The following is a 288,358-nucleotide window of genomic DNA, read 5'->3' on the forward strand; positions in this document are numbered from 1 at the left end:
GAGGTCAAAGAGCTCAAACCAGCTGTCCCTCCCTGTTGACCTTGCTTTTCCTGACCAGATCACACAGGCCTTCGCCGTCGTTTGGGGACGTCTACTAAAAAGCGTGTTGCGGAGATAAGGGACGGGGCTCCTCAGTCTAACATGGAAGTCTCTCTTCTCCCACTTCCAAGACTTTGCATCAGGACAACTGCTTCTTGGCACTGACTTTATGGAAAACAAAACTGTTGGCATAGCCCTTTCTTGTTTGCCAACATTTCACTCTTTGCATTGAATATCTTGAATCATTTATTCATCCCACACTCTACAGAGGAGGCTGCAGTCAAAAAGGAGGAGGGAGCCCCATACACTTCCTGCCAGGCCGCGGGGAGGGACTGTGGCCTTACCTCCATGGAGCCTTATAAAGGGCGCTCTTGACTCGAGGGCGCTAACCCTGCGTATCACCAGAGTTGCAAGTCTTGGCATGGTAGCACAAAGCAAAATCGAGCAGGGGTTGCAAAAAGTCTGCTGACTTAGCTCCTGCAGACTCACTGGACCTTTTTAAATCGGTTACTAAGGCTTAACTACAACACACACCCTGGTGTCTGGTTGGAACAGCAGCTCGGGGCCCTTTAGCACAACTGAACAAAGAGCCTGGACAACCCTTTGGTCACGCACACGTCAGTTCTGTATCTGGGACAGGGCACCTGGGGGTGAGGCCCTCCCTATACCCGCTGTCTTTGGTGTCAATGTAGTTGGAGACAGAGCATGAACCAAATCTCGTTTTTGTAATGTGAGCCCCTGAATCTTTCAATAAGGATGTTCCAGGAGAACCTTTTACTAGAATGTCCCGCTCAAACATGTCTATTTTTCTACAGTTATTGATAACACAGTTTAACAGTGTATTTTGTGTCAACTGTTAAACTTTGGAACTGAAAGCAGCTCATTAAGACTGAATTTTCTAAGCAGCAAGCACTAAATGGTGTTTTTCATTAAGACAGTTCAACAAAGATGCCCCCACAATTCCCAGTCCCCATATTCCACATCCAGTCCTGTTCACTCAGCCACCTGGTTAGCAAACCCAGTGCTATGAAAATAAATAAGCCCATTTTAATGCAAAAGTGCCCATAACGCCTAAGAATCACTCTCAACTTGGTATTTTGGCCTGTTTGGTTGGCGTTTGGAGTCCCTTTTCCATAAAACCATGGTGGCATCCATCAGCTAGATAAGCACTCGGAACTAAAGGCTACAGTTGGCTACAGCTGACCCCAATCTGGAGAAAAGCGCAGACTCAGCTCAAAGCAGGACCCCAGGGACGGCTGAGACCCTCAGATTCTCACTTCTACCCACTGCAACATGCTTTCCAGACGATAAAGCGCTTATCCATTTACAGTCCACTTTATGTAATTAATAGAATTTTTTGTCTTTGGCTGTCCCCTGGCCAATTCACATTTGCAGTCATGTCGGGTCATTGCCTTGCTATTCCTTGGAAATGTGGCATTCCAGCCCCGTGTCCAGAGAAGGAGCTCTCTGTGCCCCACCACTTCCTCCACCTGTCCCTCTTCTGCTCTTTCCCTTGTCCTCCAGTTCCACTCACTTAGTTCAGGAACTTAGAAACATCCCCAAACAGAAACCCAGCTACTGTCTAAAAATGTCACCCTGTTTCCTAAGCACAATTTTCTCTTCCAGGTTTAACCACGCTAGGGCTCTAAAATGTCTATTTTTCATTACATTCTCATTTTAAAAGTATTTATGACTTAATAGAAAGCCTAGATTTTGAAGTCTCCACCTCAATGTCTTTATATTTTTTTCCCTCCCTACATTTTCTTACAGTTCAGGTTTCTTAACTTTTCCCCCTTTGCTTTTTTTATTTAGGTTTAAGTAGGTATCTTAGGGATGTTCAGAAACTTGTTTATAAAAGTGGGAGTTGGTAGACAGAGAAAAAGACTATAAAAATGCTGTCAGGAAACTATACTTGAACTTGCCGAAAGAATGTGAAACTGCTGCTTAGCTGAGTGATTCAAGATTTTTCAGACATTTTAAATTCTCGTAGTCCTTTCCAAGACCACTTTCAGTCTTTCTTTCCTTGACCTGGGTGATACTCAGTGAGACTCAGAACAGTCAAAAGGGGAGTTGAAAATGAAATGTTCTACAAATATGATAAATATTACCTTCTATAAGTTCCTTCCAGTGGATGGCTGTCAAATCAAAAAACAAAGGCAGCATAGACATAATAGATGACTCACTAATAATAATATTAGCTTGTTTCTCAACTTTATGGCCAACCTATATTTAAGGAAATGTTACCCTTTAATTGCAAATGGAGTAAAACACACCTCTCCCTACTATTTCCACCTTGATGTGTTGGAAAGCTTGGGATGCAGCGCGTCATCTAGAAGTTGAAACTCACAGTATGTGCAGTAACAACAAAGCATCATGATGCCCTACTGTGTGTGGTATCTGAAGCACTCACAGCACTTGCACAAATTATTTCATTTAATTCTAATTCATTAGGAGAGCTTGAGTATTATAATTTACATTTTATAAACGGAAAACTAGGATTTGGGCAAATCAGGTCACGTCCCCACGGTTGCAAGGCCTGTAAATCATGGGCCCTGGTCTCCATCCAGGTGCCGAGGCTTATGCCCTGGGCTCTTTTTACTACAAAAAGGGGCGGCAAACCAAATCTGCGCACAGCTTTGGGCCAGCCGCCTGCTTTTGGAAACCTTGTGAGCTAGGGATGATTTTACAGTTTTAAATTGTTGGGGGGGGGGGGGCGGGGACAAAAGAATATTTTGTGACATGTGAAAATCATATGAAATCCTAATTTCAGTGTCCACAAATAAAGTTTTATTGGAACTAAGGGCACACTACTCTTCTTGCTTACGCACGGCACTAGTAGAGTTGAGACAGTACAGCCAGAGGGCGAAAATATTTACTATCTGGACCTTTACAGGGAAAGTTTGCTGACCCCTGTACTGTACTACTAAATGCTATTAGTACCATTAAGCACTAGTAGTTATTAACTATTATGCTCTAGTATTAAGAGATTACTGGACAACTTAGAACAATGATGTTCTTTTTCCATATAAATCTATTAGTAACTCATAGGTCTGCTCAAAGAAAAATAACACATTTTTTGTTAAGAGGTACACAGCTTCACAGGACTTTGAGAGCCCAGCCATATGTCAGGTCTCAGAGAAAGACTTCTTCCTTTTCACAACCTCCCCCAGGGTGGCAAATAGAGGAAACAGCCACCAGGGCTCAGCAGCCAACTCAGAAATGACATGTTGAAGTTACTCATCACGAAGCAAGAAAGAAACAGAAGTTCCCAGGTCAGGACTGAGCTAGAGCCTCGCTGGGCCCCACAGGCATTTAACTATGTAGTTGGGCCCAACCCTCTGCTCAGGGGGGCGCATCCCCCAGCTCCCCTCCCCACAGGCCTGCTCTCTCTGCTCTCTGGCGGGAGGGCTACACACACTGCTGAGCCGCCGCTGTGTCTCTCTCTGGTTTCCTCCAGCCTGTAGGTGATCACATGGTAAGATGAACCTCGAGCTACTGTTGGGGTTACTCGTACTAGCTCTGGCTCCCTTTGGTAGCTCAGCAGAAAGCGTAACATGCAAACAGAGAATTACCTGCTTCTCTTTGGAAAACCAGCAGATGCTCTGAAAGGCGGAAGGAGGAACGCCAGTGAGAGGGTTATTACTGGGTTGGCTGCTGCTTTCTGAGTCTGAAGCAGAACAGGTTGGTAATTACAGAATATCGGATGGAAGAAACCCGGACAGCAGGGTTTTGAGATAAGTCAAGATTAGATGGCATTCTTTAGTATCATGAAGCTGAACTTCTCATGATCTAAGCAGCATCTCCAAAGCCAGCCAAGTCAACCGAGCAAAGCGTTCTACCTCTTCAGACCTACTGAAAAGTACACCAAGTTCCCCTGAGTGCTTTCCTAGAAATTATGAGAGAGAAAAATGTTAATAAATCATTAAGATGTTGTATTGCCAACAGATAAATGAAAGAAATTGAGATGGACTTGGTCCTGGGTCAGAAACTAACTAGGTAACGTTTTTAAGGCACATGAAGTTCGCCAGTGCAGGGAGCAAGTGCACATTTGAATTTCTGTTCTCAGGGATCCAAGCAGCCAATTAAAACGAGACAGGGACAAAACGCCACTCAGAAACCCCCAAGAGCTGGCTGATGCCCCATATTTTACTCTTCTCCATCTACATTTGCCTGCCTGAGTGCTGGCCCCAAACACTGCAGGCGATATCCTAGGCAGGTTACATGGAAGATTCTAAGAAACAGTGGCATCTTCCTCTGCTCTCAGCAGGCTTACAGCCCCCGGCTGCCAGCTATCACCATGTGCAGCTCTGTGCTGAGGGCCCAAGCCACACAAAAGCCCTGTGAGCAAACAATGACTCCCACTCTACCGATGAAGGACCTGAGGCATAACGAGGGAAGATAACTCACTCCAGTGTTAGAAATAAGAAAACCTAATTAAGAGGATGTGACAACTGTTCCAAAACTTCCAGATGGCAGGTCAGTTCCGTATAAGCAATCACGAAGGGTTTCCTGGAGAAGGAAGGGACACTTGTCCTGACGTTCCTCAAGACTGGGTGGGATGTAGGAGATGGAGATCCAAAGGGAGGGCCTTCCTTTCCATTTGAGGGGCCAGCATGGGAGAGGGTCCAAGATAGACGTGCACAAAGTGAGTCTGGGGGGAGAGCCGAGGCCAGCCAGGATGGGGTGGGATGGCTTATCGTAGAATTCGATAAAATGTGCATTTTGAAAACTGGTGTTAACTGTAGGAGACTTGGGACTCCAAGCTAAGGAACACCAGCCAAGGAAGGAGCGGCACAGCAGCGTTTATTAGCAAACCCACACTCGTGCTTAAAATGTTCTCAGGTCTTTAGGACTGAATTTAAAAAAAAAAAAAAAAAGTATAACTTTCAGTGGAAAGAAAGCAAAATCTCCTTGACAAAAATGGCAAGTGCATTGAAATGATTCAGTGAATCTGAAAAACGGTGGAATTTCAACACCTTTAGCGGTAAACTTCATGTCCAGCAAGATCATAAAACGGGGGTTCTACAGAGACTTACAGATATTAAGCAACACAGTGCGCAAAACAAAGTACCAGCCGAGTAAACGCAACGCTCCCGTAGAGATGAACAGAAAAGAAAATAGGAAGGGTGCATTGCACAAGCTCCTCCCAAGGCCCCTGACTCTCCTTGGTGCCGAGTAGCTAAGGTTTGCTTCTGAGGTCAGCGCTGCCAACTTTCCCGCCGTGCTTTTCGAAAAGGAAAACCAGGTAGGGCTCAAGTACGGGTTTGGCTCCTGGCCCACTTTTCGGTCCTTTTGTAACTCCCTTTGCTCAGCCCCACATACATCTGTGCACGGACAAGACAAAAGCATGCTAAATGCGGAAGCACAAACTACGTTTGAGAAATCACTACAATGCCAAATTTTTTTAGAATAAAACCTGTATCTTTAAGAACTTGCTGTGTTAGGGAAACTGTTTACATATTGAGGTGTTCCTCCTTTTTTTTGACTGGAACAATAAAAAAATTGACATGGCTTTGGTTTCTTGTGTGTGTGTGTTCAAAGAAAGCCACCTTTTCTACAGGTGGGAACATGAATTCCTTTTGACGTGCTGTATCCTACCACAGGGCCACTCAGGATGTCAAACCTCCCACACATAGTTCAAGGATAGTATCTCACTAGTTTTTGTCCCCAGCACTTTCATAATGCTTGGTGCTTAGTTGATGCTCAATGCTTATTTGTTAGATGGGTGGATGGATGAGTGGATAGAGGGTGGATGGATGGATAGATGGATGGATGAGTGAATGAGTGGCTGATGGATGGATGGATGAATGGATAAATGGATGGATGATGGATGGATGAATGAATAGATGATGGATGGTGGATGGATGATGGACGGATGATGGATGGATGGATGGATGGATGGATGGATGGATGGATGGATGGATGGATGGATGATGGATGGATGATGGATGGATGGATGGATGGATGGATGGATGGATGGATGGTAGATGGCTGATGGGTGGCTAATGGATGGATGGATTGGTGGATGGATGATGGATGGGTGCATGACAGATGCATGGATGAATGGATGAGTGGATAGATGGGTAGCTGTGTGGGCAGGTGGGTGGGGGGAATGGAATAGAAAGAGTAGGACATTCATAGTTTGCCATTCAGGTAATGAAGGAGCCAAAGACATTCCTATTATCACTTTCTCAGCTGCATTGTATTTTGAAAATCTCAGTCTTTGCCAGCTGAGATGATCTGGTGCTTCCTTCCATCTATGGTAGAATGGTTTATTCTACCAAATCACATCATCTGACATTCTGACAATATATGCTCCACTACTCACATCTGGATATATTCTTATGTGTGAGTTCTGTGGAATTCATCAGTTTACATTTTTTAAAGAAATCCTCTTGTCTGGTCATTGCTCAGTCACCTAAGGTCAGTATGTACAGTGCTTGGGCAGGGCCTATGAGGAGGGATGGACATCATAGCCAATGGGACTCACATCTTGACACACCCTTGTGAGTATTGGAGTATTAATACTGAGCAGAGAATTAGCCACAGGAGTGCAGACTGCCCATGGCCTCACCACACACAGAATAAGGGCAAGGTCATTGTGTAGGTTATACCATGTCCCCCAAAATGGAATGTTGAGGTATTAACCCATGCTACCTATGAATGTGGAAATCGGGTCCCTGCCAATGGAATTAGGATGTGCATTACGATGAGGTCAGATGGGAGTAGGGGGCTCTTAGTCCAATGTGACTGGTGTCCTTATAAGAAGAGAGGAGGAACAGAGACAAGGACACACACAGAGGAACCCCAAGAGATGATACACACATAGAGGGGGGAGACAGCTGGAGAGATGGAGGCAGAGATCAGACTAATGCAGCTGCAAGTCGAGGGATGGCAAGGACTGCTGGCGAGCAGCAGCAAGACGCTGGGGCAGAGAGCACGGCCCTGCGCACACCTGGCTTTCAGACCTCTTGTCTCCAATGCTGAGAGAATACACTTTTAACACATGCGAGCACACGGGTGCCCACGTGGATGTTAAAAGAAAGTTTAGGTACCGTTAAAGGTAGACCAAATTTGAAATACGGGTTATCTGGGGGCGGGGGCTGGACAGGGAAGAGAAAGGGGTCATGGGAGGGTATTGGGGAGCTTCGCCAGCATCTGTGTTGTTTTGCTTCTTAAAGAAGCAAGAAGCGTAACAAAGTGTTAGAACTCAATAAGGCCGAGTGGCACATGCGCTGTTTGTTGGGAATGTCTGTATACTTGAAACAGTTGGTATTTTAAGAAAAGCACTCAAAGGTATGCGTCCTGAGCCAACGTGTCGCGCTTCCTCTCTCAGCCCCCCACCCCATGTCTCACACCTTGGCCTTGACACTGCTGCTCCAGAGAGTCAGGAAAAAGAATGAACTGAGAGCACCAAGCGGGCTTCCGCCCAGCAGAAGATAATACCGACCATCTTCCCACCTCTTTCTGAAATGACCACTAGGTGGGACACGAGCTCGCGAGATGCTGAGTGAGCACAAGGCATACGGGATTCTCCAAGCACCTTCCGCAGAGGGCTACTGGGAAGCCGCTGGTGGGCGGCTCCCTTGTGGGCAGGGGTCTGGAAGTAGCACCTCTGTGAACTCCTGCTCATGACCTTTATCTGGGGGGCAACAAGTGACATGTGTCTAATTTACACAGATTCTAAGTGGAATTTTCTTTGGTCCATAATTGGTGTGTGTGTTTTTTCTGGCTAACTATGGTTGGGAGAAAAGAGAGAAAAATGGAAAACAGGATTTATTTGGCGTCCAAAATATGCCGGGAAGCAAACTACAGCTTTATAGCCTGTAACCCTCATGCCCATCCTTCAAGAAAGGGTATCATTCCACAGTCACGACGAGGAAGCCCAGGCTCAGAGGTGTTAGGGGCCTCACCCAACACCACAGTGGGCAGCAGACAAAAGGTTTGAAGCCACCTCTCCCTGCCAAGGCCTACTCTCCTCTACCATGCTCCCTCCCCAGAAAGCCTGGGGGGGGGGGCAGAATTGGTTTGCTGGGGCTGCCATAACAAAGTACCACACGCTGGGGTGCTTAAACAACAGAAACTTATTTTCACCCAGCCTGGAGGCCAAAAGTCAGAAGTCAGGGTGTCACAGGGCTGGTTTTATCCTGAGGACTCTCTCCTGGGCCAGTAGATCTCCCACTTCTCCCTGTGTCCTCAGCTCCTCTCCTTACAAGGAGACAGTCGTCCTGGATTAGGGCCCACACTAATAACCACGTTTAATCCTAAAATCCTGTCTCAAATACAGTCACATTCTGAGGGTTAGGACCTCAACACATGAATCTTGGGAGAACACAATTCAGCCATAACAGAGGAATTACAAGCTGTGAAGGAGCCAGGTCAGGGCTTTAGGGGGTCTGTGCAGTCACAGATGAGGACATGACCTTGTCCAGCCACTAAACGGAAAGAACCATCCTCTCTAGAAAGACCAGAATTGACTGGTACCAGAGGTGATTCGTCAGTAAGCTATTTTTTCTTTTATAATCCTTTGAAAATAATTATGATAAGGAATCTAGGCAGATCATGGGGCATATTTTAATACCCCCCCAAACTCCCCCATAAAAAAACACCAAGCAACTAGTGTATCAAAATCAAAGGCTGTGGAACTTTTGAAACAGAGTGAGTGACATGGTTTCCCAGTGACTCTCACAGACCAAGCTTGGGGCGCCAATCACCAACAGCTACAGACCTATGTGTCTGAGGATCTGTGCAGAGGGAAGAGAAGGATTCCACAAGTCCAGAAAACAACATTCTGACCTATATTCACTGAAAATTCAGAGGTCCAGTCTGAGAATGGAAGGATCAACTCCCGGGCGAGTACAGGGGACCATGATGCAGCGTTCTGACCGCGATGGGGCAGCAGTCCCCAGAAAGCACACAGGGGGTGGCTCAGCTGGTTGAGCATCACCCTGTGCACCAAGAGGTCACCGGTTCGATTCCTGGTGAGAGCACATGCCTGAGTTGTGGGTTCAATAGCCAGGGGGCAGGGTGACCAGGAGGCAGCCAATCGATGTTTCTCTCTCTCGTCAATGCTTTTCTCTCCCTCCCTCTCTTTAAAACCAATTTTCAAAAAATTTTAAATATAGCTGAGCATATTCTTTTATTTTAATATATCTTTATTGGTTTCAGAGAGAGGGAAAAGGGGGAGAGAAAGAGATAGAAACATCAATGATGAGAGAGTCGTCACTGATAGCTGCCTCCTCACACTCCTAACTGGGGATCAAGCCTGCAACCCAGGCATGTGCCCTGACTGGGAATCAAACTGCGATCTCCCAGATCCCGGGCTGATGCTCAACCGTTGAGTCATGCCTGGCCAGGCGAGCATATTCTTAAAAACAGAATAATAATAATGTTACCTTTCACAACCAAACAGATTGTGCAGAGAAAAGACACAGAGCAGGAAAACCATGGCGGGAAGAGGGTCAGAATGTCAGATCTCAGAAAACGTAAGGCAATATTTTTTTATCACTTTGCAAAAGCAGCAGAAGAGGGAGTGTTCGAGCCATGAAACCAGAAAACCTATCTTGACTTATCTCTGCCTCTTATAAATACAGAAAAACTTACTTTACTTGAAAGAGAGCAACAGAAAAGGATCACTGCCAATTCTAACACAAGATAATTACAAGGGAAACGAGAATCGGAACATAGTGTTGTCCTTACAGACAGGGAGAGCAGAACAGAAAGACATGCTACGCAATGCAGATGAACATGGAACCTCGTATTTGAAGGAGGCGAGAGGGGTTAAGAAAATGACAGGCATGCCCTGGTCAGCGTGGCTCAGTTGGTTGGGCGCCATCTCATGCACCAGGAGGTTGCCGTTTCAACTGAGTTTGATTCTGGTTCAAGGGCTCGTGCCCAGGTTGCGGGCTTGATCCCCGGTAGGAGGCATGCAGGAGGCAGCTGATCGATACTGCACTCTCACATGGACGTTTCTCCCTCTCTCTCTCCCCTTCCTTTCTCTCTAAAAATCAATAAACTATTCTTTGAAAAAGAAGGAAGAAAAAGCTCTAGCCAGTTTGGCTCAGTGTTTAGAGCGTCAGCCCGCAGACTGAAGGGTCCCAGGTTCAACTCCAGCCAAGGGCACGTACCTCAACTGCAGGCTCGATCCCCGGCCACGAAGTGCGGGAGGCAACCAATGGATGTGTCTCTCTCACATCGATGTTCCTCTCTCTCTCTCCCTCCCACTCTCTATGAAAAGCAATGGGGAAAATGTCCTCAGGTGAGGATTAAAAATATAAAGGAAGAAAGAAAATGATAGATGTTATTAAAGTGTACTTTAAATCACAATTAGAAACATTCAGAAAGATAAGACCTGAAAGGACAGATGACAGAACTCAGAACAGAATTAGAAATCCAAGCGGAAATTTTCAGAAATAAAAACTAAGTTAGAAGGGACATCAGAACCAACAAACAAAACAAATAATGGCTTAAAAGGACAAAAGGTAAAAGAGGGGATTTGACAAAATCAAAAAGAAATGAAGAGGTTTCCCTTCTGGCTAGGATATAAAAGATCACAAAAGACCACCACTATAGCATGGTGATGTCAACACACTGGATAAGCTTTAAATTGTACTCTTATTTAAAGCCATCAGCGAGTGGCCTACAGACAGCTACCATCTTGCTGTGTCCTCACATGGCAGAGAGCGAGCTCTGGCCCCTTCATCCACTTATAAGGACACTAATCCCATGATGGGGGCCCCACCCTCCCAGACCTCATCTAAACCTAGTTACTTCCCACCCGGCAGGGCGTGGCTCAGCAGTTGAACATTGACCTAGGATCCAGGAGATCACGGTTTGATTGCCAGTCAGGGCACATGCCCAGGTTGCGGGCTCCATCCCCAGTCAGTGGCGTGCAGGGGGCAGCCGATCAATGACTCTCTCATCATAGATGTTTCTATCTCTCTCTCTCCCTCTCCATTCCTCTCTCTGAAATCAATAAAGATATATTTAAAATAAATAAGTAAATAAACCTAGTTACTTCCCAAAGGCCCCACCTCCAAATACTATCACATTAGGAATTAGACCTTCAACATATGAATCTGGAGGAGACACAAACATTCAGTCCACAGCAGACAGAAAAAAGAATTTTTTAAAAAATGAACAGGGCCTCAGAGACCTGAGGGACACTATCAAGTGTACCAACATGCACATAATGGAATAGGACATAAATGCCATAAATGCACATAAATGCCATAGGACATTTGCACCTACTGCTCCTTGGCCTGAGTTGGTCCTCCTTTACCTATCAGGAGGGCTCACTGCCTTTCCTCTTCCAGGTCTCTGCTCAAATATGACTTCAACACTGGCCTTTCCATATAAAACAGGAACTCCCTACCCTCCTCACCCCCCACAGGCACTCAGTCCTCCTACCCCACTTTGTTTGTCTCCATGGCTGCCATCTGTCTGATATTCTGTATATCTACTTGTCTATTTGGTTGTGGTCTCTCCCTCTACTGGAGGCAAGTTCCAGGAAGGCTGAGAGTTTGCTGTTTCGTTCACTGTCGCACTACCAGCTCCCACACAGTCCTGGCACCCCAAGAGATGCTGAAAAAGTATTTTGTGAGTGAATGAACTCCATCAGCCATAAAAATGTCTATATGCTTTGATCCAGTCAACTCACTCCTGGGAATTTAAGCAAATAATTCAAGGGAAGAGGAAAGTTACATGAATGCAAATATTTGTTACCAGAGAGTCGGGTATTTCAAACTTCATTTACCAAGGGCATAGGGAAGGCTAGCAGTGAAAAATCAGCATATGGAGTTGAGTCATTAGGAAAGGTTCCTCAGAAGAGAGGTTTGAATAGAATCTTGATGGAAGTGGTAGGTTTGGTTTAGCAGAAGACAGATTCTGGCCAAAGACCCAGAGGTAGGACTGGGTCCTGGAGGGTGAAACCCAAGGTCACAGGTCAGTCATCTACATAAAGGATCCCAGGGGAGTGGAGTTTGAGGACCAGAGTGAAGTGGGTGGGTGAGGAGTCTGGGAGAGCACAGAACACGCCCAAAATTCAGCATAAACATGACGGAGCACTTCTCTCAATAAATATGAGAGGACCCAAGGTATTGTAAATGTGAAGTTCCCATCTTACAAAAACTGTTTTAAAATACCTGCAAATGTGTAAAATAGTGCTATTTGCTCTTGCAGATCAGGGAAGTCATCCTGCAGCTCATGGCAGAGCCTGTCAAACATCCGCCCACCTGTGTTTCTGATCCAGAACCCGCAATCAGCAGGGAGGGCCCCTCCAGCTGGAGATGCCTCCAGGCCTACTGAGGATCCCTGTCAGATCATCTGGGGGTTGTCATCGTGTTTGCAACTCAGTCAGAAAAGTCTTAAGAGTAATTTCAACAGGAAAAATGAAAAGTCACTCCTCTAGATGAGAAAGGGCCTTAGACATCATTCAAAGCCTGGGTTCCTGCAAGAATGTTGGAGTGTTGGGGGGGGGGGGGGGCATTAATCAGAGAGACCCACTCAGGACAGGACAGATGTGGCAGCCTGGGAAATTCTGAGCTAAGATACACAGGACAACCACCTGATGCCAAGCAGTGACTAGGAATATTCAGAGTCCACTAGAATAAGCCTTGTTCTTTTGTATTGGCTGCCTTTGCAGATGCTGTTCCCTTTGCCTTAAACACTTTTCCTCTCCTCCTCATCTATCAAGCCCACTTTGCCGAAATGACCAGCTCAAATACAACCATAAAGCAGAGCTGGAGTCCTGTAGGCAAAGTAAATAGCTTTGGCCCCCTAGCATGTTACTGTGCTCATGGGTGTGACTGGAAAGACTGGACTGGGAAAGAGCCTGAATTTGGGGGTCAGGTGATCCAGATTCAAATCCCAACTCTGCCACTTACCAGCTGTGTGACCCAGGATAATTCACAGCCTCTTGAGTCCCAGAGTCTTCTAACTCATAGGCTCACTGTATGTGACAAAAAAAAAAAAAAGCCTAACTGGAGTCACTTGGCTGGTGGGAGCTGCGCACACTGCTCTGCAACAGCTGAAGGGCCTGTTCTCTCTCCCGTTCTACACTGTGAGCCCCAATGGGCAGGATGCCCCGTTTTCCGCAGGGCTCTGGAGGAGGGGGAGGGGAGGGAGGGGTCTGTCCGTTCAAGCAGGGCTGGCGGGCACCCTGAGCAGGCTCCCCTGTGAATTCACTCATAAGTCACAACTGTGACTTCTCAGACACAGGAATGAGGCCAGCAGCAGCCTGCCACCTTCTGCCAGGAAGGAGAGAAATGTCTGCAACCGTGAGTCAGTGTAGGGCTTTCACTGCAGATCCGCGCGGGGGAGCCCGGGGGTGGGGGACTCGGGTGGGAGGAGGAGGTTGTCCCGAGGTCCGATCTGTGTTGCCCAGGGGACCAAAAGTAAAAAGCAAGTCAGGACGGGGCTTCGGCACCGCGGGCCGGGGAAGATGGACTCTGCACGGATCTTGCAGGAGGGGTCCCTCCGGGGGCCAGAGCCGGCCTCGGCACCACGACGGGGGCAGCGCGGGGAGCGGCCCCTCGCGCGGCCTGGCTCGCCCGCAGCACCTCTGGAGCCCTGGGGGGCTCTCGGGAACGTCCCACTCCGGAAAGTTGCCCTGCACGTTGCTGAAGACCAAGGGGCAGAGTCCTGCGGGACACAGAATTCAGAACGTCCAAAGCGCCCGGCCACCCGAGACCCAGCAGCACATACCGCGACTGCGTCCCAGATGGCGAGACGCCCAGAGCCGCCCCCCTCAAGGGCGCGTGAGGACACGTCCGCGCCGCCAGCAGCCCCGCCTCGGGGCGTGGCCCGGGAGCGCCGGCCAATCGGCGCCGCGGACGCTTGGTCACGTGGCCACGAGCAGCGGCCAGAATCTTCCGCCTTCCGCCTTGCAGCACCGCCCAACGCCAACGTCCGCGGGCCCCGCTCCGCGAGGGTCTTCTCGCGAGAGCAGCCCAAACAGCGTGTCTTCCCTGCGGTCCGGCACCGCCGCGAGCGGCGTCCTGGGAGAGAGGCTGCGAGATGCGGCGGCGGCGGCGGCGCGGAGTGCGGGAGGCGGCGGGGCAGGAACCAGGGCGGCGGGCGCCGCAACCCCCATTCGCCCCCTTCTCCCCAGGACCCCCGGCTCCGCGGGCCGGCGCGCGCCCCGGGTTCATCTCGTCGCGTCCAGCCCGACCTGGGCCCCCCAGGCCCTGGACGCGCATTTGCCGGGCGGGGTTAGCGGGCGGCAGCGGGGGCTTTGGATCCCGTGATTTTACGGCTCTTCTGTGCCTTTGTCACCGCTCGGCCACGACACCTGCTCAAGACCTTGCGCGGGCGCGCGTTCCAGCGGGAAACCCGCTGTGGGCCTCATCACCCCGCGTCGTGTCCCCGCGAGGCTCCCGCGAGGCCCCAGGTTGCCGGCCCCGCGACCAGCCTGCAGCGCGGCCCCGCCCTCGGCCGCCGTCCCCGTTTTAGAGATGACACAGGCGCGGATGGGTTTGAGGAACTTGCCAGAGGGGGCGCAGCGCCGGACTCTGCGTCTCCACCACGTGGCTTCTGCAGACCCACCGTCGGGCTGTAGGACGCGGGCTGTCACCAGGGCCGGGAGCGGAGCCCCTGGCCGCGGAGCCCGGGGCCTTGCTCCAGCTGCAGTGTGAGTGCGCGGGCTATGAAGGGGCCAGGCCAGGAGTGGAAAGTGGGCTCCCTGGATGCGCTTCTCCCAGGGAGGCCCTGCGGGGATGTTAGCATTGTCCCAACTCGCCCTGGCCGGCTGGGCGCAGTGGTTAGGGCGTCGGCCCTTGCACTGAAACAGGGTTGATTCTGGCCAAGGGCACTGCCTCGGCTGCAGGCTCCGGCCCCAACCCCAGCCCCGGGAGTGCCCGGCAACCAAGCATCGATGTCTCTCTCACACCGTGTTTCTCTCTTCCTCCCTCCCTCCCTCCCTCTCTCTCTCTTTCTTCCTCCCTCCCTGAAAAGCAAAAAAAAAAAAAATTGTCCCAACTTATATTCACTCATGTCACATGAACATACACCTCAGGCCCAATAGGATACCTTGGTAGAACCAAACCAATCCTGTCTGCCACCTACAGGTGAGTCAGAGGCCTTCCTACCATTTGAACGACCCTAGAAATGCCACCAACAGCAGTTCTCTGAGACTAATAATCATCTCTAGGTTCATTAATAGAGGAAATGTACTAACCCCTGGATTCTGATAGGACAGATGGTAAACTAAAGTGCTGGGTTCTTGGGGAGAGGGGCTCTCCTCCCAGGAGGGCCTCTGGACAGAACCTGAGAGATGTCCCCACTTGGCATAAATCACTCAGGAAGTTAAACCACCTGGTGTGTCCAACTAGTCCCCGAGCCTCAGAAGCGTGCTCTCTGCCTTTCGTGGGGTTCTGAGGCCACACGAACCTACGCAATGCTCACAGCCGGTGTGGCCACATTCCGGGTATTGAAACAGGAATCCCAACGCTCCTGGCCCGCTGCCCCTCTGAGCAGCCATGTCGTCAGAGCAAGATTGAGAACCCAGTCTCTCTCAGGATTCGTCAGAACCATCTCTGTTCCCCATTCCAGGAAGCAGAGCAAAGCCATCGTCAGAAAATGAGAAAGAGCGATCAGGTTAAACCAAAAAGGAAAACAATAAACCACCTGTGTGTGACTCTAAAGAAGAGACCCAAGAACCCAGAGGTGACATAAGCATTAAACATTATTATTAACATGGGGAAATGTGATGTCTGAACATGCTTTTGACTCATATCTTCACCTGCTCAGACTCCCGCTAATACCTGAGAGAAGCTCCCAGTTGGGAGTGTGGACGTTGCAGAAGGGGTGCTGGTCATTTGCCATCTGAGAAAGAGATTTGGCCTCCCTTCCTCAAACTTCTAGAAATAAAGGGTATGTTTAGAGAGCAAAGCAAGAGCACCTCCATAAATTTTGAGAAATGTTATTATCTAAATCAGGGGTGGGGCACCTTTTTTCTGCCAAGGGCCATTTGGATATTTACAGCATCATTCAAGGGCCATACAAAATCATCAACTTAAAAATTTGCTGTGAAAAAAGCTCCCAGTTTTATTGAATTTCAAGTCCCACCTGCGGTTGCCTTGGAAGGGCCAGACCAAATGATTTTGTGGGCTGTATACAGCCCGTGGGCCAGACATTCCCCACTCCTGACCTAAATGAAGCATATGGTCCAAAGGAAATTAAATCCATCCTCAGTGCCCCACCGCCAGCAGCAGCAAGTGCTCAGGGAGTGGCAGTGCTTAGCGATCTGATCAGAATCAACCTGACGTGATTCCTTGAAGACGGAGGAAGTCAGCCTCTCCTGATAGCCAGTAACCTTGTTGGCCCCCAATAAAGAAGCCATCACGTCCAGCTACATGGAGAAGCAATGCACCCAGAATTCTCAGGGCCCCTTACATCTTGGTATGGGCCATCCCTGCCCTTCCCTCCTCCTCTATCCCACCCTCCACCTGAGGCACAGCACAGAGTAGGTGCCCACTAAACCTCCACTGAGTAGAGTAGCAGTGAAGTGCCCCCAAGGCCCCTGGGAGCTGGGAGTCAGCAAAGATCCAGGTGGGTGGTGGCAGAAGGAATTATGTTTCCTGGACAGCTGAGCTGGAGCTGGCCTTGAAGAATTGGAGGATTTTTGGTGAGTTGGAGGTATGAGAGGGCAAAAGCCTTAAGAGGGAAATGAGAACCATGTGTGCTGGAAACCACATGGATGGGGTTCACCCCAAGAACAAGGGGTAGAAGTACACAATCCACAACTGCAACATACACACCTATTGTGTCCTGCTAGGTGAGCCAGACACTCAGACATCCCTCAACTCACTCAAAGCATTAACTTGGAGATTTCCAGCTCCGGTGAGCAGGTCCCCCTTAGGGGGGTAAGGAGGAGCCCATGACTCTTCCTCTGAGCTACCTGGTCTACCATGGACTCAGTCACCAAGCATTCTCGGAGCACATCCCACGTGCCAGCACCGCTCTGGGCACTGGGATCCTGGGATGAGGGGGACAGCCGGAAGCCCTCCCTCAGGGCTCATGTCCACCAGGGGACTGGTGGTGAACACATACGTTCCTGCCAGGGGTGATGAGCGCTTTGAGGGAAAGTAAGGCAGAGCATGCCGTTTCAGATGGAGGAATCGGGAACCGACTGAGATGACATCTTTCCCTCGACTTCCCTGTCTCGGCCTCACTGGTAAATCTTCACCAGAACCAGCTGAGGTTCTGGGGCTGGTACTTTGCATCTGTCGGTAATATGAACCACGGGCCCACTGCCACAAGAAACCACTCCAGATGTTTGCTCCGATTTACAAAAGTTATGGCTCAGCCCTGTTTGCTACAAACATACATCAGCTGTTCACCACACTGTTTACACAGACAGACGCAGACACATGGCAACCTTACATATTAGGGCCCTGAGAACATGGCACGTTCGGGAGCTCACTGAACGCTCTGTTCCCCAGCAGATCCTTCCTATTTAAGGCTGTGCAGCGACGCGCACAGACAGACAAACAGTCATCAGCACCGCGGGCTTGGTGTTGCTATCTTTGGAAACAGTGCCCGTCTTTTGGGTCCCACTGAGGGCACGTCCACCTGTGGTTATCTTTTGGCTGAGTGTTAGCCTTATAAAGGCACTCACATGCCCATGCCACTCAAGTGGAAGGAATTCAGGCATGTGGCCTCAGGCCGCTGACATAATTCTCCAGGTTTAGGGACTGCGGAGAGTCCAGCTCCTCTCTCTGAGGGTGTGCAGCACTGGCTCCCATACTTCAATGTGTTTAAAAATCACATAGGTGTCTGTTGACCTGAGACCCAGAGATTCAGGCTCAGGCTGAAGAGGAGGCTGGGATTCTGCAATGCACAGGCCAGGGAGCTCCGGCTGCTGGTGGGCCACAAAGGACGCTTTGAGAAACTGGTTTCTGTTTTACAATCAAGAGGTAGTGCTGGAGGCGGGTGTTTTGAGATGTCACCTCCCAGGGCAGCTCGAAGACAGCTGTAAAGAAGGGAGTAGCTTCCTTTCAAATGCAAGTGCAAACCTCTCCGAGGTTTAAGCAGAGACTGGTCGAGAAGAGATTTGGGAGGGGGTTGTTATTTTTCAACTCATCTCCAGAGTTCCCTCTCTTCCCTCCAAGATTCACCTTCCCTGTGCAGTTTTTATCCCCATTTCCATCATGCCCATCAAAATTCCAATCCTAGATGAAAGTCTCTTTCCTCTTATCCCCTAAGTAGAAACCAAAATTAGCTGATACTTGCAGGAGAATGTTACTACTACTAACGCTGCAGAAAACTAAAGGGAATCCTATTGAAAATACAAACAGCAACAAACATGTAAGTTTCCAAAGTGTGGGCTTCTGGTGCTAAGATGATGGCCCACCAGAGGTGAGTGGGTGTTGCCCACCCTCCACCCTAGTGTCCTCACCTCCTGGACTCCTGCTGGCCTGCAGCCCGGTCCACGTACCGGGCAACACAACCATCACCTCCTCTGAGAACCAAGGCGGGAACAATGGTTTCTTACCCATGTGCGCACCGCCCATGTGCGCAGTGACCCCTCCTGTGCTGGTCCCACCCCAGGCGCTCCGGTCCCCCTGGCCCTGGGCTCTGCAGGGGTGCCTTTGCACAAATTCCACTCATGGCACATCTGTCTCTGTGGGTAAGCTGAACGTATGCAAAATAATCCACATCCACAGCAGCTCCCACGTGTTCCCCTCCCCAGAACCACCCGGTATCCCATGGGACGTGACATACCGAATGCAGCAAAAACTTGGTCCAATTAAATACATCCAGCTGTCCAGCCAAGAACGTGAAGTCTAGCTTCCCTTCCCGCTCGGCCGCACCTCCAGCACATGCCTTCCTGGTTACCCTTGGTCTTAACCTGTAGGAAAAGGCCACGGCCACAACCATACATATTTTCATTTACCAAAAAAGAAAGGAAATCAGTGTTGACACGCCAATGCACGTGTTTGGGTTTGTGGGTTAATTTATGTGCAACGTCGTGCAGCTCCTTAGCATGGACTCGCATGTAGACAGTCAACAGGTCGCCTTCACTGAAAAGAGTCAGACTCCAAGGAAGGGAGACTGTCCTGAAAATCCGGGTGTGTGGTTGCCGTAGTAATGGCCGCCTCCTCCAACAAATCCGTCCTTGGCTAATTACAGCCTTCTATTTTCAAACTCATCTGCACCCTCTCCCTCCCAACACTGCTCACACTACTTCAGCAATAAAATACTATTACTGCTATTTGCACAGTCTGTGCTGATCTCGAAATAACTTGTTTCCAGCCAGCCCCATGGCCGTGTGAGACGAGAGGCGCTGGCTCCCAAGCAGATACCCGTGAAAGAGCCCAAATACTTGACACAGACTCACAGGATGACCACCACCTCCCTGAGCCAGGCCTGGTCCCCACACTGGTTTTTGTGCCACAGAGGTGATGGTGGAGCAGTCCTGAGGCCAACCCCATGGTCAGTCCAGAGACTATGGGACTGACAGGACATCCCTTGGGCTGTGTGTCAGGGCCGAATACCCAGCCTGAGAACAGGCTCTGTCAGCCTCCTCCTCTCTGTGCTCCTGACCAAAAGCACCGCCGCCTGCTCTGCAGAAAGCCTGGGTCCTACTCACTCCATCGCAGGCCTGTCCCTTCCACCCACGGCAGGGCTGTGGGAGCTCTGGAAATAGACAAAGCCACCCAACGAGAACAAGCCACGGCTATTAGACGGTCAGAGGTATACAGCCAGAGAGTCAGCACCTCACCTGCTGCATTTGTGGGCGAGGGCTGTCCTCACTCAACAAAGGACCACAAACCGAGTGCCTTAGACAACAGAAAGGTATCTTATCTCTATTCTGGAGGTCATGAGTCCGGGATCACAGTATCCACAGAGCCATGCTCCCTCGGAAGGGTTCTGAGCAGGGAATAAATATACATGATGGAGAATTATTGGGCAAAGTAAATATATACAAAGATGAAATTGGAAATCAGAAGCATTGGTCAACTGCTGCGTAACAAACATCCCCTTATTGTTGAGTATGATCACGGTGTGGCAGGGTGACTGTGCTTTGGCTGATCGAGGTTGCAGTTTGGGTTCTGGTCTCCTCCCTTGTTCTTTTCATGATAAACAGCAGGAGCAAGAGAGGCAAGAAAAACCGCACAGGTACCTTTAAGGCCTCTGCTTGCATCGCAGTTGCTGATATCCCATTAGCCAAAGCCAGCTGACCTGGTCAACCTGACATCTATGGGCACATGCGTCTACAGTGAGAGGGGTATTATTGCCAAACAATAACCCACATGATCCATTTGGGGCAGGGACAAGAGAGCAGCCCAGGTGAAATTTGTGGAGCAGCATCTTCCAGAAAAGTTGCAAAATGTGTTGCTTGGATTTAAAGTCTGGTATGGAAGAGTCCCTTAGGGAAAGATTTCAAGATTCTTTTAAAATCATAGTGTCTTGCAAAAATGAAATTTATTTCTAACTACATTTTGAAACATTAAATTAAATAGGAAGAATGCACATTTAGTAAGAAAAACTCTAAATCAAGTCCTGCGACCTAAGCACAAGTGAATGAATGGAGGCCGTCATCGCTCATTCCTTCTTCATTCGCACGCGGGTGAGGCTGGTGGCGGCTGCGAGCCAGGCGCTGTGCTGGGGCTGGGAAGGATACGAGCGTGAAGCAGACTCCCTGCCAAAAACACGCGGAGTCCAACTGGGGAGGACCTGGAAAGCAGTGCTCGTAAATAACTAGAACTGGAGATAAAAAATGATAAATGTCATTTTTAAACACATAGATAAAACACTCTGGGGACTTGGCAGAGGGAGAATTCCTTCCAGATGCAGAATGGTGATAATACTGTGCTGGTCACGACTGCAAGGAATTCATAAAACTTTCAAACCGGAGAGAACGAGCCACCCAAAATCTTTATTTTACAGAGGAGGAAACCGAGGCCCAGAGAGACAAGCAAGTGGCATCCCCATAATCCCACAGCCCGCAGCGACAGGGCCTTCGCCCCCCCCCCCCCCGCAGCACGGCGCCTTCCCCCACTGCCGGCCTCCCCTCCCCTCGGCCGCTCTCTAGCAGCACCATCTCTGCGATCAGCAAGCAATTCCATGCGATGAAAAACGACTCAGCGAACAGGGTGGCAGTTCCACGGTGGGAGAGGCGCGCACGTGAGAGCATGGTTAAATAAATACCAAGCCCCTCGGAAAACAAAGGGAAATCAGCCACAAATCTATGAGCCGTGAGTCTTTTCCTTACTTTTCTGCTCTGTATATTTATCCAGACTCCTTGTTCTTTCACCGAAATACCTAGAAACACGCCGGTCCTTTTCGACACAAGGAGTGGGGATGTTTTCAATGACTCAACGTGTCTCTTGTTCTAAGAGCCCTTTAAGGATGTGAGTTATGGGGCCTTTCCCCCTGCCTGTGACTTTAAATTATGCTCGGAGCTGGGCAAAGGACTGTTAACTGCCTGGCCCATTAATCAGGCAAAGCCGTAAATTTCTTGCCTCATTGCCCTGTGGGGAATCCTGGAAGGTTTTCACTCCGGAGTAGTTTGGGAAGCTCCCACAAGATCAATGGCCTTGTCAAGTCAGCATCCCCTGCAGGCGGGGAGAACTCGGGGACAGCCAGGCAGCCCCAGGACACAGCCTCGGCCCTCCCACGCTGTGGGTGTGTGACCTGGGGCTGATCACCCTGGGATCTTCTTCTATAAAATGGGGCCCACTCACGTCCCTGGATTGTTTTGAAGGTTAATGGCAAAGTGTATGAACCAGAGGAAGATACTGAAAATATTAGGTCATCGCAATAGTTCGTCCTGGAACACAGCACAGGCAGGCATCCCCCCAAAGCCTCCTGATACTTTGCTTTAGTTCCACTGAAGATGGTCGCTCTGGTCCTCCCTCCACCTGCCACCCGTGTCGCTTCAAATGCTGCGGGGGCAGGAACCCCTGCATCCTAGGGGCGCCTGGTATTTTCTGTAGACCACGCTTATTTCATCTCTTCTCTCTCGGAATGCAAAACACGCAGGACGCTGCACCCAGTGGAAATCGCCCGCCCCGCTGGGCTCAGGAGGCGGGTCCTGGATTCCTAGGGCGCCCACCTTCCTGCAGGGGTGCCAGGCCCTCCGCCCAGCCAGAGAGCACTATCTTTCCATATATATGCTTCCCCCACTATCTTTGGCAACCGCCTGGTTTCTCCTGCAGGGGCCCCTGCCAGGGAGCAGTGCGTGGCTGCTCAGTGCCATTGGGAAATTATCAGGCAGTGAGCTCAGTCCACAGGATCTAGTGGGTTCCCACCCAGGAGAGCTGCCCGCTTCCGGGGAAGGCCCTCACATCCACTAGGTGAACCCCGAGGGACGCGAGCAACTAGACGGGTGGGCACGGCGGGGCCAGAATAAGCCCTAATGTGTCTGAGACCACAGATTAGGGCCCACTGGGTATAAATCAGCAACGCCCGCTCCCCCCCTCGATCTCCACATGTAGGTCTAGTCTTTGGCTGAAGGTCTGCATCCCTCTCTGTGGACAGTCCTCGGACAGGACACAGCCACAGTATTCACCCTGAGCCACCCTAGACAGAGGCCACCAACACCACCAGCCACCTGAAACTTCGGAGTCCTACCCCTCCCTCAAAGAAAAATGTGTAGTGAAACAAAAAAGGGGGGGGGTAGATTCGCTTTACATTTGTTCCACAATCCTATAATCAAGAGAAGTGACGCGAGGATGCCCTTAATTCTGTAATCAGCAGAGGAGACGCGAGGACGTCCACTCTAGGGCGTGTGGAGGCAGGAGCCTGAACGGGACACGGTCGCTGCGGCCCTTGACCTGCTGCAGCCTTGCTCAGAAACTCCTCGTAGCCCTGCCTTTCCGCAAATTAACTCTGGCTTCCTCCCACCATCGCATGTAATTCAGTGGTATCGCTCTTTGGAAAGCATTTGGGGTGCCCCTTGCGTCTGAAACGCGGCCTCGCCAAGGATGACACATTTGGGTCTTAACCCCCTCTTTTTAACGTGTTAGATCTGTTCCTTACCTTTTATTTAAGGTAAAGTTAACGTAAAGTGGGATGGACAGGCCTTAGGTATACAGCTCAGTGAGTTGTGACAAACGGGGAACCCTGTGCGAGCCAAGCCCATTACGGGCGTTTCCATCGCCAGGGCCAGCTGGCTCGCGTCCTTCCTGCCCATCCTGCGGCCCGGAGACGCCCGCTGCGGGCGCTGCTCTCAGCGCAGACCAGCCTGTCATGTCCCGGCCCCGGAGGTTCGCCTGTAGACCCAAGTCACGTGCGCTTCGGCGTCTGGCTCGGTTCACGCCGCCCGCGGCTCCCGATGCGGGGCGCCTTTCTGCAGCCGAGCGGTGTCCCGCTGCCCGCGGCACCCCGGTGTCCTCACCCCTCCCCTGCACAAGGAAATCCCGGCCGCTTCCAGTTGTCACACGGTCGGAATAAAGCTGTTAGGAAGCCCCTTGCGCGAATGTTTCAGCGGACACGTTTTTATTTCTCATCAGTAAATAAGTATTTAGAAGTGGAATCACTCGGTCAAAGGGATGGCGAACGTTTAATGAGAAGCTGTCATCTTTGCAAAGCCATCGGAACCCTTCATACCCCCAGGACAACATCCGAGAGCTGTGACGCCGCCCTGGTCAGCTGGCGGTGTCGCTCTCCTGGGTGCAGGAGCATCTCGTCATGGTTTTAGTCCGCGTGTTTCCGATGAATGGAGACAATGAGCAGCTTCTTATGAGCTTATCGGCCACTAATCGTTTCCTTTCCAAAATGTATGTTCAAGTATCTTGCCGCCTTTTGAGGTGGGCTGTTCGTCTTCTTGAGTTGTAAAAGTTATTTTTTCTAGAAGTTTTTTCTATAAATTTTATAGTCTTAGCTTCTATTCAGGTCAAGGATCCATTTCAAGTGAACTTCCTTACACGTGTGAGATAAGGGCCCAGGTTCATTCTTCTATACGGATGTCCAGTTGTCCCAGCATCACTTATTGGAAAGACCATCCAGCCCCCGACTGAGTTACCTTGGCACCTCTGTTGAAAACCAACTGACCGTGGAAGTGTGGAGCTATTTCTGGACTCTCTTCCGTGCCAAGGGCCTGTCTGTCTACCTCTCTGTCCAAACAGAGTCTCAATTCCTCTGTATTTACAGCAAATCCTGAAATCGAGCAGTGTAATTTCTCCGACTTTAGTCTGCTTTGTTTTGGCTATTCTACAGCGTTTATATAAAAACTTTAGAATGACCTCGGAAAATTCTACAGATAAACCTGCTGGAATTTTTATTGGGGTTGTGCTGAGTATATAGATTAAGGGAGAAAAAACATCGTAACAATTGTGGGCATTCTGACCCATACACGTGGATATCTATTTATTAAGGCATTTATGCCGTAAAGGATATTGTTAATTCTCTTTTCTTCATACTGCTCCACGTATTTAGGTCTTCCTTACTTTCTCTCATGAAAATCTTTCCGTTTTCAATGTAAAGTCTTACACAGATTTTCTTAAATTTGGCTCTAAGCATCTCAAAGTGTTTATGAAACTTAAAGCATAACACCCTATAGCAGTAATTTACAAATATTTGTTCCTAGTATACGGACACTGAAATTTAAATATCCTAAGTTTTGCAACATGAAATATTATTCTTTGATGTTTTTCAACCATTTGAAATGTAAAAAAAAAAAACATTCTCAGTTGGGTGGGCCATGCAAAACCTGGAGGCTGGCTGTGATTGGCCGACACCTACGGCAACAGACAGGAAACGCAGGGGCCCAAGTCATCCCCGCTTTCCCAGAGCTTTCTTGTGCCCCAAGGGCCCACCCCGGGAGGACATGCCGAGGGCTGGCTGCCAGCACAGACGGGGAGATGCGGGTAATGCCAGGGAAGGGGAAACAAGCTGAGACGGTTCAGGGGGACACAAAGGTAAGGCTCCCCCGGCAATCGCTGGGACAGAAGGAGTCTCATTTCTCCCATTTACAACCCGAGTTTTACCTCTGCTCAGAGTCCTACAGAGCCCCTCGCTCTCTTCGTCCAGAGAGGCCTGGCCTGGGCCCCTCACAGGGAAAGGGCCTAAGTGACCACTCACCTGGGTGACGAGTGACATGTGGTGCTGGAGTTGGGGGACAGGTGGGAGCGACAACGGGGGACTGTCCATGGATGCCACACGGGGGAAGCAGTCGCTGTGAAGGGTTACCCAACTTTATGTCACAGCACCTTTGGGACACCCCTGGGGAGAAGTCCAAGCCGGGATCGGCCTGCCAAAATCGACCCTTCTAGGGACGATACCATCATCCCTAAATAACTATGCTCGCCTGGCCCGTAGCCCCCCGAGCCGATGTTAACTGACATTTGCCTTCCCCCATCACCGCCTGTAGTGGCACAACAGCTGGAGGGATCATCCAGCTGTAGATGGTGGTGTGTGGCCTCAAAGACAAGGTCAACATGCAGAACTAGAAACAGGCCTGGACCAGCAGCCGGAGACTGGCCCCGGTCATCTGTGTCATCTTGAACAAGGTGCTTAAATTCTCAGGTTTTCTCAAGGGTAAAGTGAGGTGGGCCAGTGATCCTCAGTCTTAACCGTTCATGTGAATTACCCAAGGGCCTTGCTCAAATGCAGATTCCGAGGGACCTGGGTTGGGCCTGAGGTTCTTCATTTCTAACACGCACCCAGGTGATGCTGACATCACTGGTCCCAACTCCACCGAGCAGCGAGAGACCAGACGACCTGAGTCTGCTTGGTGGAGCTAAAAACATTGTGTCATTCACCATCTGCCTCCACGAGGACCAAAAACCTACCACCCTCAGCTTCCTCACCTTCAATCCATTTGTTTATACCAAATCCCCTATTTGACATCTCCACTTGGATGTCCTATAAGCCCTTAACACTGTTTTAAAACTGCACGACTCTCTAGCAAACCTGCTCTACTTCGAATGTTCCCAATCCCAGTAAACAGCACTGCCATCCGCCAAGATGCTCCGGCAGAGAGGCTGGAGGCGCCAGACCCCTCTCCCTCTGCACCCCTCACTCCGCCCGGTCAGTTCCTAAGACCTAGCAACTCTCCTTCCTAAACAGCTCTGGACTCTGTCCACTTACAGAGCGATACAGGCAAGGGCTCTCGATTGCTCGTCACACCAGGCTTTGAACGTATTATTTTCTTCTAAATTCTAGAACATTCCCACCACCACCGGATAACTCCCATTCACCCATTAAATGAGCATACGTCTCAATTCCTCAGGGAAACCATCACCAGCCCCTGGACCAGAAGAGGGTCCCCGTTCACAGCCTGGGTCCTAACTGCTTGGTTGATTTCGGGTTACTCACCATCTGTCTGTGCCACCCCAAGAACGGTGGCATGCTTGTTGGTGTCATTCCTAGGACACAGCTAAGTGCCTTGCACACGACAGGTGTTCATTATTTCCGTCACGTAGTACTCATGCCAGCTGCCAAGACCCCCACCCATAAAACATTTTCCTTTTCACTTTTAAATTCCTTTTCCAGGGTTAGCGCTGGTCGCTCTCTCTGCAGTGTCTTCTGCAGGAAGCAGGGGAGGTGCTTCAAGTTCACTTTTAATCCAACCAGTAAAGCAGGTGGCCACGTGGCTCCTTGGATCTAGTCCCCCACTTCTGGTGAAAACGAGGCAGAACTCAAACCTACTGAGCAACCTGCGCTGGGGACAATGCGGTGTGCATGCCGCACGGGAGGCCTCACCCCACACGCTCCTAACTTGGGTTTCCTAGGAGGCTACGGAGGTGAAGTCACTGCCACTGTCCGGTGGGCGGGATGCTGTGAGGAGTGCACGGCAGCAGGTCATGGGTGTCCTCAGCGCCCACGCTCCTGCATGTGGAGCGAGCCCTGGGTGAGAGTCGTGCTGGGGGCAGAGGGGGGCCTATGACCTAAAGGAATGCTGGGTGAGCACTGTCGAAAAGTGGTCTCAGCCACAAGCCAGGACCGCGGTGATCCTACCCAACCCTCCTCTGGCCCCACGGCCAGGCCCGTCATGCCAGAGGCCTGCCCAGAGAGCAGAGATGTGCCAACAGGGCAGGGGAAGGCCAGGGGCTGGGAAGAGGCACGAAGCCGGCCCAATCTGGTTGACAACCGGAGGGTAGTCTGTGGAGCACGGGGAGCTCTCTTTTCCCCAAAAATGTTACTTATCTTAAGCGGACACTTAAATCCTGTCATCAGAACTGCGGTTTTCCTCTTTATCCCGCCAAAGCCACAGGCCACCATATGCAAATGTTCCCATGAGGTACCATCGGTCACCTATATTTGAACGCAGAGAAACAGACTTTCTGTCCTAAGAGACTTCTGTCCTTCTGTTCATGAAAGGAAGGTTACTTTAGGAATGAAGAGAAAGGGGATCATGTGGAGGGACCCCAAGCTGGTGGATGAACAGAGTCCCCTAACATGTCAACAAAGCAAATTAAATAAAAACAAAACCCAGCAGCAGCCAGCCCCTGAATTGCTTTTAAAATGTGGGTTACGACCTGTTAAGTTGTGCAAGCTGCCCCCTATCATCACTAAGGACTCGGGAACTCCTTTTCACTTGCCCTTTTCTCTAAAAATGCAGCATGCACGCGGCAGGGCGGGGCGCGGGCCACCGGGCACAGGACGGCCAGGCCTGAGCGCAGGGCTTGCGGGGCAGCGCCCTTCCACTGCGGCTCCTCTGCAGCCCCCACGAGGTGGAGTCTCCTGAAAGCTCCCCCGGTACAGAGCACCCACGCCCACACGTGGCACGGAAGCCAAGCGCAGGACTCCCGGGGACGGCGGCGCTGTGCAGCGGCAAGCCAAGCGGTGAGGGGATGCTGACGCCCAGCCGGACCCGAGACAGAAGCAAACGGGAATGATCCTGTTCGATGGCTCCCAGAATCCCGGGCTCGCCGAGCTTCCCCACAAGGTCCTGAGGGCACGACCTCGTTGGAGGCTGCATAAAAGCCCACAGAGCATGGCTGCCAGGTATTCCCCTTGTACGAAAAGGAGGCGGCTTGGAGAAGTTAACTTGCCCAGGAGAAGAGCAAAGACTTGAACCCAGTTCGAGATAGAGCTGGAAAGCACAGCGGCCGCGTCGGGGGCCTTCGACGCCCCGAGAACTCCCCGCTGTTCTTGCACAGGTCTCATGGGACACCTGACAGCTATGATAGAATGTCACATGAACCCACTTTCGAAAGATGACAAAAAAGGCGGAAATTGTGGAAGTTTTATATACTTAAATCTGGTAATTTCTGCCTTTCTTGGAGGCCTGTTTATAACCTGTGTGACGCCATGTAAGCTGTTTTAATTAATTACATGTACAGAAACTCCCACAAAACATTTGGAACCGTTAACTCGTACTGTCAGGTCAGCGACATGCTCCTCCGGACCCCAGCTGTGCCTGGCTGCAGGTGCAGTCACCTGTGAGGCTGCTTCATAAACACAGATGCCCAGGCCCCGCTCACAACTCCCAAAGATCCAGAGTGTGATCGGCGCGTCTGTGAGTGTGAATTCTGCAGGTGCTGTGCAGCAGGACTGAAAACTCCTGTTTAATTGATGGGTGCTGATTCAACAGTTTAAGATCTCCTACAGTCCACCAAAACCATCCTTTTTTCTAGATCCCGCTTACCGATTTGCTGGGCACTGAAAGCGGAGCTGTGCCTGAAGGGAACTACTTCCCCCAGCACAGGACGTCCTGGCCTCTGCGACAGACCGGGCTTGCCTGTGACGTACGTGAAAATGGACTTTCTCCTTAGGGTCACTACTTCACTGTGTGATGCCAGGATCTTTAAAAATATAACCCTTTGATACCACCGCAAGTCACCTTCGTTTTAAAAGGAGTTGACAAGGCCAATCCTCACCCACCTCACTACTGCATCTCTATGAAGTATTTCTATGCGTGTGATCAGGAGATTCACCAATTCATCACCCTGGGCTCCGTTTTAACCAGTTCAACATTTCCTACAGGCCTAAGCCGTTCCCTTCCAGCAGCTGTCCCTTGGGCACAGCCCTCTCCTCTTGCCTGGGTGGTAGCAGGCTGGCTGCTGGCCGGGCCTGAAGAACTACTGCCGCCCAGGACCTGCCACTGTATTTTTCCCTTGGCTCTGAACCTCCCACTTTTACTGCAGCTTCAGCTAAAGAACTCGGGGGCAATTACAGTAACTAACACGTAAACACTGGGAACAAAACTTTCAAGAAAAACCAAAAAAAAAAAAAATCCCAAAGATAGCAATTTTCAAAATTTAATTGGAAAGATAACCAAATAAACTAAGGTCAGACAGACAAAACATTGTATGTAATACCCACATGGCCTTTCTGTGTTACAACCCAAAAAAAAACCCTCGAGGATCTTCCTAGGTCTGAGAACACATGGTGGAACTCTGCCCACAGCAGCATTACCACCTCACTACTGCATCTCTATGAAGTATTTCTATGCGTGTGATCCCGAGATTCACCAATTCATCACCCTGGGCTCCGTTTTAACCAGTTCAACATTTCCTACAGGCCTAAGCCGTTCCCTTCCAGCAGGGCACCATTTTCCGCCACGCACGGCGCTCTCCACTTACGGGCACCGTTCCCCACCCTGCGCCAAGAGCTTGGTCACATCTTTCTGGCCTCTTCGCACAGGGCTCCTACCCTACCCCTCTGCTCCTGCAGAACCAGCTGAGACTGAGCCCAAGGCTCACGCAGCCTCCTCACTGCTATGAAACATGCCCAAGCTCTACTGCACGCGGCAGGGAACTCAGGCGTGCCCGAACCGACACACACACGTTAGCTCCCACCCTTTTTCTTAAATTCTCAGGAAGGGCATGCTTATAGAGAGGAAGGGAGAGGGGAAAAGACACACTCATGTGAAAGAGAAGCACTGACTGGTTGCCTTCCATACATGCCCGGAACAGAGACCCACGTTATGTGCCAGGAATCGAACCCGCAACCTTTCAGTGCACAGGACAACGCTCTACCAATGGAGCCGCTCTGGCTGGGTTCTAACTTCTTAACAAATGGACTTACCCTCAAGATGGGAAACTATGGAAAATACAGCGTTTCCAGGTAAAGCAGCTGTGTACTGAAACCTGTGGGATTCCGGTACCGTTATGTACTTGTGTTTAAATCATAGTGTTTTCGTTGGAGAAATACCTGTCTTTGAAGAAAATCTAAGGTAAGAAATTTGAAAAAATTAATGATGACAAATACCTTGTGCTCTCCGAGGTAAGGTGCATATTATCCAAACAGTGAGGGTGCTAGAAACACCCTGGTTCTTTATCACTTCTCAGTGTGGGCAGCTGACATCTGGGACCTTGGCTGTACGTAATGCCAAAGAGAAAGAAACACACAAGCCAACAGACCACTTACCTTCCTACATGACTCTTCCACAAAAAATATCTAGTGCACCAAACACAGCGACATGTAAAATCAGTTCAGGTGCAAGCCCAGGTGACGCCCACAGGCTTCTCAGTGGACGCACTGATGCATTAAGAGAGATGATAAGAATGAAATAAGCTATTTTCTTAGGGTTTTTTCTTGCTCTTGGTACTAAAAATTACTTTGATGCATGTTTCCACCCCAGGAAACAGGTCTAGGGAAGGAGAGCTGTGGTTAAGAAAATGAGGACTTCTGCTCCACTCCTTCCTGGCACCACAGGCTTCCCAGCACCAGGTCCCCAGCCTCCCAGGCAGGGTTCTAAGACACCCAAATATGGTCTCCATACACCAAAGCCAGTTTTCACCCAATCTTAACCTTAAAACTGCCAACTTTTCTTCATCTGTCGCACTAAGAGCAAGTTCTGGGTCTAAAGTGAGCCACTAAAAAATGGATATTAAACTGAACACTGAACTTGCATTCTGAAAGCTAGCCAAGTAAAGGCAGGCCAAAGGAACCAGGGAGACTAACCTAGAAGAAATTTGGCATTTGCTATCTTGCTTGTGAATTTTGTTGATATATTTTCTTATTATAAGACTTATGACAGTAAGTTTAACATAGGAGCTACAAAAGAGGGCACAGCGGCAAACACAATGATCATTCTGTGAGTCTTACAGGATTATTGCAGCCTCAATTATCTTTTTACACATAGCTCTAATATTCATTAAATAAAAATAAGCCTAGGATTTCTGGAGTCCAATATCATAAACAATGAGCCACTTACCTAAGTAAAATGCTCATGCCCTAAGAAAAAACTAAAGGGAGTCTCTTCTTACATGTGGTAAGTGGAACTTTATGTAGCCAACCTCAACTTTACAGAGTAACACTTAACTTTTTAAGTTTTGCCTTCTGAAAGCCACCTTAATATATATATAATATATATATATATATTCTTATGCAGGTTAATCTATAAGAAGAGAAGACTTTAAGTTAGAAATTAATTCACTGTAGCAGACTTCTAATACTTTGTACACGAAAGTCCCTGATATGCCCCATACGAGGATCTGGGGAAGGAGGGCCAACATGATTGTGTTCCCTATTGCTTCCAAGCAGGTCACAGCCTGTAGAGAAAATCATCTCACCTCTCACATCCATCCTAAACACTAGACTATCAGCACTTTGCATCTGAAACTGTGAATACAGTAATCATTCATATTTAAAACATCAACTTTAAAAATCAAAATGATCCGTTAAACCTCCAGTTTTTAAAGTTTCCGAGAGTTTTGGGGCTTAGGTCCATCTAACTAGTTTCCTTTTTATATGTGTGACCAAATTTATACTCAATATACCTACCAGACCATTACCTGGACCAGGTGAATTGCATAGGAAGATTTTTTACTATGTTTACATTATTCTTAAATTAATTTTTAAAAAGCATAGTAAAGAGTCTGAGGACAAATTATTCAACTGTTTATCATACATAAGACCGCATGACTATAATACAAAGGGGGGTTCTTTTTCATTTAACGTTACAATATACACAGCAAGTCCGGACCAGATCTTACAATCTGCACACAGGTATTTAACCTTTTCCATGCTGTTTATGTTTACAATGCACAGAAGTCCTGTAACCAAACCGTGTAGGAAAGCACACAAAACTGGACTGTAACATAACACAGTGTGCAGAAGCATTGGATTGTATGACTTCCTTTATGTAAATAGCGGTTTAAAAACTGCTTTCGTTTTTTGGTGCTTTTTAAGATGTGGCAACCAGCACAGAAAAAAATGACCTGACCCATCATTACCTTATATTCCTAAACAGCAGTAACTACTGAGTTCCTTTTGATATTGCTATACTCAAGATGATATCCTTTTATTTACTGTAAACCTTTATGAACTACCAAGTTCAAAAATCATCCACAGGCTTGACATTTAATTACAAAATAAATATGGATTTCCTGATTAACAACAAAAAAATTTTGTGGTGTATAAAAACGGATTAGTTCCAAGTTTCCATTCACATTCACATAGTTTTCAGCCTTTCTTTTATCACTGTTTACATATAAAAACCTGCTTTTGTTCAGAAAAAAATTGACCTAGTCAGCCACATGGAATTGACCAATAAGAAGTAATGTGTGTTCTGCTGAGTTGTTTTGAACAGGGTTATCGGCAGAGGTAGATTACTGCTTCTTTTCTAGGCTTCTTTTGATCCTGGACAGGTAAATTACTCATCTGCACTCTCCCAATTCAACCGCTCAAAGGTCTAACACTCAAAAAGTGGTCAATTTAAAATGGGAACACAAATTTAGCAACTGCCAGACTGTGTTACATTAAGGCAGCATAATCTCGAAACTAGGCACCTGTCAACACCAGCCTGCTCGCTCCAGGTCATGCATAAGACCTTTGCTTTACTCATGCTCTGATTTTGGACCTGTTGGTGCAACCAAGTTCTTGCTTTCAAGTTTACAAGTAGGTTAATCAGGAATACAAGAATCAACTGCTGGTTCCATAGCTTCTGGATCCAGTGTCCCTTTACCTTCAGAAGCCTGAACACATTTAGAATGTAACAGGTGTTGTAGTCTTGAATTAGATGTCAATTATTATGTTCAGTACACAGATTGCTGTAAATGTATTGGCTATGGATTCAACAGTTCCAGTTTTGTTTAAGCAATAGTACAGCCATAATTTTCAACTGACATTTAAAAATGGTCTAGTTACACCTTGTGTCAAAGTGCAGAACTGCTACATTATTGGTTACAGACATCTATGTGCTATAAAAACAGCTTTGGTACAATAAATTATCAAAAAAGAAAATAAATTTTTGTAAAATTCACAGCATAATTGTGAGGCAAAAAAGCAGTCACATAAAATTCTGCATTTTTTTAAAAATGTTCAGGATGAACAGAAGACATCTTTGTGCAGAAGAAATGGTGGAGATACCACGTGCCGAGAAAAAGCAAAGGGAAAAGTAAAAAGCAGGAAGGGACACAGCTGTAGCTATTTCCATCAAAGCAAACACTACCTCTGTGACCTTCACCCAATAAGGAAGTCACCTTTATGACACACGCAAAGTGACCTTGCAATACCTTACAATTAGTGGGTCACAAAAGTCTATTTTAAAAGAAAGGCCTCTTGAATTACCCATTCTCTGTGTTTTCAGCATTAAGGACTGTCTGCAAAAGCATGTCCAAAGTGATTGCATCTGAAATGGTAGGCTCTTCTAATTTCGAGTCCAAATCCATAAGGCCAAAGGTTATCCCAAAGACCACCACTCAGACCTCCCCGGGACTGGCCGAGACTGACCCGTTGATTGCTTCTCAGTGCACCTTGGTTGGGAGACCAGTCACGTTCCATTACTATCTTACTGTGGCCTCTCCAACGGGAGACCCACAGGATCCCATGTAATTTGCTGCTTTGCTCCTCAGTAGGTTCAGACAGGAGAGTTCTGATCCCCGCCACTTAGCATGCTTACTGTGCCTTACAAACTCCAATACAACCGTCCCTTCCATACAGCTGAAGGTGATGTTTGTGTGAGCTGGAGGTCCCTCTTCCTTACAGTACTGCATTTCCGTGCCCAAGTGTGTTTAGAGGACTTAAAAACCCAAATTTCCCACCCCACCCCCACCCAAAACAGAACAAAAACAAAACAGGAAAAGAAAAAAAAAAGGAGGGGGGGGAACACCCTCATGGGGCCCTTTATGCAAATCAGGTGCAGTGCCTTTTTATTTTAAAATTAGTTGGCAAATGACCAAGACCAACATTGGAACATTAACTTTTGTGGAATAGAAAGACAAAAACCCCACTGTGACTGGGATGTGGCAAGTTAAAACGGGGGAGGCAAAGAGAACACCTCTGAGCTATCCATGACGATGGGTTTGGACATGGCTCTTTTAAAAAACTTCATTGTCCCTTTGCGATCTTTTCAAGTTAAAAAAAAAAAAAAAGTCAGCTTTGCCCTCTTGTAGCGGTTCAGTGTGTTAATCTCCTTCTGATTCAAGCAGCTTTGCACTTTGTTTTTTTGGGAAAAACACCACTTCTATAAAAACACACAAGAAACAAACTCAAGTTTCAATTTAGTCACGAGCTAGCTACAGGACTCTGCTGCACACAAACTCCTGTCATGGGGGACTCTTCTCTGTCAGCCCCTTGCCTCATTGTCAGAGGTCCCTCAGTCATGTAATGTGCAGGACCTGTGTTAGCAGAAAACTGGTATGTTGGATGTCCAGCTATGCCCGTCTCTTGGCGGGGATTGGAGTAGACGGTTAAATTAACGTCCATAGCTCCGTTCTGTCCGAAGTCCAAGGCGTTGGCGGCCACCGGGCGGCTCTGGTAGGCCTGGTTGCCCTGCCCGGTAGAGGAGGAGGAAGTAGAGGAGGAAGTAGTTGAGGAAGACAGGGAGGTCATGGAGTGGTGACTGTGGCCAACCTCCATAGAATCCTGGGTAGAGGAGCTATTCGTTGGAGAATTGTAGACCCTTGGCCTGGTCCGGTTACCCAAGGCTTGTTGTCCGTGGTGGTGGTGGTGGTGGTGGTGGTGGTGGTGGTGATGGGAACTGTTTCCATGGTGATGATGCAATGCATTCTGTTGAGGGGCTACATGAAAGGTTGTTTCTTGAACAGGATGAGTTTCGACGGTGACTTGTGTAGGAGCTTCAGTGCCTGACCAACCAAGGGGAGCAGGAAATTGCTGACGCACCTGCAAGAACAGATTTTAAAAGGATTTATACAGAGTACCGTTCAAAGTTTTAGTTCTCGATCAAAAGCTACAACACTAGCATTTACATTAGAGAGGAAGGTTTTCAAACTCATGTTAGTGCTACAATGCAAAATTCCAAATGTGTTCAAGAGTGAAAGGTACTTTATTATGAAAGCTACAATTTTTAGCAAGTTTCACCCATAAACAGGCTCATATGTTTCGCAGGCCACTTTCTTTCCTTGGAAGCACTGTTTATGCCAGGGGTAAGCAAATTTTCTTCAGGAAAGGGACAGCTAATATTGTTCAGGTCCAAAAGTTCTTTACTTCGCCCCAACGATCCCTGTCTTCAATCCTTCTGTTTCAATATAAGCACTACTTTCCACCCAGCTGCTCAACCACTCCTCCATCCAAACCATCAGCAATACTACTGACACTACCTTCAAATTAGATTCCAGCCTGGACACTTTTGTCCATCTCCACCAAAACACTATTCCAAACTATCATCTCTTACCTGAGATAATACAACATCCTCCTCAATCAACTCCCAGCTTCTATCCTTGCCTTTTCCCATTATATTCTCCCAAAAGTCAAAAGAAAAAATTTTTAAAACACAAATCCAAATTAGGGAAGAAAAAGAAATAAAAGGCATTCGAATTGGAAAGGAAGGTGCAAAACTGTCACTATTTGCAAATGACATACATAGAAAATCCTTAGAGACATCAAAAGCTGTTAGAATTAACAAATTCAGCAAAGGTACGGGACATAAAAATCAATACACAAAAATCTGCTGCATTTCTATACACTAATAATGAACTGTCAGAGAAATAAAGAAAACAATCCCATTTATAATTGCATCAAAAAGAATAAAATAGCCCTGGCCGGGTAGCTCAGTTGGTTCGAGTGTCCTCCCAACATGCCAAGGTTGTAGGTGTCATCCCTGGTCAGGGCACACACAAGAATCAACCAATGAATGCATAAATAAGTGGAACAACAAATCCACGTTTCTCTCTCTCTCCCTCCCTCCTCTCCCTCTCAAATCAATAAATAATTTTTAAATCAATTTTTTTTTAAATAAAATACCTAGAAATAATTTTAACCAAGGAGGTAAAAGACTTGTGTATTTAAAACTACAAGACCCTAATGAAAGAAACTGAAGAAGTCACACAAAAATGGAAAGATATTAGTGAAAATGAATTGGAAAGATCAACATTGTTAAATTACCTATACTACCTAAAGCAATCTACAGATTCACTGAAATACCCATCAAAATTCCAATGGCAGTTTTCAAAAAAATGGAACAAATAATACTAAAATCTGTTTGGAACCACAACAAACCTCGAATATCCTGAGCAATCTTGGGAAAGAAGAACCAAGCTGGAGGCATTACAACACCCTGATTTCAAATTATAACACAAAGCTATAGTAATTAAAACAGCATGGTAATGGCAATAAAAACAGCCACATGTTTCAATGGACCAGAAGAGAGCGCCCAGATATAAACCCATGCATATACGATCAATTAATTTATGACAAAGGAGCCCAGAATATGCAATGGGGAAAGAACAGTGTCTTCAATAAATGGTGCTGGGAAAACTGCACAGCCACATGCAAAACAAACAAACAAACAAAAAACGAACTTTGACCACATCTCACACCATACGTAAAAATTAACTCAAAATGAATTGAACATTTGAATATAAGACCTAAAACCATAACACTCCTAAAAGAAAACAGAAGCAGAGCTCCTTGACATAGGTCTTGGTGATAATTTTTTTAAATCTGACACCAAAAAAGTACAAACAAAAGCAAAAATAAGTAAGTGGGACTACATCAGAATGAAAAGCTTCTGCATAACAAAGAAAACCATCAACAAAATGAAAAGGCAGCCTACTGAATAGAAGAAAATATTTGCACATCATATGCTAATATCCAAAATACATTTAAAATACTTCACCAACTCAATAGCAAAATCACAAAAAATACCCAGCAAAATGGAAAAAAATGGGAGAAATATCTGAACTGACGTTTTTCCAAAGAAGACATACAAATGGCCAGAAAAAGATGCTCGAGAACCCCCTTATGTACTGTTGGTAAGAATGCAAACTGGTGCAACCACTATGAAAGACAGTATAGAGGTTCCTCAAAAAATTAAAAATAGAACTACCTTATGATTCAGCAATCCCACTTGTAGGTATTTATCCAAAGGAAACAAAAACACTAATTCAAAAAGATATATGCATTCCCATCATTGTAGCATTATTTACAATAGCCAAGATATGAAAACAACCTAAGTGTCCATTAATCGATGAATGGGTAAAGAAATTGTGGTGTATATGCAATGGAATATTATTTAGCCATTAAAAAGAGTAAAGCCTTGCTTTTTGCAACAACATGGATGGACCTTAAGGGCTTTATGCTAAGTGAAATAAGCAGAGAATGACAAATACTGTATGATCTCTCTTATATATGGAATCTTAAAAAAACAAACAAACAAAAACCAAAAAAAAGGGCAATAATAAACCTCAAATTCATAGCTAGAGAAAACAGAATGGTGGTTGCCAGAGGCGGGGGACAGAAGGGATTGGTGAAGGGGGCCAAAAGGTAAAAAGAAAAATGCAGTTAATATAAAAACTAATCCAATCACTTCACTATTTAAAATATTTTAATGACTTCTTAATGCACTTAGAAAAACAAAATACTCCAAAATCCATCCAATGGTCTGCACAATCTGGCCAATGCTCATTTCTCAAACCTTTCCCTCTAGTCATCCTTCTTCCTGCTACCTGGGTTCTAACCATACATACAGGGTCTTCCTTTTATTCCTCTACCTGGTCAGGGTCTTTCAAATGCCACAGAGCATCTGTACTCACTGTTCTCTTCTGCCTAGGATGCTCTGATTTCTAATTTCTGCTTGGATGCTTCTTTATCATCATTTCAGTTCCACACAATCTTCCCTGACCACTCTTGCTAATGTTGCCCCAACTCCTGTGGCAGAGGCTGTAGTTGTCCACAAAAAAGATATTCTCCTTCTTGAGCACATGGCTGCACTATAATTCCTGGCTTCCCCTGTACTTAGGTATGGCCATGTGACTCAGTTTTACTCAATGGAATGTGAAGTTTCTATGTCATGGCCAAACCTGGTCTACAAAATACTTCCAAGTCCTTCTGCCTGCTGGATCCAGCAAACTAGGACTTAGGGGATGGGATAAAGGAGCCACAAAATGGTAGGAGCCCAGGACATAAGGAGAGAGCCATGTCACTAACTTGAATACCTACTCTGGACTGCTACATAAAAAAGGAACTTCATACTCTTTAAGCTATCACATTTTGGGGGGTCTACCTACTATCCGATGGGCCTACTGGAAGTAATACAGGGTGTCCCAAAAAAATGTATACACACACTTTGTGTAATTATAAAGGCAGTGTTTATTAAAATACATTTTATTTTCAAAATTGGGCTATCAGCTGTTAAAGTGTGTATACAGTTTTTTGGGACACCCGGTACATCCCACCCAACAAATAGCCATTCTCTATTATATTATCCTGCCTTATCTTTATTTTTAACAGTTAATGGTATTTGCAATTTCTATTCATTTGATTAATTTTGTTTATTTACTGTATCACTATAAGCTCTAGGAAGCCTGTGTCTCTACCATAGCAGCTAGCACAAATCAGTAAGTATTTACTCAATAAGGTGGTCTGAGAACTAAAATTCAAAAAACACAGCTGAAAACAATCCAGTAGAAAAATAGGGAGAAAGTCCTCAGAAAATACTAAGGGTTCTTAAACTATGAAGCTACTCAAATTCATTCCTAAAAAGAAATAAGTAAAATAAAACTATACTCTGTCCAACAGCATTTCTCATTTCTGATTGATCCAAAGGTGATCACACTGACTGTTTCTTCAAACTCTGTTAGTGGGAAACAAAATTGGCAAAACTATAGGGAAGGCAATTTGGCAACAGCTATCAAAATTACAAATCATATTACTCTCTGACCCAGCAATTTCACATCCAGGAATTTATGTCACAGATAAATTGCATATGTGTGGCGTGACATGTGTGGGTTATTTATTACAACTTAACTTGTAGTGGTAAAAAAATTAAATTAAGAAGATTTAAAGTACGCATAATGTCCATTAATAGAGGACTACAGAAATGACTTATGGAATATCTAAACAATGAAATACAAAGAAAAAGCTATCTATGCACTAATATAAAAATAGCTCCAAAATATGTATTAAACAAATATGTAAAACATGTAAGAGGAAAAAAAAAAAAGTGAAACTGTGAATGGTATACAAAAATTAGGTGAAAATACATATATATTTGTATATTTGCATGAAATACCTCAAAGAAGCAAAAAGAAAACTAACAACATTCATTAGAAATTAGGTGGCTAGAGGACATAAAGGGAGGCCTTCCTTGAATCCCCTCTCATATAATTTATTTTTTTAACCATGTGAATATATCAACTATTCAAAAATTACATAAAAAAGGATTTGAGGCAAATAAGGCAAGATATTAACTTCTGGTGGGAGGTATACACGTGTCTTACGTTGCTCTTGGTATGCTGCTATGTGTTTGTAGTGCTTAAGGATTTAGAGGGAGGGAGTCAAGAAGGAAAGGTGGTCGACCTAGGGGACTCTGCCTAGAGGATTCGGGAAAGCCTCTGGCAGTGGTATTTGTTAAGACCTGGAGACAAAAAGTAGTTACCAAACAAAGAGGCTGAGCCCAGAACACGTGAGAAATAGGAAAGAGAACATGGTATATTCAGAGAACAGAAAAATCCAGTAAGACCAGCGGGAGTGAGGGGGAGGAAAACGAAAGTCACTGTAACCTTGGGAAGAAGTCTAAGTTTTTTTAAGTACAAGAGAAAATCAAACTGGTTTAAGCAGTGAAGAGAGGCAGACCAGATGGCTCTGCTGAACACTCACTCGGCTGCAGAGAGGGGAACAATGTTACTGGTGAATGGAATTGGACACGGAAAACCAGTTAGAATATGCTTTATTGTAAGACAGGCTAGAGACAAGGTGGAGAAAATCAAAACATATTTAGGATACTTAGAACCCTAAATTTACTGTCTGAGTCCGTGCAGGGACAAGGGAAAGTGGAGGCGAGGATTCTCTCCCTATCCCAGGTCTATGGCTTGAGCAAATGGGTAAATTTAGGGCCATCTGTACAAATAGTAAGTCAAAGGAGAAAAGCTGCAGCAGAGGGGAAATGATGAAGTCAGTACCTGTGCTGTATCTGCAGCATCACATTGTGGAGACTTTCAGTGATACGTAAACTATTAGAAATAAAGGCCCTGGGGCTCAGGAGTGAAGGCGAGGCGAGGCGAGAAATCAAGACGCGCATCAAGATGTGCCTGCCGCCCTGGCCAGCTTGGCTCCGTGGTTAGAGCGTCGGCCGGCCTCGGACTGAAGGGTCTTGGGCTCGATTCCAGCCGAGGGCAAGTACCTCGGTTGCAGGCAATCTCTCTCACATCGATGTTTCTCTCTCTCCCTCTCCCCCTTCCACTCTCTCTGATGAGCAATGGAAAAAATATCCTCAGGTGAGGACAAAAAGAAAAAAAGAAAAGAAACAAAAGATGTACCTGCTGTCCTTGGTAAGATCAGGTGAGCTCCACCCGAGGAGCATGGGGGAGGGAGAAAGGCCTCGTTTACAGGCAGCAGCAGAGGACCCACAAGAGGAGTCAGAGAAGGGGGGAGAGGGCGGCATCCTGCCCAGGACAGCAGGAGGAGGTGCTGAAAGAGCAGGCTGATGCCTGCGCTGTGGGTGGGTGAGGAAGGAAGAAAGAAGCAATAGCATCCGAGGGTCCATGGACTCCTCGACAACCATCACTGGTGATGCCACGAGACTGGTCCCCTGGCGCTGGGAGGCAGCCCAACAAGAGCAGGCTGAGGAGTTTCTAATAGAGAAACAGAGCTCACGGGTAGCAGAAATGTAGGGTGAGGAAGACACAGGCAGGGAAAGTTTTTGCTTCAGATGGGAGAGACGGGGATAAGACAGGAAGAAAGGGGATGGGAGGAGGAAAGGCTGCCACCATAGGAGCTAGAGGCTGAGTGAAGGGCAAAGTGCTGGGGAAGGCAGGGGACAGGCACAGGGCACCCAGGGGGCTGGCCTCAGGCAGGACGGAACCTCCGCCTCGAATGAAAAGGGCTGGGAGAGAAGTGGACAAGGGTACACGTACACACGGGCCGAGAGAGGCATTCCCGTCGGAATGCTTCCTTACACACAAAGGAGTGGGAACAGAGAAGGGGAGGCCAGAGGTTTCTAAGAAAAGTCTGAAACAATTATTAGAGAATGGGAGAGAGATGAGCTGACTTGAGAAGCATAGACAACTGTCCAGGAGAGGTTGGTGAATATTAACAGTGGTAACAGCGTATCTGCTGTGTGAGGTCTTCTCTGGTGGCATTTGGAGCCCCAGTCTCAAGAATGGGGAGTGCAAGTCCACAACTTCAGTTTTACTTCGCTCAAATAACACACTGGCCTCTCATTATAAAGTACCAAAAAAGCAGTGCTCTGTGTGAATTAATTTGTTATTTTACAAAAAGTACTTAATAATGTCTGCTTCACCTCATTTTCTTTTTTAAATTATTTAATGAGATCCTCCTCAACAAGTTTAAAAAACTAAAAGGGAAAAACCAACCCCCAAAAAAGCAACGCCTCTCCCCACCCCCAAAAACAATGTGGAGTTAAAAATCAAGCCACAATCTGATTGAGAGCCTGGGACTACTGAACATAGGTAGGGGCAGAGGACAGTCACTAAGACAGTGACCCCAGGGAAAGTTACTTAATCCATGAAGTCTCAGTTCTCAGTGTAAAATGAAAATCCAAACAGTATAAAGCTGAAAATGTTGCTGTAGTAAATGAGATAAAGATGGAAAAAACAAAAAAAAAACAACATTTTCAGCAATGGTTGGTGTGCACCCAATAAATGTTAACTATTTCTAAACAAGGAGGGCCTAGCAAGGATGTGCTTCTTTAGTTATAATTCTTTGTAAGTGAGGAAGCTATGAACCTTTAGACAGTACAACAATCATTCTAAAGGCACTCAGCACCCAATACCGCTAACCCTGAGCACGGCAGGGGACGTGAACCAAGGCAGTGACAGCGCTCACCTGGGGACTGTGTGTCTCACAGTCCATGGCCTGGACGGCAGCTGAGAAGTGCCCACCGCTGTGCCGATGCTGGTGCGTTGGGTCTGACCTGGCTCTCCCACTGTTGCTTGTCCCCGATGACCCACCTTAAGAACCACAACACAAAATAGCTTATGACTATAAAGTTAGTTTTGTTCAAGCTTATATTCTAAAACTATAACCTTAAAACTGAAAGTGAGTCACACAAAAAATCTGTTAAGAGACAGTTCACCAGATTCTCTGATCAAGTTCTTTCACATCAACCACTGAAATAAAGTAAAATAGATCAAGTTTGGTTTCATTAGGGGAAAACTCAAGCATGTGGACCAAGTATTTCCATTTAAAAAACAACCAAAAATTCTGGTTAATAAAGAGTTTTGTTTCCAGCTCCCAAGCAGAATTTATTACATATGTAAACACTAAAGCTTAGGGGAAAGCAAAATTTTTACTAACTACAAGGAATAGATTTAGGTAAAATAATTCCTCCCCATCCCATTAACAAATTTTTAATAACACTTTAAACTAAATCCCCCTTTGTAAAGACAGTACCCATTCTGAGGCCTCAACTGTATCAGAAGCACAGACCTGAGCTGGACGAAGTACTGGAGGTGGTGCCCGAAGACTGGGACTGCTCCATCGCAGGGCTCGTGGACACACTGTTACTCGTGTTTGTGCCTTCATCGGCTGTTTTCTTGAAAAAACTGTGCTGCAGGGCATAGTATGGTTGAATTCGAGTTTTGGGGTCATAATCAAGCATCCTTAAAATGAGGTCTTTGAACTTCAAGTAGTCAGCTACCGTGTGACCCGATTCCCCAGCACGACGCCCACCAGGCCCTCCTGTTTCTACTCCAAGAATATTATGAAGCTTACGGGTTGCTGGTGGTTTATACTCCTGAAGAGAAGAAAGATAAAAAGCTTTCTCTAAGTTGAATGGAATATGTACAAGTCTACATAAGTTAACTTCAAATATGCTAAAATACACTACATGTTGAGGCCTTTACTAAAAACACTTTAGATTGAGTTAGATCCTCCAACATATTTTCACACATTACTTTTCCGAATGTGCTATAGTTAGAAAAATGCAAAATAATCTTGAGACCAAAAATTACTATGAAGATTACCTAGCCTTGGGGTCAACAAACTATGACCAGAACAGATGACCAGTGTGTCTTCATGTGAAAATCTTAACTTGGTCCTTTAAAATGAAAGTGTGCAGACTCTGCTCTAGCACAATGGTTCTGAGCCTCTTCTCTGCCTGATGCACCCAACAACTTGGGTGCCGTTCCTGAGTGACAGTGGCGTTAGCTGTGGTGATCATGCCAAATGTGCTCCAAGTAAAGAATCATGGTCTAGCCCTACCTCCTCATGTTTAGATAAAAGCAAATTTCACTGATGCCTCCCTTTAGAAAATGTTTAATAATAAATTGCCTTAACATGTGTTGAGATTTTCTGGAAACTCATTGTTTAATAGATAATAGTATAACCCTTAAAATCCCTATGAATACTGAATTTATTCAAAATAGAATCACTGGATTTTTGCTTCTAGTTATAATGTAAAAATTTGCAAAAGACCACTGCTGTCACTCATAAGAGATATGGCAAAAAAACCCCACAAAAGTGGGGTGGAGTGGAGGGGTAAAAGTGTTTCAAGATATGGATCTTGGAGAAATTCAAGAGCCAAGAGGCCGCACCAGAGGAAGGAAGAGAAGACGAGCTGATGGAGATGAGTGCTTCCAAACCAGTGAGGAAGCAGCAGCAGTGCCAGAAAAACACTGACATTAGACAATCTGTAGAAGGGTTCTGACTATTCAAGACTACTTCTGACTTCTTGTACAACATGGACCCTTCTACAATATAGAAACATTTTTAGAAAAATGAAAAAAAAGAAAAAAGAAAAAAAAACACAAAAAAACAAAAATCCAGACAGAAATTCCAACATATTTCCATAAAGTTCCATCGAGTTGCCTGCCATCCTGCCTCCCCGCTGCACTCCTCCACCTCCTCCGCCCCTGCACCAGAGGCAGCAAGACCAAGTCCTCCTCCGTCTACTCAGCATGACGACCTTCACGATAACCTACTTCCACTTAATGAACAGTAAACAATCATAACAAAGGACACTTAATAAACTTATCTATTGTGTATGTGTGTCTTCATGTGAAAATCTACTAAATCTATGGCAAGAACTGTGGGAGACGTTCGTGTCATCATGATCATCACCAAGTATTCACCGTGTAAAACATCGTGTGCAAGACTTATATGGAAGTGGACAGCCTATCTTTATAGAGGTGTAAGGTGAGTACTATTTCATACAAAATAATGTATTTTGTAACTTTGCTTTCAAAGAATTACATTACCTTATGGCATGACTCTCTCATAACTGGACAAACTACATATCGGCTTATCATCACAGGTAAGTGGTTTTTAAAAAAAAATGTGTTTCCAATACTGTGTCATAAACATGATTGTAATACTGTACATCATAAACATTTTATGATGATTCATTCATTAGTTATAGGCTAGACTACCATGAAGTAATTGTATATCACTGCTTCTTCGTTATCAATGCATGAATTGTTAGACCTATAAAGTATGAATCTGTCTTTTGATTTTTGATGTCTAATGTTAGTGATACGTATAACACCTACAGTACTTTGTAATATACAGAACAATATTGATGTAGGTAATGACAGACAATTCATCTTGTAAACAGACAATGTAAACTTACAATATTGATAAATACGGTACAGTACTATAAATGTATTCTCTCTTCCTTATGACTTTCTTAATAACATTTTCTTTTCTCTAGCTTACTGTACTATAATACAGTATATAATTAACTTTTATGTTATCAGTTAAGAGTCTTCCAGTCAACAGTAAGCTATTAGTCAAGTTTAGGGGAAGTCAAAAGTTATATGCGGATTTTCAACTGCATGGCGGGGTCGACGCCCCTAACCCCTGCATTGTTCAAGGCTCAACTGTACTTGATCTCAAGACTTACCACAAAGCTATAATCAACACTATGGTACTGGTATAAAGATAGACCTATTGAACAGAACAGAATCCAAATACAGACTAGCACATAAAAGATAATTTGTTTTGGACAATAGTGCAAAGTGACAGGAATGCAATAGGGAAAGGCAACTGTTCTCAACAAATGATGCTGCTACTAGTTAAGCATTTGGGGAAAATAAACTTCAACTCCTATACCTCATTTCATATTCAAACATTAATTCAAGATGGACCACAGAACTCTAACCATAAAAGCTGGAATCAGAAAAACTTTCAGAAGAATACATGGAAGAATATCTTCACAAACTTGAGGAAGGCCAAGATTTCTCAAAATACAAAAGATACTATTCATAAAATAAGTTGACAAATTTTATTTCATCAACAGTAAAATTATATGCTCATTAAAAGATACCCCTAAGAAATAGGCAAGTGGAAGAAGGGGGTCAATGGGGGACAGAGGGGAATATCTGTAATACTTTCAGCAATAAAGATAAATTTTTAAAAAAAGAAAGAAAGAAATAGGCAAGCCACAGTCTGGGGAAAAATACTGACATATATATGACAAAGGACTTATATCCATTATGTGTAAAGAACATCTACAACTCAAAAGTTAAACAAGCCAATAACAAAAGAATGGAAAGACTGCCACGAAAGAAGACATGATAGCTAGTAAACGCATGAAAGGTGAACAGTATCCTTAGCTATGGGGAAATGCAAATGAAAACCACTACATGCCCATTAGAATGGCTAAAATAAAAATAAAAATACAACTACATTAAACAGTGAGGATGGCATGCAACTGGAGCCCTCACGTGCTATAGGAATGTAAAATGATAAAACTCCGGAGTACTGTTTAGTATAATGTAAACACACATATACCCTGTAACTTAACAATAATTCTACTTCTAGGTAGTGACCCACAGAAATGAAAACATGTATATACAATAGATTTATACAAGAATGTTTCCAGTAGCCTTAATGATAATATCCCAAATGGAAAAAGACCAGACATCCATCAACAGGTAAATATAGATAAGTTATGCTATTTCCATTCAATGAAATAATTACTATAAAGCAATAAAGTAACTCCTGAGACATACAATATGAATCTCCAAAAACAATGTTTGTAAAATGACACAAAATAATAAATACTATAGAGTTCCAGTTACAAGAATTTTGCTTAGAATGGGCAAAACTAACCTATGATGATAGAAATCAGAAAGCAGGGTGAGTGAGATGAGAGAAAGGGTCATGAGAAAACTTTGGGGGCAAAAGTAGGTTTATAGGTATTCATATAGAAAAATACATACAGGTTATGATTATTATAACAGCTTTATTAACTTAAAAGAATGTCACAATGCAACTGTAAACCTACTTTTCACCATACCTGTGTATCTTGTCTTAGGTAGTAGATACATTGCATATAAAGATTTAAACTCAACAAACAAAACACTTTATGCTTGATTGTATATAAATTATACTTTAACAAAACAGCACCATTTATAGTCTTAATTCTTCATCTCCCTTCCTCACCAAAGGAATATAGTAGGTATGGATTTCATTACTAGGAAGGTAAAATGGGCTCTTGAAACATAATGAGAAATTAGAAGTAAAAATAAAATCACTAAGAAAATCAACTGCACAGATAGATACCTAACGGTAGTACATGCACATCTATTTATACTTATGGTTGAAATTCCTGTATATCCTTCATAACGTAACCATTTGGCTGTAGATTTGCAGATTTGTGGGGTTTTTGTTTTACAAAATTTATTTCTGTTCAAAGAGAAACAGTTACTTTACACTTTTAAAAATTAGGTTTCTTAAGTCAGTTGCTAATTGTGGCTACAGAAAATCTCATAAAAATCTAGTTAATTATAGGTTAAGATACTTTTAATTTTAGGAAGGGAAAAGATTTGTCTACTCTTTTATGAAATGCCGCCCCCCAAAATAATTAAAAATAATAATGATTATAGCTCAAATGGGAAGAAATGACAGGTTACAGCCCATAGTGATTTAGCTGTGGTTGTATAGAGATTTAGGAAATAGGATGGAATGAACATTTTATTTAGAAAAAGAACAAAAATAGCATAAGAAAAAAGACAATTTCAAAATGGAGAAAGAAGTAGTAGCCTGTACTGCAGAGAGATAAAACATGAAGTAGGTTTCATATCCTCCATGCTAATTAAAATCAACTGGTAGGAGCTACCTTGAATGCTGGTGAAGCTAAGAAGGATTCCCAGGCTGGTTTTTGGTTCAGTGGGAAAAGGGGCCATGACTGATAAGCTATGTGAACAAAGGCAAAAGGACTCAGGATGTCTGCTTGGAATTTTCCATCCCTTCCTTATGGGGAGTAGGTATAATTTAGCTGCCGGATATTGCATTGCCTGGAACTTTAGAGAAGGCAGAATGCAATGTTACAAATCAGTTGTAAAAGATACAATTACATATATATTCTTAAATATTCTAAAGAAAATCACTTGATATTAAACATGAAGACTCCATAGCTATATGAAGGTGAATTAAAGCAAACAACAATAATCTTCAGTTCCCTGGAAATAACATGTGGTGGCAGCATCACTAAAATGCAAGGGCAAAATAAAAACTAAAATATCTTAAATTTTAAAAATGTGAAACTACAATCACAAGGTGTCTGTTATATATATCAATCACCTATTTATTCATTTTATAACAAAACAAGCTAGATTACAAATATACATGATTATTTTCAGATATATAAAACAAAAAGATAAATCAACATGTAAAACTGCCATCACTCTATTAAACTGACAATAGTTCAGGCATCTGAAAAAAGTTCTCAAATAAAAGAAAATCACTAAAACAAACCTAATGTTTTAAAACCTCACTTTTAAAGATTTTAGAGATGTGAAATTCCTGCTATCCATGTCATCAAGCTAGGAATATAAAATCAATCCAAGAACCATCTAGGCAGTTCATATTCTTGTCACATATCGCTTAAGTCAAAAATCTTTTTCTTCCATCTGAACTTAAAAAGCCATTTACTGCAATTATGACTGCTACTGTTCACAGCTGCAGGACTGTTAACTGTGAATTCACTATATACCCAAGTTGTGAGAAACAAAGGTCAAACTTACTGATTCTACTGCTGAAACAAAGCATGGTGATTTGATCAGCTGTCTCCAAAGGCAGGTAAACATTTGTCATAATGAAGTCTTAGACAGAACTCTGACCATTAAGCAAACACTGGTCCCTATAGACACTTCAGGTCAAACTATATCCAGCTTTTGAAGAAATTATATACCTAAATTATAGAAACTGTTAACTCTAACACTGATTTCAAGTAAATACAAACTGAGCTATAAAAAGACAGCTCCAGCCCGGCCGGGCGTGGCTCAGCGGTTGAGCATCGACCTAGGATCCAGGCGATCGGGGTTCGATTCCCAGTCAGGGCACATGCCCAGGTTGTGGGCTCGATCAATGACTCTCTCATCATTGATGCTGCTGTCTCTCTCCCTCTCCCTCTCCTTTCCTCTCTCTGAAATCAATAAAGATATGTTTAAAAAAAAAAAGACAGCTCCAGTGAGAAATAACAAAGGCTCAAGAAATGTTTCCCTATTTTACCCGTTTTCCATCTTTGGTCTTCTTTAAGTTCCAAGTGCCATCTGGCAACTTCTCAAAGAACTTCCTTGCTTTTGGTGCTTGGTCAAGAATATGAGCAGGTGGGATACCCAGAACTTCCACTATTTTATTCATCTGATCTACCTGTATTAAAAACAGAAACAAAAAACCTGTAATTTCTACAGTAGTACATCTTACTTCTGCTCATCAATTCATTCACTCATTCATAAGTTATAAATAAGTAAACTGAGCATCTTCTGTGTGCCACGCACTCCTCTAGGCATTGAGTATACCATATGAACAAAAGTGGTAAAAGTCCCTGCCATCCTTGAAGCCCAACATTTCAGAGGGGAGGGCAGACAATTAAACAAACACACACATAAACCTGTGTTATGTCAGGTGGTCATGGATACAAAGGAGAAAAAGGATTGGAAGGAGTTTTAAATGTTTAAGCTTTTAGGGTTTTACTTAAACAACCATCGGGGGGAAAAAAATCCCAGGGGCTTAATAAAGTGTAGATTTAATAAACTACTTTTTAAGTGTAGATTCATTCAAATACCCAGTCTACTATATGCTAAAAACCATATTCAGTAGAATATAGCAGTAAACAAAACAGACAAAACTCTCTACCAAAAAGTTTGTATTACAGGGGAAGAGATGATTAATAAAAGAACACACGAATATATTACGTCAGATAACTATGAACTATGGGGAAAGTGAAAGGGGATGGGGAGGGAGAAAGGGCAGTATAACTTAAAACAAGGTGTCATGAAAGGTGTTACAAGATGGTGACAGGAGAGCAAAGACCGAAAGGCAGTGAAGGAAGAAGCCAAGTGCTATCTGGAGAAAGAGCATTTCAGGCACAGGGAAAAACAAGTGCAAAGGCCCTGGTATGGGCCTGTGGCTACTGCTTCCAGGAAACCAAAGAAGGCTGTGTGCTGGCTCAGAAAAAGTGAGGGGAGACAAGGATGAGACAGGTAGGAAAGAGAGGACAGAAGTCAGAGGAAGGAAGGGGTTTCCGATCTACTCAAAGGACTTTTGCATTTACAAGAGAGAGATGGAAGCCACTAAAGTTTCAGGTGATTCTGATATCGTTTAAGCCCATGAAAAGATACTAACTTACAGTAATATTATTTATATTAAAACAAAAACAAACACGCAGTTACTGCCAAATAGTGGCTCTAACTATTAACAGTTGTATAACCCAATACAAGTCATTAAATTTTGTTGGTCTTTTCTTTTCTCGTTTATAAATGAATGAACTGATTAAGAGCTGCAATGGTTAAGTTTTCTTTAAAAATAAAAAACATGTGAACAGTTCTTTTTTTAAGGAGGCAGATTTTTAAAATTAAATTTATTGGGGTGACATTGGCTAATAAGATTATACAGGTGTACATTTTTATTATACATGATATTTATATTGCATTGTGTGCCCACTACCCAAAGTCAAATCATCTTCCGTCACTATATATTTGAACCCCTTTACCCTTTACTACCCCCAGTGAATAGCTTGAATGCCAATGAAAGCCCAATTCCTCTGACTGCCAGGGAGCTTGGCCCCTCCCCGCCCTCCTAGGTACTGCCCTCAGACCTTCAAAAATCTCCTAAGAACACAGACAGAGAGAATACCTGTGGACTAGAAGAATTACACACAGTCTATAGCTCTAAAATTCTCTAATATTAATGTACCCTAAATTATTCAGACTGAATATTCCTCAACCCTACTGGTCATCACATCTGTAATTCCAAATCATACTCTCAAAATTTATAGCGTGTTTACACTGTTGCCACCCAGGGTGGCCCTCATGCCTTTGTTATCATCTCTCGTTGTTATACTTAAAATATTTAAGATCTGTACTCAGCGTTTTCTTATCTGCTTTATTGTTCTCCTTTGTTAGCAGATTAAAAGATCTCACTTCTCACCTCACCATTATATAATAATTGAAAAAATGGATAATATAAATTCAAAACCACCTTAACATTTGAATGATTACACTGGTAAATAGACATCTTTTCCTAAAAACAACTTTCAGATTCCACTGTCATGCATTGAAAACAAAAAGAAATTATGAAAACAGAAACAGAATTTTCAAAGCAATCCACCACATACCTCATTGGCTCCACTGAACAGAGGTTCTCCAGTGTGCATTTCAACCAAAATACACCCAAGGGACCACATGTCAATAGCAAGGTCATAAGGCATTCCCAGTAGCACCTCTGGAGACCGGTAAAAGCGACTCTGAATATACTGGTATATCTGAAATACATTTCAAAATAGTATTAATTCCAAACTAAGTTTTGTTTAATTGTAGTCAATATTGGATTAAGAACACTGATCTAATATTAACAGAAAAAAATAACTGGCTAACTCCTAAATTAGGATTCCATTTCCTGATCTCTAAAACAGACTACAAAGCCCGGCTGGGCGTGGCTCAGCGGTTAAGCATCAACCTAGGATCCAGGAGATCGAGGTTCAGTTCCTGGTCAGGGCACAGGTCCTGGTTGCAGGCTCGATCCCCCGTGGGGGGCGTGCAGGAGGCAGCTGATCAATGACTCTCTCATCATTGATGTTTCTATCTCTCTCTCCCTTTCCCTTCCTCTCTCTGAAATCAATGAAGACATATTAAAAACAGACAAAAAACTATCCAAAGGGTAGCTAATCCGCCTGTGAAATGCAAACTATATAAAATTCAAGTCCTTTTTCATTTAGTCCAATTCTAATTGGTAATCAAGATACATCTTAAGACAATTATGCCTTATTACAAGAAAATATTATTAAGAATAATTTGTTTCCCTATTAATTATTCTTTGTTGCTGTGGCTGGCACTTGGTAGATTTAACAGCTGAACTGTATTTATAAAGTTAACCTTCTTTAGGTTAACTTAGGTACAATGTAATGGAAAATTCAGACATCTGTACTACACTAGTATCACAGATAAATCCTAGAAACACTGCCATATAAAGATTCAATCGGGAGTTGTTTCTGGTTAATCACTTCTCTGACCTGTCCCTCCCACCTCAATCTAAGACTTCTTGGAAAACAAAATACTGAAATGGGTTGTTTTCAATGAAGTAATCTGAAAATGTCTTGAGAGACCAATTCATCTTCAGTTAGCCATTGTAAATTTGTATCTAGAAATATTAGCAAAGCAAAGTTTTATGAAAAAAGAGAAAGAAATAAAACCCTCCTCCTAACTACACTAAGTGGACACTCAAACAAGGCTGCTAGCAATGTGGTGTTGCTTTCTCACCAGTTTCTATGGCTCCCACCTAAAACTACAGCCAAATCTCCAAGAGTAATCTCATGCTCCATAAGCAAGTCAACCCAACTTCAAGGCCTTCTCAGAAAACAAAGTCTAAATCAAGAGACAGGGAAAAACTATTATGTTTCAAAGTTTGTATAACCCAACATCATCATTAGGCCTCAAAGACTACCTGCTACTGAGATTATCTTATTTCCCACCTGACACAAATTAGTCTGTCACTTCCCATGTAGTTTGGTTAACGTGGTGACTGGGTCATCTACAAGGCTGTGCACCAGAATCCCGAGGAACATTTTCTGAAACACACCTACCCTGCCACCTTCTGACACTGAGCCAAGAGATCTTGGGGACAGCCACTGCATGAGTATTTTGGAAATGACTTCCCACGTGATTCTCATACATTCACATGGTTAAAACTCAATAAGCTAAAGGGATAGTTGTTTCAGTTGGCTGGAGAGAGATTATAGTGCTCAACATTACGACTGAACACATGGTTTGGTTAAAACAGAGAAAAAATTTTCAAGTCTAAGATCTATTTAAATAACTCTCAAAATGGGCACGTATTTTCCAGTCACAATACATACTTTATCCCACATGAACAACTATGAGCATCTCCTGATTTTCAGAGGCATCTGAAACTGCAAACTTTGCTTTCTATGCCTTCTATTTTTTTTTAAGTATGTTTTTTAATTAATTTTTAGAGAGGAAGGGAGAGGGAAAGATAGAAACATCGATCAGCTGGCTCCTGCACGCCCCACCCCCTCCTGCAGGGGAAGGGAGCCTGAAACCCAGGCACATGCCCTGACCAGGAATCAAACCAGTGAACTCTTGGTTGATGGGTTGACACTCAACAGGCTGGGCTATGCCTCCAACTTTAAAAAATTATTTCAGTGATCTATATAGCACTGCTGCCGTAAGATAATTCGCAGAAAATGACAAAAAGTCGGACAATTCTGTTAGCTGGCTACATACCTTCAAGATTAACCTGTTATATTTAAAACCCAGGAAATAGTTGGACAGGACAGGAAATCTCACTAATTTGAAGAAAGAGGAAATGAAAAAGCCAGTATAAAATATTAATACGTAAATGTTAGCTGTGTTTTTTCCTTTTTTTTTTTTTTTTAAAGAAACGCAATTTCAACAGTGTTTAAAATGAGAAAAATATCAAATGTTGATCCTAACTCCTTTCAAGAAGAGAACACCTACAATTTCTATTTCACACTTAAAACACGCTGTTCTGAGTAATGCTAGAAATCATGCTACCAAAAAAAAAAAAAAAAGTAGGAAAAATTTCCTTTCCTAAATCAGCTAAACCTAAATCTATTTTTTGCTACAGACATGTCTGTTTTTAGCAATCTGAAGAAAACCAATTTGGACAAGTGTTTGGACAAGAATTTATATAAGAAAAATTTTTTTTAATTTATCAAACCAAGTATGTCTATCAACTGTGTAATTTCTATACCATATTTTCCACATACAATGCAAATTTACCTGCATTTTTTTTTTTAACCATCCACTTTTGAGGAAAAACATTTATCTTGACCTATCTTTTTTTTAAATACTTTTTAAAATTGATTTTAGAAAGACAGGAGAGGGAGGGAGGGAGAAAAACATGGATGAGAGAGTGAAACATTGACTGGCTGCCTCCTGCACGTCCCCTACAGGAGAGACTGAGTCAGAAACTCAGGCATGTGCTATTAACCGGGAATTGAATCAGCAACCTTTCTGTGTGCATGGGACGACACACAATCAACTGAACCCTTACAATCTTTAGAGAAATATTTTATAGTAATGATTCAATGTTCTAGTACTAGAATTTCCCCAAATTTATACTTAAACCTCTATTTGAGAAATACAGTTACAAATCACCTAATATTTAATTTAATTCACTCATCTCCTATTCTCAGTATTTTAGCATACATATAATTTTTAAAAATCCACTCTGAAAAATAAATACCTTCCAATTCAAAGTATTACTACTCACACTTTAAAAGGTATTTCCACAAAACAGGCATCAACACAATATGATTCAATCCTACATTTTAAAGATAACCATCCTGTAATTACCTCCACACTGTATACACATTAATAACATTTCACATATCTACTGACACTATTTTTACCTAATTCTATTTAATTCACAGCTCCTGAAATGTACTTACCCGCTGTCCCAATTGACAAGAACTACCAAAGTCAACGATCTTGATTGCACTGCGTTTGGGGTTACAAAGAAGGATATTCTCAGGTTTTAGGTCACAGTGAATGATACTAAGTTCTGGAGTCGCAAGGAAAAGCAGTGCTGTGCACATCTGTTGTGCAAACTTTCGTGTTAGGTTCAAAGAGACACCTCGAAAATTGGTGTTCCTCAATAAGTCATAGAGGTTGTAGGACAGCATTTCAAAAACTAAACAGAGATGGTTTCGAAACATAAAGTGGCGTTTCAAATGCACTGAAAGAGAAAAGAGTTTCAATTTAAATTATACATAAACCAATAAAATGAGAATAACATATGTATAAACTCTCAGACAATCTATTACATTACAATGTCAAATGCAGAGTGAAAATCAAGTTAAAATTTGGAAATCAGCATTCTGCACTAACAGCAAATTCTTTAATCAGTTAAGAATAGCTAAATTGTTCTCTGCTGAATTAAACAGGTCCAGTGTCTGCCAATAAGCAATATAATGTAAGAAGTACCAAGAAACTGCCTTGTTTTTAAAAAATATAAGTCAGGTCAAAGAACATAAGCAGCACCTTGAGGAACAGTCCTGAGAATACCGCAGTAATAGCCCTCACTTGTGAGAGAAAGCACCTTTACCTCCTGATCACCTGCCTCAAACTCGGTCTGTCTAAGCTCCACCCCCAGCATCTTTGGTCTGTGGCAATTCTGTGCTGGGGAGCCCTTTCTGCGAAGACTTTCACATACATACACAATCTGCTTTGCTGAGCCTTAGATTTCACTAGTAATTTTCTGTAACAACTGTCAAAGGAAGATGCAGATTTTTTTTTTAAGCAAATATAGCCAATGTTTGAAAATCATGCTTTGGAAGGTATAGAGTTTATAATCACAGCTATCTGACTATGTTAATCAAACTGTTACATGGGACATCTTGTGCAACACCGAAGGTTTGGGAAAACTTCAAAATCAAGTTCAATTACAAGAAGAAATTTTAAGTAGGCTTATGAATAGGGAGAGAGCAGAGAACTCATCACTTGCTACCACGAGTCACCCTCTATAAAGGCTTAATATTCGCTAAATTACTTCAAAGACTGTGCTTTACGTATTAACACTGACTTCACATCAAATGAGGTCATTCAATGAAGTGCTACCCTTCACTCTAAAAATTCTTACATATACCAAACTGAGCACCTTACTGTAACTCAACTGGAGTGGCACAGAACCACCATTTGTCAAGGATACCCGATTTTGATCTTTTAGAATCATAAAAGCAGCTTCTCTACAGACCTATCGGGAACAACCTATGACAGTATTCAATGTCTGGTCCCTGAGGATAGGGATATATTGAGTTGTCCTGGTAACGATACTGTTTTTAGATCACTCTTGATACAATCTAAAATTAGAATAAATAACTCACTACAAATACTACCTGATTCTATAGGAGTGTATAGTACAAACCAACACTCTGTAAATAAAAAGAATCCTTCAAAGTTACATAAAAATGTATAACAACATCTGCTCTTAATCACTGAAGTTCACAGGTTTATAACTAAAAACACTGCTCCATGTGACAGTAAGACACCTACAGACATAGTCCATGCAAGAGTTTTAATATGGGTAGGCAGTAGCTTCAAAAGGAATGCAAAAGGTATTTGATGTCAGAATTCCAGTGTGATTATGAAAATCCCTCTAAGAAGCTCTGTGATTAGAATGCTTCTAATGGAAGATCAATCCACTCAGCTCCACTTGACCTCCCTACTCAGTACTCACTTACCGAGTATCTGCAATGTGCTGAGCACCAAAGACATTGTCAAAGAATGCTCAAACACAACTATATTTGTGTAGTCTTTTTAACTAAACTTTAGGGAGAATAGACTGAAGGTAAGCAAGACTTTGTTCTAGACTTAAACTGAATTTTCTTTTAACTAGACCATGGCAGGTACCAGATAATCCAAGTAAGAAATTATGCTAGATGGTAAAGGAGATTTTTTAAGAGTTCAAAGACTTAAGACTAAAAACTCATCTGAGTGAGCTATATTGATCAATCAATTCCAAATATAAATAAATTACTTACATCATAAAACAGCAACAGAACTTTCAGACACCTTAAATTTAAGGTATCAACTCTACTGGTATGTCTGTGTCTAATTCTAAAGTTCTTTATTTGTCATTTTCCAATACAGAACCTCAGTTTCCTGAGGCACTGCTGCTAAAAGAACTTAAAAAACTCATTCTCCTAAAAGAACTTAAAAAACTCATCCAAAAGAATATGTGTAATGTCTTACACAATTAATGATCATTCATCAGGTTACCAAAAACAAAAATGATCATCGTTGTAAGAACTGAGTAGCTAATATTTACTGAGTACTTACTATATGCCTACCATGATTTCTTTAAATAAAGCAGAGTTAAAATGTTACAACAATGTATTAACATTTTCTTTCAACTTAAGCAAACATTCAAAATACAACACCCAAGAGTTAGAAGGGGGAAGGCATGTCCAGAGATCATTTAGTCAAGCATCCTTAGAACATACTTCTTATACTTCTAAAGCCCCATGAATGGAAATGGGCTCCCCCTTATACTAAGTTATCATCACAGTGAATACCGTATGTTCAGTAAGTGTGATGAAAAAAGGTTTTAAATGCTAATGTTATTACTATGGATTATATCAGATCTCTAAAGAGAAGAAACTAAGGAAGAAAAAATAATAGCATAAGCTTTTTATTGTACAATGGGGAGTGAAGGTGTTTCATAAATGAAATCTAATCTGAGTATCTGAACCATATACCTTTAAACATACATTCTTTTGTTTCTACCACTTTGGGGGGATTAAAGAACCAATAATACCATAATGTCCTCCCTTGTTTTCTTAAAAAGGAGCTTGTTAAATAAAATTTAACCTCATGTTTATCAGATAAAGCCAGTATTTCTGAACATAAGTTGCTATGTATACATAGCTACAGGAACTTCTATAATTAATTGATTTTAAGGTCTCTATCATAAAATTGATAGCGTCTTATATTTATACTTGGCAGCAATTGTTTCTTGGTGGTACATAAAATATTAGTGTCTCACAATCACTGCCATCTTAGATTAAGAATAGTATTAAAGAATGTATAATTATGTTTTGCATATACCAATCGGCCTTACACTTCACTATTTTCCTAATTTTTCTGTTTCTTTCTGTTTTCAGAAGAAACACCATAACAAACGCAGACTCTGGAGTTAGGCACAAGTAGATTCACATCCTATCTCCAGAGCCCTGGGACGTTGGGTGTGGTTACTCTTTATACAGACCATCTGTGCCATAAAGATCCTACCACCTTCCTTATAGGACTGCTATGATATTCACAGAGGACGGAAGAAAAGCACAAAGGATATGATAGGAGTTCAATAAATGGTAGCTACTATCTCTTTTCTGTTGTAATAAGCCCAACATCTTCTAATGCTGCCAAACTGACAAACAGCCCTGGCGAGGGGCCTGAGATCTTGATTCTGACATTCCAAAAATGGTTCTATAACAATTAAGTACATACTAGCTTATTTCTAATTTCTGATCTATATTAGAATTGGTTAAAGGACTCTGGATAAATGTGCACTATTAAAGCAAACAAATGGCACTTTTAAATCCCACCCCCCACCCACCCCCCACCCCAAAAAGGACACTATTCTCGTTTGTTTCTAAATTGTATGTCACTTGGAATGCACAGACCCAAAAACTTAGAATATTACTACCAGATCAGGTAACACATAAATCCAGGCCCTCCAACAGAAATAAACAGTTGCATTTTTAGTCAATCACTTTAAGATAAAATCAACCTATTTTCATACAAAAGTAACCATTAACTCAAATGTATGGTCTGGATTAGGACACAGTGCTTTGCCTGCCTGTCTGTTTACCTATGTAGTATTTCATTTCAGTGTCATGTTTGTTCATGAGCTCAAGAAGCCGCACTTCTATCTGTGCCTGATTCAGAAAAGCCTTCTTGTTCTTTATGATTTTAATGGCGACCCACTCTTGCTCCACACGATCGTACGCCTTTACAACCTGAAAGGGAGGGAAGAGGAATAATTCTTTATTTCATTCAGCAGTTTACAGTTCACCTTAATTGTACATTTACCTAACTCATTTTATGACATTCCTACTTAGAAGAGATCCTATTTCTTTCCATTCAATATCATCCATTTACTTACAATCACTTTAAATCAATCTTTTCAACTGAATTTCTTTTGCATCCTTATAATATTTCTAAATATCTACAAAATGAACAAAACTGGATGAACTATTTTCTAGCTTCAAAAGTAAATTATGAATTTTAGTAAGTGCTTTGTTTTTTCATCTTTGTGACTAAATAATAAGGCAAGACAATTCTTCCAACTATTCTTTTAATGAGGAAAAAAAACCTGTTTAAATCCCATTATTGGAAAATATTTAAAAAGTTCTAAGTCACCTGAAAAATGCAGATAACTTTCTAATTTTAAATTTAGATTTTCATAGATAAAAACATAGGTATATAAAAGAAAAATTAGTTTATGCTAAAAAAGTCAAATACAAATTACTGGGGAAGTTCCACAATACAGGGGTGGGCAAAAGTGGGTTTACAGTTGTTCTTAAGGAAAATAGCACAATAATTAATAAATAATACAAGAATAAACTCTGTTTCGTGTACTCACAACTGTAAACCGACTTTTGCCCACCCCTGTATACAATGAATGTAGTAATTAGAGGATTTTGATAGTTTTAAAATGAAAATCAGTGCTAACGAAAGGGGTATTCATGACTAAATCACCATGCACAATGAGTTTCATACTAACAAAGAGGCTGGCATAAAAACTAAGAAATCAATATAGATAAAAGAAACTATGTCTACCAATCAGAAATAACTATAACTGATTAAACAAATTGTATTTATAATATTATACATAATCTGAATAGGTAATAACTTTAGATACACTATTTAGCTCATTCAGAAAGTCTGGAGATGCAGGTAGAATTCCAAATGATTCCAATTTGTAGGTTGAGCACCACTGGATTAGAGGAAGAAAATGGAATGTAGGTGCCAAGATTTACATCAGTCAGGTTAAATATATTGTCAATGACGAGTATAAACAGCTCAGCTGAAATCAAACTTGGAACGGGAGACGGGGTATCTCTCTAGTTCCACCCAATTCTAAAAAATACTATCTACTGTCTTTTTAAGTCAGAGGCTACTCATGTAAACACCTGACCAAGTGGTTTTCACTGACTATAGTAACTGCACCAAGAGTTTCAGTTCAGTGCCCAGGTCCCACTGGTCTCCAGGACAAAGGCCATTAACAGAGGCCCAACTATTTACTGACTTAGCAAATAGTTAACCAGCTAAATGCTAAAGCAATCGTTTTTTACCCTGAATTACACATTTAATAGGCAGTTTTTAAAAACACCAATGCCCAGAATCCAGTCACAGAGATTCTGATTTAACTGGTTTGGAGCCTAAGCATCAGTCCTCCCACCCTGCCCAGCTCCCCAGCGTAATCTCAATGTACAACAAGGATAAACACCAGCTAAAGAAGAAGGAGCCCCTTACTTAACAAGGATGCGGCAGAGACTTTAGAGAAAGTCTGACCAAGTCGATATGGAGGACATTATTTGGTGAGTGACAGATCCTGAACCTGAGCATACCACAGCATAGAAGAGAGGCATCAATCTGACCTGGTGAAATGAAATTTGATGTCAAAGGAGCCTATATTTTCACAGGTTTATTAGGAATTAGAGTGTAAGAAAATTAAAATGAAAGAGAGGAAAACAACACTCTGAGATCAGAGACCAAGCATTTAGGGAAAATGAAGTTTGGATAGTAGGTTTCTTGGCCGAAAATCCTGTTGATAGCAACTGCCTAAGTGTTGGTGTAACTTTCAAGGTGTAGACAGCAATCCCTGTATCAAGGGTGTTCACAACCTTTCTTAAAAGCTGGGCCTCAGAAACACCTTTCCTTAAGAAGCTTTGAGAAACACAAGCTGCTTCTGACAAAAGTTACATTTTCATAAAGAGGGACTCCACACAACTGAAAAATCTCCAACTCAGAAGAAAAAGAGATTCAAATTGAGGAAAAAGTCCCTGAATTATGTACAATCACTAAAATTCTTTTAAATCATGGAAAAGGGCAGACATATTATAAATGTAACATCAGGGCCTGGCAAAGCCACAGTGGAGTTCCAGAGGTCTTCTAACAACTCTGTCCATATCTCCTTACAAGATGACTTTTCTGGGTCTAGACCTGTGGCTGCTAACTGCTTACAAGTATACTTTTTGTCCTATACATGATTAGACTGACTAATGATGAATTTGTTCCACATGGGTTAAAAGGAGGCATGTGTTGATTTCTCTCAAGGCAGGAATAGGTAAGTAAAAGAATATAGGTTCCATAGTTCAAAAAAACCAGGAACCAAAAAAAATTTTTAAGGTAGCTCAGGGTCATTTTGAGACCCCCTTCTACCCTCATCATTAAAAAGTCAGAAGTAATTGGACTGCAGGTTAATGACTGACCCACTGCACAAAGGTTGCAAAACAAAGGATTCTGGGATTAATAGTAAATCACACCTCAAACAAAACAGAGCTCTGTGACTCAGGGAGATAGAATTTCCAAGTGCAAAGATGTGGGGGAGCCACAGTCAGAGAAATAGCTTTTTAAAAGCGCAAGGAAGACGATTGGCTAGCTCATGATCTGGGCACAGCTGATGAAAGAAGACTCCTATATTTAGGGTTTTGTGCTTTGTACTGGGGCTGGGAGGGCAGGTGAGGAAGGGAGAGCTGTGAGTAAAGGAAGAGGCCAGGAATGAAGAGAAAAAAGCAGGTCCCTTGGATTCCGAATTCCTCGTTGTTCTCAGTAGAAGATACCCAAATGATTCTTTTAAAGCATTAAAATTACCCCATCACACTATTAGCAACATTGATGTTGTGAGGACTGGAAGAGGAAAATCCTGAAGACCATCTGCCCATTTAGGAGCCTGACAAGAATTAGAAGATGAAGTGAGAGAAAAACCCAGGGCACAGCCCCTGGCTTTCCAAGCCTCCAAAAAGTGAGAGGGCACCTGCAGTGACAGCTAAAAACAGTAATTCTTTTCTCTTTGAAGAAGACTATCAGACAGGAAGGTAATTATCTCTAGCATTCATGAGGAAAAATCATCCACAGACTACATAAAACACATATGAAAGGGGCAGTACTATATTCGTGATTAAAACAACCTCTTAGTAACATGAGGACTTGGTAGCCATAGAAAGTAAGTAAGGAAAAAAAGGTCCGATGGGGCTTTTATAGCTGATACAGTTTCACTATCTTTAGAGAACTACGATAATCCAAACATATACCCACTGTCTAGATCTATTTACAAATATTGAAAAGTATACTCCTGAGGAAAGAGTGTAACAACATCATTTACAAAGAAGTTCTAATTTATGAAATCCAGCACTTTCCATTCAATTACCTGTCCAAAGGAACCTTTGCCTATCAAGGAATCAATTTCGTAACGGTCCATCCACTTTTCTCCGTTTTTTACAATATAGTCATAGTTGTCATCATCATAACCATCATTGTAAACCTTCCGCTCTTTCTTATGACTAGAATCGTCTCCCTGGCCCTGTTGGTGCCTTCGCTTCTTTTTTGCATAGTAAACCTGAAATGAGAACATACAGTGTTAAGTGTATAACTTAAAACATTATTGGGGATTAAGGGAGCATATATCAAGAGGCAAATCTGCTATCAGTAGGAAATTAATGAATTTTTATTCTTTATATATACAAAAAAATAAAATAAAAAATGAATCTTTATTCTCTATAAAAAATAAAAAATGTTCTATAGTTGCTACTTTAATTATAGAATATAACCAATGAAAATTGCCTACAATAAAATTCACTTTAAAATTATACTGTTTAGCTCTAGCCAGTATGGCTCAGTGGTTATCAAGTGTCCGGCCCTCAAACTGAAGGGTCCAGGGTTCAATTCCAGCCAAGGGTGTGTATCTCGGTTGCAGGCTCAATCCCTGGCACCACGGGGGCTAGTGCAGGAGGCTACCAATAGATGTGTCTTTCTCACATTGATGTTTTCATCTCTCTCTCCCTTCCACTCTCTCTGAAAAGCAATGGAAAAAATATCCTCAGGTGACAATTAAAAAAAAAATTATAGTGTTTAGCCCTGGCTGGTATGGCTCAGTTGGAGCATCGTCTCGTGCACCAAAGGGTTGCAGGTTCAATTCCATTCAGGGCACATACTCAGGTTGCGGGTTCAATCCCTTGGTCAGGGCACATAGGGGAGGCAACCGATCGATGTTTCCCTCTCACACTGATGTTTCTCTCTCTTCCCCTCTCCCCAGCTCTCTCTCTGAAATCAATAAAAACATATCCTCAGGTGAGGATTAAAATTATACTCTATAAAAATTTTATAAATAGAAGATGTTAAGTAACTGGCCCCAAGTATCCCATTCTAAAAGAATAACAGGACCTATTTACATTTACTTTTTAAACTAAGTAAAATTTATATACAGGGAGGTGGCACAGATTTTAAGTGTAATATGATAAATTTTGAAAACTATGCATATGTTGATACAATCAACAAATGTCAAACAAAATAAAGAACATTTCCATCTTCCACATGTTCAAGTTCCTTCATGACCATTTCCAGTCAATCTCAATTTTATATTTGATCATAAGGCAAAAGATTTTATAAATGAAAGTTTAAATGTATATAAACTGATGTTTTACTAATATAAAAGGTCCTCTGAGACATGCTCAACTTTTAAGCCTGTAATAATATACCAATTAATGAAAAACAGCCACTCCCTCCCCCTAACACTAAAGGCCATAAAGCTTATGGTTGATCACAGATGGGTTATTTTCTTTGTATCTATTTCTCTTACAAAATAGTTTCTAAGACCAGTAAAAAATAATAGGTGAACTAGGCAATAGTCCAAGTAATTGGTAACTAACTTTGAGGAAATTACAAATTAGGTTTCACAGAATAACATTAGAAAAACCCTAGTTTACAAGGTAACAATACAGTTAAAAACAAGCTTCACAAAGTTACTGTTATCAACAGCTAATACTTAAAATTTATCAGATATTTTCAGATAATCAAAAGTTAGGTTGGCACATCTTTTATAACACATTGTTTATGTACAAAACTCAACTCAGAAATGTTCCTCATTGTGTTCATTCTAATTTTATCTTGACACATTAATAAATACTATTGGCATTAAACAGCATCAAAGTGCTGTAAAATCTATACATAAGTAAGAACATCTTTTTTAGATGAATGGCTGTAAAGCTGGTGAGGGTCAGCCTTTTGTGAAAAGACGCAGGACTCAAAGGGAAAGAGGAAGCAGCACAGGCTCGCTCGCCCTTCCCCACAAACGCTCACTGCACAATGAATTAGGGCACTAGTGCTGAGGCTAAACAGCAAATGGCAACCGAGCCAAAAGGCGAAGATACTAGAAAAATAATTTTTGGTGGCAAAGAGTCAAGTTCATGAGCAAGGAACATGAGCAATTCAAAATGCTGCCCATTTTTTATCCTACCTACTTCGACCCAAAGCGGTTTTCAGGTATCTTACAAGTAAAAGAACACACATAAAATTTAAAAAGACAATTTAAAACCACAGAAATATAGATAAAATAAACTAGGCCAAATGCCTGTTAACTGGTTATTAAATATCTCTCAGAGCTTCCTGACATCCACGGCAGAAGCCGATATATAAAAATTTAAGCAAACTGTAACATAAACATATGTTTACAGTGTCGCTGTGCCCTCACTTTCCCCTTTCTTGTTTTGAAGAAGTTATTACAAAAATGGTAACTCAGCATTTATTAAGTACAATTGTGAAAAAAGAGGGACATTATCCACAATTACCTTAATTTTTCTGCAGTCCTTGTTAAGTCTATCTTCGTTCTTTTACATAAGTATATCACCTATAAATCATTAACTTACCACTCTTCACAATAATCATCACTATCACAATCACTGGGGTTATAAAAAAGTTTAGTATGTTTAAATAGGTCATAAAATAACTTTCCCCCCACTCTATTGCAAGAGAGAAGCTGTTATAATAAATCAATAATCTTACCTCATTAATATGTTTATATGTTTTGATCAAGTCAACAGAGAGTTTTCTCAGCGGAGCAGTTGCTGGATCACGGAAGGTTTGGGGCATCCGCCTCTGTAACATGACAATATCAGGCATCACCTTAAATAGACAGAAAAGACTAGCACTTTAACTATACTGTACTGGTATAAATTCCCTCTTCTGTAACCTGTGTATATTTTTAAAAAGGCATCTCATTAGAATATTATACATCTCTGTTATCTCTTTCAACCAATTCCACTGAAGGCAACCACTGGAATGAATCAATGAAATTAGCAGATAATATGTCCAGCTGCCCAAGGCTTCAATTCTGTTCCCCAAATTAAACAGTGGGATTACAGACACACCCCTGGGTCCAGGAGACTCGCACGTGCTGCCCAAAAAAGGTCTTCTCCACCATACAACTAGCCTAATGAAAAATTTCTTCTGAATTATTCCTAAAGCCTGCCCTGGTTCATGACAGTCAAAGACAAACCCAACTTGAGCTTCCTAAGACAGGACTTCAAAACCCAGTTGGCATCATAAAACAAGCTGGCCGTGAAGCAGGAATGGAGCTTGGTGCTGCAGAAGTACAGCTCCCAACAGCCCCCGACTGCCCTCTGACAAGCTCTGCCCTGTAAGCAAGGCTGAAATCTGCTCTCATTTCTTCAACACAACGGAACACTATATGCCCTCCGGGCTCCCCGCGCTGTTACTCTCACAGCACTCAGCACCACCTGACAGACTATATACACTTACGTACTTACTGGTTTTAGCTTTTTCTCTTCCTCTTTCCACTACAAGGAAAACTCCATAAGGGCAGGAATTATTTTGTTCAATGTTGTACTTTCTTTGACTCAAACAGTGCCTGGCACATAGTAGGTGTTTAATAAATATTTGAATAAGCAAATGGATCTGTAATACCAATCAATACCCTTACTTACAATTACAATAGGAGCTGACCACAAACAAGTTCCACAGGACACCTTAAAGCTCATGAACTTTTCTTTCAAAAACCTCATTTCAACCAAACTCCATTTACTCCTCCCAACCCCAATCCTAAACCACGTCTCTTCCATCATCCAATAGGCCGTCAGGGCTCAGCTGTGGATTTCCTGCTAGACAGAAGACAGAGCAGGTGCATGAAGGTCCTCTATACAAACGCCCAGAAATGTGGCAACTAGCACGTCCTAGCCCTGCTGTTTTTGCCCACCTCTTCCAGTGTGGGTCATTATGGAAGGGATTCCCAACTGGACTTTTTGCAATCAATAGATCCTCAAAACCAATTAATTACATCAAGATACCTCTAGTCACCACCACTAGTCATTTTGGGAGTCCTCTCTAGCTCTTACATTTATGCCAGTCAAATCTAGAGTCAGAAGCCACTAACACAGCCCCTCTCGAAGGGCACTTGGGTCTATTTGAGGGGCAGAGAGACAGTACCACATCATACCAAGCAAAGTCTCACAGAAGTGTCAGGAGTCTTGGGATAACTAATCAAGTTTAAAAAAAAAAAAGAGGAGCGTTGTAAGGTGGTAGTGGACAGAACAGAAAAAAAATCACCATCCCTGTGTTATGAAAGATAGTTATCACAGTAGTCACCTAGGTGTACTTTCTCTTTAACCAACAGGAACACTGGTTCCCTCTGCACCTATACTCAAACTCTAAAAGCTGTCATCCAGATGGTAAATTCATGGAGTTACTGTCAAGTTAATATTATCTCTTCTCAAGATCCTCTCCTTCTTAAAGTTTCAAATAAGGTTTAAGGAGGAAAAAAAAACCTCCAGTGATTACAACCATCTGTCCTGAAAAGATAGTAAGAATAAGTAAATATGATTAATTTTCTAACATAGTTTTATTTTTCTTAATATAAATAGTAGGTACAGCTAAAGTCACAGAATATTTTACTCTTACACTATTCCTTGAAGACTTAATTTAACGAACAGGCAGTGTCAGTAATAAGCATGCCAATTATTTTTATGCGGATGAATGCTATAAGCATTTAAGGCAATAAGAGATTTCCCTTAACATATTTCCTTTTTATTTTTTAAGACCCTGACATTATTTTCATGAAGATAATTTACTCAGCAAGAACCTGCTCGGACTACTGGAGCACAGCCTCACTGTGAGGTTTCACAAAACCATTTTACAAATGAGAAACTAGAGTCTCTGGTGCAAAATTACTTGACAAAGTCCTAGAGCCAGGGAAGAATGCAGGTGAGATGAGAAGAACTGAGGCACTCTCACACCTAATCCTGTGCTCTGAACCACAACACTATGCCAGGAGCTCCCTCATTAATTTTAGGCCTCTATTCTACCCTCTTAGTTGAATCATTTTTAGGCTATTTATTGGGCAAAATAATTGAGTCATATATAATAAATACCAACAAAATAGGCATATGCATTTATTAAAATTAGTTATGCACAAAACCATGAATGTGTTTAAGTTTTTAACTTACCCATTTACAATTCCACTAGTATTTCAAACATCTAAAAAAACAAAACCCACTGACGACATCTTTCCAGGACTAAGTGTGCTCACTCAAAACACCAAGATCACCCAATCAAAAAAGCAATCTTAAATGTACAGTACACAACATAAAATTGGATATGAATATAATTTTGACTGAGGCATAATGTTTTTCTGCATCCAACATGAATGTATGCTATGTGCTTGGCGCTTCACAAAATATTCCTAACCTCTTCCGCAACTGGCCAGCCACTGCCTGAAAGGCCAAATCAATTAGCTAATTCTAAATTCCTTACTTTTCTTAGATACCCCTGGCAGTAGAAGTTACTGTTTCAGGGGCATTTGTATATCTAAACCAGATATGCATCTGTTTACAAAAAGAAATCAGCATTCGGAGCAGACTGTATTTCACTTCCAATAGTGCCTTATACAGAACAGGTGCTCAAAATATATGCAAAGAACAAATTAACTTCTACAAACTAAGTAACATTCCCTTCACTAACCTTCATTGTAATTTCATGTTAGGTAACCAAATTTTCTTTGTCCAGTACTGTGATGCCAATAAGCACAAACCCAGAACTAGAAAATAACTTTTCTAAATACTCAGTTACAAATCCGTACAAGCCTCGAGGAGCCCTATATGGACGGACGCTTTCTCCAGTTCCTGCTTCTTGGTCACAAAGCCAGGAGAGTGTCCATAAGTAGCAAGCTCCCTTCTCCCCTCCACAGCTGAAAGCAAGCCCCTGGTGTTCAGACACAAACGCTCACCAAACTGAAGGTGGCTACCCTCAGTCCCAGCCCCCAGTTCTCACTCGGAAAGAAAAGTTGATGAGATACCTCCTGCTGCCTCAGCTATCTGGCTGTGCCACCCAGAGAAAGCCACACACCCCGACACTCACATCTCTTGACCTTTCTGTGTGAAGGTACAGACCACAAAGCAAAAGAAACGTAGTTTCTATCTCGTGCTTAGATCACAGAATTAAGAGCTAAAACAATTGTTTTCCTGAAAAGATTCCATAGTATAAGCTCCAGAACTTAAAAATTGATTTTTAGTTTAATGTTTCTTCCATCCATTTTGTTTATATTTATCTCATATTTTCATATATAATGCAGAATTAGAAACACTATATTCTACCTTCCTGCTATTTTGAAAGCTATTAATAAAGTTGAACAGCATACTTAACTCACAGAGTACTGGTTTAGCTTAAGAACTGAAAGGTACTGTGAAAACTCCAACAGCCCAAAGACTCAGCATTCCAAACACCAATCATACTTTTCCACTCTTGCCTTTATTATATTTCTTGTTTCCTAAATTTATCTTTTGAACAAAACTGTGTTTAAACTTGTAGGAAACATTAACTACCAAAAATAAAATGTTAAAGTTAGCTTATTTCAATTTACTTGTTCAATAAATCTTATTTAAAAGACACTGATAGGATAATTAACTAGAAACAATAGAATCAAATAACGAAATTATAGAATTTTAGAGCTAGAAGGGGGTGGTGCTTCTAGTTTAAGGTCCCAATCTTACATTCAAGGAACAGACAGAAGGGTCCATGTGACCTGACTCAAGTCATACAACCAGCTCACACAACAAAACCTTGACCTCATGTTTTATGACTTGTAGACCAGGCCAAAGCAGCACCCAGTTTTAATGGTTTAGACTTACTTCAGTTATAGGAAAATTCTCTTCTATCTGACTGCCTTATTAGATTCAGGAACTTATGGGGTTTAGAAATATTTGGCTGAATATGATTTTATAATATTATACACATTGAATATGAATATTATACTTAAAAGACAGTCTTTTATAGCATATAAATCTTTATAAGTATTTTACAGATTAAAATGAAAATACTAAATGAATTATCTCATTTAAAAATAATCCACAAGATATTCTTTGTATCTAAAATTAGGTATGTTGCTAAATTACCTACTATAATAACCATAAAAATAACTTTAAAGGACTGGAATTTGTCCTAGCCCTCCGCAGATGCTGGGTGTTAGAACTCAAAGAGCACTGTATCTAAGAAAGACGCCTGGGTTGGACTCTAGAATCTACTGCTTGCACACTTGAGGAAGTCAGTCCCATTAGCTGTGAAACAGATGAAAACAGGCATCCTTCCTGATAGGCTGCTTTTGAACAAGAGGAAAATGAATCCTAATATACTTTGTTTCTTAAAAGTACAATGCAAATGAATCATTGTGCTATTACTGCCTTTTTGGATGTCCAGAGAATTTTCTTCTGGAACACAATTAAATACTTTCCACACCTGAACATTCTGACCAACTGCTCCAATTCTCAAACATCCAACTTCTCAATTTACTGAATAAAGAAAATTCTTAAGTCTTGCCATAATTCATCTTACTGCTTAACTGAACGTTACTCACATGCTATACACATTTCATAAATATAAAGCTCAACTAGTGGCAAAGTCATTGTAATACAAGGATGCTCCCTAATAATGACATTAACTGCAGGCTAAACACATTTCTTGCAAATAATCCAGTAAAAGAAATAGTTTGAAATTTTCCAAGTTTTTGATCCTCACTTGATATATTTAAAAGACCTAAACAAAACAGTGGTAAACCAAATTCCCAAGTACATAGAAAAACAGCCATTTTCAGCACTCATCATAGACTCAATCCCAGTGGGGAAAGAAACTGCCACACTATAGCTAGTAAAAAATTCTCCCCCAAAGCAAAATCAACATGATGGATGTAGATAACTCAGGTAGACATGAAAAATACACACACACACACACATATATATATGTATGTATATCAAAAGATTCCAGCATTTACTCTCTTTACACTATTTTATGGAAAAGTGCTGGAATCTCTGTCTAAATATTAAACAGCATGGTTAAGTTGCATTACTTTTTTTTTGTTTTAAGGAGTTTTGTACTTATTTTTATAAATGTATATATACTAAAGTACTTTATAAAAGCATAAAATCGGCCACATAAGTTTGCTATAACGAGCTCCGATTTGTTCTATAATTTACATTTTTCTACTTAACCACCACTGGATAAAAATAAGCTTTTAGTTTTTTTTAATATTCTTTAGAAAAACCTTTTCCCCTCCTGTCATAGAATAAGATAATGTGATTACATTTATTGTGTTTGAGTGAAATAGATTTAAAAAAAAGAGAAAAAAAAACCTCTTTAATACAAACTTATCATATTTTGTCAATCCAGAATTCCATTTGACATGTAAAACTGAAAACCATTAGAGCATTTTGCCTATTTGCCATTTTAAGGAATAAACTGCCATTCCAACACATCGTTTCTGACATACCATGAACTTACCTGGTTAGTTAGAGGTTGCTGAATCTGGTCAGAATAAGATAAGGCAGAAACCTGTTGGTCACTTATGTTTGGCTGGCGACGGTCACTGTACTGATGTGAATGGGGCATCTGTCCAGCCATCTGAAGGCCAGCAGCATGGAATGAAAACGACGGTGCAAGCCGAACGGATGAAGGTTTGCATGCTGAAGTCTCTCCTCCTACAAGAGGACAGTAAGGGACAGTTACAGGATGTACTCGGAGCCTGACGTTTGCATCTTCTGACCTGTCTGATACTTCTTTAAATAAGGACTTTAGGATGTTCAAGGACATTAAAAACCTCTAAAGCCACAAACAATATGTCACTCAACACAACAGTTTTATGTTACATGGTATAAAATATAGTGATTAAAATGAGTATCTATAAATCTGTATTAAGAGAAAAATCTTAAGTCTTTCTGTAAAACAATTAAGAATAATCTTTATTTATTTGCACATATGAGATTTTCATCAATTGAGAACCATAAAATACATAAATAATCTTCGAGTTCTTGTGAAGGGTCTCTCCAATGGGTCCGGCTCCTTAGAAACCAACTCAAAAGAACACTGCTAAGACGTTGTTTTGTACCTGCTACATGTATGGCAATCAATATCCCCAGCAGCGCCCAAACCAGGTGAAAGATCTGTTCTAATGGTGCTCCACCACTGACAAAGATAATTAAAGGCTGAGCATGGTATAAAAAGCAAATCCACAGAATGCTGGATTTCTCTGGACTCTTCCAACAGTCCTAAAAGAACCTAGACCTGGCAAGCTCAACACAAAAATAAATGACCAATAATTATCCCACAGGTAGTCTGGGACCATCCATGATCATGATTTTCATTGTAGAAATGAAAAATAAACACTTTTGGCCCATAAAAACATTTGGCAGCTAACCAATAAAGGTTTAATTCTTCCTTAAGGACGAAAAACTCACACACACACAAAAATAATCCTTCTTATATTCAACCAAACTTGCCATCACAGACTAAAGCCTAAAGGCAAATGTAAAACCCTGGTCAACAAACTCTGGACCCAGCATACTTGCAGTTGTCTTCCTGAATAAACCAGCCATCACCTACCACACTACAGAGCAGACTATTCAGTACCAGGGTACTTCTCCTAAAGTCTGCTTTTCTTGAGACATACAGCAACACTGGCCCAACAATGACAAGCACGGATTCTCAGCCAGGCTGCTGGAGTTTGAAATTTCAGCTCCATACTTACCAGTTGTATAGCCCTATATACCTATTTCCTGGTAATAATATCATCTACCTCAAAAGGCTGTGGTGAAGGTTAAATGTTTTCATACATGTGAAGTACTTAGAAGAGCTCTGGCAATTAAGGAACAGATCAGTATCAGCTGCAATTACTGTGCTGTACAGTCAAGGGTGATGGGGACAGTGCCCCTTCCTGTGGGGCACTTAATCTCTACTTGAATGCTGCCCAGACTCTGCAAGCTGAGAGCAAAGCTCAATCTCCTCCAAATGTAAGTTTCACTCCTATTTCCTGCCACAGTGGGTGACCTGTCTTCCACCCAGTCCACCAGAATCAAAGCTCTGTGAGTCTGGTAGAGTCTCCTCTATAGGCCACCTCAGCAGCCAGCCACCCAATCTTACTGATTCCGCCTCCCACAGAACTCTCCAATACAACAACCCCTTCCTTTCATCTCCATTACCCCATGCTTCGCTTGGATGACCAAATAGTTTCCTAATAGTTACCTGTCTTTACTCTGCCCATCTGCAACTTGACATCTGTTCAATAACACAACTTGGAGTGACTTTATAAAATGCAAATCTCAAGTCTTCCACCATACTTGACTATCGCCTGCCTTAGCATTGCTTTTAGACCTTAGCTTGTCTCCCTCTCCTACAGCATGAGGCGCTTAGCTGATCCATGGTACATAATAAATATCTGCTGAATATGTAAAATGACAATGTTCCTATGATGGTAGACGAGATAACTTTTCTAAACATTTCATTACTCATTATAAAAAAATAACACTCAATTCAATTATGTGGAGCAACTTTGTTCAGTTAAAAACAAACAAACCACTAGAAATTTATCCTAAGGAAATAATATGATGTGCACAAAGACAGTAAGGAAGAATGTTTACCTTACTATTGTTTGTAACAGCAAGAAACTGGAAACCTGAATGTCAAATATTGGGGGGTCCTTTAAATCTGCATTATTAAAAACACAAAAAAACTGGGAAGCATAAATAGCTCTTATAAGTAAACAGTAAAAAGACTCAGGCCCTAATGGCAAATATCTGAACCACTCTGGGTCTTAGTTTCCCTGTCTATGAAGCAGAGGTATTATGACACTAATCCTATTCCCTTAGGCTTGTTACGAAGTTTAAATAAAATACCACAAGTAGGCATGCAGAATGGAACACGGTATATAAAAAGCACTTTTTAAAATATTATTTGTTTCTATTATCAATGCCATCACTATATACCATGATTAAACTTATTATAATATATAGAAAAAAGTGCAAAAATCATTAGTATATAACAATTACCATCAATTGAACCTGTGGTGAAGAAAACAAAAGCCGTCATCCTTGAAACCCCCACCATCACTCTATGACCCCTCCCAATCAATCCAAATCCCCTCTTCCCAAAAAGTTAGTATCTTGATCTCCAAAACGAGATTAGTTTTAGCTTTATATAAATGGGTCTCTATACTTAATGTTATGCTTATAAGCCGGTTTGTTCACTATCATTACTTTATAGCATCCCATTACATGAACATTTGACAACTTGTTTATCCACTCTAATTTTGATTGGCATCTGGATTATTTCCACTTCATAGTTAGTATGAATACTGCCACTAGGAAGATTGCCAAGTGTCTTTGGTATACAGAGATACTGTTCTGCTGTTTTTCCAGTGTTTTTTTTTTTTTCCAAATCAATCTGTTTTTCCACTAGCAGTTTATGAAAATTCCCTCTGCTCCACTCCGTCTCCAACACTTGGAATCATCAGCCTTTCTAATTTCAATCATTATAGGAGGTGTGCAGTGTCTGCTGTGATTTTAACTTGTATCTTCCTGGTGACTATAAGAATCTTTTCATTTATTTATTGGCCATTTGGATATCCACTTATGTGAAATGTCTATTAAAACTTGCTTTACCATTTTCCTATCAAAAAAACATTTTTGCATTTTTAAACATATTTTGGATATGAGCATCTTAATACTTAGAGTTGATCTGCATCGTCACTCTCTTAATGGTGTTTTTCGATAAGCATAATCTCTTACCACTTTTGCTTTAGAATTAGTACTTTGGTGTCTGTTTAAATCTTTCCTTATAGCAAAGTCATTAAAAAAAATCCTATTTTCTTCTACAAGTTGGGTTTTACCATTCACATCCAGATGGGCAATGCTCCTGAATTTATTTCTGTTTAGGTATGCAACAGAAAACTAGCTGCATTTCCCCGCAAAATAAACATCCAATTGACCCCAATTATTAAAATACCAAACTTTCTCCACTGCTCTACAATGCCATCTTTGTCATAAATCACATGCCCATACATGCTTGGATCTGTTTTTGGATTCTCTATTCTGTTCTACTGGATACACACTTAGCTAGATTTCTTATATCTTTGTACAAAAACCAGGCACTATCTAAATTATGAAAGCTTTACAAGTTTTAATATTTAATAGAGAATTTTGTTCTTCAAGAATGGTTTAGCTATTCTTAGCCCTTTGCATGTCCATATATATCTTAGAATTAACTCATCGAAAACAAGTAAACCCATGTTGGGATTTTGGTTGCAGTTGTGTAGTCTCTTAAACAGCACTGTTCAACAGAATTTTCTGCAATGATGAACTTATCTCAGCTATCTAATGAGCAGCTACTAGCACTACTAAGGACTTTAAACTTGATTTATTTTTCCCCTCCCAATCCTCCCTCTTCTCCTTGCCCTATTCCATTTGCTGGGACCTCTAGAACAGTGATGATTCGAAGAGGAGATACAGGTACCATGTTTTACTCCCAATCTCCAAAAGAAAGCTTTTAACATTTCTCCAGCAGTGGTTGCTATAGGTTTTTAACTGATAACCATTATCAGAGTAATGATGGTCCCTTCTAATCCTAGTATGCTAAAACCTTTTCCCCACAAATGGATGCTGAATTTTATTAAATGCTTTTTCTGCATCCAATGGAATGACATTGAGTTTTCAGATTTACCGTTAACGTGGTGAAAATCATTGACTGAGTTGTGGATGTTGAACCACCTTTGCAATACTTGAATACAATTTGGTCATGGTTATCCTTTCATAGATTCACTGGTGAAACGATATGCACCTAAAATTTTCTTTGTAGGTTTTTCAATTAAAAGTTATATTTCTTTAATAGGATTACTTTGATTTTGTATTTCTTGGTGTCTGCTTTAGTAAGTTGTATTTTTTTAATAGTATGTCTACCTCATTTAAATTTCAGAGGCACTAAGCATCAAATTCTTCATAGCAACTTCTAAGCATTTCAATCAATGAAGATATAATTGTAGTGATGTGCCCTTCATCTTAAGACTGGTTAATGAGGCCTTCTCTTTCTTTGTGATCAGTCTAATCAAAGGTTTATTAATTTTATTAATTATCCTCTTATATGTTGTTTCTATTCCTGCTCTCATCTTGTCCTATCAGTTAGCAAGAGAGGTGTATTATAAACTCCCATTTGAGTTATGTTACTGGATTACATAAATTTAGAGCTATACCCTCCTGATGAATAAAGCCTTTATCATTATAAACTGTTCCTCTCTATTTCAAAAAATGCTCTTTCTACCTTATCCGGTATTAGTACAGCTACGCCAAACTTTCTCCTTATCTTTATATGGTATATCTTACTTTCAACCTTTTTAATTCTTTATAGTTAGGTTTGTCTCTTGTAAACAACATGTAGTTGTGTTTAATTTATGTATGAACACTAATAAACTTTCTATTTCATTCCAATTGTTTTATGTTCCTTTCTTACTTTCTGCTAGATTGAATTTTTAAATCCCCTCACAGGCAAATTCCTTTATTTTTAGTTATCTTATGCATTACAATATCAATTATATCTCCTCCTCAACTCGTCAAACTCTAATTACTGCTTTAATTTGTATTACTATTGTTGACTTGTACATTATGTACACACGGACACACACACACACAATCATAAGACCTCAATCATCCAGCACGGGTAGAATCAGACTCAAGGATACATTTGAAGGGACAGATGGATAATTTTATGATATCCAGATAGCTATGAAAGAATTACAAATAAACAGTTAGCCACTGCTTATAACTGTTATAACTATCCTCCTAAATTACCTTCATTTTTTGAATCTAGATCCAGTCAATTACGTGCATTAAATTCAACAAGCATTTACTGAAGGGATACTATGGTATTGTTTAGTGGGGGGTGACAATGGCACTCATGATCTGTAATAGCACTTCTCAAACCTTAATGTACTTACAAATTGCCTTTCAATCTTGTTAAAATTGGAGATTCTGCTTCCATAGATCTAAGGTATGACTTGAGTTTATATTTCTAACATGCCACCAGACGATACCAATAATGCTTTGAATAGCAGCATCTAAACTACAATTTAATGGCTCACCTTAATAAAAGAAAGCTACTTTCCAGCTAATACAAGTAGCAGATAATCCAAAAATATGCGATATTCTGACTACACAATACACTATCGGGCTTTTCCCCTCAATAGATTACCTTCCTAGAGTTGAGGGTTCGTGTTTTGTTTTTAAAACTAATATATATTCCTGTGCTTAAGGGTGATATGCCCAGTGAAAAAGAATCTGATTTTCTTTTTCATATTTCCTGTAGATAATATGAATGCGGGTTAACAAAAAATAACTATGTTTTTCACTTGTGGGACTCTCTCTCTTGAGAAGACTACAAGACAAACTAGTATGGAAATTTCTTGTCAACCCGATTTTACTAAGCAAATCACCATAGATTTTTTCTTCCTAAAGTTTCCATCTTCCCTTTTAATTCAAATGTTAATGAAGAAAAAAAAAGACTCAGTTAATCCTATAATAGAGATGATGATAATAAAGTATTATGTTGAACTATATGAAAGTGCTGATACTAGATCCACTCTGGCCTACAAAATTGCAATTTCATATGGTTTGACCTACTATCTACCACATTATATGCAATTCTTATTCAACTAAAATTAAAATTAGCTCTAATAATGCTTTATTTAGCTCAAGAATGTATCACAATACATGTAACAATATCAGATATTATAATTTAATGAATTTATAACATTTAATTCAAGTTTTTCTTCAAAATCATTATTTGGCATTCAATTCCAAAATAATATTTTAAAGTACTATACTGCCAAATAGTATAAAAGGCAAGCTGGAGAAAACTATATGCATGTGGGTCCTATCTGCATTTTTTTATATCCTTCTGAATTGTATGGATCTGTAACTTTTTAAAAGTTTGTAAAAATTTTGTTGGTAAATAGTTTACTAAAAAAATGAAGTAGCTTTCTCGCTCTATTCAAGTTTCTATAGTTTAGCAAGAAAATACAGTAAGTAAAGATCATAACACTAATAGAAATCAGCAATGATTCCACAGAGACACATTTCATGACTAGATCTCAGGAAGGGAGATCTAGACATGAATGGGAGACTCAAAAAGGTAGTAGTAGACATGGAGGTACTATCAAACCAAAAAGCCTAGAGAAGACCCTAAGTGAAAATAACTGCAACTTGTCTCTGGTGTTAATACCCACATGTAGCTCCACTTGCAGGTAACTTGATTTCTTTTTGTTATTAATATGTTGATAGGGGACCGTCCTTGTGACAGTACTAACCCACATTAGATTAAATAAAAATTATTAAATAAAAATAATTCAAGTTACTTAAAACTACAGTATCCAAATGCGGAAACTCTTACGAGGTCAAGCTTAGAGAATTCCCTAAGAAATGGGGGGAGGGCCTGGCCAGTATGGCTCAGTGGTTGAGCATCAACCTATGAACCAGAAAGTCATGGTTCCATTCCCGGTCAGGGCACATACCCAGGTTTCAGGCTCAATTCCCAGTAGGGGGTATAAAGGAGGCAGCCAATCAATGGCTCTCTCATCACTGACGTTTCTATCTCTTGCTCCCTCCCTCTCCCAGAAATCAATTTTTTTAAAAATATTGTTTAAAGCAAAAATAACAATGCATTGTGGAGTTTGTAATATATAAAGTAAAACATGACAACAAGAGAGGTAAAATGAAACTACAGAACAGTACAACTTACAGATGCCTGTGGTAAGGCCTCAAGCAACCACTAATATTAGATAATGGGTGGACGGACGGACGGATGGATGGATAGATGGTAGGCAGACAGTAGATAGATGGATGGATGGATAGACAGATGACAGACAGACTAATGAGCCACTAGAGGAGACAAAGTGGAATACTAACTCTATTTAAGAACTAAAAAGAACAGTCTTGATACTTTGAGACTAGTATACATATACATGTATTTTATTCACACGATTTAAACAAGCACATATTATGTCTGAGGTACTGTACTATCCTCAACAACTAGATTACATAAAACTCTTACTTAATCCTACAATAAATGAGTCCTTAACCATTTCAATTATAAAAGATGAACCAAATTCTTACAGCTGAAATAAGACATTAAGAACTCATTTTTAGTCAGTCTCTGGAATACAAAAAAGACTAAAACGGTCATCCAAAATCTGGCTGCTGGATTCCATAAATTATTATACTGAACACAGTATAATATGTAATATGGGTAAATTTATTATTTTCCTCAATATTTTAAAATTTGAAATTATTTTTAATAAGTTAAAAACACTAAAGCAGGTAATATTATCTGAAATTTTATGGGTTATCAGTAGCCATGAAAACTCCAACTGGGAAATGCTTTTTCTTTTTCTAAATAATATATCTTTATTGATTTCAGAGAGAGGAAAGGAGAGGGAGAAAGAGAGATACAAACATCGATGAGAGTCACTGATCAGCTGCCTCCTGCACACCCCTTACTGGGGATCAAGCCCACAACGGGGGCATGTGTCCTGGCTGGGAATCAAACCTCGATCTCCTGGATCATAGGTCGACGCACAACCACTGAGCCACGCCCAGCCAGGCGGGAAATCTTCCTTATAGTTTCCTTAATAAAAAATGTCTAACCACTAATAAAACCATTTAAATATAAATTTCCCCATTTAGTACAAAACAAGGTATCAAGAAGACTTTGAGCCCTTAATTTCTAGGAATTGGGGGTTGGGGGGAGGCTTAAAACAAAAGACAAATAAACAAAGATATACAAAGTCTCCAGAGAAATTTTAGAGGTCAGATTAAACCTGTTGAGATCAAGACCAATCACTTGAAGAAAATGAAGATCAGTAATTCTCTAACTTGACCTGGTAGCTAGCTAGTGGCTGATGGTGTACTAGAAGAAGCCAAAGCCTACCTCCTAGAGCAGCAATTTTCAAGCTTTTTCATCTCATGGCACACATAAACTAAGTACTAAAATTCTGCGGCACACAAAAAAATATATTTTTTGCCAATCTGACAAAAAAAAAAAAAAAGGTATAATTTTGATTCACACTGAACAGCTATTGCTGTGTTAACTGTTGTCATTTTTTTATCTGACAATCTAAGGGGAAAGAGGTCAGTGCCCCTGACTAAATAGTATTGCATGTTTTAAACATTCTTGTGGCACACTGGTGGAAAATCACTGTCCTAGAGCAACAATGCTATTGCAATGTACACTCCAGAAGAAAAGCCTCCCTCTCCTCCAGCTTTGTGTCGTTCTGAATCCCGGGAGCTTAAGACAGTGCTCAGCACACAGCAGAAGCTCCCTAAGTAAGTGCTGTCTAACTGTCTGAATGAGTGGTATATAAAGAGTATAGACATTTATTTATAAATGTGAATCTACCATTTGTAAAATGAATCTGCCATTAGGAGATTTATATTGCCAACACTAAATGGAAGATTATTAATATGTCACAATAAATTAAATATACAAGCTGATGAGTTTTAGGTATGATTAACTGATAGCTGATTTTAAATGAGACATAACTTTTGAAAAACTGAAAACTAATACTCTATTAGAAAATAAATGCTAAATACAGCAATGTATTTAACACAGCAACTGAAATAGTTACTTGTACAAAATGCTCACAACATGCTTTTGAGGCAAATACAATAAAAAAAGTATTTATCTTCATCCTGGCCCGGTGGCTCAGTTGGTTGGCACGTCATCCCATACACCAAAAGGCTGGAGGTTTGATTCCTGGTTAGGGCGCATACAGGAGGCAACTCATCGATGCTTCTCACATCAATGTTTCTTCTCCCACCCCCACGTCTCTCCTTCTCCCTCTCAATCAATCAATCAACATATTCTTCAGTGAGGATTTATCTATCTTCAATGACTGCAGCTGCATGGTCCTTGCTGGACTATAACTGCTTTAAATTTATATGTTCTCGAACCTGTCCACCCCCCTCCACTCCAGTCCTCTGGGAGAACAAAAAGCAAACTCATTTCTGGTAGAAGTTTCATTTTAGATGCTAGTTCACAGGACAGTCCTGCACAGAGGCAGGAAAGGATGCCTTTCAGATTAGTAGATTCTACATAACAGCACAAGGGAAGAACAGATAAGACAATACCTGCTGGAGCAGCCTTTTCAGGCAATATAACTGTCTTAATTCAGGAAAAGTGTTGCACATAAACATAGGAGGTAAATTACACAAATTTCTTTCCAGCGGAGTACTGGAATAATATTCATTCAAAAGGTAACTAATTGGGCTAAAGTGAGACCAAGTCCCTAAAAAAGAAAAAAAACCCTACTATCATTATGGGAATAAAAGTATTGTCAAGAATATAAAACATCTACACAGGGGGAGGAAACAGGATGGCGGCACAGGTAACGGCTGTACCTGCAGCCTCCCACAACCACATCAAAATTACAACTAAAATACAGAACAACCATCACTCAGAACCTCCTGAGATCCAGCTGAACAGAAGTCCTACAAGGAGGGAACTGAAGAAGCATCAAGACCAGTAGGAGGGGTGGAGACCCAGGTGGATGGGGCTGATCTAGGAGACGCGGCCACAGGCCCACACCCGTTGCCGCGGGTAATTCAGGGAGGGAATCTCGGTGGTGGAGGTTTCCCAGAGGGGGGAGGGGTCCCAGCCGCACATCAGTCCCCCATCCCAGGGCTCCAGGGCAGGGGAAGAGAAATCCCCACAACTTCAGGCTGTGAAACCAGCGGGAACTGTCACTGAGGGTTGGGCAGGCTGCGGGAGCCCCAGCAGCTCCTCTTAAAGGGCCCGCACGAGAACTCACTCAGATGTGCGCCCTCTGAGCCCAGCACCGGGCAGCAGCTGGAAAGGAACGTGGGACACTTGGGGAGGAACTAACTTGCCTGAAATCGAGGCAAGAGGTGGAGGGACAGCCTTCTCCCAGGCAGAAGAGCTGCAGAGGCCATGGCTCCTTTGGCGAGCCCTCCCCACACACAGCCGGCAGGCAGGCGCCATATTTGAATCTCAAGCACCTGACTCACACCTTTGGCCCCGCCCCTCCCTACCTGCAGGCTCATCCAGGCCATTTCCAGGGGCTTTTCTGTGCAAGTGGACTCTCGAGCCTCATGCTTAGGACTTTCCTAAAATCTCTCAAACAAGCAGCAGCAAGCCCCATACAGTTTAATAAGTGACTCCAGGCCTGGCACTAGTGGCAGCCTGCACTGGTTCACAGCTTGGCCTCTCCTGGACACCTCCAAGCCCAGCACAAGTAGCAGCCAACTATGGTTTGCTGTGTAGCTCATGCTGGGTGGCCCTGGGCATGGCACTGGCAGAGGCTGACTTTGCAGCTCCCGGGAGGCCCCAGAGACAGTGCACCTGGTGCTCAGACTCAACCACGCTGGATTACGACTCTACCACATCCACGAGTAACACACTCAAGGGGTGCACTTAGTGAACACCAAAGCTCCACTGAAGTAAATCCTGCTCCACAGGGGTGTCTCCAGCACAGCAGCTCTTTGGCTGTAGTTGCAGCTGGTCCTCACAGCCGACTGACCTGGGGGTCAGTTCCTCCCAGTGACGCCAACAGCAACCAAGGCTCAACTACAGCAGAACAGTGCACACAGCCCACACAGGGAAGCATCTAGAAGGCCCAGCTAAGGGACTGGGGAGGCTGAGCCACTGGACACCTACTACACAAAGCCACTCTACAAATTCCAGGAAACATAGCAGCTCTACCTAATATATAGAATCAAATACCTGGAAGCAGCGAAAATGTGGAGGCACTGAAACATGTCACAAAGGAAAGAACAGAAGAAATCTCTAGAAGAGGAACTAAATGAAATAGATCCAAGCAAGCTAACAGATAAAGAGTTCAGAATTTTGTTTATAAGGATGCTCAAACATATTAGTAAAGAGTATTACGAAAGCGACTGAGAAAAATCAATGACATAGTAGAGTACCAATTTGAAATGAAGGCTACATGAACTGAAATGTAGAATAATTTACAGGGAATCAACAGTAGAGTAGAGGACGCTGAGAATCAAATCAGCAATTTGGTACATGAGAAAACAAAAAACACCCAACCAGAAGAGCAAAAAGAAAAAAGAATCCAGAAATATGAAAATAGTATAAGGAGCCTCTGGAACAACTTCAAGAGGCCCAACATTCGTATTATTGGGATACAAAAAGAAGAAAGAGAGCAAGAAATTGAAAATCTATTTGAAAAATTAATGACAGAAAACGTCCCCTGCCTGGGGAAAGAAATAGGCTTACAAGTCCATGAAGCACAGAGGGTCCTAAACAAGAGGAACCCAAAGAGGCCCACAGCAAGACACATCATAATTAAAATGCCAAAGGTTAAAGACAAAGAGAGAATCTTAAAAGCAGCACGAGAAAAGCAGTTAGTTACCTACAAGGGAGCACCCATATGACTGTCAGCTGATTTCTCAACAGAAACTTTGCAGGCCAGAAGGGAGTGGCAAGAAATATTCAAAGTGATGAAAACACGGAACTACAACCAAGATTGCTCTACCCAGCAAAGCTATCATTTAGAACTGAAGGTCGGATAAAGAGCTTCACAGATAAGAAAAAGCTAAAGGAGTTCATCAGCACCAGACCAGCACTACAGGAAATGTTGAATGGTCTTAAGAGGAAGCTGATAAACAAAAGAATCTGTCAAACTAAACAGATTCAGAGACACTGACACATGCATCAGATGATCATATTTCAGAGGAAAGAGGGAAGGGGGTGGAGGGTGGGAAGAGATCAACCAAAGAAGTTATATGCATATGTGCATAACCCATGGACACAGTCAATAACGGGGTGAAGGCCTGGGGAGGGTGTGGGAACGAGGTGGAAGGGGTCAATGGGGGGGGGGGGGCGGGATGGGACACCTGTAATACTTTCAACAATAAAGATAAATTTTAAAAATAAATATAAATAAATAAATAAATAAAACCTCCATACAGACTGAATAGTGATGGTTGCTCTATTTGGCATCCAGGTTAAGCGTAAAGAAAAGAGCAAATAGCCCGGCCAGGTGTGGCTCAGCCGTTAAGCGTTGACCTAGGATCCAGGCGATCAGGGTTCGATTCCCGGTCAGGGCACATGCCTGGTTGTGGTCTTGATCAATCACTCTCTCCTCATTGATGTTTCCCTCTCTCTCCCTCTCCTTTCCTCTCTGAAATCAATAAAGATATATTTAAAACAAACAAAAAAAAAAGAGCAAATAATTGGGGTCCTGACTAGACTGCTTTTACTATAAACACTAAACACTTCTGTAAGTGAAGGATTCATACTTCACAGCAGTTATTTGGCATTCAGTGTTTAATTTTCATAAATACATAAAGGCTTCAAAAGTTTTATAACAATGACGTAAGTCATTCAAACTGACATACACTGGTTATAACCAAGAAGCTAATTTTTTTCCAAGCTAAGAAATTCTTATTCAGATTAGGTGGTAAACCAGATCGGAGACTCCAGGGTATCTTTCAACAAGAAAAATGACAAGTGGCCATATAGCGCAAGGCTGTAAGACAGTCTTGATTTCAAAGCTGTTCCTCACACAAGTACCACTCGGATGATGGATCCTTGTTGATGGGTGAGCAAACACCATCACCTGAGACAGAACTGGCAGTGGTTAACAGCACATGAGACTGATTAAGTCCAGCCTAATTGGCAGTAACATGATAAGTACCTTCAACGAATGCCACTTCCTATATTCAGTCAGAAGATGAGGTTTCCATTCACTTCCTCCCAGTCATCTGTGGGACAGTTAAGGGAGAGCACTGGAACAATCTAGACAGGAAAACTATAGTTCTCAACTTGCTCATAATCACACCTTCGTAAAGCCCCATGGGCCTGGACCCTGCTTTCTACATCTCAGATTCCTCTGTAACATGCAAATTTAACATTTTCATTTACTAAATAAGTAAAAAGATAAATACATTTGGAAAGTTCAGCTTGCTATAGAAATACACTGAACTGGGATTTAAGACCGCCTCTTCCTTGCCTTAGCTCCAGCATGAATGCAGCATGGCGACAAACAAGTCCATTTCCTCATACATGAAATGAGATGATTCATCATCTTGTCCAATCGCATAAATCCAAAGTATTTCTTCCCTTGTAAAATGCCATAGACTTGAAATGTTACACAGATCATTGCCAGAGGAAAGGGAAGGTTGTGCTCCAGATCGCTGTTTAGAGCTTAGAAGACACACTTTAATAAATTGTGGTTGGTTTCTTAGTTCCTTTTTTAAAAAAAAATCTACATTAAAATATAGTTAAGTACTATTTATCTAAAAATAGTGCAAATGTTACACACGCACACGTGTGTGTATGTGTATAAAACCAGAATTACCCAAAGATGCACCCCCATCCACTCATCCCCCCCCCGTGCCAACCCTGTTGCCAGGGCCTAGCTAGGCACACTAAAGGTGAACTTCCAGAAACCTGAAAGTACAAAAAGGAGAAAAATGACATAATGAAGCCACTGAAAAGCTGAACATCACCTGCGCTGCCATCGCCTTGAAGGGAAAAGCACCAAAACCCAGAAAGAGGCAGCTAGGAATACAACAGGGAAAGAAACGTCACCTACCACAGGCTGCCATCACCTTCAACTATGCCACACCATGCCATTTTTAGAAGCATCTGAAGATGCTATTAATTTCAGGCACATAAGGTTTCTTTGGAAAGGAAGCTGCCTCAAACCTTCCCAGATCTTTACCTCTGCCTTCTCCCAAAGCAGCACAGAAAGAGCAGCTGGGGGGGGGACGACGACATAGGCAGGGACCCACCATTTAAAAAAAACCTTTCCCTCTACCCCAAGCAGAAAAGAGGAGAATCATACACATACTCTGCACTCATTTTTTTAGTTCTAGCTAGACAGCTGTTAAACACACAAGATATTTTTAAATCCAGTTAAGTACTTGGGTACCTATATTGAATTGCAGCATAATACTTAAAATTATCCAATGAGGCAATCATTTGGCTTTGTGATTCCAATTAAAACATAGTATATTTATGGGGATTTTCCATTACAGAATGCCCAAAAGGCAAGATATTCATCTGACCAGACACTTTAGAAATTAAGCATTAAGCAAATTTTTAACTGTTCAAGAGAGGTTATAAAATTTAATACCATAAAAACAGTAACCCTTCATTAAAAGTATATTTATGTAGCAAATAAACACATTTTAGAGGTCATAATTAGTTTCCTTCTTCCATACCTACTGTGCAAAAGTGGTAAAAATCTGCACCTCAGTTCTATACCAAATGAATATAGTCTGGAGAATGTTATTGTCTAAAGTGTTATACAATATCCTTAATCTCTAACAATACAACTGGAAACACTAAGATCTGCCCCACTCCAGAAAAAAATCAGCAAAAGATGCAATTCTCACAAACCAATAATAATGATACGGGAAAACTTTCAAATTCACTAGAAATTGATAAACTAGTCAATAAATAAATAAACGAGATTTCATTTTTACTTCTCAAACAAATTTTTCCAAAGCACACAGTGTGCCTTCAATAACAATAGTATAAATAAAGCAGATTTCTATGGCCCTTTACCAGAATGCTCTGTGAGTAGTTTTCCACAATAACGGAAAAATAAAAGTAAAAATCAGTAACAGCATTCACTGAGCTCTTATTCCATGCTGAACACTGTCCCAGTACACCCTTATTTACACCCACAAAAGCACTACGAATTAGGTGGCATTATTACAGTACTTGTTACATTTTACATAGAAAGAAACTGAAGGTCAGCAGCTCCATAGTGACCCTAAGCGTGGTGGCCCTGGGTTCACAGGTTCCTGCAGCTGCTAAGCAGTAACGCAACTAGGCTCTGAGTCTCCTCTTCACCACTCTTTGAGCTGAGCCTCAAAGATAGAAGGAATGGGAAAGTGCACAATGGACATGAGAAACACCTCCTAAAAGACAAGAGATTGCTGAATCCCTGTCAAGGAGTAAAGGATAAACTGAACCAGCAGGGAGAGGGGCAGGGCCCTGCTTCAGCATTTCCGTTCCCAAATACAACCTACTCGAATTCAGGAGAAAACAGGCAAGTGAGTGGCTCTGGCCAGAAGAGAGGGGAATTTAAAAAGGAGTCTAGGAAAAATGAGAAAACTTCACATCAAAATTTACAAAGCATCATAAAAAAAGAAAAAGCCAGTTCTCTGATACCCATGAATTTTGTAAAAAGTTCACGAATATGTCCTGTGGAACAAGACAAGACTAGTAAGTGCCCACAGTCTAGCCCCAAGCTCCACTTGTGGTCGCACCCTCTGACATTCCCTCCCTGAGGCCCCAGCCCCTCAGAGGCACCCCCATGCTCGCTCCAGCACACTTTGAGCTGCCTTACTGATCAACTCCCAATTCTCAAATGTCCCCTCAAGTTTGGCTGGACATTAGAATACAGACAGAGCAGGACATTAGAATATAGACAGAGCAGTCGGCTAAGGACAGAAAGGCAGACTGAGCCCAAGAGACTTCCTGCCAGGCTAAGGAATCTGGGCTTCGTAAAGCAGGCAAGGGTGTCAGAAAAGGTGTGCCAGGAGTGACACAGTTCCAGTTGTGTTTTAGTTATGGCAGTGAATGCTCTGAACTGTCTGGACTCAAAATCTGCACTTATTATCCAGCTACTGTGTGGCTCTGGATAATTAAAACGTGCCTCCCTTTCCATCTGCAGAACAGGTTATTAACAGTATGTAAACCTCAAGACTATTATGCAAAGGAGCTAATGTTTAAAACGGTATCTGGCACATAGTAAGTGCTCAGTAAATATTCTATTTTTTAAGCTTACCATAATACAACTAATGTGTAATAAAGGTTGGAAAAGGAGAAACCACAAGAAGAGATCAATTAAGGGCTTATTTCAACAGTTCAAGCAAAGGATTGAGAGAGCCTTTCGAAGGTTAATGCTGAGAAAGAAAAGGAAGTATGAACACACATTGTGAAGAAGAATTAACAGGACTTGAAAACTTGTTTAAACATGAAAAATAAGAGACAGCCTGGATTTAAAAAAATGACACCAAAGTTTGGAGCCTATGACTTGGAAAAACTGGTGACAATTAGCAAGTCAGAAAAGGCCATTAAGTTGAATGATAGTATGTCCTTAAATGCATTGTGATCTGAACTTCAAGACTGTTTCTGAGTATAGCTCAGCAGTTTTTATTTTACCAAGCATATGACAGTTCAAACTCTGTTGAAAATAGAAAGGAAAAAGGTAGAAAAACAACGAAAGGGGAAGGAAAGGGTGTAGCAGAGAGAAAAAAACTGCCCTAGGAGCAGCCCAGGGTTCTGGTCCAAGTCAGAGGTTAACTATGTGGTGCTGGGAAAGCATGCGCCTGTTCAAACAACCCCACCCCATCCCATCCAGACCAAGTACCACTATGTACTTGGGGTTCCTCAAATTATATACAACCACTGCCCCACACCCCATCTCCAAAGCATTGTTTTGGGAAGCCTTTGTTTTTGACAAGTATAACTAAACTGCTCAGCCTGCTAGGGCAGAAAAAAACGCTGAACACACCTGAATAACCATCTCCCGGTCACTTTAAACTTTGGGATTACCCCTTTTTTTGAAGTGATAATTGGCTTTGTTACGTGATTCGTGAATAGGGCAGCATCCCCTCTAGCAACTAGAAGGGCTCTCCCTGACATCATATTTGTCTGACAATACCACAATCAGGATTATAAGGTTGTCTCAAAAGTACAGAGAGCCTACATTTCCTAGTGAGATCAATATTACATCTCTATCTATATAAGTGAGGCACTCATCTCAATCTAGTCAAAAGCCTTCTTGAAAAACAGTACCTTGGTCAGCTTCAGATTTTCTTTAAAGTCATCTAGGTTTTCCAGAGCACATAATAACTTCTAAATTGTTTCAGGTACAACACTTTTAAATCCCTGTATGATACTATAACTGGATATTTTATATTTCAATTAACAATGATATAAAAAAATTAACATTGAAACAGCTGATGTTTTCCATTAATCCTATGGGTATATTCATTATGATACTTAAAAAAAAGGTCTTTAAAAGTTTTATTTACATCAACACCTGAAAACTTCAAAATCTGTTAAATTTCTCTCCCTCACTTTGTGCAAATTCATTAAATCAAGTGACTTCTATAAGCATCCCAAACTACTATTATAAGAGGTCCCTCCAAGCCTATGTACCCTCCTCAAACAAAACTTAGTTATTCAGAATAAAGTAATGGACTGTGCACCCCGCAACATGAGACACTACATAAAAGACTGCTTAAGGACTCAAATATGGATGTAAAAACTGAGGAATAATTTGGGAAAATAACTTACTGTCTATTCATGTGTACAATACATAATTTTATAAAATTCCAAATATAATCACAAGGCTAAAAATCATATTCAATTGAGTTATTTTTAATGCAGAAAATACTCACTTTTCTAGTTGAATGACACCAAAATATTGATACACACCAATAACACTCCTTCCCACTTCCCACCTAAAAAATATTTTACTTTAAAAACAAAATGTTTTTGGCTCTCCCTCCTAGGACCGCCAGCACCTTTCCCCTCCCTCTACCATCCCTGCCAAGTTTTCCTTACCTCTCGCTCTCCTAAGCTCCAAGGGCCCTTCTTTTGCCTCTGTAACTTGTTTCCTGAGCCCACTTCTTCTACCACTCACTTCTACCTCTGTGACTTCTAAGTAAACCTTTTCTTATTAACATGTTTTTAATTTAAGTATAAGGGACACATAATACTACATTAGTTTCAGGTGTACAACATAAAGCTTTGATCCGTTCTTTTAAGTCAGTAGGAAATCACTGCTATGCTCTAGACCTGAGATGTCCAAAAATGACAGCCATTAGTGACAAGTGGCTACTGAGAGCTTGAAATAAGGTTAGTTGGAACTGAGATGTGCATGAATGTAAAACATTTCAAGGATTTAGTACCAAAAAACAATGTAAAATATCTCAATAATTTTTAATTTTGAAATAATATATTTTGGATATACTAATGAAATAAAATATATCACTAACATTAATGTGACTTTCCTTTTACTGATTTTTTTAAACTGTGACTCCTAGAAACTTTTAAAGTACATAAGTGGCTTATATTTCTATTGGGCAATGCTGTTCTAAAGAAAGTTCTTAGCATTAAGAATGTAAATGTAAAGATGTTGGGCAAAAGTCTCTGGCCTCTTGGAGTTTGTATTTTATTGCCAATGGTAATAAAAAAATGAATTCAAGAATGTTAGAAAATTATGAGTAGTCTGAAGAAAATAAGACAGAGAGAAAGAGAAAAAGAGAAACCAGAGGGTGGCGGGACGAGAAGGCTGTCTTCCTCTTCCCATTACAACAGAGAAGGCAACCAGGCTTCCTCTCAAGTAGAAACTCAAATAGACTGGCAGTGGCTGTCTGGAGCAAGCACTGGCAGACTCCAAGGCTAACCTGAGCGTCAGATGGAAAGCACAGCCTGCTACAGTAGCGGTGTGTGCCCAGGGCTGACGAGCAGGCAGGAGTGCCAACCGTGACCCACCGTTTGTTTGGGTTTTTTCCCCTTTGTTTTACTTTACGTTTAAAGTATTACAGATGTCCTCCACATCCCCCATTCACCTCCTCCACCCCGCACCTGCCCCCCCAGGTCTTCACCATACTATTGTCTGTGTCCCGGCTCATGCAAACATGCATAGAAGTTCTTTGATTACTCTCCCCCATCCACCCACCTACTCCCCGCCCTCCCTCTGAGATTGTCAGTCTGTTCCATGCTTCTGTGTCTCTGGATCTATTTTGTTCATCAGTTTATTATGTTCTTTAGATTCCACACGTCAGTGAGATCATGTGATACTTATCTTTCTCTGACAGGCTGATTTCACTCAGCGTAATACTCTCCAGGTCCCTCCATTCTGTCCCAAAGGGTAAGAGACCCTTCTTTTTTACTGCTGCGTAGTGTTCCATGGTGTGAATGTCCCACAGCTCTTTTATCCATCATCTACTGACAGGGACTTGGGCTGTTTCCAGATCTTAGCTATTGTAAATTGCGCTGCTATGAACACAGGGGTGCATAAGTTCTTTCTGGCTGGTGTTTCAGGTTTCTTAGGATATATTCCTAGAAGTGGGATCGCTGGGTTAAATGGCAGTTTCACATTTAATTTTTTGAGGAAACTCCACAGTTTTCTATGGTGGTTGCACCATATGCATAATGCGCTGGTGGTTCGCATTCCCACCAGCGGTGTACGAGGGTTCCCCTTTCTCCACACCCTCACCACCACTTGTTGTTTGCTGATTTGTTGATGGTGGCCATTCTTACAGGTGTGAAGTGATACCTCACTGTGGTTTTAATTTGCATCTCTCTGATGATTAGTGACTTTGAGCATTTTCTCATATGTCTCTTAGCCACCTGTATGTCCTCTTTGTAGAAGTGTCTGTTTAGGTCCTTTGCCCAGTTTTTGACTGGATTGTTTGCCTTCCTTTTGCGAAGCTGTATGAGTTCCTTATGTATTTTGAAGTATTAACCCCGACCCCATCATTCTAATGATGGTATCTCCCCATGCACCCATTCAAGCTAGAAACTTCAGTCCTATTCACTCTCACTCCCTCCTCCCCTCTCTCCTCCCCGCTCTCACTACCTACAGTGACTTGGGCCTTGGAAGTCTCCCGAGTCCGCCTGCTTACTTCCACACTCTGTCAAGATCGTAACACAGGAGGAAGTAATGAGGGGGGATTCTACAGTAACTGCTCCTTATCCAGTCTCTGTGTCTTCAGTTAATTCTCCCCACTGCTGTCAAAGTTTGCTTCCTTCAAATTTAAGTTCCAAAATCATCAACACTCTAAAACATCCAGAGCTTCCAGGTGTCAGTGTTCACACCTCTTATCTCATTGCCCACCATTCTCTCCATCTTGTCTCCCCCACAACACATCCTTCCTCTGGGCCGCACTGACAGCGCCGGAGCAGAACTGTTCCGTCTAGAATGCTGTCCCTGTTCTCTTTTCTGCACCTAGAAATCTTGAACTCAGATCTCAAGACCCAGACCTACCACCATCTTCCCCCCAGAATCTTGGAGTGAACTGCTTCCCTGCTCCACCCTCCCCTTCCCATTCTGTGGTTACACAGCAAGCATGTTCTGTGCTGAAGCAATCTGTATGCCCTCACAACAGTACCCGCGAGGGCACGACTGGTCTTACTTGTTTATGTACCCTAACTACAACAATGCAAGGGCTGACAGCACACACGTAATGAGTGGGTCAATGAAGCAGAGAGTGATTCCTGAGTCCCATCCACAACACTCTCACCCCCGAGTCTGGATGAGCTAACTCCTCATAAGCTGCCTGCTATCTCACTCACCCACTGAACAGCAGCAGGGCCAGGTTGTCCTACTCATCTCTTTTATGCCAGCACAAAGGCACTCAATAAATACTTATTCAGAGTGAGTGGATGAACAGGTATTATCGGACATCAAGTTCCCCACCTCAATTTGCAGAGGTTGTCCAAAAGGTCAGTGGCAAAATCAAGACTGACACATAGTTTCCTATCTTACAACACAACATGGGACCTTTCGTCCTAACAAAAAGATCCTAAAGTAGGTGTTTGTCATTTTTTGGTCACTCAGTATCTCTCAGATACCCACCAAGGTTTGGGAGAATTATGAAAAACAAAAAAAGCCATGCCCCCCTACTATAAAAGCCAAAGAGTAACAAAAAAGTCACTCTTCCTTACTCCTTGGTAACTAGGGCTTTGCTAGAGACCAAAGTGAATAGTCAAATGTTCATGCTCAGAGTCTAGAATCTTGAAAGTGCAGGAACAGCGAGAGCCCATTTGCCATGGTGAAGGGAAAGGTGAAGCTTACACAGCAATTCACTGTGAAGTGCCGGGGGGGGGGGGGGGGGGGGCATCCTAACCAAACTTAGGCATATGGCTTGACCCTGCTGCCTGGCACTTTGGTTCCTACTTAATTTTCTAGCATAATCTCCAGCTTTCCAATCAATTCTGTGGGCTAACTTGTAGCCTTCAATTAAATTCATTTTCTACCCAAGTTAGCCAAGGATGAGTTTCTGCTGTCGGCAAAGAAAAACCTTGACTGTCACACAAAAATGAACAATGAGGGACCATCACCCCCAGAAAAAGAGGATCATGGGGGAGGGGAATAATTTAACAGATACATAGGGGAATGAGAAAAGGAACAATAAAAGAAAGTAATTATTAGAATCAATCAATGTCTTACTGATGTTTATGGTGGCTGTGTTGGCCACATAGTTGAGATTGCTAATCCATAACCAAAGGCACGTCTTTTTCCTGACAGGGAACTGTCATTTCCCAGTTTCTCTCACAACTAGCATGGCCCTGCAACTAAGATGTGGCCCATGGAGTACCAACAGAAGTGGTATGTAGTGCTACCAGGTCTAACCCATAAAGTTCTCCCATGTGTAAACCCCCATGCTCTTTCCCAATACAACAACTGAATGCCAAAACCCAGGTGACCGTTAGACACCACATATGTAAAATAGGGAAAATGCCCACAGTTTGGTTCTTGAATAACTAACTGTATAGAGCAGAGCAGTTATCCCCTGATCTAACAGTCATTGGGCTATTACATGAGCAAAAAACAAACTTCTGACTTAAACCACTGAAATGCTGGATATGCTTGTTATACCAGTTAGGGTACCTTAATAAATACAAAAATTAGTATCAATCTCGAAAGGTTAGTAAACACTTACAAGAAATGTTATTTGAAAACCATGATGAGATGGTACGCTGCTTACCATTAGTAAGGATCTGGACTAGTACAAAATTACCTCCCACTAGCTAAGAAATGTGTTTTGGGTTTTGAAAGGGTAGCCTTGCTCTTAGAGAATAGGCAGACAAAGTAGAGGTAGAAGTGAGAAAATTGACGTGAATTATCAAATTAAGTAATCCCTGTTTTATACATATTTCCCTCCTTTGTTCAGCATCTGAATTCAAAGAAACTCAGTATACAAATTTTTTTCCAGAATAAATCATGACCTGTACTAGAAGCATGTTAAACTTTACTACTGTTTTACAAATTTTCATTATAAAATCTGCTACCTACTAAATATTTAGTTCATTTGGGGAGCTTTAATAAACACAGATGACATAAACCTGAAACTAATACAAAATATTTACTGTAAACTGTAATTAAAGAGTAACATTTTGAAAAATTAGAACATGATAAAACCAATAATAATAATAATAATAATACAGATTACATCCCCACTTCTGAAGATTTGGACTCATTTAGGTCTGAAATGGGAACCAGATATCAATACTTTTCAAAGATTTCCCAGGTGCTCTGATTAGGGGGGGCCCCTCCACTGAAACTAAAATTTTTTATTAAAATGTGTAAGATTTTAAATAGTGATGATACAGCACAAAGTGCTTTAATAAGTGGCATAAAAGCACAGTTTTAAAAATCTACAATGTTAACTCATCAACTGACAGGAAGGCTTCTATTAAAACCCTTTCTATTAATTTTACATTAATATTATATCAAACAAACGCTCAACTGTTGTTCAATCCCTAGTCTTAGCATTCTGAGGAACCAAGGCAACAAGAGATCACGATGGAAAGGAATACGATCAGAAATACAGATTTTTAAAAAGCACTGGTAGAAGAAAGTATGAGACGGAGGGAAAAGCCCATCTCATGACAGCTCTTAATAGCTAATACTTCTGAAGAGAGAGACTCCGAAACAGGAGCGGTTTCATGATCTAATCTGTAGTGGCATACCATGCTTTATTGCGTTTCACTTTATTAGGAGTCACAGATGGGTACACTTTTTGGTGATACTTGCCTTATTGTTGTGGTCTGGAGCAGCAATGTCTCCAGAGGTATACTTATATATACCTTTATCACTTTATCATTTCAATGCACATTTTTAAAATCACTACACACAATTCACCCTTGTAAGAAAACACCAACAATAATAAATGCTCCTCTGAAAGCACAATAGGTTTCCCACCTCAAAGCTAAGATACTTTGTTACCTTTCGATGTACCACACCTCGGTGATCCCACACCTAGAGGACAGAAACTACCCACTCCAACAATGTGTCACCTCTGTTGGCTACTCAAACCAAGTTTTATTTTCTAGCTCTGAAGTTGAACCATACCTTCGAGTACAATGGCTGGCAAGGTATTAAGGAGGGATCAGTCAACATTTTCTTAAAGCCGGAGTGTGCATATTTTAGGAGCACAGTCTCTGTTGTAATTAATCAACTCTACCCTTGTAGCACAAAAGCAGCCTGACAATACCTATAAACCAATGAGTGTGACTGTATTTATAAAATAGAGGCAGTAAGCTGGGTCTGGGGTCTTTAGGCTTCAGAAGTGGCAAGATTAAGATGAGGCACCCTGAAATTATCATCCATATATACACATATATATAAATACACACATATACACATACACACACTCGAATACTTATATATTACATATCCATATATAAAACACTGCACATTTATATATTTATTCTATAGTACATGTGTTTATGTCATCATCTCTTTCACTCCACTATAAGACCCTTAAGGACTGAACCACTGCTTCGTTCACCAACAAATCTTTAGTGAATGGGCACATAATGGCACTCAAAAAATATCATTGCTTGACTCAACTAACTCACCTCAGGAGACCTGAATACAGATTACCAGAGAGGAGGGGAATATGAAAGAGAACATTTCTCCTATTAGGAGAGCAGAAAGGTTATTACACGTGAAGTTATACTTCCATAGTCAGATGCTAAATGTTCTCCCCTCCGGTCCCAAACCAAGGCTGTCACTGAGTGGAGGACAGGTGCTAATGATGGGGGGGGGGGGGGCCGGGACACACACACACACACTGATATCAAGCATCAGAGCAGTGACTCTATCAAGAGTCGCCAGAATTGTGCCCTCCCTCGGAGAACTCCTGCTGCTGGTCCTGGATGCTGTGCTTCAACAGTGGGAAGGAGGGGAGCCAGCCAGGACTCACTAGCATGGGTGTCCGTCCGGCCCAGAGCAGAGAACAGGCACTGAGTAAATAAATACTGCATCAAAAAGAACAAAATCTAGCCTCAGCACTAATTTACAGTGTGACCATCTTCTCTCCAAGATTCAGCTGTCCTTCTGTAAAGTGGGGATGAGAAATCATTCCAACACCTATGGGGGGCTCACATGGGCTAACACTTTTGAACACACTTTATAAACTCTAAAACACCACAAATTCAAAGATGAAGGATCTGAAAGTTGCCTTCCTGCTATGGATTCTCAAATGTCAGGATACTAATATTTCAATAGCCTGATAGTGCCAATTTTCTCATTAACCATTTTAATGAATAAAAAAGTCAATTAAAATGTTTTTAATATTTCCCCCCATGGACCTGAATAGGATGTTTTCATTTTCAGTTTTTGAAAAAAGCAACTTTTTTAGCTTTGTCTTCTGAGTTGCACCTGCTGCAGTGAGTATTTAATAATAGTAGATTTATTTAGTTCAATGTGTTTTAAGTTGATATGCCTATGTTTTCAGAGATATCACAATACCTAGAAGATGGTTAAATAAGACAGTGCAATGTAATCCATTTTATGCCATATGAGTGAACTGAGAGGCCTAGTGCTCAATTTTCCAAACATTTTCAAATTTTCAGTTATAAAATGTTCTCCCACATTAACTACTGAGAAATATGAACAGTATATATGGTTCCTAGCAAGGATTTTTACCAACTAAATTTTCCTGCATATTACCCCACTTTTGCCTCCTAATGCCTCAGACATTTTGGTAGCAAATTCTACTCACTGTTTTAAAAGCAGGAAAACCCTTACCCTCAAATGAATAATAAAAATGTTAAGACTGCTAATACTGAGAAGAACAGGGTGCTAAACTCCCACCTTTTCCTTGTATCTGTGACAAGATGGACAGCGATTACAAATGACTACTCTTTTATATGGAGCTTCCTGGGCTTTCATATGAACAACTGTCATTCCTCTACAGCAACTGGGGAAAATGTTAACTTGTTCATGATACACAAATAGATCTGCAAGATCTTGTGCATCATGGTGACTGGCACTATAAACCCGAATATCTCAGAGATACAAGTGTTCATCTGAAACAAGTCAAATGAAACTGAAGTAAAGCACTCCCTTGGAGAGACCATCCCTGACTTTCCAGGAAAAAGTGTACCTTCCCCAACCATCTACTTGTTTAGATGTTTAGAGTATGTCCCTATCCATTCTACTGTAAGCACCATGAGAGCAAGGATTCTGTCTTATCCATGAGGATATACCAAGCACCAAGAGGAAATGCTGGGCACAGTAAATGCTCAACAAATTATTTGTTGCTTGTCTCACATAGTATCTCATCATTATCTTAAATTACCTAACATCTAGTGGAATATCTTATCCCTTAGTTACTAACTAATCTTAAGTAGTCCCATTGTTTTCAGATATACACTCTGTAAGTTGTATAAATTTAACAGAATTGCTTTGGTTTCTCTATATTTATTTTTACTAATCCTTCTACAAGAGAAAAACGAGGCTGATGTTCTTTATTCTTTCCTTTTTCCCCATCACCATTTATCCCACCTGATGTTCTAACATTATGATAGTAGTAGAGTCTCCTTATGAAAGAAAGAATGTATTAAATGAGTTATTTAAAGAAGTATATGAGACCCCGGCCAAGCGTGGCAAGTTGGTTGAGCATCGACCTAGGATCCAGGCGATTGGGGTTCAGTTCCCAGTCAGGGCACATGCCCGGGTAGTGGGTTCGATCAATGACTCATCATTGATGTTTCTATCTTTCTCTCCCTCTCCTTTCCTCTCTCTGAAGTCAATAAAGATATATTTAAAAAAAAAAAAAAGGTATATTAGAGAAAGCATAAAATAGGCCTAAAAGCATAGACTGTGGAGCCACACCTCCCAGGTTTGAATTCTGGTGTCCTTGGGCACCTTTCTTCACTTTCTGTGCCCCAGGTTCCTCATTAATAAAACAGAAACAATCAGCAGAGTATCACCTTCCAGTTCTCCAGCCCTCGCCAGGAAAGCCCTGCTCTTGACTCTATTGTAAGCCCCTCCACCCAACTGCTGCTCATGCCCTCTCTTCCTTTCATGGTAAAGCAAGACCAACACCTATCGATTCACTATTCATTTCCGAATTTTATGCAATCTGGGATTTCTATTTAGGGTTTCTACTTACTTTATCTAGAAAAAAACAAATTTATCCCTGCCCCGTCCAAAAGAATGTCTTTGCCTGACTTCCCTTTCCTGCTAACAATACTCTCCCACTCATCCAGACTTGACATCATGCTCCACCCTAATGCAACTCACCACTCTCCAAGTTCTGCCTAGGGTTCCTTAGGAAACTTTCATATCCATCTTCACTGTTCTTTTACCTTGGAACTCTTCACAGACAGTAAGGTCCGTAAGAACAGAGGCAGATTCTGACATTTTCACAGGTGTACCTATTCATAACACCTAGTGAAGGGTTCTGTACTTAGGCTCAATAAGCATTTCTCTAATAAATTAATGTATGCCTGGAGTACTATAATCACCTCCTAAGCCTCCAGACTGTCCTACAGTTATTAATCTTTCTTAAAATACCTCATTCCTACAACTTGTCTGCTCAGACACACTCATTCATATATACAAGTAACCACTAGCTACAAAGTACTACAGGCAGTACTGTGAAGGGAGGAAAGAACTGGGGCACAATTCCATAAATAAATCCTCTTCAGTTCTTCAGAAATGTTACAAAAAGCTATTAGAGCTAATAAGTGATTTTAGCAAGGTTGCAGAACACAAGATCAATATACAAAAATGAGCTGTATTTTTTATGTACTAGCAACTACAATCAGAAACTGAAATTTAAAAACCATTCATAGTAGTATAAAAATATACAATAGGTATAAATCTGACAAAAGATGTGAAAGACTAGCATACTAAAGAGTTTTTAATTAGAAAAATCTAAATAGGAGAGATATAACATGTGCACACCATGTGCATGATTCTGAAGAATCAATATTAAGATGGCATTTCTTCATTCAACACAATCCCAATCAACACCCTAGTAGGCATTTTTGTAAAAACTGACAAAATGACTTGGTAATTCATATGGAATTGCAAAAGACCTAGAGTAGTCATAATTTTGAAAAAGATATGAAACTAACACTACCTGATTTCAATACTTAATATAAGGCTATAGTAATAAAGATAATGTGGTATGGGACAATCAAGACACACAAATATATTAATGAAACAGAACAGAAAGTAAGTCCAGAAACAGACCTGCACATATATAGGAGACTGATTTTTGACAAAGATAAAAAGGTAATTAAGTGGAGAAATGGTAAGTACTTTCAACAAATGGTTGTAGAATAACTGGATATCCATTTACAAAAAAGTGATCTTTTAGTTATACCTTGCAATACCATTTACAAATATCAACTCCAAAAGGATGATAGATTTAAATGTAATATCCAAAACTACAAAAACTGGAGGAAAAAATAACCATGGGAAACCTTTTAGACTTTGAGACAAGTGGGCAAAAGTTTCCACGAAAGTATGATCTATAAAAGAACAAATCAATAAACTGGACTTCATAAAAATTAAAAACATTTGTTTTTCAAGGCACTTTTAAGAGAATAAAATAAGCCATGGGCTAGGAGAAAAATCTTTGTGAATCATATATCTGACGAAGGACTTATATCCAAAACAGATAAAGAATTCTCAAAGCCTAATAATGAGCTCAGCCAGGCGTGGCTCTGTGGTTGAGCAGTGAACTAGGATCCAGGAGACTGCAGTTCAATTCCCAGTCAGGGCACATGCCTGGGTTGCAGGCTCGATTCCCAGTAGGGGGCATGCAGGAGGCAGTCGATCAATGACTCTCTCTCATCACTGATATTTCTGTCACTCTCTCTCGTTCTCCCTGAAATCAATAAAGATATAAAAAATAAAATTAAAAAGCCTAATAATGAAAAGAAAAAAGAAAAATGTTGGGCAAATATTTGAACAAACACATACCCAAAGATGACTTATAGATGGCAAATAAGCACACACAAAGATGCTCAACGTCATTAATCACAGGGAAATGCGATGACATATCACTGCACATCTATTAGAATGGCTAAAATGAAAAGACTGACCACACTAAATATGGGACGGTGTGGAGGAACTATAACTCTTCTGTACAACTGGAAGAAATGTAAAATAGCAAGCTTCTAAAAAGTGAAGCATATACCTGCCATATGGTCCAATCATTCCACTATTAGGTGTTTACCCAAGACAAATAAAAAGTCATCCACAAAAAGACTTGTACATTAATATTCATATCAACTTTGTAACATCCAAAAACTGTAAACCACCCCAATGTCCTTTCAACAAGTGAGTGGATAAACTGTAGTATAGCCACACAATGAAATACTACTCGGTAATAATGTGCTACAACATGAGTGATCTCAAAGTGATTATGCTGAGTGAAAACAACCAAAGACAGACAACATATTATATGATTCTATTTATATGAAATTCTAGAAAAGCTGAAGGTGAAGTAATCTATACTGACAGAAAGCAGATCAGTAGTCACCTAGGGATTGGGGGGTGAGGGGACTCCAGGAAGCAGAGTTACAAAGAAGCACAAGGCAATTTGGGGGAGAGGGATAGATATGTTCACTATCTTGACTGTGGTGAAACTTTTTACGGGTGATACATGTCAAAAGTCATCAAATTGTACACTTTAAATATGTGAAATTACTGTATGCCGATTATAGTAATCCATCCAAAACTTTACCTTTTAGAGGTACATGCTCCCCACCCAAAAAATCTGCTTCTCCTACTGTATATCCCATCTCATGTGATGGCAACTCAAGCCTTCCAGTTGCTTAGGCCAAACACCTTAAAATTATTCAGTATCACATTTTCATATTTTAAAAATAAAAGTAATGTCTTTTAAAATTTGTAAACATTCATAGAAGATATGTTTTTCTAAACACATTGAAACACTGCTATAAAGAATTTTTAAATCCCCCACTTTTTAGAAGAAAAACCTCAAAGTCTCTGTTTTCCACTCCTCATCGCCTTCAACAACAGTCCTTTACTATCAACCTTAACAAACTAAGTTTTCTAAATAGGCCTCCACCTTCAAATGGTACAGCACCTTCCACAACCTACAGCCTTACAGAATCACCTGTTAAAATCCCATTCCCTAAAACCATGTGAAATACCACTCTAAACAAGAATCTTTTCCTAATCCCAATCCAAAAGGATGGCTCCCCTCTTCTGAATTTCCACCTCTCCTGTGGCATAGATATTCCACAATGTGATATAGTTAAGATAGAGCTCATCCACCTCCATTAAATTATAAATGTCCTGAGTGTGGTGCTCTCTGACTATGTGGTACAATAGAACATTTCCATACATTTGTTTTAGAATACATCTTCAGTGTATATGCCTAGGAAAGTACAATTAATAATCAAATGTTAAGGTTTAAATTTTGTTTTCATTCTTCACAAGGCTGTAAGACTGTCCAATTAGCTTGTCTGTCTCTGTCTCTTAGGCCCTTAACTGAAGAAGAGGACAATTAAATGGGTAAACTTTTTAGAAAACTAATTCAGAATTAGTTTTGGTGCCATCCTGTGTTTCAATGCTTTAAGGCCAAAAGAGAGGGATGAAGGAAAGTTAAAAAGTATTAACCAACAGACACAAAAAGTGAAGAAAACTGGCTGCCACAAAATCAAGTGAAGAAAAGCCAAAGAGAACGAGAGAAGAATAAAACCGCAGTTCCTGTTTTAAAGGAATGACACGAGCCTACTTAGAAGCTTAGGCACTGAAACGCCTCTGAGGCTGGGAGCCTTCATCACTGCACCTGCCTGCTGTGCTGGGTAACTAAGTAATACAAGAAATATTACTTTTGTGTTCAATTATCATCTATTCTTCACATTAAAATGTTCTTTCTATTACTCTCTAGCTATGTGGATCTTAAACCATATTTAAAACCTTAACACAAGCCCTACGGGCTTCCTATTTAAGCCTTTCCCAGAGTACTCAACCCATTTCCTATGACCCTATCTTCAAAACACCTGGTAAGTTTTCCCCCTACTCTTACAGATAAATCCTTATGACACTTTCTGTCCGGCTGTCTTGTATTTTTATCTAACTTTGCATGTAATTATTCTTCACCTCTTATGTTCCTTGAACAAAGCACCAAACTCTGTATTTCCTACAGAATCTCCCACCTAACCAGTACCCAATACAGACTTACTGTAAACCAAAGACAATACAGTACAAGTAATAGTTAAAACAGCTGATTAAATGTGAAAAGTAGTAACAGCAGAAGGTGGTGAATAACAACCAATGAACAGAAGCTCACCAACAGGTTCGAGTTTATGCTATTTGCTAGATCACATGAGCAGTACAAGATAAATTCTGCCCAAAAGCTTGCACCAATTTATTAAAAACAAACATGTACCTTTATAGAAGGTCAAAATCATGAGAAAAATCAAATATGCTACTTATTGCAACGGTATTATTTCTAACCTGGAAGAAAAAGATAAATTTTACTAAACAGAGTTTTAGAAAACCTGTACATTGTGTTGTTACCTGAGTTATATTTTCAGAGACAAAGCCAAAATACTTCCCTTTTGTGTTATAAAGTACTTAATTAGGTAAAGATTTTATACAACTTAACTTCTATAATATAATACACACATTTTGGTTACAGGTATTTAACAGAGCAATTAAATCTTTATTTCCACTTCTGTTCTAAAATCCGCCTGCCCGCAGTGAGTGGGAACTGCTGCAGATCATTAAACACTCATTTATCAATGTCTCTCACCAGGCAACACAATGCAGCAGAACAGCACAGGGAAACCATCCTGAACCCCAGCAACAGCGGCTAATTAGCATAGCCTACCACTAAACCTACACCATATGATTGGAACTGCTAGTCGGAATGCTAGCCAATCAAACTAGGCTATGCAAATAGCCTATTTTAGTTGCCAGGGCAGGGCTACTTCCAATTGTCCAATAGGAAAACAAGCAATAAACAAGAAATGAAATTGAGCTTTGTCACATTTTCAAGTTGCTGTTAACACTTTCAGGTTTAGAGCAAAATTAACAGCAACTGTAAAGGATTAGAATCATATTCTGCTTTCCAATCCAAAAGCAATCCAATGATAATACACACAGAATACGGTTAAAGTCGTGCATTTGTTGTAATTTTAACTTTTTACTATATAGACATGTTTTACTAACAGCTACAATCAACATTTCAACTTTTCCCCCCACCAACTCAAAGCAACCATTCTGTAAATGTCTTTCTATATATTCAAATAGATTCTCAAACATTACATTATAGAAAAATCCTACAAAGCATTTTTATTCTACTATGAAAAAACTAAATAAAAGATGGGTGTAACAACACATGGCTCACTGGGAGTTCAAACAAGCTGTATTAGACGGAAGAGAAATAACATTTCGTTTTTTATGATGATGTATGTTATATAATTTCAAAAATAATTTTAAAATAATAAAACCCAAATTAAGTATTAACCTATAAGGCTTAGAATGTACAAATTGAGACCACATAAATAATACTCATCTCTTGGAACCAAATTAAACTAAGATATAGGCACAATATAAGCATATATTCATATGTAAAATTTCTAATAAAAAAACAAAAAAACTACTCTGTCAGTACTTACTAACAGCTACAAAGATAAACTTGTTCTGACAATTCTTAGTGGTTGAGGGAATTTCTTTAATCTTACAAATTCAGAGAAATGCTTTGAAACATGTCAAGGAGACAGAGTTCCCATTTGTGCCTTATAATTGTATCTTTATAAAATACAATTTAATTTTAAAATAGACCAATGTGTCCCACCTATCCTAGCAATTATCTCCTTCTAAATGAAATACAGATTCATCCCACGCCAAGTAGTAGTGATTTTTAGATATATTTTCCATAGAACGTCTGTATATGTCTCCAGAAAAAACTTCTAGCACTTATAAAATATACTGAATTAAGACACAGAGCAGATTTCGAGCATTCAAAGAAAACAGCATGTTGGTCGTCCTATTTCTATCACTGCCAATTATCTTGCACTTTAAGAAAACTGAAGCCACTTTTCCATCATCTCCAAGCACCCACCACCCAACACTTGTCTCCTAATTTCTTCTCATGTTCCCTCTACTTAGAGATTCTAGACAAAAACCACTTAAAGTCCAATGAAACTAAACTGGAGTCAGCTTCTTAGGAGGAGAGGGATCAATAACTGAACTTTAAAGATGAAAGAAACCTTAAATATCATCTACTAGTAGTAACCTCTCATTCTATAAACCAAAAAACTATACATTCTAAACAGCACATAAGAGCCTATAGATGGAAATTAAAGCCCTCCCAAACTATCTTGTAAGAGTATCTATGAATAATCAATATATCAGTCAGGTATCAGTAAGTCTCTTGGCCTGTTTTCATATGAATATATACTTAAATATAAATATTTGTAAAAGATTAGCTCAGGATCATTCTCCATGCCATCACCCACAGCATCTACTAACCAAGGCTTCAGAAAGGCTTGAAAATAACTCTCTAATCCAAAGCATTTAATCTATTACCTGAAAGACTCAATCTCAATTTATGTCATTTGGTGTGTTCTGAACTACCTGGAACCCTAACAAGTCCCTTTTAATTCCTAAGGATAAAGGCAAGGAGAGAAATAAAGGGGAAAGATTTTTAGGCCAATTTCATTCACACTCCTGCCTATAAATCTTTAACATGTTGGTTAGTGCTCCCAGGTTCAAGTTTCTCGTATTCCCTCCACATTGATAAAGCAATCCTAACCCACCCTATCTTCCAATCTATAGCAGTAAACAGGAATTTTCCATGTAATCAAGGACTGTATCCTGGTCCACCTCTTACACATTCTTTGTATCACAAAATTCTGCCCATCCTTCAAGGGGAAAAAAATTAAAACCTTGGCACTCTTATTTTCCTTTGGGACCTAGAAACACAAGGAAACATCTTCTGTCTGGTGATAGATGCTCTGGGATAAAACAGCCTAAATTTAAATGTTGTTCAGTTGATCTTCAATGCTTTTAAAAGCTACTTATTTATATTGTGGAGTTTAGAAAAAGTACAAATGAGTACTACTTTTAGAATCAGAAATTAAACATCTAAAATGTCTAAAAATAGCTCATTAAATTAGAATGTTTGTTATATAAAATATGTATTTTAGAATTCCTAGTAAAGAAATTGTTTTCTAAGTATACAATTAATCTTTAACATTTTCAAAATACAGTATTCCAAATACATTTTCTCTCTCCTATATTGTAAGAAGAAACATATTTAGAATAAATAACTGCTAACTTCTCGTCCGAAGTTAATGATGCTCGAGATATATAAATAGCCTCTAGCCTCTCAATGTGTAACAGGCCATATCATGCCAAGTAATAAATCACCCAAGATTATCCCAAATGACAAGTCATACCACACAAACAGTTTTGTATTTTAGGGAGAAATACGATGTAGTTTTAAAGTTTGAAAAATGACAAGAGGGTAAAAAAGTACTTTCCTTTTTCATTCCGAAGCCACCTAACCTGGAAAAGTATTTTTGGAATTCTGAACGATTACTCTGATCACATCTGTAATTCCTTATTCTGTAAGTGGGGCTGCCACCACACTGTTCAGCGGGACATCCTTTACCAAAGATCAAGTCAGCCCAGTAGATACCTATAGTCCCCAACTGAAAAGCCACCCTAGTGCATTTTTCCCTCCTTCTCACTAAGTCTCCTTATAAAAATAGAAGGTTAACTGCATTTAAATCTGATTTATAAACATACATTTTAGAATTCTGGACTGTACTCTTGTGAATCAACTACTTCTTGTTTGGGAAAGGATCCCTTCATTACCCCTTCCCCACCCAAACCAAAACTGCGCTTAGAGCATTATGAATACTCACTGCTGTGTATTAAATATACTTTTGCTCCTTCATTCAGAGGTCACGGAAATTTAAAAGTTGACTGAGCAAGTCTTTATTTAAATAAATGTTATCACAATTAATCCACGTTGCTAAAACAAAAAAGATTCTTGCAAATTTACTGTGGGGTTAAAATTCCTTTTTGTATTGTGCTTATCAAGGCAAAAAAACAGTTAACAGCTTCGTCTTTCTTACACATACTCCTCTGTACAAACTGCAGTTAGTACTTTCTTGTCAATTTTCATGTCATCTGAAAAGAGGTATTTTGAGACCAAGAAAGCACCTAGTTCTTAATAATGCTACCAGAATTCAGTCAATAGAGAGCCCCGGACAACGGGAGGAGTGCTTGAAAGAATCCTTTAAGACTACCAGCAAGAGAAGGAACCACCACCACACCTGGAAGCTGCTTCCTAAGCTGGGGAGGGAGAGTGCTTCTAAACAGGAAATCGAACACTCGATAGATCAGGCACACTCCTTCTTATCCTCCGTAACAGCCACCAAATATTCAGTCAAGAATCATAAAAATAACATCAAATGACTAAAGCATGAGATGGAGACATACCAGTAAACCAAAGATTCTGACAGATTTCAAGACAAAAAGTCAATGGGACCATGCCAATCATCAAAGGAATGTCAGAGAGACCACGAGCAGAAAGCTGGCACCAGGAACCACAGCAGAAGGGGTGGGGGCTACCCTGGGTGGAACAGGGAAACTGGGGTAAAAGGAGGGGCCGAAGTTGGCTTAATTAGTACTAGACAAGTAATTATCTGCTGCATGGACAGCTGAACGCAATCATACAATTAAATCATTATTTAAAATCACCACTACATTGCGCCACATTTCATTTCTCCTATGGGTGGAACAAACTTAATGACACAGTATTACATCTCTCACTATAGTTCCTAATACACTGTGTTTTTCCAATACACTTTTCTGTTTTCAACTTTCAAAACCACCTCAACACAAAAAAACATGTAATTAAATTACAGTTAAGGAAAGGTGTGCAAGTGTATATACACTTATATACAATGTAAAAGTAATTGTCTGGTGGGTAAAGGCGTGAGGCAGGAAGAAATATAAAGGGTACTAAAGTCTTCATTTCATATCTTTAGGAAATCAAGAGAAACTATCTAAAACTGATGGGTCAAGAAAGAGAGGTTTAAGTCAGTTTCATAAAATTTTAATCATAATCAACAGAAAACCTTTTAAAAAGGAATAGAAATTGGCAGGAAGAGAGAGCATAAAGAGTTTTACTTGATTTCATCTTTCTGGGAGGACAGTCATTAGTTTTTTAAATAATAAGACAGCTATAAACACATTATTGTATTTAAAGCGACAGAAGTAACCAAAGGAAGAACATAACAACTAAAAATTAAAAGGGGTTTTTACCACTAAGGGTGTGAGTAGAAAAAGAAAACTGGTATTTCACTTTTTACTTCCAAAATGGATTTTTATTAACATATTCATGAAAACTGAGTAATTAATGTTTAATTACTCAATTATGTAGGAAGGAAAAAGACTGGTTGTAACCAGTAGGTAACAGAAACGCAAGCATTCAACATGGGAAACCTTTTTTTTGCTTTTTTGTATTAACACTTTCGAGTTTTTAAATTCTTGACTCCAGCCCGGCCGGGTGTGGCTCAGTGGTTAAAGCATCGACCTAGGATCCAGGCGATCAGGGTTCGATTCCCGGTCAGGGCACATGCCCGGGTTGTGGGCTGCAGCCGATTAATGACTCTCTCATCATTGATGTTTCTATCTCTCTCTCTCTCTCCCTCTCCCTTCCTCTCTCTGAAATCAATAGATATATTAAAAATAAATTAATTAATTCTTGACTCCATGTACTGTATTTTGTGCATGGTGTGTAAAAATGGAAGTAAAACCTATTTGCACTTTCCTCCAATGTAATCTCTAACATAGACCCATTTAATACCATGTGTCTCTACACTTTTTAAAAAGATGAGCGTAAAGGGTATAGAAGCCTCAACCAAACTAAAGAGGGATCACTAGGTAGCCTGATGTCAACCACCAAAAAAAAAAAAAGGAAAAACACTAGAAAGTAAAATCTTAAATTGCACTTTTGGAGGAGGTGATCTACACTATCTAAACCGTAAGCAATTAACTTTTTACATCAGCTTTCTTAGTTTGGGTGTCCCTTTTAAAGTATTTTCTTTTTTTCTTTTTTTAAAATATATCTTTACTGATTTCAGAGAGAAGAAGGGAAAGGGAGAGAGATAAAAACATCAGTGATGGGAGAGTCATTGATTGGCTGCCTCCTGCACGGCCCCTACTAGGGACTGAGCCCGCAACCAGGGCATGTGCCCTGACTGGGAATCAAACCGTAATCTCTTGGATCCTAGGTCGATGCTCAGCCACTGAGCCACGTCAACTGGGCCACATGTTCTTTTTTAAAGCAGTAATTACTTCCACAGACTTTCCAGAAAAGCTAATATAGATAAGCTTATTGTATCTTATCAAAACCAAAGAGTAAATTATTTATGAAGCCCTTGGGAATCCCTTTAAAAGAGAAAATATAATAAAGTATCACCACCATCAACAGATTAATGGTTTGTTTGTTTTTAATTGTCCAACAAATATTTGAGAATCATTTATGTTCCAGGCATTATACCAATAAATAAGACCCAGTCCCTTCACAGAAAAACTTAAAGCTCCTGTATAAAATGATACTATGAACAAAATTAAAACACAAATGTAAACTGGAAAATGTATTAGCAGTAAGTAACAAAGTAGGAACATCCTGGTTAAGAGTCAGAAGTCATGCTTCTGGGTTTGCATCCTAGCTCCATCCCTTACTAGCTGTGACCTGGGGCAGGCTACCTAACCTGGGTATCTATCTCAGAATTATCAAGAGAAAATGAGTTAAGCCCTGGTGGGTGTTGTTCAATGGTTAGAGTGTCAGCCCGCACACCTAAGGGATGCAAGTTCGACTGCAGGCACTAATGGGGGAGATAACCAATCAATGTCTCTTTCTCCCCCTCCCTCCTACTCTCTCTAAAAATCAATGGAAAAATATCCTAGGGTTAGGATTAACCAAAAAGGGGGGGAGGGTGGTGAGTTACTAAATATAAATCATTTACAATAGTTCTTGGCATATAGTAAGGGTTCAATGAAGAACTCTTACAAATTAACAAGAAATAACAAATCCAAGAGAAATATCAGCAAAGAATATTGAAAGGAAATTCACAGAACATGAGTAACAAACAAGGGAACTTTATTCAATCTCACTAATATTCAAACAAATGCAAATTAAAATATTGTTATGTTTGTCTATCAAATTGGCAAATATTTTCAATTGGGAAAATTATGATGTATAGCTGCTAGTAGAATCATAAATTGTACTTTTAAAAGACACTTGAAAATACATATCAAAAGTCTGAAAAATATACATATCCTCTAACTCAACAATTGCAACTTCTAGGAATTGGACCTAAGGCAATAAATCAAAGATGAACACAAAGACTGCCACAATGATGTTCACTTAAACATTATTTATGAACTAATTAGCAACAATGGGGAATAGGTTAAATAGCAACTGATTTACAGAATACTAATTAGCCATTTAAAATAATGCTATAAGAGTATTAATGATAAATGTTTAAACTTTAAAAGACTATAAAAAACCAGTAAAATATGACCCCAATTTTCTTTCTTAAATATTGTTTGAAGAAACCACATACACATAAAATAATAGGCAATATATACACTAAAAAATTACAATGATGTTCTCTGGTTGTTAGGAATACTGGTGGCTTTTATTTCCTTCTTTACAAAAATTCTCTCTGAACTTGAATTATTTTTAGTTAAAAATATATAAACTGCATTGTGGTGGTGACAGCCGCACAACTGTATAAATCCACTAAACACTCATTCATCAAATGCATGAATTTTAGGGTAAGTAAATTCATTTAGTACTTTTATACACACACACACAGACTACTTATTTCTAAGGTGAGGGAGTAGGAAAAAGTCCCTGCCCTCAGAGAAAAAAATGACAACCATGTTATGTTTTATTCATTGGGGAAGAAGGAGATAAGTACTTCAGATTTCAACAATAAATCTGCACAATTGTGACAAAATATTTTCTACTATACTCATGTAAGAATGATGTTATATAACCATTTCAGGTACATCATTATGAAAAAGGTAAATGTTAACTTTCCAGCTAACTTGGTTCCCAGAAAAAAACTCTTTAACCTCTCACATTTTTCCCTATCTACCCTGCTCCTGCAAATCCTTTCTGAATAATTCCAGTGAGTAGAAAAATCAGCATAATTCCAATGCCTCATAAAAGACCCTTCTATTTTCCTTTCTTTTCATTATGTGTCTAAGAAAGGTCAAGGAATATAACCTAGTGACTCCCCTACTGGTAGGAACATCAACGAAATTTAATTAGTAACTTTCCCCCTCCCTTCCCTCTTCTCCAGACATCTCATTTGAAGTAATATATCTTTTACCCCATTAATAACTATGAATCAGCAAGTTATTCTTTTATTTATTTACAATGTATCTTCATTGCAAAGAACATAGCCATTACATATTGCAATCACTCATAACTATCATTTAGTTTATGTTCTACAAGTATATTTCATGTTCCCCTTATATCAATGCCCCTGCCAAAGTTTATTCTCTAGTGGAGTCCTTAAGTGGCTCAAAGAAACAATAATCCACAAATTCACACTCATCTTCATAACATTTTGTCTGCTGTCTTTATACTTTGGTCAGTTTAGCTGGATGTAAAACTACTGGCTCTCATTTGTTTACCTTGAGTATATTAGAAGTTACTCTACTGCTTCTGGCAGAAAACGATGCTATCAAAATCATATAATCTAATATTCTTCACCTTAATAATTACACTTGGTTTCTTTGCCCCAATACCCTAAGAATTTTCTTTTAAGTACAGTAATTTTTAAATAATATGTCTACACGTTGGTCATTTCAAAATCAATTTATCCAAGTATACAACATGCCCTTTCCAAATGTGGTGGCAATTTTTTTTTAATTTCAGGAAATTTACTTGAGTTATAATTACTACTATTTATTAACTTTTTCACTGCTTTGGTTCTTCTTCAGAGACTTTTATTTGTGTGTTGAAACTTCTTTGCCTGTCTTTAGTAAATGTCATTTTCTCTAGAATGTTCATCTATTTTTTTTCATTTCCTTTTGTTTACATTTTTGCTCCTATTCATCATCTGTTTCACTGCCATTGTTTTTTTCACTCTCATGTTCCTCCTAGTTTGGGTTTCATACTTTAATGATTTCTTTTATTTCTCTTTCCTGAGTGATCACATTTCTAAGATTTCTTTATTTGGAGTTAGCACGCGCTTACTGAAATTCTCTCGATTTCTCAGGCGTTCTGAAACACTGCTACGTGGTCTCACGTGTTTCACAGGTGTTTCTTCCACGCACGCTCTCACTGTCTGCAGGGACTCTGCTCCTTACTCCTTTCTTCCTACAAAAACTCTATGGGAATTTGACTGGGATTCTTGTTTACTGCTCATTTTCATGTAAAATAAACTTTTTAGGAAACCAGAGTAGCTTTTCTGGCTTCAGTAAGAGTCTTCTTCTGTTTTCAAGGATACTGAAATATAGTCTCAAGAATGAGACCTCCTGTGCTTTCACCTTCCCCCCTCAGATCTGACCTCCTCTCCTGCACCCTCATTGTCTCCAAACTGCTTAATGTAGATTCTATTCCAAGCAGTGTCTCCTTGGTATGAGGCCTTCACCAGGAAAGGAACTTCAAGTAGTTAGTTTTAAAAATTCACAGGTCCCAAAGAGCTCAACCCCACAGAAATCACTGTGAGCCCGTTGTATCCTGAGAACTCAAAACCATCTCTTAGTTTCTGCCGATGGTCTCACACTCGCTTCCCAGTTTCCAGGGAGTCTTTTCTTTGATGGCTATCACGGGGTTCTCCTGTTCTAAGGTCCACTTGAAAAACACCTTAATGCCTCTTTCTGCATCCTTCTGTGCAAATGTTGACAACACACGGGTCTTGTAGTTATTGGAGATCTGTCTCCACCTACTTGTTATTACGGTTGGTGGGGATACTGCTCACCTAGTTTAGCAGAAGGTATCCAGAAGTTTTTAGTTTTGCTGTCCTGATTACTGTCTGTTTTAAGGAAAAATTGTGGATATTCAAAAATTATACCCTACTGTCATCTTCCCCAAACTAAAACATTCTTTAGGGGTACATCTAGTAAGTATCCCTAAAATTTAAGCTAATGAATATGAATCTATTTGCTTTCCCCTGAGTATTGAATAAAGGTGCTAAGGTCTAAGAAATTCAACTTTCCGATGTAGCTAACTTCATGTTTCCCATCATCTTTTCTGCAAATATCAAATGTTCTCTTATGTGAGACACACATGATGTAATCATTATAATTCCTTCCACTTAGAAATTAGAAACTTAATAAAAATATAAAACATTAAAAAGAAGAAAATGAAAAATGAGACACCTTTAAAGTCACCTCAAGAAATTTATTAAAGCAGACACTGAGATTTTTAGGAATTACTACGACAGCAAAAATGGTTTTTCCAAGTATTCACTGAGCATTTTCTATGTCCCAGGAACCCTGCAAGACAGACATAGTACATACAAAGACAACAGGCCATATAGCCCTCTGACCTTGAGAATCTGAATAGTTGGGACAAAAAAACTGGTAAGCAAATGTGCAAATGCCATAAAAGCATTAACTAAAAACCCCTTGCTAGGAGGAAAGGGTTCCGGGAGGAGAATGCCCAGCACATACTAGGTTGCCGCCTGCTTCATGCATTTCCAAAGCACTTGAGCCTCTCCCCCCACTAATTACACATTGTCATTTTTTGTATTTTCTAAAATAGAGATCCTTCTTTTGAATTAGAGATTTTATTTTTAACCACAATACTCAATGCTCACAAAGATAGATTAAAAGATACACATTCATGTAATGCTAGTGAGTATAAACTAGTATTTTTATTACCAAATACCTTTTTGAAAAGTTGTATTAAGGCCTTAAAAGTTTTTCAAACCCTATGACCCAATACTTATACTCCTAGGAATCAATTACAAAATATAATTTATCATACAACCAAACATGTATGAGCAAGTATTAGTATTTTAAGAAGTGAAAAGTGAAATAAATAAATAACAATGTCTAATAAGAGATACCTAACTTACCTAAGAAATGATAAGACAACGAAAACAGTCTCAAGTCAGCATACTTTAAAATAAATTTCTAAACTAACGCACCCTCAGAAAGTTATAGTTCTGAATGCTCTAGATTTGCTCCAAGTTCAAAGTGACAGAAGAGCACAATTAGTTTTTGATGACACAGGGAGATGTTTATGATATCATGGTAGGCAATATAAAAGAAGATATAAACAATATAAAAAAATATTCTACCCAAGTACACCAACCTGAATGGATATTCAGGATGATCTCAATTAGTCAAAAATGACATGAAAACCAAAAAACTGGAAGAGAATATACCACAGTACAGTGGACAACATAACTTCAGAAATATTTCCTTCAACTTAGCTGTATTTTTATAAATTTCCACATTTTTCAATGACTGTGTATTACTTAATAAACAGAGAGAAAAGTAAAAACTTTAAAGCAAAAATAAATCCACCGAACTTCACCAAACCATTCACCAAAAGTAATAAATTCACAGAATTATTAAAAGCAAAATCAGGTGTTTAGGGTTAAAAAATGAATGCAGGCTAAAAGGAAAACCACAGGAAAAGACCAGATACACAGGACCCTGTGAAGAACAATTTCAAAAGGAAGCAAATTTGCACTATATACCAAAATATTAAAATGTACAAACTCTTTGATTCCCCCAATGCACCCTGCATGTGAATGGGTTTTAATAAATTTGTGGCAAGTTTTAATTTACAGAACTGGTTTCTAATTGTTCTGTAATAATAGGCCACATTCCTATGAACACTAATGTATGCAAACTTGGACCTACAAAACTCACTTTTTTATAAAATATATTTTTATTTATTTTAGAAAGAGAGGAAGGGAGAGGGGGAGAGAGAGAGAGATAGAAACATCAATGATGAGAGAGAGTCAATAATCAGCTGCCTCCTGCAGGCCCCCGCTGGAAATCGAATCCGCAACCCAGGCATGTGCCCTGACCAGGAATCGAACCACAATCTCCAGGATCATAGGTCGATGCTCAACCACTGAGCCATGCTGGCCATGCCAAAACTCACATTTTAAAATGAGTTAGAGAATTTAAAATTTAAAACTGCCAGATTAAGTGGTTTTAAGTAGTTTAATTCATATATAAAATGAAAACAACATAAATTAGCATAATTTAAAATACATTTCTAAGGCTATTCATCCTCAAAGAATTACAGTTCTGTATGTTCTACAACTATTTCAAGTTTTAAAGTGACTAACCTAACACTACTGTTTAACAATTTTAGTTGTTAAAGAAGTCCGTGTGAACAATAAAAGAATGGTATCAACTGCTATATCCAACAACTTTTCTCAAATAATGTTCCTTAAATGATAATGGGTACAAATAAAAAATAAATGAAAGGGGAGGTCCTTTTATCAAATACATTTTTAAAATGCAAGAGACTTTATGTTAATGTGTACAGTAATCTCTGAGGCAGTACATCTTCTAAATTTAACTCAGAAGTGATTCTACGTCCTAAATAAACTGAATTTGGTTACCTTGTAATTCAAAGGGGTAAAGAGTGGCTCCCTAGGTTCCCAGGATGATGGTGAGTAGAATGGTGTCAACTTGTCACTAACAGGAATAAATGTAAGATGAGGGGGGGTGTGCAGGAGAGACATCCAGGGGGCAGTTACATGGGTAGGGAGCTCAGGAGAGAAGAGTTAGACACAAACATAGATTTTAACAACATCAGTATCTAGGTGTCTAGTGAAGCCATTACTGTGATTGTTGTTAACCAGAGAGTGTTTTCTATTTTTACTCTAGATGCCTTGAATTCAACAGATAAGTCTTAAAAGTTTACCATAAACATCCACTGTTTACATATGTGCCCCTTCTCCAACTGAAATGTGTTCCTTGATTCCTAAGCACAAGGATCCTGTGGGCAGGGTATCTATTACAGTACCTGGTACAAAGCAAAGGTTAGCCAAATAACTGTTTTGTCATAAATGATTTTTCTTCCAAAAATTAACAGAACAATCCAATTTTACCTCATTTACATTCTAACTATATATTATAATATGTGAAAAGACACTCGAATTAAACAAGTACAGGAACACCTATAGATACATATACTAGAGACACATCAAAGTTTGACTCTGGCTTGGTGTTCAGTAAAAACTTATCATTAAGCTTTGGCTTTTGAAAGACCAGTCAGTGCCTACTTCCACGTCCTTCCGAGCATCCCGGAGCCTGCACCTGATCAGTGAAATGGCAGGAGAATGAGGTATCATCACATCTAACCAACAGTCAGTGCCATGAATGCCTGGGGACAAAAGCATATTCTCTTTCAATAGTGCATAAGCACTCTAGAAACAACTTTCATTGAAAATGCGTTGTGAGCCTTTCTGTGGTAAAATTCTACCAACCGAAGTATAATAAATGTGTGCATGGTAAAACAAGAGCAAACTGCTGCATTCATTAATGATGATTATGAAAGCTGTTAATTTTATGTTCAAAAACAATTATTAACTTTCAAATTGTTTAAAGGGAAATACACCAACAGCTAATACATATGTTAGAGAGAGCCAGTCCTCCTTACTTGGGTTTTTTCCTTTATAGCCAATAAATGTTGAAAATTTTTAAAGACTACAAGGTCAAGTAAGAGAAACTGGGTTATATCATAAATCTAATCTTTGTAGTAATTTTCTGTGTTTTAGCATTCGTAAAAATAACTAGATAATCTTTATAAACTGTATTTACTCTTGAGATATTTCATTTCATCCATAAGTCTTTCAACAGAAAGAGCTTTCTGGAAACTCTTCATACCTTATGAAGATAAGCTAAAAATAAAAGAGCAACTTTGCCTCTTCAAACTTCCATAAGGAAAAATCTCCAAAACAATGAATATTCATGAATCAATCTGAGACACCCTAGCTCCGGTACCGGCCTCAGCTGAAAGTGAGCCTCTGCCTGGTACAGCCACTGTGCAGCACAGTGCCCACAGAGCAGTCCCGGAGCGGACAGTGCTGACAAACTGTTCTGCACCAAAAGGTCAAACTGCTAAACTGACAACAAAATTCTCATAAAATCCTAAAATTTTCTCCGTAAATTTTCCTATTTACTTCTCTATGACAGTGATATGCAGCCTCAGTATCATGATTTTATCAGCCACTCAGCCAGAACGTGTGCATGGAGTACCTCTACCATGTACAGAAAAACATGTGCGTGCGTGCCTGAGACAGGTTACAAAGGATCCCTCAGTCACCTTTCACTTAAAAAGGCTTACCACCATATTCTTTGAGTTCCTCATGCATGTCAAATATTATTTGACCTATAAGTTAATTTGCAAATATATTCAAGCACATTTCTTCATATAAAACGGTATACCTGATATATTCTTTAAATCCCACTCCAAAGTAAAAAGGGGAAAAAAAACAATGACAAAAACTTTAACAGCTACACCAATAACGTAATTAAATATCTATCCAGGATTTATGTTGTTACTTCTTTTCTGGTTAAAGACTACATTTTCAAATGATTTATAAATATAATCAAGTAAGACTATCTCTGACAATGTCTACAAACATAAGCCACTTGGTTCAACAAAATGCCTCAAAATCGATCTGGTTTAAGAAGATACAAGTTTACAAGTTAGTAACACTTTATCCATTAGCTACACTACACTTTCAAGAGTTTGAACACAGCCTTAACATGAATTAGCTTCAATTTTTCCATGTATGAGTAAGAACACCTCAATTAATTATAAAACAATCAAAAATATTCTTTCAAAAATGACTCCATACTGCTTCCCCTATAAATACAAATGACAAAAGGATGAAAGAGAAGGCAGGGTGAAGGAACAAGGACAGAAAAAACAAAATCCCGTATCATATTTTATAAAGGGGTCATACACGTATGTGTAATATCTTTAATTTACTTTCAAATACACTACTATGCCTTTAAAAGACTTGCTCTATTCTAACAGGGATCTGAGGGAAACATATATTTAACCATATAGGGAAGTATTTATTTTTAACAGAAATACTTCAATTCTCGAAGTATTAATCAACCATCCACTTTTTAAAAGGTCAAGTACTAGCAATTACTAAGTTGTATTTGTATTAATACCACTATAAGTCACTGTCAAACTGATTCCCAAAGTCAAGTTAAATAAATATCCCAACTATCTTTGCATTACTGATCTAAATAATTCTCCCCACTAATACTGTTTATCAGAAAGCTTCCCCCATTCAAAATATACCACATTCTCTCAGACAGTCATAGTTTTACTGTATTTTAAAACTTGAGTCACCTGTATGCATCGTCTTCTTTCAAGTCTCATATCATCCTGATGGGGTGGGGGAAGGGAGGGAAGAGTCCAGCAGCAAAACTATAACACTGTGTGGAGAAAAACAGATGATGATGAGAGATAAGGATGCGAGACAATCACCCGACTGAGGAGCATCTACTGTAACTACGACCCCAAGCAGATAAAGCTGATTCAGACTCATTACGAACATTTATTTAAGCTCACTTGAAAATAATTTTTATTAATGAAAATGGATCAGATATAAAATACAAAGTATTCAATTGTCAGGGAGAAAAATATTTTAAAATCTACCTACTACCAATGAAAACTTCACACATTTCTAGATATGAAATAAAAGTCAATATTACATCCTACATAATTTATCAGGGGGTCTACATTTTGTAATCTCCATCAATTCACAAATCAATATGAATGTGAGTTCACGTTCCATCGTGGCTTACTATCAGAGGTGATCACAGATAATAAAAATTACTTTATAGGAAAGATAGCACGTCAATCTACCAATGCTGCTGTAAATGAAGTCTGAGACACTGCTCACAACTACCCCCTAAGCCCACAAGCCCTTTTGCTTTCTGAATGGCTTCTCTTACTTTATTCTAAATCTTTTACTGTCCTTCCCACTTACTGCTTCCATTGACAATGTCATGATTGACTGGCAAATTCCATAATGACTGACAGGAAAGCAAAAGCAACCTCACTGTTGTTATCAACTGAGAGCACATGATAACAGCACAAGAGACAAAGACAAGCACAGGCCAAAACCTAACTTACAAATGAGTTCAGTCTAAAAATGTATTTTATAAAGTGATACAATGTTGCTTATGTTGGTCCAGTTCCCAGGCTAGCCAAAAGAAACCTATTAATCCCCAAGATACTACTGGTCATGGGCATTAGAGACCCGGCAGAACAAACATATAAAGCTAACCAATTCCAGATCCTCTTTACCTGGACAAATTCTAAAATTGGTTGTTTCCTCTGTTAGCACTCTCTCAAGTCCTACTGCCTGCAATTTCCTAAATTCTACATTATGGCATCCCAATCATCCTGCTTAATAATAATCCTTTCCCCTAAATACATTCCTAAATTGCCATCTAACACTTCGATTGCCTCAGTGTGGTTCATTTCAGGTATGTGATATGAAGAAATCAACTGGACTACAATAATTCACTTTAACTAAATTTGCAATTTTCAACAAGGATGCCAGTTAGCCCAAATGAACCCTTAACTGGTAGAATTCTAAATGTTGCAATATAAAGTAAAAAACTACTGAGGCAGTGTGAAGAAAAACATTTTTTAGGGAAGTGGGTCATGATTTAGATTTGAGTCTGTATTTATTGCCCCAAAATATTTCTGCTTTTATTTTTCTCTTACTTGTGAACTTAACAGGTTCTTTAAAAACTCTTAAGTCTATATTCCAAATAGCAGCAAATGGAAGAGGAGTTCAGGGACAGGGGGTTAAATGTATAAATTATTTGTAAATTAGGAATTCCCTGTCTAAAATCATTACCTATATTCCAGATTCCATTCCTACAGAACCACCACCTTCCAATAAAGATGCCAATATGGTAGCAAGTAAAACCCTAGATGGTATCCAATGTGGGGGTTGTATGGATAGATGGATGGATAAACATTAAAAATACTCATCCAAATAGTTTGTAAAAATATTACTGTAATCATCAAGATTAAAGATTTTTACTTCAAAGACATAGTTTTCTAACAACTTTTTCCCCACATAAATGATCATTCTTTTCAATTCTAGCATAAACCATGGGAAAAGAAAATATAAATTAAATCTCTAATTATACACTATATATTATCAAATCCTTTAGGCTCTAAACATCATATTATTCACATATAAAATGTTACAATGCTACCTACACCCCCAAAACTTCAATGGTTTCAATAGAAAAAGACAGTATTACTGTTACTGTTACAAAAGCACCTTATAAGAAAAAAGCAGAATCACATAAGACATTAGTATTCTTTTTATCATATTAGAAGTTTATAGAAATTAGCAGATTGTTTCGGAAACATTTGAAATATCTGAAGGTATATATATGGTTGAGCCAGGGGTACAATAGATAATGTATCTGACTATAGAGCATAAAAATAGTCTGACCCTAAATCTGGCATCTTTTAGAAGTCATCCATTAATCACTCATTTGAAAAGCAGCCTTTAGCAAAGGGTACAGTATCTCTGTGAGTTACAAAATGTGCTGCTGACATACACAACTACTAAACCGTCATATACTGAGTATGATAAATTCCCTAAGTATTGACCTTGGATTGCTTTAAATAAAGATTCTAGTAATTATTCCACATATCCTTCAAGGTGGTCACTTTTCTTTCTTTGTAAGATTTTTTATTGATTTTTTAGAGAGAGAGGGAGGGAGAGAGAGGAGAGAGAAAAACACTGATGTAAGAGGGAAACACTGATTGACTGCCTCCTGCATGCCCCCTACCAGGGATTGAGCTGGCAACCTGTCAGTGCATGGGATGCCACCTCACCAAATGAGCTACACCAGCGAGGGCCAGAGTGGTCACTTTTCACACACACACACACACAAAACCAAATTATATGAAAAGAACAGTAATATTTTAAATTTTTCTGAGAAAAACCTACAGTGATTTTTTTCATCTTTTCCCCCACAAATTGAGTAATTCACAAATTATAGAGCAAAGATTAGATGCTAATTAAAAGCATCTCCTATCTTAACTTACAGGAACCTTCCATAACCCTGAGAATCTCTTACAGTATATGTTTCGGTTCACATTTTGCCAAAAGAAATATAATGAATGGTCGATGAACAATCTAGGAACTGAACTCAGGTGGTTTTGAAGCTAAACTTACAAACCATTTTTTAACTGTTTAAAAACCACTGCAAAAAATTAATGTACAGTGTATCTTCAGGGATGAGGTAAAAGGAAGGAGGGGGGAAGAGACGACGAGAGGGAGGAGGGTGAGAATATCAAAGACACTTAATTAAAAGCACTGACATATTGAGATTATAAAATACTGATCCACAAAGACCAAGAGTGGCAAATCTGTGATTGAAATGAATACATCTGCATGACATGGCCAATCCAGATTAACTGAGGAGTTAATGAATTAAATGGCAAGTAAAATGTTTTCTCTAATGTCACAATGTTTTGTGAGGAAAAAAACAAAAACCCTATCTAGTTTCAAAATAAAGTACTAGAGAAGCATTACAAGCAGCAGGTGAAAAAAATCAGTATGATACAAGCTTCAAAAGTACTGGTAGGTAGTCTTATTTCTCAAGCTAGGTGGAAGTGCACAGACAGTTGTTTTTTACTATCATTAATTTTACATAAGATATATATTCTTGTATGTATAGTTCACAATTTAAATTTTTATCCCACAGGAAAGTATAAAATATAATGTACAATGGGATTTAAATAATTCAGAAGATGCCAATTAAGAATAAGCTCCCCTACCCCCAAAAAAGAGCTACAAAAAATGAAATCAAGAAAAACTTAGTTGATAGGTCTAAAATTTGATTCCATGAATTAAAAATTACAATATACTGTTAACATTTTTTAAATTATATACTGTGACTAGCTTTCCTTATAAATTTCTGCCCATTTACAATGACTGATTAAGGAAGTAACAGAAGAAAACATCTTTTTCCATACAATAATTTTAGAAATAAATTTTCTAAAATTATAATAGCCACAGGAGTCAAAAGGGAAAGAAAATAGAGAAATGTCACGGTTTCAATACCCAACACACAAGGGGGAAAAAAATCTATAACTCTGATTCCCAATACGATGGTCAAGTGGCATACAGATAAAAAGTATTTTCAATAACTGGGGATTTCAAGTGAAATACTAACAATCAAGAATATTTATGACTCCACAAAACCCCTAGAAAGTAGTCACAGCCTTAAAAAAATTGAAAAGGCAAAACGCACAAGACTTTAGAATGTGGTATCAAATCAAAATTATGAGTAAAACTATACAGGAAAGAACATCTGAACAATTTACTATGCACCAACCACTCAGCTGAGACACATTATAGACACTGACCCATTTAATCTCCTAATAGCCCTACACACAAGTAGGCAGTGCAATTTCCATTTCATCAATGGGGAAAGCAAGGGTCACACAGATTAGTGGGTTTGGCCTAAGGCCACAGCTTGAGAGCCCTGGTCCCACACCGAAGTTCCTATTTTCCAACACCACCAAAATGCCTCTCGGTAAAGATCACTGTAATGGTTACAAGGAAATTATAAAGATGCAAGAATCTAGATGTCTCTAAGCCTGATTTTAGACCCTGAACTCATTCTTCTACCTCAACCATCCCAAACATGAAATAAGGCTTCTTAGTAGTAAATTAATTTGTAAAAAGCATTTCTGTTTAGGAGAATGGAAGCAGAGAAATTTTGATTACAGCATATAATAAATTGTTATATATTCCCTTAACAACAACAAAATTTTTTTTTTAAGGAGACAAACTGAAAAGAAGGTAAAAACCAATAGCAGTTAAGTCATTTTTGCACTAGAGCCTTGGGCAAGATAAAATAGCATGAAGGATTAGAAACCTGGGTCTTGAATTATACAACTCCAAAGTCGTGTTGGAAGTGGCAGTAGCTGAATTCGGTAATAAAGGGGATAGAAGGATGTGATTTCTCATGAAATTATATGAAAAGAACTAACAAAAGCATGAGTAACCAGTGGAGAGAAAGCTAAAAACTAAGCGGAGCCCAGCGGGACGTGGCTCAGCAGTTGAGCGTCAAACTAGGATCCAGCGATCCGGGTTCGATTCCCAGTCAGGGCACATGCCCGGGTTGCGGGCTCAAGGCAGCCAATCAATGACTCTCTCGTCATTGATGTTTCTATCTCGCTCTCACTCCTTTCCTCTCTCTGAAATTAATGAAGAGATATTTAAAAAAAAAAAAAAAAAACTAACCAGAGAGGAATAAATAGATATTGCCCAAAATTTTTGCTACCTCAAGCATCAAGTTACTTGGCCTCTCTGGGACTGTATCTAGGCTCATATGAGACAAAATTCTCATATGAGAATTCTCATATGAATATTTGGATACAGCACTAATTACAGGAACACAGGAGAGAAACACTTCATCCTCATGTGCATGTTAATGCACTGACAAATATTTTTTAAAACTGGAGGAGACTGAAACTTTCTAGGGGTAAGTTATGATCAACTAGTATAAAGTTCAGTGCCCTGTCACTAATTCAAAATACAAACCCTACCACTGATACTCTATTCTGCTTGCCATCCTTTGTCTTCCTTTAGTTGAGTGTGAAAACATAAAGATTTGAACAAGTTTATATCAACAGTCAAGTCTATCAAAAAACTTACATGTATTCTCTTGAATTCCGAGTTCCTCAAATATGAATTCTCAGACTGTAAAACTTTAGAGGAACCTAACTCCCACTACTGGAGGGTGACTACTTACTATGTAGATACTAGGAAAATTCCTTCTATAAGCAGACCTAAGTTCCAGAAGGCTCATTTCTAAGATAGTTGGTTGAAAGTCAATATTAAGTACTTTTTTAGTTATATGTGGAATTAAGCAGGCTTTTTTAAGCTGGCTTGCCTCTAGCTCATCTCTCCCCGTAGGGTTCAGGTCCACATTTCCAAGAGCCCAGTGAACTGAGTTTGGATATCTCAGTTATTACTGTTCCCCAGTTATTACTGCATAGGAGGTATCTTATCTTTAACAGACACCCATATCTTTAACTTACTGAATTCCCATAAATAACTGCTACTACCCCCATTTTACAGATGAGGAAACTAAGGTCCAGAGAAGTAAAGTGAAGTCACCCCAAGTCACACATGACTTAATGGTAAAGAGATAAAAATTCAAATCCAACCAAAATGACTTCAAAACTGCTGCTGTCAGGCTCCATGTTAAACTGAATTTACCATCCATCTCCCCATCCTTCTAACATGCTCAAAAAAGGGCGAAAACACCAGGCAGGACAGCAAATAACCTACTTCTCCTTCCTGTATTCTCTGTCTTGGTTAATGAATGCCACCACACCCAATCTTCCAAACTAAAACCCTAATCATCTATGACCTGTTTCCTATTGCTTACCTCACATACAATCCACAAATTCTTGTGTTGGATTTCACCTCCCAAAGTCTTTCAAACTGGCCTCATTACTCCATTTGTACTGTTCCTATCTTAGGGGTCCCTTGTTCTGTTTGCACTTCCTGCTCAAGTCCACTCACTACAGCCCATTCTCATCAGAATGGTATGCTTTACAAACAAATCCTGTCACCATTCCAACCCAATTGTGTGCAATTTTGTTGTTCAGAAGCTAGAACTGAACAATGATATTCTCTCCATTTAAAATTAAAAATCTCAAGGTTTTTTTCCATCATTTATCTGAAATAAGACTGTTTTCTGATTACAAAATATTACATGCTCATTGCTTACGAAACTAGGAATAAAGAACTAAAAGTCATACAAAATTTCACCACCCTAAAATTATAAATCTGCTCGTTTTTAAAATTTTACATCTTTACATCAACTTACATTTGTATGATTTTAAATCGTTCTACAGTACTATGTACAGAAGTAGGTTTACTTTAAGCAAACACTTACTGTGGGACATTTGTGTTGTTGCCAATTTTGCACCACTATAAATTTTGAAACTAGAAACCTGCTTTTATCCACTTGTTAATGGAATCAAGAGCAAAGTAACATGAACAAAACACCAAGATTTTTCAATCTCTTCTGCTAAGGTGCTGCCTTAAGATATTGTTTTATATCACCTACACGTAAAGAACTCAAATTTTCTATTATTCAAATCAATCCTACTTCGTAAGAGGGACTGAAAAGGAATGGCCCAATGAGAGTAAGACAAGGATGAGACCCAGCGTTGTGTTCCCCCGGTTACATTTCCCCCTCAACCTGAGCATGTGGGGCACGAGCACCTGGGCATGAATTCCATAAAGTAAGCAGGGTCTGCCAGGAGACACCAGAAGAAAATGCTCATCAACAGCCTCCAAACCCTTCTCCTAACTAGCGTCTAAGAGGTAAGACCACTATGCTCTCTTCCTTCCGATAACACTGATTTTTCGAAACATGATGCTCTAAAGTATAATGCATATATACACATATAATTTTATTTATAAAATGTTATATAATTAATTTACATAAATGCATGCACACATATACTTAGTTGGTAATATGTACTTTTATACATACATAATTATATGTAATTTTATAAACCACTGCTTTTAATTATCTTTGCATTTTCATAAATACATAAAAATAACAAGGCCCAGAATTAATTAAAAACACACTATTATTAACAGCTTACATTTTCCTCCAACAAGCCTATTACTAAAAGTAGTAAAACGAGTTTAGTTTTACTTGTTTTCGCTACCTCCTCAAAAATATTTAATATGTGTGGTCTTATATTTCAGAGTACCAATTATCCTCCGTATATTCCATGCCTCTTTTTCACTTTTAGTCCCAGCCTCAGGAATTACCCCTCCAGTTTCTGGCCCCTCCACTCATTCCCCTATACATCTTTCTCTCCAAAAGGAGTACTTCGAATGTTTACTCAAAACTAATTATTCTGGACTCTTTTCCTCCACCCTAACTTCTCATTCAGTATCTAAACAAATAAGCTGCTGGGTCACTTACAGTGTCACATTACTACCACAGCTCACTACCCCTAAAATACGTCCTTACCCCTTCCTTACACAACTCACCTTCCCAGCTCTACCCCATGCACCACCATTTTTCTAGTGACTTCACTAAAAACTGCTGACTTCATCTACTCTAAGTGGTCTCACTAAATCCTATCAATTTTCAAAATGGCTCATGCCTTTCCTTCTCCATGTCCAATGCTGCAATCACCTGGTTCAATTCTGGGCTAGGGCACATGCCCAGGTTTTGGGCTTGATTCCCAGCAGGGGACAGGCAGAAGGCAGCCGATTGATGTTTCTCTCCCTCTCCCTTCCTCTCTCTAAAATCAATAAAAACATATTTTTAAATATAACCAAATTTAAAAATTAAAAAGTCACTTCATGATAGAAAATACAAAGTGTACCATTAAAAATGCTTTAAAAATAGAAACAAAAATGTTCAATATAAAAAGAAAAGGTGGCATAGGTTATGGTACATTCACATGATAAATTATATAATCATTTAACTGTTCTTACAATAATTGTATTAAATGAAGGAAAAAGTCTTATCAGAAAGAACTCAAAATCTTCCCCAAAGCACAGTCCCAGGAAAGTAAAATAAATGCATAGAAAAAACTCTGGAAGAAAAAAATATAAAGTTAGTAATGATGGCCCTAGCCAGTTTGGCTCAGTGGTTAGAGCACTGGTCCGTGGACTGAAGGGTCTCAGGTTCGATTCCAGCCAAGGGGTCCTTCCTATCTCTGTTGCAGGCTCAATCCCTGGCCCTGGTTGGGCCCATGCAGGAGGCAACCAATCAAAGAGTCTCTTTCACATCGATGTCTCTTTCTCTTGCTCTCTCTCTCCCCCAATTCCACTCTCTTTGAAAAGCAATGGAAAAAATACCCTCGGGTGAGGATTTATTTTAAAAAGTTATTAATGATGAATGTCTTAGGCTAATAAAAGTCTGAGTGATTTTTAATTTTCTTCTTTTTACTTTTCAGTACATCACAACTTTTCTAAATAAGCACATTTTATAATCAGGAGAAAAATGGTCTAAGAAATTCAGCCTCCATCTTAACATAAAAGTCATCATGGGATCTAGCTAAAGGCCACAACTATGAGAACAACCTCGGCAAGTACAGCCAATTTTTAAAACTCATATTGAAGTAAATCTCACGATAATAAACTACTGAAGATCTTTGTGTTTAAGAATCAGTTAATATATTGCTATGTCACTGTCCACAGGAAGACCCAAACCAGCATTTAACATGGCTTACCCGGGCATTCAAGGCCCTAACCCACTGGGCTCCAGTCAGCCTGCCCTCTTTTAACCCCTGGCTCAACTTACTGGGTGGCTTCAAGCAAAGTTCTAAAACTCCTAAGTGACCGTGTTCTCATCTACACAGTGAGGATAATCCCATAAAACTGTTGTATTATCAATGACATAGCACACATAAAGCATTTAAACCACTGCACAGTAAGTGTTCAACACAAATTCACTTCTTTATACAGTAATATTACATATTGTCACTACCTCCACCTTTCCAGTCTTATCTCCTACTACACATTTTCCCCAAATCTACACTAGAGCCACAAAAGACAAAGCCCATTTCCCAAATACCACTTTTTTGCTCAGGCTACTCTATGAGCCTTCCTTATCCATCTATGCCTGTCAACACCATTCTGGAAGCCCAACACCAATGCTTTCTCCCCCCAGAAAGTCTCCCACCAGCACCCCCTACAGACACTCCCTCCCCAATCCTACCATAGCAGCATTTATATACCATTATTGCAGCCCTAACCCCACTCTGCCTTGAACTGTAGGTAAATAACTGTATGTACGTCACCATCTAGCCCCAGAAAGTGGGAAAGCCTAGTTCATCTCACCCTCCAGGATGGCCAGCTTCCTCAACTATAGCCCAGCAGAGAAGGAAAACCATAATCATCAAACCAACTCATCTCCTAAAACATCTGCTTTTGGTTGCTTTGTTGAAACAAATGACTTAAAATTTTTAAATGTTTAAGAGGAGATATTAATATTAAGCACAGTAAGTGATACCTGCAATCTAATAATGGAAAAAATGAGTTTGCCATGGTTTAGCTCTATAACTCGTTTCAATGCAAAAGGCACAGAATCTAGTACATTATATGAGCTAAAACTATTATAAATAATTATCAACTCTATATAAATAGCCATAATAAGATAACACTTGAGCAGAGGCTGAGTTGGGATTTTTTCCTGTTAAAAACCCTTTTTTTCTAAAATCAGTATTTTTAAATTTGGTATTACTTATATTAAAAATGTTAGAAACCAGGTGGGCAAAATATTGACACCTGCCAAAGCAGGGACATGGGAGCGCATTTCATTATTCTCTCCATTTTTGTGTATGTTTGACGCTTTCCATAATAAAAGTTTTTTTAAAAAACTAAACTGATATTTTTTAAAGAATTTGAAATGTATTATTTAAACTATACATTTAAACCAGCGATTTTCAATCTTTTTCATCTCAAGGCTCATATAAACTAATTATTAAAATTCTGTGGCACACCAAAAAAATCTATTTTTTGCTGATCTGACAATAAAAATTGGTATAATTTTGATTCATTCACACTGGTCAGCTATTATTATGTTGGCTGTTGTCATTTTATTTGACAAGCTAAGGGAGAAGAGGTCAGTGCCCCGACTAGTCAGGTGTTGCACGTTTTAAAAATTCTTGCGGCACACAAGTGTGCCATGGGACACCGGATGAAACTATAAAATAAGTGAGTCACTTGACAAAAGAAGCTAATTTACAAGAAACCTAAGGATTCAATACATTTATGACAAGAGAGCTTACAAACATACCATGATTGCGCAAACTGTGTTCTTACTCTTTTGTTTGTTTCTCTTTGGGAAGAGGAGGAGGAAGGTGGTTAAAATAGCTTGGGAAACTATTTTCCACAAAAAGTTGTTTTTAAATAAATCACTAACACAGATTTACCTATGTAAGCTTTGGTGTCTATAAAAAAATTTCCAGGGCATTCGCTGTGTTAATAAATGTACAGCGTGACGTGAAAATTCAGGGAGTTGGAGGGAAATCCCCTTTAGGACGTCATTAGCTAGCTTAGCGGAATCAGTAAGGAGCAAACTCCCCAGTGCCAAAGTCCACAAGAGAGAGATCCCACTACTCGTTTCAAAAGCTCATCTTCTGTAGTCACTCTTGGAGGAAAAAACCTGAACATTTAACCTCTCCCCAAATTTCCTTTTGCTACCCAAAGTCAGTTTTGATTTTTTATCTTCCTACTTCTTATTAAGCAGAATGCCACATCGTTCATGTCTAATACAGATAAATCATATAATCCTGAATTTAGAGCTAAGGAATCTTTCATTTCATTTCATTCAAAGCAATCCTTTAGAAGATGTGGAAACTGAGGTCTAGAAGTCATGTTCTTTACTCATGACTAACCTGAAAGTCAAATAAGCATTGAAAAAATCTGATTACCAAACAAATTGATATTGTAATTGAGCAAACTCCATTGCTACACAGAAGTATGCACAAATATATGTACATAACAAGAACATTGGCATACTTATTTATAAATGAAAATACACAGAAAAATGTCCAGAAAGATTAGCACAATACCTGGCACAGACTTGACTTATAACAACACCTAACATTTTTAGAGTACTTTTTAATTCATGAAACAATTTGATATACAATTCATTTTACACTCTCCAAACCCTAGAGGAAGTCGAAAGGGTGTAAGAGTATAATTTTGCACCTTCGAACGTGAGGCAACTGAAATGTAGACTAACTACGGCAGTGGTTCCCATACCACTGACAGCTGCATCAGAATCACCCTCAAGGGCTTGTTAAAAATTCAGATTCATAATCATAACCATCAGAACCTCCAGAGGGTAGGGCCTGATTCTACATTTTGAACAAGGGCCTCAGGCGATTTTGAGACAAGTTCAAATTTAGGAACTTATGCTAAGAATTCAGAGCCCAAGAGGCCTGATGATATTTAAGAAGGAGCTTCCTTTTATTGGACGAGTTTACCTAGTGAACTATGGGCTGCTTCTCTGGAAAAGAGACATCACTGGAATGCATACCTCAATGTTTCTAAGAACACAGAATTCGGCAACCATTAAACAACTCTTACCTGGCTTGTAATTCCGAGGAGACAAATAATCAGTAATCTGATTAACTCATTTTAAAACTTGTCTTTTGACATAATCGATTTGGCATTTTAACATATCACTTGCCAAATAATTTACCTTTGTATTAATTGCATTAATTTTTGCTAAACAAAAATGTTAAGTAAAAACCTTCCCTCAAATGTGTACTAGGAAAATTAAAAAGCTACACCTATAGTATTTGTGGCAGAGACAGCTCTTCTTCCACAGTAACTGCAGTCAAGCACGTAACTGCCCAACTAGGTGATAAACCCCAGCCTCCCCTGTGGCTAGGAATGGCCATGTGACTAAGTTCTCATGAACAGAATGTGGGGGAAAAAGTGTGGCATGCCACTTTTGGGCCTTAAGACATGCAGTGAACACTACTCTGTATCTTCGCCTTCCTGTGAGCCAGGGCAGGAACAACAAGGATGAAGACCATCCTCTAGGGTATGGTGAAACTAGATTTTAAAATGTGTCTCTGAATGACCATCTGAGGCAGTCACATCCACACATACACCCCCCCACCACCACCACCACCACCAATCTGGCCATTCACCTTGAGATAATGTTTTGGAGTCTTAGAATTGCTGGCTCTCAGTTACAGCAGTTTAACTGTGAATCCTAATACACTACCCATTACAACTGGAACTAATTCTCTCTCACAACTGCATCAGTGGAGGACATTTCTAATTGTTGATAATAAAATTTTAGACCCTCAAGTTTATAGACAAGCTACTAACTAGAAGAAAGTATTTGCAAACCACATAACCAAAGACCTTGTATCCAGAATATATAAAGAACCCTCATAACTCAACAGTGGGGGGAAAAACAAACAATCTAATCATAAAATGAGCAAAAGATATTAACAGAAATTTCATCCAAAAAGTAGATAGACGGCAAAGAAGCACATAAAAAAATATTCAACATCATTACGTCATTAGGGAAATGTAAACTAAAACCACAACAGGGTATCACTACACCTTTTAGAACAGCTAAATTAAAAAAACAGTGATTAGGAGGATGCTGAGAAAGTGGATCCTTCTACATTGCTAGTGAGAACATAAAGTAGTACAGACACTCTGGAAAATAGGCAGTTGCTTACAAAATTAAACATGCACTTACCATTATGACCCAACAATCACAGTCTTAGCCATCTACCCGAAAAAATGAAAAACTCAATGTTTACACAAAAACTTATACTCAAATGTTCAAATTAGTTATATTCAAGATATTATACAAAATATTGGAAACAACCTAAATGTCCTTCAATGCGTGAATAGTTGGACAAATCTGGTACATCCATACAATGGAATACTATTCAACAATAAAAAGAAATTAACTACTGATACACACATCAAATGCACCTCAAGGGCATTCCACTTAGTGAAAAAAGTTGATCTCAAAAGGTTACATACTGTATGATTCCATTCATACATCATATTGAAATGACAAAACTATAGACACAGAAAATAACCTAGTGATTGCAAGGGTGAGGTTGACAATACAAAAAGGTAGCAAAAGAAAGTTCTTTTAAATGAAACACCTATGTTATCTTGATTGTAGGGGTAGGTACACAAATCTATACATTAAATAAAGTTACAAAGAACACACGCGAAGGCAGGTTTAAGAAACAATGAGGCCTGACTGGCGTGTCTCAATGGTTGAGCACTGACCCATGAACCAGGAGGAAACTGTTCGATTCCCAGTCAGAGCACGTGCCCAGGCTGCAGTCTCAATCCCTAGTAGGGGGAATGCATGAGACAGCTAATCAATGACTTTCTCTCATCATTGATGTTTCTATCTCTCTCCCTCTCCCTTCCTCTCTCTGAAATCAATTTAAAAAATATATTTTAAAAAAAAGAAACAATGAGAACTGAATAAGGTCTATAGTCTCGTTAACAAAAAATGTACCAGATATGTTAGTTTCCAGGGTTACGGTCAAGATGGTGGAGTAGGTAAATGCAGCAGTACTGGCATCCTCCCAAGGCTACATCAAAATAACAACTAAACTACAGAACACCCATCATTGAGAGCCACCTGAAATCTAGCTGAACAGAAGTCCAATCATCAAAAATATAAAGAAGCCACATCAAAATTGGTAGGAGGGGCAGAGACACAAAACAGGCTGGTCCCAAACCCACCTGTGATAGTTACAAATCGGAGGACGCAAATCAATTAGCATGATACACCATGTAAATGAAGAGAATAAAAATTATATGACCATATCAATAGATGCAGAAAAATATTTGAAAAATTCAACATTTATGATTAAAAAAGTTCTCAGCAAAGTAGAAATAAAACATATCTCAGCATAATAAAGGCCTTATATGATACACCCACAGCTAATATCATACTCAACAAAAAAATCTAAAAGCATTTACCTTAAGACAGAACAAGACAGCGATATCCTCTTTCACCACTCTTATTCAACATAGTACTGAAGTCCTAGCCACAGCAATAAGAGAAGATGAAGAAATAAAAGGCATCCAAATTGGAAAGGAAGAATGAAAACTGTCATTATTTGCAGATGACATAATACTGTATATATAGATAACCCTAAAGATTCCACGAAAGTACTATTAGAACTGATAGATGATTCACTAAAGTAGCAGGATACAAAATAAATATCCATAAATCGGTTGCATTTTTATATACCAATAATGAACTATCAGAAAGGGAAACTAAGAAAACAATCTCACTTACAATTACATCAAAATAATAATAATAATAAAGTAAAATAAAATATTAAATAAAAATTAAATTAAATATAAAATAAAATACCTAGGAATAAATTTAACCAAGGATAGAAAAGACCTGTACTTGGAAAATTATAAGACACTGAATAAAGAAACTGAGGAAGTTACAAATAAATGAAAGCATATACTGTGTTCATGGATAGGAAGAATTAACATCATTAAAAAATCCATACTACCCAAAACAATCTATATATTCAACACAATTCCTATCAAAATAATATGGCAGATTTCACAGAATTAAAACAAAAATTTATATGGAACCACAAAAGACCCCAAAATAGCCACAGGAATTTCAAAAAAAAGAAGTTGGAGGTTAGGTATCACACTACCTAATATCAAACTATACTACAAGGCCATAGTAATCAAAACAGCATGGTACTGGCATAAAAACAGACATACAGATCAATGGAACAGAATAAATAGATCAATGGAACATACAGATCAATGGATCAGAGAGTCCAAAATAAACCCAGACCTATATGGCCAATTAATATTTGACAAAGGAGGCAAGAACATAACAATGGAGTGAAGGCAGTCTATTTAATAAATGGCACTGGGAAAACTGGACAGGTACATGTCAAAAAATAAAACAAAGCTACGTTCTCACAACACACACAAGAATAAACTCAAAATGGATTAAAGACTTAAATGTAAGACTCAAAACCATAAAACTCCTAAAAGAAGCATAGACAGTAAGATCGCTGACATTTACTTAGCAATATTTTTTCTGATATAGCTCATCAGGCAAGGGAAACAAAAGAAAAAATAAACATATGGGACTAATCAAACTAAGAAGTTTTTGCATAGCAAAGAAAACCATAAACAAAATGAAATGGCAACCCACTGCATGGGAGAACATATTCACCAATGATACATCTAATAAGGGGTTAATATCCAAAACTTATAAAAAACAAATAGAACTCAACACCAAACACACAAATAATCCAATTTAAAAATGGGGAGAAGGCCTAAACAGACACTTCTCCAAAGAGGACAAAAAGATGGCCAACAGACATATAAAAGACGCTCAATGTCACTGTCAGAGAAATACAACTTAAAACCACAATGAGATACCACCTCACACCTGTCAGAATGGTTGTCATCAATAAATCCACAAACAGCAAGTGTTAGCAAGGATGCAGAGAAAAGAAAACCCTCATGCACTGTTGGCGGGAATGTAGACTGGTGCAGCCACTATAGAAAAAAAATTAAAAATGAAACTGCCTTATGTAATTCCAATCTGGGTATTTATCCAAAGAAACCCAAAACACTAATCTGAAAGAATATACGCATCCCTATGTTCACTGCAGCATTATTTTTACAATAGCCAAGATATTGAAGCAACCCAAGTGCCCATCAATAGACAACTGGATAAAAAAGCTGAGGTACATATATACAATGGAATATTATTCATCCATAAAAAAGAATGAAATCTGCCCTGGCTGGCATGGCTCAGTGGTTAGAGCACTGGCCTGAGCACCGAAGGGTCTCAGATTCAATTCCTGGTCAAGGGCACGTACCACAGTTGCGGTTCAATCCCCACCCCCCAGTCGGGGCACATGTGGGAGGCAACCAATCAATCTGTGTCTCTCACATCAATGTTTCTTTCTCTCTTTCTCTCTCTCCCCACCCTTCTTCCTCCCTTCCACTCTCTGAAAGGCAATGGAAAAAATATCCTCGTGTGAGGATTAACAACAATAGATAGACAGACAGACAGACAGAATTTTACTAGTTGCCACAACATGGATGAACACAGAGGGTACTACGCTAAGTGAAATAAGTCAGTCAAAGACAACTATCATATGATTTCACTTATATGTGGAATCTAAAAAACAAAACAAACAAGCAGAACAGAAACAGACGCATAAAGAGAACATTCTGATGGCTGCCAGATGGGACAGGGAGGGAGGGGGGAATGGGTTAAAAAAGTAAAGGGATTAAGAAGTACAAATTGGTAGTTACAGAATAGTTTGGGGGATGTAAAGTATAGCATATAGAATATAGACAATAGCCCGGCCGGGCGTGGCTCAGCAGTTGAGCGTCGACCTAGGATCCAGGCGATCAGGGTTCGATTCCCGGTCAGGGCACATGCCCAGGTTGTGGGCTCGATCAATGACTCTCTCATCATTGATGTTTCTATCTCTCTCTCTCTCCCTCTCCTTTCCTCTCTCTGAAATCAATAAAGATATATAAAAAATAAATGTTAGAATATAGACAATAATATTGTAATAACTGTATATTATCAGATGGATACTAATTTTATTCGGATGGTTACTTCCTAAGTTATATAAATGTCTAATTGCTATGTGTACATCTGAAACTAATGTAATACTGTATATCAACTGTAAGTGAAAAATAAAAAATTATTTTAAGAAAAACTTCACCATTGGGAAAAGTTAGGTGAAGGAAGTACATGGGACTTTATACTATTGTTGCATCTTCCTGTGAGTCTATTATTTCAAAAAAAAGGATTAAAAGAAAAGGGGGAAAAAGCCAGTGCTCCTTGGAAAAATGACCAAGACCAATTCCAATTCCAAGGCTAGACAAAAGTAGTTCAAGATAAGCCTGGAAAGTTCTGGGGGCAAAAAAATGGAGATGTGCCAAAAGGACATAAAAGCCACTTGAAAGAGATTACACTAGAAAAATCTTGGACAACTGAAGCATCAAAATAAATAATTACAGTAAAGGCCGGGCCAGCGTGGCTCAGCAGTTGAGCATCGACCTAGGATTCAGAAGATCACAGTTTGATTCCCAGTCAGGGCACATGCCTGGGTTGCAGGCTCAATCCCCAGTAGGGGGCGTGCAGAAGGCAGCTGATTAATGACTCATCATTGATGTTTCTCTCTCTCTCTCTCTCTCTCTCTCTCTCTCTCCCCCCCTCCCCCTCCCCCTCTCCCTTCCTCTCTCTGAAATCAATAAAGATATATTTAAAATAATAAAAATAAAATAAAATAGAGAGGTTATCCTGGATTATCTTGGTGGGCCAAATGTAATCTGAAGGGTCCTTAAAAATAAAAGACAGGGAAAGAAGAGGGAGAGAGAAATGGCTGCATGAGATAGACTAGACCCAAAGTTGCTGACTTTGAAATTGAAGACAGATAGCCATAAGGGAAGAATGCAGGCAGCCTCTAAAAGCTGGAAAAGGCAAGGAAAGACATTTTCTTGTAGAACCTCCAAAAGAAATGCAACCCTGCTGACACCTTGATTTGGGCCCAGTTGAGATCCGTTTTGGACTTCTGAACTATAAAGAGAAAAATATAGCATCACTTTTATGATATTCCTGCAAAGTTGCCTAACCTAGATCCAATATGAAGAAAAGTCAAACTCATATTGAGGATCACTATAAAATAACTGGCTTGTATTCTTCAAAAATATCCACATCATGAAAGACAGCTGAGGAACTGTTCTGGATCAGGAGCTGAAAACACATGAGGACAAAATGTGTAAGTGATCCTAGACTGTACCCTTTTCCTATAAAGAACACTACTGGATCAACTGCAGAAATGTGGAGTCTTAAGGATCAGAGGCACCTATAATGAATCAATGTTAAATTCCTGCCTTTGATGGTTGTATTGCTGTTCTGCCTGTTCGTAGGGATTATGCACTACAATATTCAAAAGAGACATGTCAACAACTTTCAAATAGCTCATGAAGTAGGTTATTTGTATTATACTGCAACTTTTATGAGTTCATTTCAATAAATAATAAAATAAAGTAGACCCTAAATTGCAGATCAAACCCCATCCAGGCTGGCGACCACCTTGTCCCCAAAGAGCACAGAGGCATGTTCTCTGGGGAAAATGAACAGAAGCTCTATACTTGGAGATATCAAGCAAAGCAGAGAGCAGGTTTGAGACACAAGACAAAGCCGTCTATACAGAACTGTGGACTCCAGGCCCCTTCCCCAGTCCTGCTTGCAGAACAGGAATGTGCACTTCTCCCCAGGCTGGGGGTTTACAGTTTCCAGCAGGGGACACGGAGAGCCCCCAGAGTAAAATCTCTAGGGATACTCATATTCCTGGGTCACTCCATCACTGTACTAAGCCTTCAGTGAACAAACCTCACCTTCACAAATCTTTCATCGGTTTTATTGTGCCTTACTTTTAAATACAAGCCACCAGCCCAGAGATGGCCAAATATCTGAGGAAAGCTGCCAACATCAAAGACAAATCAAAACAAGCAGAAAAACAGAAACCCAGAGGAAACTGAGACAATGCCATGAAGGAAAAATTTTTGAAAAATTTTAACTATAGCATGAATGTGCTGGATGAAGTAAAAGAATATATGTATCCGTGAAGTACAAACAAAAATACCCTGATGGAAGATAAAAGTTGAAAAATCTCTCTCAAGAAGGGTAAAAAAATAAATAGAAAATGGAGAAGATGATAAAATCACACGTCACTTGAGAAGACAAAAGAGAAGAAATGATCAAGAAAATTATACAGAAAATTTCCCAGATCTAAAGGATGTGCATCTGAGTAAAAGGATGGACCCAACACAAGGAAAACATCCATGCCAAAGCAAACCACTACAAAATGTCAGAACACCAGATATAAAGAACAGAACCTTACAACTTCTAGGGTGAGGGAGGGTGAGGTGTCACATAAAAAGAACCAAAACCTACTAATAAATTAGTGAATCTACGCAACAGCAGAGAGTCAGATATTTCTGGCTTCCTGTATTCATGCAGTATTCTAACCACTCACCACCAATGCCTCCCACCCCCAAAAAAGAGAAAAAGAAAAAATGGAATTTTATCAAGCTTCTGCATCTTACTACGAAGTATCAGGAAATGCAAGGGATAGGGAACATGTCAACGACATCACAGAGATTCATTCAACAACATCCAGGCTGTAGGAAACAAAAGACACATGGCACAGTTTCTTCAACAATTAAAGTCAAAGGAGAAAAAGATACAGAGGGGAAGCACAGATTAAAAGACTTAAAGAGACCTGTCAATCAATGACAATTTATGGACCTTACTTAGATACTGATTTGAATAAACTGTTGAAAAACAATTATGGGGCAAACAAGGCAATTTGACCTCTTATTGGATATTTAAAGAATTATTCATCTTTTAAAGGTATGATAATGGCATTGGGGTTATAGTTTAGAAATCAGTCCTCAGAGATACTTACTGAAATACAAGTGAAATTATGTATCTGGGTTTGCTTGCAAAAACTCACAGGGAAGAGGGGGAGACAGGTATACAGTTTTTAAAGTGGGCATGAGTTGATAAATGTTGAAGTTGGGTGATGAGTACATGGAAGTTCATTATGTTCTCTAACTATTCCATACTTCTGGATATTTTTAATGGAATACAAAATACAAATTATATCTGCTATATGAAGCTGGAACACCATGAAGCAATGTATTCAGAGTTCTCAGTAAAAATTACATTCAAACTGCAATTCTGTACCCAGTCAAAACTTTTAATCATGAGGGAAAGCAAATTAAAGGTATTTTCAGACAATGTCTCAAAAAATTAAACTCTCTCGCCCTGACTGGTAAGGTGGCTCAGTTGGTTGGAGCATCCTCCGTACACCAATAGGCAGCAGATTCCATTACTGGTCAATTAAAAAAAAAAGTAAAAAAAAAAAAAAGCTCTCACCCTAGCTGGTTTTGCTCAGTGATTAGAGCATTGGCCTTCGGAAGAAGGGTCCTGGGTTCGATTCCGGCCAAGGACATATATCTCGGTTGCAGGCTCAATTCCCAACCCCAGTTGGAGCATGTGCAAGAGGCAACCAATAAATGTCCATCTGTCTGTCTGTCTCCCCCCACTGCACTCTCTCTGAAAAGCAATGGAAAGAACCATCCTCGAGTGAGGATTAAAAAAACTCTGATGCACCCTTTCTCAGGAAATACTGAAAGTTGTGAGCCAGGAAAATGAAAGATAAAAACAGGAAATAGAAAGGTCAGAGAACAAGGAAACAGGAGATCCAAACCCGTTGGAGATATGCAAAGGCACTGTATTAGGACTACAAATAGGGAATTTCATAGAGTAGTAGTTTGATGGAGGGTCCCCTAAGGAAGTTAAAGGGGAAAAGGGAAACAGGACAACTAATTCTCTGATATATTTGTGCAGAAAACTATATTGACAGGCTATTGGAAGGTCTAAGAAAACTCAGTCACAAGTACTTAGAAAACAAAACAAAAATCCAAGACAACTGTTAATTCCAAGAAAAACATAATCATACAAGTAGGGAAATGTAATCATGATGAACAAGACTCCCATAGTCATAATTAAACACTAAATATGTCTAACAAAAAATATATATAACTGTAATGGGTAGGTGGAAAAAGACAAGTCTAAGGCTGGTAGTTTAAAGTTAAATACTCATCTACCTTAATAGAAAGTCAATAGTGTCTTAAATTTTAAATCAAATACAAGCAGCACAGGGTCAGGGATACCTACCGAACCCCTTCTTTCCTTGTCACAAAAGCTAATTTTTTTCAGAATCCATTTGCACACCTACCCATTTAGGCACATGCTGAGGAAAAAGCATCTCCAGCAGTTCCAGGAGTGTGTCTAATTGGCCTAAATGTAATGCCATTTCCCTTTCTAGTGAATGTTTCATAAACAAGCAAAGAACCCAGGAGATAAATCTGCCAAAGAGGTTCTAGGCAAAGTGTCACATTCTTTTATAGCCACAGGAAATATGTTCCTCTTCTCTCTCTGGACGTTGTGCTAGATACAACTCCTGAAACTGCTGTAGCCATCTTACTAATCTGAGGGTGTGGCGAGCCAGTAACTTAAAAGGGGAAGAAGAAAAACCTGGCGCCCTTAAGACATGATAGTGCTGCCTAATCAATTAGCCCTAAAGCCCATCCTGTCCTGGACTTCCAACTGTGAGTTAAATTCTCTTATTCAGCCCAGCCTGGTGTGGTTCAGCGGTTGAGCATCAACCTATGATCCAGGAGATCGTGGTTTGATTCCCGGTCAGGGCACATGCCTGGGGTTTCAGGCTCAATCCCCAGTGGGGGGCATAAAGGAGGCAGCCGATCAGTGACTCTCTCTCATCACTGATGTTTCTATATCTCTCCCCCCCCCTTCCTCTCTCTGAAATCAATAAAATGTATTTTTTTTTAATTCTTTTATTTGAAGCCAGTTTGGGTCAGGGTCTCAATATTGGCATCCAAAAGCAGCCTAAGTGATACAATAAACATATTACTTAGAAATGGCAAGAAGAAACAGCTAAGACATAAAAGTGATTACTTGTGGGGCAGAGCTTCCCAACTAATGGGCATGGCCCACAGTGCCACTAGTGTTCTGGATTTGCCAAGATCCTCTCAAGACCTCAGGACACCCAAAGCCTCTTCTATTTTATCCATGCAGACCCTGGGCTGAAAAAGTTTGGGAAGCAGTGATCCTGGGAGCAGGACTAGGAGTAGTGAGGGTGTACCTGGGGACTGCTTTTTTCATTATCAGCCTGTCAGTAGTATTCAGTTTTGAGTATATGCATGTTAAAACTAAAAAATTCTTTAAAAAAAATTACTGCAGTAAGCAAAAGGGACTAAAGATGTGATCTGTAAGAGGGGTCATTAACAATAATATAAACAACTTAATTGAAGGCTCTTTCAGAAACAAAATTCAAGAGGGATGGGTAATAGAGTAGACTTGAAAGTAACAGGAGAGGAACAGTTACAAGGAATCAAAGGCTACACAGATGTTTCTTCTTTGGGGAGGTCACTCAATCACAAAGGCAAAACACAAAATGACTTTTTGTTGTGCATTGCACTGGTTGGCTTATACTTGATGCTATCTACCAAAGTCTCTTCAAGTTTTACAAGTAATTCAACTCAAGAAGCTAAGATACAGTATAAATTAACACCAGAAATCCTTCATTCAATCATGTGTTAAGGGCTAAGCAAAATTCTAGTCCTAGACACACAATGCTCAAAACAACATGGTTCCTGCTCTCATGAAATTAATCTAGTATTTGCAAAACCATATCCCACAAAAGCAATACAGAATAACTGAGAGCTGAGTCTGCTTTTGAATCCTATCTTACCAACCACCAGAAAAAATTACTTTACCTCTAATTAAGCCTAACCCTAAATTTCATCAGTTAAATGAAAATAATACCTTACAAAGCTAGAGTATTATGTTTTTTATAAAGTGTTCAAGCTTAATAAAGACTGCCCTTACTATGTTAACAGGTGAGGAGGTGGCTTCCTACAATATGCTAATGTACACTGACTCTCCGAGAAGGTCATTTTCTCCAAGTTTATTTCCTTCATACCACACCATCCCAGGGAGTGGTCTGCAGAACACATATATGGCACAGAGAAACTCCCTACTGGTTATCCTGCTTCTAAGTCACTAGGAATGATTTTTATTACTGTGTCCTCATATCATCAGCTACTTAATTTTTTAAACCACTACTTACCATCCACTCTGCAAACCTTTATAATCACAGTTATAAGACTATTATGCCTTGGTCCGCCTGCTAGACCCTGACCATCTCAGAAACAGAGGGAATATCTTTTAGACTAATTACTCAAGTACCTAGAAAAACATAGTATGGTAACAATAAAAATGCTTTCTCAAAGAAACAAAGCATGCATTTTAACCTCATTCTTTTAGTCATTCAGCAAACACAGTGTCTTCCACATGCCAGAGCCCTAGGATACAACAATAAACAAAACAGATGCAATGCTCTTAAACAGCTTAGTCTAAAGTAAGCGTACACGCATACACATATGCATATGCGCACAAGCACATACACCTTTAATAGCTATCAAATTCAGGTGGAACGAGTGGGAGGCTATGAGAAGAAAAAATTCAGTGTGTTTGGAAACCTAACTTAGAATGGAGAGAGGGGGAATCAGAGAGGACTCTGGGAAGCCCCCTGAATATATGACCTTCAAATTGAAACCAAAAAGATGAGTAGGAGTTAGTAGGACAAAGTCCTCAGCACATCACTTATTCTTCATTAACACTATAAATAATAAGTACATACTATCCCCATTACAGAGACAGGGAAACTGAGGCTCTGAGAAGTTTACATAATTAGGAAAAGGCAGGGCCAGGATTCGAAGCCAGATATCTAGAGCAGACTCCACAGAATGTACTCTTTACCATTACATAATAATTGTTTGTGATAGACAGACTCTAAAGGTGGTTCTCCTGACACAGCTTCCTGCTGTTCATGCCCTTCTGCAGACATCTCCCCTTCACCTAGGACTTCTGATTTGCTTTTAACTAAGAGAACACAGGAAAGATGATGGAATGTCACTTCTGTGGATATACGTAAGTCTACCTTTGTTTTACAGGAAGGTGCTCCTCTCCCCTTCACTGTCTTTGAGAAAGTAAGTGGCCATGTTGGAAGGACCACACAGCAGGAAACTGAGGGCAGATGCCTGCCAATAGGCAGCAAGAAACTGAGGCCCTCAGTGCAATAGTGTATAAGGAACTAATTCCACTCAATAACTATAAGAGCTTAGAAGAAATATTTCCCCAGTCAAGCCTTAAATGAGACAGTAGCCCAGCCACCATCTTGACTACAGCCCACTGAGGCCCTAAAGCAGAGGACCCAGCTAAGTTGTGCCCAGAAATCTGACCCACAGAAACTGTGAGATCATAAATGTGTTTTAAGCTTCTAACTCTGTGGTAACATTGTTATGTATCAAGAAATAACACACTGCTGCTTAATAAAGTTCTTCCACATCCCCTGGTACTTTGCTGAAATACTGATTTTGAATTACTCTCAACTAAACATCAAGCTATCTTCAGGTAGCCATCATAATTGTTCTCTTAGCAAAACTCGTATACCAAGATGGTAACATTAACCACAACCTCATCCTACATTTTACAGTAGCCATTTTAACAACCTTGTCAGCTAATCGCACCATTTCTGTCATTTATGTCTGTTTCTGATTTTTTTCTGTTCTGTCTTCAAATTCACTAATCTTTTCTTCTGTAATGTCTAATCTGCCAGTAATGCCATACACTGCATTTTTCATCTCTTACATTAGTTTTCACCACTAAAAGTTTTATTTGGGTCTCTTTTATACCTTTCAAGTCTCTACCTAATTTTTTGAATATATGGAATACAGTCATTACTGCTTTAATGTCTTTGCCTGTTAATTCTAATATCTGTCAGTTCTGGGCTGGTTTTAATGGATAAATATACTAATTATAAGTCACATTAACCTACTTATTTGCATACTTAGTAATTTCTTATTGGATGCTGAACATTTTACATTGTTGAGTGATGGGGGTTTTGTTATATTTCTTTAAAGAGTGTTACACTTTGCAATGGCAGGCAATTATATTACTTCCAGATGAGTTTGCTCCTTTCAAGGTACACTTTTAAGTTTTTTTCAGACAGAGCTAGAGTATCCTTTACTTTATTCAGAGCTAGTTTATTAGCCCCACTACTAAGACATGACCCTCGATGAGTCTCAATGAGCACAGCCTATAACAAGATCTATCTACTATGCCCAAAAGATATTAAAGTATTTCCCAGCCCTGTGTGAGAGCTCTGAGACTTGTTCTGCTTATAGCTTCCCAATGAATTCCTTCCCAAAAAAAGTGTTCCTTTATGAAACTGTACCCTACATATGCACAGCAGATTGGTATTCAGTCAAACATTTAAAGGGACCACTAAGATTTATTGAACTCTCTGCATAGCTCCCTTCTCTCCAAAACTCAGCTCCTCAAATTAGAACCATCTTGGACTCCCCCCATCTCCAATCTATGTTTCCTCAATTCAGTGAGGCCACATGCCTCTATCTGGGAACCCCTCACTGCACTGAGATCTGAAAAACTGCCTCCAGCCAGAAAGCTGGGCCATAATAGGGCTCACCTCATTCATTTTCCATCTGTCAGAGATCACAGTTCTGCGCTGCCTATTGTTCAATATCTGAAAATGGGTGTTCCATGTATTTTGTCCAGTTTTCTAGCTGTTTATGATGGAGGGTAAACTCAAAATGTTATAATGAAAAGCAAAAGTCATGACTCCTGACACTGATTTTAAAGGAAATGTTTTATAAGATACAACTCCTAAATACACACATACATACATTACCGGATTTTCCCATCTTTATTTTTATTGTTGCATATACCACTTTGTCATTGTGTCTAATTTGCTTTACTGCTTATTCGTCATTTCACAATAGAATCTAAACCCTGTGAGCGCAGGGATCTTGTCTACCTTATCACTCCTGCGTCCCACTGGGTACTCAAATTCAGTAAATTCATTAAATCAATAAGCAAACTGTTTTAGAAGTATTTCACTTAATATATAGTGTGAACTCTTCTCATTAGTAAATTCTGATCCAGACGAAGGTAACACTGACTCTCGAGAGTTCCTTAGAATTGTCTATTATCTTAATTAGCTAACTAAAGGTTCTTAGTTGCAAACAAAAGAAACTAACTGGCTTTGTTGAAACTGAAAAGGAAGTTATTAAAGTATATTAGACAACTCACAGAAAACTCCAAGAGGGCCTGGTTTGAAGGCTACATAATCAAGAACAGCCAAAATTCAAACCACAGATCTGGTTCAGTGGAGACAACAAAGGATTCAGTCACTGCAACTTGTACAGATCCCAATGATATCGGGAACTAAATGGTACAGCTGGATCTCTGTCACTGCCAACATCTGGAGAACAAGTATAGCTGTGATCCCCCCTGCACTGCAAATCTCAGGCTTCTGAGGGAGTGCAGTGAAGGTTACATGATTGCATCCCAACTCCAAAAGATGCAGAGAAAGTGAGCAATTGGCTTTCATAATGGAGTATTTCTACCTCCCACCAAGATTCTTTTTTTTAATGATTTTATTGATTTTAGAGAGAGAAAAATATCAGTCAGCTGCCTCCTGCATGGCCCCCTACCGAGGATCAAGCCTGCAACCCGGGCATGTGCCCCAACCAGGACTCAAACTGGCAACCTCTCAGTGAATGGGGCAACACTCAACAATTGAGCCACACAAGGCAGGGCCCACCAAAACTATTAAGGTAAAAAATTCCCCCAATATTGAAAGCTGTTAAATGTTCTTGTTTATCATCCAAAAGAGTAACAAACCAAAGCACAAGGCATCAATCCCAGCATACCAGAACTTTTATCTATTTTTTTAATTAATGAGTTATAAAAGCTCTATTTTTCTCTTTCTTTTCGCTCTAAGTGTTTAACTTTAGGGCAGTTAACTGTTCACTGGGTTTTTTATTATCTAGAGGCAGCATATGCAATCTACAACAATTAACCTTAAGCCAATTAATTTCCATGCATCTCAGTTTTCTAACTTACAAAACAAAAGATACTACTAATCACCTTGTAGGGTTGCTGACAATATTAAAATAACTAATAATGAGTATGTACAGTGCCTGGCCCATAGCAGGCAATCAATTAATATTGCTACTATTATTACCATTGCTATTGCTACTATTACTAAATGGTAGCTTATTTTTTAAGAAAAGAAACTCACTAATTTACACAAATATCTTTTTTATAAACATGCCAAAAGGTTGAAGATCCAAGTTTGTATTTTACCTTAGTACTGTATTATAATTGTTATCTCTGTTACCAGAGATAAAGCAACAAGTAGCTTAAAGTCTAACACGTTGCCACCAAAACTAAGTTCAATAAATAAATACATACATAAATAAATAAATGGGTGGGTCAGTGGAAGGATGGAAGGACAGCTCACCCTGACCACAAGCCATGTTTCCTTTACATTTCTCGCCAGTGAGCTCTGACTATACTGAAAAACTTTCTGAGGGGAGGGACCATTTATGTTCATGGGACTTGCTCTATGTCCCAAGAGCCTAGCATGGAGCCAGGCAGAGACCTTCCATAAAATCTGAATATTTGCCTTTCTAAAAATTTACTACAGAAACTACTCACTGAGAAAGGTTTCAGAAGTATTTTAAAACAAATCACTTATGAACTTTTTAAAAGTTCATTCTCCTGGCAAGATCAACAGCTTCAATAATTTCTAACTACAAGATTCATTCTTTTGAAAATCCATCCACACCATGAACCTTCCCCCTCAATCATTCTTGTTCTCTCATCCAAACCTGAAGAAGGTAAAGCCAAAAAGCATCCAAACAAACCATGTTATTCATTTTTTTAAATAAAGTAAAAGTTAGAGCTTTTTTCAAATGTGAACCTGACAACTACTACAAATGCTGGGTTGACATTCCAGATATAATTGTTGAATGAACATCACTTTGTTGGCTAGGAATCATGAAGAATATCCACAACTTAAAACCACTCCAAATGACCACTAAGGACTGTATCTATTTCAGCAAACCACTGAAATTATGTAGTCCTTAAAAAAAAAAAAAAAAAAAGGCACAATCTTTCCACCCCATAATCTAGCTTCTAACATATAGTAGATATTTCATATGCAGTTATTAATCCATGAGTAAATAATTTTGTCTTTTTCCTGGCTACAAAAAGCTTTCCAATCCTATCTTTAAACATAGGATTCACCTTTTTCTTTTTCCTCAAGGCTCCCATATTCACTGTCCAGCTCTTATTCCAAATGCACCCCGATATAATCCTTTGGTCCCTGACACCACGTAGTAAAGATCAAAACATTCAACAAATGTTTATTTAGTGTTCACCATGTGCCAAATACTCGACAATCCCTCAGAATGCAAAAGGGAGCAAAATACCACTGCCCCTGTTCATGGGAGGGCATTATTCAAATAAGAACTGAAAAATTACCAACTGGGATAAGCACTATGAAAGGTAAGTACAGGGGCACATGGGATATTAAAAAAAAAGAGGTGACTGGGATGGGAGGCCACTGCTTTCCCTTACAAAGTGACATCTGAGCTGAAACTGAAGTAGGAAAAGTTTAAAACAAAGAGATGATGGCTGGCTAAGGAAGCAGCACATGCAAAGACAGGGATCCAGAGACCTGGGACATAAGATTGCATAAGTAAGCAGGGGACAGATCCTCCAGGTAGGGGGTCCTGTGACTAATTTGGTCTTTACCCTAGAAGTCCCAATAAATCATTAAAGAGGTTTTTTTCTAAAGGACAGAGAACTTGTTCATCCTCTTGCTCAAACCCCTCTTCGATTTCTGCCCATTATACGGAATGTTCCTTATTCCTTGGCCTTCCCTATATGCCCACACACTTTACTTCAGGTATCTGTATCTTGTCTTAGTCAGCAACTAGCCTTCCTCCCAGCAGTTGAACCCTAAGGCTCCTGTCTTCAAGTCCTCCCTTCTCGATAACTAATACTGCTGAGTAACTGTGGGCCTTCAGGGCAACTGTTAAGTAAATTTACCCAGCTTTACTGAAGTTCTGAGCTGTACCATAGAACCATTATAGGAAAATTCAAAAAGTAAAATTAGATTGTAAAATATGCAATGAGATCCTAATAATCTTCTTACCATTGCTGTTTTGAAAAACTTTTACGAAACGCTCTTTTGTACCATAGAAATGTCTCCCAATAATGAACGTATTTGGCATAATGAAGGTAAGAAACACCACTGTGATGACACTTGCAGATCTTTTCAAGGGGAAATAATCACATCAGAACAAATTTTTCAGTAGACAGTATTTGTCTCAAAGACTAGAGTCCTATTCAGATCCAAATAAAAGTTAACTCAAAATTAACTGTCAAAAGGACTCTAAAATAAGACCAAAATTTTGACCTTCAAAAAGCAACATAAAAAATTATTCAATTTCATTGACCCTGTGTTCCCTTTAATAAAAACATATATATTCTCTAGACCAGGTCCTTAAGCCTACTCTAGAGACTATTCAAGATCCCCACCAGAGCATAACTTCCATGATGGTATAGACACTGTACCCTTGGTTCCAGGCCCCAGTTCCATGTCTGGCACTAGCAGGACTCAATAAATAATTTTATGTACCTCAAAAGATAAATGATGTTTAAATGATCGTCTCCCAATAAGGATACAAGTGAAAATAAACAGAATATAACATTTTTCATGAAAATACTAAGACGTTCAGAATAAATTAAACTCACATGTTCAGCTACTCTGTACTTTTCAAACTTTGAATTATGATATAACCTTTTCCTTTCCAGATTCACAGCTTCTAACATTGCCTTCTGCCACTGTTCCACTGTTTAGCTCATCTTTAACAATGCTACAAATTATTTCCACCTGTCCCTAATGGACAGTTTGAACTACAACAACTCCATCTTCTGTTCTTCAACAGTTACTTCAGGTCCTCAGTAGAAAATATTATCAACTGTCCCATTAAACCAGGAGTGGGGAACGTCTTTTCAGCCAATGGCCATTTGGATATTTATAACATCATTCGTGGGCTATACAAAATTACCAACTTAAAAATTAGCTATGAAAAAAGCTCCTAGATTTATTGAATCTCGAGTCCCGCCTTCGGTTGCCTTGGCAGGGCCAGACCGGGACGTTCCCCACCCCCACATTAAACCAATCATTCCACCCATACAGCATTTTACTATACTGCCACCAAGTTTAATTCTCTCCTATGTCCAAAAACTTGGTGACACTGCTGTTTAAATTCCGAAATATTCACTTTGGTCGGTTGAAAACTAAATAATTAAGAAATTTTTAAGGTGTTCCAAACTTGGCTCTCCCATCTGTCTTCTACTTTACTTCCTCTTATTCCTCATGCCTGTACAGCTAAAACAAGCCTGCCTCCCAAGCCTTCCTCCTTACGGTGCCATCTCCCTAAAGACACAGGTATGTCATCATTGCCCTGCCGAAAACCTTCAATTGCCCCAAATTCAAATTCCTCATAATATATGACCCATCACTCTCATTTCTCACTGCAGTTGTTCCTATCCCTCCCCCAACATATCCTACCCCCACACATACACACTCTACAGGCTGTCACCCTTCACTTCCCCCACCACCATAAGCTGCCCACATGACCTCCTCCAGAGGGCTGTCAATTCCTCAGTTCTACTGTAACAAGCCCAGCCATTCTTCCATACCAAGGTCCAGTCCCACCTCCACAAGGCATGCTCAAATTCTCAGCATTGTCTTGCTTCTTGTGTTCTTCTAGTCCTTCATATGTCAATACCTCTACTTGGTAGCAGCCAAGGTCTTGTTAATTTTGCCTGTATACACATAACTATCTCAACACTAACAGCAGAGGAAACCAAATCTTGTTCACTTCTGTAAAAGCTTATACCACCATAATTCACATATAGAGGACAGTTTACTCAACTAAAAAGGAGTAAGAATCCCCTTTACAATTTGTCAAAGATTTATAATTATAAGCATTTACAACTTATCAAAATACCAGTTCTTCATCCAACAGAATACAGAAAAATCAGGAAATATTTTTAACTATATCTGACAAAAATGAATATTTTTATTTTTTAAAGTACAAGACTTATAGTATAACTTAAAATGTTCAAACTCACTCAAATTAAAGAAATGAAAATCCAGCCCTGGCCGGGTGGCTCAACTGGTTAGAGGGTCATCCCATGCACCAAAGGGTCTGGGGTTCAATTCCCCATTGGGGTATATACAGGAGGTAACCGATCGATGTTTCTTTCTCACATTGACGTTTCTGTGTCTCTCTCCTCCCTCTTCCTCTCTCTCTAAAATCAATGAAAACATGTCCTCACAAGTGGATTAAAAAAATAAAAATAAATGAAAATGAAAATCCAAACAACTAAACATCATTACTCATCTATTAAACTGACAAAGATTTAAAATTTTGATAACAACAATGTTGGGGAGATTTGGAAAACTATGTACTCTCAGTGCTGATGAAGCACAAACTGGTGCTGCTTTTTGGAAGACAACTTGGCAATGCATATTCAAATGTTCATATACCCAGTGAACCAGCAATTTCCCTTATAAATAGATATCCTATAGCTAAGACTCATCGTTACATGTACAAGGATGTATACTACGGCACTGTTTAAAACAGCAAAAATATGAAAACAATTTAAGTGCTCTTTAATGGAGATTGACTAAGTTGTTTTACATCCACAACATAGAATACGTCTCAATCACTGGAAAAGCAGGTGATATGGGAATATCTCTAAGAAGGCTGAAACTGCAAAACTGATTAGCATGATCCCATTTGCTTGAGATTTTTAAGTACACAGACACTGTATAAGTGTGTACATACACATCACCCCATAACGTCTGTGCACTTTAGAAAAAAGAAATGAGAACCATACTAAACACACAGCTTTGTAACAAACACACAAATATTGTTTAACATACATAATTTAGATAAATGCATAGGACACTTCTGGTGGGGAAAACTGAACAGCTGCTACCTGTGGAGCACTGAGGAGGGGCTTTTTTATTTTTTAATCCTCACCCAAGGATATGTTTTTATTGATTTTAGAGAGAGGAAGAGAAAGAAAGAGAAATACACCGATGTGAGAGAGAAATATCCTCACATCAATCCATACACACGCCAGCCAGGGATCAAACCTGCAACCTAGGCATGTGCCCTGACCAGGAATGGAACCAGCAACCTCGTGGGGCATGGCACGATGCTCCAACCAACCAAGCCACCTGATCTTTTTTTTTAAACCATAAGTATATATTACTAGTTTAAAAAGTAAAATCCCCTAGGTCATCAGAACAATACTTTATATGCTTGATATGCTGTAAGACTGCTCACATGGGAGGAGCCCTAAACAGATGGTAAAACACTAAGAAAAAAAGGTCATTCTACTCCAGTAGATACACAGTAAAGCCAGTGGGTCCCCAGCAAACTTATTCAGTCCCATTACCAACACTCTCTGTGGCAGGAGGCCAGCAAGTTCCAGTCTAATGCTACCAACCTCTGGCCACCAAAGAAGGCTCCATGAACTTTTCCAGGATTATACCACAAACTGACATTTCTCAAACCTGCCCTTCACTTCCCTAGGGCAAGGGCACATGTGTGCTACTCTTCCTTCCTCTTCCAAAAAAGCTTTCTCATTAGTGCAGGTACTAATCTCCAATTTTTATAAATGACAGCTAGCTAATTGATAAAAATTAAGTTTTAACTGATAACAGATAAAGAATATTCCTCTGGGAGTATCTCCATTTTAAATTAGGGAATCCAATTCTTATATCAACCTAAAAGAATAAATTCAACAGTGAGAATTGCAAGCAAACCACATGAAAATGAAAGTAATAATTTGGGAACAAGACCTACCTTTGTTCCTTCTAATCATGCCAAGGAAGCAGCTCCCTATCGTCTACCCTAGCAATCTTCAACTACTGTGCCACAAGAATTATTAAAACATGCAATACCTGAAAATTCAGTCACAGGCACTGACTTCTTTTCCCTTAGATTGTCAAATAAAAAAATGACGACAGCCAACACAATAGCCGCCTAGGCGTGACTGAATCAAAATCACACCTATTTTTTTGGTCGGATCTGCAAAAAATACGTATTTTTTGGCGTATCACAGAATTTTAGTAATTAGTTTATGTGTGCCATGAGATGAAAAAGATTGCAAGTCATAATCTACCCTGTAGATACACTACCCTATCGGCCACAGAATTAACACTAACAATACCTTATTTACAACCTCAACTTCCCACATTTAAATATTCATTTGACTAACTCGGACTATTTTTCTAAGATGCTCACAAGTGAGTCAACCATTCACTACCAATGAGCTCATACATAAAAAGCAGCATATTTGAGAATAACAGGTATCCCAATAAAACCCCAATGCAGTTGGTACTGTGTCCCTTTTGTAAAAAGAACAAAGAACCAGGAGTCAGGAAAACATACGCTACTCCCAAACCTGCTTAGTCTGAGGCACTAGATAGCAATTTGGTTTCTTTGCATCTATTTCCTTCTCTAGGAGACATGAACTACATCAATGTTTCCAGAGCATCAGGAGCACCTGGAGCCCTAATTACAAAAGCAGACGCGACCTGCAGAGAGAAGTACACGACTTGGGAATCCTGCTTGGACAAGTCCTCCAGAAGACTGAGAACTGTTAGTTTTCTAAGATCTCTACTAGATCTAATAATTCTCCAGAGTTCAAAGGAATCCTATACCTTCCTCGTTTTTCAAACCCGCAGAGATTAAAGAGGACGATATTAGACAGTAAATGCATTTTTAAACATCACTGCTAACACCCTCCTTGCAACTTCAGTGGCAAACATTTACCAAAACCTTGACAAGATGCAGGTGTTATTCTAGTATTGTTTGCCGAGGCTATCAGCAGGAACACACACAGTCTAGCTGAGATTATCAAAATGAAATCCAAAAGCTAAGATTCCAAATACTGTTTACATACAGTATAGTCACAGCAATCAAGAATCATGTTTCTGTCAAAAAATACTGTCAAGAAAATAATGTGCTATTAGACTCAAAATTCCTTCACTACTCAGTGTTTTGCTACATTTTTTCTAATCTGACTTATATATGTATAAACTGCATATGCTCATACTGATGAGCTATTTGAAACTGCACACCATAGTTTAAAAGATTAATGACCAAATAAGAAAAATAAAACATATTAATTAGTGCAATGTGTTGTCTCCTCAAAAGTTTATTTCTACAAGTTTCTCCCAAACATCTGGAAGTGTAACAGGCAATGTTTCATAAGCCCCATTCTCCTCTTCTTCAGTTGGAACAGATTTTCAGCCAAACAACTTCCAAAGATCACATATCCCAGCCTCCTTTGCAGCTAAATGTGGCCACCTAAGTTCCAGCCAAAAGGTGTAAACAAAACTGTAAACCAGTGTAAACTTCCAGGTTTGTCTTTTGTTATTAATATTATTATTATTGACTTGTGAGAGAGGAAGGAGAGAAGGAAGGGGGAGGGAAGGAAAGGGGAGGGAAGGAGAGGGAGATGGAGGGAGCGAGAAAGAAATATCAATTTGTTGTTCCACTTATTTATGCAGTCATTCGTTGATTCCTGTATACGTTTTGACCAGGGTCAAACCCACAACCACTGTGGTGTGCTGGGACAATGCTCTAACCAACTGAGCTACCTAGCCAGCGCCCAGGTTTGTCTTTAAAGGGGGGAGGGAGGGAGGAGTGTGCCTTCCCCACATCCTGTTCCTGGACTGTGGATTGTGCTGGGCCATCTTGTGCTATATAGTAAAGGATGTCTCCTTAAGCATGGGAAAGCAACAAGACAGAAGAATCCAAGGTCGCTATACCATGGAACCACATCAGCCTTAGACTACACTTATTTGTAACATGAACTTCTTGTCTAAGCCACTGTATTTAGTCAGAATGTAGGCACAATCTCGTGTTCTAACTAATGTATACAGAAAGTTTAAATTTGTAATAAATGTTAAATAATAGCTACTTAACAACTCAGTAAAACTGGAACGAATTATAAATTCCTGGGTAACTCCACTACTGAAATTATTGCTACTGTACCAGCATATATTTATATGGCATTTAAAACTTTTGCAAAGCACCTCATTACAGTATCTCATTTCACATTCTCAAAATCCTAGGCAGGGCAGCTGGTAGCTATGCACATTTGGCATATAGGATACTGAAGCTCAGAGAAGCTATTTTGTCCAAGATTGCACTACTAAGGACTGGTACTCAGAGAGGATTCAGAATATAGGTTCCTCATTCCATTATTCTGTGTAGATATACATTTATATACCCCTACTACATGCCAGGCATTAGTTACAGGTGGGATCAAGAGAATTATTCCTGCCCAGATGCGCCTTATGATCTAACAGAGAGGGCGGGATAGACATTAAATGAGTAAGCATATATACATGAATGCATATGAATTATTACATAGCTATTTGCAACAAGGGCTATGAAAAAAAGCAGAGTCCTGTAAGAACACCTGGCCAAGGACCCTTACCTGGACTGGGGTATGGGGAAGGCCTTTCTGAAATAGCATTTATGTTGAGACCATAAGGATGAGTATGAATGAGTAAGAGGGAGGGAGGGAGGAAGAGGAAAAGAAGGCTATTAAGAAATTTATACACATTATCAATCTTCACAAGAACATTAAGGTAAGTACCACTGACCCCATTTTACAGCTGAAGATGCTTAGTGAACTCACTGTGCTAAAGGTCACACTGCAGTGAATGGCAGGTCCTGTTGAGATTCCAGACTCGCCCGACTGGAGCCTCGCCTCCACCAGGCACCACCTCACAGGCCAGTTCTCTCCTCTCTCCTCAGTATCATACTGCCTCAACTGCTAGTTAAAGAACTAGTAACAAGCAGATTTCAAATAGATGTCACAATTCCAGCGTGTTTTTACCCAAATGTATGTGCTAAGATGCCAACCTTAACCACAAATATCCACAAACCAAACAAAACAAAACAAAAAATCAACTCTCGTCATTGGATATTTTACATATATACTTAGAAAAATTAGGGAGTTATTTAATGAACAGGGATGTTATCTAAAATAGAAGTGATGCTGCCCAGCCGGGCGTGGCTCAGCGGTTGAGCATGGACTTAGGATCCAGGCGATTGGGGTTCGATTACTGGTTGGGGCACATGCCCGGGTTGCGGGCTCAATCCCCAGCAGGGGGCGTGCAGGAGGCAGCCGATCAATGCCTCTCTCATCATTGATGTCTCCTCTCTCTCTCTCCCTCTCCTTTCCTCTCTCGGAAATCAATAAAAATATATTTAAAATAAAATAAAATGATAAATTAAAATAAAATATAAAAATAAAATAAAATAGAAGTGATGCTGAAAATCAGTTTCATTCTATGTTAAACCAGCTCACTAATCCCCGCGCCGGACACATACAAAATCGGTTTAAATAAGCATTTCAATCATGGGGAGATAAAGCTCAAAACAATTCAATTAAAAATATACGTTTTAAGCTATCATGCACTATACATCATTTGCATATATAGGGTGTCCCAAAAAATGTATACCCACACTCTGAATAATTATAAAGGCAGTGTTTATTGAGATACATTTCATTTTCAAAATTAAGCTATCAGCTATTAAGTATGTATACATTTTGGGGGGACACCCTGTTGTATATTCACATGTCCTTTAAACAAACAAAAATATGTATATGTCTTGTTAAAACTTTAAGAGTAATACAAACTTTTTATGATAATCTTGTAGAAAAGAGGGTACACAGCTCTGGTAGAGGAATTAATTGCCAAGAAGCCAAAATGATTCTCTATTAGCAAAAAGTATGACTACTAGGAACCACATCGTTTTAGACGTTCTGTAAGTTATCATCAATAAAGAATTTTAACTCATTATACAACTCTAGAAATAGGATTTCAAAGCAGTAGCATAATTAAAAAACATTTAGCTGGTTTATACAAATCAGCATTTCCAAAATTATTTTCATACACCAAAAAATGAACCTAAAGCTGCCTGTAGCCATTAGGTCAGGAAACAAGACTTGTCTTTTACTACCTAATGTGAACCTTAATTATTTTAGTCATGTGAAATCAATATTTCACTTTCACATAACCAATGGTAAACTTTACAGCTCTAGCTTGACATAGAACTGACATAAGGCAAGATCTCAAAAGATTTCTTCATTTAGGGGCAACTGAAGAGAAATTTTAGGTAATTTAAAATAATTTGATTATTTTTCAAGTAATTAAACACAAGTTTTAACTACCCAAATTTTTAATCCAAAATTGTGCAAGCCTTGGGTTATGAATTACCGAATTTTCTCTAGCTATCAAAACATTGCCCAATGGTCAAAATAATATATGGTAAGAAGTCTTTTAAATGGCATAATCACTACGTATATAAGGTGCTCTTATAAAACAAGTTCTGCAACACACTTTGACAGGACAAACTGTGCTACTGTCAAGTTTCAGGTGATCGTGTTTTATAGTTTCAAGTAATATCTTTACTTCTAAAAGGAAAATATCTGCGAGTTTCTGGAGGTAAAACCACCAAAACACTCAACACAAATACTCAGCTCACCGTTTAAATTAATGGTAAGGAATTTAACAAATTTAAAGACTACATCTGTGGAGAAGAGATGAGTTCTTTCTAAAGACTCTTTCTGCCAGGTTTTGGGTGTCGGTGGGCTCAGATGGTTCAAGTTTTTCCTTGAGAGAGAAAGAGAAATTGCTTGGAGGGATTGGACGGGGAGGGGAACGTGCAAACTCTTTGAAATAGAGAAGAGTAAATGCTAAAGCAAAGAAAAATAGACACACGCCTTATAACAAACACCAAGTCACAAATAAAGCCCCCTGGTTCTATCAATCTTATATTTAATGTCATATATAAGGCAATTCTCTTCTCACTCATAATAAAGTTACTTCTATCCAAATTTTCTTCCCATAACTAGACACTTGCCAACAATAAACATGCATATAAAACATCCTGGGTGGACTAGATTTCTAAACTACTTTTTTCTTTTTCTTTTTTTGATTGTGTTCAAGTAGTACCCAAAAATCAATACAAATTAGCCTTTCTTTCTTTGTAGTTTCAAAACAAAATGCATACCCAAGGTCATTCTATACCATCTGTTATAACAAGTTACCTTGCATTTTGCTTTTGCAGATAAACATTCATAACATTATAAAAACCTATATGAATTACTAGTTGCTACACTTACCACTCCCCACTCTCATAACTCTAAGTCATAAACACAGTAACTCTTCATAAATAAAACTAAGAGGCAGACATTGGACAATAATCTAGAAGGGGGAAAAAAAATCTAACCAAGGCTCTTTTTTTTTTTTTTTTAATCCACCTTCCCCAAACAGGACAATGCATTAAAATGGAATATTTTTGTTTATTTTGAATGTTAGTGCCCCTAAAAGACTGGACTAAACCATTAATTTTTTAATCCCCAACACAGTAATTTTGTATTTAAGTTTCTAATAGGTTCCACCACAATGTCTTTAATATGTTTAAGAAACCATCTTAGACCTAAATTCCAAATTCCCAATAATAAAAAAATCTTACTAGATCACTCAGTCCATCTCCCACTCTTACTAATAATGACCATTCACTCATTCAAATCTATTTCTTCAAACCTGAAATCATTTTTATATTTTAAATAAGTGTACCTTCACCTTTTATTGACAGGGGTGACCCTTCCTTTCTAAACTTACGTCTCTTATGAACTTTTTATACTCAGGTTTTACAACAGAACTTGGTGGAGACATTGACAGGAGTCCTTAACTTGCTAGCAAGGTTTGAAGTCTAAATGAATCTGGACAGCCACCAAAACCACCTCTGCTATAGCAAGGCAAATCCTCCAAAAGCACTGGGGTATTTTAAGTGAAAATCTTATGTATACTAAAAATCTTAATAGTCGCCAAGGAAACTTTTTTCACAGAATCTACAATTTCTTTGAAACTAACTTCTTCAGATTAAAATCAGCATATGAAATTTTAATTCTAGTCTCACATTTATAGTCTATCTGAAAATACTCTTAATGTAGCTAAACAATTAAAATGAGAAATTTAAGAGAACAAAAGCTAAAGAAAATTCCACTGAATTATTAAACACCCTAAAATCAAAATATTAAATATATCCACTCTTAAACAATACATATGTAAAATATAAGGGGTCACAGAAGAAATCTATGTATTCAAAGATAAAAAAATGACTGAACATAACTTTACAAAAAACTTTCTTATGACTCATCAATACTTAAACGATGCCTATAATTAAAACTAAGTGTGAAGAACAAAACGTACCAAAGAATATTTCTTAATTCCTTCCCTTGGAAAATTGCCTACATGGTTCTCCGGGTGGAGTGGGGGACTGGTACGTTTCATTAAGAGGGCCTCATCTCAACCTTTCCTTTTCACTTTCAGCAAACCACAAAGTTAATACCACGCTCAACATATACACGGACACAAGCTCTAGTAAGAACCCTGAGTCATTACACACAGATCGCTTCAAAATTTGCCAGTATTTCTGATAATGAATTATAACCTAGTGATTAGGAGCCAGACTACTGGCTCCTAGAGTTACAGCTGCGCGACCTTGGATGAGTCACGCCTCAGTTTCCTCATCTGTGAAATGGGTAACAGTTTCTACCAGTAGGGTAAGAGTAGATACACGTAAAGCCCCGGGAAGAGTGCGTAGCACTTTTCGTCCTAATCTTTAAATCAGTGTGAACACGTTTTAGGTGTATTATTTCTGACAACTTGGTCGGAATTCAGGAACCAAATGGTGCTGGCATTCAAGCGCTGCACCTAGATTATAAAATTCATATAACCTAGGGTTGGATGAAAGGCATAGCCAAGTAGTCGGAGGCAATCCCTCACTCATTTTGCCATTTTTAACCATTTCAGACTAGGGAGGGGCCTTTCGTTAAGTGTTAGGATATTCAGCAGTTTCCGTGGGTCTGAGCGAGCAGGTTAGGGTCTGTGAACAGACTTGGGAAGTTCTGCTGCAATACCCAGGTATCGATTATAATGGTCACATTCTCAGCCCCCAGCTCCTCGGCTGCTGAACGGGTCATCGCTCCATCTCGAGGGGCCGGATCGCCGCGCTCAGTGCACAACTTCAGAGCACGCCGAGCGCCCTCGCTCCGCACACACCCCGCAGGGCCGCGGGGGGACCGGGCTCCCGACCTTCCCGGCGCCTCGCCCAGCAGCCAGCCCCATTTTCTTAACCCGTGCATTGTCCTTGCGGAGAACCCCGGCGGTTCCCACACTGGAGGGGGCCGAGAGGAGGGACGAGGGAGGAGCTGGGGGAAGAGGATGAGGAGGAAGAGGAGGAGGAGGAAGACAACCTCCTCCCCTTCGCTCGGGCGACCAGTGAAGGTCTGGCGCTTTCTCGGGCCCCCAGGCCCTGGCTCCCGGGAGGCCCCTGCTCCCACCCTCCGCAACTTTCCCTCCGCTCGCACCCGCCTCTCCTCCGGGACCCGGCCAGTCGGCTCCCTCCCCCGGCGGCCAGCCCCGGGCCCCGGCGCCTCCTCCTAAAATGGCAGGTCCCTCCCTCCGCCCGGCTGGCCTCGGCGCGGGCCCGGCTGCAGGCCGCGGGGGGAGCCGGGCGCCGGGCCGGGCGGGGCCGCGGCCAGGCCGGACACTCACCGGGATGATGGCGGGGCGCTCGCGCCGCTCCCTCCGGTGAGTCTCAGCCTCGGGCTCCCGCCGCTGCGCTCCCGCGGCCTCCGCAGCCAGCGCCGCCGGGCCGCCTCTCTCCGCCCGCGGCGCTCCCGGCGCTCCCGAGCCGCAGCCTTCTCAGTCTCTGTCCGGCTCGCGGTTCCAGCGGCGCCCGGGGCCGGGGAGGCGACAGCCCCCTCCCCGGCAAATACCGCAGTCCCCGGACCCCGACTCCCGGCGGCGGGGCCGCGCGGCCCGGCCCGGCGCGGAGGGCGGCGGCGGCGAGGCCGGGCGCCGAGTCGCGGCCGCTCCCGGCGGCTTCTTCCCGAAGAGGATTTTATAAATCTCACAAAATGGCGCGCGCTCCAAACCTGCGCAGCGAGAAGCGCCGGGGCGAGCGGCGGCGGCGGGAGCGGCGGCGGCGGCGGCAGCTCCTCCGCCAGGAGAGCCCGAACCGCCCGCCCCCGAGTCCCCCGCACAGACAGACACACACACACTCACACACACACGCACGCACACTCGCCCTCGCACACCCTCACTCACACACACACACTCTCACACTCACACCGGTCCCGCCCGCTCGCCGGCGGCGGCGGCGGCGGCAGCGGCACCAACAGCAGCAGCAGGAACAGCAGCAGCAGAAGCGGCGGCGGCGGCGGCGCCCGCACCCCCCGCTCGGGGTGTCCGCTCCCTGAGCCCGACCTGAGCCGCGATCAGCAGCAGCGACGGCAGCAGTCTCCCCGGATCCCCCCGCCGCTCTTGCCGCCACCACCCCCGCCTCACTCCAATGGGGTTTTTTATTATTATTCGGGCGGGAAGCGAAAGGGTTTAAAAAAAAACCAACCAACAAAATGGCGACGGACCGACCCGGTCGCTATAGCAACTGTCAATCAAAACGCAAAACCCCGGCTGACGTGCTGACGTCCTCCTCCCGCCCCCCGGCCGAAGCCGGTGGGCGGGGCCTGTTGCTCGGGCAACGGCAGATTCCGTTCCCTCCTTTCCATCTCCCCCTGGGTCGCCAACCAACCACCCAACCCCCTCAGGTCACGTGAAGGATAAATTCGGAGCTCGGGCCCGCTACGAGTGTCAGAGGAGGGCGCGTGATTTGCTCCGGGGAGGGGAGAGGAGGGGGACGGCCGGGCAGAGGGAGGGAAGGGGAAGGGTAGAGGAAGGGGGGGCGAGGCGGCGGCCCGGCCTGTTCGCGAGAGCCCGCCGCCTCCCCGGCTGCCTGGCCGCGCCCCGCGCCCGCGCCGACTGCGGCCCGGGGAGCGCGCGCGGCCTCTGCGCCTCCGCCCCCGGAGCCCCGCGCTTCCGCGTCCTGCGCCCGCAGCCCCGCCCGCGCCGGGGGGAGGGGGCCGGGCTCTGCGGCCGCGCGGGGACCCGGGAAGCCCACCCCCGCGCGCCCGAGCCCCGGGCTCTCACCTTCATCCCCGGGGAGCGCGCCGGCCGCGGGAAGGTGGCCCGGGGGCGCACGTCCGCGCGTTTAAACTGTTCTTGGAAGGGCTGGCGTGCCCCCCTCGCCGGAAAATGCCCACGGAGGCCGCGGCGGGGGGTGGGGAAGAGGCCGCCTCCGCGTTTCAGACATCTCAGGAATTCCGGACGCTTCGCCGGAATCCGGGATGCCCCTGCGGCTGACACCTTGATTAAACCATGCCGCTCGGTTTGTGCAGCAGCCAGTGCCAACGTTCAGAAATTATGGACGGAGCCATCATAAAAACTTTTAGGCTGTGCACGCTCTCCCAGGTTTTCCACCTATTTCAAACGCTACCCACCTTTCCGAAGGCAGCCTTCTCTGTCGGAATACCGCTTAAATTAATCCTGTCGCTATGACCGTATTTTTGTCGCCCAACACCCTCTTTTTCTTTTTCATGCACCATCTCAGCTTCCAGATTCTGAATTCGCCCACAATTCTTTATTAACATTCTAGCTTTCATTTATTTTTGTTATATCTCCCCCTTTCTGCATGAATGTTGCTAGGTGTGCTGCTCAGGTATTAAAACCTAGCTATACTAGTAGCCATGCTGTGCTGGCTACTTTGTAATCAGCAGACCGCCAATCGCTAAAAACTGTGTTTGGTACCAAACCTAATAAAATGAAATTTAAATGTTATGCTTAAAAGGATAATACAGATATTATGTTACACCAAATCACTAATTTATTGATTTCTAAGCTTGGTTTTGCCGTCATATGACAGTGCCCATACCAATTTTTAAGCTAAAACTGCTCACAAATACAGTAGCAACAGATACAATCTTATAGGCATAAAGAAAACCCTGCAATAAATACTAGTGTCTATCCTATGTGACTCAAGGAAAGATAGTTGCTTTAAAACGGTTTCCAACAAATGTTTACCCCCTTCAGTAATTAAATCATTGATACACTAAGGCAACCATTCAAATTAACAGGCCCTGAAAGAAACCAGACTAAACCTAAAATAAATTATGCAAAAAGTAGTCAAGCAAATAGCTTACTACCATAAAGACTGATTCTCCCTGTTACCAAAATTTGTCGTGACTGTCAAAGTTCTTTTGGATTGCTGACTTTTTCAAAATCACCCTGCTAATGTAATTAAAGTCCACATTCAACTAGACTGTTTTGAAGGAAGTGGCCAAGAGTGTCCCTATTGAGGTGAGAGATGACTACCTTAATTCCCCCCAAACTCACACTTCCACCTGTACAACTCTTTCCTCCTGCTTCTCTCCCTTCCCCACCCCCACCCCCTTGGCCAGTTTCACTTCTGTGGGAACACTTGAGTATTGGCAACATTTAACACTAAGTTAAATGTCAGTCAAATTTTTGTTGCTGAAAATGAAGGCAGCTTGCATAATTAATCTTCTAGGTAACCTGGAGAGGATATGACAGGGGGAATCTATCCCTTCCTCCCTCCCAGCTTCTGCCAGCCTCAGGCATTCCTTGGCTTATAGATGGCAATCTTCCTGTCTTCACATTGTCTTCCCTGCGTGTATATGCTTCTCTCTAAATTCCCCTTTATAAGGATACTAGTCCTTATAAAGAAATGTGTCCTTGTCTTCAGTCAAATCAATCTAGATTATAAGGGTGAGGCAAAATCTTGAGCTTATAATCACGCAGTAATAGAAGGCATTGCTGGCCTTCGTGTCTAGAAGGCCGCACCCTTCCCTCCACCATACTCCACCCCCCCACCCCCGGTGTGAGAGCCTTACTCGGCATTGATCAATGAACTGTCCCCGTTGTTGTGTCCAGATTGGAATGTTGTAAAATAGTTTTATATAGGCTTTACCTAAAAAGTAAACTGTAAATTATGAACAAGTGAGCACGTAGGCAGGAAGGACTCAGGTACAGATGCCAGTTTAGTGTTGACCAGGTTCAGCAATTAAATTCTTGCTCTCATTTAAGAATCTCTTCATCACATGCACTGACCCTCAACTCACCCATAATAACAGCCAGCACTTGTCCAGTGCATTCTAGGGTATCTCTAATCCTCACAGCAACATTACATCCCCATTATACGGATGAGGAAACAAGTCCTGAGTAACTTCCCCCAGATCACACCACCAATAAAGTGGTAATGCTGAGATTCAAACCCAAGGCATAATTGCAAAGCCCGTCTCCACCACACCAAGTTGATCCACGATTACTTGGAGATCAGGTCATTATAGAGGTAATTAACATGTCAGTTAGAGTGAGCCCTAATCCAATATGACTAGTGTCCTTATAAAGGGGAATTTAGACAGAAACATATTCACGCAGGGAAGACAATGTGGAGACAAGGAGATGGCCATCTATAAGCCGAGGAACGCCCGAGGCTGGCGGAGGCTGGGAGAGAAGATGAAATAGATTCACCCTCACAGTCCTCAGAAGGAATCGACGTCCCCAACGCCTTGCTCTTGGACTTCTAGACTCCAGAGCTCTGAGACAGTAAATTGATGTGGTTGAAGCCACCTGCTTTGTGGTGCTTTGTTATATCAGCCCTAGCAAAGCAACACACCGATCCAAGCCATGGTGGGGCTTTGCTTGGATCCACGCGGGGTCATGACTGCTCTTGGTGGTGTACTGCACTAAGCCCGAAAGGTCAGGAGCCCGCCCCGCTGGGAGTTACAGCCGAAACCTTCCTGTGGCTGCGGTGACACCAGGTGAGCAGGCCAACCGCTCACAGCTCATCCCTGGATGGAGGGGGGAGCCAGAACAGAACCGGACTCGGCTGCGCTTCCTGCAGACTCGGGGAAGGTCCTTGATTGCTCCCCCTTGTACAAGCTTTGTTTTGGGGTGTGATTTTAAAAGTTACTCATGTAGCCCTGGCTGGTGTGGCTCGTTCGGTTGGGCGTTGTCCCATACACCCAAAGGTGGCTGGTTCGATTCCCAGTCAGGGCTCATGGCCAGGTTGCCGGCTCGATCCCAGGCGGGGGGCGTGCAGGAGGCAGCCGATCAATGTCTCTCTTTCACATGGATGTTTCTCTCTCTCTATAAAGCAATTAAAGTATTTTTTTAAAGTCATGTATATCAAACAGATTAAAAAGAAACTAAGTTAAAATAAAGAGGGGCCTTACTTAAACCGACATCATGATAGTATGCTATGAATCAAGAAGTTAATACTCAATTCTCTACACCCGAGGCCCAAACACAAAAAATATGAAAGAAATATATGGTCATTAGAAACAGTTTTACAATATGGAAAAACAAAGATACCGCCCAGAGATAAGCCTTACCAACGCCTGCATGTTGGCACATATCCTCCTGACTTTCTTAGGCGGACGAGAACAGGCACAGACACGCCCAACACCCATAGGTACCTTTTATGCCTTTTTTAAACTTACAATTATGAACAGATTTTTGTGTTAATCGGCTGAAACTTAGATGATTATTTTAACAGGTACAAGTATTCCATCAATTGAATGGGCCATAATTCATTTAATTGCCCCTCTATTTTTAAGGGGAGTTTTTCTCCCTTTTGTTGTTATAAAGCTGCGTAGACATTGCGTATATACATTTTACATACCTGTCCAGTTATTCCTGGGATAAGAGCATAAATCCCTGAAGATCTTTGATTCATGTTGCCAAACTCTCCCTCAGAAATGATTCCACCAGTTTGCACTCCTGAAAATCATATGCGAGAAAGACTTTTTCCCACTCTTGTTTTAATCTGCATTTCTTTGCCCATTTAATGTCTTCTTTTTGTACATATGTTTTTTGGCTGTTTGTGCCCTGCCTGTGTATATCCCATGCTCATTTAGGGGAGGGGGAAGAGATATTACTTTTTTAATTGATTTCTTTTCCCTAATTTTACTGCAAAAGAAAGAAAAAAGGAAGGCTGCTGTTGTTAGGCTAGTGTATGGTCCCAACACCAGACACCCATCACCCCAGTTTATCTCCACCCCTAACCATGTCCAGGGGCATCCGGCCCAGGCCTTCCCCGCTCAGCCTCAGTGCCCTCACGCTCCCCAGCTCCTCTGACCTGGACCAGGTGCTCTGCCCCCACGCTCCCAGCATCATATGGTTGCTCACAAGGTGGTTTTAGGACAGATGTGGTTCTTAATGGTGCCGTCTTTAAAAAGGAGGACTGTATTCATTACTTTCCTATCATGTAAGAACGTTTACTAATTTTATTTCATGAATTATCATTAACATTTTCCTTTTTTGTGACATCAACTTAAAGGTTAAATAGAAAATGTAAAATTGTTAAAGTATATTTGACACCGTTTTGAAATATCTTGAAACAGTATTTTGCAACATTTTGGCAAGAATTGAAAAGAAATACACTTTAATATATTGATTCATCCATATATCCTAGCTTCCTTGAAATTAACAGGTTGGGGGAAAATGTCCTAATGAAACTGTGAAAAACAGTTAAGTACCTGGAATTTAAAATTAGGTAGGAGGCATCTTTGGGGGCCATTACCCAGCCTACCACAGGTAGAGACTTGGATACAGCACTCAGACTTGAACCTATTGCAGATTTACCCCCAGCTGGAATAATAAAATGTCCCTAAAATATCTCAATATTGTGATCCCTGTACCTATGATTCTTTTTTTCTTTTTTAAATTGATTTTTAGAGAGAGGGGAAGGGGGAGAGAGAGAAACATCGATGTGAGAGTGAAACCAATCAGTTGTCCCCCAGGCACATGGCATCACTGAGAATCCAACCAGCAACATTTTGGTGCATAGGATGACGCCCAACCAACTGAGCCACGCTAGCCAGGGCTATGATTCTTTAAAAAAAAAAAAAGCTTTATTGAGGTTCCCTGTATATACCATAAAATTCACCCGTTGTTAGTATACAATTCAATTATTTTTAGTAAATTTATTGTCCTGCAGCTACCACAACAATCCAGATTTAGAACATTTCCATCACCCCAAAAAGTGCTTTGTGCTCCTTTACAGTCCATCCCCATTCCCAAAGTTAGCCCAGGCAACCACTGATCTACTTCCATCTATATAAATTTGCCATTTCTGTACACTTCATATAAATAGGATTATGCAATATACAATATTTTGTGTCTACCTTTCACTTAGTATAGCGTTTTTGAGGCTAATCTATGTCATAGCATGTATCAATATTAAATTGTTACTTCTTTTTATTGCTGAGTAGTGTTCCAGTGTGTGAATGTATCACGTTTTGTTTATTATTAACCTGTGGATGGACGTTTGGATTGCTTCCTGTTTTTGGCTGTTGTGAATAAAATGATGCTTTGAAATAATAAATAAATAAATAAATAAATAAAAATAAATAATAAATAATAAATAAAATTACCTAGGAGGCACAGAAATCTACAAAGTTTACTTAACAGTTCTTGAGAATTTTGGCTTATCTCCTAGGCTTTTTAATGTAGGTGTGTATAGACACATTTACTATTCCTATAGTATTGATATGTGCATTAACTGCTACTGTCTCCAACATATTTCCTATTTTACTTTGATTCAATTCAAAAGATATTTATGTGGTCACAGTAGTGGTATTACTTTATTATATTGTATTTGCATGCCTGTTTCTCAACTATAAGTGCTTTTAGGGCAAGGATCTTGTATGTTCATGTTTGTGTCCCTAGCACCATATCTGACATGCCTTAAATATTGTTTTGTATTTTTTAAGTGAATGATGAGCTCCTGCTATTTTCTTCCAGTTTTCCTCCATCCCATATGAGGTTTTTGGCACTCATAAGACTTTAGCGGAGGCTGTCCAGTGACTTTATAGAAGCGGGAAATGTTCTCTTCTGGTCTTAAAACGGATGGAGTTTCTCTAAGACCAGAGGACAGATTATTGCAATCTGTCAGCAAAGGTGGAAGAAGAGAGTTCCACTGAAGAGATTCAGTAATGTTAGCGATCACCTCGTAGCTAGTTAGTTCTATTACAGCAGTGTTTCTTAAACCAGTGTCCCTGCACAGTCCTCAGCTCACCCCGGGTACCTCGGGCTTGAGAAACTACATCAATATGGGCATTCTTGTTGGATTTGGGCAGGACCTTTGTGTGGACAAGTCTATTAACTTCTACATCCTGTCAACTTATGTAGGCGCCAATTCAATGCGAACAGGAATCGCCCCAATTTGGGGTACAGTGAAGAAGGAAACTTTATTAAGTGCAAAACAGAGTAATTGTGATAGAGCAAGGCTGTGAGGCAGTCCTGGGGCCAAGCCCCTCTCCAGCTAGACAGCTCTGCTCCGTGCTGGTCCGGTCTGTTCCCTTCCAGTCTCTCCACTCCGCTCAGGGGCTACACCTTGGGCGGTTCAGCTCAGCCAGCAAAACGCAGCCTCCAGTCTCCGCGGGAAGGGGAAGGGGACTCTCAGGGCCACAGGGGAGCTGGCTTAGCCGGGAGTCCCTGCTTCTGGTCCCTGATTGCTCTGGCCTCATGCAAATGAGGACTTCAAATTGTCAAAGTTTGATTGGCCCAAAAGGCACTGTCCTGATTGGTCAGAAATGAGCTGCTCTGATTGGCCCATGAAGATGTTGATGGGGGATATAGCTGCACAGCTCTGATTGGATGGGGACAGTCTCACTCCCATTGGTTGAGATAGGATCCCAGGGACTCCTCTATAAGGGCTGGCTCCTGGCAGAAAGGTGCAGAGGCAGGCGGGTCAGTGCAGGCTTGTCCCTGAGATGCAGTTTCCATGAGAGGCCCCTGTGTAGAAATAGCTGCTAGGCTTTGTTGTTCTTGTTTGTTTATCATTTGAGCCCAGTTAACCACAGCCCTTCTTAGTAAGAATCTTCTTTCCCAGGGTTCACGGTCCCAAATACAGAAATAATAGCCTTCCACCTGCATGCACTGTTAACAGCTTAAGGGCAAGGTCGAGGAGCCAAAGTATATTTATGAAGGACAGCGAACATGTCTGTGCATTCCCATGTCTAAACTTACTCACAAATTTTTAAACCCAAAAGTTGGCTGGGGGTAGGGGAAATTGAATGAAGGAGGTCAAAAGGTACAAACTTCCAGTTTTAAGATGTAATACTAGAGACGTAATGTACAACATGATGATGACTATAGTAAACGCTGCTGTATGGTATATACACGGTGGGCAGAAGCAGGTTTACAGTTGTAAGTATGTGAGAGTTTATTCTTACATTATTATTTATTACTTATTATATTATTTTCCATACGAACAACTGTAAACCTACTTTCACCCCACCCTGTACGAAAGTTGTTAAGAGCTTAAATCCTAAGGGTTCTCATCACAAGGAAAAAAAAAGCATTTATTTTCTTTTTTTATTGTTTTTTAACTCTATGAGGTAATGGATGTTAACATTGTGGTGGCCATTTCACAATATATGTAAGTCAAATCAGCATGCTGTGCACCGTGAACTTATGCAGTGTTGTTTGTCAATTATATCTGAATAAATCTGGGAAAAATTAATAAGATCAAAAATTATTTATTACATTACCTTTTTAAATCTATAACATAAAGCATATAAGACAAAAGGCGCCACTACTCTCATTGCCCAGATAATCACTGTTTATTTTTCAAATAAAACCAATCCAAGTACATGGCTTGGAAAACCCAAAAAGAACAGAAAATAATAATAGACTGAAAGCCACTCCCAGCCTCCCTATCTCCCTTTCCCCTCCTCCAGGCTGCAGGAGAGTCTTTCTCAAGTTCAGGATCACATCACTGCCTGCTGCAACCTGGAGGACTCCTCACTGCTTTGGGGATAGCACTCCTACTTGGTAGTGTGTCCTGGGAGCCCTTCGTGACTGGCCCCTCCAGCAGGCCTTCTGCGCTGGGGCTTCCCAGTTGAGGCTGTGAGCACACAGGACCCCCTGGATCCTTCCAGGCGGCTGTTCCACCCTCGAGGCCTCATTTTCTCCTCAAAGCCTTTACCTCGCTGCATCTTCTTTGCAGATTTCCTCTCCATCGCCAGGAGAAAAAGAAGCTCTACAAGGGCAGAGACTTCCCTCACTTGGCTTGGCTTTTTGCTTTTTTGTTTTTTACCCCTAGTGCTTAGCATATACTGGGCACCAAATAAATGTTTTTGAAAGAATGGAGCTACCACAGGATTGCTAAACAGCAAGACCCGGCTCCAGTAGGCAAGCGAAGAAAACCAGGAAACGGTTAAAAGCAAGAGGAATAGGCTTCACCGGCTGAAAGGGGATGGCCATCTGCTTCCGGCCTTCCTCTCCTCTCCCTCAGCAAGGGCGCAGGCTTCCTGAAGCCTGGGGGGCGCCTGGGGGGCAGGCTGCAACGGGGGAAGGGCCACAGTGCCTCTAGTAGGGGGTTGAATCCCGACGCCTTTCCGCCCAGTCAGCATCACAGGCCCCTCGACTTGCTCTGGCTGGAAGCAGGCAGCTGGTCCCCTGAAGATGGTGCTGGGCTGTCCTGTAGCCAAAAGGAGACCTTGACATTCCCTTCTGCATTGTCCAGCCCCAAAGGACCAGGCTAAAGGCAAGGATTCAGGGTGGGTGCCGGAAACAGGAATAAATTCCTAGGCAATGTGTTTTGCAGCTAGACGGGGAGAGCGGAGGGTCGAAGCCAGAGTTGCGAGTTGATAGAGCCAAAAGTATACATGAGGCAATGAGCCCAAATCTGCGGTGTATTAATTCAGACTGCTAAGAAAGGGAGCCCTGTCCTGAGCAGATGCCACCTGAGACACCACAGAGTCACAGGATGTCAGAGTGGGAAGGAGCCCCACCCTTACCTGTCAAAATCCTAATCATGGAGTCACTGCTGTGGGGTAGCAATGACACACAGGATACCTTACCTGTTAAATATATGGTGACATTTTGTTCACATTAGTCATTAGGAACATTTTCATTTTCTTGCAATGAAGGAAGGCATAGGCGATGTTCTGTGAGTCTGGACTTTCTAGAAGGGATTGGTGACCTGAATAGTCATCATAGCAGCTGGAAAAAAGCGGTTGTGAGGACCAAGAATACAGAGATCTAATCTAGTCTCAACTACCTCCTACCTGTAGGAACTTGGGTGGTTTACTTAACTTCTTTGAATGTTTCCTCATTTTAAAAGGGGATTCATTATCATCTTTATGAACTGCAGATCACTGTATAAATATGGGGCCCTGAAAGAAATAATAAGAGGACTGTATTCAAATTTTCACTTTTGAAGCCTCTCCCAAGAGTCATTCTCCTTCCAAGAAAACAAATAAATTAGTGACTACTTCCACATTCTCAAACACATACAAGAATCAACCAACAAATGCATAAATAAAGTGGAATGGCAAATTGATTTCTCTCTCTCCCTCTTTCTCTCTTCCTCTTTCTCTCTAAAACATATATATTTCAAGGCATAAGAAAAATTATCACAGTTTGATGATAAAAGAAGTTTTAAAGTAGTAGATTTTCTGTGACATCAATTTTGTAAATAAACAATATATATTAAAATTAATTTGCATAAGGTTTAGTCCTGGGTGGTACAATTATAGGTGATATTTACCTTCTTTGTACCTTTTCTCAAATTTTCTACAATAAATTATAGGTAATCAGGGCAACAAACAGACCCTAAGTCCCTATAGTTTCTCTCTAATTGTCCAGGTCCTAAATCTTTGAAATGTCACAAAACAGGTTTCCTCCCACTTCTCAGTTCATAAGCAAACATGCAGCAGTAACCCGAGAGTACCAGGAGCCTAATGGACGTCCAGCAAGAACCTGGGTCCTTCCTTCCTTCCCAAAGTCCTCGAGAACCACTCTCACCATCCCTTCTCATTCGACTTTCTCTCGCCTAATTCCTACGGCTTGATTTCTATCACATATTTCAAATGACTCTTGGTGTACCTCTAGCTTGTCCAGGGTTTTTTTGTTTGTGTTTTGGGTTTTTTTTGACAGATCCTGGCTCAGGTTTATTTGTACAAATAGCACAGGAGGACACCAGCTCCATGTGAACAGCAGCCCAGGGGGTCACACCAGTCCTGCCATCCTCACGTTGGCAGACGGAGGCCTCTACTGTGGAGCTTTTGTGGGGCCTGGGCACCTTTGGGAGCCTGAGCTGGAGATGAGAGTTAAAAGAGGAGGAGATAGTCTGTGTAAAGGCTGTTTCTCATGAAAGAGTTCAGGATGTGTCATTCCAAAATGCTGCTTTGGTGCATTGATGATTTTGAGCTGAAGCACTAGAGAAACAGCTAATGTAGGGAGAGGCTACCCTGAACTCCCCTCATCTGCCCAAAACCAGGCCCTTCTAAAGGAACTCAGTTGTCTGAAATCCCCCCCCCACCCCCCGAAGGAAAACAGACTCATCGCAGGAGAGGAAGCCACACCCAGGCAAATTTTGTTTCAAACTAAAGCTACTTGCTCTCCCTTGAATTGGATAGATCCCCTCATCCCTTCCCTAGTAAAATGGTCTACAAGCTCTCAAATCTCACCCCTATTGGAGAATTCACTTTTTTCCCCTAGTATGCCCTGTGTACATGCTATTAAAGATGAATAAACCTGTACCCCTTCTCCGGGAAGCTGCCTGTTGTCGGTTTATTCCACAGACCCGGCCAGCGGACCCAGGAGGGAAGAGGGAAAGGCCCTTCTCCCCTGCAGGGCCATCTCCAGGTTCAGCCTGGTGCTGACACCAGGTGACCTTTCTTGCTGCTGTTACTTCCTCCCGATCGCCGCAAACACTTCGTGAAGTCTCTCTCAGGCCTGCTGGAAGGCAGGCAGGGGACGGCCGGCCTGGAACCGGCCAGGTGGCCTGTGCCTTCCCACGCACCGCAGGCCACCGACTCCTCGACTTTGGGCCCAGCCCCGCGCCCCCCAGGCCGCCACTTTCTCGCCACGAGATGAGTGGGGAGGGGAGGCGGCGGGTGGAGGCCTCTCTCAAACTCTGTGAGCCGGCCCCTGAGCTTGAGGAACAGGGGACATTGATGTGTCTACTGGCGTCATGCTGGCCATCAGGCTGGATACCGACTTGCTGTCGTCCCTCCATCTCTTTACTGACATGGCCTGCTCCCCGGTGGCTTTCCCCTTTGAAATGGGTGCAGAGGAACATCCGGCTTGTTCTTTCTTAGCTTCACAGCCGTGGCTTCTGGTCGCAGAGCTTTCTGAGCCTGTGAAGGAGGATCTGGTTAACCTACGGCCGCCCTGGAGGTAATCGCATGAACCGCTCGCGGTTGAGTTTTGCTTGTACTCCCCGCACGAAGCCCGCTCCCAAGCGTCCTGCACCGATGGCACGGCCCGCACTGCTACTTGAAACTCTCCACTTGTCACTTAATTTGTTCGTCTTCTCCCCCATCTACCTTTACCTGGTATTCATAGTCAAAGTCCTTGTCCGCTAATTCCAGTATCTGAATTACTTGTTGGTCTGCTTCTATCCTTTATTCACATTTTCATTGATTATTAATTACATAGTCTTTTAAAAAATGTATTTATCTTTTATTATATATGTCACACAATTTATATAAAAAGGATTCTCTTATTTTTCACGGTATTTTTCAATATAAAACTCATTTATAGATAAAATCTATAAAAGGAAACATGCACAACCTTGAGATAAAAAAATGTAATGACTGATATTAAGGACTTACGGGAAGAGTCTTCTGGCTGGGACCATGGTGGGTGCAGAGGAGGAGGTGCCTGCTGTGCAGAAACCCTTCAGTGAAACTGAAGGCATGTCGCCGAGCTGAAGGTCACGCACCTGAGAAAGAAGTTGGCCCAAAAGATGCTTCGAAAGGCATGGGGGAAGCTCATCTACGACAAAGCTAAGCACTGTCACAAGGAATACGGGCGGATGTACAGAACTGAGACAAGCATGGCTAGGACGGCAAGAAGAGCTGGGACTTCTATGGACCTGCGGAACCCAAATTGTCATTTGTCACCAGGATCAGAGGTGTGAGCCCAAAGGTCTGCAAGGTGCTGCAGCTTCTGTGCCTTCACTGGCTCTTCAGTGGCATCTTTGTTAAGCTCAATTAGGCTTCAACTAACACGCTGCGGATTGTGGAACCACATATTGCATGGGGGTACCCAAACCTGAAGCCCATAAATGAATTGACCCATAAGCATAATCAACAAAAGGCGAATTGCCCTTACAGACAGCACTTTGATTTCTCGATCTCTTGGTAAACATGGCATCTCTGCGTGGAGGATCTGGTTCCTGAGATCTATACTGTTGGAAAATGCTTCAGAGAAGCAAACAACTTCTTGGGACCCTTCAATTTATCTTCTCCATGAAGTGGGATGAAGGAAAAGGCCACCCATTTCATAGGAGGTGGAGATGCTGGCAACAGGGAAGACTAGATTAACAGGCTTATTAGAAGGATGAACTATAGGTATCTACCATGGTTATTAGAAATAAACAGTGACTGCTTTCAAAATGAAAAGAAAATAAAGAACTTATGGGAAGAATTAAACAAAAAACTGGATAAAAGATAAAAATCATAAAATTAAAGAAAGATCAGTAGGAAAATATCCGAACTGAAGCTCACTGAGAAAAAAAGAACAGAACTTGACATAAGAGACTTGTGGAACTCAGCAGAAGGTCTCCTAGGTGGAAAGAGAAAGAGACAAGGGCAGAAGCCAGGGTTGAAGAGATAGTGGCCAGGAATGAAACGCATGAAACTACAGATTCAAGAAGCTTAGCAAACTGCAAGCAGAATACATACAAGGAAATTCATTCAATCCTTTTGGGCTTTCTGTGTAAATAATCATATCATCTGCAAATAAAAATTATATAAACCTGTACCCTCAGAAAACTCTCAAGTAATAGTTATGATACAGGACATCTTTATCTTTTTCCTGACATAAATAACAATCCTTTGAGCATTCTCATTAAACTTGAAGCAGCATTTAGGTTGAGGTTTAATTTTATCATGTTGCGACTGCTGAAAACCAAAAACAAAGAGAAAAAGACAGAGTAAAAAAACACCTTTAAAAAGCTACAGTTAGATGGCTAATTTTTCAATGAAACTATGGAAGCCATAAAATAATGGAACTGCATCTGTAGAGTGCTAAAAGGAAAAAACAAACAAAAAAAACCCTCACAGCATAGAATTCTATGCCTAGTGAAAATACACCTCAGAAATGAAAGCAAAATAAAAGCATTTACAGGCAAACAAAAACTGGGAGACTCTGTTGTCATCAGATCTGTACTCAATGAAATACCACAGGAACTTTTGAAATTGAAGAAAAGGGATCGCTGACAGGAGACTAGAACTGCCAGAAACATTGGGAAGCACTAAAGAGATAAATAATGGAAAACACAAAAGACTAATGCGTGTATAAACCAGTAATACGTGGTGCAACGTCAGGGCATCACATAGAAGAAAATAGCCTAAGAGTTTTTAGAGAGGAAAAGGTCTCACACACAGTCAGGAATTGGAATGGAATTCAACTCCTCAACAAAACACAGACAGCTATAAGGAAAAGCAAGGACAGAAAACAGTGGGATCCAGGAACCCGGGATCCACACAGGAGAGGTGCAGTGGGAATTCCCAGGGCAGGGCTGGAGGAAAGTTCCAGGTGAGACAGTACTTGTGCAACAAACCTGGGGAGCATGTGGTCCAGCCCCAAACAGGCCTTCAGAGAGCTTCACATGAGGTGTTCTAGGAAAGAACACGGGCCTGGTGGAAATTACTTAGGGGAAGATGGCATTGGGTGGGATTTTAGAAAGCTGTTATTTTTAGGGAAGAAAACATTTTAACAATAGTTCATTAAAAACAAAGCAACTGAAGAAGTAACGCCATCATGTCCAATAAAAAAGGTAAGTTTTACAATTCAGGAATTGTAATCATTGTATACTCTTTTGTTAACCATATGGCCCTATATGGTTTCGTTATAACAGTGAAAAGGTTGAATATGGATTTCAACACAAAAGAGCTAAAACTGTCACCCACTCGACTAGAAAGTTGTTAGTTAGATCTCAAATTATAGAGTCGACGAATAGCAGTATCGCCTTTATTTTTAAATTTGGAGGTAAATACCAGGACAAGCAACTAAACACATTGAAAGCAGATACCCTGGGAAACAGGAAGTGCGTGAAACAGGACACCACATGTTCTTCATAATGAGATTTTCCCCGCTAGACTTTTCCCCCTTACTTGTATTTTGAAAAAAATCTAAATCTGTATAAAAGTTAAAGAACAGTACAATGGATACCCATATACTCTCAACCTGGATTCCACCTTAGCGTAACATTTTCCCTTATTATTTGTGTGAACCTCTTAAAGTGAGTTGAAACATCACAATGTTTCATTCATAAATACTCCAGCTGATGTCTCTTGAGAACAAAGGCATTCTCCTCCATACTCTGAATATCAACATCATACCTAAGGAAATTAATAATAATCCCCTATAATCCCCTATGTGGATCGATATACAACCCACAGTCAAATTTCCTCAACAGTCCCCCAAATGTTGCTTAGATATCTTTTTTTCCATTCAGGACTTAATCAGATTTCAGTTTGCATTTGGTTGTTTTAAATTCCAGAAGAGTCCCTGCCCCACCAGGCCTTGCTTTGTTTTCTAAGACACTGAGTGTTTTGAAGATGGGGCTCCAATTGTCCCACGGAATGGCTCACGTGCTACACATTACCTCGTGGTTACATGAAGGTTCCCCTGAAACTGTTCCTATGGGCATGTATAACTTTATAAACAAACAAACAAACAAAACATGGAGCTGGCATTTGTTTGTACTTATTAAAAAGTCGCTGCTTTCCCTCTCAGGCCGCCCGGGTGGAAGGTGGATGCCTTCCCCTGTTAATTGGGTCAGCGTGTGCTTGCTAAGTGTTCCTCACACAAGTCACTCCAGGAAGCAGGTTAAACACCTTTTCTCAGAGAGGCATACATTTTCACTTAAAATGTGTTCCCAGTGGGGACTCTTTCCCTCATCTGCCCAAGAAATCCTGTTACCGAGAATTCTTGTGGCAGTGATCTGAACCACAAATGGAAGTTGTTCCTGCACAAATCCCTGGGTAGCTGAACAGAACCGATTCTCCCGAGTGATAAAGTCAAGACAGAGCACTGCGGGCATGCGGGTTCTGTGCCCGATCCGCCACTGCCACCCCTGGTGACCCTGAGAGAGCCCTCCACCTCTCTAGGCTCCAGTGTTCTTATCTATAAAAAGAGGAGGGTAGACAAGTTGATAATGAAAATAGTCTGAGACGCAAGTCTAATTTAAATGCAAAAGAAATCTCCAAGTATTCTTGTGACATAGAAGTACTCAACAAATGTTTAATGAATTTAATGGTGAAGGACTTCGGGACATGCAACCCTGGGTACATTGATTATTTTGAGCTGAAGGCACTAGAAAAACAGCAAATGCAGGGAGAGGCTTACCCTGAATTCCCTGCATCTGCCTAAAGCCAGATCCTCCTAAAAGAACTCAGTTGTCATAAATCGCCCACCACCCCAGGAATGTCATTGACCCGGGAAGGCGACTCTTACCATGGGAGACTAGGCGTGGGCACCACACCCTCACTAACTCTGTCACAAGCTGTGATAGCTCCCATCTAGTCCTCCAAAGTCCCCTTCACCTCTCCTAAAATTTACTCTCCCCTAAACTCACTACCCTACCCTTGCCCCTTTAGGAGGATATATGAGCTCTCAAATCTTGCCAGTTTATTATTCACTTTTTTCCTGTGATATTGCCACGTACAACTATTAAAGATGAATAAACCTGTACCCCTTCTCCGGGAAGCTGCCTGTTGTCGGTTTATTCCACAGACCCGGCCAGCGGACCCAGGAGGGAAGAGGGAAAGGCCCTTCTCCCCTGCAGGGCCATCTCCAGGTTCAGCCTGGTGCTGACACCAGGTGACCTTTCTTGCTGCTGTTACTTCCTCCCGATCGCCGCAAACACTTCGTGAAGTCTCTCTCAGGCCTGCTGGAAGGCAGGCAGGGGACGGCCGGCCTGGAACCGGCCAGGTGGCCTGTGCCTTCCCACGCACCGCAGGCGACCGATTCCCCGACTTTGGGCCCAGCCCCGCGCCCCCCAGGCCGCCACTTTCTCGCCACGAGATGAGTGGGGAGGGGAGGCGGCGGGTGGAGGCCTCTCTCAAACTCTGTGAGCCGGCCCCTGAGCTTGAGGAACAGGGGACATTGATGTGTCTACTGGCGTCATGCTGGCCATCAGGCTGGATACCGACTTGCTGTCGTCCCTCCATCTCTTTACTGACATGGCCTGCTCCCCGGTGGCTTTCCCCTTTGAAATGGGTGCAGAGGAACATCCGGCTTGTTCTTTCTTAGCTTCACAGCCGTGGCTTCTGGTCGCAGAGCTTTCTGAGCCTGTGAAGGAGGATCTGGTTAACCTACGGCCGCCCTGGAGGTAATCGCATGAACCGCTCGCGGTTGAGTTTTGCTTGTACTCCCCGCACGAAGCCCGCTCCCACGCGTCCTGCACCGATGGCACGGCCCGCACTGCTACTTGAGATGTACACGGAATTTCCCACTAGAGTGTCCCTCACATGTCTTACACCGTGGGCAGTGCCGGCTCTAGTGGGGAGTAAGGGAAAGTGGGGCCTCAGTCCTGTTGGAGGGGCTCTTCAGAAACAGTTTTCCCATTCACTCCTAGATCCTGAAATCTTTTCTAGATGCTCAGAGGCAGGAGAGCCTGGAGAGAACAGAAGAGAGCAAGGTGAGGAGGCACCTGTTCCTGGGTCCGACCTTGGCGGGTGGGAGGTGTGGGGGGAGAGGGAGAGGGAGAGAGGGGGGAGGGACAGAGGGAAGGGTGGAGAGAGAGGGAAGACCAGAGAGGGGGCCCTCATGGCAGTGCCCATAGATTTTAGGAGTCTTTGGAGACACATCAATCAATAAATCAATCACAGCGAATGGGCCGGTTTTGGATCCTGATTCTAACTTGCTAAAAAAAATTATAGATCAAGGAAATGGACCATTGACAGGATTCTGGTGAAATTAAAGAACTATTCTCCTTTGAAGGGGCCATAATGATATTAAGGTTCATGTACTTTTTGAAAAGTTTCTAATCTTTGAGGCATTCTAACTGAAATGAAGCTGATGTCTGGCATCTGCATCGTGATAATCTGAGTGGGGGGAGTGGGCAGGGGCTATGGATGGAAAAAGGCTGCCAGGCGCTAGTAAGCGCTGAAGAGAGGGGGGTAAGCACGTTCCTAATACACTTCTTTCTAACTTTCTATCCGTTTGAAATTTTTCAAAACAATTTTTAAATGATAACCAAGACAACAAAGCTTTTTACAACTGACACTAAGAAACAGAAAAGTCTAATTTTGTGTGTTTCCTTTTATATTAGGCAGCCCTCAGATTTATTGGAGAGAAATAAACAAACTTGCATTTGAAGGTAAATGTAAAAAAAGGGGGGGGGGATGGGAAAAGGGAGAAGAGTCCTGATGTTTTTATATTTCATTTGATCTTGGGAAGAGCCTGGTATGTATATCTGTTGTCATACATGAGGTCTGACAAAATGTCTTCATTATGTTGTTTTTTTGTTTGTTTTTTAACGATTTACTTTAAACCTCTGGAAATATCCTTTTGCTTTATTAGTCTCTTAGTTGATTCTTAAGGATTTATTTCCTGTCCTCACTTTGCAGGGAAAATTCAGCCTGAATGTCTATTTACAATATTAGAATTCTTAAATGCTCCCCTATCATGATTTGAGCAGTTTTATTTTTCCTCTTAGTTTCTATTTGGGGGAATGCAGGGGGAGGAGAAACCTTTTCTTATTTCCTTTGAGCCCACCCAGCTGTTTTATTTTGTGTTCGCTCATTTCCCATGCTCCCGGTTGGAGTGAGAAGCCATCAGAAGTGTTCTGTTCTTTTTAGTACTTTATCAGCATTTCCTTTATTAGCCACATTACCCTTTATCTCTTTCCTGTGAAAGCTTTTAAAGTAGAAATTGATGAAGTCACGTCATCTGTTATTGAAATATTATGCCATCAACGTTTACAAGTACATTATAAGAAGATTTAAAAACAATATCCTACCCTAATGATCACAAACCCACACATATTTAGTAATCTGACTTTCCCCCCTTTTTTTCATGTATATCAGGTTCCAGGATTCCACCCTTTTGAGCACAGGAAACTGAGGCCCTGGAATTAAAAACTCCGAACTGGTCACAGACCTTTCACAAGGTCAAGAGCAGTAAATGCCTATCTTTATAGCAGCAACACATTCTTAAGTTGATGCCAAAGACCTGCATGTATTTTGCCAGCATTGGTCTTTATAGAATCACAGGACCACCATTCAAAGGGTGCAGTGAATTGATCTGCGGTACCAAGACCATCCTATAAGAAAGGGCCTGTAAGCAGGTATCTGGGAGAGAAAGGGTCCCCCTGGGTGAAGGCTTCCTTGGACTTGGTAGTACTTACTCTGTGACTCTGCAAATATTAAATATAGCTACATGAATCACACCCCAAACTTCCAGTCCTGAAATCTGGTGTCAGGCACAACAATTTGTCCCCTCTCCTGGCCCATGAGTAACAAAAAAGCAGCTGGAGAAACTTGGTCTGTGTGAAGAATACTCTGATGCTTTACTCTTCCCTCTGGAAGATACATTCTGCATTCGACATGACATACGCTTCTCAAGTGTTATTTTGTGTTTATTAATCTTTGAACTAAATTGCCTGTCCTCGTAACTAGGAAGACATTTCTCCAGAACCCTCCTGACTCATGCTAAGGGTACAGAACAGCTGATAAACTCCAGTGACCTCTGAGGAGACAGATGGGCTTTGTGGCTTTGAACACCCACGTGGCTCTCTGGATTATGGATGACGGCATAACCCAGGTTTAAATGGTTGGCAAGAATGCTCAGCCTTTTCCATATTTATCGAGTTGATCATAGGGGTTATGTCCCCTGTTCTATGGTTCTGTAAAATCTCTTTATTGTAACCATCCTTGCCATTATTGGTCATCATTTGCATATGTCTTTGTGTATATTTCTTTATACATACAAAATAATCCTTGCTTATTACAACGGTAACAAGAACTAACATTTATTAATTGCTTATAAGGTGCCAGGCACTCTGCTAAAGGCTTAAAACTCTCGCCTTGTTTAATGGTAAACAACTCTATGAGATACGTATCATCTCCATTTTGCAGATGAAAAAGGCATGAGCATAAGGGAATCAAATTTATCGCCTATTCATTCTTTCAGAAAAGATTTCAAAAGCTTGCAAAAGTGGAAAGAAAATAAACTAGTAAAATTTATATGTAAACATCAAGGTTAAGACATTTAAGAAAAGGTTTTTAAAAATAAAATGGAAAAATGAGGCAGAATAGTAAGAAGCTAGGAAAATTCCTTGGCAAGTGGAATTGGGAAAAGGAGACAGACACCTGAACAAACTGGCAGAGCAATTTACAGCCAGATAATAAATCACAAGGTCTTATCTTACACATTCCAGGCCATGCTAGGGCAGACCCACCTTGTCCAGGCCCCTCTTAGGTGACATTTGTTGAAGGTTAAACTGACTGGAGAATGCCCTATATGCTCACTTTGATGCATTGGCATATTAAAGGACACACCTGAAGAACTGATGAATATTCCATTGAGATCCTCCAGAGATCTCCTTTAAAACTCCAGCTTTAGAAAACAGGTAAAAACCCTTAAGACAAAGGACCCAACCTATGCTCTCTCTCTAGAGCACTCCCATGCCTTCTTTCTTCAGGCTTGTATCTTTGCTTTCTTTCCCTTAGGGTCCTCGAGACTTGCAACCAGGGGAGCAGCAGGCAGTGGCAGCTCGTCCTGGGCTCACCCCCTGAACCTGTCTCCAAGGGCCCTTCTTTTGCCTCGGTAACTTGTTTCCTGAGTCCACTCAGCCCAGCTGGCTCACTTCTTCTGCCTCTGACTTTCTTTCTAAAAGACCAGGACAGCTCTCTGAGCAGCCCACTGGAATCTTCTCTTCAAGTGCACTTTCACTTTGCATGCTAAACAAACTTCCTCTTGTGCTAGAGTTGTTGGCCAAACTCAAGAACTGAGAGCCAACATCACCAGGAACAAAAATATATTTAATGATAAACTGGAACTACGATTTCAGATTATTGCTATAAAACATGAGATGCTTAAGCTTGTCTCTTATTCCAGAGGAAAAAGCGATACTGACTTATTCTAAAACACTCTTGTAGAAAAGCGTGTTTAAAAGGAATTAAAATTAACAGCCATCTTTTCAAAATTGTCAAAGTTATCAAAAATAGGGAAGGATTAAGAAGCTGTCACAGCCAAGAGGAGCCTAAAGGTAATGTGGTATCCTGGAACAGATAAAGGACATTTGACAAAACCTAAATATGAATAAAGTATGCATGGAATCAATAACCTTTTGGGGACAAATGACAAAGCAGCATGATGCAGTGATGATTAAACAGGCACTAGACAAAGACAGCTCTTCTACTTTGGCAAGTTCGTTAATCTCATGAACTTCAATTTATTTTAAAGCAGATACCCATGTCATGGGGTTATTATGAGAATTAAATACAATAACACATATACAATGAGTAGCACAGTGCTTGCCACATAATAAGTGCTCAATAAATGTCACCCTTAGATTCAAGAACAGATATATACCTTGGTTTTATACTGAGAATGTCTTTCAGTGAGGGTCACAGTTTTCTTCAAAGGAGTCTCAGACATTTTCTGTTGAACTTTTACTATTTTTTTAGCTTTTTGTTGTTATTGGGAATGGAATTTTTTCCTTTTAAGAATATTTTCGCCTGGCCAGGCATAGCTCAGCTGTTGAGCGTAGACCTAGGATCCAGGCGATCAGGGTTCGATTCCCGGTCAGGGCACATGCCCGGGTTGTGGGCTTGATCCCCAGAAGGGGGCCTGCAGGAGGCAGCTGATCAATGACTCTCATCATTGATGTTTCTATCTCTCTCTCCTTCTCCTTTCCTCTCTCTGAAATTAATAAAGACATATTTTTTTAAAAAAAGAATATTTTCTATTTTATGGCTGAGTCGAACTCCATTGTTTATATACACCATTTCTTCTTTATCCCTTCATCTATTGATGGACACTTAGGTTGCTTCCAAATCTTGGCTATTGTAAATAATGCTGCAATAAACATATGGATGTATATGTCTTTTCGATTTAGTGTTTTGGGTTTCTTTGGATAAATACCCAGAAGTGGAATTGTTGGGTCCTTCCTGTTATAGGCATTTTTTAAGTCTAACAATAATGGGGATAGGCCTAGAGGGTGTTGTGCTGAGTGAAATAAGTCAGACAGAGAAAGACGAATGCCAGATGATTTCACTTATATGTAGAATCTAAAAAACAAAATAACCAAACAAGTAGAACAGAAACAAACTCATAGATATAGAGAACATTTTGACAGTTGCCAGATGAGGGGGGGCTGGGGGGACTCGTTGAAAAAGGTGAAGGGATTTAGAAGTACAAATTGGTAGTCACAGAATAGTCACAGGGATATAAATAAAGTACAGCACAGAGAATATAGTCAATAATATTGTAATTACTATATATGGTGTCAGATGGGTACTAGATTTATCAGCATGATCACTTTGTAAGTTATACAAATGTCTAATCACAGGGTTGTACACCTGAAACTCATATAATATTATACGTCAGCTGTAATTAAAAACATTGCCTGGCCAGGTGTGGCTCAGCAGTTGAGCATCGACCTAGGATCCAGAGATTGCAGTTTGATTCCCGGTCAGGGCACATGCCCAGGTTGTGGGCTCGATCCCCAGAAGGGGGTGTGCAGGGGGCAGCGGATCAACGACTCTCTCATCATTGATGTTTCAACTCTCTCTTTCCTTCTCCCTTGCTCGCTCTGAAATCAATAAAGATATATATTTTTTTTAAAAATTAAAATTAAAAATATTTAATGAAAAGAATATTTTCTAATTGGTTTCTGCTAGTATAGATAAATATTACCTTTAACAAAGTAGAGAATTTTTTCTCTTAGTAGCTAGTACGGGAGTATTTCTCTAGTAGCTGGTTGCCTCAGTGACTTCTACCACTGGTTCCAATAAATATTTAGTTTATTCTTTCAGATTTTCTGGGTAGATAACACTATCACACACAAATAATAATTTCTTTTCTCCTCATATACTTTTTTTTTTTTTTTTGCTTTGGTTGGAACTTTCAAAGTAATTTCAAATAATGCTAGAAGTGGTGGACATCTCACATGACTTCATTGGGAAATGTTTTCATTGACTTCTAAAAACAACACATTTTATATTTAGAAGGGAAACAAATAGGAAATCAATAAATATTATAAAGGGTTTGTTTGCAAAAAAATGTTCTAAAGCTATGTTCCACATCAGAATAGATTCAGTCCTGTCACACATCTATCTATATACAGTTGACCCTTGAACAACATGGATTTCAACAGTGCAGGTCCACTGTTTGTGGATTGTTTTTCAATAAATATTGCAATTATAATTTTTAAAATAGCATTCTCATAAATAGCTTACTTATTGTAAGAATACAGTATATAATAACATGTCAACTGTTTTTGTTATCAGTAAGGCTTCCAACCAACAGTGGGCCATTAGTTCTGGGGGAGTGGAAAGTTATAGATGGATGAGCAGCTGTAGAGGGGTTAGGGGGAGGTGTCAGTGCCCTTTACCCCTGCATTGTTCAAGGGTCACTTCTATTTATTGGGCAAATAACAAAACCATGAAGAGTATATGACTCCATCAATTTAAAGACTAAACTATACTTGGTAGATTCAATGGAGGCAAGGAAGTACGATCACAAATGTTATTTTATTGATTAAAGACCTTAAATTAATTTTTATGTTAAAACTAACCAAAATTTACACTTTAAATATTTGCAATTTAATTTAAATACTGTTCATCAATTATAGCTCCATAAAGCTGTGGGGGCGGGGGGAGAGGAAAGGGTCTCTGTACCAAAAACAGACACTAAACAGCCAAGTCCACAGAGTTAATCAGCTTGCTGATATCATAGCCGGCGTTCCTCACTGGCCACTCCAACTCGCATGATGGGTGCCTTAGTCGGTGTGGGCTGCTTTAAGCTGTAACAAAGTACCATAGGCCGAGTGGCTTAAACAACAGACACTTATTTCTCATGGTTCTGGAAGCTAGAAGTCCAAGATCAAGGTGCCAGCAGACCTGGAGCCTGGTAAGGGCTATGGTCGTGGCCTCACGTGGTACGGGGGGGGGGGGGGGGGGAGAGGGAGGAAGCTCTCTGGCGTCTCTTCCTACAGGGGCACCGATCCCATTCATAGAGGCTCCTTCCTCATCACTTAACTACCCACGGTAGGCTTTCCACCTCCAAATATCATTACCCGGGAACTAGGCTTCAACATATGAATTTGGGGGATAGGAACATTCAGTCCATAGCAAGGGAACCTTACTAAGTGCGCCCTTGCATTGCTGGAGGCTATGGATCTATACATTTTTAGTAATTATATAAAAACAGGCATGGGGACAAGAACCACCAAATTTGGGATAGTTCTTGCCTCTGGGAAGGAGGAGATGTGCTGGACCTGGGTACACAGGAGCCTTTGATTCTAGCTACGTTTTAAAAAAAGAATCTACAGCAGATATGGCAAAATGTTACAATTTTTCAAAGCCATGTGGCTGGTGGCTACATGGGTTTGGGTTTTTTTAAATCACTAAATATTCTGTGTCATTATTTGTTAATAAAGCACTGTTTTCCAAACTGCAGGCCACTTTGCAGAAGTGGTTTGTAAAATAAGCTTTGTGGCTCATAACAAAACCTTAAGAAAAAAAAAAAAAAAGAGAATACAAAGGAAAATATAAAAATATTTAGGTAAGAAGTGAAATACTGTTTTGTGTAACTTTTACATTAGGGTTTACTGTATTGCTATATAAAACATATTCTTTTCCTGAGGGTTCTAGACAAAAATATTCAAAGCCATTTATCTAATATCTGAAGTTATTATCTGAACATACCAAATAGGTTCAACAAAATTCTTCTTACGTGTGACCTTAAGTAATTTTACTTAGTCTTAATTATAGTATATTATATATAATTGTATTATACTTTGTTTCATAGTCACATCTATAGAAATATAATCCACAGAAGAAATAGTGGTTTGAAAGGTCTTTGCATTTTTCTTTAAAATATTTTAGATTAAACATTATTTTAAGGTCTGAAACTTGCACTTTAAAATTTAGGTTGGGCCCTGGCTGGTGTGGCTTAGTCGGTGCACCAAAAGGTCTCCTGTTCGATTCTTGGTCAGGGCACATGCCTGAGTTGAGGTACGGGAGGCAACGGATCAATGTTTCTCTCTCTCCTCCCTCTCCCTTCCTCTCTCTAAAGTCAGTAAAAACATAGTTTTAAAAATATAGGTTGGGTTGGGGATGTAGTGATGAGAGGCCTGATCTAGGTTTTACTTCTTATTAATATCATCTCTTCTATAAGAGAACATGGTTCCATGGAAAATGACGTCAACTGTTAATTGGTTCATTAACTCAGCTCTATTATTTGCTTTATTGTTTTTGTGGTGTAAATATTTCATATCACACAAAAAATTTTTTAAATGCTCTCTTTGTAGTTCTAAACCTTTGGCCTTACTTAATTCATGAACACCTGGAGATGCGAGGGAGGGGTCACTGGGCCCTTGTGTGGAGAAATGGGTTTTGCTGTTCTTTTTGGTTCCCAGTGTGTTTTGACGGCAAATATTCTTGCAATGAATTCCCGTTTCCATGGGTAGAGAGCGGGTCCTAGTCCTTGGAAACAAAGGAGCCGCCACTTACACAGTAGGCTGCATGGCTTTGGGTAGACATGTGTTTTAAGGGCAAAACGCTCCAGTAGAAAGACCAGCCAGGAGTGGGGTGTCGCAAAGTCCAACCACGCAAACAGCAGCCTCAACCTGGGAAACTGTGTGAATGGAAGGAAGGGGCCAATGGGCCAATGGAGCAAAGGCGCCGATGAAAAGAAATGGACACTCGGACACTGAAAAGGCAGTCAGAGACCCCTGGTCTCAGAGGTGAGCCCCGAAACGTGAGAGTAAGCACAAAAGTGGGACAGCGATGGGCCACACAAGCAGCAGATGGTCCCCTTGGGTCCTCCTACAGAGCACAGGCTTTGGCCACCTTGAAAATGAGTAGGAACAGAGGTGAAATGGACAATCACAACTTAAAAGGAAAACTTTTACTATTTCTCCCCAAATCCACACTTGCGATGACGACCCCCCGTTACTATAATGAATGTGTAAAGGATGGACTCCGATGCTCCAGGACACTCGGCAGCATCCGCCTCTCCTTCCTCTAAACGGGATGGCCTGCACGGATACGGGGAGCTCTGGGAGCTGCTGGAGAGCTCCCAAGATGCTTTCCTCTCTGACACACATGCTTGCAACCTATTAGGAAACTGTTCTACTTGGAGGCAAAGCTTCTTGCTCTTTCTGTTTTTAATCTTCACCCGAGGATATGCTTTTATTGACTCGAGAGAGAGAGAAAGGTGGGGAGAGAGAGAGATGGAGGGAGGGCAGGAGGCCTCACCCATGCGCCCCAACCAGGGATTGAACCCACAACCTGGGTATGTGCCCTGACCGGAAATTGAACCCGAGACCCTTTGGTGCACCAGACAACACTCCAACCACTGACTCACTCTGGCCAGAGCCAGGGCAATGTTTCTTATTCTTAATTCTACCAAATAATTTGTAATAAAAAAAAAACTACTAAGTAGCTTGTTAAATGTTTGTTGCTGTTGTTTTAATTTAAAAGAAAGCTATAGGTCTTAGGGTATTTTCTTTGGGGTTGTACCATCAGAGGGGAATTTAACACACACCCCAATCTGCTATTTTCATTCAGGAGAAGGGGGGGACACGCACACTTGGCATGTTTTTGTTCACACGCCAGCCACAGGCTACACGAGCGGGACCCACTCCCATTAGGGGTGACTGCCTTTTCAAGATCTTTTAAAAACCTTTTTACTTTTTAATGTTGGCAGTTTCACGTTATTTCAGAGGGATTCCCCTGCAAAAATTCCCATCGGTATTTTTACAATTTCTTATTATGGAAAATTTTATAGATAAAGCAAAGTAGACAGCCTAGAACAATGAACCGCAGTCATTCAGATTACACAGTTATCAACCCAAGGTCAGCTTTGTCCCGCCCTCACTCGCTTCCAGCCCTCCAGGACTGTTCAGGAGCAAGTCCTGGCATCGTATCATTTCAGTTGTAAATATTTCAATATGTCACTCTAAAACACAAGGACTCTTAAACATGACATACCCATAGTCCCACTTTTGTACCTAAAAATTAATAAAATTTTGTAATTTCTAATATAGTCAACATATTATATGAGTCAGTAACTCGAACCAAATCAGTTTTTGAAGAAAGCCAATTTGCACCATAAGGAGGACAGTGTGTCCTGCTTCCTGTCTACAGAAGGAGGGGTGAGAGGTAAAACGAGGGCAGAGATGGGCAAAGGGGACTGTGACCGCAGGCTGGAGCAGGATTAAACAACCATAAAAGGACCTTTTAATCCATCAGTACTAGAGGGCCTCATGGAACTGCAGCTCAGGAAGGCAGCCGGGCCTGAGAAGGGGACTGACCTGGGAATGGAGCGCAGTCACTCCAGGGGTGCCCTCTCCATTGCACGCTCTGCCCTCGCACCCCGGTTTCAAGGCTATTTATTCCCGTGAGTAGAGAAAAGCCATGCTAAAGTCTCTGCATTTTTTCTACTTCTCCGTATGAGAAACTAGCCCATGCCAGGATGGGAAGATCTTAGTATAATTGCACGTTTCCAGGAAAGGGGGCTCTGGTGGGGCCAGATTGGGTTAAATGTCCACTCTCGGTCCAGTGACTGAGGGGGTGGGCCCCATGTTGTAGACACGGCTGCCAATGGCTTACCCATGGGGTCTGGTGGGTGGGCAGGACCCCCCAGAGAAAGCCAAGGGCCACTGCTCACCCGCTGGGTTGTTGCCAAGGTGAGTGGAAAGGAGAAGCATCTCTAGAGCTAAGGAATCAGCAGTGGACTGCCTTATGCCTTATGGTTTCACACGCAGGAGGCCACTTCCGTCCCCCCACGTGACAATGGAATGGATGCCCTCGCTAGGGAAAGCGTTCTGTCCTGAGCTGGGCTGTCAATTCAACCAACTCGGTGCTTCCCTCTCCACACCCCCTTCCCCGAGCAGAGCTTTAGAACAAAGAATCCCCTGCAGGCTCCTCTCCGGGATCCCAAAGTGAGAAGCACCCGCCAGGCCAGGGAGCAGAGGCTTCCCCTTCCTCCAGGTCAGTCTTGTCTCCCGGCGGGTGGGGGTGTGCAAGAGAAGACCCTTGAAAAACTGTGTGTCTCCAGTGTGCCACAGGTGGGCTCCTCTACATGAAAGCCAGGCTAAGGGGCAGGCGCGGGTGAAGGCCGAGGGTGAGATGCGGGTATGGAAAAAGTCAGGGGTTTAGAAGAAATTTAAACAATTTCGCTGAGGTGCCTAAAACAAGGCCTGGCGGACTAGGTATCTTCCCTGGCGCGCCTTTCTCTCCCTTCCTTCCTTCCTTCCCTTTCCTTCTCTCTCTCTCTCATTCTCAACAAACAACCCCCCCCCCCCCCACTTCTTTATCCAGAGTCCCAGAAACCCTGTTTTGAGGACGGTTAATATACCAATCACCTGGGTGGCTCCTGAAAGATTCAGGTTCTGGCCCTTGTTCCCAGAGATTCAGTTCTGCAGCCTCGAAGCCTGGCCTGGGAACCTGCTTTTTTAACAAGTCAGGAGATTTTGATGCACACCCAAGTTTGAGAACCACTTCAACAGAAACAGTAGTCAAGTTGACCCCTGAATGTTCTGTTCATTCTTTCACCTTTGAGCAAGATGAATTTTCCTAATATAATTTCCCCACATTTCTGTGGTGACGGAGCTGTGTGTAGCCAACATACCACAGTTGTTAGTGAAGGCATTTAAGTCTACACCCTAAATACCCTTCCTCCTGCCCCGGGAACTGCTCCAAACAGCTGCCTGGTTCAAGAAAAGCTCACGAAGCTCTCCTGGGCTCCCAGGCACACCACCATCTCTCCAAATTAGGGAAGCAGCTTGTTTCCCTCAATATAATGAACTAATATTCTTTTCTTTTCTTTTTTTTTAATATATCTTTATTGATTCAGAGAGAGGAATGGAGAGAGAGAAAGAGAGAGAAACATCAATGATGAGTCAATGATCGGCTGCCTCCTGCACGCCCCCTGCTGGGGCTCGAGCCCGCAACCCGGGCATGTGCCCTGACCAGGAATTGACCCTCGATCACCTGGATCCTAGGTCGATGCTCAACCGCTGAGCCACGCCCGGCCGGGCTGGACTCATATTCTTGAACACAGCATTGGTGCCCTGAGTTGACTAATATAATAATAGTTTTGTCTAGAAATTGTAAGTTCTAATTTTTGAAACATCAGCAAGTCTGGTTTGCTATAACCGTATCTAGATTTGTACATCAAAGCACCCTGCAGGGGAGAGGCTCTGCATCAGTAAGGTGTAATGGCTACCACAAATAAGACAGGGGAGGCAGCTCCTTGTGCAAAGCTATCTTGGGCTGGTCCTGGAAGAACCATTTCTTTTCATTTCTTTCTTTCTTTTCTTTTTTTTTTTTTTAAAAAAAGCTTTATTATATCCAAAGAAATCCAAAACACTAATTTGAAAGGATATATGCACCCCTATGTTCATTGCAGCGTTATTTACAATAGCCAAGAGATGGAAGCAACCCAAGCACCTGTCAATAAATAAGTGGATAAGAAAGCTGTGGTACATAAATACAATGGAATATTACTTGATCATAAAAAGAATGAAACCTTACCTTTTGCGACGGCATGGATGAACCTAGAGGGTACTATGCTAAGTGAAACAGTCAGGTAGAGAAAGACAAATACCATATGATTTCACTTATATGTGGAATCTAAAGAGTAAAATCAACAAACAAACAAAATAGAAACAAATTCATAGATACAGAAGAGACTGATGATTGCCAGAGGGGAGGGAGAGAGGGGGATGGGTGGAAAAAGATTAAGAAATACAAATTGAGCCCAGCCAGTGTGGCTCAGCAGTTGAGTGTTGAACTAGGATCCAGGAGATTTCAGTTCAATTCCCAGTCAGGGCACATGCCCAGGTTGGGGGCTCGATTCCCAGTGGGGGGCGTGCAGGAGGCAGCCAGTCAATGACTCTCACCATTGATGTTTCTCTCTCTCTCTCCGTCTCCCTTCCTCTCTCTGAAATCAATAAAAATATATTTTAAAAAGAAAGAAATACAAATTGATAGTTACAGAATAGTTGCAGGGATGTAAAGTATAGCACAGGGAACATAGTCAATAATATTGTAATAACTACGTACAGTGCCAGGTGGGTACTGGAAATATTGGGGGGATCACTTTGTAAAGTATATGATTGTCTAACCAGTATGCTGTACACCTGAAACCACTACAAAATAATACTGAATGTAAACTGTAATTAAAAAATAAAATTAAAAATATTTTAAAAAATAAAGATAGGGAAACTTGAGCTTAAACAATTTTATTGAGGTATAACTTATATACTATAAACTCACCCGTTGCAATGGTACAATGAGTTTTAGTCAACTTATATATTTATGTAAACATTATGAATTAATTCAGTTTCCCAGTGCTTCCATTCACCCCAAAATCTCCCTTTTCCCATTTGCAGTCACTCCCTGCTTTCACCTGCAGCCCCAAGCAGCTTTGCCTTGTCTAGAAACTTCCTATTAATGGAATCAGTCCCTGTGTAGTCTTTGTGTCCGGCTACTTTCACTTAGTAAACGTTTCTCAGGCTGTTGTGTGCATCGGCAGTTCATTCCTTTCTCTAGCCGAGTAGCGGTCCACTGGGTGGATCCTTTTACTGTCTTGATTGCCCTCTCTCTTTTTTCAATCCTCACCCAAAGATATGTTTTATTATTGATTTGAGAGAGAGAGAGAGATACATCGATTGGCTGCCTCCCGCATGCACCCTGACTGGGAATCGAACACATAACCTTTTGGTGTACAGGATGGCGTTCCGACCAGCTGAGCCACCCCGCCAGGGTTGGTTTGCTCTCCTTACTCTCTGAAACACAATGTTTTCCCCTTGGATGGTTGGAACTTTCCTATGACTAGAAACCGCAAACCTAGACGACTTCTTGCAGTCTCTGCACTGGCAGTTGAGAGAAAACCTGCCCATCTTTCCCACTGTGTACGCTGAGGGACAAGACGAGAGGATAATTTTCTTAGTGTTGGTTCAACAATCAGCTCTTGTTCTTAGATTTCAACCGATACCTATTTTTCAATGAAAAAAAAAAAATCATTGCATGTCTTTTTAAAAAGATATAATTGTTTATGCGGGGTTGTGTTTGTTTGTTTTTTGAAAGATGCCAGTGTAATTTATCAAATAATCACAATTTTATATGTATTTTACCAGAAGATCAGTGTAGAAGTATGTGACCTATTACAAGCATACCAGCCTGTGGCACACATATTTTGCAGCTACCTGAATTCTTGGGTTCACAGTGGGCTGAGCACCTAAACCTGGTGAAAATGTGATATTCTGTGAATGTGCTCCACACATCTATTTCGGAGTGCATATTCTCTAGCTCAGATATCTCTGTGCGTGTATTGCTTTGGAAATACTTCCTCAGCTCCCGAGGCATTCTCCAAACACTTCCCAACATAGCCAACATTCCGGGGTCTTTGCAGATGAGCCTCAGCTCCTCTCCCACCATCCATTTCCGGCTGCACAGCTGAGTGGCCCAAAGAGGAAAGAGCATCTAGTGGTTGGAGAATTTAATTCAGTGAGCCCTGGAGTTCTTTATTTTTAACACTATGATTAAACAATATTTCTGACAGCACAGGAAATTCGACACATGTTTGTTAAGTGCTTTTTGAAAAGGGCCCAATGCCAGGGTATAAAACAATGATTTAGATGCCTCATTCATTAACAAGAAATGTCTGCAACGACTGTGTGCTGGGTGCAGGATACACAGCTGAGTAATTCTCATCCTCAAGGAACATCCGACCTAAAAGGGACATGAACGGTGATATCCTTTAGGTGGTTTGTGTCTGCTGATGAGCTTTGGAAACCAACATGTTCTTCCTTTGGTCTCAGAAAAATCACTTTGGCTTTATTTTGGAGGTAGAAATCCCCTGCTTCATCAGGCTACAAGTTTCCGTCCAATCAGAAGAGCATGTGCTAGTTGGATCCAACTGTTTTCTAAGCGAGTGTCGAAATCGGTCTGCAGCTTATGAGGTTTTTCATTTTAACCTTGATGGTAAGAAACTTCTGTGCCCGTCATAGAGGGGACACGGGATGTTCTGAAAGAGCCTGACCCAAAGCCAGAACAACCTGGGTGGATTCTGGCTTTGCTGCTAAGTAGCTGGGTGACCTTTAACATTACTTTGATTTCCCCAGGACTCAGTTATTCCATTTGGAAAGGGAAGACCCTCGTGTTAATAAGTTCTTAGGGTCCTTTCAGTGAGAAAATTCCATGAGGCCTTTTTCACTGGAGACACAAATCCCTGGCCAGCCCTTGTCTAACAGTTACTATTAAGTTACCCTCCTAAAACTTTGACTTTTCCATGCTTCAGGTGTTATACAGTTTTTCTTTTCATGGGTTTGTAATAAAACAAAGAAACACATCATTGATACATATTATGTTTTAAACATTGGTTTTGACTGTGCAATGAGAAAATGAACTTTCATATTTTTAACAGACATATAAATATACATATATTTAATATATATTGTACCATGAAAATGAGAAATCAAGTCATTAAGGAAGGCAAATTAGAAGTAAGACTTTTGGGTTTTAGTGTCATTTCTTTCACTCTCTTCCAGCCTCCAATTCCAACACTCATAAACCAGGAAGGTGGTGACAGAGGTCACATGATGTCCTGTTGCTGTTAAGTGAAGAAAGGATAAGATCACTATCTTCCTAATGTAAAAAGTAGTATTTGCTCATCCTTTATATTGTAATGATTAATTTCTTAGATATTTACAAAAGCTGTGGTAAAGTTTTTATGAAGAATAGAAGATGACAAAACATCAAAAACATAAAAATAAAAGATTTACTGTTTATCCTGCTTTCTGAAGCAATTAGGCATAAGGAACTCTGGTACATTTTGATAAAATGTGGATAAAATTCAAATATCAGATCTTAGAAAGATCTATAAATCTTTATTCTTATTAAATAAATATGTTTGTCAATTTAAAAAAGGTAAGTCAAGAAAATTGACCTGAAGGTATAGATATAAAGCTTAAGTATAAAGTTCAGTCAAATCTCCAATCAGTTAGCCACTGGAAAATAGGATGCTTATGTAATCATAAAACAGCCCTTCCTGTCATCATGCCTCAGCTGAAAATGGAAAGTAAAATGCCTGGATGTGTAAAGTCTTTGGACAAAGGCCAGTGTTCTAGCGAGGCAAGAGTTACTGAGAGAGACAAAGACCAGGAAGGGTCTGATAGCATATGGGTGTGTTAGATTAAAGATAGAATCCAGTGATCAGTTAGCAGAGTTTTGCAAATCTGGAGTAAGCAATATAAAAGTAAGTTTGAAACAAATGTTGAAATTAGATCCTGCTGCAAAGGATAGAAAATCCAAAGAAACAGCGGCTTAAACATGATTTGTTTTTTCTGAACAGCCATATGATAGGTGCCTCAATCAACAGGAACCCAGGCTCCTGCTACCTTGTTGCTCGCCATCCTGAACACGAAACTTCACCTTATAGGCCAAGACAGCTCCTCAAGCCCTCTCTAGACAGCAAGAAGAAAGAAGGGGGAACAAGTCCCCTCCATTTAAGAACACTTCCCAGATGTGGCAAATACCACCTCCACTACATCTTATGGCCTAGAATTTAGTCACACAGTCACAACAAGATGCATGGGAGGTTGGGGCTCTTGATTCCGAGTGTTTTGTGCTCAGTTAAAAATTGGGGCTCTATTATTGTAGATGAATGCATTTGTGTAGTAAGGAATTTAACCTTGCCCAAGGAGTAGTCCGGACTTTGCCTTTAGCTTCTGATAGGTTGCCATGCTTGATAGGTGTCATTGTTTAGATTGGAGGCTGGCCATGGCAGAGTCTATGTGACTTAGAGTGGTCTGTGGTATTAGTTCAGCTACAAGAGGGGCTTAAGACTGAGATCAGCCATCTTGGGAAATGAACATTATGACAAGATGGAGCCCCAATAAAAATCTGGGCTCCAAGGTTGGGGGAGCTTTCCTGGTTAGCAGGAGAGTAATGCTGTCCATGATTCCACAATGAGGTCAATGGAAGCTCCACGCTGGAAACTTTCCTGGACTCTGCCCTATGTTATTTCTTTCCTTGGCTGATTTTAATCTGTATCCTTTTGCTGCAATAAATGATAACTCTGGGCGCAACAGTCTTGAATGAGTTTTGTGAGACTTTCCAGCAAATTATTGAAACTGAGGGTGGTTTGGGGAATCCCCTGAACTTGTAATTGGTCTCAGAAGTGAGAGTGGTTTTGTGTAGACTGTGCTCACTCTAACTCATAGCATCCCAACTATTTCCTGACAATAACACAGTGGGACAAAAGGACAACGCTGCTTGTGGCCAGAGGCTCTATGTGCTACAGGACTTATCTGCCTGCCCCCAAGACGAAGATACCAATAGCTGAACTAACACAATTTATTCATGACATCCCAGCATACTGCGATAAAAGATATTCTGCTACAGAAGAGAGGAGAGAACAGCAAACTGCCCCCAGAGCAAACTTGTCCTTTTGGCCACCCAGATATCCCCACGCCTTTCTTCCCACCTGTAGTACAGAGTCATACCTCTCCCAAGAGCAACACCTGCAAGGTCCCATGCAGGCACATCCTCCAGCTCAAAAACCAGCATCTTGGGCAGTGTACAGTGCACTTCATCGGTCCAGAGGGGCTCCTCCAAGTCTGGGAACCCATGAACTAAAAGAAAAGGTATCTGCTTGGCCAGGCATGGCTCAGTGATTGAGCATTGATCTGTGATCCAGGAAATCTAGGTTCGATTCCTGGTCAGGGCACATGCCCAGGTTGTGGGCTCGATCCCCAGCAGGGGGCATGCAGGAGGCAACCAATCAGTGACTCTCTCATTATTGATGCTTCTATCTCTCTCTCCCCCTCTCCCTTCCTCTCTCTGAAATCAATAAAGATATTTAAAAAAAAAAAATTAAAAAAGAAACAGTGTCTACCTTAAAATGAGCAATATACCACACAGTAGGAAAAGAACAGCTAAAATGAAAACTCCCATTTGGAAAAGAAGGTTCATGGGAAAGACCCCGCAGTCCTTGGCCTGTCGCAGGGATCGAATCCTATGGGAACAGTGAGGGCCCCTTCTCGGCAACAGAGTCGATTTTGTGGTCAGCCCATCGGAGTCCTTCGGCTCTGGAACAGTCTCTTGCTCACTATCCTCCCTGCGCCGCCCTGCAGGAGGAGCACCTTGCCCACCGTCTTTGAAAGCCACATCAGAAGTGACCACCAGAGGGTTTACCCTTCTTGGAAACTGAACAGGTGCACGGGCCTAGCCGTTGCTTTATGGGTTGTTCAGTCACCTGTGCTAGAAGGCCAGCTTGTGGTTTCTTTAACATCATGATTACTGCCCTCACCAGATTTAGCAAACTGAAAAACAGGAAACACCGAATTCCCAGTCAAACCTGAATTTCAGATAAATGATGAATAACACTTGAGAATTAAAATATTTGAGACATACTTATCCTAAAAAATAATTTGTTGTTTCTCTGAAATCCAAATTTAATTGGGCGGCCTGTGTTTTAGTTGGCAGTCCTATTCCACTTTCAAGAACCAGAGCCCAGACAGTTGTGTGTTTTTTTCCTGACGTCATCCGTCATTTAGCTGCTGGTCTCTGTGCTCCCCCAGCCCCTCCTCTTCAATTTAATGGTCACTACCTTCCAGCCTTATGAAATGAAGGGTTCGACTAGGAAGGTAACACCCTAACATGATGTTTGCCTCTGGACTGTCTGGCAGAGAAATTGAAATACAAAGTTCTTTGTAAACCTTTGAGATGTCAGTAATACCATCTGCTCAGGCTGCCTTTGCTTGGGGTAGGAAAGCAATGGGTTATTTGATCCAGCAAGACCACAAATTACCAGTTTATCAGTCAAATTATATTGTAGGCTCCAGGCAGAGAGGGCTTCCTTGGCAGAGCAATGTTCCCCATTCTGTTTACAGACTGCTGGCTTCTCCCCAAGTTCACTTCTGTCTTGGACTTTGTAGGAAGCGGCAGGAAGCAGCTGAACTTGCCCCAGATTCTGAAATTTTCCAACCATTTTTTCCTAATGCTCAGCCTTGGTCAACAGGTAGTATGCCTTCTATTTTTTTTTTTTTTTAATACATCTTTATTGATTTTGGAGAGAGGAAGGGAGAGGGAGAGAGAGAGGTAGAAACATCAATAATTACAGAGTCATTGATCAGCTGCCTCCTGCATGCCCCCCACTGGGGATCGGGCCTGCAACCCAGGCATGTGCCCTGACTGGGAATCGAACTGCGATCTCCTGGATCCTAGGTGGATGCTCAACTGCTGAACCAGGCAGGCTGGGCCAACACACCCAAATTTTAACCAGTAGTGTGGGGGAAGGGGAAAGAAGGGACTTGCCACTCCCTTTAAGGATACGCCCCAGAAGTTGCACACTTGGCTTCCATTAACATCCCATGGGCCAAACTTAGTCACATGGCCACACCTGGCTGCAAGGTTGACTTAAAAGCGTAGGAGTTACTCTGGGCAGCCACACGCTCAGCTAAAGCACTGGGGTTTCTACTAAGGCAGAGGAAGGGGGGATATCCACTGGGGGACATCTAGCATTCCCTCCAGAGTTCCTGACTAAACCCCTAAAATTATGTGCACACTTCCAGAGAATGACTTTAATTCACAAGCAAGTGAATTAACTACTAGTCTCATGCAGACCTTCGGAGTAATGCAGCAAGCATCTTCCACGTGGCACCCAAACCAATGTTTTTAAAAAAACAAATAACCAGAGACATTTATATAAATAACTTCCAGGGAAGAAGAGCACAGAATGGAAGCTTAATGGTTCCAGATATAAACACAGGAGTTTTTCCTCCAGAAGCTTAGAGCATACAGAGTGATTGAATTATCAGTGAAGGGCACTTTGAGCTCTTACTGGACGGGGGTGTGGCAGCTACGGGAGGTGCAGCTCGCACTGGAAGTGAGGCTGCAGGTATGGAGAGCCAGGAAGGGGGCACTCTTCCCTGTGCTGACTGAGTTTCATGAAGGCCGCATGGGCACACCTGGTGGGAACAGGGGTTTGGGTGACACATGGGGCCCTCACCCCTCATCCACAGGTAGGACCCTTCTCACTGTCCCAGCGCAATAACCAAGTCACACCAGGGAGAGCTCCTAAAATGTTCTCTATCGGCCCAGTTCTTTCCACCCTGTATTATCACCACGATCATTGTCCAGTTAGTATTGTCTCTTGCTGTGATTACTACAAACACTTCCTAACGGAGATGTTTAGTGAGAGGTTACTCTGCAATATACACTGCATACTGCAGCCAGAAGGATCTGTCTCAAACGCAAAGCTGATCACCTCACGTCATAGGTTGAACTGTAACCTCCGAAAAGGATGTTAGAGTCCTAACCCCCAGCACTTCAGAATGTGACCTTATTTGGAGATAAGGTCTTTACAAAGGTAATCAAGGTAAAATGAGGTCACACTCTACTGGAATTACTTGTTCCGCCATCTCTCTTCCTTTCTAGGCTATAAGCTACATGAAGGGAAGGCTATGACTGTTTTGTTCCCAATGCGTCCTCAGCATTTAGCATAATATATCATTGGAACCCGGCAAATAGATGTAAAAGAACTGATCAAATGAATGATATATTTTCTTTAAAAAATTTTTCCCGCCCGACCGGGCGTGGCTCAGCGGTTGAGCGTCGACCTAGGATCCAGGTGATCAGGGTTCAATTCCCGCTCAGGGCACATGCCCGAGTTGTGGGCTAGGCAGCCGATCAATGACTCTCTCATCATTGATGTTTCTCTCTCTCTCTCTCCTTTCCTCTCTCTGAAATCAATAAAATATATTTTTAAAAAATAAATTTTTCCCAATTACAGTTGACATTCAATATTATATTAGTTTCATGAGTAACATATTTTTCCTGTATATTGTATAGTATCTGTATTTCCATTTTCATCCCCAACTTTTACTATTTTAAAACTTTGCAACATATTGAGAAGCTGAAAAGTTGTACAGTGAACAGATACCACTACTGCATAGATCTGCTATATTTGCTTTCTCTCATATTTGTCCATCTGCCAGTTTCTCCTATTTGACTGAGTTTTGAATTATAGATGTCCTTGAGGTACCTAGCCAACACGCCTGTTTGGTTTAGCAGATAGTCCTGGGACAGCCAACTGTGAATATGCCTAAAAGTCAGACCCCTGGCCCTTTATGCTAATGCAATGATCATGTGGATTTAGAACTTTAAAACTGGAATTTTAAAAGTGGAGCTCTGGAGAGTTATCCAGGATTCCCCTTACTTCAGATTCTTACCAATTTTCACTGTAGGTATATATTTAGCAGAAATTATCTAAAACAGTGATTTTCAACCTTTTTCAGCTCATAGCACACATAAACCAATTACTCAAATTTGGAGACACACCAAAAAATATATTTTTTGATGATCTGACAAAAAATAGGTAAATTTTTATTCACTCACACTGTTGGCTGTTGTGTTGGCTGTTGTCATTTTTTTAATTTGACAATCTAAGGGAAAAGAGGTCAGTGTCTCTGACTAAATGGTCAGGTGTTGTGTGTTTTAAAAATTCTTGTGGCACAGCAGTTGAACATCGCTGGTCTAATACATTTTGCCCTCAGCTTAAGATTAATAAAGAAACTGCCAAGAAAAGCTCCGTGATAATGGGGGAGAGAAATTAATGGGGCCATAGCTGAAATGGAACAAAGGACATCTCACCTGGAGAAGGAGCCAGTGGCCGGCAGCGTGTCCCACGGGTGGTCAGGGTCAGAGAGGGTGGACCAAGATGTGGAACTTCCCTACACAACTGTGGTAGCACCTGCCATCTCCTTGACACCTGGCCCTCCTCGAGTATCAGGACAACCCAGTAGTCCCTGAAGGAAACAGAAGCCCAGGCTAATGAGCTGTTGGGAGTGATTGAAAAAAAGAGATTTGATGCAGTCAAAACGGATACAGCTCAGGCAGCTGGCCAAGGGCTGGCAGATAAGGAGACTGGGGCTGCTCTCAGCCCGTCCTCTGCTGCCCCTCCTTGCTGCAGGGCCCGCGGACGCGGCGGCTGGAGCGGGGCCCTGGCCTCCAGCAACCACACCGGCCCTGACATGTTCTTGGGCACTCACGCGCAGTGGCAGGACACCAAGGTAATTTCAGGGATTTTCGCCAAGGTGACGTCTTTCACAAACGCTCTGCCTATTCTTTTCAGAATTATCAACTTTACCCCATGGTACACAGTTTTGGGGCTTATTTTGCATAAGTTCTGGCTACACTTATACAAATTTTCCCTTAGTGGATTTACACTTTAGAACTTTGAGGAACTGCAGTGCACAAACAGTCAGGGCACAAGGGTCCATAGTTGATATGCTGTAGGCAGTCTCTCCACGGTGAACCACACTCTACACCGTGGCAGGTAAAGGAAAAGTAAACAACACAACCAGGAAAACAGGTGCGTGGCACCAAATGTTATCTCTACACAGTTTGAATAATCAGGGGCCTCTGAGAATGACATTAATGTAGGAGACAGATTATATGGTATTGCCATTTTAATACCCAGTTTATAATGCAGTATTGACTTCTTTATGTGAGAGATATTTTAAGTGTCTCTCCTATGAATGGTAAGGATCTTCTGTAAGAAAGTTCAGAAACAAATAACTTAATCTTGTATATAACTTAAAACAACTCTGTCTTGGACATGACAAAAATCACTATATCTGTTTGCTTAAAATCGTTTAAATTGGTTTTTGGTTTCTGGTTCTTGTAGCTGAAAGAATCCCAACTCTGTTCTTACGGATTCCTTTTCACTCTTTAAAAAAAAAATTTAGTGGTAAATATATTTTTAAACTTTAATAGTAAATACTTTAAATTTTATGGTATTTTTGAAATAACACATATTTGTGAGAAGAGCAAAAAAGAACAAAAGGTACCCACAGTCCTCATCACCACAGAACAGATACTGTTAATACTTCTGGGCAGTTCTTCTTCTGTGTGTGTGTGTTGTATATGTTTTGTTTGCCAGTTTTCACAGCTAAAATCATATTATAAAATTCTCTATTTTTCAGTAGCTATTTTATTACTTCTCACATTTCTGTGGGTTTACTGAGGCTCAGCTGAGTGGTTCATCTGCTGGTCTCACTTTGTGTCATTCAGTGGCTGCAGTCAGATGGCAGTGGGGTGGAATCTCCAAGGTGGCTTCATTCACGTGTCAGGTCCTGGGAGGGGATGGCAGGACAGCTGGTCTTCGAGCCTGGGAGCTCCTTGTACAAAAGCAGATGGTTCCAGGCCTTTTTAAAGCTCAGGACCAGAACTCCCACCTCTTGCTTTTGGTTAAAGAGAGTCACATGTGCTAATATCTGTATGACATAGCCCCAGCCCCTTCCTCCCCACTGGTTCATTTCTTGTTGGGACTTTTTCTGGCTATTCTGGTTGATTATTCCAAATAAACTTTATAATCAACCTTCCTGGCTTCAGGAATAAAGAGAAGATGGTATTTTTATTGGCATTGCTTTAAATGCATAACTTAAGTGAGAGAGAATATTTTGATGATGTTGAACCTTCCCATCCAGGCATATGGTATGCTTTTCCTTCCATTCAAATCTACCGGTATGTTTAAAAATAATTTTTCTCACACAGGGTTTTCACATTTCCCATTAAGTCTATGCTTAACTTGTTTTATTATTTCCTGAACTCTTTAATCCAACTAATTTTTTGGGGGGAAGGAAGTGGGTGACTTGTGGTATGACAGCAAAACCTAAATGAATTTTTCTTCTAAATATCAAGCTTATTTAATCTATTATTTACTGAATAATCCTGTTCTCTATAGATATAACTCTTTATAACTCATATCATATATTAAAATCTTATACACTAATACATGGCATCTGTTCTATCTTGTCCAATTGACCTTATGCCAGAATGTGTTATATTAACTCTTACAACTTCACTGTTTTATGCTTAGTAGGGCTCTTTTCCCTATAATTAACATTTTTAAAAGACATATCTTTTTAACATTGTATTATTTTTTCAGAATTTTAACATAATTTCATTAAATTTCCTCATTCAAAATTATGAAAATTAAGCCTAAAAATTAATTTGGTAAGACTGGGCATTTAAAAGTATTTAGATTTCCACTTAAAAAAACGCTACACATCTCCATTTTCATATTTCTTAATTCAGCCTTATAGCTTGATTCATGTAACTCAAACTTATATTAAATTCAAATTACTCCAAGTATTTTATATTTTTATTGCTATTGAGAATACAATCCCTATTTTCATTTTATTTTCTAACTGGTTATTGCTGTTAAATAAAAATGTGTATTGATTTTTGTATATGTAGCTGTTTTAAAATTTACGGGCACAACACATAAATGGCCAAAGAAGTAACGGCCTTCATTTTCTATAAATTCACCCAGTTTAGCTTTCCAGCAGCCGTTTCTGCTGGGGGGTTCGGGGCTCAGTCTTCCCATTCAGTTGGAACTTAGCTGATTGTGTTTTACTTCCCCTTTTCACCTCCCCACCCTCCTTCTCCCTGAAGTAGTCTGCCTGGGACGGGATAGGCGTTTGGTTCAAAAACGCCATGTCCCTTGGCCAGGGTCCCAGCTGGAGCAACGTGCAGTGCATTCCCGGACCCCACAGGCAGCGCCCCGGGAGGGTTCAGCTCCCCATTCCCGGCTGGGTCAGCAACTCGCTCTGCGCCTCTGCTCCTCCAGTCTCTGAGTTTTCTATCATTTTCTGTAGCCCTGTCCATCCCCACCCCCAAGTGGGGTGTTGACACCAGAGGACAAGCAGGCGGACCCCACCCCAGGCTCTAGTCTCCTTTTATACCCCTTCCTCTAGACTGGACACATTTCTTATCTTGAAAATTGCTCTTTATCACACATTTTGTGATTCAGGATATAAATCTGATGAACAGGGAGTTGGGGGAATCTACTGGGAATTGCAAGGCATGAAAAAATACTCTAGCTAATTTAAAAAAAATATTATCCTACTGCCTACATTTATCTCATCTCCCATTATGGAATCCAAACATCCATCCACACAAAGCAGAGAGATAGCACGAGAAAGCTCCATGTCCCCATCAGCCAGCTTAAAAAATTTCCTACATCTGTTGTGCCTATGCCGTGCCCCAACCACATCTCCTCCCCTCCTCCTCCAATTATTTTAAAGCGAACCCCAGATAGCATGTCATTCCACTCTGGCCAAAATTTCAAACTCTTTTTCTAGTAACTTTTCAGAGGACTCTTCCTTTGCTTGTGTCCCATGTGTTTTGGCATGAAGCATTCACACTTTATTTTGGTTACTGTATTTTTATTTGGTCCTGGACCTAATGTATTTGGGAAAGTATGTCTTAGTTTCCAAGTACTTAAAATTTTGGGTGGTTACAGTGTCTGAATTGTATTTAGTTAATTGAATATGAGATATTCTTTGTGGCCTAGTATGCAATTAATGCTTATAAATGCATCATGGACACTTGAAAAGGTGACTTGCCTATGATTCCATCTTATTTGTTAATTATACATCAATTATTTTGTTAAAGTCCTCTGAGTCTTCATTTTTTTATCCACTCAATCTCTGATAGGCTGTATTGTGTTAAAATTTTCTACTAACTGTATCTGTCCATTATTTTTATGTCTATTTTGGTGTATATATTTTGTTGCTATGTGTTACAGGTTTAATTTACTATCACTGCCAAATTCATATGTTTAAGTTCTAATCCCAGTACCTCAGAATGTGTCAGTATTTGGAAACAGGGTCTTTGCCGAAGTAATCAATTTAAAATGAAGTCATTTGGGTGGCCCTAATAAATATGACTGATGTCGTTATAGAATGGGAACATCTGCAGGCAGACACACATACAGGGAGGCCATGTAAAGATGAAGACACATAAAAAGACAATGTAAAGAGACAGGAGAAGATGGCCATCAGCAGGCCGAGGAGAGAGGGCTGGCCCAGGACCTGCCCTCATAGCCTTCAGAGCAAACCAACCCTGCTGACACCTCGTTTCAGACTTCATTCTCCAGGACTGTGAGAGAATGGTTGTTCTAAGCTGCCCAGTTGGTGCTACCTTGTTACAGCAGCCCAAGTACACTAATACACTATACTGTTCTGCTATGGTTTAGGCAATGTATCTTCACTATCAATTGATAAAATGACCTCGGTTCCTTTTCTAAAAATCACTCAACTGTAACATTGTACTCCTGCTTGATTTTCACATTTGATTGGCAGTCCTTTGGCTAGTTTTTTAATTAAGACCCCATGGCCCTTGCTGTAAGCCCAGGTGTGTTGTGCACACAGGTGCAGCACAGTGACTACTTACAGCATATGTGAGCTCTGGAATCAACATGGGTGGCTACCACTTAGTTGCTACAATGCCTTGGGCGAGTACAGTAATCTTTCTGTGCCTCAGTTTTTTCTTTTTGCAAGGTAAGGGAATTGTAATTATAAGACTGCTGTGAGAATGGAATAAATTAAAACATTTAAAGGGCTTAGAACAGTGCCTGGCCCATAGCAAGTAGCTGATAAATACATGAGCTGTTATGAATCCCGTCAACTTCCCCGTAATGGAGGCATTATAAGATCATTTTACAGATGAGGGAAACTGAGGCTCAGAGAAGTCAAGTCAGGAAGCTAGTGACAGGATTGCTGCAGGTTGGGCTGCCAGGAGGCACGCTCTGAGATGGAGGTCCATGTGTAGGAAGTACATTAGGGGTGCTCTCCAGATCAACAGGTGTGGAGGGGTGGGGGTGAAGGAAGCTGTATTAGTTGGGCAGAAGGAAAAGTTGAACTGTGATGTAATCACAAGGTTCCCCAATGGGAGCAGAGTGGTTCAAAATATGTCCACAAAGTTTTGATGCTCCCTTCCAACGGTAGAGCCAAATTTCTCTTCCCTTATGTGTGGCCTGGACTTATGGCCACACTTTAATTCTGTTCCCTTCCAATGAACAGAAGAAAAGGGAATGTGAAAGTCAGAGTCTGGGCCATACAAGGCACTGCAGCTCCCTGCTCGCCCTCCCTTGGATCACCTGGTCTGGAGAAGTCAGCTGCCATGCTGTGAGGACTCTGGAGCAGCCTATGGAGAGTCCCGCATGGTGAGGAACTGAAGCCTCCAGCCGTCATCTTGGAACTGGGCCCTATAGCCCCAGCCAAGCCTTCACATGTCTGTGGCCCTAACATCTTGATGGTAACCAGCTGAGACCAAGAGCCAGAATCCCAGTGAAGCCACAATAATTTCCTGACCCACAGATGATGTTTTGTTTTCAACTACTAACTGTTAGGGTAATTTGCTATGCACTAATTAGGGAACTTTAGAGCTGGAATTGTCCTTCAGAGTTGTTCCAAATTGAGGTGAGAGAGGTCTTTAGGTTGGCTACTCATTAGATGTGGCCTGCTCCTCTAGAAGGGACCACGACTTTGGGCAAAGCAGTTCTCTTCAGCTGAGGGCAAGTTTTTGAAGAAAGACTTAGCTGGAAGCTGTTGAGACCAAACTCTGAGCAGCTCAGGAACATGTCCTTCTGTCCTGAAATAAAGGTCTGGGAAGATTATCGCAGCATCCACCAAAAGATATTTAGTGGGACGTCTTCTATCGTCCCAGAATGAGCACTAGGCTCAGCTGGAAACAACAAGCATAGCGCCCCATCTTCTAATGAAAGGTGCCTACAATTGACTGTCCCCAGGGCTTAATAAGATGCAGATCTAGCCCTGCTTCCACCAAGTATTTCCCCAACCCTCTCCTTTTCAGTCTATACAAGGACGCAGGGAAAGGAACGAGAGGAGGTGGCTGGCCTTGGCGAGAGGACAGTGTTTCTGGCAGGGAGTGATGCAGAGGGGGAGGCTGTAAAATATTCTCTCCTCAGTAGCAGTGGGACCCCATGGAAGGAGAGGTTGGTGTTCCAGTCCCTACTTGCAAATCTTTCTAGCCGGCATTCTCGCTGATTTATTTCAGGAGGGAGCAGGAAGATTAAAGACATATGGCAGAAGGGAGAGGAGAAGCTCTGGGGCATCCTCCAGTCCAGCCCTTTTGTGTGGAAAGGATGTGTATTTCTCGTGAGTCAGGTGGACCCTGTGGAAAACAAATGGTCTTGTTGGGCCCTGGCCCAGGAGACTGGGTACAGTACTGCTGGGTGCCGGCAGTGGGATGACGGCGAAGACCAAGCTGGGCATGGACCTCCCGTGGAAACGTGGCGAAAAGGGTCACCAGGCCTTCTTACACGTGCCCCATGAGAACAGTTTCAAACAAGGGTCAGCTACCCAGAGAAACCAGAATCAGCTAAGAGAGCTCCAGCACCGGCCAGGTGCGAGCCACGTGCCTCAGCACAGAAGCCAGGCCTCGAAGAAAACCCGGAGGGAGCGTCTGAGAGCCCGAACCGCGACTCGCGCCTCCCCACCCTCGCTAAGGCCCTGGGGTCCCACTCGAGGCAAGGGATTGACGCTTTGACATGTTCTGAATCTTAGTAACTGAAACTGACCAGGAGGTTCCAGTATCCCCTTGGGTGTCGTTAAGGGGTGGAAAACAGCAGTGATGGGACGAAACAACCGCACTGTTCCATGTTTGGAAGCCATCGCACCGAGACGGCTCAGCGAACTGACCCCACTGGAACTAAAGCCCTTGGCGCTGCCCCAGCCTCCATCGAGACTGGGCGCAGCCCGCGAAGAGGAGGAAAATGCGGCACACGTGTCCTCGAGGAACAAGAAATGTTCCGCCGTGTAATACGCAGAGCGCAGGTCGCCGGAGCCAAGGGCTCCAGCGTGGGCCCCCGTGTTCCTTCCCGTTTCCGCCTTGTCGACGGCGGCCGATCTTCTAGGCGTCGGGAAGGACGGGCGAGCCCGGTGGACAGGGGCCCGCTTCTTGAATGGCCAGCCTGGGGTTACCAAGTCCCTGAGGAGCTGCTTCAGAACCGCCGAGCTGGAGGTGCCAGGAGGACATCCGAGAGGGAGACGGGACCCCCGGGGCAGAGGGGAGCCGAGCGCGGGGAGCGCCCCGGAACCGCCCCCAGAAGCAACTGCGCCGCCGCCGGCCTGTGAAATCCCTCAGTCTCGAGAGGGAGGCGCTCGCGAAACTGACTCACTAAATCGTCTTACAGAAAATGTCTCATGGAATCGCATAAGTAATGCAGTTTTTAAAAACATCGGCATCAAGGAGTTCAAAGAAACCGAAAGTACTTAATTTTTACCTCTCTGCTTACTGGAGACGTCCTCGTTTAAAGCACTCACACGAGGTTTTATTTCCGCAAGCGTAGCGCGTTGCCTAACACTGCACTGCTGCCCCGCCTGAGGGGCTGCTCCCCCCAAAACCGTGTGCGGCTGGCGTCTAGTTCGGGCAGCTCCTGCTGCGGAATGACGGGGAGACGAGGCCGACCCGCTCGGCTCCGGCTCCCACCTCCACGCGGCCGGGGCGCAGGCCCGCGCGCCGCGTCTCCCCGCGCCCTGCGCACGCACGTGAATATTCAACACCCGGTCCGCGGCGCGCGCCGGCGGAGTACCCACAAGCCCCCGCGCCCCGCGCCCGGCCGCCGCGGCTCGAGCCGGACGAGGTCACCGCGCTCTCCGAGACCTTGGCGCGGGGCTCGGCGGAGGCTGGGGGCAGCTGCGCCGCCCGTCAACCGGCGCTGTGTAGGCCTTGAGTGCGGGCTGGACCCCGGGGCGCCGGACCTCAGAATCCTCAGGAGAAAGTGCGGGAGGACGGGAGAGGACGAGAAAGAGACGGGGAGGGGACGCATTCCCCAGCCGACGCCGCTTTAAAGCCAACTCACTAGTGCAGCGGCTTCGCGCCGCACAGCCTGACGGGAGAATCAGCTTCCCAGCGCGGGCTGTACCCGAGACGGGCCTCCGGCACCGCCCCCGCCGCGGCGCACGCCGGGAGAGCCGACTTACCCCTCCCTGCAGTAAACGGGCGAGAGGGAGGGTATTTCCGGTGTTCTGACTCTTTTTACGGAAGGGGTGGGGCTCTCCTGATCCCGCCCCTCACGCCGGCGGGGGCGTGACGAAGAGTGATAGCCCCTCCCATCGACCGGCCCCTGCACCGGAAGGAGAAAGCAGGGGAGTCTATCTGGCGGTGGGCGCGCGGTCACGTGACGCAACTGCCCGCGTCGGGGGGACGGGTCATCCCTCCATCTCCTCGGGTCACGAGTGACAGGAAGTGGCTCCTGCAACGGAGTTTTCGAGATGGGGACCTCCCTGGACATTAAGATTAAAAGAGCGAACAAGGTTTATCATGCAGGGGTAAGTGGAGTGGGCGGGTCTGCAGGTCGCGTCGTTCCCAGGATTCCACGCTCATCTGGGTGCCCGTGGGCGGGGCAGGGGCGCGCCGCCGGGTGCGTCCCTGTCAGGTGCGTCCCCGTCTGGTGCGTCCCCGTCAGGTGCATCCCGCGCGCGGTCGGCTGCCCAGCCCAGAGGCCCTCGAAGGAGTCGCCGCCACGTCCGGGGGGCGTGCGGACCGCGGGGCCGGCGCCGGGGCTGCAGTGCTAACCGCTTGGCTCCTCGAACACCGGACCCCGCCTCGGTTCCGGGGCTCGAGCTGTCGCGGTGCCCTGAGGGCATGACCGAGCGACCCGTTCCCTCGCTCGGAAGGCAGAATTCACCTTCAGAACCGAAATACGCACTTCAAACTGGGCCACCTCTAACACCATACAGAAGTTACTCATTTCTCTGGTTTTAATTTTTGAGTAACATAACGAAGGAATGGCATATTAAAATGCAAGATGCGGGTCCCCCCCCAAAAAAATCTTAACTATGACACTAACAAGTTTTATGCCCCTGGCCGCTTAACCTCCTCGGTCCTCCGTTTCCTTATTTGCAAAATGAAACTGTTGCAAGGTTCCTCTCACTCCAGCTCAGGGAATATCAGCTCTTAGTCTTCGTCTGAATCAGTCACCTTGGGGGATTTTAAAATGTGATTGACCAGGTCCCCCCGCAGGGGTGCCAGTGATTCCATCGTGCAGCCAGGGTTGGAATCACAGGTGCTCTCCCTGTGGCATAAGACTGGGAGTGGTGCGTAGTCACATGACTGCAGCGAGGTCTCGAAAGGGATGGCGTCCCAGGCAAAGATCGTGAATGGATACTAAAAGCTTTGGGCGCAAGATTATTGCGGAAACCTGGTACTTACACAAACTCAAATAGTCACCTTAAATGCAAAGGGAAACAGCTACCTTTATAACGGAAGAATCTGGTAGTCACCACCCTAACCAAGACCAACAGTGACCACCCCCTTTCCACCGCCACCGATGGGACTGACATGTTCTGGTGGAATAATAGAAGGTACCGGCACGATGGATGCGCCGAGGCCGCAGCTCACCTGTGCAGCATTCCTGCCAAAAATGTCTAGCCTAAAGCTGCTCATAAGGAAACAATCGGACATAACAAAAATTAGGAACATTCTATGAAATAATTGGTCCAGATTCTTCAAAAATGTCAATGTCATAAAAAGGGGAATTTTTCTAGATTAAGAGACTAAGGGGATAGGATAACCAAATACAATGCATAATTTTTGATAAATAAATTTGAATATGGACTATATTAAATAATACTTTTAGTATTAAATTTTCTGAATGTGACATTCACATTTTTGTTATGTAGGAGAATACTGAAGTATATAGAGGTCAAGTGTCACAGTTACTAAATTTTAAATGGTCCAGCCATAAACTGTGTGCGTGCACGCAAACACTCCCACGTGTGACGAGAAAAGAGAAAGCAAATGGGGCAAAATATTGCTAGTAACTCCAGTTGAAAGCTATATGGGTCTACTTTGTATTCTTTTTAAAAATAACATCTTTATTGAGATCTAATTCAAATACCATAAAATGTACCCTTTCAGAGTATAGAATTCAGTGGTTTCAACATATTCACAGAGTTGTGCAACCATCATTACCCCCAAAAGAAACTATTAGCAGTCGTCATTCCCCTTCCCTGTCATCCACTGCCAATCACAGCGGTGCTGTCTCTATGGATTTGCCTATTCTGGACATTTCATGTAAATAGAATCCTACCATATGTGGCCTTTGTGCCTGGCTCCTTTCACTTAGCACGTATCAGTTCCTCATTCCTTTTGATGGCCGAATACTATTACGTTGTGTGGAAATACATTTTATTTATCCATTCATCTGATGATGGGCCTTTGGGTTGTCTTCACTTTTTGGCTACTGTGAATACTGCTGCTATGAACATTCTAGTACAAGTTTTGGTGTGAACATACATTTTCATTTCTCTTGGATAGATACTGAGGAGTAGAATCGCTGGGTGATATGGTAACTTTATGTTTAATTCTTTGAAGACCCACCAAACTTTCCTAAAGTACCTGTACCACTTTACGCTCCACCAGCAGTGTATGCAGGTGCCAGTTTCTCCTTTACTTTGTATTCTCATAACTTTCCTGTAGCTTGGAAATATCAAAATGAGAATTGGGGGGGGCAGTGACAGGAGACTATATACATTTTACTTTAATACTTATTCTTTAACAAGTTAGCACATTCCATTCAGAGATGTTACTCCAGCTGAGATGCTGAGATGTTTTCTATGGTTTAAAATATGGTACAAGTAATAAAAAGCACAGTTAGAAAAGATGCAAAGAAATGGAATCGTGAAATTGACCCAGCCGAAAGTCTTACCCAGCTAAGACTGCGTCTGTGGGTGGGGAGTTGAAGGTGGTGTCAGCTGTGTCCATCTGGTGCACATTCTTTGGTGCCATTTTCAGGACCAGAATCTCCAGTTATTAGCTATGGCAGTGTTTCTCAATCTTCAGTCACTTTTACGCTTGATGTGTTTGACCTAATGCAATTACACTAAATACATTTAAAAAAATTTATTTATTTAAAATATGTTTTTATTGATTTCAGAGAGAGGAAGGGAGAGATAGAAACATGAATGATGAGAGTCATTGATCGGTTGCCTCCTGCACGCATCCTACTGGGGATCAGGCCTGCAACCCGAGCATGTGCCCTGACTGGGAATCGAACTGTGACCTCGTGGTTCATAGGTTGATACTCAACCACTGAGCAACACCGGCCAGTCCACACAAAATACATTTTAAAGGTGACCTTATATGGTGATTATAAAAGAAAAACTAATAAACTTCTAAATAGATGGTTGCTATATCTTTTTTAAAAAGCCCCCCCAAAAAAAGTTGTTAAACTAATCAATATGATGAGTTGACAAAAATATACTCCTGCACATATAGGCCTCTGACTCATATGTTAGAGACTCCATGATCCATGATTCAGGATAGGTGGAGTAGGTGGGAGGACCGTTGATGAGGTCTCAATGCCTTTGGACAGTGCATGTTTCTAGTGTAGTTTGCACCATGGTTGTACAAGGCATGGCCTCTCTGTCCCACCCTCCCTACTCATAGCTGGCTGCAGGTGGAACTAATAACATACATGTTTTCAATTTTTCTTTGTGCATCTCAACAGCACTGGTAAAGATGCACTTACTAAAGATTTGACTCATTGGTGGCAAGCACAGTACCTGTAACTCTCATGGTTTGCTTGAGGTGGCTGCCACCTATGTTGGCCTGTTCCTTAGGCCATAAGTGATTGTTATTGAAGCAAACTATGTTTGTCCATGTAACCATATAAAACAGTCTTATGTTCTACTGAGGACCTGGCAAACACTGGTGTGGGCCATTGTCAGCATCACTCCTATTTTACTAATGAGGAAACTGAGGCCTACACAGGTTGAGTAATTTGCTCAAGATCATCCAACTAATGAAAGTCTGGATGTCAGCACAGGTCATTCAGATTTCAGAGTGTGTCCATCCAACACTATTATATCTCTTCCCTAAGAGTGGCTATTTTTATGGAGAAAATTTTAACGTAGAAGTTGTTATTAATTTCCTAAGAGTGCTATAAATAGCATTGTAATAATTCAACTTAAAAAACTGCTATGACTTCTACTCAGATGATTCTGTTACTGTGTTTCAGAGTATCTTAGTTGTGGAAGCATTTGAAAATGGCTTTGATTCTTTTTGTCACCAGAGAACCTAAGTTATGCTTGAATTTAATAGTGACATTTGGGTGTTTTCCTAGAAAAAAAATATGCTCATTGACAAAATGATGGTTTTTTTAAATCTCAATTGAATAATGTTTAAGGATATAGATAGTATGTGCCAAATTAACAATTAACAATTAAAAATACAGAGGACTGGAAATCTTTCTCCCTCTTGTTGACTCTCTTTTCTGTCCCTGGAGGTATCCACTGAAGCTTGTATACTGTCCCAGACATTTCTTATGCATAACAGGTGCACATGTGCACAAACACACACAACTTGTTCTTTTTGCTTAACAATGTGTCTGTTTTGGTCCTGGATACCTTTCCTTATCACATCTTCATCCACCTTATTCTTTTTTAGACTGTAACTTAAATTCCTTCAGCCGATGTCTACTGATCTCATGGGGCCTACAGGTCATAGAGAAAGAGGTAAATACAGAAAGAAGAGGTGATAAAGTACATGTGTGGTATGTGAGAGGCACTAAGCAGGTGTAGTCATTTTGAGGGAAAGAGAGCTGGGGCTTCATTGACGTGGCCCTGTTTGAATCTAGTTTTGAAATCTAAGTTACATCTCAGCAGCATTGGTAGAGACCCAGTTACTATTTGGCTCCTCGGTGGCAAGCACAGTACCTGTAATTTGTGTGTAACATACACCTGTGATGTCATGCCACCTTCTCCCTGAGAGTTTCTCCCATTGAGTCCAGAAAACTGACTTGTGTTTCCAAAGCCCCGTGGATGGAATGACACAATCAGGAATGTGATAAAAATTCCCTAATTCCCTATTTCCAGCCAAAGTTGTAATTTCCCAATGAGAGGACTTAATATTGTTGTATAATAACGTAAACTAGCATAGCCCTTTCCGACTCATAGTGCTTTAATCCTCACGAATACTGAAGAGGTGGCATTTTCCCCTCACTTTATGGTTGAAAAGACTGAGGCTCAGAGAATTCAGTGGCATACCAAGAGCATTGATAAGAGCAAATATTTGAAATTGTGTCCTTTTATTCCAAAGTCCAGGACTCTGTGTGCCTTCTCTGGATCTGAATTCTCATCTGTAGGATGGAGTTGATACCCACTCAGAGGATTTGTTGTGAGGATTAAATGAGATAGTGCTTTTGTTTGTTTGTTTGTTTTTTTAACATATCTTTATTGATTTCAGAGAGAGAGATAGAAACATCAATGATGAGAGAGTCATTAATCGGCTGCCTAGCCCGCAACCCGGGCATGTGCCCCGACCGGGAATCGAACCCCGATCTCCTGGATCCTAGGTCAATGCTCAACCACTGAGCCACGCCCGGCCGGGTGAGATAGTGTTTTAAGACATTTATTATAAAGCACAAATTGCCAGTTATAAAATAGTCACAGGGATGTAAAGTACAGCATGGGGAATATAAATAATATTGTAATAACTAAGTGTGGTGCCAGGTGGGTACTAGACTTACCAGGGTGATCACTTTGTAAGGTATATAAATGCCTAATCACTATATTGTACACCTGAAACTAATACAATATTGTATATCAACTGTAATTGAAAAATCTTATTTTTAAAAGACATTTTTTATAGGTTCTGACTAAAATGGTAGGTGGTAAAGGTACCGTTAAGCTTTTCCACGATGTCTCTTCACACTTAGAATTGGTCTGTCTGCCCCAGTGTTAATTAAGTTGTTAGTACACCTTGCAGATGGCACAGTAAGAGCTTATCAGACGCTTTACAGATTTTTGGATGTCACTTCATGGTGGACTTGGAGGAAGGAGGGCCAGTGACCTAGGAGATCAGATAGATGACAGCATTTCTGGCACTGAAAGCTGACTGTGGTTTTGGTATTGCTGTGTACTTTGCTTGGTGCAGTAGATGTGTTCTTGACCAAAGAGTTTGACTCAGATGCATTGTAAATTTTGTTATATTTTCATCGCGCTAGAGGAGCTGATTAGTTAGAAGAACCCTGCAGTGAATCTTTTTGTAATGTAAATATAATTCATTTGTTTTTATAAATTCAGCGTGTTTAACATTCTTTAATCCTGGCAGACATACTCATGAAAATGACACTTAAATATTGTGGGTGTGAAAACATAAATAAGAGATGTACTACCCAGCATAGCTGGTTACAGTGACAAGGGGTTTATGCACAGAGGGCTCATTGCTGTCGCCACAGGAAAAATCCTCTACACAATAGTTCGTCATTATGAAGAAAAATTGCAAAGCTAGAATGGTATGGGAAAAAAAAGCCTAACTATTTTACGTTGTATTACTGGATTCTTGATACGTGAGTGGTCATTTATAGTGACTGCTGTGGGAAGAACTTAGGGTATAAAAATACAGATCTTTGAGGCCCCGGCCAGGTAGTTCAGTTGGCTAGAGTGTTGTCCCAGTATGCCAAGGCTGCGGGTTCAGTCCCCAGTCAGGGCACATACAAGAATCAACCAATGAATGCATAAATAAGTGGAACAACAATTCAGTGTTTCTCAAATCAATAAAATAAATTTAAAAATACAGATCTTTGAGCTAGGGGGGATCTCATTTTGTAGGAGGTGTAAACCTTTAGAAAACACAGTCATCTAAACTTGAAGTGGGTCTCTCTTCTCACTCATAATATAATAGTCCTGAAAAGGTTTGTCTCCTAAATCATACCCTAACCCTTATATCATGCATGAGAGGTACTTTCAGAATTATCCAAGCCTGTTGGAAAACTGGGATGCAATAAAATTACTCATTACTCATGTAGCTCTCCATTTGGTGTCTGGTGCCGCAGCTTTTGTGCTGGACTGAATTGGGAAAGCCGGCCTGGCCACTGTGGTGTGTCAGTTTCTAGACTTTGCAGCCTCTGGACAAGTCTTAGCACGTCACCGACACTCTTGACCCTGGCAGGCTCCAGACTTTGGCAGGGTAGTTGGATTTTTCTCTGCCTTCCTCTTGATGCCAAGTCACCAGTCCAGACCTCTTGACCTTGAGTCACCAGTCCAGAGCTCCTGACCCTGCATCATCCTGGGTTCAGCCCTATGTGGCAGCCTTTGCCTTCTGCCCGATTCCTGTGGTAACTGTCCCCAGCACTGACTCCTGGCTGTGCTGCCCTGGGCTGGACACCAGCAGCACAGGCTGGTTGTGCAGAGATGGCCCCGCTCTTCCTCCTGTGATTCCCCCTCATCCCCTTTCCCTCTACTCCCAACCTGAGTCAGCAGAGCCCTGCTGTCTGTTCTATAGCTGGTCACTGCTGTCACCCCATGTTGCCTGTCCCTGGTCCTCCTGTCCCTCTGAACTGTGTGCCCTTCCACTCCCCACTGTCCTTCAGGCCAAGCTGACCCCTCCTTGGCCCTTCTCACTCCCATCACTCTGTACCTCTGTTCCCCATCTCTGCAGCCTCTCTCACACTGGCTCCTCTGCCGTATGCCCTTTAGCACAGGCACATTCCAGGAAAGTGTCACTTGAAGCTGGTTTTCCATCCGCTTTTCATTTGACGTCACCTGTGCTTTGGGAGTTTTTAACCCCCTAGCTCTGAAGACCTCTTCATGTCATTCAATGTTTTTAATCAGGTAGTTGTCATATATTACTGCAGTTCTTTTACTAGACAAATCTGACACCACCCCATCCCCACTTAGTTTTTAGGCTTCAACTGCTGCTCATAAAACAAACCCACTTCCCAGCCATCAGCTGGCTGAGCTGCCCTCCCCGTGAGCACACTGAGGCCAGACGTCAGAAGAGCTTTGTTAACATCAACAACTGACATGAATCCACCAGCGAGAAAAGTAGAGCGGTCCAGAGCGTGGAAAGAACTCTGCCCTACTTGGATGGAAGTTTCGGGAGAGGCCAGTAGATGCAGCTACTTGCTTCAGGCTGCTCACGCTCCCTGTGTGCAGATGGGGACCAGTGTGTGCCCGGCTCACAGTCTTTCGTCGTCTTTTCAGGCATACATTTCATCCCACTTGTCTTCATTGTGCTTTGCAGATGCTGTGTTATTTACAACTTCAAGGTTTCTGGCCACCCTGCATCAGACAAACCTCTGAGCACATTTTCCAACAGCATATGCTCACTTTGTATCCCTGTGTCACATTTTGGTAATTCTTGCAATATTTCAAACTCACTATATTTGTCATGGTGATCTGTGATCAGGGATCTGTGATGTTACTATTGGAACTGTTTCAGGGCATCAGGAACCACACCCATATAAGATGGTGAACTTAATTGGTAAATGTGGGTGTTCTGACTGCTCCACCAACTGGCTGTTCTCCCATCTCTCTCCCTGTCCTCGGGCTTCCCTATTCCCTGAGACACAATATTGAAATTAGGCCAATTAATAAGCCTACAGTGACCTCTAAGTGTTCAAGTGAAAGAGTCACTGTCTCTCACTTGAAATCAAAAGCTAGAAGCTTAGTGATGATGAAGCTTAGTGAGAAAAGCTTGTTGAAACCCAAGAGAAGCAAAAGCTAGGCAGGCCTCTTGCACCAAACAGCCAAGTTGTGAATGCAAAGGAAATGTACATGAAGGAAATTAGCAGTGCTACTCCTATGAATCCATGAGGAAGAAAAACAGCCTTACTGCTGATACGGAGAAAGCTTTAGTGGGCTGGGTAGATCAAACCAGCCACAGCAGTGCCGTAAGCCAAAGCCTAATCCAGAGCAAGGCCCTGACTCTTCAAGTCTGTGAAGGCTGAGAGAGGGAGGAAGCTGCAGAAGAAAGTGTGAAGCGGGCTGAGGTCGGTTCATGAGGTTTAAGGAAAGAAGCCGTCTCCACAACATAACGGTGCGGGTGAAGCAGTGAGTGCTGGCTTGTGTAGAAGCCTCAGCAGGCTACCCAGAAGGTCAGCTACGATAACTAATGAAGGTGGCTCCACTGAACAACAGGTTTGCAAAGTAGAGGAAACCTCCTAGTGGAAGGAGATGCCCTCTAGAGCTTGAGAGGATCGACTCCAGTTTTGAAAGAGGTTCTGTGGGTAAAACGTCACCACACTGATCCTCATGCCACAGAGAAATCGTTTGTGAAAGAAGAATCAGTCTATGTGGCAAAGCTTCACTGTTGTCTTCTAAGAAATTGCCACGGCCACCCCAGCCTTCTGCAGTCACAGCCATCAGCATCAAGGCAAGACCCTCCCTCAGCAAAGATTAGGACTCGCTGAAGGCTCAGGTGACAGTGAGCATTTTTTAGCAATTATGTATTTTAAATTAAGATCTGTACATTGTTTCTTTAGACATAATGTTATCACACTTAATAGACTATAGTGTAAAGATAACTTTCATATGCACTGGGAAAGCAAAAAGTGTATGTGATTGGCTGTATTGTGATACTCACTTTATTGCGGACATCTGGAACCAGAACCACCCACAGTGTATTGAGGGGACAGTCTGTTCTCTCACGCGTAGGTGGAAGGCAGTTCAGGCTCAGAAATGGTGCCTTTCTCAAGGTAATGGAAAATGTAACTTACTTTTCATCTCAATCAAAAGCAAGTGTTTCCTCACAAACTGCTCAAGAAAATGAACGATATTGTTTGTTTAAGATAGATTTTCCAAAAATATTTTTAAGCAATGAAACTCTTCTGAAATGAACTCTTATACAGAATTCAAATATGTAAATTTTTATAATGCTAATACTTATTAAAATAGTTTGTCTTAGCCCTGGCCGGTTTGGCTCAGTGATTAGAGCATAGACTGAAGGGTCTCGGCTTCCATTCCCGGTCAAGGGTGGGTACCTCCTTGCAGGCTCGATCCCCCACCCCAGTCAGGGCGCTTGCGGGAGGCAGCCAGTGTGTCTCTCTCACATTGATGTCTCCCTCTCTCCTCCTCCCTCCCTTCCACTCTCTCTGAAAAGCAATGGAAAAAATATCCTCATGTGAGGATTAAAATAAATTTGATTAATTAATTAATTATATAAAATAGTTTGTTTTATAAGCAGACAAAAACAGAGCATATCCATGGGGAGGGAAACAGTGATTCCCTTCCTGCCCTCCAACTCTTCCTCAAATCCCAAAGTGGCTGCAATGGCTTAATCACTTTTAGAATATGACCCTGTTTCAAGAAAGTAGTATAAGTATATTTCCTTCTAATTTGATTATCTCTGGGGGTTTTTGTAGTTGAGGTGTTTCGCATACAATAGGTCATTCTTTTCAGTGCACCGTTCTTTGACACTGTAACTATCATTACAATCACGATGTGGAACAGTTCTGCCACCTCCCAAAATTCGCTATGCCCTCCAAGCACTGATGCCTATAGTTTTCAAGAATGTCATAAGTGGCATAAATATGATTACATGATATGTAGGCTTTTGAACCTGGCTTTGTCGCTTAGCATAATGCTTTGAGATTCATTCATATTGCTGTGTGTAACAGTAGTGTGTTCCTTTTTAATGCTGAGCTATCTTATCTTGTATGGCTGTATCACAGTTTATCCATTCACTGTGAATTTGGGTGATTGTGAATAAAGCTACTAGAGACATCAGTGAACAGATTTTTGTGTGAACATCATCTTTCACTTCACTTGAGTGAAATCTAGAAATGGGATTGCTAGGTAGCATTCCCTGTTTTAATGATAGATCGGAGACAATGCATTCTCTTCAAAACTCTTTCTAGAGGTTTAGTCTGCACCATGTAATATTGGCCATTATGTACTCTGTGGAGAAATATCTGGTGATCGTGTATTTTTCAAACGAAGAAAAACAGTTTTTATACAGAATCGTGGAGCTGGGGATACCTAACAAGCTGAAATATCTTTAATGTTTCTGATTTCCGTTTTCTAACTAAAATGGGTCTCTAGTGCTACTAGAAACACTGAAGTGTTTCAACAAGCCATTACTTGTCTAACTTGTGTTTTCCTACCTACCTCAGTGGCTTACTTTATGGTTTTTAAAAAAATGTTGGTTAATTAACGCATTAGATTCCCTCGGTAAATGAAAGGGCAGCTCACTATTGATGTACAAGGTTCTCTAGACCCAGTGTGGAGTAAGAATCCCATGTGGTTCTAAGTGTTTCTGAAACGTTAGGAAGGAAGGACTTGCTCAGATATGCAGAGGACTCCTGGGAACAGCAATGGCTGTCTTGGCTCATCACACTGCTGGGACCATCAGAAAGCGAGACATTGGAGAGAGGATGGCTGAGGCAGTAAAAGGCGGGTCATCCAGTTAACATTCTAATGCTTACTATTGTGATCACCTCTATCCTGGAGTTTACATTTAGGGATACAGATAATAAAATAGATACGTACTTATTTTAGAAGGTGACGTGCTACAGAGCAATCATGGATGCCTGGTAAGCTAGTGTTGGGGAGGGATGGTCGAGGAAGCCTCACTAAAACGGTGTCACCTGAGCAATGACTTCATTGATGGAGATAAGGGTGCAAGTGTTAAAGAAAAAAATTATTCATGACACTTGTTAAAGACAGTAAGGCAGACTTTATTTAAGGGGAAACTCTTGTGATAGGCGTAGGGACCACTGCATGGGGTCTTGCAGCTGGGAAGAGATTGGGCTCCACTTGGAGTAGAGCATGGGCAAGTGGGAACTGATAGCCAAGGAGCAGGGTGGGTGTCAGCGGGTGGAAAATTATTGAGGGGAAGCATTAGGGGTATGAGGGCTTCTGGCTAAACTGACCTAGCTGGACTTGCTGAAGGCAGGCCAGTGTGAACAGACATCATTTGGGGCTGGTGGATGCGGAACCCAGGCGGAGGCGATCAGACATGGGGGATGGCTGAACTGACTGACAGGTCTTGCTGAAATTGGATGATGGAGAAATGAACAAGGAAATAAAAAGATCAAGGCCTAGTTGAAAGAGCTCAGAGGAGGCTGAGTAGAGTTTGGTCAAGGAGAGAATGTTTGTCTCAAGCCTTGTGGGTGTCTGGAGGATGAGCATCCAGGTGGAGGGAAGAGCATGTGCAAATGCCCTGCGGCTGGAATGTGCAGGCAGGTTAAAGGATTTGCAAGGGCACCAGTGAGGGGTGAGCCTGAGTGATGTGGGAGAGTGTTAAGAGTAGAGGTCAGACCCATTGGGACGAGGGGCACAGCCTCCTTTGTAGGCCATCGGAATGGACTTGGCTTTATTTACTCAGTGAGATGGGAGCCTCTGTAGAGTTCCTTTAAGTAGAAGTGACTTGCCGGTCTCTTGTGTATGCGTCCTCAGCCACGTGGATTCCCCCCCAAATCCATTACATGTCCTGTGCTTCTGTGCTGGTTCTTTTTTTTAATCTTTAGAGGGAGAGGAAGGGAGAGAGAAACACTGATATGTTATTCCACTTATTTACCCATTTATTGATTGATTCTTGTATGTGCCCTGACTGGGGATCAAACCCAGAACCTTGGCATCTCTGGATAACACTCGAACCAACTGAGTGAACCGTACAGGGCTCTGCTGGTTTTTTTAATATCACCTTCTTGTAGGAAATGAATTTATTCCTAGACCAAGCTGACTGAGGTTCTGTGTGATTTCCTTTAACCTCTACTTTTCTTGTGCCTGTGAGATAAGCAGCTGGGGAGGTTCTCACTGTGCAGAGGGCCTCAGTGCCTCCCACTGCTGCAGAGACGGAAAACTGCTTCCTGCTTCCTGCCTGGGCGCATCTGTAGGATTCCTCATTGGGCTCTGCCTCCTCTGCTCCTTAGAAGCTGATCCGTTCCCCCAGTGTGCCCTTGCCTTTGAGAAGCGAATTTCTACAGCCATGGGGCTGTGTTTGGGCTTTTTACTGCATGTGCCCCCTAATCTTTGGTCTTCACTCTTTTTAGCAGCTCTTCCACCTATTTCATTGCATTTAACTGTCTCCTTGCTTCACCAAAAATGGAGTTTGTGGTTTTGTTTCTGATCCTTTTGGGTGATTTCCAGGAAGCTGGGGGGATGCTGACTTGATGTCACCATCTTCAAACCCAGAGTCCTAATTATGGGTTTGGTATTTAATTCCTGAGAACAAGAAAGAAAAAATGTGTGCAGTTTGATAGTGGCCTTTTACATTTAGAGAAGACAAAGTTAGAAAAGGCCTCCCTTTTACCACCCTTAGGGTAGTGGTTTCTGCTGAGAAAGCAGTGTGGCTGTGAAGGCCAGGCGCGACCAGTAGCCTCTGAACGCCTTGTTCCCAGCCTATCTTTTGGTTTATGGTTGAAGATGGCTGATTGGGGCCTTTCTCTAGACTTGGCTCCTTCAGGACAGACTTCGGCTGATTTGCAGCAGGCTCCATGTGGTATGGTTCCCTTAAATGCATCACCTTGCCAGAGGGGTAAGATTTCACAGTGCTGGTGGGATCCCAGATGTCTTGGTGACCCACACTGACGGATAGCACAGGGCCAAGGCCCTGTTAAGGGTCAAGATGTGCAGTGGAAAGCACAGACTGGGATCCCCAGCAGGGGGTGTGCAGGAGGCAGCCGATCAATGACTCTCTCTCATCATTGATGTTTCTATATCTCTGTCCCTCTCCCTTCTGTTACTTTGTGTGCTGCCATGCACACAGCTGTCACACGCACATAAGTGTAGCGCCTGCATCTCTCATCTGTGTTGTTGTTTTTTTAAAATATATTTTTATTGATTTCAGAGAGAGGAAGGGAGAGGGGGAGAGAGCTAGAAACACCAGTGATGAGAGAGAATCATTAATCGGCTGCCTCCTGCATGCCCCCTGCTGGGGATCAAGCCCACAACCCAGGCATGTGCCCTCACTGGGAATTGAATCGAGATCTTCTTGATCGTAGGTTGATGCCCCACAGCTGAGCCAAGCCAGCTGGGCTCATCTGTGTTTCTTAACCTTTCAGATCAAGGGCCTCCTTGGTAACAGGCCAAAAGCTATGGCTCTTCTCCCTAAAAAATATCACACATGTGCATGATTTTGTACATCATTTCTGGGGTTCATTGCCATCCATAAGTCTGTGTGTGGCCTCTCTTTCAAGTCATGGCCCTCAGTTGATGAACCTCCGATTGTTATGTTGGGTGAGGTATAGGCAGTATCCAGAGCCATAACCTCGTTTTCTCCTTGTCAAGAGTGCGCAGTAAGTTCTCTGTGACATCCGGGGTTTCCCTTAATTTCTTCTTTTTTAATACATCTTTATTGATTGCAGAGAGAGGAAGGGAGAAGGAGAGGGAGAGAATTGAAACATCAATGATGAGAATCATTGATCGGCTGCCTCCTGCACACCCCTGCTGGGGATCAAGCCTGCAACCCGGGCATGTGACCTGACCGGGAACTGAACCGCGATCTCCTGGATCCTAGGTTGATGCTCAACCGTTGAGCCACGCTGGCCGGGCTCCCTTAAATTTTAATTATTCAAGTTCATTCTATCCTTTGCTAGGATTAATCAAGAATTGTCTCGTATACCTAAAACTAACACAATGTCACATATCAGTTATAGCTCAATTTAAAAAAATAAAACAAGCACAGAGATGGTTTTCTCATTACCATGAGTCTTAACTTGAGATATCTTCTGTTTCAAAAATTCTTGACTCCTTGGGCTTTGTTTGGACTAATTCTATGCCCTCCTTTTGTTGGTAGGAGTTGAATAGGCCTGTATATTGTTAGAATGTCTAATTTATCTACAAATACTTTATTAATTTTGTATTCTCTCCACTATATTCTTTCTTAATTAAAATCAAAGAATGACAAAAGAGTCCCTTGGGTCATAAAATATTTACTCTGCTTACTTCCAAGGTACTTCACTGCTTTTTCCTTCTTATGTAGTAGGGATCAAGGAAGGGAAGGTTCTACCGACATCCTGATTATCACATGCCAGCCAGTGGTCAGCCCAGATCTGGTCCCAGGGGACTAACTGAAAATGTTCTGATTAAATAGAAGCTGAACTTTTCTCAAGTGCTACCGTTTTGTTTAACTGACAACATTTATGAAGTTATTTTATCTCATTTTATTTTGGGGAATAAATGAAGTGTATTTTTAAAAATATACTGGTGGATTAAATTTTTTAAAATTAGATTTCTGTTCCATTTGGGTTGTACAAAAATTAATAGAATTAATTTTAATTAAATAGAAAAGTTATTTCAGAGGAATTTTCATTTAAATTCGCTGATGAGCTTTTTACCTTAAGAACAAAAGGACTTGTACTCCTGGGATTCTGCATAAAATGGAGATGATAGTGTTTGTTTGAATTCAGACTTCAGGCTTTGGAATAGAGGAGGGGAAGACAAAATACTTCCCACATTTAATGCTCTGCAGCAGTGGCAGGCACTGAGGCCCGGTCCCCAGAGTTCCACCTAAGGGAAGGACTCATTGTGTTTTTTCAGTAGATGACTAGAGGAAATAAAGAGTAAACAGATTTAAACACCAATAGGACAGATTTTTTGATTTTTTTTTAATGCTTTGATCTACAGGTCATTTTTAAATTTTTGATATTTTACCTCTTTTTTTGGGTCTTGTTAACAATTTTCTACCATTTGGCAACAGTCATGCCACGTTTCTGAAGGTCATTTAAGAAACTCGTTGTTTTGTATTTATTGTAGAATCTCTTTCTGCTATTTAATCTCCTTAACTTCCTTTTCCTCTCCATGCCCCCACCCCACCCCGTAGCAAATTGAAACTATCAAGTTCTGTGATGACAGGAAGAAACTGCCATCCAAGAAAGAATGTAGTTAATGTCCATATCATCTTACTTAGTAATTATCTTCAGATAAATGAATAGATGATCTTAAATGATTTGTGAACCAGGGACATCTGGACTTGAACGTTGGCCAGATGAACCAGGACGTGGGTGGGCCAGGAAGTTCTTCAGTGCAAAGGCTGCGTTGCCTTCCCATGCTGTATTCCCAACCTCTAGACCTCTCCAGCGGGGCTCCCTGGGCTAACAGTTGTGTTCATTACTCATACATGTGAAAAGTGCAGTCACTTTCCTCAGCATACTGGAGAGAGAACCTCAAGACAAGGGTTTTATTTTATTGCATTCCTTCTGAAGAGATCGCCTCCATTCATGTGGCCAGGACTCTACCATTCACCCCAGGCCCTCCTCTGCCCTTTTGAATCCAGACATTTGCTGGGACTCTCCCAGCCTGGAATGATGTGTGGAAGGCTGAGATGGGATGAGACTCCTTACCCATCAGTGTGTATCCAGCCTGCCCTGTAATTATCAGTACCCACCCCCACCCCACCCGAGGCCCTTCCTTCTCACCCTGGCCTCCTTATTACAGGTGCCTGGTCTGTAATAAGTGCTGAGTGAATGTCTGCATCTTCAGACAAATTGATTGTGAAGGAGGCTGGCTTTTGCTCATAAATAAGGTGAATGAAGAGACCACCTCATTTGACTGGTGACTGCCTCCTCTCCTAGGAAATGCTCTCGGGTGTGGTGGTCATATGTGGGAAGGATTCTGTCCAGCACCAGGGCGTCTCTCTGACCGTGGAAGGAACCGTGAACCTCCAGCTCAGTGCCAAGAGTGTGGGTGTGTTCGAAGCTTTCTACAACTCGGTGAAGGTAAGAATGCTCAGGTTGCACATTATTAGCTCACTATTCGAGTGCTTGTGGTTATTTGGCAAGTAATGTAGTGATAGTTACACTTTTAATACTAATCAAACTGGAAAAATAGATATGTTGATTCTGAATAGATCCTGTTCTTGCAAGCCCGCTGGCTTTTGTTCCTATTAGATAGGACAGGAGAACTATAAATTCTGACCCAGCCATGACAAAGCCAGAGCTCTTCTGGGAAGTTGTGCTGTGGATTCTGGCCCTCATCTTCCTCAAACAAAACTGCACATTAACTGTTATGGCTGCTGTTGGATTTGGCATTCAGGTAAGAGCAGTGGCTGTTTCTGTGTCATTTAGGGTGGAATTCTATATAACGGAGTGTAAACTCCTTTTCTGTATTTATGGTGTCCTTTTCCTGAGGGATATATTAACTCCTTCAGTTGTGAGGGGAAAAAGTTAAGAGGAAAGAAGGGCTCACTAACTGTATTCCCATTCAGGGCCTTCCCATGTTTTCTACAATTTTCTTATTTTCCTTCAGTAGCTCTTAGAAATTCACTTCAAAAGTTGTGAATTTTCTCAAAGTGATTCCAAACCAAAGCTTAGAATATCTTAGCTGGTTAAGGTGTCATACCTGCCTTTAGGCAGGCTCTAAACGTTAGTACCCGAGTCCCCCTGGAAGCCTTGCACAGGAGCACAGGGCTCAGGCAAGGCCCTGCTCCTCCCACATGGCTGGTGGCTGAAGGCCCTGAGGAGTCTGGTCGACTGTGGCGCACAGGCTGGGCAGGATGAGCCCTGGGCGCAGATGGCAGCCCTCTGACAAATCCCCAACTGTGCCGCTTCTGCTGCTGCATCCTGAAGACGGTGCCTGCCAGGAGGGTTCTTAGGGTGGTTAACTGAGAGATTTGGGGGAGGAGAGGGGAGTAGCGGTTCATTTCCTCCTGTGCATGAAACACCTGAGTGTCCTGTACACGAACCATTGTTGTGCCAAAGACTTGAACTGACTCTGCTCATCTCTAGTCGCAGCACTGTGCTGCCTGGATGCCAGAACGGTGGCATCGAGGGCTCGGGCTGTGTCTCTCAGCTGAATGAGAGACACCAAGACTGGAAGGTGCTCAGAAAGTTCATGTGCTGGACTGAGTGGATTTCTTTTTTTTTTTTTTTTTTTTTAAATATATGGTGGTAAACACCAAATCCATTTATTTTATTATTTTTTTAAATATGTCTTTATTGATTTCAGAGAGAGGAAGGGAGAGGGAGAGAGAGAGAAACATCAGTGATGAGAGAGTCGTGGATCAGCTGCCTCCTGCACGCCCCCAACTGGGGATTGAGCCCACAGCCTGGGCACGTGCCCTGACCCCGAATCAAACCATGATCTCCTGGATCCTAGGTCAATGCCCAGCCACGCCCGGCCGCGCATGAGTGGATTTCTCTTTACAGCCCATCCAGATTATCAACAGCACCATTGAAATGGTGAAGCCAGGAAAGTTCCCCAGCGGCAAAACCGAAATTCCCTTTGAATTCCCTCTGCACGTGAAGGGGAACAAAGTTTTGTACGAGACCTACCACGGCGTGTTTGTCAACATCCAGGTGAGTTTCCCAGTCCCATGCAGTCAACTTCATCTTTCTCCTGCAAAACAGCCTGACCTTCCTTTCCCTGAAAATTAGTAGACAGACCCAAGACTGTAATACTGGGTTTATTTCCGTGGCCTACCAGGTATGTTCTATATTCATTTCTCATTTTGCCCTGAGGAACACATTTTATGTCCGGCCATTCTTTTTGATAGGAATCCTAGAGGACCCATGCTGTAGCTGCTGCTTCAAAACTCCTTTGTTTCTTTGAGCTCCGTTCAGGCCACACTGACACTGTGAAGGGTGCTTTTATTGTTTGGTAATAGATATGCCCTCACTTCTCTCTGGCACTGCACTAACTTGTCTGTTTTTGGACGCATAAATATCTCTTTGTTTAATACCCAAAGGCTACTACTTTAACATAGGCTTGTATTCTCTATTGAACAAACCTTATAAATGGGAGGAAGTGAATTTATGACTTCCTGTCCACCCCTGGTTCAGGATGTCTTTCACAGTTGCCATTGTTGTCTCGAGTTTGGAGGCATGACTCAGAGCGAGCGAGCCTGTCCTTCATTCAGTGGGAAGAAAGGTACTTTTGTGATGTGTCTTGCTGCGGTCCCCCTTCCTAGATGAGACAACAGACACTATTTTGTCTCATGCATGTGCAAGAGGGCTGAAAGTTAGGAGTTTTTTTATTTATTATTAAAGTTTTAGCTGATAATTCGGTCTTGGTAGAGACCATTTTCCTGCTTAATATATAGCAGTTTTAAAATAAAAATCCTCAAAACACTTGTGAGTCTAACCAAAGTGCATGTGAGTTTTGTGAATTGCCTAAAGAACCTGTGGAGAAGCAGCACATGCAGTCTGCGGTGTGCTCTCTTGGAATAAATACCGTTCTGTGAAGAAGAGATGTTTCTCATCTGTTGTTAGTGGTGCATCTGTTCTAGGCAGTTTATATACTAAAGGCTTTGGAAAACCCCTAGGAATTAACAGTAATGATTGGAGGGGCGTCTACATTCAAACAGGCTGCCTGTATAGACATCCAGATGGCTGGTCTATAGACATGAGTCCTCTGGCCAGCTTTCTGGCTTGGGAATACTTTCACCATGAAAGAAAGTAAACGAAAAATGCCTTTTTAGCAAGACTGAAAATCATGACTATTTCATTTTGCAAATTATTTTTGTTCTCTTTCTTGAATCGGCATCAACCTGCTTTCCCCACACAGCTCTTTAATACTGTTTATTTAATCATGTAAGGATATGTTCATTAGAAACTGAGTAGAGTAACATGAAATTTCCACTGGTCATACTTCTTGTTACTTTCTCCTATGTGTATTATTCTTGTTAAAGGATTGATTTGTTTAAAATAAAATTGGCCCGGCCGGGCGTGGCTCAGTGGTTAAGCATCGACCTAGGATCCAGGCGATCGGGGTTCGATTCCTGGTCAGGGCACATGCCCGGTTTGCAGGCTGCGGCCGATCAATGACTCTCTCATCATTGATGTTTCTATCTCTTTCTCTCCCTCTCCTCTCCTCTCTCTGAAATCAATAAAGATATATTTTTTTAAAAAAAATAAATAAATAAAATAAAATTGGAAATTTCATTCTTTTCCTAAAATATACTGCCAAAAAAGACACTCAGATCTTGATACAAAACTATGTGCCTGTGTTTCTGCACAGCTGTGTGTAATTGGAAACTAGGTGAATTCAGAAGGAGAGTTAACATGGTAAATTCTTCAGTTAGGCTAATAATCACCCTGCTCCCCTTTATTTTGGTCACCAGTTCTTACACCCTAGAGTGCTACAACGCAGAATTCTGTACCTCCCCAAATGTCTCACAAATTTCTAAAAGTGATTTCTTCTTAATCTTGTATTTATAAGACTCAACATTTATTAGTATTTTGCCATCTTTTTTTCATCTGGGTTTATTTTTCCTGAATTATTTCAAAGTTAGTTAACACTTCATCTTGAAATACTTAAATATCCATCTCCAAAAATGGGGACATCCTCCCAAATAATTACAGTTACCAAAGTGAACAAAAATTCTCAAATATCATCTAATTCCCAATTCATATTCAAATTCATCATTGCTCCTTTGGGAAAATACACTTCTTGAGAGAAACTAGAATTATGGGGTTTTTAATCTCTTTTTCATTCACCAGTTAATTCCTTCAGTTTCTAGATGGGTCTTTTTCTAGCCTCGTTTTACAGGATAGCAAGTGCCACCCAGAGAGGACAGTGACCACTGGTCACACAGGCAGCCTCCACGTAGGGCCAGAGATGTCCCCCTTCCTCATGCCCATTGCTCGCTGCACAGACTGGCGATTCACAGGTGCATTGCTTTAGATAGAAAGTGTTGTTCAACTCTAATAACATTTTTCTCAAATTATATAGGCACAAAGAAATTTTACACTTAAATTTGAATTGTGCTGTAGTAACATAATGTAAAAATAGTAAAGATTATAAGACAGAATAAAGGATTTAAAAGTAGCCAGTATTAAACCCCCAGCCTGCAGGGGCTGGGTTATTTATTGCTTCTTAGGGGGAGGGCTTGATGGTATTTGCTCTTACTCTGCTCCTCCATCCCACTGTGTTCCTCTCTCACCTTTATGTTAGGTAGTGCATACAAGAATCTCTAGTGACCACCCTAGCAAGGCTTATCCTGTGGCACAAAATACAGCAGTACCAACGTGTCTGCTGAAACTGTGTTCAGAATTAATTCACAGAGATTCTAGCCATCCTTTTTCACAGTTAAAAATACCCATTCTGCCCGGCCGGCCTAGCTCAGCAGATGAGTATCGACCTAGGATCCAGGAGATTGCGGTTCGATTCCCGGTCAGGGCACATGCCCGGGTTGCGGGCTCGATCCCCAGTAGGAGGTGTGCAGGAGACAGCCGATCAATGACTCTCTCATCTTTGATGTTTTTATCTCTCTCTCTCTCTTCCTTCCTCTCTCTGAAATCAATAAAGATATTTAAAAAAAAATTTTTTTTTTAAATGTTAAAAAAACCCCACCCATTCTAGCTCAGCCAGTGTGGTACAGTGGTTGGTTGAGCACTGAACTATGAACCAGGAAGTCACAGTTAGATTCCTGGTCAGGACACATGCCCAGGTTTTGGGCTAGATCCCCAATAGGAGACATGCAGGAGACAGCCAATCAGTGACTCATCATTGATGTTTCTCTCTCCCTGTCCCTTCCTCTCTCTGAAACCAATAAAAACATATTAAATTTTAAAAAGAATACCCATTCTAGGAGTCTGCTTTCAGTCTGTAGACAAGTATCTTTCTTCTTGCCTATTGATGTGTTTACTGATAGTCAAAAAAGATTGAATCTTCTTTTAAAATACATCTTTATTATTTATAGTGTTACAGATGTCCCCCTTTTCCCCCCTTTAACCCTCTCTACCCCATACCTGGCCCCCCCAGAAGATTGAATATCGCACCTTCTTTTGGTGTCCTGCTCAAGTCTAACCCCCTCTGACCTCCTGTAGCTCATAACACCTGGATCTCTCCTTAGTAACTGGGAAAGATCATGATAAAGTGAAAAGATCCAGGGCTTTTTAGCAGACAAGTCAGACGTCGAACCACAGTATTGTAAAGGTTCAGAGCGTGGATTTTGGCAACGGGCAGGTGTAAATTCAGATCCCACCTCTGTGACCCCAGCAGCCTTCGTGACTTTTCCTCCTAGGGGATTAATGAAGTCTTGGCTTGAAGTGCTTAGTTAGCATAGAGCCTGGCACGAAGAATGTCCCAAGTATGTATTTGCCAGAGCGGGGCTCCATTCCTCTCCTGCCCGCATCCTTTGCAAGCTGCAGGGAAGAGCAGTCCAGGAACATCAGCCATGAGCTGATCATTCTTGACAGCTCTGGAAGCTGATGGATATGTGGGGCTTCCTTCCATTCTTCTCTTTACTTTTGTAGATGTTTGAAATTTCCAAAATAAAAGTTTAGAAAGACTTTCCCTTCTTTATTCCTCCTTCAGGTTAAAATATAAAGAGCTAGAGTCCCGGGGCTTTATTCATTGTTCCTACACATACCTTCTCTTCAGGGAACCACACCCTCCCACGAGCAGGGTGACACTGATCTTGCTGGGACAGTGAGTGCGCAGCAGCTCACTAGTCCCTGAAGTGTTGGAGCTGTTCCAGGGCTGCTCATCCTCGCTGCATGTTTCTGTCCCTTCCTACAAAAGAGCTGCATGTCCGAGAGCCCTGTGCCAGGCCCGTACTCCGTGTTCAGCACACGGTATCTCTCCTCGTTCTCGCTGAAGGTGGGTGGTGATCCCCATTTCACAGAACAGCAAGCTGAAGCTCAGAGAAGCTGTGCTGTTTGTAGGACAAATAACTGGATGTGAACTAGCTTCTGTTCTCAGTGCCTGCTCTTTCTTTTGCTCCACTCCAGCCTTTCTCTGTGCTGCGGGTGGGACCCTGCACCCCTGTTCCAGTGGCTCCTGCCACAGTATGGCTGTGGGAACGTGTTTTTTAAATATAGACATGCCTTTGTGAACATTAATTCCCTCTACTATGTATATTGATTTCATAGGCACATTAATTAGACTAAGTTTCCCTAAAATACTGACTTGTCCCTTGAGTCTAATTCCAAGATGAAAGCAAGTTACACTAAAGTGACATTTTCCTCTCCGCCTTTTCCATCTAGTACACCCTGCGCTGTGACATGAAACGGTCTCTGCTGGCCAAGGACTTGACGAAGACCTGCGAGTTCATCGTGCACTCTGCTGTAAGCTGCCCGAGGGCTCTGGGCTTTCACTGCTTCCCGGCTGATGAGTTAGCCTCTTACTGTTTCACTGCGGCTCCTGGGCCAGAGGCTAGGGACCTTCTGGCACAGCCAGCAGTATGAGCATCCGCGTGGGTGTCATTCCCTGCCCCCAGAGTCCCATGGGGTGGCACCGTGGGCCCACATGGTGCTGCACCTGAGGGGTTTGTGCCCCTGTTGCAGAGTGCCAGCCAGGGACCCACCTTTAGCATCAGTGAGCATGCTGACCTCTGTCCTGGGAGGAACTCGCCTCGGCCCTCAGGGCTGCACGGCAAACAGCTCGGATGGCCCCGCCTGGTAAAGAGCAGTCATGGCCTTACCCCCTCGGCCGACACAGCAGGCACACACAGGGACACTGAGGGCCAGGGCGGATTGTCCTAACGCCTTCTGCTGATAGTTTGCAGTGGTGTAATGTTCTTTAAAAATTCCTTTCACCTGTCAACTTAGGGAAGCAGATCCTCCTCCCTGACCAGGCAACTGTAAATTCTCGGGAGTCCTCTGCAGCCCAGCTGTGCTAGGCCTTGGTCCTGCAGAACCTGGCAGTGACTGGCAGTGCCTGCCCTCAGGGTGACACATGGTAGCAGATAGTCATGCTCATAGTCCTAGATTCCCTGGGGAGAATTTGAAATTGCATTTCTTTTACAGTATTATGAAATGTGCATGGGTACTTTAATAGTGACTTAAGTTAAAATGTAAGACTTAAGTATTTCATGCACAAGGTTGGCAAAATCCCTTATATCCTTCATTGGCATCATTTTCTTTACTTTTTAGGACTTCCAACCTCTGTAGTTTCTTCTTTGTAAATTTTTAATTATCACAGTGGTTAAGTGCCTCCATTAGTGATAAAATGCATGCATTTGTATAAAATATGATTACAGTATTTTTAAAGTTATTTAGATGGATATTTCCCTTTTTTGTGTCTTTAAATTGAAACAAAACAAAAATTTGTTAAATGCAGATTATGCCCCAAAAAAGACATATACCCTTTATGTCCTTAATAAAAAGAGCCTCCAACTTTGTGAAGAATGAGCCCAAATCAGCACCCTGCCCAGAGTGAGGCCCCCTGGCCCACTCCTTACTGCAGAGCCTTGTCCTTGGTCCCCTGAGAGTGGTCAGCAATGGCCGAGCTGTCTGGGCTCCTCCCCGCCCCCAGCTCTTTCTCACTGCGTGTCCTTCAAGAGTTGTGTGCAGCCTTGTAGGTCATGTGACCTGTAGTTGACAAGTTAAATGTCCCTTTATGTCCTGTGATGAAGAGTATATTCACTAAAGAATATATTCGTGACCCTGTTAATAAAAAGAATATATTCAAGAAGAATATGCCCTAGAATGAGCTTTTGTTAAATGAGTAAACTTGGCAGATTGGTCAGTGCCTTCCTCCATGTGGCTCCCCTGCCACCTGGGCGTGACTGGAGTTTGGGTCCCAGGCCCTGAGTGAAGGACGCCAGGCAGGCCCTTCTGAAGCTTGGCTGTGTTGGTGGATTCTGTGGCTCTGTAGTGTGGAGATGATCACTGTTAATTATGGTAATATTTATAGTTATTTTATAGGATTGAGTCCTCTAGGTAGACAGTTGTACAGCCGAGTGGCTGACAATATTGGCGTTGGAGCCCAACAGCCTGGGTTTGCACCTTGGCTCTGCCACTGACGTTCTCTGTGCCTCACTGTCCTGTCTGAAGTGGGGCCAGTGACAGCTACAGTACCCTGTAGGGTCACCAGTCGATTTAGTGGCATATCATAAATACACTGGTGTTGGCTCTAATTCTGAGAAAGAGGTCTAAAATATCTCCCAGTAATACCACTCTGTTTCTTAAATCTGATTTTAAATTCTGGACCTGCAAGAGCCTTTGAGATTAAGAAGTCTGTCCCCTCGGTTTACAGATGAGGAAACTGAGTCACAGGGAGGAAGAACTTAGACATAGAACACAACGCTGTTTTTTGGCAGAACTGTGTTCAGAACCCCAGTATACTGACTTCGTACCAGGTTCTCCTGATTCATATGCTGCCCTTCTTTTCTGTAAAAGGGAAGGAGAAGTCTGACCTGCAGAACTCTTGCCCTCAGGCCACTGATTTTGGTTTTACCTCCTGTTTCAGCCTCAGAAGGGGAAACTGACTCCGAGTCCCGTGGACTTCACCATAACCCCTGAAACCTTGCAGAATGTCAAAGAGGTAACGTGTCTTCACACCCGAGTGCCAGGGATGTTTTCTTAGCAATTGGATCCCACGGACAGACTGTTGCCTGATTGTTCTTTGCTTGGGTATCGAGAGGAAATTCCTGGTTATCGTCTATACCCAAATAGTCTGGGTTTTCTCTTTTGATTTCTTTTTAAACTCAGAAACTACTTAGGAGACTACTACCTTTGAAAGGTTTCTCAGGATATACCTGAGAAATATTTATATACCTGGTAATATTTTTCATTTCTTACACCTTCTCCTAGTTTTGCACTGTGGTTAGAGACTCTCTTCCCTGAGCACCAGTCCCCACCACCTATGCTCGGCCACCTGCCTCTTCTCATCCACGCACACAGCATTTCTTCCTTGCCCTGGCCCGCATTCTGCTCTCTAGACGCTCTTGATGAGTCGGGTTGAAGGCAAGCTTGGGACTGGGGCACATGAATGATGCTGGCCTCGTCCCTCGGAGCCACAGCTGAGGCAGGGCTGTGTCATAGGCTGCCTTTCAGAAAGTTCATTTACCATCCCTGCCTTCTCCAGTTTCTGGAGAGTACACGACTCCCGTGGGCCAATCAGACTCTTCTCCTGCAGGAACCTGAACCTTGAGTGGAGAAGCTCACAGGGACAGTGGGTGGGTAGAGATGGGCCTCAACTCTACTGCTGAGACCTCACCTTGCCCTGAGAACTCCCTACTGGCATCCCAATTAGACCCACTTTTTCTTAAGTTGTTTAGAATAAGTTTATATTTCTTAGTTCTGAAGAATCTAAATGATACAAAACTGGTAAGAGAGCTGGAGTGAGGAAGAGGCGTTGAGCAGAGAGGTACAGGCTACTGCAGGTATCCCTGGTAAACAGCATCTCACCGGATCTGCTGAAATACAGTCTCTCTAGTAGAGGAATGTAACCCATTCTTTTCATTTTGAAAGCTGTCACATTTTATTCCTTACATCTTGTTCTGTACCCTCTGGTGTACTTTATTGTTTCTTTTTCCCATCTTTAGTCTCATTTATTAAGGTTGTGAGGGTTTGTTTCTTTTCTGTTCTTAGTGTTGTTTGCTCCTTTTTTCTCTAAAATTCTATCTGTACATTTCTACTTGTTACCTGTAAGTGTTCAAACATGCATGGACAGAAATAAATTTAAATAACAGCATTGAGAATAAGCACTTTCTGGCAGAAGATTTGCAACATTTTTGCATTTTCTTCCCATCACACTGCCTTGTTTGTTATGTTTGAAATCTAAGTTCCAGCTTGTCATCAGTTTTATTTTTCCTAATGTTAAGTCTTTATTGGCTTACAAACCAGTTCCTCAAAGGTCCTGAAGTATCACAGCCACAGTCCTTAGCTTTAACTGTAAGTTTTACCATGGTCATTGCTCACCATTGATTCTACTCGCTTATGTTTTCTCCTTTTTTCAGTTTATTTTTTGTTTAGCTGTAATACATCCTAGAGTCATTCTTTCAGAAAGGGTGAGGAGTGAACATAAATCCTTGAATGTCTGGAAAATATCTTACTTTGCTCCCACACTTGAATCCTAGTCTAGCTAGAAAATTCCGGTTCTAATATCATTTGCTCTTAGAACTTTGAAAAATAGTTACCTGGTTTTCTAGTACTCAGTGATACTGACTGCAATCTGGCCCTCAGATTTGTGGGAGCTGATCTGTTTCTTTTCCCTCTCCTTTACCCCTCCTCCCCCACAAAACTTCCAACATTTCCCCTCCTTAGTGCTCTAAAATTTCAAAGCACTTGCCCAGGTTTGGGTCTTGCTTTAGTCCGTGTGCCTGGCATTGGTGGTCTCATTCATTTTGAAGGCTGAACCTTCCTTCAGCCCTGGGAACTTCCCTGTTATCATTTCTTGGATGCAGCACAGGAGAAGCTCTTAGCTCAGTCTTCCAGCTCACTGATTTGCTCGTCAGGGAATATTTGGCGCTTCTATTGGATTGTTTATTCAACAACACTGAGATTCATTTCTAAGCATGGCTCCTTGTTCAAGATGGCCCCTTCTTTTATTGTGGACACAGCACCTGTCATCTCTGTCTCCTGTATTGAAGCTGCTGCTTAGGGGGTGGGTCTTCTGTTTATAGAGTGAGTGCCTCCATTTCTGCTTTTATTTTCCTCAAGTGTTTACTGATTCTTGGTTACTAGTTTATGTTTATATATGAGGATCTAGTACATATGGTCTTGTTAACTAGACTCTGTCCTTAGCCCAAATGACAATCTGTTCTGAGTATAAACACACACTCTGACCAGAGGAGCCTTACTTGGACTGCTGTACAGGAGGAGGCGGCCTTGGCCCTGTAGGCTTTCTTTTAGGGTAGGGTATGCAGGTAGCTTGTCTTCTGGGTCTAGGGACTCCTACACTGTGGCCATAAATGACGTGAGACACTTGCCTTGCCCAGCGTGCTTTGGAAGTCTTCTTGGTGGAAAGTCCCCCTTAAAGGAAGCCAAGGGCCACCTGGGATAAGCGCTAACTCCAGAGGCCACACCCGGCCAGTTTCCCACCCTCCGATGCATTACTTGTGAGCGCCCACTGACTGCCCCTTCCCTGGGCACCCCCACCTCTGGTCTGACTGATGCAGTGCCCAGGGCCTGCTAGGAACACTTGCTTTCAGAGCTCTGCCAGCTGTAGGATGCATTCCGTGAACTCTGGTGAGCGTGGTTGTCAGTCACCTAGTCTCAGAAATGTCTCACTGGGGTGGCCTCAGGTGGCGGTCCATAGCTCTGCCAGGAGAGAGTTATTTGTACTTGTGTGTGTTAACATGTTGGTGTGAGGAGAGGGGATGCTTGGTGAGTGTCTTCAGATGGATCTGGAGAGCTTTTTGATCGTTTGCTTAAAAGATTTTAATGTAGACTGCTGCTCCTGCCTACTTTTCTAAACAAGTAGCTGCTTTTACTTTTAGTTATTTTTAGAACTCTGTCTTGAATGAAGACTTTTTGAGCTCTCTACCTTCTGGACCCCCTGGTCCAGAGCTCCCTGCTCTTCAGTTCCAGACCAGCGCTGTCCAGTAGGGCTGCCACCGGCCACTTGGGACCACTGGCACTGAGATACGGCTGGTCTGAACTGAGATGAGCTGTGAGCAGCATAAGGTCTGGGTGTCAAAGACTCAGCATGAGAAAAAGAATGTAGACATTGTAATTTTAAATATTGGTTATATGGGGAAGTGATAATATTTTGGATATACTGGCTAATTTTACCTGTTTCCTTTTAATTTTTAAAATGTGGCTATTGGAAAAATTAAATTACATATGTGGTTCACATTTCTGGCTTGCATTATGTTTCTGCTGGACAGTGGTGGTCTAAACTCTGAATTGTCTTCAGTGACTGGGACAAGCCAGAGGTGAAGGCTCCTAGAGCAGTTGCCTAAGTTCACATCCTCCCTCACCCGGGACCAGTCGCCTCTGTCCACAGGGAAAAGGCCATAGGTTTCCAGTCAAGCATTGAAGAGCACTGCTCTCTCTACACTTCCTTGAAGTAAAATGAATGTGTCGACTTTTCAAAATTGTATTATTGAGAACATTTCTACGTTGACTATCTTTTAAAAACTTTTTTGCATGTGTGTGACTAGTTGTCCTTAAATGCTTCTTCAGACATTATTTGTACCTACATGGCTATCGAGTCATTTCCAGTCCTGATATCTTTGTCTGTTTGGTTTTAGAGAGCTTTGCTTCCCAAATTTCTCATCAGAGGACATCTGAACTCGACCAACTGCGTCATCACACAGCCACTCACGGGAGAGCTGGTGGTGGAGAGCTCAGAGGCAGCCGTCAAGAGCATAGAGCTGCAGCTGGTCCGCGTGGAGACCTGTGGTAAGGGCCCTACCCGCTGCCCTCCTGTGGGTGGGAGCCCAATAAATGACTGAGGACAGGGAGCTGTGGAGGGAAGGGGACTCTCAGGAGTCCTGGAGAGCAGCAGGGGGAGTGGGGAGTGCTTCGATGCAGGCTCTCAGAGTCACAAAGCATCCTGATCTGCTTGTTGGATGTTTTCCTATTTTCTGACTGCATGGTGCTCTCTCCCTCCCCAGGGTGCGCAGAAGGGTATGCCCGCGATGCCACAGAGATTCAGAACATTCAGATTGCCGATGGCGATGTTTGCCGGAGCCTCTCAGTCCCAATATACATGGTCTTCCCCCGGCTGTTCACCTGCCCTACCCTGGAGACCACCAACTTCAAAGTGGGTAAGTGCTGGCTCCAGCCCTCACAGCCCGGGGCTGTGTGATGGCCATGGCCTACAGAAAGGGCCACCAGTGCCTGGGACAGACACACGATCTGCTTGGGTCAGGCACAGCTCACAGCACTTGTCCTTTAGCCACTCCATGAAAGCTCCTTGAGAAGCTGCCAGGCTGGGGTGGGGTGTCTGCAGCGAGCAGTCCCAGCTCTGAAGGCACTTGTGGTGTTACCCAGGAAAACGCCAGTAACCATGTCAGTGTGGGCTAGGGCAGGGGACGGTAAACTGAAGGGAACTAGCACAGCAAGGGACAAGCCATGCTGTGCATGGAGGTCACGTTGGAGACCCACACATGTGACAGTCCCCGTGAGCATCAGTCATCCTGAAGCCTGGGCTTGTTGGGGACAAGCTTCGGCGTCGTGGCCAAGGCTCACTGGTAGAGCAGAGTAATGAGGTTTGGCAGCTTCTGCTGTGAGGCCGGATTCTCTGAGAAATGGAGAGTCGGTCCCTAAAGCCAGTGCGTTGTATTAATGTCATATTCCCCCTCAGTCTTTTAAGGTATGTTATTTTTAGTCCAGAGAAAATCATTGGTTTTACTATAAACAGTTCTAAATAATGGAATTTAAGTTTAAGTAAGTACAGTTCATCACCAAAGTTGAGCACTTCCTGGACCTTTGTGTGCCTCCGTGCGGTATGGGTCCTGGAGCTCAGCTTGCCGGGGGGCTCAGAGCACAATTTGATGTTTATGGAGCCCCTTGAGTACGTCATCAGAAATGCCTGAAAGATGATGTTGGTCAAATTTCATCCCAGCCAAGGTACTACGATTTTTCTCAAAAAACGTATTATGATTATGGAATAGGTAATATATGCCCACAGAGCAAAATCCAGAGGCACCAGGGGCCTGGAGAGCAGGGTGGTGCCCTCGGCGCTCAGGTTCTGCCCTTCATCCACAAAGCTCACCCGTAGCCGCTAAGGAGCTGGTGGAGAAGGGACCCTGTCTGCTGACAGGTCAGAGACAAACGTTCGAGCAGGTGTTTCAGATAAGTCACAACATCCAGAGGTACAAGTAAACCGAGTGCCTTGCCGACCGTTGTTTCCACAAGTACCCAAACAGCTGTAGGCCGGTCTGGAGTCCACTCCATTAAGAACTGTAGGGAATGTGAAAGCAAAGGAGTGTACGCAAGTGCATTGAAAGGGTTCCAGAAGATTCTAGGGAAGTGGTTGGGGAAACCAATACCTTCCTGTTTCCAGGTGAGAAGCAAGTGCTGGAGGCGTCAGACTCCAGTGCAGCCGTCTCCTGGGTTCTCGGGGGAGCTCACGGTGATGGACAGGTGACAGGAATACAGGAGCCCCACAGCACCAGCGCCCTTGCTGCTCAGAGCGCTGGGCCTATGGAGGGCTTGGCATTTGGTGTCTGCAGCTCAGGGCGTGAGCTGAAGCCTGCCCTTTGTCTTCTCAGAATTTGAGGTTAACATCGTTGTGCTGCTTCACGGCGACCACCTCATCACAGAGAACTTCCCGCTGAAGCTCTGCAGGATGTAGCCCAGGAGGGAGCCCTGGAGGGAGCCTCGGGTGGAGGTGCAGCTGCAGGCACCCTTCCCGGGAGCTGCCTGCACAGACCACCTTTCTCAGTGACTGCACCAGACATGGGCCTGGCCCTCAGATCACAGTCACCTTCCTCCTCGTTTCCTCGAGACTCCTGCTCCCGGCAGGCACCTCTCTTCAGACCTTTTCCTCGAAATTCATCGGGATTTCCTAATGTTGGCAAGATCATTTCAGAAAGCAAAATTTCTTACGCTTCCCGGCTGCTCTTTAGGAGCGGACACTTGTAACAGCAGTTTGAGCCTTGCTGGAAAGTGGGATCCTGGGGACAGCAGGGAGCTCCTTGCTGGTGGCGCCTGCAGATGCCCGATGCCCTCCGAGGAGGAGTGTCCAGTGGCCTCCACTGCAGGTATGGGGCATTTATTCTATTCTGCTCTGTGGCTCTCTTGCATTTTCATGATAACTTTAAAACTTTTAGAAAACTGGAAGAGTGTCCCATAGGAGTGAGGCGATTTGGTGACAACGGCTGAAGTATTTCTGAAGTCTCAGGACCTGGTGTAAAATCATGTGCCGCCATATTCCCAGAATGCACTTCAGTGCCAGCTTATGTCATGGGGCACAAATGTCCGTGCCTAGTGTTGGGTGGGTTCCCGTCAGTAGAAGGCTCATACCCAGGATGGTAGGTGAAGACCTGTCTACACTGGCCAGTGCAGGACAGTGCCCTGGACTTGATGAACTTGGCTTCTCTCCGACCCACCAGGGACCTGTGTTCCAGCCAGGGTCCGTGCCGGAAGCCACGTTCTCCTTAGCCCCTCCCCCTTTGTGGTTCACTGTGTGTGGTGAGCCTGTTACAGCCCATTTCTTCCTTCCAGTCCTGCCATTGCCATCGGTCCAGTTAACGCGTCCTCAGAAATAAGCCCTGTGCTTTGCGTGCTACCTGGCCTTCCCTGCCAGTCTCTGCCTGGACTGGCTTGGGCAAGGCTTGCTCAGGCTGATGGCCATCGTCCCCGGACAGTGTCTGGTGGTGTGAGGCTGGGGGCAAACAGCCCACTCAGGCAGGGCTTCATCCCAGGGCTTCACCAGGGAAAGGGAGACGGCTTACTCAGTCACTGAGAGGTTGGTTCCCACAGGACCCACCCTAGTTCATAGATCTCTTCATGCTCACGTGACATGAACAAGGACCTGCTTTTGATGTTTTCAACGTAGCAGAAAAAGAGGCTGTGCTTTTTGGGACATTTCAAAGGTAGAGATAATTTTTAATGAAGAAAACTAAATGAGAATTTTGATAAGTGGTTTGAGATGTGTATTGCTATATAATTTCTTTATTAAACCCATTTTGTGGATATATAAACTACGACCAGTATTCTCCTTAGGGAGTAACTATTGCCTGAAGAGGAGCCACAGCCCAGCCACCTCTATCATTGCCTTCAATCCTGAGGGGCTCAGGCAAGCACCTCAGGCTGGACATTCCCTCCCCTATCTTGGCCAGACACCTGCACTGGTGGTTGTAAGGGAAACTCAGATGTTTGGGTGTCTTGGACAGCAGCCATCCTGCTCCTGCCTTGGCTGGAACTGGGGTGTCTACTATTGGAGGCTCAGGGTTGTCAGGTTCTCCCATTTGAGCAAGAGGAGAGGAGGGGAGTTGAAGGAGAATCTGAACTATGAGTTTATTATTTTGGAAATGTCCATTTAGGCAGGAACACATTTTGGCCATCAGAGCTCCAGCAGAAACAGGGCCTGGCTCCAGTTCTCAGCCATGTTGTGAGTTCCAGAGAAAATGGTGAGGTAAATCAGAAATAAAATGTAAAAGAATACACACACACATATCCAAAGAAGAATCATTGCCAAACTCTGGGATTTTTAAATTTATACATATTATTGCATTTACCAATAAAAATAAGATTTTCTTTAAAAAAATTAAAAAATGTAAAAGAGCCAAAGCATCATGCCCGAGTTTGTCCAGAGTCCCTGTCCCAAGCCCACCTGTTCTGATAGCTGGTGGGAGGTGGATCCCTGACAGTTTTCCCCATTGGGTCTCGATAAGTCCTGAGTCTTGAGTCTGACTTACCCTTTAAAAACTTTAAGGCTGACTTACCCCCATGTGCCAGTGGTGATTGGGCTGTAGCAGATCACCAGGCTCTCCCACAATCCCTCCTATTCCCCCTCCTTGTTCAGAAACAGGGTTGTGTTGCCATAACCTACACTCGCTTGTCTAGGGACTTATTTCTGACTCCCTTGCAGCTAGGTGCAGTCATGTTACAGGGTGGATATAGCCGCTGGAGGCAGGACCCCATCCCACAAATGGACCAGAAACAGGGGGAACTGAAACAGGTAGCCACAGCCAAGGTATGCATGTGATCTTGTTCATGGGGGCCTGTCCTGAGCCAGTCTTCACCAGCCACTCTCCATAATTCCCAATTGGTTTTCAAAAAGGTGGAAGAAAACTTGTGAAGGAAACTGTTTCCATGGTAAAGCTTGTCCAAGGTCACTTACATTGGGACTTCAAATAAGAGATGAAAAATTGCAAAGCAGAACAAATGCCTGGAAAATGCTCTCTGAAGGGAAGGCCATCTTTGAATATAAATAATTCTGTACCACAAGGCTGTCAAAACGAGCCACCTGAGTAGGAAAAAATCATGCATGAGGGTCTGAGTTGGAGGTGAGAGTAGGTCCCAGGCTCGTGTGTTCTGCACTCTGCCCACCAAAAGCTATTAATGTCTGAGACTCTCCAAGTGCTTATTTGGAGAATGCGACTTTACTCAGAAACTGAAGGGCCCCTAATTTGTAGAATCAAAGCTGATCCAACTGCGCTTAACACGAAATGCGGTCAAATCACTAGAGCACATCATTCCAAAGAAAGAGGGAAAGGCAAAGAGGATTGACAACTCAGCAAGGATCCGGATACTCCCCTGTGCTTTCCTGTGACTGTCCTGGTGAAAGAGGAACGCCTTGGCCCCGCCCAGTAAGCAGGATTCTGACTGGGGTGTTTCATCCCCAAACCCAGCCAGTCCCACTAAAGCTTTCTGTGTAACATACAGAAAACACACTTTGGGTTTTCAGTTAGTTACTTGGGAGACTGCAAAGACATAATTTGTTCCTTCAAGACTCTCACCAGATTTGGGGGGAGCACCTGCTTGACCAAGACGAGGGGTGCAGAGGACACCAAGACGCTTGGTTTGCCTGTGACCTGCACTGGCTGTCTTCTCCCAAGAAGAGGCCTGTGTTCGGTCCCCTTGACAAGGCCCTGCTGTGGTGGGAGGCTCGGTGTGACAGATATGGAGCAGCAGCTCGAGAGAGGAGGGCTCCTGAGACGCAGGGCTGGTGACCAGGGCCCCACGAGGTGGGATGTCACTCCTTTCTCAGGGTCCCTGTCTCCCACCTTGGTGGAGGACGAGCGCTTCAAGACCACAGCTTCTGGGTCCTAAGTGACAGGAATAGGACAAGCTTTTCCTTTTTTTTCTTCTTTTTTTAAATATATCTTTATTGATTTCAGAAAGAGGAAAGGAGAGGGAGAGAGAGAGAGAGAAACATCAATGATGAGAGAGTCATTGATCGAGCCCGCAACCTGGGCCTGTGCCCTGACCGGGAATTGAACCCTGATCGCCTGGATCCTAGGTCAACGCTCAACGGCTGAGCCACGCCCGGCCGGGCAAGGACAAGCTTTTCTGTGTGCAGATGTGCAGCCACTGATGGGGCCACCTGGGGAGGCGGGGCCAGTAGCCCAGACATACTGCTGCCCGAGACACCTAGAAAAGGGTGCTCTCAGACTTCACAGTGGAAAGGAGCAGAAAAATAAAATCTTTAATACTTATTTAAAGAAATAGTTTCCGCATCAGTATGCATTAAGAAAACCCAAATTCAAAACCCAATACATAAAAAAGATCAAATTTAAGAAATGAGCATTGACTTCCTAAAGTTTTCACTACCATGTTCCTTTATATCTTACGGAAAATACATATTTTTTTAATCCATAGAAAATTTTCAGGAATTATATATTTTTGCCACAAAGAAAGAAAATCTCAATAAAATTTTAACAAGTAGAAATTGCCCAAGCCATATACTCCCCTGTAGTGCAATAAAATTAGAAATTAATACCAAAAGGAAAATCAAATTCAGTTTAAGCACTTGTAAATTATAGAACATTCATCAAGGAGGAAACCAAAACAACTTTTACAGGCCCTTTTAAACCTAGTGAAAACGAGCGGACTGTACGGGGACAGCTTTGCACTATGGCCAGCGCTGCAGCCAGAGCCAAATCCATAGCCTTAAATGTTCTCACTACACCAGAGAAAACAAGAACTAATGAGTTAGGCATTCAGACTAAATGTCGGGGGAAAAAATTGAGAGGAAAGAATAATGATAAAAGGAAGAATTCATTTGAAAGCAAAAACACTATAGGAGAATTTATAAATAAGTCCATCAGTTGGTACTTTGAAAAGACTAATTCAATTGGAGTATCTTTAACCAAACAAAATAAAAAATACATAACACTAGGAACAACCAGATTAAAAGGAGCCCGATCAGAATTCTAATATTAGCAGTGCCCTTGGCGGTCCCCAGGATCTGTCTCTTGCTTCAGCAGCGTTTGGATGGAACAGACCCAGGGCCTCCGACCACCCTCCAACCTCTTTTCCAGCCACCACCTTCGGAACCACCTCAGCCATCCTGAGACCAGCCGACACCGTTTTCTGAGCTTAACTCCTGATTGCCGACCAAGAGCTCCCAGATTCGTCAGAATCACTGCACCGAGGCAGAGACGCCGTGAACCGCCTGGTCGCTGGCACCTGCGGCCTCCCACACCTACCTCTCTGGGCTTCTGTTTCCACCCCGACGTCGTGGCTCTGGAGGGCGCGCGTCACTTCTTCCCTAACTTGGCCGAGAAGTCAAGGGCGTGGGAGTCTCTTGAAGGTGCAAGACCAGCATGAGGTGGCCCTGGGGAAGAGCCTGCACCCTGGGCTCTGCCCCCACAGGCCCTCAGCTCCGCGGCTCCTGGAGAACCGCTTCCTGGGTGAGCAGGTGAAACTCATCAAAACCACGGGCGACACCTGCCTGAGCCTGCCCGACACCGCCAGGCCTCCTTTTAACCACCCTGGAGCCCTCGCCCATGCATGGGACCAGATGGAAACAATAAAGCTTTTTGCAGCAAACAAAAACCAAAAAAAGTTATAATATTAAATCATGTACCTTTCCTGCCAAAAGATTTGCAAACTTCAATAAAGTGCATAGTAACTCAAACAAAGGTAGGTTACCTGAATAAAATGATAGGCTATGGAAGAAATTGGGAAAAAAACAAAAAACCAAAGGTACCAACCCAGATGGTTTTACAGCAGGTTTCTTTCAAAGCTCCAGGGGGCAAACAGCTGCTCTGCTGTTAAAACTGGTGCAGGCTATGGAGAAGCATGATTTTATGAAGCCACTTTAGCCCTGATGTCGAAACCTGACGTATCAGTTGGGATTAGGATTAGCTGTGAGTAAGGGAGAGCCAAAGTTAGAGTGGCTTCAACAAGACTCACATAAACGTCCACAGTGATAGCCCAGAGCTGGCAGAGCAGCTCGGAGCCAGGACGCCCTCAGCAATCCGCGCGACCTCCAGTTCACTGTGCCTCCTTTTCTAGGGTGTGGCCCTTGTCTTGGCCTGAGAGAGCCAGTTCCAGCCACCACATCGAATTCTAGCAGGATGGGGGAAAGGAAGGCAGAAAAAAGGGCCGAGGCCAGGTGCCGGCTCTATTAAGGAAGGTTTCTAGAAGCTGCCATATGACACTTGTATCTTATAATCAAGGTACATGGCCACAGATAAATAGCTACAAAGACACAAGAAACACATTACTCTGTGTGGTCCTGAGGAGACTGAGGCGTGGAAAGGTCACCTAATGGTAAGTGCTGGAGCTCGTACTCTCAGCCACTGTGACTCCCCAAACAGCCCCAAACTGCAGGGAGGGGGGTAACCAGGTGCTTCTCAGGAAAGCCCCTCCGGGCCTGATTTGCATGTGATTAATTGCAGCACCTTACCCCAGGGGTACCCTGGTTCTCGACCTTGGCTTTTAAAAGTCCAGGGGACCACAGTCAATCACCACGGAGAGAGCCCACCCGAAGCTGGGCCGGGGGAGGACCTGGGCGTGTGCTGGGGCCTGAAGCGTCACTCACCGAGGAGTGTCACTCACCGAGGACTCCGTTCTGACAGCTGTCTAACTTCCCCCAGACATGGAGCAGCCATCTGTGGGGAACGAGCTGCCCAGCCCTGCCCCTGGGCCCACGGCCCACGGCGAGCATGGGAAACTTCTGTAAGTGTCCTGGCCTTGCAGGGGGCAGGTACTCTCCAAATGTTTACTGAACAAGGCGAAGCTGCCCAGGAAGAACCGGTGAGGTCAGCAACCTGCGGTTACACAGCCTATTGGCCGTTGTTTAGAAGAAGCGATGAGTCAAAACCTAAATGAGCTCAACCCGCATTTACTTAGACTTCGTGTAAGTCCCAGGCCCGCCTCTAGCAAATAGGTGCTTCAGACCTTTCACCACCTGTAAAACATGGACAGTAGTTCCCACCCGCGAAGATCCAAACACCTGGCACCAGGTTGGTCCATAAAAAATGCTGGGTAAATGGTGACCAGTATTATTATTCCTTCAAAATGTGAAACAGAGGCAGATACAAAGAGAGCCACTTAGTCAACGATCACCACTCACGCACCACCGTGGGGCAGGCATTGTGCTGGCGACCAGGACCCTGTCGAGCCGACAGCCCGTCTTCATGGCCCCTGAAATCACTTTAGGGGAAAACAGACTAGAAGCCAACATGGAAGGGCCTGAGAATTCCTGAACTATGTTGGTAACATCCTAAAAATAAATTTTCATTCGATCCAACTCGTTACTACATCTGTGCTAGTGAGTGGTCTTTTTGCTGCCATTGAGAAAAATGTAAAAGCAGAAAATGTGTTTTCCTACAGGGAACGCTGTGACTTGGTCGGCTAATCTTGCTCTTCAGCTGACCACGGACTGCCCGCCAGCTGTGAGGCCCGGGGAGGTCTCAGCGGGACTCGGGATACGCGGGGCTGCAATTAGATTAAGACCAGGAAATGGACTCCGACAAGAGGGGTGAAAGGACGGAATGCCATTTTAAAGTAAATATTTGGCTTAGTAAGAAAAAAGTGGCATTTACAAAGTCATTTTACATGACAGGACTTATTTTCTGGGAAGAGCTCTTTACCTTGTAAAATGATCTGATGGCATCATGGAGTTTTCTGCGATCCGCAAGTTCTGGTGTGACTCTCATATATAAAGCAAATAAAGCAAGTTGTCTGCCTTTTCCCATCCCTATGAAGAGACTAGTTCTGGTTTCCATTTTGCTTCCAGACAGGGAGAGATGACAGAAACCTAAATGGGGGCCCCTGCTCTACTGTGGAGACCCAAAAATCCCTTTTTATAACTAGTATTTTTTATAATTTTACTTATAGCCAATATTTTCATGATTAGCAGTTTAATATTAGTTGAATGTTTCACTATCTCCTCTAGTAAACCTGATAAGAAATGTACATACACAAGCTACCTACACTCGTTTTTAAAAAATCAACAATGCTCAGCTATAATACAAAGAAGAAACAAAAGTAACGTGCTAAGGAGTAATATGCTCGACACAACTAGAAGCATCAGGAGGGAAAACGCAGTGCCTGTGGCCACAGGTAGAATCACCATGAACGTGACAGCCACATTGCTGTCACATGATGCCAGTGTAGGCTGCGTTGACTCAAAGAGCAGGAACGGTGGTGCTGTGGGATGACATCACTTCCCCAAATGGTGAACAGCTCTTGGTCAAGTTCCAGAAAAAACAGTACAGGCAAACCTCAACCCTCTGTTTGCACAGTAACAGCATTCCTGGAAAATCCAAATACATAAAATTCAAAAGAGGCCTGGTGTTTATACAAAAATGAAGTGAGGTCTCAGCCTGTACTGTCCAATTCGGTAGCCACAGCCACTAGCCACGTGGCTACTCTGGATGCTGTAGATTGGACTTAGAATTATTAAAAAATAGGTAATCTCATTAATAATGTTTATTTTGAGTATATGTTAAAATAATATTTTGGATATAATTATATTTTTCACTTTTTTAATGTAGCTACTAGAAAATTTTAAATGTGACGTGTGACACGTGACTTGTGTCCTTGGATGGCAGCGCTGATTGCGGACTGAGTCTGGTGGGACCTTGGGCAGTCTTACTGGGCGAGGGACCAGCCGTCACTCGGGAATCACCTGGCTCACGGCACAGTGTCTCATGTCCCTGGCCCTCACCACCTGACTCCCAGTCGTCATAACAACCAAAACCACCTTCATCTATCTTTAAAACATCCGTTCTGGGGGGGACAGCACCACGTTTCCAACAGGATGAGGCTCCTACCTCCTCGCCCAAGGGCCCGCCCCCCTCCCAGCCTCACGCTCCAGGCTTCAGCAGCCCTGAGCTCCTTGGGCGCAGGTGTGTCCCTACCTTCCTCTTTGACAACGTTTCAGATCCCCCTCTGGTCACACAGACTCAAGCCACTTAGTATATTCACCAAGCTAATTCATAAGCTGCACCATAAAACAAATCTCAATACATTTGAAAGGATTCAAACCATACAAAGTATGTTCTCAGATCACAACGGAATTATATTAGACCACAATAATTCAACGTAATTAAGCAATAAATCACAGTAAGATATTTAGAAAAACTCCAGTTACTGGAAATTAAACACACTCCTAAATAATAGTAGTAAGATGCAGCTTAAACACACTTTAGAGGAAAATTTATAACTTAAATGCATATAAAGAAAAGACAATAAATTTAAAACCAGTGATCTAACTAAGAAGCTAGAAAAAGTATAGCAACAAACAGCAGAAAAAATAGCAAAGCCAAAAGTTGGTTCTTTGAAAAGATTGGTGAAATTGTTAAACTGACCATCCTAATGTATAAGAAAATACAAATAACCAATAGTAGAAATGAATAAATATCTACAGGTTCTTCAGATAGTAAAAGGATAATAAAATACTGAAACAATTTTATTTCAACAAATTCAACAATTTAGATGAACTGGAAAAATTCTTTGAAGCACACAAATTATCATAACTGACTCAAGAAGACATGAAAAATTGGAATGGTCCTATATGTATGAAACATATTCATTATAAAAAGCTTGTCCAAGGAGAATAATTGAAATTATCAAACATACTGAAGAAATAGTACCAACACTCACAAACTCCTTCAGAAAAGGGAACGTTTTAGCCCAGCCAGCGTGGCTCAGTGGTCGAGTGTCGACCTAGGATCCAGGTGATCGGGGTTCGATTCCCGGTCAGGGCACACGCCCGGGTTGCGAGCTCGATCCCCAGCAGGGGGCGTGCAGGAGACAGCTGCTCAATGACTCTCATCTCTGATGTTTCTCTCCCCGCCCCCCTTCCTCTCTCTCTGAAATCAATGAAGATATTTTTTTAAAAAAGAAAAGGCCTGGCCGGGTGTGGCTCAGCAGTCGAGCATCGACCTAGGATCCAGGAGATCGAGGTTCAATTCCTGGTCAGGGCACATGCCCGGGTTGTGGGCTCGATCCCCAGTGACTCTCTCATCATTGATGCTTCTGTCTATCTCTCTCCTTTCCTCTCTCTGAAATCAATAAAGATGTATTTTTAAAAATAATAATAAAACATAAAAATAAATAAAGGGAACATTTTACACCTCATTTCATGAAGTCAACAAAACCCTGATGCCACATCCTGACGAAGGCATTCCAACAAAGAAATTGTGAGTCCCTTGTGAACATAGATGGAAAACTCTTCAAGAGAATATTATCAAATATAACACAGCAATATATAAATATACATCATAAACAAATAGGGTTTATTGAAAGGTCAACATCTGAAAATCAATGTGATTTACCACATTAACAGAATAAAAAAATCAATGAAATTCAACATCTATTAATAATTTTATTTATTTTTAAAATATATCTTTACTGATTTCAGAGAGAGGAAAGGAGAGGGCGGGAGATAGAAACATCAATGATGAGAGAGTCATTGATCAGCTGCCTCCTGCACGCCCCCGACTGGGGATCGAGCCCGCAACCCGGGCATGTGCCCTGACCGGGAATCGAACCCCAATTGCCTGGATCCTAGGTCGACGCTCAACCACTGAGCCACGCACGGCCAGGCTATTATTAATTTTTAAAAACTGTCGACAAACTAGGAAACTTTCTTACCTGGATAAAGGGCACCTATGAAAACCTCTAGGCAGCTTCAGACTTAGTGGTGAAAAGCTAAATTATTTTCCCCAAAACTGGGAATAGGGTCAGAGTGTCTGTTACTGGAGATCCTGGCCAATGTATTAAAAAACTAATAAGGCACAAGATTGGGAGGAAAGAAGTGTAATTGTCTCTATTTGCAGACATGATCGTCTACATAGAAGCGTCTAAGGAATAAAAAACATTAATAACATTTATCAAGATTGCAGAATACGAGGTCAATATACGAAACTTGTATTTCTGTGTATCAGCAAAAACACTTGGAAAATAAAGTTTAAAAAGATAGCATTTTCAGTAGTATCGAAATAATAGGATACTTAGGATTACATTTAATGAAAGATATGAAAGACCAAGTGAAAACTATAAAACACTGATGAGAGAAATTCAAAATGATGTAAGTAAATGGAGAGAAATCATGTTCAGAAATTACAATAATCAACGCCATCGATTCTTCCAAAATTGACCCTAGATTCAATGCAATCTCAAAGCCCCCAGCAGGCTTTATGTAGAAAAACGACAACCTGCTTCTGAATTGTATTTGGAGATGCAAGAAACCTAGACTAGCCCGAGTTATTTTTAAAAAGGAAATGTGCTGATGCTGGACTGAGTTTGCTCGGGCTGCCATAACAAAATACCACAGTCCTGTTGGATCGGGCCCCACGCTGACGACCTCGTTTAACCTAAATTACCTCGAAGGCCCTACTTCCTAATACAGTCACACCGGGGTGAAGGCCGCACAGATGAATGTGGGGGAAACACCATTCAGTCCGTAATGAGGGTCTCGCCCTGAGGTCTGACCCAGCTGGTCCCAGGGCCCTGGTCGTAGTTACTTAAATGCTTCCAGAGGTTCTGGTGTCGTCACGGCTGAGAACCACTGAGCCAGGACGGGCCCCAGCCTGTGTGTGAGCCGAGGAACACAAGCACGGGCGGCAAGCTCCCAGTGAGTGCGGACATCTCTGGATATCCCCGAGGGTCCTGTCCTCTGGAGGAAGTGCCCCCCAGGGGAGTTCTAGTTCAGGCATGTCCCCGCGGGCATGGGCCTGGGACCAGCCCCAGGCCGGAGTGGTGCTCCCTAAACAGGCCCATGGGGCGAGTGTTCAGCCCCCTCCACTGGGGTCCCAGTCAGGCTCTTCCCCTTCTGCCTGTTGTGGGTCAGGCCGTGGGGAAGCGAGGTGAGCAATACTCCCCGCGCTGAGCCAGGAGTTTACGCATTTCAAGTTCCTTTGGGTGTGTACCCACCCAGGGCCGTTTGGTGGGGACCTCGCGATGACCTCGCCGCCTCCTGCTTCCTCCACACCCACAAACACATCACGAGAACCAAGGAGCGTCCCACAGTCAGTGGAACAAACACAAGAACCAAGGAGCGTCCCACAGTCAGTGGAACAAACACGCAAGACATAACCACAGTCAGGTTCTCCTCTGGCTGCTTCCTCAGCATTAGAGGCTGTTTGGGGGTCAGTGAGGTGACACTGGCAAGAGGCAGGAGTTTCTGGCATTGCTCTGAGCCCCGGGCTCCCCTGGGTCCTGTGCTGTCCCCTTTTATGCCATCAGGGCCAGTGCTTGGCAGGCCCCTCCTCGGCCCCTCATCCTCACACCCTGGGGCTCCTCAGATGAGCAGACTTGGGGCTGCTCCACAGGCCCCCCCACTGCCCACAGCGCAGCTCCCATCCAGAGGCCCGGGCAGGGAGGGGGGAGGCTGGGAGGAATGGAGGGAAGGAGGGAGGGAGGGAGGAGCTGAGAAGTGCAGAGGAAAAGGCCCCCCCCCCCATCTCTGCGCTAGCCCAGAGGTGGGACTGCCATATTAGGAGCTCTTGGGCTCTACTTTATGGGACTTGGTCCGCAGGCTGGCAGAGCCTGAAAGGCTTTGGGTCGGAGCAGCAGGAACTTGGAGCCAAGCAGCGGATTCCATTCTGCACAGTCACTTTCCTTCCCTCCCCTGCCCGCCCCCTGGCCTCCCCAGGCCATCTGCCAGGGGCACAGGCTCGTGTCTTTGTCCTGCAGGGCAGCCACTCCAGAAGGCTCGCTGACCTGCCTCAGGTGGGCGGGCAGGGTGACCTGACCGATGCGCAGAAGCCTCTTGGGGCAGAAGAGGCCTGCCTCTCAAAGTGTGGCACGGGGAGAACATGCTAGGATAGCAGAGAGCTGGGTATCAGAAGTTCAAACAAATCTAAAATCTTTGCCCGCTTGAGGAAAAAAATTGCAGAAACACAGAGGAAAATATTCATTGGCCTTGGAAGTGAGGACACACACTTCCCCCATTTATTCATTATGTTGGGATGGTAAGTTCTTGTTTTCTAAGCAGGAGGCCCCGTTAGGTGCTTCAGGGAATATACATGGAACAGAGGTGTCAGCAGGACTTCTCAGGCCTCTGACTCAGGCAAGGGTAGGTTAAATCCACTTTCTAGCTATGTGACCTTGGGGAAGTTCTTTAACCTTTTAGATTGTTTCCTTGTCTGTAAAACAGGGTAAAAGTAATCTGTTTATTGAGCAGCTACTATATGCAAGGCACACTCATTTAACCCTGTTGTGTGGACATGGAAACTGAGGCTCTAAGACATTAAATGATTTACCAAGACCGCACTGCTAAAGGAATGCAGGGAGCAGGGACCTGTCAGGGTGAGAGGGGAAATGGGGGTATCTTGGCCCCAGTAGGAACGCCAGAAGGGGCGGCTTTTGCAGGCCAGGGCAGGTCTGGGCTACAGCAAGGCCAGGTGTGAGGTAGTGAAGTGAGAGTGAGGCCGATGACCTGGGCTGGGGGTGGTAGTGATACAGGGGCTCACTGGTGTCCCCGCTGCCCTGTAGGGCAGGTCCACTGAGGTGGGTCTGCGGGGCGTGAGTCCAAGATTTCAGGTGACTGCAGAACGGGAGTGTCGTCAAGTGGAAGCACAGGTTCAGTGAGGAGGCTGATGCAAACCAGTTGAAACTGCACCAGAAATGCCCACTTGCTGCCCCCCAGGCCAGTCCCTGCGACTCCAAGCACACAGCAGAACAAACATTTACAAGGCTCTCCAGCCAGCTGTACTGCGGCCAGGTGTTGATGTGCTTCCACATCAGCTGGTCTCAGGCCCAAGGCCCAAGGGCTCGCCCGCTGTCCTGTCCTGGAGTGCCCTGTCCCTGCCCTGGCGACCCCCTACCTCTGCACAGTTCACCTGATCAAGGGTAACACTGGCCTCCTTGCTCTGCCCCTGGCACGCCCTGTCCTTGCTTTCACTCTGCCTGGGCCTCCAGCCTGCCCCTCCCCCCGCAGGTGCCTCCTGCCTCCTCCAGGGCTGGGCTCCAATGCTGCCTTCCCCGGCCTCCCCCCACACTCCCTCTTCCCTTTCCTGTTCCCTTTTCCTTCCGTCCCCGCTGACATGCCCTGTATCTGACTAGTGCAGTCGGTGGTGGTCTCCCGTGGAAAGCTGAGGACTTGAGGATGGGCCTCGCATCTCCTGTTCCGTGCTCCAGCCCGAGCAGTGCCGCCTGTGGATGTTAAGAGGCGGTGCATTGCTGAACACACAAAGGCCCTTCGAACGACCAGGGCTCATCCCAGCACAGCACAGCTGGGGTCACTGAGGCTCCCGGGGAGGCGGGAAGGTAGTGGGGGGGTCCCTCTGCCCCGGAAGTCCCCACTGGGGCCAAGGAGGGCAGGAGATGTAGGCTCAGCAGTCTCCTCAAGGCCCAGGAAACGGCCTGGCGGCCACATCTCACAGGGAAACATTGCAGCGAGTGCTGAGCCTCAGCCTGCAAAGGTCTGGCCTCTGAAACTGGCAGCAGAAGCAACTCGGCTCCGAGGCCCCAGCAGAGGCCGGAGTCCTGCTGGCGCTGGGGCAGCAGCCGGCGTCTGGAAGCACAATGTCAATCTGTTCAATCGCTTTCTTTTTTCGGAGGCTGTTGGCTCACCCCGCTGGAATGGGGTGGCACTTCAGGACACGGAGCGGGAGCTGGTGGCAGATTTCTTGGAACTGGGGGCAGGGAGATCTAAATTAAGCCCTTTCGATCACGCCAAATAAACAGAAGCTGAGGGAGTGCCGGAGGAATTAGGCAAAATGCCTTCACACATAACTTCTGGAGAGTGGAGGGAAAAGTTAGGAAACAGAATGGCGCTTATTCACCCGGTCCCGAGGTCTCTGCGGAAACAATGACACCTCTGTCTGACACAGGAACACCAGTTAGAAAGAGCAAGCCTTTCCCTTTGAAGTGCCTGCCACAGAGGCAGTAATAACGCCCCCTCCCCACCCCGCCGCCCCAGGTGAGGCTGGGGTAAGCCCAGGGCTGGCGCAATCTCCAGCCCGTCCTCCCTCCAGAGGTAAGAGTGGCCTCTGGCTTGGTGGCATCCTCACGCCTGTTTGGCACCCGAGGCACACCTGCTCTGGACTTACCTGCTCGCTGCTGAGGCAGGGCCTGGAGGGAGGCAGGCTTTCGGTTTGCAGCAGAGGACCTGCAGTGGGGCCAGGGGTGAGGGGCACAAGGCTGCTGCTGGGAGGGGCCGAGCAGGAACTACTAGGAGGCAGACTTCCTGGGCCAGGATGCCCCGGGCACCGCAGTGTCTTCTTTCCAGGATGGCAGTGAAAGGGAACCAGACCCAGCAGGATGGGGCCCAGGCCCAGGGAGAGCAAAGGCACCCATGGCAGCGGGAGGAGGATCCTTGTCAAATAGAGCAGTAGGGTGGAGCTCACTCAGCAGAAATCATCTCAGGTGGTTTCAGGTGTTCAAGTCCCCTAATCACCATGTCACATGTGAAATGAGAAAGGCGTAAAAGGCACCTTCAGTGCCATCAGATTCTCCGGGGTGGAGGGCAGTGTTGGGGGAGAAGCCTGAACATGGAGCATTTGTCAACTTCTGTGGTGCAGACTCCCTCCATTGCGCAGAGGTGGGAGGAGAGGCAGAATCCCACTCTACAGTATTTCCACCACACAGGTACCATTATGCATCAATAACCCCGAAGCACAGGCAATGATACTGTAACAGGAAACAGCTGCCTTTGCTTTTTATAGAATTTATTTAATCGTGTTTATATAATTCAATTTTTAATAGTTGTGTTGAACAGCCAGCTAGCAAAATTCCTGAAAGCTGAATAGCTGGCTCTTGTTCCTGGGGCCGGCAGAGCCTACTCCAGCAGCCCAGACCTCACCTGGGCCCAGACGTGGTCAAACCGGTCCTTGTGACGTAGATGTCCACTTGCCAGTACCAGGCAACTCCAGGACAGCTTGGACCACCCGCCCGCCAAGGTGCGGTCTTTGGCTTTCTCTCTGGGTTTGGCAGCAATATAAAGTTTGGCATCTCATTCTTTGCTACCCTACAGAGCAGCTTCCTGAAGAACCGCTGAGGTCACTGCTGGGAGGAAGACCTGTTCTGCGGCGGGGCGTTAGGGCCGCTCCAGGCCTCCCTTCCTCCAGTGGGAATCCGGGCTCACAGCTGAGGGCTGTGCACAGGTCCAGCTTTGCCCAGGGCCCATGGTAACCAATATGCCTCCTGGACCCAGGTGTCTATCAGTGTCTGTCACTGGGCTACAGACACTGCCAGAGCTCCGTGGGCAGCCTCGAGCCCTGCCTCACCTGGAGCCTCACCTGAGGCAACCACGACTCCGACCTGTCCCACCAGTTTCCTGTTCTTGAAGTTGGCATAGACCCGCACTTCGCTGCTTTGGCCCCGCCGCATTTGTGCGCCAGTGGTGCTGGGTGTAGCAGCGTCCCATTGTACGATGGCCGCACCAACCTGCCCATTCCACTGTGGACGGACACGGGTTGTTTCTAGTGGGAGGCTGAAGCCGGTATGAAGATGCCTGCACACCACACGCATGGCGTGGCAGTAAGGCCCCGTCACAGGCACTACAGTATCAGCTTCAGGAAATGCTCCCACCGCGGCCGTACCAGTCCCCGCAGCCACCAGCAGATGGAAGTCCAGTGCTCCACATCCTAACGCTTGGTACGGTCAGTCTTTTATGATTTCAGCCATCCTGGTGGACATCTGGTGGTATCTCACTGTGGCTTTAATTTGTATGTCCCTCATGATGGATACTGAGCAAACTTGGCTATCAAAATGCCAATAAACCATCTGAATATTTGTGAAGTGCCTAACCAAATCTTTTGCTCATTTCTAAACAATTATCTTTTTCTTACAGGAATGTGACAGTTGTTTTGGGAATCCTTCGCTGGATTTCTTCCACTTCCTGGCCGGGCTTTTCACTCAACGGTAACTTGACTTAGAATTCTCCATTGTAATGACAATTTATCAGACTTTTATCCTTACAGGTAGTGCCTTTTGCATCCTAACCAACCTTTGCCGGTTCCAAGGCCAGGAAGACTGTTCTCTGTAGAACTTTATTACTTTACTTTTCATAGTTAAGACCAGGATCCGTTTGGAGCTCATGCTTATGTATGAAGGGAGGTTGAGGTTCATTTTTTTCCATTTGTACATTCCAAACTATTACTCTTAATGTAGTTAAAAGCTTTTTTTCAGATTACTGATGGCTGTCTCCTTAGGATTTTGTCGTTTACTAGTGCTATTTAATTCCTGATAACATTTTGGTTTTGGTTTTTCCTTTTCTGCCACTTTTAAAGGGGAGATGGGAAGAGACAGTATAACCTGGAGCAACACTGGAGTGACAGACAGTTCTCACCCCAACCTGGGGAGCTGGGCTCTCGCCTTTTCCACAACACGCTCCAGTACAATCCCCCCCCCCGAGCCAACCACACAGCTGGGGACCTAACCCAAACGGACTGAAAAGCTGCCTCAAAACTGCTCGCCACAGATGCAGTTATCCTTTGCTGTAGAATTATAATGTCCCCAAGTCACCTCAAGGAGATTTCAGGGACAAACTTATTTCTCAGAATCTCCGAGGAGACTTGGTTTCTTCTTGCTCTTTCCTCCACTGGATCACACTCGTCCAGGCTACACTGATCCACTTCCGAATCGACTCCAGCCTCACACGGGGCCACCAGACCCCTCCCGTGCAACTCAGGCCCAGGCTGGACCACAATCACTAGCATATAATCCCTTCATCACGACGCTGAACACTTGGTACAAATTTTACTATTAATCTCCTTCCCTCCCTTGCTGCTGCTTCAAGGAAAGCCCTTCTCACCACGTGAAACTATATACTTGTCACTGTCTACTCAACGGGAAGATAAGTCTCAGGGGGTCCTTGTCTCTCTGTTCACTGCTGTATCAAAACATCTAGTCCAGCGCACGTAGTAGGTACTCTACACATATTTGTTTTCAGTTTCCAGGCTTTGCCCATGGTTCTGGGCAAAGCACTTAAGGCAGATGGTGACACAAGGCGGACATCTCCCCTTGGTGGATCGAGTCAGAGCGAAGAGAAAATAAGACCTTAGATGTGACTGATGATCGATTCTCTTTGTAATTATTGTTTTAATAAAGTTTTATTAAATTTTAATAGTTTAAAACCTAAACACACTTCCCGTTTCTTTCACGAAGGGTCGTGCTACAGGTGTTTGGGTGCTGGTTCTGACAAGCCCTTCTTATCCACGTCACTGCCTGTGCTTTCCACCAGCCTCACCAGCAAGTATCTTGTCGAAAGAAATTTCCGTCCTTGTTACTGTCTCTTCTATTTCCTTTCACCCATTTCTCCAGAGAGGGTAGTCTGATTTAAAAACTACCTAAAATAGTTCCATTGCTTCAGTTTTGTGGTGGTGATCACTTTGCACACCTGCCTCCACTACATAGGCTTTGAAATTACCTTAAAAGTGTAGTAACACTTTGTATTGCTAGGGCGCAATTTCATTTTATGTTGGGTTATCCATTATTTATAGCGTAAATTAAGCTGTTCGGCAGGGAAAATAATCTAAACTCTTAGGAATAGCCATTGCTTTAAGTTACACAAAAACGTACAATAGTGCTCAGCATACCCAGAAGGTCCTCACAAAGGGAAACCCTACTGATCAGCCTCAGGAGTCCACAGATCCACACGTGCCTCACAAAAAAATCAGTGCTGAGGAATGCAGCTTGATTAAATTCAATATTCTTATATGTGTTCATATGAAAAATCTCTTACTGTTGCCTAAACAGTAAACTTTCTATCACTGGTGTGTAAACTTCCCATTCATAAATTTAAATAGCCAATCTTGTAAACCTTTACTTGGGCACAAAGAAAGGTTTTGATCCAGACTCTAAAACGTTCCAAGGCCCTTGGTTAGACTCCTCAGACAAGCATGGCTCTTCTCTCCTGATGAAGTCACGGTTAAAATGTGAGCAGAACACAGGTGTCTTGAATTTTCGAGGAGAACACTTTCCCACACCATCTGATTACAAATGAATCAGCACGCCAGTGGACTGATGCCATTTTAAAATGCTCTTTATTGACACAGGACGTGTAAGGCATGTTCACACAAGTCTGAAGCTCTGTACAAAACACGCTCCCTCACTTCCCAGCTGCTCTGCTTTTCCTCTGTACCTGCTGCTGCACACTGGTCCCTCCATATCCATCTACAGCTCTCGGCCATTAGGAACATGCAGACAATGTGTTAGGGACCCACGTGGAGAATCTGTTTCAAAACAGGGAATAAGTGTCTATGCCTAATCCACCGAGACATCAAAACTCAAGGAGCAAGGCAGAGGAGGGCGACAGACCAGCTCATGAACTTGGGACTGAGCTTCTCAGGGAACAAATAATACACTGGAAAATCTATTGATCCTTCCTGTCGAGAGAAATGGAATGCATCCAGAATTCATGTTTCTACATTTACCACTGTCCATAGGTCACTAAAGAGAACTAATTTTAAACAGTTTCTACTAGGGTTAGTACAAGAGTGCATGCATTTCTCACACAAACGGCAAACACGGGATGAGTGCAGCAGGGACACCTTGGGACTGTCATTCACATACGACTCTCTTTTTGGTGGTGGGGCAGGGAAGGGGAACGACGGTGATCCCCACAGTGCCTGCTGTGAGCTATGGGGAGACGCCCAGACACTAGCTGTCTATCCTGAAGCAGGGCAGTTGCCACTACGGAGAAGGGTGAGGGAGCCAGAAAGTAGCTTCCGAGGGGGAGGCTGGGCGACAGAGACTATGGAGCCTCGGTGCCAGGGGCAAAAAGTCTTGGCTGGTATCAGAAAGTGTTTTGTAATCAATTTTCAAAACTCAGCTTATATTTTCACAAGACAACAAATAAGCACTTTACAAATCTACTTTTGGGAAATGAAATAATGAAATGAATAGTCAAAATCACACGTTTCACATGAGATTTGAATCTTTTGGTCTAATTCAGCCAATATTTTAACATTAACTACTAAATGATTAAAATGTGGTTTGCTTAAGCCCATTTTTAAAATGCAGAATCTTTGAGGAAAAATTCTGGCATATTTTCAGGAATACTGACTCTTGGGGAAACTTTAAGCTGGGTACTTGAACAGGTCAGGAATTCAAGTTCAGCTCCGAGGCGCTCTTGACTTCCCGAAGGAGCCTGTGCCTCAGAGCGGCGCCGCAGCCCAGCCTACGTGAGTGTGGCCACTCTCACTTCTGTCGGCCACCATCTCACTGTTACCCATGTGTTTCATCAGAGGGGAAATTACTATCAACTATGTTAAAGATTCCCACTTATTAGTGCTGGATAGTGCAAAGAATCTTCAAATGTTTGCCTTTTATACCAAAGGTGTATATCGTTACTCTTCTGTTTCAACACACCGGTGTGTGACCCTGGGTGGGCTGTGACTGCCTAGGGCACCGGCAGCCTCTTCCAGAGGCTGGGCTACTTTTCTGACGGGAGGCCGTGGTCGCCACAGGCCGGGCAGGTGCTCTGGCCTTTCAGACACTGCTTCATGCACTGGAAGGGAAAGGAAGTCAGTCAGTGCCTTCGGAAGCGCATGGGGCCCGAGCTCCATGCTGCTCCTCAGCAGACATGGCGAACTTCACCTCTGAGTGAGGGGGCCTGGAGCTGCCCAACGGGGACACTGCGCTGCTCAGGCTGGGACAGTGGCCAAGCCCCAGGGAACAGCCCCGCCTCAGGATCTGCCCATGAACTCTGGGGCTCTGACCTGACCTCAGGGGATGGCCTCCTGCCTCCTCCCCCGCCCTACCCCAGCTCCAGTCTTGGTGCTTTAGCTGCCCCCTTCTAGAGCTGGCATTTTCATGGCCCTTGGACTCATCCATTCCCTATCTGCCTGACCTTGGTCCCCGCACACCCCACCAGCCTGCATACCTGCAGTCTTTTTTTTAAAAATATATCTTTATTGATTTCAGAGAGAGGAAGGGAGAGGGGGAGAGAGAGAGAGAGAAACATCGATGATGAGAGAATCATTGATCAAGCCTGCAACCAGGCATGTGCCCTGACCAGGAATCGAACCCCGATCGCCCAGATCCTAGGTCGACGCTCAACCGCCGAGCCACGCCTGGCCAGGCATACCCGCAGTCTTGACTAAAGCCTGTCTACTCACCGTGGTCCCATTGCTGGCCTGCCGCCACCACAGAGCTGGGTGCGTGTGAAGTCTGAGCCCAAGCACGACAGCCCTACACCCAACGGAGGCAGGCCGTGTGCCACGCGCCAGATTGCACCCCTCCTGACTGTACTTCTTCCCCTTCTCAGGGATTCATAAGCTGATGGAGCAGAGCTCTGATCTCTTCTAACCCAGCATCAGGGGTATAGGACAAATGCTCATAGCACCCCAAATGCCAAAACAGTTACGCACAAATCCCAGAAGGGTATAAGCCAGAATATGCCAGGCCCAGGCCCAACGTACCAGTTAGGTTGTTTTTCTCCTGTGAAATGTTAACCTTGCCTAGTGAGTAGTGTGTAGTTTCGTGTGTATAAGAAATCACCTGTCAAGGCGCTGACACTGCTCTCAATGTCAGCACCAACCTTGCCCACAGATCCCATTGTGCCCAGAGACTGAGGGTGGGAAGGGCGGTGCAAGGTGCACAGCCCAGGGCTTAGGAGGCCTGTCCCCTTCCCACAGCACTAGTACTGGAAACAGAGGCAGTTACACTACACAGGAGGTTACAGGGGAAGTACTTTAAAAACAGGACATATTGATACCCAGGAAAAAGAAATCTCTTTTGTTTTCAAAACACTTCAGAGTCTAAATGCGTGATATGAGGATGGCCAGAGCGAATGCTTACCCCTCGGTGAAACTTGTGTCCACATTTCAGCACACGCACATTTTTGGATTTGAACACCTCATGGCATATTTCACAGGAAAGTGCACTCAGTGTCTGTGGAAACAAATGTAGCCGAATAATAAATCATTAAATTCCTTTCTACTACATAAACTCTTTCTACAAGTGGCCTTCAAATGCTTTTGCTCTTATTAGTGGCAAATTATTCCCATTCACAGCTAAGTAGACTAATAAACAACTTATTTTTAAACAGCATTTCTCAGGAAAAAACAAATGTACAAAAGAAAAGAAAACTTTTAAAATTCTCATTTTCTCAGAGAAAAGAATGTTTTATATGGTTAACGGATTTCCTGGTAAAATACCCAAGTGTCTGTCTGTTCATCCCACCCCACACTTAAGTATGGGACTAGCTGAAAATCACAAACTGGTCATGCAGCTAATTCTCAGCAGCTGGGAACATGAATGTAAGTTCCAATACATTCATGCTACAGACTACTGTGTGGCCCATTAAACTCTAGGGAAGTCCATAATCCCGACATAAAAAGCTGGTCACAACAGCTCTCTGAATAAAAGCAGATTACAACAGTAAGCATCATATGACCATACAACTCATTTTTTTAAAAACAGAGAATGTGTATACAGTGATGCCTAGAAAGGAGTCTGGAAAGATGTAAAATGGTAACTGTAGTTACTGTTGGTTAAGAGAGGTTTACTTTTTCTCTCTGCTATTTTCTTAAGTTTCTATGAATGTGGAATACTTGTGCAAATCAAACAAAACAAACGGCTCACTCAGCATATCCCTGTCAGCAAACACTCGTGGTCAGGGCCAGTGTGGGTGTGGGGACAGAGATGAATGGGAGGGTGTGGGCTGCAGCAGATCACAGCCGCGTGAGCACAGACAGGGTCTCCACGTGACAGCAGAGCCCAAGTGCCACCCAAAGGCACTGGCATGAAGTCCTCCAGCTCACAGCCCTGCCCCACACGGCATCATTAATTTCCACCCTCACCCCCCCTCTTCACTGATCACCCTGAAGGCAGGAAACAAGCCTTGTTCATCTGTCCTTAGCAGATGACAAGGAACTGTGGCCCCAAAACGGTGCCCCATAAAATGTGCAGGGGGTGAATGAATGCAGCCCTGGCAGTGGGATCAAAGTCAGGGAGTGGGGCAGATCTGAAGGCCTGAGTTGCTGATAAGGTATCCAGTGATTCTGTGGCAGCTTCATCCCAACCACAACTAAACAGCAGATAAGATTCGAGCTCAGGTTCCAAAGTGATGGAACCGAGTGTGTGATTCCAAAGCCCCTGGTCACACAAAAGAAAGTTATCCAAAAATCAGTCTTCCTAGATATTCAAAATGCCACACTTGATAAAAGACTGACTTGTCTGCCTGCTTGCAGGGCCAGGGCCTGCAGCAAGCTCAGACGGAGCTCTGTTTGTCCCTTGGGCAGGGGCTTCTCTCTGCAGCACCCCAAGGCACCCAAAAAAGCAGAGACAATGACCCCGCCGTTCACTGATGTCCTAATAGGATAATTAGGTCTAAAACTGAGAAAAATAAGGCTGAATCATGGATTCACAATGCTCTTCATTAAAACACAGCTGACTAGTCATATATAAACCACTCACAGAGACGCTGTCTGCCCTCTGCCCCTGGGTTTTGGGTGACGGTCCAGCAATCACAGAGGGAGGGCCCTGGGTGGCTCTAGTCATGGCAGCAGCAGAGCTGGGCTCAGATGGCCTCCTGTCCTGTCCTGGACTTGGCTACGGAGATAATGCAGGTGTGGAAGAGGGTTCAGGTACCCAAAGTTTCTGCTGTCTTTAGTAAATTGCTCACATTTTGGTTGAAGCCTGTTTTTGTTTTTGTAATTCTCACATTTTATACCCAGACATGGATAAAGTGGGACATTTTACTGTATCTGGATGGAACACTGACCTGTAGGTTTTTTTGTTCATCTAGAATGTGTTTTGTCACCCTCTGGACAATTTCATCAATGCTCAGTCCTGAGAGCGAATTCTTGCTTTTGTTTCGCACTTTTTTAATAAATCCAGCAAGCTCGGTGCTGAAGGAAAAGTAGGGAGAAATGACAGCAGAAAGTCAAAATTTTCTACTGCTGAGAAGTATTATGTGCCAGTATCAGCCCAACAGCTAAGAGAAACAAATACACATAAACAAAATGAACAGGCAGATAATAGTAATAACTGTACATAAAATAGCAGCGTTATTTTATGAAAATTCCAATACTGTGTCTACATGCTTACTGCAACAGAATTTCACAGATGGGGGAGCCATCCCACTCAGACACCTGGCTTTATGCATCTATTATGCACCATCCCTAACGACCAGACACCACTGGCTCTGACTTGACAGAGGAAACCAGCTCTCCTGACTCCCTCCCTTAAAGATCTAACCCATGAGATTTTCACAGCCTGAATGTTTCACAAGCACACAGTGGATGGTGACTGATGGTGAATAATTGACAGGAACTTGATATTGTATCACTAGTAGCCTAAATGGTTTAACTTTCAGAAAATTAAGATGCATTTCTATTAGGTTAACTTTGCCAAATTTAGCCAGGACTGCAAACAATTTCATTTGTGAAGTACTTTTAGTAGTTTCAACTTGAATATTTTTACAACTGGCAGGGCAACTGCTCTTGAGAGAACCTACCACTCTTCTCACACTGTGGCCCATGGGGCTAAAGACCCCAAGTGCAGACTGAACACTCCCTTTCCAATGGGCAGGGCTGTTCCCGTAGATGCAAAACATCAATTCTGGCCAGTCACAATTTAATGACTACTTTGTTTCAAAAATATAAATTCAGGGACTATAATTAATATTGTATCAAAGACAGAAATAACATGGGAGGTGGAGAGGGTCCATCCTGGATGCGGAATCCTTTCTTCCTAGCTTTATTCTGGAGATATTCTGTCTGCCTCATCTGAGACAAGGAGCATCTCTGCCTCCTCACACCAACCTGGGGAGCAAGGCCAAGCTCAAGGAGAAGCCCTACTGACGCGCAGATTGAGAACTCAGGTAAAAGCAGCCCCCCTTCCCCCTCCACACAAGGATTCCCTTTGTAACCTGCCCACACACCTGATTCACCACCAAATTAAACCCAGTCTTTTCAACCTCACACCTCTGAAAGTCAGAGGTGTTGTCCCACAAGGTGAACTGCTGCTACCTTAATTTATATGCCTCAAGTTTTCCCGAATTATATAAAACCAGTGATGTGCGGTTCACTCAGTAATTCAACTGGTGTTGGAGCATGTTACTGGTATCATCAAAATCTTAGTAAACTGCCATGATTCTGATGAGTGTTCAGAGTTCTCAACCTACATATGCACATTAAAAATGTATTTGAAAACGCTAACCTCTATGCTTACAAAAGAAAATATAGCACTTTTCTTTCTGAATAAAACAATTATGCAATCCTTTCCATATCAGTCCCTAATTGGCCATAATTACATCTGACCAGGAAACAGTTTAATAAAAGTACTTAACAGAGTCACTAACATTCTACATCTGTACCTGTTGTAACAGGGGAACACCACTGACAGGTGCTCGATGATACTATTGAACGGCTTTTTTGGAGACTGGCTTAGACGGGTAGTGGGTCCTGGAGGAACAGGCAGTTTCTGATCAGCCATGAGGCTTTGTTTTGACAGAGCTGCCTTGCCAGCACTCTCACACTCTGGCAGCTGGGCGACTTCCAGCTGACTGGAGGGGGATGCTGGCAGCGGTGGAGAGGAAGCCCCCACTGGGTGATCACTGGCAGAGACCAGACTTAAATCCTTGGGAACCGCTGTGTGGTTTCTGGTCCCATGACTTGCAGAAGTTGAGGGATCCTGAGGACCCTGATCATCGTGACCTGAAGTCTCAGGAAGTGACTTTGGGTGAATCTGTGAGGAACACACCATAGTAGTACTTAGAGAAACGTCCATGGACAAAGACTGATAACTAAGCATGACTATGATAAAACCAGGGTGCTCAACTGCATAGAAAACTTGAATACAATAAATTGTTTTTGTTTAAAAAAAATTACTGATTGTAACATAACCTGTTAGCTGTTAGAAAGGGATGGACTCTGACTCCTATATGACCCTTTATACTTCTTACCTTCTCTGTAAAATCAGAAACATTGCCTGAAAAAGAACACTGCACCTACCCACTTTCCCCCTTCACCTCTAATGGAATCCCACTCCCTTCCCAGCTACCCTCTGTGGCTGACAAACCAAACAGCTGTTCTAACACTCCCCAAAACTGCCCTTGCCCAGGCCACCAACAGTCTCCATCACTAAGCCCCAGGGACACCTAGATGCTGCTGGCCTCCCTCCCACCTCTCTTCTCAGCTCCCTGCAGGCCTAAGTGTTGAAACTCCTCGTGATGGCCTGATCTCTGCCTCATGTTACCCCTCTCCATTCTCTCAGGCCTCAGTGACTGTGTGCTTGCTGCTGATGATGCCCCCTTTTTAAAGATTCCAGTCTAGAATATTTTCCTGAGACCCAACTCTACAAATCCAAACTTCTAATGGACAAATCCACTTGGGTGGTTGCTGGGCCACTCAAACTCAATGTCTTCAAAACTAGACTCAGCACAGTATCCTCACTCTGCTTCTCTTCATCTAGTACCCGCGTCGTCACCAACAGGAATCCGCATTTGTCCTTGACTTTCCAACACGTGCACACTGAGCCCCAATCTCATGGGCAGCACAGCTCTTTCAACTGTATCTCCAGCCTCTTGGATCTGTTCTCCTGCCCCACCCCCACCACCATTCCCTGGCTGGTGGCAATGAGCTAATAACTGGTCACCAGGAATACCTCGGGCCCTCTCCCACTTCCCCACGTTGTAGTCAGGCTGACTGTCATCAAGTGCAAAGCCGGTGTCATCCCCTTACTTGAAACCCACACGAGTTCCCACTAGGGACCTGAGGAAAAGTCCACGCTGCTGGCCCCGCCGCACAGAGTGAGGCTGCGTGTGCGTTATGGTCCTGGGTACTTGATAATCTTCCTCTCCTTACTCTCGCCCCGCTGTCACACTAAACTTCTTTTACACACGAAAGGGGTGTATTCACTCTCTTTTTTACAGCCTCCAAATATGGTTTTCTTCCAGTTGAGACGCTCTGGCCCTCTAGACATCATTAATCCAGCCTTCCTCACACACCCACCCACCACGTCCTCCCTGGTTAATTCCTCTTCTGGATCTCGGACTCACTGAGACCTCCAACCGGGAAGCTTCTACAGAGGCCTAGACCTCTAGCTTAGGTTAGTGTCCCTTATTTATACTGCTACAAAATTCTGTGAGCCTACGAAAACCCTTGGTGCACTCCGACTCCAAACCCATAGGCACTCTGAGGGCACAGACTAATCTTGATCACCACTAAATGCCCAATGGATGAATGGGGGAGGGATGACACAGAGGAAATGATTTTTAGGGATACTTTATTGTTCAAGCACTTGGCACAATGAGAGTTCCCAGGGTTCTGGATGTTAAAATTCTTTTGAGTATTTATAAAATTACATAAACTAGAATTAAAAGTTAATAGCAAAATATTCTACTGATATCTCTTTCCCCCTCCATATCTGCTATCAGAACTTGGAAAAACTGTAAATGGTAAGTGATCTTTAATTTACTTCTAAATAAAACTCTATTTCTTACACATTTCAATGGAGAGAAAAAACTTTCAGTGGAGGAAAATCTTTGGATCTCAAAAGAATATTTTACTCGGTTCAAGCTGGCTGTTCTAATGTTTTAAAAATAGTTGTTTTTTCCCCAAGATGCATTCATTAAGTTTGAATGTTTAATGTGCAATGTTCTGATGAGAAGACATTTGAGATCAGGCTCCTGACTGCAGGGAGCCTGCCATGTAAGTTAAGGAGATGAATGCATACAGTAGAAGGTCATGGGGTGGGGCAAATGAGGGCAGCCCCAACCAGGCTTCAGGGGAAAGCAGGGTGCAGAGAGTGAGGACGGTGTCCCAGGTTGGGCAACAGCCAAGCAAAGATCTGGCAGTAGCAGGATGGTGAAATATATACTATTTCAGAATTGGAAGATTTCAATGTTGTGTCAAAACATCCCGAAACCTATCTCTAATCAACTATTTAAAAATTTTTATTTATTTATTGATTTGAGAGAGAGAGGAAAGAGGGAAATAGAGAGATGGGGAGGGAGAGAAACATCGATTTGTTGTTCCGCTTACTGATATATTCATTGGTTGATTCTTGTATGTGCCCTGACCAGAGATCAAACCCAAAACCTTAGCATATTGGGATGATGCTCTAACCAACTGAGTCACCCAGCCAGGGCTCTTGAATAGAGTCCTTCTTTAAATTCTTATGGTCCCATCTCCCCTGGGCTTAATTGATTTCCAATTTAGTATTTACTGAGCATTTGGTATGTCCAAATAAAAAATATATATGCCAGAATAAAGGAATACTAGGTTTAGCCATATTTTAAAGTCCATAAAGTAAAATTAATGCTTTTCTTTACTGTGCTGCATATTTTAAAACAACAAGACAAGGTTTGGCAATCACTGTTACTCAGAAGATTCAGCATATACCTCAAACCAGCAGTGAAATGTGATATGCCAGTTTTTCTCGTATTTAACAAGAAAACAAATCTTAATTTCCAGATTGTGGTCTTATGCCTTTCTCTACACATCGAGGAATAACCTATTTCTGAATCATAGGCACCTGCTACACCTGGAGTATTTGTTCAAATGCAGGGAAACACACACACACACACATACACACACACACACACACACCAGCATCCAGAAAGGAAAGGGGAGATGTACCAGCAGTGTGTTTACCTTAGTCCTCTCCTTAGACCCTAATGTAGAAAGAATGTCTTCTATTTATTTAAGAACGTTCATCATAATGCTTAAAAGGTTAGTCAGCAGCACCAATAATGAAAACATTGAGGCAATTATAAATCCATCCCATCCCCACTCCCAGAAAACACCACCAGCTACTCTGGCCAATTAAGAAAGAAATGTGGCTCATTATGTTCTGTTTGCGTTCCTTCGAAAAGAAGATGACAGACTTACTGTGCTATAGGCAGGACGTGAAAGCTCAGAAATCTGCACTTTAGGAAGCTCACTGAGCCGAGAACCATTTTTAATTGCCTTAATTTGTTCTTCAAACTGAGACTGTAGGTAGAAGAAAAGGGGTTAAGTTTTTCTAACAAATTCCAAGGGAAAACCACAATCGACAATGAATACTATTTTTCTTACTATACATTAAAAATGGTCAACAATTTTCGAAGAAACATAACTGAAACACAAGGTATTAAAACAATTATTTCTTGTAAGGAAAGAAGTTCAAAATAAGAGCTCATTAACCAGATGCTCTGCAGCCTGATCAAAAATAACTGCTCTAATCTTAGCAATCAAGGGCAGAGTTTAAGACAATTAAGAAAATATCATTACTTTCATGGAAAATCCTTAAAATTTCAACAAAGGTATTTATTCTTTTTAACAGCTCAAAAAAGGAACCGTTTCAATTTGACTCTAGCTGCTTGGAAATTATAACTATTATATAGACTTTGGCAGAATTATAAAATATTTTACAACTTACCTCAGCTTTGTCAATTTCTTTTCTAAGATCAGAAAGAAATGATTCCCATGAATGTATGTCAGACTCCAGGTCAGGATATGCTGCAGAATCACTGAAAAAGGAGAAAAACATGAAACTGCTTAATGTCCACTTTAAAATATTTTTAAAAATTGAAAGCACTAAAGTACAAATGAAAATAAACATTTAAACATGAAAGATACATTTCACATGATCATGCACAAAAATGCAACTGTTTTTAAAGAACTGTGTATCTTACAAACACCTCTAGAGACACTTTAGAAAACTTTAATGATTGATCTAACCCAAGCCCCAAAACTGGGGCACAGAGAGCAAGTATTCTCCTGCATTTTCATTTCCCCCCAAATTTGAGTGTTTGGCTGCCTTCATTCTGATGCCCGTGTTTAACATTAAAGGCTGTTTGTGCATTAAACAGAACAGCAGTCTGGGACACTTAAAACATTCCAATAAAGCCCTGATTCCCACCTTAGTGTAAGATAAAGGGTGGGACCTGAAGTCTCCAACAGATGTATGACCTCAGGGCCTCACGAACTTGGTCTACTGAGAGACACATGCTTCCTGCTCCTCAATAGAGAAAATAAGAAACACTACCAATCCGTGACTCAGTTCTCATGAGACATTGTGAAGAAAACCCAGGACATCCCTTTGATGCCTTCTGTGTTCTCTGGTGGAATGGGCAGAGTTGGCACAGAATTCCTAAGAAAGAAGTTGGTGTACTCTGAGGCTCACTAAGGAAGTGGACACTACTAGATAAAATGAGGTTGGAGACATGTCTGTTTCGTAGATGCCCACACGGCACAGCGCATGGCGAGTGCTCAACACTGCATTTGAACACCACGTGGTCTCTACCTCAGCTGTACTAGTCCTGTAATCTGATTCAGATTAGTTTACCTTCAATCAGAAAGGTCTTCGCATGTAAAAAAAACTAAATCATGAAAATGAAGAAATAAAGAGCTAGCCATTAAAACTGTTTTCCATGACCCACAGAAACTCTGGTTCAGTGTGGAGGGGTTGAAATTAAGTAAAAAAGCACTAGAAAGGATGAAAAACCTGGGGTTAAAAAACTAAAACCTGTGTGTGTGGAACACAGTAAAAAAACAGAGGAAAAGTAATCCCAGGTGTAAAAATCCATATAGAAAAGTGCTAAGTGCTAGACTGCAAGAGACCCTTGAGGAGTCCCAGGTAAACCGTATTCTAAAAACAAAGCAATACAGGTAAAGGTTAAGGAGAGTTGAAAAAGTGAAGAGCCATGAATATCCTCTGAAGTGACACTCCCATGCTCTACTACAAGGATTAAGTAACTGTGCTTAGGGAAGGCAATTTGGCAAAATGTTTAAAAGCTTTGAAAATGTGATTTTCATTCCAGAAATTTATTGCATGGAAATGATTAATAATGTGCATAAAAATTTAGCTGCAAGGATACCTGCTGTAGTGCTGCTTTTATTAACAACATGTGCAAACACCACCACCACCCCACCGCAGTGATGTCTGACCCATCAGGATGCATCATCTGTGTATGCTGGAAACTTCCTTTCAAAATTAGGCTGGAGCCCGACCGGGCGTGGCTCAGCCACTGAGCGTCGACCTAGGATCCAGGCGATCAGGATTCGATTCCCGGTCAAGGCACATGCCCGGGTTGGGGGCTCAATCAATGACTCTCTCACCACTGATGTTTCTCTCTCTCTCTCTCCCTCTCCTTTCCTCTCTCTGAAATCAATAAAGATATATTAAAAAAAAAAAAAATTAGGCTGGAGAAAGTTAATTACTGATGTGAAAGGAAGTTTCCTATACTACTTAGTGAAAAAGATATACAAATTTTCATTTTTTTCAATTAGTTAATGAATTTATTCCAAAATATTAATTACTTATACCTCAACTTAGAATTATGGATAATTTTTATCATTTGTTTGTGTTTTGATTTTTCTACAACTGAACATGTATTAATTGTATAACTATTAAAAATAAAATGGTCCTGCCCACTATAAATTTTTTTCTCAAATCATCTATAACTTTTATTTGCTAAATTGCATGCTGGGAAATACACCCACAATGCCACACAGTACCTGCTCAACTGCTTCAGGGTCTTCAGATACCCTTCTGCCTGTGATTCCATGATCCGTAACTTATACACTTCCATCTCCCTCCCGTTTTCAAGCACAGATACCTACCATTAGATTAGAGAACATTTAAGTATTTTAAAACTGAAAATCTGAAACTATTTTAAATTGTTGAAACTTAAACATTCTAAACCATTTTGAAGTTTCTTCCTAAATGACACACAAGGACAGAATCACAGGAACTTGGTTATGTTGTAATGTCACTTGGGTGAACATGAATTAAAACTTTTGTATTTAAAACTAGAACAACAAAAATGGCAATAAATGCTGTTATGCTTCAGTTGCAATTAAACACAAGCAAACAAGGACTCCTGTCCTACTGTTGGTCACCCCGTGGAACTGGGCTCACCTCTGCAGCCACAGCTCTTTGAAGAATCTCTTCATATTGCTCTTTCCCTTTCTTTATCTGCTCTTCTATTTTCATTTTCTCATTTGTAAATGTATTACTGCAAATAGCAGAGAAAAAACACTTTTTGAAAAAAATTTAACCAGTGAGATTACAAAGACTAAAGCCAGGTTAACACTGAAGTCATGCCACAAAAAGACACATAACGTCTTCCAGAGTAACTTCTTGCCTAATATTTTACTATGTAATATAGACTCACATGTGCTCTTTGCGCTTCACAAATGATCAAAGAAAGATAGGAAATTAAAAGTGAGAAATTGGTGGGAATGCCGAGAAACTGGTTCATCATTTTTATGAGCACAGGTGGAGTATAATCTGCTCTATTAATAAACTTTATAGAACATCCCTCATCCTTTGAGTCAGAAATTCTATCTTGACACATATTATAAGGAAATAACCCAAAGGACAAAATAATATATATACAAAGTTGTTCGTGGCAATACATTTATAACTGCTAAAACAAGGTGGTCATGAACCATAAGTGAATGGAAATGTGTATATGAAACAATATATGAGAAAAGCAGAATACAACTGCTTACTACTGAGTAGACTGGTTACCAGTATGTGAAAACATTGTTTCCGTTAATAAAGGTTAAAAGGAAACTTTTCATGGGTTCATAATGAAAATCTTCCAATGAACCTATAATCACAGAGCAACAAACTACCATAATATGGTTGAGACTAGTATTTCAAGTAACACAAAAGAAAAATTTTTTAAATATATATTTAGGTTCATGTTAACTCAAAGGACAAGAGGTGTAATCAACAATAAATTCAGATTTTTTAAAACTGACAATGTGAAATAAAAGTAGGAACATCATAACAGAAGTACTTAAAGAATAAATTTACTTAACTATTAAAGATAAAATAGAAAATAAAGAAAAAAGAAACAATCATTTAAGACACAGACAAACAACAACATATTTAGAAGTCCAGTGTGCCTGTGTCTCTGGTGTTAAAAGTATAATACGATATAAAAAGAAATTTAAGCTTAATTTGCCTGATTTCAGAAGACTGGTCCAGAAGGAATTCATGTTCCTTTTCCTGCCCATCATTTTTCTGGGTGTACCTATGAAAGCACAATCACCAAATTTTAATTAATTTTCCAAGATTCCTCAAAAAACCCGATGCCATCCCTGGCTGGCATGGCTCAGCTGGCTGAGCATCATCCCATGCACCAAAAGGTCGCTGGTTTTGATTCCTGGCACCTGCAGAGGCAACTGCTTAATGTTTCTCCCTCACGTCCATGTTTCTTTCTCTCTCCCTCTCCCTTCCTCTCTCTCTAAAGTCAACAAAAATTTATTTACAAAAGAAGCAGCCTGTAACAAAAGTTATTGAAAAACAACCACTGATCCATGAGTAAATTCTACCCATATCCATGCAAAAATTCTTTAATTCTTTTTAAGTTTTTACATTTTGTTTCATTTCTAATATCTTCAAAGCAGGCAAAAGATTTGGGTGATTTTCCTTTTTGGAAGTTTTCCTTTTATACTTGGAGGGCGTATCACAGATTTCAGCCATTTTATTTGATCACTAAGTTATAAGCTTGCCAAGTAACGTCACCATACCTCAGTACACTTCAAGGAGTACCTCTGGGTGGTTCAACAGGTGACACAGGAGTACAGAATGAACAGTTGTTCTCATTCAAAAGGCAAACAGCCTCTGTTGTGTGTGGGTTTTTTTAAATCCTCAGCCGAGGATATGTTTTTATTGATTTTTTAGAGAGGAAGGGGAAGAGAGAGAGAGACACAGGTGTGAGAGAGAAACATCGATCGGTTGCCTCCTGTAAGTGCCCTAATCAGGACTTGAACTCACAACCTAGGTATGTGCCCTGACAGGGAATCGAACCTGCAACCTTTTGGTGTACAAGACAACACTCCAATCAAGTGAGCCGCTCGGCTAGCACCAGCCTCTATTCTTTGAAACAGAACTTAAAATCCAATACACACGCACACACACTCATGTGCACTCACACATACGCAGTCTGACAACCCTTCAAAACAAAGCATCAATCTGATTCCTAAGCAATGCCCTGCAGAAAGTAAGTTCTCCCTCTTCATGCTCTCTTACACACCTTTTTAGTCTCTACTTGCTAAAAACCCACAGTTTCCACTAAGAATTGGTTTAAATGCCATTCCTCCTTTTTTGTAAACTCCTTCTAAGTATTCAATTCTGTGTTGCTCTTTCATAGAACCTGTGTCATAGAGCTGCCATTGGTTTGTCCCATTGTACAACCAGGAGTTCCCTATGTCCCAGCCATTTTTAATACTAAGTGTGACCTAAGGTGTAGAAAAACCAAGTCGTTTCTTATATCCTTTGAGCTTCTTTAGGAGATCTAAAAAGTTTTAAGATTTTACTTTAAAAGCTAAATATAAAGCATTTATTTGGAAAATGTAAAAAACACAGAGAAGCCTATGGCTTATCTTTAAATAGTGACCAAGAAAGGCAAAGAAATACATACATTAATGAAGAGAAAAAAAGCCCAGTACAAAGTTTATTTCCCAGAAGAAATGGTTAATTTTTATGCTAGCAGAGAAAAAAATATTCTTATCAACATATTAATTTATTTTGTCGAGTTTGACAGTATGTCTAAATTGAGCACATAAAAATATTAAATGTAAATATTCCTGAATTTTTGGATAACTTAACAATTAAGACTAGACCTCAAATATTAAGAGAAAAGCTTTACAGACATTATCACTTCTGCAAATGTGTTCTGGTGAAACTATGACATGACAGAGGCAGTGTTTTATGCTTCACCATTCTTTTAAGGACTGCCTAGAAACTGTCCAAATGTGATGCTAGCAACTCAAAATGAAAGCCATCTGATCACATGGTACGTACGGCAAATGGGAAACGCATAAATGCCCTGAAATGTGAGTGTGGTCCCCGGTGACCTGTGCCTCCCATTGGTTCATGTTCTTCCCTCTGGATGAGGCCTGCACCCTGCCTGAAACAAGAGAGTGTGGTGGGAGGGTGCTCTGACAGCTCTGGGTGCAGACCTTCAGAGCCTGGAAGCTTCCACTTCTACACTCCCAGAAGCCCCCAGCTGGCTACCATGCTGGAGACCAGATGGAGAGGCCATGTAGATAAAAGTCACAGGAAGAGGCCACATGGAGAGGGAGAAGCTCTGAAACTACATGGAGAAAAAGAGAACACGACACCACAGCATCCTGGCTGAGCAGAGCCCCAGCTAACTGCAGCCAGACGAGGAACCACTAGCAAGACCAGGGAAGAATGGCCTACCTGAACTCATCCCAGACTGTAAGATCACAATCAGATAAAATGACTGTTAATTTAAGCCGCAGAGTTTTGGGTGTATTGTTACACAGTGGTAGGTAACAATTAAGCTAAGCAAATCGCACATCATCACTGTTTAGGGAAGGGAAGGGTAAGGAATCGATCATGGAGAATCTTAAAACCAACTTGACCCATCTGACAATTATAGTGCCTATATGTACTTCCAAATCTTTCATACTACAGGACCAAACTTAATGATTTCAGGATTCAGGATGAAAGTAATCATAAACAGAATAATCATCACAGAATCTCAGTGCTGAGGAGCTAAAGATCTAGACTAGCCTGCTCATTTCAGATATGGAAAAACGTCGAAGGTCATGTTCACAGTAGAGGGAGTGTTCAGACTAGAAGGAATCCTTCTTTGTTAATTCATAGTTCCACTTTATTTGCAAACATGGCAGGTTTAGAAAAAGTTTCAGGTGACATAATTTCTCAAAAAATGTTCTTTAAAATGAGATGGCACAGTATCTAAAATTTTCACTTCAGTTGACATAGTTTGAAACTCACTATCAAAAATGTTCAAGTAACAGGGACCCTGGCCCATGTGGCTCAGTTGGTTGAACCACTGAAAGGTAAGAGGTTTGATGCTGGGTCAGGGCACATGCCCAGGTGGCAGTTTCCATCCCTGGTCGACAGGCAACTGATTGATGTTTCTCTCTCTCCCTCTCCCTTCCTCTTTCTTAAAAAATCAACAGAAACGTTGTTGTTTTTTTAAATGTTAAAGTAACAACAAAAACCCCCACCCCAATTAAAAACATAATGAAAATCATTGCCTTTTCATTGTTACTTACGTTTCAGTGGCATCTGAAACACTTTTCATTTTCTTCTTCAGTGCTTTTAGTCTTTCTTGCATTTCTTTTTTCTCCTGTTGCCATTTTTTAATTTCCTTTTTCAAATCTTCGAGGAACCAATCTAATTCTGTCTTTGAGATCTAAAAACATTTTAGAAAGATTTACTTTAAAAAGTGAAAGAGCCTGAAAGAGAACTGGGGTAGTGTCCCGGCCTAATCCCTGACTCCAGTTCAGCAGAACACATCACAGCTGTCTGTTACCCTGGCTGAGCTTGGCATGCAATATTCTCCAATATTGGGCCTCAGCCCTCACCTGCTCTCATGGAATCAGGCAGGAGGGGAGGCCGTCATGAAAACAAACCAAGAACAGACAAGGGCATGACAGGGTTTCTGGTGCTGAGAGCTTCTCAGATTCACTGATATCTGATCTCGGTCTTCAAAGATGAGCCTGCCACTTCAAGCACGGATTCAAGCAGAAAGGTAAGATAAGGCATGTCTGGACAAAAGCAAGAGGCGAGGGGCGGCTGGAGTACAAGGTGGACGTATGGAAGAGGCAGGGCAGGGAGAAATAGCACCCGAGGCATCTTTATAGTTTGAATCACAAACGGCCTTGTAAGTCATGCTGAGTGTGGACTTCATCCTGCAGAGAGCAGGAAGCCAAAGAAGGCTCTTAAGCAGGGCAGTGAGATGATGAGGTTCTTATTTTGGAAAAATAACTCTGAAGGACACAGAGATGGCTTAGGGATGGGTAAAAGGGTACATGAAAGTGTTAGAGCAGAGCACTGGCCTTCACATTTTCTTGACTATGACCTGTGATAACAAATACATTTTAATAATGACCCATAGTGCTAGCGCACGTGCACACACACATTCTGAAAAAAACTGCCCTTACTGTCTCAGATTTCAAATATTTCTATTTTATTTTATTGTTAAAAACAATTCCAGTCACCATCAATTAACTGATTTCATTGCCCATTATCGGTTAAACCCTTAATGTTAAAAACTCTAGATAAGAGGGAGGGAAAAAATCTCTCATAATCGGTCTCAGTGCAATACCCAGGGTGAGAGATGACAATGACGGAGATGACAGCAGGAATGATACACAGACACAAGGACGCTTTAGAAGATGAGAATGGATAAGGCCACGAGTCCAGCGGGTGTAAGATGTAAAGCAGAAGATGACTGGATTAAGTAAGTGTCTACCTTGGGATGAATAACTAAAATCTCAGTAACAAAAAAGGAAAATACAAAAGATGTACTGACTAGAAGGCATGGGAAGCAGGGAAATTAACCTAGATATGCATGTACAAATAAAATAAATCTATGAACAAACAATAATATATATATATAAGAACAATTTTGACCGTGTAATTATTTTGATGGGATGGAGATTTACAAGTATTTGACAAAGACTACAAAGCTAAGGACTAATACTGAATTCTTTCCACATAACCACTTAGAAAGGAACAGCATACTTTTAAGTCCTGTTTGTCTACACACTATAGATACTTCAAGTTACCAGGCTATTCTAGCACCGACCAGCACAGCCCAATTTAGTTCTCTTTTGCTCCCCAAAACAACTCTTTCCAATATGGGGAGCTCTCACCCTATTAATACACTACAAACCAGAAGTCGATTTACACAGTGATTGGTTACAACTTGGAATATATTTCCCCATGAAAAGCCTTGTTAGAAACATCAGCTAAATGTCTAACACTTCTCTTTCAAGAAACTCATGGTTTCAGCAGCAAAATGATTAAAATGAGGCCTCAAGTATTAAGAGGGCAAGTTCCTAGGCCCCGAGAGTCTGTTTGACTGTAGAAGAAACAGTCTTAGCTGGGGCTCTGGGAGCAGAGATCTGTGGTGCAAGGAAGACGAGGAGGAAAATCTAAGAATTTCCTCGGAGAGACAGTTTTGAAAAGATTCATGCCGATCATCACCAGCCTCCCATCTCCCTGCCAGAACTTGGTTTTCAATGGCAGACTTGCTAGCCAGTGCAGGTCCTTAAAGACGTCCGAGTCCTACTGCAGTGGTAGGGCTGATTCCAGTGGCCTTCAGGTGGACAGGCGAACTGTTCTTGGGCAGCAAAGGTTCAATGACAGTCCAGCAGGACCCCCTCTAGCATAGGGAATGTTCTACTCACATTTTCCTTGCCGCAACCTTGTTGACCCTGAATTCGCCGAGTCACTACAATGACTGAGATGACCACCATACTCACTCCACTTACAAAATCCTTATCCTACTTGGACTACTTCTACTACTATGACCAAGGTCTCTACACATGCCTTGCTGCTGGCAACCAGGCCAACCTTGTTTCTTGCCTATCTTGTGCTTCTATTTTAAGTCAATGATTTCACCTCTGATTCAACCCTTTGGCCGGGAAATGATGTGCAACCAAAGGTTATACTGGAGCATAAGAACCGACTTAGCAATAAGCACCTAAAGGAATCCAGGTATCGAAATGCACTAAGTATTACAGACACACACTCTTATAGCTCAAGCACACAGAATGAATGCTACATGAGTTAATCTGCTGTTTGTACTGACCACCTTTCAATGACACAGCGGCCTCAAAATGCTAACCAGGTTAGCTATCGTGAACTTGTCTGACTCCACAAGCGAGAATGATCTGAATCCTTTTCTTTCAAGCTTTAGAACAAAAGAAGGAACAGCCCACAGACAACTGCATCCTCTACATGCACCAGTTTAGAGATATAATTATAAACACTTTCTGGTAATCTTTTTCTCAATTAGAGAAAATTTGGTTTCTATACCTCTTCTTTTAAAACCTCGACTTTGTTCCAAAATAATTATTTGTGGTATCTTCAATAACATATATAATTTCTAAGTAGATAAAGAAAATAGAATAAAAAGACAAGAATGATAAAATAAAACCAGAAGTGAAAGTAATATAAAAATAAATGGCATGAGGTATGAACCATTCTTTAGAAACAGCATTAAAACTTTCTGGCAGACAAAGTCCAAGAGAAACAGCAGTGAGCTATATAATTCAGTATCGACAAAATAAAAACAAGCCCACTGCACAGAGAAGCCCAGGGAGTGAAAGCAGAGAGAATCCACTGCTTAGGGCCTCAGAAAAAGGATACTGCATACAAGTCCCAGAAGACCAGCACAGAGCCTGGTACCAAGGGGAGCATTCTATAAATGTCTGTTAAATGTGAGAAGGGGTAATACCCTCAACCACATACTAGCAATAAATGAAGCCACAATCGTCACAGCATGTGTAGGCCTGACATCCTTTGATGTAGGCTGACACAGAGTATGAAGACTCAGTCACTAACCGCAGTTCTTCAGGGGCTCAAGCACACACTGTCTGACACCTCAATTCAATCTGGCTTTGCCACTAATTAGTATTACTCCAACAGCAGTTACATGTAACTGATAATCAATCTTAGCCAGCATAACTCAAGATCAGTAGACTCAAACAAGAGCGGTGGCTTTACAGTTCTGCTGCACATAAGCTCTGTGTGTTCTGCTCACCCTTCCTTAGGAATCAAGTGAAGATGATAAGAGAAGTAACAGTGGCAGCCAACACTTACAGAGCCCTTCCTATGCACCAGGAAGTTTTAAATAATTTATAAGTATTAATCTAACCCCACAAAATGAGAGCTATTATTACCCAAATTTTCCAGATAAGGAGCTAAAGCATGGAGAAGTTAAGTAACTTGCCCAAGATCAGAACTGGGATAGAACCAAGTCTGGATCTGAACCCAGCCAGTCTGACTCCAGGTCTCACACTCTTAACCACTAATGCTACACTGCCTCTCAATATAAACAAGAATTTAACTTGAAACTTAGTCACCAGAAAACAGTGTTGGTTAATCAAGCAAAACGAATTATAGGTAAATGAAAACCCCTATTTTCAGCCCCTTTTTTATATGGTAGCTTGCAGAGGTTCTAAACACTGCAAAAAACCACTGTCACTTTAATATGTCATAGAGAAATTTGAAATAAGCAATACTGGGAAAGAATCCATTACTTAGCCAATGCAGAAGCTCAGCTAATTGAGCCGCATGAGCATAATTCTCCTAAGTATGCCACATGCTATTAAAGAGAGGCTTCAGACAGAATTACCTTGTTTTCTTCCAGGTTCCTTTTCAACTTTTCTTCCAGGTCCCTGGTCTCTTCTGCGCCCTTGAGTTTTCTCTGCTCGTAATTCTCACATGCTTCCTTAAGCTGCTCTTGTAAAACCTGGTACTCCTTTTCAATCTGTGAAATATCCCCCTAAAAGTAAATTACAAAGTTATCTAAAGTAGTTAAAGCCAGGCCAGTATGGCTCAGCTGCTGAGTATCAATCTATGATCCAGGAGACCTGGGCTCAATTCCTGGTCAGGGCACATGCCCAGGTTGCAGGCTCAATCCCCAGCAGGGGGTGTGCAGGAGGCAGCTGATCAATGACTCTCTCTCATCATTGATGTTGCTCTCTCTCTCCCTTCCTCTCTCTGAAATCAATAAAGATATATTTAAAAGATAAATAAAATAAAATAGTTAACAACGCTTATTTCTGATTTTGTTCTGGACTGTCTTTTAAAATAAACTAAAGAGAATAAAATAAAAGGCAGATGAAAATTTTCAAGAGAAATGTCATAATGATTCAAGAATTAAAAATCCCTGAATGCTGTTCAGCAAAGCCAGCTCTTTTTAAAATAAAGGTATTAGTATTACTGAAATTCATAGTGAAGCTTTTTGATCAGTACTATAACTTAGTTCTGAATATTCACTTGGTTTAGAAGGTTCACTATTATACCAACAGTTTGAATGTGAAAGTCATTCTCCACAATTAACAAGAACTATTTTTTAGATTTAAAAAGCTGCATATATTATATCATATTTTAGACATAAACAGAACGTTTTAACTTTGGCCCTACTTTTAAGTGTTTTAAATGGGTAGTTGCTGATTATTTAAAAAAAAACAAGTTAAAATAAATTAATAGATTTATTCAATCATTCTTTAAAAAGTGAAGGTCTTTATAATACTTTCTGTGTCATTCATGTGAATAAGCACTACTTATAAATTAATACAGGCTCATTATACCAGTTAAACAATGAAACCATTATACTATAAAATATATAAGCTAGAAGAAAAACTTACCTTTTCCTCTGCCTTTTCTTTCCAAATTCCAACAATAAAAACAAAACAGTAAATTTTTTGGTTATGTTCTAAAGCTTATTCCATAATGTTTCATATGGAATTAGATGGCTCCAAAATGGTTCTAGTCAGTCATTCCCATCTAGTTAAATTAATGAAATTAGAACTTTTAAACAGGCTACACAATTCTGACTCACCAGTTGTGCCTCAAAAGGATCATATGGCTCAGTATTGACTTCTTGATGTGCTGTACTCCCAGATACCTTTGGGGTAAAACAAACACTCAAATCCAGTCTATCTCGATTGCTCTAGTAAAACAGATTCATTATGTAATACCATTTAAAAGCATGCTCACAATTTTTGCAAGTTTGTTTTTTTTAGATAACATTCTGTGCTTTCTAGAGATACTTATATTAGAAAAGAGCTAGCATTTGCAATTAGTAAAAATGAAAGTGATTTTGACTCATTACTCTTAACATATTTTTTCAAAGCTTTCTAGAAAACAGAAAACTTAGTGAGTAGAGGATAATCCAATCAGGGTTTAATGAATTCATGCCCTATGAAGTTAACTACAGAGGAACCTAAGTTTATTCTCATGCTTGTTAAGAAGGAACTTTTACTCACCTCCCTCTTGTTTCTCTCCATCTGGTTGGCTCTTACTTCCCTGACTCCTCCCTAGTTTTGGTAGGAGAAACTGGGCATGCGTAACTCAAGGCTCTCTTTTTCCTTCCTCTTGGGAGCTGCATGTGCAGAAAGCACATCTTCCCTCCTTCTGTATTCAGTTTTATGAGGCAGGCACCCACACTGGGAACCTCCTGGTCCAGCACTGCTGTAATTGGGGGTAAGCTGGTGTGTTGGGGGTTCCTGTTAGGACATGCACTCTCCACAGAAGAGCCACATCTTCCTACTGTGCCTGTAATAATTACTAATGTTTTGGCTTCATCTCATCTACTGATTCCTCTATCTTATTTCTCAACTGGTGCAAAACTGGGGTAGAAAACAAGGGTACTATTTACTAGCCCCCAAAATTCTCTCTCACAAGACTACCTATTATGTCCTATAAAAGGGATATTTTTAAAACATTTTCAGGTGACAGCATTAGTAAGCACTATACAATCAATCATTTTAAAGAACTTTAGTAAATATAATGGCAATGAAAAGTTCTTTAAAAAATTAATTTTGGTATTAAGACGACTTTTTCCTATTTAAGTCTTACCTGTATGGCTACTACTTGTGCGTATGGAATGTTCGTTGCTTCATTGCTCTTTTCTGGGTTTGCTTCCCGCTTGTGGGCAGAATTTTCACAGTGACCATCATTTCTGCTGGGCTCACCCTGGGCTGGATCAGCACCACCCATGCCACACTGTGACTTTACTGGTATCTCCAAAGAGTCCTGAAGGATCTGTGTTTCTGAAGCAATCTGGTTACCAGGGGCATGCTCAATATTCAAATGAGGACCCTCAAAATACACAGCAGCACTTTGATCTGGTCTGTCATTGGCTACAAAAGATGGCACCACTGCTATTGATGTTTGCAGCTGATATTCAGGAGAAATGGTGGCCAGAGGTGTGTAAATGTTAGTGTACTGGGGCAAAGTCGGTACCACGCTTATGTATGTTGGTGGTGGCGGGGTAATGTCGAATGCCCTAAAGGGAAGGTATGTACAGTATCCTGTGACCAAATGGGCTTGAGTCCAATAGGTTGCTTTCACCTCCTCAGGAACTGGTTTGCGAGAATTAGAGGAGGCTCGTTGGTGACTTGTATCCTCAGAGACTGGTTTGGGAGAATCAGGAGAGACCTCCTTGGGCTTCTCATCCTCAGGAACTGATCTGAGAGAATTCTCGGATACTGGTTTCGGCTTCTCGGCTTCACAGGCTGGATTGGGAGAATCAGCAGATCCAGGTTTGGGCTTCACATCCTCAGAAGCTGGTGCTGAGGATAAATTGGACACTGGTTTGGACTTTACATCTGGTTTAAATTCTCTAGCAGTTGGATTCAGTGGCAGTTTAACTCGTAAATACTCGCCTGTTTTTGACATTTCTTCTACCTTTGTCTTGATGTTTTTCTTCTTTCTCTTTTTCTTGAGCCGTGATGCAACTTTCTTCAAAGCAATACAGTTGTCAATCACAACAAAACGCGGACATCCCAGGAGGAAAGATTTCAAACCTCCCGCTTTTTCTAGTATCTGCCGAGTTTCTTCTGGGAAGAATTCATATTCTTCAGAGAACATCTTGTTACTCATATCCAAGGGGCCGTGTTCTTCCAACAACTGAGAGAAATAACTGGGGAAAAATTTGCATTTACATTAAGTGATTATACGTACTTGTACATGTTCATTAAAAAATTATACTTCCCAAAAAATTCTCCCAAAGCAAATACTATTTCACTTCTAGCTGATCTCATCTCCTCCCCAACAAACATTATACTCATATTAAATTAAACTCTATACTCATAGTAAATGAGAAAGGCTAAATGCAATCAGTGATCCTATAAATAAAATTTTTTTACCCCTCAAAATATAATCAATTTTTTTTAGAAAAAAAGGGGGGAATAGAAAGCTACTTTATAAATTTTAATATAAAGCAATTAAAAGAAAATTTATTCAAGAAAAAAATAACCAGAATATAACAAGAAGAATATCAAATGAAAAGAGAAAATAAAATTTCAAAAAAATCCAATTGGTGCCCAGCTGGCGAAGTTCAGTGGTTGAGCGTCGACCTATGAACCAGGAGGTCACAGTTTGATTCCCGGTCAGGGCACATGCCCGGGTTGCAGGCTCAACCCCCAGTAGGGGGTGTGCAGGAAGCAGTCAATCAATGACTCTTTCCTCAAGTTGTTTACTTCTTCCCACTAATAATGGTAATAAATTCTGTAAGAAGCAAGCTCCTGAAAACTACACAGTCTGGCTTCAGTTCTGGATGCCTGAAGCAAAGTCTACACATTTTTTAAAATACTAGTGTATTTTTATAGCTGTTCCCATGTTGTCATCCAGGAGTTCTCTGGAAATATGAATTTCTCAGCACTTCAATTCTAGAGAAAAACCATCAAGAGGAACCCAAGAGCATATAACCAGACTGAACAGAAATGCTGCAACTGAGGAAAATAGAAGAAATGACCAAATTATGGATGAGCAACAGGTTTTTCAGGAGAACAGTTAGCTTTTGAATTAATTTTCTATTGCAGATCTTAGCCCTCCATTTCCTAAGGAAAGCATCATGCACTGTTTATTAATGCCAAGCTCAAAATGGTAATTCCTAGATTTTCCTGAACTCTTACACCACACTCAGATTTGCCTTAAGTGTGAATTTCACATTCACATTTTCAATCCAAAAGTAACTCACATCCAAGGTTACTTCAAAAGGAAAGGCAGTTTTTCTTTTATTAGACCAATGTCAGGAAGTCAAGTCTCCAATACAATACAGAGACACAGGGTTCTCTACGTGCACTATCATCCAGCTGAACCATCATCATCCGGTAGAACGATAACAAGATCCAGGCATTCTTTCCCCAGTAAAGGGTAACACTTCACCAAGCTATCAACTCGACGTACGAGATGCCAAACAGATGCATCCATCAACATAAAGACAATGAGATCACATAATCATACTACTCCTTGTCAAATGTAGACCTTGAAATTCATGATGAAACGATTATGGCTGGAAACTTTATCAGTCCTATCAGGACATATCAGGACAGTTTTGGAAGTAGCAAGTATCTATGTCAGCAGCTCAAACTGACCAAATAATTGTTAGGATTCTAAATTTAATGATTAAAAATCCTCAGCTATATTTGTGTAATACTGAACAAAAGCTATAAAAATACTCTTCTTCCCAGAATTTACAAGCCAGTAAATGATCCCTTTAATAATCACGTGACACAAACTAAACAACTTAAGGTATTTAACTGGCGGCCTTGGTATAAAATAGTTGTAGAATGTTCTACTTACTCATATAGAGTTGAACATTTTTGTTTTGGGTTAATGTCCCACAGCTTCTTATTACGGACAACATATTCATTGCTGTGCTGTTCATAGAGAGCTTCGAATTCTTCTACATCTTGCCGAAGATGGTCAGGCACTACAAATGGGCCTGTGAAATTTGAATTGCGTCTGCTGTTAAAAAAAAACAATTTTGTGAATAATAAGCTTCAGGTGACCCAGAATAATACAAGGTGGGGCAAATGTAGGTTTACAGTTGTTCATATGGAAAATACAATAACTAATAAATAATACAAAAATAAACTGTTTCACGTACTAACAACTGTAAACCTACTTTTGTCCCACCCATATTTAAATTGGAATAAACATAAAGATAGTAACATATTACTCAGCATTATGATGCCAAAAAAAAACCACTAGCAGAGAATTTAATAGAGAAAGTTACAGTCAAGAAATATATGTACTTGATTACTGAGTACTTTTAATTAACTACTTTTGCCAACAACAGCAAAATTTTTAAAACTCCTAGTTTAAAAAATAAAAAATCAATGTTGCATTGATTGTACCTTGTTAAAGAGAAAAATGAAAAATTGTATTATAACTGCTATTAAAGTGCAATCAAGACTGGTGAAAAGTACTTAATTTTTATTTTTTTTCAAAAAAGAGGTATGATTCTAGCACTCTAAAAAGATATAGTTTGAGTGTGGGCTCTGAACCAAATTGCTGGGTTTAAATTCTGCTCTGCTGTTGACAAGCTTGTGTTCTTGGGCACTCCACTGTGCTAGTTCCCTTATATATAAAATGAACATAATAATAACAACAGTTATCTCTTAAGGTAAAAGAGTAGGTTAAATAGCTTACACTATATATAAAGCTCTTAAAATAGTGCCTATTACATAATTGTTATCTAAGTATATAGGCTATTATTATATTAACTTAAAACAATTTCTCCATTTAAAGAATCCATGAAAATGACTGTGCAAAACAACAGTATTACAACTCCTTTAATAAATGTAGGAAAAACCCCAAACATTTTTTGTGTTTTTTGGCCCATAAAGGAATATGCTGCTCACTAGTTTTATTTCTTCTTAGGTCTATTTGTTTCTTGAAAACTTAGCTTCAACAACCAGATGCTATTATAAAAATCACTAACATCTAAGGTTAAACTATTACATCATATGTAACTTCCAAAACATCTCCGTCTCTCCTACTTTAGCAAATGAACATTTTAAAGAACATTTCCTTGACTTGTACCCCAGTATCTTGCACATAGTAGGTTCTCAAGTTTATCAAGTGAGTATTATCAGTCTTGTGATTTTATTTTTTACTTTTTTTATTGTCTTTACCTGAGGATATATTTTGTTTTGTTTTTTACTTGATTAGAGAGAAACATCGATATGAGAGAAACATGAATCGGTTGCCTCCCATATGCACCCTGACCAGAGATCAAACCCGCAACCTTTTGGTATGTAACCTGACCAAGAATGGAACTCAAAACCTTTTGGTGTATGGGACAACACTCCAACCAACTAAGTCACCCAGCCAGGGGAGCCGTGTGATTTTAATGCAGTTTGTATGAATTCTTAACGTTGACAAGCCATGCTATAAATTCAACCAAGATGGGTCACATGAGGTTGTCATTATAGATGCATATCTTCAGACAAAGAAATTAGGGAAAACACAAATTTAAAGTACATTAAGTTAACATCACTTACTACGTTAAAACACTTGAGTTAAAATGAAGCAAAAATTTTAAAAATGTACTTACTTACGGTCTTCGCCTGAAGCTATGGTCTCATTATTAGGTGTTACTGAAGTTGTTCCAGACCCAACTAACATAGGCTGGTTTAAAAGACGGGAAAATGTCAATCATTTTCTACCTTAAAATTACCATTAAAGGTGATGAGTGCTTACATAAATATGTATGCAAACTGACAATATATGAGACTTATCTAAATTATCTTGTGAATAGGAACACATAATAATAAAAGTTTCAACAACCATAAATAGGTCCATTAACATTTAGCTGATTTCTTACACGCGAAAAAAAATTTAAATGTCACTCAGTTTAAGTTCCCATCAGTTTTACTGACTGCTCGCATCCTCCCCTAATATTTGGTTACTTTTTCCACCCCTGCCCCTTTCTGATCCTGCCACTTTCAAATACATAACAGCCACGAAGAGCCCACCCTAGTAATCTCATGGGCCTGGAGCAGAGCCTTGCATGAGAGGAAGGAAGGGAGCCTATCAATTCTGTGATTCTGTTATAATGATTAGTATTCACCACCTTTATTTTGAGTGTTTAGTTACTGATAACAGGTAATACCTCTTATCCCACAGATGATAACACTAGGGCACAGGGAAGTCAAACAGTTTGCCCAAGGTAATGCAGAAAATAAAAACAGCAATAAAAATAATTGGTCAAGAGCCTTGTTATAAACTCAGGTCTATCTGACCCCAAGCTCCCTTGGTCACCCTGCTCTGAGACTACCAATGCAAAATCCGACATTATGACAGTTGTTTTACTCAGAAGTTTTCAGAAAATGAAAGGACAATAAAGATAAAAGTCTCTTCAAAAAGTTCCTTAGATACACCATGAACCTAAACTTCCTCAAATGTAGAGAGCTGCCAAAATGTCCTTAAAGCCTGAGATGTCGTCTCAACAAAATGCTTCAAATATCCCAAGAATCGGTTAATTCTAATTTACATGCTCAATATTTTAGAGAAGAATTTATACAGAAAATACTCCATACCTTTGAATCTTTTGGCTTCTTCTTCTTGCCTTTGTTTTTTATCTTGGTAGAATTAAACTAAAAAGTGAGGAGGAAATCACTGAACAAATAACAGCATTATGAAGCTACCATATATTACAAACATGCTAATTTTCACAGACTGGTCATAAGTTGAATTACATAAAATGTTTAACAAAAAATAGCACTATATAGTGTGTTAGCCCTAGCATTATGATTTATAACAGAAATTAAGAAAAAGTTTAATGATGCCTTATAACTAAAATTACATTGTTTCAACATTTTGAACTCATTTTCAACAAGGTTTGTGTCATTTCAAGTAATTAATCAGACTTTTAAAGTAATTCCGGTTATATGCTAATAGTATTTTGACGATTTTCCTTTTACTAAGGCAAACTAGACATTTGCACCTGGCCAGACACTGGGGCACAAACACTGAATTTAGAAGCAGCATTTAACTTCTCATGGGGTATGTTAGCTGTGTTTCCATATGTAGCTGGGCAATATTTGATAGAATGGATTATGATAAAACTTCAAGTATTGATGACTTGATCCTAAAAAGTCAGTAAACAAGCAATTTCCTGTTTGAAAACTGCCACTACCTACGAACAAAGACAACTCTGGAATTATTTTCAGTTCAACTAAATTTGGAGTCATTCAAAACCAAGTCCCTTGGTTTTTCTTAAAGAGGAAAACATCAGAATTTCACCATTACAGATAACTTTTCATTTTCATGCCAGACGACTCAAGAACTGTCTTCCTATTTCTAAGACTACTAGTAGCTCCAATTCCAATAGTAAGTTGGGGTTAACTTTCTAGGGAAATAGTACATGTTATCAGAAGCCCTCCAGCTTTGGTTCTGGAGTGCCACCTGCGATGCAATACACTGGCCAGGGCCCTCCCCTCTTCCTTTGGCTAACACAAACTTGAGCATAACATTTAAAGTGGCCAAATAACTTACTGGCACATCACCACTGTCTTGTTTCCTCAACACAGTGCAGCGGCTGTCTGCAGGAAGACACAGATGGTTTTGTGAGCAAATGGAACATAAACATCACCATACAATATACACTAAAGCCTCAAAGGAAAACACCCCAGATACACTGACACAGGCTATGTTCTATGCCTCATTTGGCTTTGACACAAATCTAGTTTAGAAACCAAGGTGAAATGGCTAACTAAATGGGAAACCAACTACCAAGAACAACAAAATTTCAATCCATTTCACCATAATGTGAGTGCCTTCTGGTGCCAAACTCTATGCCAGGTGCTGGGAATACAGAGATGCATAGAACAGTCCCTGCCATCCATAGGCCTGTGTGCTACGAAACAGCCAGACAGGCAAATGCCTGCCACCCAGTGTGCTAACTGCCACAATAAAGATAATGTCAATAAAGCTGATGGAATAATAAAGTCTTCAAGGGGAGAGGCCCAAGGGGGGATCAGGAAGGGCTTTGGGGAGGATGGAGCTTGACATAAACAAGCAAGGAGGTGGGACGTGGCTGGAGGAACTGAAGGAGTGAAGACAGGAGGCAGGAAAGCACAGGGTGGGCTGCGGCACAGTAACTGGAGGGGTGTTTATTCAGAAGGCAGATGGGCAGAGTGATGATGAGCCCAGATATGTGATGTGAATTTAATCTGTAGGCAAAATGAAGCAGCAGAACAGTTATAGGATCAAACAGGTGTGCCTCAAGAATCACTAGAGGCAATATTAAGAGGAAGATTTGGAGTGAAAGGGTCTAGAGGCATGGAGACCAGTTTGGAGCCTACTGCAATAGTCAGATCATGGAAAGATCACTAGGGTCCTGGCCGAGGGAAGTGGAGATGGAAAGAAAAGGACAGATCCAAGATAAAGCTCATTTGGACTGCTGACAAACTAGGTATGGGGTAATAGGGAAAAGGAAGAATTGAGGCTAATTCTAGGTTTCTTGTTTAAAAAACAAGATATACAACAATGTTATTAAGTGAGATAAATTCAGTAAGTGGGATATAAACGGGTTCAGCCACATTGCTCTTAAGGGGCCGGCCTCTTGGCTTTCTACACAGAAATTCCAATAGGGAAATGTGCATACAGACTTCAGGAGGGAGGCTGGGGCTCCCAATTATCACAGCATTGGTAACATTAGTGAATAGCTTTACTGACAAGATCAATGGACTTTTTAAACTTTAAAGAAATGTAAGTAATTCTAATGAAAGATAAAATTTAAAATGTCTGGGGTAAAGGTAAGAGCCAGAACTATGGGATTTAAATATCTGTTTGGCCAGTCATTTGGCTGGTGGCTTCTGACTCTATGACTGAGAGCAGAGAAAGAGTCACAGCCAGACAGACTGCATATTTTAGGTACAGAACACCAGAATCAGGAAAAATGCACACAGCAGGAACTGTGTCATTTTAGCTGTCTTGTTATGTGATCCAAACATGCATCGGGTTGTGTAAGCTCAGTCCCAAGACAGCATTTTATTACCAGCAGCAGCAAACTGATGGCAATAAATTCAGGCTGTCAAGTGGCATGTCACCTCCAGTCATGAAGCAGTGTCCTGGAAAAATAAAGCCATCTATATGTGAGTGTGCTCTTTCCTAAGAATCACAACAAAAGTAAGCCCTTTTGGTTCCTTATACTGCATCTGACCTTGGTAACATGTGACACTTCTGTACAGAGACGGACCTTTTAACATACACTTTAAAACAAAGAGCATGAAATTTAAAAGTCTAATGTCTAACAATAAAGTCAACTTCTGATGCTGAGGGAAAGGGGAGGGGCATTATAAAATATACATGTAGTAGCAAAAATAAAAAATTCAAATTAATTTAGAATCTAAAATCTTAGCATTTAAGCAAAATGGGCCCACACAGATCTCCAAATTCTCTATTTTAATGATGAAGAAACTAACGATGGAGAGCAGCTAAGGAGCTGACTAGTAGCTGTCCTATTCTGTCAAACTGGACTCTGAGCCCTTACCCAGGCCCCCGTTGCCCTCCATCCTCTCTGAGCCTAGAGGTCACCCTGTGCAATTCCACCTCCACCTCGGACCCCATCCACACACCAGGCTCTCCTCTTGCTAGGAGAATGCACATGCTCAGTCCTTCCTCTGAAGCTGCTCCTCTGGTCCTCTCTCACTGAGCTTACCCCCACATCACACGTATACTCATTTTACTCCCTTCTGTAGAGCTTAAATAGGGCCCTTGAGGGCAGGGACTAGCGTAAGCATTTCTGAATTCCTTGTTAACTCCTAGCATAGGCCTTGAGGCAGCAGTAAAAATGAGCTTTTTAATGAAATGAATGAGGGAAGAAGCTGAGCCACAGCCCACTTTCCCTGACTCACAGTTCCAGCTCCTCCCACCACAGCAGATGTGCTGTCTGCTCTAGAATCCCCAAACATCACCTACTCCTGCAAGCAGTTTTCCTGACTGCTACAAATAAAATCATTTCTTAATAAATCCTGTCAATTTAACATGCGATCTTTGCCATGACGCAAAATATCTAAGATGAGAACAGTGATGGTATATTCAGTATTATGTATCCATCTGAGTATCTCTACAACACTTATTTCCATAGAGTAAAAAGGTTTTATGATATGAAAAAAATTACTATTCCTAATCACCAACCTCCCCAACTAAGCTGGTTTTACCATAATAATTTTCACTATTTTCTTTGTGAAGTATTTAAATAAATTAGGTCCTCCACATATTTTGTTTCCTAAGATTAGGTATAATATAAACTGAAACTAAGCCCACATACCCATGATATCGAAGAATTCATCTAAAGCATTATGCAACGCCGGGAACTTGTCTCTGTGATCTTCTAGCAGCCATATCAAACACCGGGCTTCCTTCAATGATGTTGGCTCACAGAAATAGTCCAGTTGCTTTCCTTCTATAGAGTTTAGTTTGTGACCATACTTCTCATTCCAGAGAAAAGTCATGATGCTGAAATCAAGATCCTTAAGAGACGCTCCGTAACGAGAGAAAAAAGATCCTGTGGCATCTAAGCCTGTGATTAAAAACAAAGCCCATATCAGGAGGAGGGAAATCACTTACTATACAATCACATTCACCTTCATACCTTTGAAAATGGTTTCAGGACAGTCTGCTTACAATCGCAGTGAAAACATGTACTCGAGAGCAATCTTGTTTAAGCTATTGTACATTTCAGAGACACCATTCAACATGGATATGCTAATTACAGTGATTCTTATCTATTAGTTGAATAAGGTGGGCCAAAGGCTTCTATTACTGTTTTTATTAGACTTAGGAAAAGGCATTAAATTCCTTTAAAAATATAGCAATAACCTTTTCACTAATTCATGACTTTCATTCCAATTAGTACAAACCAACAAGATTTTACAACACTTTTAATTTACAAATGCCTTTAAAACAGTATATGGGTAAACTCCTCCCAACACCTCCAAGAACTGCTCCATATTCCCCCAAATATCATGGCTCCTAACACTCCTCACAGAAGTCAAGGCGCTCATCATTCCCACTTTATCCGCTTTGTCCAAATCAGAAAAAGGATGACTGTAACTCCATGCACTATTACTGAAAGTATGGTGAACACTTGCTACTTACTAACACAGCCACTGAAAGGCAAAGATTAGTTCTGCCTCTCTCCCACATGCCTCTCATACAGCACAGTTACCTCCTACAGGGGCCATAGGCTCTCAGCCAGCAAACTGCTGAACCAGAATTCCCCTACACAATGTTTCTTCTAGATGAAATAGTTAGCAGGCAGAGGTCTTGCTGCATGAAAAATTACTACCTTTAAACACCAAAACCAGGGACCATATAAAATACTCATACAAGGATTAAGGAAACTGCCTATGAAGAAATACCACATTCACACCCCCCATTTAAGGCTCAGATCACAGCATGTGCTCAGTGAGGGGAGGCAGATCACAGCTAGTACTGAAATGTTAATTTCCCCCTACCCACCCCTCACCCTTGTCCCCATCCCTCTTTCTGCTTAAACGTGCAAATGATGTGACTCCACCAGGGGTAGGGAATGTCCAGCCCAAGGCCTTATACGGCCAGCAAAATCATTTACTCTGGCCCTGCCAAGGCAACCACAGAGGGCACAGACAGCTGACTCCAGGGGCTGCTATGTACCCATGGCTAGGCCTGCTATTTACAGTACTTATGTTTTACACATTTACAAATACTTTAGCATAACATGGGACCAGATTTTTTGACTGAACTTTCTTGTGTTTACATCTTTTGAAAAAGTATACCGTAATAACCTTTCTATAAAATAAGCTAAAAATTGTGAGTTGGGAAAATAGTATTTTTAACCATATCAATTTTCAATTCTATATTTTAAAAACTCATAAATGATAAGAAAATGAAAAAAGCCTCAGAGCCCATATTTATCCTTCCTACTACACTGCATCTCCAGAAGGAAATGACATACCAAAGCTATTAAGTTTCTGGATCCAGGTGGCTAATTTTGGCTCCACTTCTTTAAGCTCACTCAAAACATGCAGGAATATCCTTGTTTTGACTCTATTCTTTTCTTGAATCAAGTGACGAATGACATAGTCCACTGCTTCACTTAGAAAATTTCTGCTGGAAAAGCAGGATGTGTAGTCTTCTGTGCTTAAAACCTTCCACGAGAGCAACTCTTTGAGGAGCTTAGACGTATTCAGCACACCGGATTTAATCTTGTCGGCGTACTGCTTGATGCACTGCAGAATCCTGTCATCCAGGAACTGGCAACTCTCAACACTGGCTACAGTTTCTAAGGATAAACCATGGTGGTCAGTTACAGTGAGAAATAGTACCAACTTGCAAAGATAGAAACTCAGAAAAAGATGATGTAACATTACAGAATAATATAAATATGGCTCAGATGGACTCTTCATGTTGTTTTAAATAAACAACTCAAGAAATTCTAGCCTGGCCAGGTGTGGCTCAGTGGCTGAGCATCGACCTAGGAGCCAGGAGATTATGGTTCGATTCCCAGTCAGGGCACATGCCCAGGTTGTAGGTTCAGTCCCCAGCCGGGGGTGTGCAGGAGGCAGCCGATCAATAACGGCTCTCTCATCACTGATGTTTTAACTCTCTCTCTCCCTTCCTCTCTCTGAAATCAATAAAGATATTTTTTTTTTAAAAATTCTAAATTATGAATATAAATACAGAGTGGGGCAAAAGTACATTTATAGTTGCTTATATGGAAAATAACACAATAATTAATAGTAATAATTATTGCATTATTTAATGCAATAAATAAGCATCGACCTAGGATCCAGGAAATTGAGGTTTGATTCCCGGGCAGGGCACATGCCCGGGTTGTGGGCTTGATCCCCAGCAGGGGGCGTGCAGAAGGCAGCCGATCAATGACTCTCTCATCATTCATGTTTCTCTCTCTCTCTCTCCCTTTCTCTCTCTGAAATCAATAAAAAAAATATTTTAAAAAAAAAGTTATACAAGAATAAACTCTGTTTCACTTACTCACAAGTGTACACCTACTTTTGCCCCATCTCTTATTTAACAATACCTTTGAAAAAATATGAAAGTTCACGTTAAATAAAACATATCAGAAGTACCGTTATCTCCTTCACTCTGTACTACTCATGTAACATCCAAAATTTTAGTTCCTCTAAAATAAGGTTACTTCCCTCAACCATTCTAACCAAGCCTCATCAACTACCTAAAATTTATATCGAATAAACA

General features: G+C 41.9%; 3 protein-coding genes, 1 long non-coding RNA gene and 1 pseudogene across 28 annotated transcripts in view; 2 read left to right on the forward strand and 3 right to left on the reverse strand.

The window, feature by feature from the left end:
• Positions 1-31,763: 31,763 nt before the first annotated feature.
• On the reverse strand, positions 31,764-157,954 carry DYRK1A (dual specificity tyrosine phosphorylation regulated kinase 1A). 5 transcript variants are annotated; one of them, XM_081138048.1, is made up of 13 exons: positions 156,410-157,216; positions 115,970-116,055; positions 83,284-83,384; positions 70,071-70,267; positions 64,293-64,412; positions 61,663-61,851; positions 58,099-58,246; positions 54,179-54,465; positions 50,864-51,010; positions 48,757-48,897; positions 42,730-43,036; positions 42,127-42,251; positions 31,764-35,004 (listed from the first exon to the last, which is right to left on the reverse strand). In XM_081138048.1, exons 4-13 carry the CDS (start codon positions 70,188-70,190, stop codon positions 34,387-34,389), a joined length of 2,202 nt encoding a protein of 733 aa, XP_080994174.1. In that variant the 5' UTR covers positions 70,191-70,267; positions 83,284-83,384; positions 115,970-116,055; positions 156,410-157,216; the 3' UTR covers positions 31,764-34,386. The 5 variants fall into 5 exon arrangements, with proteins under 5 accessions (XP_080994174.1, XP_080994173.1, XP_080994171.1 ...); XM_081138047.1 differs by lacking the exons at positions 83,284-83,384; positions 156,410-157,216 and adding an exon at positions 157,844-157,954 and having other exon boundaries at positions 64,293-64,385; XM_081138045.1 differs by lacking the exons at positions 83,284-83,384; positions 156,410-157,216 and adding an exon at positions 157,844-157,862.
• Positions 157,955-169,478: 11,524 nt separating this feature from the next.
• Positions 169,479-170,078, forward strand: LOC308558056 (large ribosomal subunit protein uL30 pseudogene; annotated as a pseudogene). Its single transcript has one exon. The product of its transcript is annotated as a large ribosomal subunit protein uL30 pseudogene (transcript).
• Positions 170,079-187,158: 17,080 nt separating this feature from the next.
• On the reverse strand, positions 187,159-196,871 carry LOC308558057. The gene is made up of 4 exons (XR_013998940.1): positions 196,786-196,871; positions 195,583-195,737; positions 191,433-191,561; positions 187,159-189,538 (listed from the first exon to the last, which is right to left on the reverse strand). It is a non-coding gene; the product is annotated as an uncharacterized lncRNA (long non-coding RNA).
• A 6,688-nt stretch (positions 196,872-203,559) lies between these two features.
• On the forward strand, positions 203,560-252,027 carry VPS26C (VPS26 endosomal protein sorting factor C). Of its 6 annotated transcripts, XR_013998936.1 has the most exons (10): positions 203,868-204,074; positions 220,046-220,189; positions 221,618-221,767; positions 226,400-226,480; positions 228,606-228,680; positions 232,336-232,486; positions 232,702-232,854; positions 234,304-234,795; positions 250,740-250,810; positions 251,179-252,027. XR_013998936.1 is itself a non-coding variant. In XM_081139165.1 (8 exons), exons 1-8 carry the CDS (start codon positions 204,018-204,020, stop codon positions 234,384-234,386), a joined length of 894 nt encoding a protein of 297 aa, XP_080995291.1. In that variant the 5' UTR covers positions 203,560-204,017; the 3' UTR covers positions 234,387-236,611. The 6 variants fall into 6 exon arrangements, 2 of the variants coding, with proteins under 2 accessions (XP_080995291.1, XP_080995290.1); XR_013998937.1 differs by having other exon boundaries at positions 250,740-252,021; XR_013998938.1 differs by lacking the exons at positions 250,740-250,810; positions 251,179-252,027 and adding an exon at positions 239,023-243,558.
• An 884-nt stretch (positions 252,028-252,911) lies between these two features.
• Positions 252,912-288,358, reverse strand: part of TTC3 (tetratricopeptide repeat domain 3) — a 96,285-nt gene continuing 60,838 nt past the window's right edge. For 12 of the 15 annotated variants that reach the window (XM_081138055.1, XM_081138054.1, XM_081138050.1 and 9 more), the window contains 20 exons: positions 287,097-287,423; positions 285,429-285,680; positions 282,650-282,696; positions 281,692-281,748; positions 280,707-280,780; positions 278,948-279,112; positions 276,218-277,283; positions 275,199-275,264; positions 273,987-274,136; positions 269,893-270,032; positions 266,802-266,870; positions 265,745-265,841; positions 265,342-265,442; positions 263,261-263,351; positions 262,732-262,833; positions 259,215-259,585; positions 257,619-257,745; positions 257,312-257,446; positions 255,692-255,784; positions 252,912-254,399 (listed from right to left, as the gene is read on the reverse strand). In XM_081138055.1, coding sequence (XP_080994181.1) covers positions 254,325-254,399; positions 255,692-255,784; positions 257,312-257,446; positions 257,619-257,745; positions 259,215-259,585; positions 262,732-262,833; positions 263,261-263,351; positions 265,342-265,442; positions 265,745-265,841; positions 266,802-266,870; positions 269,893-270,032; positions 273,987-274,136; positions 275,199-275,264; positions 276,218-277,283; positions 278,948-279,112; positions 280,707-280,780; positions 281,692-281,748; positions 282,650-282,696; positions 285,429-285,680; positions 287,097-287,423 — 3,605 coding nt within the window. In that variant the 3' untranslated portion in view covers positions 252,912-254,324. The remainder of the gene's footprint in view (positions 254,400-255,691; positions 255,785-257,311; positions 257,447-257,618; positions 257,746-259,214; positions 259,586-262,731; positions 262,834-263,260; positions 263,352-265,341; positions 265,443-265,744; positions 265,842-266,801; positions 266,871-269,892; positions 270,033-273,986; positions 274,137-275,198; positions 275,265-276,217; positions 277,284-278,947; positions 279,113-280,706; positions 280,781-281,691; positions 281,749-282,649; positions 282,697-285,428; positions 285,681-287,096; positions 287,424-288,358) is intronic. The other 3 variants (XM_081138051.1, XM_081138058.1, XM_081138057.1) reach the window with 2 other exon arrangements.

Source organism: Miniopterus schreibersii (assembly GCF_964146895.1).
Source record: "Miniopterus schreibersii genome assembly, chromosome: 5".
Lineage (NCBI taxonomy): Eukaryota > Metazoa > Chordata > Mammalia > Chiroptera > Miniopteridae > Miniopterus > Miniopterus schreibersii.

Bases quoted from the DNA above. Each gene is read 5' to 3' on its own strand.
- DYRK1A (XM_081138045.1), bottom strand. The intron at 64,413-70,070 runs GTAAGTTCATGG...TGTCTATTTAAG, and splicing joins AGCAACCTCTAACTAACCAG to GTGATGCCTGATATTGTCAT. The intron at 35,005-42,126 runs GTGAGCGCTGTC...CTGTTCTTGCAG, and splicing joins GTGAGACACACAGTCCCCAG to GTGCGTCAGCAATTTCCTGC.
- VPS26C (XM_081139164.1), top strand. From the start codon at position 204,018: ATGGGGACCTCCCTGGACATTAAGATTAAAAGAGCGAACAAGGTTTAT. The intron at 221,768-226,399 runs GTGAGTTTCCCA...TTTTCCATCTAG, and splicing joins GCGTGTTTGTCAACATCCAG to TACACCCTGCGCTGTGACAT. The intron at 232,487-232,701 runs GTAAGGGCCCTA...CTCCCTCCCCAG, and splicing joins GGTCCGCGTGGAGACCTGTG to GGTGCGCAGAAGGGTATGCC.